The 245,624-nt window shown below is 43.4% G+C and overlaps 6 protein-coding genes and 1 non-coding gene across 10 annotated transcripts; 4 read left to right on the top strand and 3 right to left on the bottom strand.

Moving 5' to 3' along the window:
- Nucleotides 1–2,175: 2,175 nt before the first annotated feature.
- Nucleotides 2,176–2,248, bottom strand: TRNAR-ACG (transfer RNA arginine (anticodon ACG)). The gene has a single exon. It is a non-coding gene; the product is annotated as a tRNA-Arg (tRNA).
- Nucleotides 2,249–2,522: 274 nt separating this feature from the next.
- On the top strand, nt 2,523–31,055 carry SACM1L (SAC1 like phosphatidylinositide phosphatase). Its single transcript, XM_035129429.2, has 20 exons — nt 2,523–2,800; nt 9,743–9,840; nt 11,298–11,372; nt 12,133–12,260; nt 12,806–12,955; nt 13,741–13,800; nt 15,586–15,619; nt 16,910–17,011; nt 18,581–18,666; nt 18,982–19,068; nt 20,372–20,440; nt 20,521–20,600; nt 22,005–22,103; nt 23,473–23,611; nt 23,832–23,901; nt 23,999–24,071; nt 25,241–25,334; nt 25,872–25,964; nt 29,045–29,102; nt 29,739–31,055. The coding sequence occupies exons 1-20, from the start codon at nt 2,763–2,765 to the stop codon at nt 29,873–29,875; spliced, it is 1,770 nt and encodes a 589-aa protein (XP_034985320.1). The 5' UTR covers nt 2,523–2,762; the 3' UTR covers nt 29,876–31,055.
- A 2,216-nt stretch (nt 31,056–33,271) lies between these two features.
- Nucleotides 33,272–76,321, bottom strand: LIMD1 (LIM domain containing 1). Its single transcript, XM_035129428.2, has 9 exons — nt 75,761–76,321; nt 73,260–75,084; nt 51,250–51,351; nt 42,358–42,425; nt 40,309–40,371; nt 39,256–39,386; nt 37,974–38,025; nt 36,511–36,579; nt 33,272–35,535 (listed from the first exon to the last, which is right to left on the bottom strand). Exons 2-9 carry the CDS (start codon nt 74,716–74,718, stop codon nt 35,395–35,397), a joined length of 2,085 nt encoding a protein of 694 aa, XP_034985319.1. The 5' UTR covers nt 74,719–75,084; nt 75,761–76,321; the 3' UTR covers nt 33,272–35,394.
- Nucleotides 76,322–93,817: 17,496 nt separating this feature from the next.
- LOC118091881 (cyclin-dependent kinase 9-like) lies at nt 93,818–95,142 on the top strand. The gene has a single exon (XM_035129430.2). It carries the CDS (start codon nt 93,903–93,905, stop codon nt 95,019–95,021), a length of 1,119 nt encoding a protein of 372 aa, XP_034985321.1. The 5' UTR covers nt 93,818–93,902; the 3' UTR covers nt 95,022–95,142.
- A 1,210-nt stretch (nt 95,143–96,352) lies between these two features.
- LARS2 (leucyl-tRNA synthetase 2, mitochondrial) lies at nt 96,353–156,207 on the bottom strand. 4 transcript variants are annotated; one of them, XM_035129425.2, is made up of 22 exons: nt 156,081–156,207; nt 155,884–155,940; nt 152,605–152,860; nt 152,047–152,175; nt 148,410–148,501; nt 147,751–147,811; nt 145,710–145,799; nt 142,349–142,492; nt 134,102–134,209; nt 133,550–133,709; nt 130,469–130,573; nt 128,267–128,382; nt 126,271–126,554; nt 123,729–123,827; nt 122,037–122,174; nt 118,360–118,463; nt 117,202–117,384; nt 115,341–115,510; nt 111,697–111,774; nt 109,276–109,387; nt 100,547–100,674; nt 96,353–98,970 (listed from the first exon to the last, which is right to left on the bottom strand). In XM_035129425.2, exons 3-22 carry the CDS (start codon nt 152,836–152,838, stop codon nt 98,791–98,793), a joined length of 2,715 nt encoding a protein of 904 aa, XP_034985316.1. In that variant the 5' UTR covers nt 152,839–152,860; nt 155,884–155,940; nt 156,081–156,207; the 3' UTR covers nt 96,353–98,790. The 4 variants fall into 4 exon arrangements, with proteins under 4 accessions (XP_034985316.1, XP_034985314.1, XP_034985315.1 ...); XM_035129423.2 differs by lacking the exon at nt 155,884–155,940; XM_035129424.2 differs by lacking the exon at nt 156,081–156,207 and having other exon boundaries at nt 155,884–156,069.
- Nucleotides 156,208–157,947: 1,740 nt separating this feature from the next.
- LOC118092152 (uncharacterized) lies at nt 157,948–163,433 on the top strand. The gene is made up of 7 exons (XM_035129938.2): nt 157,948–158,115; nt 158,970–159,068; nt 159,811–159,880; nt 160,047–160,245; nt 160,331–160,483; nt 161,215–161,272; nt 163,059–163,433. Exons 1-7 carry the CDS (start codon nt 157,948–157,950, stop codon nt 163,164–163,166), a joined length of 855 nt encoding a protein of 284 aa, XP_034985829.1. The 3' UTR covers nt 163,167–163,433.
- Nucleotides 163,434–219,313: 55,880 nt separating this feature from the next.
- TMEM158 (transmembrane protein 158) lies at nt 219,314–221,754 on the top strand. The gene has a single exon (XM_035129939.2). It carries the CDS (start codon nt 219,593–219,595, stop codon nt 220,490–220,492), a length of 900 nt encoding a protein of 299 aa, XP_034985830.2. The 5' UTR covers nt 219,314–219,592; the 3' UTR covers nt 220,493–221,754.
- Nucleotides 221,755–245,624: the final 23,870 nt, after the last annotated feature.

The following is a 245,624-nucleotide window of genomic DNA, read 5'->3' as shown; positions in this document are numbered from 1 at the left end:
GACCCTGTTGCAACAGCAAAAATAAAAGTGCCTTGCTTCGCACGTCCTGGTTTGGTCTCTGTTATTTGGTGGGCAGGAGACGCTTAAACTTTGTCTGCTTGCCAGGATACCTGGACTCTTCCTGGGTCAAGGATCCACTTAATTCTAGGGCCGTGTAGCTCTGCAAAATTTTTTACAACAGGCTCTTCCTGTGGTTGTCCTTGCTGCTGCTGCTCACCATTCTCATGGTCCCTGTAATGTGTGTACAAAGGTGCAACAAGGTGGGTGGGGGTTCAGTGTCTATAAATTGCTGTCAAATACAATAAGAATGCTCAAAGCAAGCCCTAATAGCAGTTTCTCTTTGTACAGAGTGCACTTCTGCTAAGGGGAACACCCTTTTGCAAAAACAAAACAAAACCCCATTGCAGCAACCACTTGCAAACATTGTGCAAATAAAACTGCAAAGGCTGTTGTGCAAACAGGCCCTGACTAAGAAGCCCTTGAGCTTTCTGTGGGTTGGTTTTCCATCTGTATGGAGGTAGTACCATGACCTCTGAGCCAGTGACCTGCTCCCAGCCTCCTGTCTGCCCTAGTTAAACCAGCTCAGCCTCAAGTGATTTCCACTGGGATATTCTTTGCAGTATACTCTGCACAAAACTCTATTTGTGTTTCTCCATCTATATTTGAACTGTGTATCTTAGGACCTCTTAAAAGCTACTGCTTATTAACAGTGAACTCCGGGCGTTCTGCAAGCAGTTGATCAAGGGCACCCACACAGGTATGGGTGCTGTGAGAGCTTTTTTGTAGGGAGTGTCCAGAAAATCCTCAGGCCTTTGGGTGTGCTCTGCATGGGACATCCACAAAGACAGGACTCCTTTAGGGCAAGCATTATCATGTGTATTCCTGAAAATCACAGATGACACTACCAGCTTCCACAATCTTCTCCTGGGTGCCATCTTTGGAGTGCAGGTCCAAGGTCTTGAGCAGGCATCCCCAAACTTCGGCCCTCCAGATGTTTTGGACTACAATTCCCATCTTCCCCGACCACTGGTCCTGTTAGCTAGGGATCATGGGAGTTGTAGGCCAAAACATCTGGAGGGCCGCAGTTTGGGGATGCCTGGTCTTGAGGTTCCTGCTAAGGAGAACACACATCTCCTGCAAAGCCACATTCACTTACTACTGTTAGGCTCTAAAAGGTTTTACAGAAAGGAGTCCAAGAGTTATAGATGAAGCAAGACACACAGAAAATTCATTTTACCCCACAGTTCTGCACTGATCCACAGAGTGCAACTTAAAGATCTGGGTCTTTGCTGACTTCTTCAGTGTCTAAGTGCATGCCCAGGCTCCTTCTCCTGACTGGCTGTTGTAAGGGTGGCACTGCAGGAAAGCTCAGGTGTGCAGCCGACATAAGGCATTTTAGGAAGCTCAAAACTGCTGGAACTTTTATTGTCGTCTCCCTCCTCAACGCCAAGCCTCCAACAATGGAAGAACTACCCCTATATAAAGATGGGTGGTACTCATAAGCTAATAGTGCAACGTAGTAGTTAATACAGTGGTCATAGTTTTGAGAAAATTATCACATTGCAGTTTGCAAAACCTGCACTTTGGGCAAAAGTTTTGTCCAAAGTTATTTTGGATCAGAATTTTGTTATGCCACACAGTACAATAAAAAGTCATGGGAGTGTGGAGAGCATGCATATGAACCTAACAATGCTTAGTTCATCTTTTAGCTGCTATTTTACTAATGTTAATATTGTTTTATGGATTACAAATGCAGTGTTGCTTTGCTAAGATGACTTTTGCTTTAATTGAGATGTTTCAGCTTAATTTTTGTTGTGGCTTTGTTAACAGTGTTTATAGATTGCAATTGTTTGACTGGTTATTTGTTAGTCTATGCTGTATTTCTGATGTTCTATTACGTTATATGAGTGCTATAATGACACTGTTATTTATTGTTTGTAAGCCGCTTTGGGATTCATTTTAATGAAAAGCGGCATAGAAAAATGGTCAATCATTTGAAAGAAAAGGCATAGAAATATGAAATTTAATAAAAACAACTGCACCAGGAGTTTCAGGACTGCAGTTGCGATAGTGGATCTGCAGCCAACTGAATCAGAAAGTGTTGTGAATTTTGCGATTCCCACTGCTCAAAACTCCAACCTGAATTAAGAAAGCGGTAGGGAAGAAAAACAAAGCCGAGCCAGCCAGGAGTCGAACCTAGAATCTTCTGATCCGTAGTCAGACGCGTTATCCATTGCGCCACTGGCCCCGCTGGTGGTTAAATCTTCTCTGCTCATATTCTAAATTCCTCTGCCGCATAATCTTACTCCTCTCTCTCAGCCGGATGGGCGGGGCGGGGGGATGGCCAGCCAATCAAAACCCTCCCAGGCGCCTTCGCTTTGGCCAGCAGCCCGCGGGAAGCTTATTTTTTTTATGCGGAGGCGGAGCCCAAACGAATCTCGCGGCCAATCCGGGCTCGGGGTGCGTTCGGCGTCGCCCGCAGCTCGCGCCTTAGCAGCGTCACAATGCTGAGCTCATTCCCCCCCTCTTCCCCCTCCCTTTCCACGAGCGTAAGGCCGGCGTGGCCTTGAGAAACGGCCTTCTCCAATCAGCCGCCGCGCTGCTTTTGCCCGACGCCGAAATGCTTTCCGAGTAGCTTTGTCCCAAGCGGCGCTCCGTCCCGAAAGGCCCAGGCGCGTCAGGTGAGAGGTGAGGCGAGAGTCCTGGAGTGCTGGAAGCGGAGGAGCCGGGCGGTGCTTAAGAGGCGAGCGGCTGAGGGGGCCATGGCGGCGGCGGCAGGAGCCTACGAGAACTTGAAGCTGTGAGTGGACGTCGAGAAGGAGGGAGGGAGGAAGGGAGAGGGAGGGGAAAAACCCTCCCTGCAGTGCAGACCACCGGAACCCCTGTCCCAATGGCAGACCCGCAGTGCCCACCCGCCGGCCTCTCCTCGCCGTTCTCCTCCTCCCTTTCCGTGGCCATTTTCCGAGCTTCCCTTGGCCTCCTCCTTGGCTGCCCCTTTTCCGACGACGCCCCCTCCGCCCCGGCCCAAATTGCCCCCCCCCGCTTTGCACAGCCAAAACAGTTCCTTCCACTCGCCTCATCTTCCCTGTCGCTTCATTTCCCCGCCAAAAATGTCTTCTGCCTCTCCTCTGACGCGACCATCCCATCCCAGACTAGCTTGGGTTGTTTTCCTATTTTCGACCCCCTCTCACCCCATGTTGCTTAAATAACAACAACAGCAATTTTATTGTTTATACCCCACCTCCCTCCGACTGGGTCGCCCCAGCCACACTGGGGAGCTTCCAACACACACATATATAAATAATAAAAAATAACATTGCACATCACATCATTGTGCATCTTCTAAAGGGTATATATCTCATTGAGGGCGTTTCCACAGGGTCACATTGCCTTTCCTACATTTTTCTTCTCAGTGGGTATCTCCCCCCTTCTCCACAACACCAACATTTATTCCTTTTTTTCTGGTGCAGTTTTTTTCTCCAGAGAGTTCATAGAACCGTAGTTGGAAGGAACTGTGTGAGGGTCATCAATCCCTTGCAATTTAGGTTTTTGTTTTTGTTTTTCATTTTACAACCCTGATATTGAGTCTCATGCTCCACCCCACTGAACTATCCTCAGCCTATAGGTTGCGTGCAAGGTCTCTCCCATCCACCTTTTTTTTTACACTCACAAAGAACTCTGAATAGGTGAGGCTGAGGAGAAGTTTGGCCCAAGGTCACCCAGAGAGTTTCATGGCTGAGTGAGGATTTGAACCCAGGTATCCCAGTCCTCTAATCTGACCCTCAAATCACTAATTACACACCTGCTATTCTCACCCTGGGTCCTTCACCTGAAAAATATGTACTCTGATTAACAACTAGGCTGCAACATCTTGGGGACTACTTTCCTGTAGAAACGAGTTGCTTACTGTATTTTATTTTATTTTATTTTTTGAATGCCTGTTCTGCCTGTTTCTCCAAGGAGAAGCAAGGTGGGTAACAGTAAAAAGAAAAAGAAAAGAGTAAAGTAAAGCAAACATAATTCCTTACAAATATGGAGGCTCTTCCATGTAAAAATTTACATTGTGTAAGAAATAGTAATTTCAGGGTTTTGTTGTCTGTCCTCTCATTGCAATGCCTACAGTTCATGTAAATTCTTATATGGAAGCAGCTTCTCGGTTTACCTAAACTTCCTCTCCACTTTCACTCTGCATGTCCATTCTTTTCTCCTGTCATTGTTTCTTTGCAAATGTGATTCTGCCTTTACTGTGGCTCCTGAAAAGTAGAGCAACCCTTGCCAGTCTTTCTAGTATTTGCATTATTCATAATGAAGTTAAAAGGGGGCTCAGTTGCATTCTTTCTAATGCTATAGCCTGAAGTGAAGGTTAGCCTAGCAAAATGAGAAATGCCAGTGAAGGGAACATATGGTTCTGGCTGGAAAGATGACTCAGGACACTCCAGGGAGATTCTTTTGTAAACACCCTTAGTGTTGGTTAAAAGAGATGTAGCATCCTCATCTTAAAACATACCTACATGGATAGAAAACCTATGGAATTAGTGGAACTTTCTTCTAAATATGCACAATTAGAAGGTTATAGTTTAAATTCTCAGGTGCACTGATGCTGTTACATTTAATTTCCGCAGTCTTCTGTGTGTTTAATAATTAAGTGCCTAATCACTATGGGGATCATTCAAAATCGAACTCTGTTCCTGGGTCGTCTTTTGTATTATTGCAAGATAATAATAGGTGGTTGTGTTTTCAAATAGGCTTTTCAAGTACTTTGGGGATTGCAAAATTTCCTGCAACTTCCACTGGGATTAGAAGAGGGTTTAAAGTCACTTTTTTCTGTTGGCATTTAATTCTTGTGTAACCTGGTATGTGTTTCAGTTGTGACATTATCTGATCAAGCGGTAGGAGCATGCAGGCCTCATCTTGCATGTGTCCTTACTTTAATTTAAACAAGCTAATTCAGTTGTTCCTTGGCTATCCTGCTTTTCCTTTAGAGCAGGGATGGGTGCCCTCAACCCGTCATCCCACCCAGACCAATGACATCTGGAAGACACCAGCTTCCCCATCCCTGATTTTAAAGTGCTAACATTAAAGCAAAGTGTATAAATATTGTTTCATTGTTGCAGTACCCCTCACTAGCTACAGGTTCCTCAGGAATGATGCTTATTGTTCATATTTTCTCAAGCCATGTTTGCATTCTGCTGTGAAATCTTGGAGTGGAATGTTTTGTCTTTCAAGAGAGCATGTCAATTAATCAGTTGATGGGCTGCTTTGTGGAGCAGAAATGAGGATGAGAACATACAAAAATATATGCAAGTGTCCACCTAGCTGCTATTAGTTTAACAATGAAGCTTATAACTAAGACAGCTCAGTAGGACACATTAATAAAACCAAACAGCAGCGATCTACTTATTAAAAAATATTTGTATACTGTTTAATAACCCAAGTCTTTTGTATTTAAACAGTAGGCATGCAAATAAAGAGAAACTTACAGAAACAGAATTAACTGTTGGATACCCAGTAACATGAAAGTATTGCAATCCTTTATTATAAGTATGTTATGTAAATATGGATGAATGTCAGTGATAAAGGTATTGTCTTAATATGGAATTTTTATCTTATTACCTTCACTTTTTGAACGATATTCAAGAGATTTTACCTTTTGACTCTTAGTTGGAACCCCAAGGACAACCCAAACAATTGCAGGTTTTGTGTTTCAAATGTGAGCAGATCAATTATAGAAGATGAAAGTTCACTTTTAAATGTAGTTCTCATGAAGCGTAGACAGTGTCTTCTCAAGTAGGTGTCTACCCAGATCCTGCACGACTGGGAACAGAGAGCTGTCACTTTTGCCTTTGCCATTCAGTAATGTAGGCTGACATATAGAAAAAAGGTATTCTTCTGATCATGGTATATTTGACAGGCAGCATCTCAGCTTTAATAAAATCAGATGAATAGCGAGCGAGAACAAGCAGAAATGATTTTTTTCTCTTTAAAGAAAGCTGTTGCTGCTTTGCTTTAAAAATGGTTAGTTATGTTAATAGGGATACTTAGAAGGGTTATGCAATTGAAAATTATTTGATTGGGACATGAGGCAACTTGAAGCACAGAGCAGCATAAGTAGAACTTAAATGTAACATTTTATACAATTTGCAGAATCGTCTCTGTTCAGGGTGCTGCATAAATGTTAGTGTAATGTGGCCTGTCTGCCCTCATTCTCGTTTTAGTTTGAGGATAATGTCAAGATGGATGGGTGATGCACTGCTCAGCACAGTATGTGTTCCTTTTTGGATTCTTCTCTCGACAATCTCTGGTTGCTGGTACTGACTAGCTTCCTGTATTAGAATATTAAGCATTCATGATGGAAATATGTACATTACTGGAATCAAGGTTGGAGCAGTGAAACTGTATAAAAGAATTCTGAAATGATAGTGGATGCTGAAACCAATGCTAACTTTAGATGCCATTAGTAAGTGCATAATGTCTTTCCCCCTCATTGGAAAAAGAGCAAGGTGCTTTTGCGGAGAAGACTTACATCTGCAAATCCCAAATGAGTATTAAGCATTCAGTAAAGTCTGTCTCTGAATTGTCTACCCATTCTGAGAGGTGGTTGGAAGTGCGAAAATAATACATGGATTTTGTGATTTGAAATGCGTCCAGATATGTTTTGCAGCCTATGAAACTAAACCACAAAACTAAACAAGACCTCATCGCAAGATCTTTATCTCGCATATAAACTGGCTCATCTAGGTAACTCAAGATTGAATAACTTTGAGTTTTCATTTTTAAAGAACATGCTTGCCCCTGTTGTTATATTGCTAAAAGAAACAAGTGTTGATTTATTTTTTTAAAAGCAACTCTTTGTTAGTATCTTGTTAATTTTATTTATTTATTTAACTTACTAGTTGTTGTTGTTGGGTAACTTTGGAGATTCATTTAGACAGATAGAGTGGCAAGGCAGAAAAGGGCCATAACCTGGAAATTTTGGTGAAGTGTGAAGGAAGATGAGAACTAGGCATGAAGTACATGAAGGTGCAAAGAAATACCAAGTCAAGGTTGCACTAGGGAGACAGGACATCTTCTTTTGCTGATGCATTTTTATGAACATTGGTTGGGATTGCAAAACTGTGATAAGTGCAAATTTTGAAGGATGGCTATAGTTCTATTCTCGTATTGTTTCAGAAGTTGCACTATTGGCTTTAAATGCAAGCTGAATCAAATTTATAGCAGTAGCATTCAAGGGCAATGAGAAACAAGGCCTCTCCACGCCCTCATTGTCTTTGTTAATAAAATAAAGAAATGCACAGCTTTGGAATCAGAGCACCATGATCGTACAGGCAACAATAAGAAAATACTATGAAATAGTTGGAAGATACAGACACTACACTGGGGGATTCAGTTGTCTTCTGTGCCATCTAGAACAACAGCTGTAGATTGATATGCAAAGGAATTTACAAAGGTGGACCAATTTGAACTTATTTTGTTTTCCAGACAGATGCTATAATGAGCCAAGCCAGGAGTTAAACCCCTGTGTCAAGTTAATTAACCCAGAGAGTGATTGCAGTAAAATTGATTGAGAAAATAACTATGCAGATTTTAAAGAGAGTTTGTAAATGCCCTGTGTTATGCTAATTGATCATTAGTTAGGAGGGTTATGTGGTTCTGGTGTTTGGGTGGGAGAGAGAGTAGCGAGCCAAACTTTTAGGATTCCTGGGAATGTGATGTCCTCCTCTAACTAAGGAGTCATGAGACTCTCTGTTGCTCTATTTATGTTTTTAGTGAGGATAAGAGAGATGGAGTGTAAAGCATTTCGTATGTCAAAGTCCCTGAGAAATTCCGGATTAATCCACCCAATCATGGTGTGTTTCAAAGAACAAAGCAGACGGAATGTGCGTTTGCTCATACACAATCATTTATTTGATGATGCCAGCATTAAATGATGTGTATTTGTGAATTGGTTGGCATGGCTAAACATCGGATAAGATGCTTCTATGCCTAATATCACCATATGCAGCGCTTGTCTTTTCAGTTGCAACAGTTCCAGTGCTAGACTGTAAGCGAGGTATGTGTGTAGGAATTAGCCCTAAGCTGTGCTGCACCTATAGAAATAGGATCTGAACATGGAACAGTCTCAATACTCAAGTAGTTGAAGAGGCTTCAGTCTTTAGACCCACCAGCCAGTTTCAGATTTTAGTTTGTCCTCCTTTAGTGCTTTTTTTTTATGTAAGATGCTCTGCAGGTTTTTCTCATTCTTCTTTGTGCTGTATCTCTATTTGATAGCTTGTCTAAAGTTCTAGCAATATCTGTTACCTTAGACTAAGGAGTGGAAAAAGGCAGTAGGAGGGGGGGGGGAGATAACATTTCTGAGCTTCCAAGATTTCTGTCTTTGGGGGGGGGGGACCTTGCTGCTGTGAAAACAGTGTGCGGAGTCAGGTGGCTGAAACATCAAGCAGCAAGGGGCCCTACCTATTTTCCAGCTGATAAGCATGGAAATGGCTTACCTACTTTAGTCCCCCTGCTGAGAGATCCTCCCTGTTGTCAGTCCTTAGTTTTGAGTGCCTCCTAATGGGCCTCTGCCAGCATAATGGATGACTGCATCTAAGGCTTGTGCTCCCTTTCTCTCTTCTCACCCTGTTTTGCCAATCTCACTGCTTAACAGCGCATAGATATATTGTCCCTTCTCCTAAATCAGCTGCTCAAAGTAAGCTTTTCCCCTCTTCTTATCTTGCATTGCTCTGTTTGAAGCTGTCAAGTTGTTTTGCTAACAAAAAAAATACGGGCTCCCATATGCTTTCCTTGCTGAAAATGAAAGTGAATTGGTTGCTCTTTCCTTTTGCTGGATAGCTGCCATTTGCTGTGAATATGGAAATGTGATTCCATTGTTTGATCTCGCATCATTTGCATGTTAATGCGTGTCTGTGCCTAATAATGTAATTTAGTTAGGTTATTAGCACGTGCCATTCTGAGCAGAATGTCTTTCTTCTTTTAAAGAAAGCGTTAGAAAGCAAATATGGTACATTTAAAGTATATTTTTTATTCTTGGTGTCTTATTCTGGAGTGATATTTAAACTACAGACTTCTTAACTTGTATTTCGCATCCACTGTGGTATCTCCATTTAGTTGCGTGTTTTGGGGTATGTCCTGTAATTTGTATGTTCTGCCCAGTGCCCAGAACACTTGGTGAAAGTGGGGAGGTATAGGAAGAGGCAAGAGAAGCACAATGAAGCATTGGGAGATGGACTGGAAGGTGCAGAGATAATTCAGCTACATCAAAAATTGAATGTTACACGTGTGAGAGATCTTCCTCTTTTAGGAAGAGTGCTTCTTCCTTTCAAATTTAAGTTTTGTTTTCAAAGTTTCCTCAAAGTAGTAAGATTTGAGGTTTGACTATCTTGATGCTAAACATAGGCTGCCTTAAATGAACTCAGCCTATTGGTCCAACCAGCTCGGTAGTACATTTATGAAACACTCTCATGGTTTCAAACACTCTCATGGTTTCAAACAGAGGGTCTTTCCTAGCCATACCTAGAGATATTGGGGTTTGAACCTGGCACTTTAAAAGAAGATGCTCTACCACTGCAGCTCTTCCCCAAACCGGAGCTTTTTACTTGCTGTCTTTGTTTACTGTCTTGCATAATGGGTATATAGCTTTTCTTCCTATGGGTGATCATACTAAGAATTCCAGCGAGCCCTAGTATTTTAAAGTGATGTTGCTTGTCTGGTTGTGATTTCTTGCACATTTCTTGCATTTTAGGCACATAACACCAGAAAGGTTTTATGTGGAAGCTTGTGATGATGGAGCCAAGGACGTACTTTCCATTGACAGAGTCTCCACAGAGGTCACTCTTACAGGTATTTTTCATCATCACTTTGGAAATGCTGTAGTTTAGCCTTAAATTATTTTCCTTTAAGCTACACAGTAAATTAGTCAGCAACCTGAAAATCATCACAGATCTGGCTCATAAACCCATCAGTTATCCTTCCTCCTATGTAATACTGTACCTGTTTATACATTTCTTGACCGATCAAATTTATTTTCATTTAATAATAATAATAATAATGATAATATTTTATTTATACCCCGCCCTCCCCAGCGAGAGCCGGACTCAGGGCGGCTGACATCATCGAGATCACAACAAAACGTAAAAGAAAGAAAAACAGTCGATTAAAATGTGGCTTAAAATACAATCCAGATTTAATTTTTTTTTTAAAAAAAAGCAGCCTCATTTTAAAATGGCCCAATTTACCTGTACATTCTGAAAATTTAGTGTGTGTTTGTGAAAATTATTATGCACAGTATATTCAAGTTTCTCAAGCTTATATTCAAGCAATGAGCTTTGGAATAGAAACTTTTAGGAAATTCTGTTTATTGTGTAACAGTATATGAATCAATTTGGCTTTAGCTGTACAAATACCACACTTCCTAGTTGCAATACATCTCTAGTAGAAGAAACAGTTCAATACTGAATCAATATTTGGTGAAGGAAGGAAAGAAGCAGGGATGACTCAGAACTCTTCTGTGTTTACGTTTTTCCTGCACGTATCAAATGGCGGCAGGGATGCTCCATGGTAGAATAAGCTTAAAACCTGCTAGGAGAATTTTGCTGCCTGTCAGCTCTTGTGGCACATCTTTATTTAATAGACTTTCTAACCACTTTTTTCAAAAAGGTGGTTTACAGTATCTTATAAAATCAGTTAAAAACATATACAACATTACAGTAGTAGCAACAACAGCAAAAAAAAGCCCAACCAAAACAAACAGTGAACAGAAACAATGGAATCCTGCCACTCCACACAGCCACTAAAAAGAACAACCGAATCTACTCCAACAGTTAAAAGTAATTTCAAAAATCTTTGGTACATTACATTGATTTCTATCATAGAATTGTTGTGGCTTCTTCCACCAAAGAAATATAGGAATTGCAGTCTTATGAGGAGGTAGCAATTTAGTTCCAGAGTTCCGGTCAGATCCTGAGGAATTCACAACCGGAGGTGCTGCTTCTGCACATGTGCGTGGCACGGTAGAGTGCTTCTGCGCATGTGTGCAGTGCAAAACCCGGAAAAATACTTCTGGGTTTGCCGCGTTCACATCCTGAAGGATATGCAACCAGAAGTGTGCGTATCCAGAGGTGGTACTGTAGTTCCATGTGTTTAAATTTTCAAGTTTTTAGTTTTGATCTTGGTAATGTTAAACTACCGTATTTATTATGCACACAGGGACATTTAAATCTTATTGGATTGTGTTTGGCTGCATGTGATAGATCCAATCCTGGTATACTGAGACAGTGTATCCTGTTTTTCCTTTGCAGTTAAGAAAGATATTCCGCCTTCAGCAGTTACCAGGCAAATATATGGCATTTTGGGGACAATCCGTCTAGTGGCAGGTATGATAATTTCAGTTATGAAGAATGATAATTTCAGTTATGAAGAAGTATTATTTATTATGTCAACACAGATATTTTGAGATCCTATAATAAGGGCCTGGTGCACATTCAGAAGTGTTATGTGGTAGGATGGTAAACGGCGTTTCCGTGTGCTGCTCTGGCTCGCCAGAGTCATGCTGGCCACATGACCTGGAAGCTGTCTGCAGACAAACGCCGGCTCCCTTGGCCAGTAAAGCGAGATGAGCGCCACAACCCCAGAGTCGTTCGCGTCAGGGGTCCCTTTACCTTTTTACCACTCTGCTGGAATGTCATCATTTCAGGCTGCATGTGTGGCATTGCATATTTTAATGTTCCCCCTTTGCGTTTTAAGTCTTGCTTATAAAAGCAGCACATTATGTTGATGGCTCAGCCACAGGCCCCCCCCCCCAAATGATGGTTTTTAAAGTGAAAGAGCATTCCAACTTGTGGTTGCCTACATGACAGTCTTTGAGAATGGTGATTTGTGATGAGTACATGATGTCCATAAACCTGGTACATGGAGCAGTACAATAGAAACATGGTTTGTCATGTTTTGCGGTAGAAGAGAATTAAGTCCAGCCCTCATGATTGTAGTGGGGCCAACAAACATTGTAAACTATTTGAAGCAAGGCATAAAATTCAGTGTCCCTGCTAAGTTTGTTTCCTTTTTCCTAGAACTGCCTTTCCTTAGTAGAAGACAAATCAGTACAGTATTGCTAACCAGAATCCTTCTGTTTTACAGGCACGTATCTTATTGTAATAACAAAAAAGAGAAAAGTAGGTGAATTTTTCAATCATGTTGTTTGGAAAGCAACAGACTTTGACATCCTCTCTTACAAAAAGACCATGCTACATTTAACTGATATTCAGGTAGGAATAGATTTGGTAATAGAAACACCTTTCAGCTACTTTGAAATTTGTTGAGATGAAATGAGCATAGATCTCTTTGTTAAAAATATGACTTGTTCAAGCATTATTTTTATGAAGTATTTTTATGAATTCAAAAAAGGCTGGGGTCCAAAGGGACACGTTTTCTCAGAGGATACCTTCTCATTGCAGCATGTTGCTTTCACTGTAGAGCTGCTTCTGAAGGCCAATACATCCTCCAGAACAAAATTTAGTGCAGTTAAGAGGATGAAATTGATGCATGCCCATTCCTTCTTGCTTACACCTAGAGCTCCTGTTAGTAGCACACAGTGTTCTTTTACTCCTTCCATAAGTTCTTAATTCCTCATAAACAGCTGTGCATGCTGGAGTTGGGTTATATTTTAGCAACAGAATGCTTTATCTTGAAAAGAAGAACCTTGAAACCCTTTCTGTGTGAGCTCTTTGTCGGATATCATAGGAAACTTGTATCCACCGGGAGGGGGAATTAGAAACAGCATGGCAAATAACAATGCTTTCCCTCTTAACAGTTACAGGACAATAAAGTCTTTTTATCCATGATTAGCCACGTATTGAGTGTGGATGGATTTTATTTCTCTACAACGTACGACTTAACACACACTTTACAACGGTTGGCTAATACCAGCCCGGAGTTCCAAGAAATGAGCTTGCTAGAAAGGGTAAGAAAGGATACAGTTTATTGCCAACTGTGTGTGTGTGACACACACACACACACACACACACACACACACAAAAAATATATATGTCTTTCAGTACCTGAATGATAGCGTGTTTATTTAAACTGTAAATAGAGACTGTAGGGACACGGGTGGCACTGTGGTCTAAACCACTGAGTCTCTTGGGCTTGCCAATCAGAAGGTCGGCAGTTCGAATCCCCGCAACGGGGTGAGCTCCCATTGCTCTGTCCCACCTCCTGCCAGCCTAGCAGTTCAAAAGCATGCCAGTGCAAGTAGATAAATAGATACCGCTGTGGCGGGAGATAAACGGCATTTCCGTGTGCTGTGGTTTCTATCACTGTGTTGTGTTGAGCCAAAAGCAGTTTAGTCATGCTGGTCACAAGACCTAGAAAGCTGTCTGTGGACAAATGCTGGCTCCCTCAGCATAGTCGCCTTCGACTGGACTTAACCGTCCAGGGGTCCTTTACCTTTTTAATATTTATTTAAACTGTAAAAGTTGCAATGTATTATTATGTTATATCCTGTTTGCAACAAAAGCCATTTGATCTTAAATTTAGATTGATAGTTTGGGAATTTATTCTGTGAAACACTGATCTACCACCTGATTTCTTTTACTTTTTTGGGAAAAGAGAGGCATGTGTGTTTCATTAATTGTTAGATGGTAGGGGAAAGGGATTGGCTTACTGCCACATTTCAGAAAAGCATTGTCTGAAAGCAAACAAGACCCTTGGCGTTTAAAATTCACCCTATGATGCAACTCCTTACAGGCAGATCCTCGGTTTGTATGGAATGGGCACCTCCTTAGAGAATTCGCTGCTCAGCCTGAGGTAATGTATATGCATTTTGTTGAGCATAATCTCCATAATGTTGAAGATAGTGAAAACACAGCTATAAAAGTTGGCCTGCTTTTGGGTTCATGTGACCAGAACAGCTGGTGATAAAATGCAAAGTCTTTTCTGGTTGTAGCAAACTATATAGTAATAACTGTTACAGAGACCAATACCCTTTATTTTAAATGGAGCAAAAACTCTAGTGCTTGTGCTAGTTGAAAAAGACCTTCTTAATAAAGTGGGGGGTTGCTAGGCATCTTTCCCCAACCAAAGGTGTTTGGCAGATCTCTGGTTCAGAACTTAAATTTGTCAGCCATCCTCCTATTAAGCCGTGTGTAGAGCAAATTCACTCAATCGACGTCTTGCACAGCTCGATAAGAAGAGTCCTCAATTATGGATGCAGGATACAGTTTTCCTCGCCAAGACGTGGTATTAATTCCTCCAGCTCAGCTAACCACCCTAATTCCTTTCAGGAGTGAACAGGCAGTAAACAAGTTGCAAATACAGTGTTTGCCAATGGTTCTGGATGAGGTGGCTCCCAGAATGTTGCCTTTGCAAGAGATACTACAAATCTCCCTTGAGGTGTCATAGCAGCTGCCGAGAGCCAAGCAATTCATTAAGAATATCGGCTTAACAAAATACCAGCTTGTGAAACTGTTAATGATGAAAACAACCTATTTCTAGCCTGCAGCTTTATTATCAGTTGGAGGGGGGGGGGAACCTCACCTATTCTGTGCTCTTTATGTTCATACAAATGCTTGCTTCTGCAATTAGCTGCCTTATGGTACAATTCAACTTTGAGCCAACGGCATTTATCCACCAATGACTAAGAGGGTGGACTAAGCGTTGCGTAGTCCCCGGTTGAAGTTTTGCCTGAGCCATAAGTTTGATAGGTAATAGGAAACCTTTTCTTAAACCTAGAGCAAGTGTAGCATTATAGCTAAGAACCTGAGCAGAGAATACATATACAAAGTGGAGTACCTTGGTAGTCAAATGGAATCCATTCGGGAAGTCCGTCCGACTTCCATAATGTTCGGAAACCAAAGTGTGGCTTCTGATTGGCTGCAGGAGCTTCCTGCAGCCAATCAGAAGTCGTGGAAGCCCCATCAGACATTTGGGTTCCAAAGAACGTTCGCAAACCGGAGCAATCGTTCGGGGTTGTGGCGTTCAGGAGCCAAAACATCTGAGTACAAAGGCGTTCAGGATCCAAGGTACGACTGTAGTTACAACAACTAATGTGTATTTCAAACAGTTTCATGTTACAAATCCCAAATCTTACAATGTAAGTTCCTGAAAACAGATTCCTTTAAGGAATGCTTATTTTTGGATTTGGAACAAGACTCTTCCCTTGTACATCCCTCTTCTGTGTAGGTATAGGTTTATTTCTCTTGCGTGTGAGAAGGGGTTACTTTGCTTTGCCCTTCCACATTTTGTCTCCAAATCCCAACTTAGGTAGGAATATGCCAGGTGGCCACCGTCTTTCCATGCATATGCAATAAGGAGTAAGTTCCATCTACCTTGCAAGGTGGTTGTAAGGATACTGAAACAACACATATGCAAGGCTCAAAAATCTAAAGCATGATATAATTAAGATATATTATTGATCTGAGTGCTACAAGCAGGTGGCACTAAGCACATACAGTGTGAGTACAGAACATTTTGCTGTAAATGCTGTATTGTTAGTTTGTCCCAGGTTCTGTATTGCTTGACATTCCAATGTCCAGTGCTTGGGCAAGTCTTTAAAAACTTTAAATACTCAACTGTGAAATGTTTGTTTTACAGATCCATAGGTTTGCCACTCCAGTGATGCATGGATGTATCTTTTCATGATTCTGTCACAATTCGATTAATATTTAGAGCCTTGGCAGAGTGCTGCTTCCACACTAGTTCTACAGTGCCTCCTCCAAAACTTCCAGCTTCATTCTAAAAGCTACCCCCTCGAAAAACAACAACAACAACATCTAGGCACTGCAGGGACTGGGAGAAAAGGAGCTGGCTGAGTAATACTATTTACTGTTTCTTGACTAGAACATAAGAAGTTTGTGCTGTTCAGTGCCAATGTAATGAGGAGTCATGATTTGTGTTTAGATACTAGCCGATGAGACCAAAATGCAGGCGTGTAGAGTGCTTCTGTTCAGTGTTGAGCCAAGCCTTCTTCCATAAAACTCCATTGATTTTCATTTCTAGTCCCCACTCTAGCTTTCAGTTGGCTTCCCCTCCTCTTCCCCAAACAATTGACCAGCATTACATGGCCATTCAGTAGTGTTCATTGGGTTTGTTTGTTTGTTGGGGTTTTGTTTTGTTTTTTTGAATGGGGTGGGATGCCTCTCAGGGTTTTTCTGCAGATTTTCTGAACTTTGCAAGTATTGCGGGATCCCCCAAGCATGGTTGCACCACCTGCTTCTGTGTGCAATGTGGTATTTTGGCTACATAATATGCCCTTGGAGTTCACTTTAGTTAGTGTGTGGGTGTATGCGCAATGCAGTAAATACTATTTATCAGGTTTGGTTTGAAGTCCCAACATAATGGCTTCTTCATAAAAATGTCTCTTTTCCCCTACCAGTTAGAAATTTTTCCCTACCAGTTAGAAATTGAGGGGAAATGTAAATTTCTCTTCCCCCTATTCCTAACAAAAGCACCAACCCCCCCCCAATATTTTTTAATCATGCATGCACTCATAGATATTAAGTTGCTTGCTCTTAACTTCAGTGTTAAGAAGTTTGAAATAGAGAAAATGTGTTCTCCGTGGATTGTATCCAACATTGACTCTTAGCTGATGATAAGGCTTCCATCAGTGGAAAGGGGAGATAAGCAGTTTTCAGTGATTCACCCTCCCTGCTGCAATCCCCTCACCCACTAAATCTGCTCTGGAGAGTCCCACAATCCTCTGGAGCAGATCTGGAAGTTCAGAGAAGAGGGAACACCTGAACATTGCCTCTCTCCTTGTTCAGCTGATCAAGGAAGTAATGGTGTGTGTTCCAACCCTGCATCCGTATTCCGGTATCTCAGCCATTCTGAGAAAGGTTGGTGATATTGCTCTCTTCTTGGATTTACTGTTGTTGTCAATGTGCACATGTGTATTCCTTAACACATCTCCTTCAATCAGTTATTATCATGCACTCTTGTTCCATCAATGGAAAATATTTTGACTGGATTCTTATTTCCCGAAGAAGTTGTTTCAGAGCAGGCGTGCGCTACTATGTAAGAGGTAAGACATGTGCACCGCGAATGATTGTTAGTAGTGCTACCTTGGTAATGGGAAGGTGTATATTAATGATGCAAGAGTGACAACGAACCGCTATACTAGTTCCCTGGCAAGTGAGTCCCTGTTGCTTACCAGAAGGGGGAGGGGCAAGGAGGTTGGTATGGTGCAAATGTTCCAGCAGAGCCAATCCAGCGCTCCTGCTACTGCATTTGCACTGCACCGACCTCTCTGCTTTCTTCCGCTTCTGGTAAGCAACAGTGAGCCACCTGCTGAAAAGCCAGCATAGTGACTCCTTCCCACTTGGCGAGCCACTTCTGTGTAAGTTGCCTTGAGTGGGACAGGCCCCCAAAGGCAGCCTTGTTAAAAGGATGAAACTGTTGTTGTGTTTTACCACATACTATGCAGATTTAGTTTTGAAAAGTTCTCCAAGTGCCTCTAATATCTCCACACGTTGATGCAGGTTAAAGTTGCTTGTATATAAAAGTGTATTTTACATACATGTAAAAATAAACAAATCAGCAAATATGTGTACACACACACACACACACAGAGAGAGAGAGAGAGAGAGAGAGAGAGAGAGAGAGAGAGAGAGAGAGAGGGAGAGGGAGAGGGAGAGGGAGAGACAAGCTACAGGGGTTACGTTCCAAGGCACATCCCGTTTAAGTAAAATTGCGTATGTTGGGAACACCATTGAAAAAGCCTGCATTTTGTCATGGGATCTGAGTAATTCCCAAAATATGGATTTAATATTGTGTGAAAATGTTTTACTTTCTATTTTTTGTGTGTGGTTTATTCTTTTATACTTATGTGATGATAATGTTTAATTTTGAAAATTAATTAAAAAACAACTTTTTTTTAAAAAAAGCCTGCAAACACCGTCTAAAAAACACACTTGGAAAACCTTTTAAAAAGCAAAAAAATCCTTTCCTCCAAACCTCCTTGCTCAAACACAACTCTCTGTGCCAAGGCTTATGGGGTTGCTATTTTTGTGCCGTTTTTGCCCCTTTTCATGCCAGTTTGTGGTGATGTGCGCGTGTGCCTTGAACACACATAAATGGGGACTTTGTATGGTTGCCATTTGGGGAAGGAAGAAAGGGGTGGTTCATTCTCTCTGTCCCTCTATGCCAAGTGCAACTCAATGCAGCGACCCCCCCCTGTACCACCTTGGAACAGCACCCCTCACAATTCTGCAATTGCTGCTATTTAACAAACTGCTTTTACGAAACAAAAAGCCCCAGTGGATACAGAGAGCTAACTGCATGTTTTTTTGCCTTGGATTATGATTATCTTGAAGTGGACTCAATGGTGGCGAAGTACCGGTATCTTCCACTGCTTGTTCTTTAATGCTTAGAGAGCTGCTGCACCTAGCAACAGAAACACTCTGCCTATGCATCATTTTATGAATGCACAAAAATGCAACATAAATAATCCTCTGCAGGACACGGTGTCCTATTGGAAGTTCTTGGTTTCATTGTACTTGAAGTTTGCAGAAATGATGAAATGGAAGGATGTGAATAATAAGGCTTTGAGCTATAGGCAGTCAGGTATAACTCTGAATTGCTTATCTCACAGGTATTGATTCTGAAGGGCATGCGGCGAACTTCGTAGAAACAGAACAGATAGTACATTACAATGGGAGCAAAGCATCCTTTGTTCAGGTACATTTATGAAATTTCTCAACAGCCCTTCCTCAGAAAGGGAACATAGTCAAATGATAATTTAAAAGGGGCACAGGAGACAGCTCAAAAAATTTAACCAAAAGCCTGGGTGGACAGATAACATTTTGATCTGGTGTAGAAAGCCCAGTAAAGTGGAGGCTCTATATTTTGGTTTTTATAACTAGTCTTTGCCTAGGTTGTGTTGGTGACAACACAACCTTTTTATAGCTCAAAGATGTGATGCAGAGGTTATTTGGGAGGTTGTGTTGATAACAGCACTGTATGCTTCACTTTTCTGTTCCATTTGTTTTCCAGACACGAGGATCAATTCCTTTTTTCTGGTCACAGAGACCAAACCTCAAATATAAACCAAAGCCACAGATCAGCAAAACAGTAAATCATGTATGTTTTATTTATTTTTTCCTATGCATCTATAGTGAGAGTTTAATATTAATATGGTGCTAATGGTTGTGTGCATTTGCAAAAATCCCTAAGGTGGTTGCTGCTCTTCCGCCCAGTGTTTTTCCCCTAAGGTATTCCTCAATATGGTTTGAAGGTTAGCTCTTGAAGCAGCGGTGCTCTCATCTTCAAAGACAGACCTCAGTCCTTAGTTTTCCCTGAACCACTCTATACTGAAGTTGTTGTTTTTTAATCCAAGAAAGCTTTGGGCCAGTCCATAGGTCAAGAACAGGATGCCTGGCGTTGCCTCACAAGGTCCTTTGGTTGGGAATGCCTGAACCTTGATGCATGCCAATTACCAGACAAGAGTGCCTGGTAAGACCAAGACCAAACACTTGACCATTTAATGTGGACTCAAGAACTTCACCTGCTTAATGGTTTGCTCATTGAAAGGCTAACAATCTTTTGTAAGCAGCAAGTATTTTCTGGTTTCTGCGAAATGCTCCAAAAGTGATCTTTAGGGCTGGGAGATACATCATTGTATTGTCCCAAACCGGTTTGAAATCCATATTGGTTTCATTAATTTTTCATATGGCAATATATTGCAAATCTTGATGTGTGTGTGCGCGTATGCTATGCAAAAATCACAATGTGGGAAAAACCATGAAGCCAGCCAATGCCTCCACATAGCTCCATCCTTTAGACATTGTGATATATCAGTGTATCATGATGTTTAGCTGCTGGTGGTGTATCGCGATGTTGAAAACCAGATATTGTCTAGTCCTAGTGATCTGTTCCAACAAAGAGCCATTGGAACGTTCTTTGTGTAAAAACACATTAGGTAGTGTCTTAAACTGTCAATAGAGCTAGGAGTTCAAAATCAAAAGATTTCCCCTATCGTCCGTCTTTCTGCCTCTGCCCCCTGGGCTGACAGTATCCTGTTTGGCTCAAGGTGTTACACAGCAACATCAAGAGAGGCAGGGCAGGTATACGCAGAGCTGTTGAGGGTGTGTGTGTGTGTGTGTAAAAAGCTGTAGGCAGGCAGAGATGGTTGATGAGTCTTCTGGCTATTTCAGAATATAACAACAATGAATGCACGATCTATCATCTGTAGTAGTCATGAACGTGTTGCCATTTGCTTTTAACTCTGCTCAGCTGGAGCTGCATATTGAACCTTTTTAATATTCTTTTGCTATGTTCACTGAATATTGAGCAAATCCCCCTCCCCTTTTTTATTAACAAATTCTCAAAAACATGACGCTTTGGCCAGTACTTCGAATAAAGAGTGTACCATGTTCTTTTACAGATGGATGGCTTCCAAAGACACTTTGACAGTCAGATTATTAGCTATGGAAAGCAAGTAATTGTTAACCTGGTAAGATTTGAATTTAATTGTACATTCGAGTTCAGGAAAATGTTATCGCTGCTGCGTGTGACCTTTTTCTTCCTTTGCAGGTTAACCAGAAGGGCTCAGAAAAGCCGCTTGAGCAAACATTTTCAAAAATGGTAAACAGCTTGGGAAATGGAATGGTCAGGTACATGCTAAACGAAATAGTATTTGCATCAGTATCAGAAAAACTGCCTGGTTTAGACATAAAATTGTACCTGCATGCGAAGATGTCAAGTTCTGTGTGAATGCAATGATAACATGCTTTCTGTAGTTGCACAGATTTTATTTAGGACTTTAAATGAAACTGCACGGCTTACTACTGTCCCTCTTTTTAATTAGTCTATTACCCATTCTTTACCACAGGTCCCAGGGCAGGTTACAATAATTTAAAAGCAGAAATTAAAAACAGTTGAAACAGATCACAGTCACAGGAATCATGTGGGCCCCAGAAACACACCTCTCTGTTGTCAAAGGACAGGATAAAGAGATGTGTTTGTGCGCGCTTGCGTGCGCGCGCACACACACATGTGCTAGGGCAAAGCTTGCTCCATAATGTTTGAATCCCCTTTCTGGACCACAACAGATAAAGAATAAACGTGCAAATTCTAAGCATGTCCATATTAAGAGCACCATCGGAGTTCAAAGATGGGACACAGAGAAATGGAATTCGAATGGTTGTTACGAGAGTTCATGGTTGGCTGGGTGTGGGATCCATGAAGATGGTTAGGTGGGTGGCTGTCCTGGGATGGAGGAAGATCCCCTCAAAGCAAACTGTCAAATATAAGGGTGGTCATGTCATACAGTAGGAGAGACAAGATGCAAGAGTGCCATTGTGTGGCTTTTGATTTGGAAATGTTTGGGAGCGGAAATTAAGGATTATAAGCCTGTTGCTGGAGAAAACTGCAGGCAAAAGTTTGTTTGTTTGTTTAACCAATTGGAAAGAGAAATGCAAACTGAACAGCCCACAACCTAAAAGGCCTAAGTTCACTGGGCAGTTTGCAGTAAAAAAAAAACCCCACCTTCAAAAACCTTTAATTCTGGAATAATAATAATAATAAATTATTTATACCCCGCCCATCTGGCTGGGTTTCCCTAGCCACTCTGGGCGGCTTCCAACAAAATATTAAAAGTGGTCTGTTAAACATTAAATAATAATTTATTATTTATAAATATTATTTTTAAAAAATTGCACTTTCATGTGAAGCTGGCAAGAGTTATCTTTCAACAATTATCCCTTTTAGGTGGGCAGAGCATGCTTTTAAAAAACTTTTGTACAGTTCCGAGCTCGACTTTTCTCCCCTGCTAACAGAGACCTTTATCCAGCCCAAAGGCAAAACCCTGTTTCATAGTTAGATATGATGCTTGGTACCTTTTGAGAAAATGCTTGATCAGGGGAACTCATGCTGCTTAATAATGCAAGTTTTTGTTTTTCTGACCTTTTATCTGCTGCAGCCCCTCCCCTTCCATTCCCCCTCCCTGTCCGCTGCCCTGATCCCAATTTAGACACTGATGAATAGCTTCCTAACTCACATGTGCTTTCTCTGCCCAGATATGTAGCATTCGATTTCCACAAAGAATGCAGTCATATGAGGTGGGATCGGCTCCAGATTTTAATGGATCAACTAGCTGAACAGCAAGATGAATTGAGGTAATATAAACGACTAAACAACAACAAATGTCATATCATATATGCAAATGCACTGTGCAGGCATTTAGTTGTGGTTAGTGGACTTCACATAATAATTCGATTTGTACACAGCAGACACTGAAAGTGAACTGCTGCTTTGGTCCAAAAGAAATTTGCATGGTTGTAGTGATTCTTAAGGAAAATTATATGAGCAGTCAGTGATCTGTGCTGAAATTAACTGCATTGATTTAATAGAAACTTAACTTCCCTTTGGATTTACCTAAACTAGTTCCTCCGATCTTGTGTGGCTTCTCTTTCCATTTCTACACAATGGTATAAGGATCTTGATATTATGGCATCATTTTAGTTGGCCATTTTTTAAATATAAAGATGTGTTAACTGCCAAGATGTGTTCCATTTAAAATCTTAAACCAGAGACAACTGCACTTGGTTAAAAGCTAGCACACTTTGATTTCTGAGAATGGATAAATCTCCAAAGGCTAACCAGCAGAAAACTCAAAATTGAATTCCTTGTCCTAACAAGATTAAAACATCTCTGTGGAACAGGAAGCCCTTTGATTTTCTGGGACGTGTTTATTATTAACGGAACACTTGATTTTAAAACACTGCTCTTTGAATAAGAAATTAGTCTGGATGTTCAAGATCAGTCATAATAATCCACATAGCTTTTAGTAGGACATCTTATAAATTTCAATGGAAGGAAAAGGATGAAATGTTAACCCAGGTTCTGTAATGAGAACCTCGTTTTCTCATGAGAATGAGAAAATGCGTTTTCCAGGTGCATTGTGGGCAACAGCCAGCTATTGCCTTGCCCTAGTTTGTCTCTCCTCTAAAACAGGCTCTGAGTATTAGTGAACCAGGGTCTAAAGTCCAAGAGCATGTGATCTTTTTACTTTAATCCGCAGACATTTATGCTGTATTGCAAGCAGCTTTTGGGTCTCTCCTTGATTTTGAACATGGCCTGCTGTGTGGGCTGGAGGCTGCTTTCGAGAAACATGTCCAGAATCACTTGGGCACGTAAAACAGTTTTCCTTCTCTGGGGATCCTGGCGGTAAAAAGCGCATCCTGGCAGGTGTTTGTAGTAAGAGAAATGGAAAAGTAGAATGATTAGTTAAGACGATTGCAACCTTTGTGATCTAAGCAAAACTTGTTCATGGCGCATTTAACCAGCAGTGATACTTCAGAGTCTGTGGGAAAACTCTAAAGTTAAGGAGATTGTTTTGGGATTATTTTCTTTTTTTAAAAAACAATTCTGGAAAACCATCATAAATATTTTTCTTTGCTGCTGCCACAGCTATAGTAGCATTTCAACAAAAACGTAAAAGTGGCATTTTGTGAATTCTTAGGGAAGCTCCCTTGTGTATTTCAGCTACTTTCTGGTTGATTCTGATGGAAAGGTGGTGTTGCAGCAAGAAGGGACATTCCGCAGTAATTGTATGGACTGCCTGGACCGGACGAATGTGATTCAAAGCCTTCTGGCACGGCGCTCTCTCCAAGCACAACTTCAGGTTATGATTGCCTCCTAGTCTCTCCTTTTCCCTTTAAAATCTGTGTCCAAAGGGATGTTGCTGGCCTTCCAGAAACTTGATAAAACAAAATATCCTATATATACATGGTGCAAATGTCTACATAGATGTATCGCTCCTTTTTCAAGTTCATGGGTTTCTGGAGCGTGCTTTTTCTGGCACATTAAAATGGTCCAGTTTACGGTTTCTGTTGTTGTTGTAGAGATTAGGCGTTTTGCACGTTGGCCAGAGAATTGAAGAACAAGCAGAATTTGAGAAGCTTTATAAAAACGGTAGGTTTCTGTTTTCGTCTCCAAGTCGATTTTACTTTTATGAGCATCTTATTTGGAGTCTCTTTTTAAAGGAAAAAAAAATGTTCTCTGTTCATAGCATGGGCCGATAATGCAAATGCATGTGCCAAACAATACGCCGGAACGGGTGCCTTAAAGACAGACTACACGAGGCAAGTTTGAACCAATCTTTCTTGGGAGAAAATTTATTGTAACTTCACTAAAAGCACTAGTCTGAACCTGCTGTTCAGACACTCTGAACTGGCTTCCATGGTTGCTGTGTGCTACATAGAATCATAGAGTGGGACGGGACCCTGAGGCTTATCTAGAAATAATTTGAAAAATTGTATCTTGTTCAACCAAGCTATTGGGATTCTAAGCAGTGTACAGCTGTTAACCGCTAAAATAAAAGCAGAATAAAACTATAAAATAGTATAAAGCCAGCAAAGCAAATATGCTGTGTAGAAAGTGCTATCTCTGTTACAAGTTCTTTTGTTTTGTTTTTTTAAAAAATTATATAGACCATGGTGGTGCAACATTTCATACCAATTGGGCCACAAGTTTTTTTGACTTGGAACCCATGGCCTCCACACTGCCTTGTCCTGTGGAGGTAGAGAGCGAGGCCAGAATTTGACACATACCTCTGGCAGGGTCCTAGAGCCCTCCCACCTTTTCCCCAAAACTGGCAAGCACTAACTAGAGTTTGGGAAGCAGGTAGACTCTAGGACCCTGTCAGAGCCCTCAAGCCTCCTTCCCAAATCCCAGCGATTTGCTTTCCCAGCTTTGGGAAGGCAGGATGAGGGCTGCTGGGGGGGTTACCTAGGGCCACCCAAAATGGTCCACGCATGTTGGGCTACCCTGATTTAGGCGTATAATGTGAATGGCTGTAACTTTCCACATTTTTACTGCTCTTGGCAACTTCCCTTGCTACAATCTTAAATGAAAATAGTATCTTTGTTGTATGCTGCTTATACAGGCAGCTGTTCCACAGCTAAATTCCTCCATCATGTTTTATTTTCTCAGGCTAAATACAATGTTGATAAGAATCATTTGTCCATGAGGCCTTACTGTGAAGCCCTTGGTAACTCTTTGTGGTGGTCGGGAGAGGAAAATTGAATTGAACTGGAAAAGGTGCTTTGGTTATAAAAGAAAGGCTAGAGGATTTGAGGCCTACCCTTTCAATTTGGGGGTGGAGGTTGAAGACATCCCTCCCCTTGGCACTCCTACCACTACCAGTATTAGACCAGTTCCTTCTAAGCAACAGATTTCAATTTTCCCTGTTAGAAATGTCTGCTTTTATTATATTTTTCTGTAATATTGAAAGTCTTCTCTTTTTTAATAGAACTGGGAAGAGAACTCAGTGGGGCCTCCTGATGGATGGTTGGAACTCACTCATTCGCTACTACAAAAACAACTTTTCTGATGGATTTAGACAGGTAAAAACTTCCTAGCATTTGGCTTTTCCTGTTGCTTTTTATTTAGCTTGAAAAGTGTGCTGTGCATTGAAAGGAACTAAAAGCGCCGTGCCCAAGGGCTTATGGGGCATGCCGCACAAGGCAGTTAATTTTGGAGAAGCGGGAGATTCGGCATGCGGTGAGAAGGTCAGGTGGTCGTAAAAATTGCAGTGAGGACCTGGCTACTGTCATGTTGAAAAGGATTCCAAGAAGTGGAAGGAGGGAGGCAACAAAGGAGAGGGATGTGACATTTGACAAGCCAGCAAATGGCAAGTGGATCCTGGCGTTCGGAGAAGTATAGGTGTAATGTATAGAACTGGGAGAGAAGACCTTTCATCAGAGGCACCTTGAAGTCACTGGAAAGATGGCCTGCAAGTGGGGAAGGAAAGCTGTCAGAAGTTGCAACTTTTTAGATGACAAATGGGCAGAGTACAGTAACTGGAGGGTGGGTTTTGGCGGTGCTGAATGGGTTAATATGGGACTTGATTCTCAACTGTTTAACTCTGGATTGCTTTGCAGGATGCTATAGATCTATTTCTTGGAAACTATTCGGTGGATGAAGTAGATTCTCTCAGTCCTCTTCATGTGCAGAAAGACTGGAAATTTTTGGCTGTAAGAGTTTTTCCATTTTTGTGAGCTTATCGTTCTATAACACTATTTAAACTTCATTGAATCAGGTTAAAATTAAAGTGTTGTGGTTGCATGTATTTTACATTTTACTTACTGGAACTGAAGCCCTGGTTTGGCTTTTGCAAAGAGTAGAGCAACTTTCATGGCTTACATTTGGGGCTAGTGAAGTGTGTCCAGTATTAAGATTTGTATCCTTCTGTTCCTGGGCTGTCAAGCAGACTTGGGAGATAGTTACTTGCTGTCCAGAGGATGGCTTCTCACCTAATGTTCTCTCCTCCCTTTGCATAACTATGGGGAAGATTCTTACCGAGTTTATTTTCTTCGAAACAGAATCTTGGCTTCGCATAAACCCCAAATCCTGGTTGAAAAACAAACGGCGGTTAATTGCTAAACAAATGATGTTGGCTTGTTTAGCAGGAACCCACTGTTGCTTTTAAACAAGGATTTCTGGTTTGCATGCAGTGCTGGTATTCTTTGAAGCTGAAAGTTAACTGGGCAGAAATCTTCCTCCTGGGAGTGGGGAGTGCGCAGAACTTTTCTATATAGCACTAGACCATGGCTTAGTGTTGCATGCAAAACAGTCTTATCAGGGATCTGAACTCTCGATTTCATGCATGTAAAACCTAGCTATGACACCATCCTACAATATACAGTGGCCGTGATAAATAGAACTGATCCTGTTCTGTGTGCAGCTGAGCAGAATAGGATGGAGTGCTAGGCTCCTGGCACAAGAGGTGCCTCTCCCCTGTTGTTTTGGTGCTGCTCCCTGTACCGTAAACTGAGGCAGTAACTGCCTGTGCTGTTTCAGCAGCACTCCAAATAAGCCCCAGAGATGTAAAGTGTACGGGGTGGGGAGCTATCTGATGGTCCAGCAGTGCAGCAAGTGGAATTGGAGGTGTGACTTTGACAAAGATGGGACTGAGGGCTCAGCTCTTCCTCGGCTGGCTTCCCGCAGGCAGCTTTTCACAGCTGTCGCAGTACTTGTGTGAGCATCGGGGAGCTAGCTGTTGTTTTCTGCTTGTGATCAATAAGGAGGCTAAAAATAGAAGCGCTATTAGCAAAACTTCAGGTGCGCTTGGAATTGTGGGCAAGTATTAGCAGCTGTTCTCTAGAGATTTCTGCATGGAGAAGCAAGGAACGGTTTTTGCGTGTGTGAATTTCAGAATAGCTGCTGTTAACCTTAATACTGCAGAATGTGTGGCAGGCAGGACAGAGAGCAGCTTTCAGCAGACTGGTGCCCTCCAGATGTTTTGGACTACAATCCCCAATTCTCAGCCAGCTGTGCTTGCAGAGACGTCATCTAAAACATCTTGAGGATGCCAGGTTAGCAAGGGCTGGTCTGCACACATATCTCCTAAAGACCCACCTCTTTTACCCTGGTCTGTGATGCCCGAGATGTGTGCTTCCCTGACCCACATGATTTCTGTGACTGTTATTAGCAGTGTTCGAAATTCACCAGGCACATTTTGCACCTGGCAATTGGGCACTTGCAACCAAATGAAGATAAGATAGGAAGGTGATTGGTCATCTGAAGCCTCTGCCCATTTGGCTAACCCTAGTGCTGTGACCTCTCTTTAGCCCCCTGGAAATCCAGGCAAGTGGAGGCAGGAGGATGCTGTGTTTTTGCTGTCATGGGCTAAAGACAGACACCTTCCTGCACAGTCACAGGAACCAGTGGAATGCGGGTGGAGCTATGGTCTAAACCACTGAGCCTCTTGGGCTTGCCGATCAGAAGGTCGGTGGTTCGAATCTCCACGACGGGGTGAGCTCCCGTTGCTCTGTCCCAGCTCCTGCCAACCTAGCAGTTTGAAAGCATGCCAGTGCAAGTAGATAAATAGGTACTGCTGCAGCGGGAAGGAAAACAGTGTTTTCATGAGCTCTGGTTTCTGTCACGGTGTCCCATTGTGCCAGAATCAGTTTAGTCATGCTGGCCACGTGATCCGGAAAGCTGTCTGTGGACGAACACCAGCTCCTTCAGCCTGAAGCGAGATGAGCACCACACCCCATAGTTGCCTTTGACTGGACTTAACTGTCCAGGGGGTCCTGAAGTCAAACACAGTTTTTTTGTTTGTTATACGTGTTACCTTTCTTCAGAAGTCTATATGGCATATGCAGGGTTCCTAGGCAGTCATTCATTTCTGCATAGCGTGAGGAAGCATGCAAGCCTAAGGCTCATCACAATCCTGCCAGGCATAGAAAGGTGGCATGTGGGAAGTCATGCTTGCCTGGCCACGCCATGGGATCATAGAATTGTAGAGTTGACAGAGACCATGAGGGGCATCTAGTCCACCCCATCCAATGTGAATCATTTTGCCCAATGTGGGGCTCAAACCCATGACCCCGAGATCAACAGTCTCCTGCTCCACCAACAGAGCTGTTCTTTCATGCTTGGAATATGGTTTATGAGCTCAGCAGGTAATGCAAGAAACAGCAGGAGTGAGGTGGACTCTGGTGAAAATAGCACAGGGAGGAAATGAGCAGGAATAAGAAGGGCTGGCAGAACTTTAGAGGGCAAAAATCCTGTTCCTTGCCCAACTTCACTAAGTTGTCATAGAGCCAAATACAACCAAGCTGTTCTGAAGCCAAACGGCTTCCATCAGGAATGTGTTGTACCCCAGTGTCTGCACCTGTTCAACCCTGTTTCTGCAACTGATGCAAACTTTTCAGAAATGAACATTCTTTGTTTTCTGTAGCACATGTTTAATGTCCAAAAGTCCCATACAGTATCATTTGTGCTGCACAAAAGGGTTTATTCTTACAGGATTAATACATTGCAGCAAGTTAGATGCAGCAACTAGCTTTTTCCTACAACAAAGGAGGATTCCTCCTGTATTTTAAAGCTGCCAAATTGTGGCATAGAGTTATGCCACAATAAATTTGTTGGTATATGAAACATTTCTGAAAATGGGGTATGTTCAGAATAACTCCTGTTTCTGATCAGATTGGCATGTTAAGATTACTGATGTGCTAGCACCATACGCTCTACTTTGTGTATAACTGAGCTATGAAACAGTATTATGTATTGCCTTTTAATTCTGTTTTTCCCCCATTTTCTTTCTCAGTTGCCTATTATTATGGTGGTGGCTTTCTCAATGTGCATTATCTGTTTGCTTATGGCTGGTAAGTGATCATCTGATCTGTGTCTGTGAAATTCACAGCAATGTTGTACATAAGTTAATGGCAGTAGCTTCTTAGAAGTTAACGAGAAGTTTTTATAGGAGCTCTTTCTGCAGTTGGGTATCATCAAAACTAGATTCTCACCCAGTTTGTGGGTGAGAATTTACAAGCATCATAGCAAGCAAGCCACAAAATCTGATGGCTGGGGGGGGGGGGAGCATTTCAGGTGCGTCCAAATGATGGAACACCTTTACTATGCCTGATGTCATCAGTCAGCGGGAAATTCAAGCCATGGCTGCTGCAGCGTGCCTAATGGTGCCTGCAAAAGAAGAATGGGAAGTGCCCTTAGTATGCACCTGATTCTTCCTTTGCAGCTGTGGGCTGAAATTAAGATCACCTGGTGCCAGGTGATTGCTAGGTAGGTGGACCCACTTGCCTGTCAGAAATGGCCCACAGAGGGTTGGCCGCTTCTACATGTAGGCCCCCCCCCCCAATTTCCTTGCCCTTAATGCTGTGGGAGACCTCACTTGCATTCCAGTGTTTTGCTGTGCCATGTGCCGTCTTTCACAATACATCTTCTGCAATATGGTTTCTCAGTAGTCCTTGTACATAGCTGAAAGCAATTTATTGCGTCCACAGGTGATACCTGGACAGAGACCCTGGCCTACGTGGTTTTCTGGGGAAGCGCAAGCTTTGGAACTCTTGCTATCATCCTTTACAACGGCAAGGATTTTGTAGATGCGCCCAGGCTGGTTCAGAAGGAGAAGATGGACTGAATTTGTGTGTGTGGAAAACAGCTTGGTAGGGATGGCTCCTCAACCAGTACCTGGAGCCTCTACTGACCTGCTTTCCACACAAGCTCGTGGTATTTTTTCTTTTTAGCTTTCATCTTTGCAGGGTGAAAAAGTGAATCGAACTTGTTACGTGGTGGAGGGGGTTGGCCGTTTTGATTCTATAGTCACAATGATCTTAGGAGTATTGCATTTACTGGAGAGCTTGCACACATAACCGTTAGGAGGATTAAGAGGTGAAAGCCAGTTTGCACCGTGGTCCCACAGGATGTTAACGGGATTCACAAAAAGGGTGTGCCAAGCTTCACAACCCATGAATGTAGTATTGTGAAATCTTTTGAGATGTCTCAGCCTTTTTTTAAAAAAGATGCTGTTCTCCTGATGTTACTTAGCGATCTAGCCACTACTAGGGTACAACCAGGTTACATTATCTGATACTAGTAAAAAGCCTTGCTTATTAACAATATCAACAATTGCTGCTTAATTAAACTTCTAGTTGAGTGCCCTTGTAGCCAGGAGAAAAGTCAATGTATCAAGGGCAGGGTTGTATATTTGTGTGTGTCTCTCTCTCTCTCTTCCCCCCCGCCCCCCAAAAATATTTTTCTCCTTGTGATCCCTTATCTAAAGGCAAGTCTCTCCTGCCATTTCTGGGACTGCTGATGCAATATTCTGTTTAAATCATTGTCAGGAGGATTGACTCTGTATTGAACATGTTTTGTGCTGCTTTAATGACTACAGTCCTTAGAAGACTTAGGTGACAAACTTCAGTGTGATTAAAGATTGTTTTGTCTTTTAATAAGAAGATGTAAATGGAATCAAAGAATGTAAAGCTACTTATCTGAACCCTCTTACGCTAAAGGTCCAAAGTATTTGCTTCTTTCCGAAGAGTCTCAAACGCAGTAGGTATTTCTTATTAATTTGGCAAACCACCTGCTGCTTTATGCTGCCTTGGTTTTAGGAGGGGTAATCTGTGGAAGATAATATACATTTGATGCATTTTGCGGGGGGGGGGTTAAAGTTAATTCCATATTTGCACTTGGGATCAACATCAGCTTGCTTTTTGTGCATGCCGTAATTATATTTCTCTACAATTGTAACTTTCTCTGGAAACTACTAAGCTCTAAGAATAGCCTTGTGCTGGTTATCAATAAATGTGTGTCTCAAATTTAGTGCTTCCAAGCTTTATATTAAAAACTTAGATGATCTAAATCCAAGGACCAATTTTAAAGTACTTTGTCAACCATTTTCTAATTACTTGCGTTCAGAACCAGACATCAGCTTCAGGTACTGTGAATTGTTTAATTATACTTCCTGTAATTACAGCTGTATAGTCGAGATTGCAATTATGAATTTAAGTATTAGGAGGTCATGTAAACAACTAGGGTTAATAACAGTTGGTCATTCCAAGCTAAAACACAACTTGCTGCTGCAGTTTTTCATTGTATGACAATTGAACATACTGTACAGTATGGAAACAAGCAACTGTTCATTTCAACCTTTGAATGTTTGAGGGTCTCTGAGTTAGTTTCAATATTATTCTCACAGTCCTTGTAATAACATGCGGTTTTTGTTTGCTTTTTAATAATGCAGAGGAATGAACAGTCAGTAGAGTTCAAAAACTAAAATCCAAGTCATCCACTCCAATGCGTGGAAAACATTAAAATAAAATGTTTGATTTAATGTTCATTAGCAGATCGTTTTTTAAGTTACTCCCATTAAGAACTTGTTGCAACAAAGAAGAAAGTTTGGGCAGCTAGCATTGTTAGAAGAGAACTGAATTTCTGTAGGCTTGAGGTTTGGAAGAATGTCTGTATTCCATTGCTTTGCAAAGAGGTTGCATTTCTAAGTCCACACAGTGTACTCAAACAATAATAAAACTTCCACCTTTTCTAAATACTGAATTCTGTCTCTGAATTCTGATTGATTAATGGACAAAATGTGTATTGGGATTGTGGTTAAAGGCAGAATGATGATGAATAGCTACAGACTAGTTACAGGTAGGTAGCCGTGTTGGTCTGAGTCGAAGCAAAATAAAAAAATTCCTTCAGTAGCACCTTAAAGACCAACTAAGTTTATATTTTGGTATGAGCTTTCGTGTGCATGCACACTTCTTCAGACTAGCCAAATTCTGCTAGACATAATTGGATTGTATTACGTACAGTGGTACCTCGACAACCGAACGATTCGACTTCTGAAGTCGACAACCCCAGAAGTTTTTTCACCGCGTGCGCAAAGCGGTGCGTGTGCAGAAGTGGCACTTCGACAACCGAAGACTTCGACTTACGAAGACAGCCGCGGAATGGATCGTCTTCACAAGTCAAGGTACCACTGTAATTCTTAGCCATCTTTTTTTTGGGGGGGGGGGAACTGTTGTATTTATTTTTAATGTTCTACATTACCTCCAACTTACCCCGTTTTCACATGCATCCATTTAAAGCATTTTAATGTGTGCTGCAAAATACCCAGTATGTTTAGCTAATCATGGATGGAGGACTTTAGCTGAAGGACTGAAATAAAAATAACAGTAGCTTATATGTATTTAGGTCGTAAGTTAAAATGTGAAGGAAAGCAAATAAAGCACATATCTTTTAAATCATTTTTAAAGTTGAACTACAAAGAGTACCTCATCTTCAGCGCAGTGTCCAAACAGCTGGAGCTCATGTTGCATGGATTTATGAAATATCTGAAAATATAGTATGAACTGCTTGTGTTCCCCCTGAAATCACAATAACTCCTTTCTTCCTTGTGGGTTCTACTTTGCTAATTTAGAATGCAATATAAACCTACACCATACAACTGTATCTATAGGACTCCAATGTGAGGATCGAGAATGGGAGCCAGAAAGTTAAGTTCATGGGCACTAGGCTGAGCATAGAGATTGCCACTTGCCTATCCCCAGCCCAAAGGGATAAGATGACAAGCAGTTGAAGGTGGAAATAAGAGCGTCCCATCACAACTGTAATGAACATTTTCCATGACATGGCCTGCTACACCGAGTTGGCATCCAAACACCATCTGGGCAGATCTGTTGGTTTCTCAGATGCAACAGCTGGTGTGTTGAAAGTTATAAAGGAAACCAGACCCACATGCTTTCACGATGCCCGATTGCTTTCGCTATAGGAAATCACCGATTATTTTTAACACAATAGTGACTGCGCAACCTAAGGGAGAGAATTCAAGATCTGTGATCCACAAGTTTGCATATGGAGATCTATCGGGTGATACAGCTTAACCAGAAAACCCAAGTATTTAAAACAGTACCAGGTCTTACTAGCCTCATTAAAAGAGGGTAGAGCTTGGAGGAAAATCGGCTATAAGTTCACAGTGGAAAAAATTATTTACAAAGGCCTCTCAAAAGTTGAGCACACATCAAAGCGCTGATGCAGAATTAGTTTATTGGCACTCAGTAAGTTGGGTTGCATTGGGGTGATCAACTCCTTGGCTTCTGGGGGAAACATTTTAAAATTAACATTAATTAAATTAACAACTGCTTCAGTTTATCCCAAGAATTAGTAACTAAAGTACACACACACACACAATCCAAAGCCCATGTCAAATGTATTAAACACATACTTTTAAATTGTAAAAGTTAAGATTTAAGGCACAGGAGTTCCAAGACAAAAAACAGGTGTTAATCTATTCTTCCTAAACAGTATAGAAGATCCTAGTCTTGAAAATAGGAGAAGGGGACGACAGAGGACAAGATGGTTGGACAGTGTTCTCGAAGCTACGAACATGAGTTTGACCAAACTACGGGAGGCAGTGCAAGACAGGAGTGCCTGGCGTGCTATGGTCCATGGGGTCACGAAGAGTCGGACACGACTAAACGACTAAACAACAACAGTCTTGAAAATAATCTCTGATTATTTGGCAGCCCAATCAGGCAGTGGCCGGTAGAACAGACTCTAAAGCTCTACCCAGACTCAAATTGTTCCAAGTGCTCAAAAAAAGTGAGGCTATTAAGAGCAGCAAGCTGCGCTAACCTTAAATTTGTGCTCTTGAGTCACTGTGACTATTTATTTCACAGCAATGCCAGTGGCATAGTAAATTCTGAAGTGCAGGCCTCTTCGTGACAGCCTCCGCAGCCAACCTCTTCTAAGACGATAGAACAAAAACAAGTATTTGACCAATGCAGACATTAAAGGTAAAGGGACCCCTGACCATTAGGTCCAGTCGTGACCGACTCTGGGGTTGCGCACTCATCTCACATTATTGGCCAAGGGAGCCGGCGTACAGCTTCCAGGTCATGTGGCCAGCGTGACAAAGCCGCTTCTGGCGAACCAGAGCAGCACGGAAACGCTGTTTACCTTCCCGCTGTAGCGGTCCTTATTTATCTACTTGCACTTTGACGTGCTTTCGAACTGCTAGGTTGGCAGGAGCTGGGACCGAGCAACGGGAGCTCACCCCATTGCGAGGATTCGAACCGCCGACCTTCTGATCAGCAAGCCCTAGGCTCTGTGGTTTAACCCACAGTGCCACCTGCGCCACAAGCCAGCATTTTTAACATCCCCTGCTACCTTGTTTACTATCCAGCCTGATGGAAGAGTTACAGTGAACTCTTGGCTCCCTATTTTGTGACATTTTCGTTGGCCACAACAATGGAACTATGGGGTTTTTCAAAACAGGAGTGGCAGTTCTACCCTTCACTTTGCATGCTGATGTTATCTGTCTCTTCTTCGGGCTTGCCTTGTTCTGCGGATTTTTTCCTCACAGAAAAGCTTATTTATCTGACATGCGGAGGATTAGCAAATAGCAGCATCCCGGGAGATGACCTCATCATCACCATCCCTGTTGTGAAGTTAAGTGGCAATGTTTTGTTCCTACTCCACAACAACACTTGCTGGTGGCTGAGCTGTGGGAACAGAGCTGGATTTCTAAAACGAATGGTGAGGGCAGATCAGCCCCTCCAACCTGCATGCAATAGGATAGGACAATAGGATAACTTCCACCAATGTAAGGAAAGGCAGGTGATTACATCTCGGTCACCACAAATTAAAAACGGCACGAGAGTCTGCTCAGTATGTAGACTCGCTGGCAGGCTGGACGTTGTGTTTCCCTGATTGGCATAGAGTGACTATCAGAACAAGAAGCCACAAGAACAAGAAGCAGGTGTATTGTCACTTATTTGTGGCACTTTCTTGTGTCCTTTAAAGGGTATTCGTTGTGATTTTAGTTGCTAAAGATTCCTCCCAAATGACTCGAGAAGAAAACAGTCTCTCCCGCCACTTTCTCTCAGCAAAAAAAAAAAAGGGGGGGGGGAGAAGCACACATGGAGCCACAAATCACTCCAGCTAATACTGGTTTTTGTCCGAAACAAAAAAAAAATCCTTTGTTGTGTGCAATTGCCACACACACAATGCACAAGGCCAAAAAGAAAGAAAAAAGGGAGCCTCTTCCTTCATCTTCTTGCTGCAAATTGCCAGCTGAGGGAGATACGCACCTCAAAAACGATAGCTGCGAAAACCCTTCCCTTGGCAGGCTTCTGGGAAGTTTGGCAGAACTGGCTAGAAATGGTGTAGGTAGCCATCTGCATGAGTTGTTGTGCCTTTCTCTATATGTTTAAGGTGGCAGGAATGGCAGAGCAGGTGGTCATCTAGGGGGTAACACCGATGTCCGTCTTCGTCGTTGAGTTCCATGCTGCAGTCCTACATAGGAAATGAAAGGAATAGAACTGCTCTTCAGGACATGCATCAGCCATAAAACGAGGCCTTTCTGAGGTTTATGTACAATCTTCTGATCAGCAGCCCCAGCCCAGAGTCAGTATAGATTAATAGTCAATTCCTAGCTGTCAGTTAAGGAAAACTTGATTCTGCCCCCGTGAAACAAAACAGCATGAGGATTTAAAATAGTTCGCTCCAAGTGAGATTCTGCGCAACTGCCCTATGCTGAAACAGATGTGTGTGTTTTTAATTCTAAACTCAGCAAGGATGCCTAAGCTGGAGAACCTCTCAGGAGTTTTGGACTTTACACGTGGATTATACAGGGGGTTGTATCCCAAGTTAGTCCTATTCAGATTAGGCCCGCTGAAATTCATGGACCAACTTACTGTAAGTCTGAGTAAAACTGAGAAATATACTAGGGGGTACATCTTTAATCTTGGTGTTATTCTAACAATTGGCATGGCTTGGGGTTAGACAGAATTTCTGTGGCCTATTGAAAGGCATGTCAAACTGACTACTGAAGACAATCTCTTGTTTTTATGACACTGGCAGTGTTATTTCTGTTTATGCCTTGATTTGAGTCACTCAAGCTAAAACAAAGAACCTCTTGGGGGGGATCAAGGTCCTGACATCCATATTAACCCCATACGAAGCAAAAAAAAAAAATCACTGTGGAAATATGTAAGAATTGCCCGTCGTACATCCTATTTGTGTGATAAGGATCACCTCCTTATTTACTGGTGTCCCATCTGGAAATGAATGACAAACTACCGCTTTCGAGTTATTTCAGATCAAGCGTGTCCAATTTGGTCGCTCTCCAGATGATGTTGGACTACAACTCCCATCAAACCAATGGTCAGTGCAGGATATCCTCTAGCGGTTAAACAACTGTCTCAAAACTACATATACTTGCTGCTTGTATTTACTTTATATTGTGTCTGTAATGAACAGCTGGCCTACCTCACAGCAGTAACATTCCACATGGTAATCCTTGTGCATTGACACAACACGTATAGTCTCATCGGATCCCTGGGAACATTAAAGCACAAAACAAAGACAAATGGGCTGAAATGAATTAATCTGGAATTTCTTCTGGGCCACGTGAAACTTGCTTAGGGCAAAGTGAAGGATGACGCGAATGCCTAAACACAAAGTTTGTGCAAACCTCTGGCTGTCTCTCCAAGTGAGACAAACCAAATGTCTACACACTAAAAAGAAAAAATCCCTGATTTAAGCAAAGACAAAATTTTACAGGAGATACCCCATAGCATTTAAATACTCTCAAGTGTTATTGCTTGGAACAGCGATCCCAAGCATTGCTCACATATTTTAGGTCAGCAAATACCAAAAAGGGGGAGGAGAGTTGTGCATTTGAAGTTCTGTGCAAAGGAACACCCATGTAAATTAGTTTTTTGTGCGACATAAGGCTCTGAACATACATTTGATTGCTGTGTATAACTTATTCTGGTTTTGAGGAAGATTTTTCTTTCCAAATTGGAGGTGGAAGGGCATGAGGATTTTGGATTTTTACTCTGAAGCAAGTCCCACTGAGTTAAAATGTGCCTTACTCTCTAGCAAGTGTCCTTAGGATTGCGGTTACAGGATTGTAACTCAGCGCTGCAGTTCCATTTATTTAAGTGGGGGGTAGGTGCCGCAAACTTTTGTTGGATTGTATCCTTAGGATCCAAACCAGTAGAACTTAAAATTTGGCTAAATTCCATCAAAACCAATGGAAACCATTAACTATGGCAAAATCCCCTTCCCAGAAGAATGGCACCTTAAAGACTTGTCTACAGAGATCCATCTGTAAAACCTCACACCTCAAGGAATCTGTTAGTTTTCCAAGTGCCACAGCAGCCTTTGTCTCCAGTTAGGAGCTCTTCACAACTATCTTTCACAAGACTGGGGGCCTTGCTAATATTCCACTCTCAGAGATTTGTTTATTTTAAAGCATTTCTAAAGCACTTGGGGGGGGTTGTTGTTGTTTTTAGTGGCACATGCTTTGTGCAATATAAAAATCCAACACCCCCCCTTTAAAAATAAAACTAATGAAAACAGTAAAAACATAAATAAAACAGATTTAGGGGGTTCATATCCATAAAAATGGGTCCAATCCTATGGGTCAAGGAAAGCTCAGAGAAAAGGTAAGTCTTCAAAAGATGTCTGAAGCAACAGATGGCAGAGGGGAGGGCCTTCCACAATGCAGGGACAAGGGCAAAAAATGCCAGTCTCCAGGTCACCACCCTGGGATATTCTGCAGGGGGCAGTGCCATAAGTAGAAGTTCTTCAGATGATCTAAGTGACCTAAGGGTAGGTGGTCTAGCCATGCTTCAACAAAGAGCTTAGAATAAGACTATTGCAAATAACGGGGGGTCTGTAGCATTTCTGAGAAAAGGTAGAAGCAAAAAACATAAATCACTTACCTCACTTGGCAGAATAGGAAGACCACAGGCTGCACATTTTGGCGCCAAAACCCTTTATAAAACAAAAAAAGTGGCAAGTTACAAACATGAAAGAGAAACCAGATTTGAATCGTTTAAAATTATTGTTTCAATGGGCACTGAACACTTTGCACATTCTCCAAAGCACACCGAGGTCCCAACTTTGCATTTTCCCAGTTCTAGTGAAAATGCGAGCATGGGAAAAGGCTGGTGCAGTGGGACGCCTAGAGCAGAAGGGGGCAAAAGGGAGGTTGGAATCTACTGGGAATCTCTTGATCATTTTGCTGCAATAGATTGGCAAGGGTTCCCCGACTCCAAATTGTTTTGAGAACAGCTAACTACTTGTTGCACCTAAATTAGGCTGCACAAATGAAGAAAACTAACCAGGTGTGGCCTTTTGTGTGAAGCGACTAAGCAGATTTGGTTTTCAAAACGAATTCCTGGGCCCTGTTGTTTAATTCTAACTGTGTGTCATTTGCACCTGACTGGTTGGGATTCTAGCAGATCCGAGAAGCCTGAAATCTGCTCATCTCTATCCTAAGGGCAGAAGATGATGAGACTATATTGTTGTTGTTGTTGTTGTTGTTTAGTCGTGTCCGACTCTTCGTGTCCCCATGGACCATAGCACGCCAGGCACTCCTGTCTTGCACTGCCTCCCGCAGTTTGGTCAAACTCATGTTCGTAGCTTCGAGAACACTGTCCAACCATCTTGTCCTCTGTCGTCCCCTTCTCCTAGTGCCCTCAATCTTTCCCAACATCAGGGTCTTTTCCAGGGAGTCTTCTCTTCTCATGAGGTGGCCAAAGTATTGGAGCCTCAGCTTCACGATCTGTCCTTCCAGTGAGCGCTCAGGGCTGATTTCCTTAAGAATGGATAGGTTTGATCTTCTTGCAGTCCATGGGACTCTCAAGAGTCTCCTCCAGCACCATAATTCAAAAGCATCAATTCTTCGGCGATCAGCTTTCTTTATGCTCCAGCTCTCACTTCCATACATCGCTACTGGGAAAACCATAGCTTTAACTATATGGACCTTTGTAGGCAAGGTGATGTCTCTGCTTTTTAAGATGCTGTTTAAGATGCTGTCTAGGTTTGTGCAATATAAAAAGAGACTATAGGTTGCTAGAATTTTTCCATTACTTGATGCACCCTCATGATCAGCAAGCATTGCTGTCTTCCTGTGAATACACATATTTACTTGCAAGCAAATCACATTGATTTCAGCAGCTCTTGCTTGCAGCCAAGTCTGTTTAGATCCCCCCCCCTTACTTGTGGTAATCTCGGACACAGTAGATTTTGTTCTCACTGTCTACCGTGAACGGCACTCCATCCAGACATTCATTGCAGATCACACAACGAAAGCAGCCAGGATGGTACGACTTCCCCAGAGCTTGCAAAATCTGCAATAAGAAACAGGAAAATGCTTCTGAGCATTCAGTAAAAAAAAAAAAGCAATACAGAAACAATTGCAAAGGAGTGTAAGGAATATACCGGTATCACAATTACAACATAAGGATGTTTGTGAATTGTTCCCTTAATGGTGCTCTGCTTCACAGCAACCATGCCATAACATCAGGAGTCCTGTAATTAATTTGAGCAATTTTGGTAGGAAATTACTGGCAAGAGGCAGAAATGACAGAGAAAATCTCTGTCGTCGTAATTATGATGGAATTTGAAGCAAGCAAAACAGCATCCAGTCTGAAAAGACAGGGAGCAGGCAGCAAGAGTGAATTCAATCAGGACACAGGAAAAGAGAATAGAATTTCCAAACAACTATTGCGAGAAAACTCAGGTAAGATTTTTTTAATTATTTTTATGCCCCGAAGGGCTGCTCTTGATTACAGCAACCAGCTGTTCGCTGCTTCAAGTTAGGCTGGAAGTTGCATGTGGCACCTGGATTTTTCTGGCATACAAGTTTATGCAGAACCATTTAGTTAAGTGATTGACTAAAACCCGCCTGATTCCTTGACTAGGGTTTCGTTAATCAGACGACAACAGAGGCTACAGAGGAAGCATTAAGAGTCATGTGCAATCACAAGAGATTACAGAAAAACAAAAACAGCACTCTACCATATATCTTGCTTTACAGGATGCGAGCATCTGCACACCTTAGAAAGTGCACACACAAAAATTATAAACAAGACAAAATGCACACGATTGGATTTAGTCTGCTTTCCTCATTTTCCTTATTCCTCATCCAATAAGAAGTGGATGGCATACAGCAACAACAGTTCATTCTTTTATTTTCCATTTAGGACGTCATTCTAAAATTACTAGGACTTTCCCTCCATAGCGTGTTTTTCACACACAAAGTTCACTTACCATGTCCATGATCAAATGGCCACATATGAAGCACCTGTCAGCTGACTGCTGGAAGCCTGAATACTGTAGCGGGAAAAGAAAGTTTGCTTAAAACTTTTGATTAAAAGCATGAGCAACCTTTTCCTAATTTCTTAACTGGAATAAGGCCAGCTGACCAGGGTGCATAGCCACTATAATATCTCTGGGCACATGACCCCCCCCAAAAAAAACCCCAGCTTATTCCATTTTTAAAAAGCTTCCTTCCTTCATTTTTTTTTAAAAAAAACATATTCCCAAGTGCTAGCGCAGTGAAGAGACAATGAGAATGAATAGCAAAGTCCCCAGTTCTAACCTCATTTTAGCAACAAAGACATTAGGCAAGCCACTCGACCTCATAGACACTCATTTGCCTCAGTAGGTTGGATAAGTACTGCTGAAATAACATATGTGAACACTAGGGCTGGCTCGAAAACCACTTGTCAGCTTAATAACACGGTATATAAACAACCCTTGTGGACAAGCACATACTTACGAGGCTCCTTTATATCTCAGACATAATCTCATCATTATATATTATGGAGCCAATATACGACTGTCCAATTACTGCCACTCAGTTTATAGATAAAGTCCAATCATTAGTAGTAAAAGCAACATGAATAAACAGTGAGCTATGTGAAGTATAATTGGTTTAATTCACACTGAAATGGGATTTGGTGAAAGGGTTTAACTGTAAGATTCCATTGAAGCTAAGAGCAAGAAGTGGTCTCTGGCCTCCTTAATGGGTTGGTTATTAACTGTTGTTGTTGTTCTCAGGTAGCTCTGACCTGGTGTTTTAACCTTAGATCACATGAGAGTGATCACATTTCAAGTTTGTTATCTCAGAAGTGTGGCTGCTGAAGGCTTTCTTCTCAAACTCGGTGAGAGTAAAGATGCAAATGTGAGAGCGAGGATGCAAATGAAAACAGCTCAAGGCAAAATGGATGCTGAAAGGAGAGACAGACCCCTGTTTGGAATATTTCGTAATTTATAAGATGCTGAGCCTACGCCTTGGACTGGCATATGTCTTACGGAACTGCTTGGATGTAACATTAGATGTTTTGGTTTTGACTTGGAGAAAGTTCGGCAAGTGAAGTTTTAATTAAACATATGGGCCTTTGACGACGTTTCATTTCCAAAAAGGAGTTTTCATGCATCCAGTCACTTTAAACTGTGCAATATTAATATCTGCAATATACCTAGATGTAAAAATCATTTATTTATTTATTTTCCAGCTAACCTAGGTATACATGAGGACCGCGTGAACAAAAATCTAGAATCTATACTTGAATCTTGCACATACATTTCAGTCCGTAAGGACAAGTAAGGGAAAAGTGCAAATCACAATGCTGCAATTCTTTTTTTTTGGGGGGGGGGGAGTCATCAGCACCGATTGCCTCATTTAAGATCCTCTCTGCTTTCACAAAGGTGCTTAATCAGACACAACAGTTAAGAAGAAGTGTTAATTCATGCCTTACTCATCAGATGTCAAGGAAATAAACAACTACAGTGGTACCTCAGGTTAAGAATTAAATTCGTTCTGGAGGTCTGTTCTTAACCTGAGGTACCACTTTGGCTAATGGGGCCTCCCGCTGCCGCTGCTGCTCGATTTCTGTTCTCATCCTGAAGCAAAGTTCTTAACCTGAGGTACTATTTCTGGGTTAGTGGAGTCTGTAACCTGAAGCGTCTGTAACCTGAAGCATCTGTAACCCGAAGTACCACTGTATCTGACAATTAGAAGATATCTGAAGGGAGCCCTGTTTAGGGAAGTTTTTAATGTTTGATGTTTCATTGTGTTTTTAATATTCTGTTGGGAGCCGCCCAGAGGGGCTGGGGAAACCCAGCCAGATGGGTGCTGTATCAATAATAAATTATTATTAAATTATTATTATTTCTAAAAAAATTCATCACTCTAGCAACACGTAGGACACATAACCTGACCCATTGCCAGTGGGTTATCCACCCTGCAATCCTCAACCTCATTTAGCATTCCCTCCATGGGCAACAGCATGCAAAAGCCTGTAGCTTACTCACCAGGAAGTCTTCTTCACAAAACACTTTCCCATTAACAAAATAAAAGGCTTTTCCTCTCAACTTCCGACCTGCAATGGAAAAGGGGGGTGGGGGGAAATGATCAAAGACCAATAAATAAAACATTTGAATGACACCAATGGAAGCCAGAAATGAAGATGCAGTTTCGATGCAACTAAATGCTAGGACAGATGCCGTGATCCTGCCCTGTGCTTTAATGTGCATCCACAATTCCTTACCGCAGAACTGGAGTATGAAGAAGCAAAGGCTATATACCATTCAGGGCTTTTTAATTTATAGCCTTAACTCCAAGCTAGGACCTGTGAGGTCATTATACTGCACAGATGCACCCAGAAAATATTTGCTCCGATAGCTCAGTTGCTAAGACCGTGGTACTGATAACACTAAGGTTGCAGGTTCGATCCCCATATGGAGCAGCTGCATATTCCTTCATTGCAGGGGGTTGGACTAGATGACCCTCAGCATCCCTTCCAAATCTACAATTCTATGATCCTACTTTAGAGCACCATTTAACCTGGTGATGGCTTTCGACTCTAACCTGTAACATGAGCCCCACACTTCCGTCCATCTTATTCTTCCTTCCCACTCACCTCAACTTTCTCTTCATATTATAAAATATGAAAAGCTCGTTGAAAAAACGAAATAAAATGGGAGCAGCGCTACTATCGCAATCCATTTTAGGCAAGGGCCGTGACCAAATATGTCACAATTCACCAGTTAAAGACAATGCATTAAAGTATACAGATAGCAGGAGATAAAACATTTCCCTATACCTAGCTCATCACATTAACACCAGATGGCGCCTCTCGTCAAGGCAGGAAAAAATAGATGTTCAGTCCTTGTGGGATAAAGCAATTCTGTAAATGTCCACCTTACCAATGGATTGCAATTTTAAATATTCCCAATGCAAGACCCAAATTGCATAGGTTGTATCTGGTGTTGCTCCACTGATAGTAAGCCTTCTGAAGAAGGAAGGCACTTAGAAGCGTTGGATCTGAATATATACAAGCAGAGGATGCAACAGGTGGAACTCTCCCAAAGACCCTTTGTCCCAGGGAAGGGTGGTTTGCACTGGGCACAGCTGTCCCTCTGCCCATTGCTGCTGGTCACTGCCAGCCTTGACCCGCAGAAGGAAGCTAGCATGACTCTCTCAGTGCAGAGCTCCAGGGCGCAATGCTTTGGACCCAAGCTGGACCCACCACTGTCACGTGACCTGCAATCTGTTAGTTCCTTGATACCTTCTTCCCCATTGGACACACTCAGCAGGGTAGCCCCGCTGGTCAGGAGCCAGGGTTAAGATTGCTCCCCAAGGTAGGTACCAAACCAGGACGCAGGTGGCACTGTGGTCTAAACCACTGACCCTCTTGGGTTTGCCGATCGGAAGGTCGGCAGTTTGAATCCCCACGACGGGGTGAGCTCCCATTGCTGTGTCCCAGCTCCTGCCAACCTAGCAGTTTGAAAGCACGCCAGTGCAATTAGATAAATAGGTACCCCTGTGGCGGGAAGGAAAACCTGTGCGCTGTGGTTTCTGTCATGGTGTCCCGTTGCACCAGAAGCGGTTTAGCCATGCTGGTCACATGACCTGGAAAGCTGTCTGGGGACAAACGCCGGCTCCCTTGGCCTGAAAGCGAGATGAGCGCCACAACTCCATTGTCGCCTTTGACTGGACTTAACTGTCCAGGGGGTCCTTTCCCTTTCCCTTACCAAACTAGGGGAAAGCCCTTCTGGTGATAACATCCGGCTTGGGGAATGTGCTCCCCAGGGGACTCGCCTCAACACCTAACTCTATCATTTCAGTACTGGGCAAATCTCGTTTTTTTTAAAAAATTCCTAAGCTTTTATACACTGCCAACTTTTCGAGTGGCACGGTTTGAAGCTGCTGTATGTGTGTTTTTATTGCTTCAATTCTTTATCACAAGTCGTGCTATTTTGTGGTTTCGTTTCGCAACGTTTGTAATGTTAAAAAAATCCTTTCGTAAGAAACCCTAGGAATGCTGACTGACCAATGAAGGAAAGGATGCATGCTCATTTGTTTATACAAGTATTTATATACCCCGTCCCCTTGCAAAAAACCAGAGCAGTGTACAACAACATGAAAACATTCAAGCCAAAATGATCATTAAAATGACTGGCTACTCAAGAGACATTTTAAACATCTGCATATGCCTGTCAGCGGGGCAGGGGCAACTAACAGTGCTCTTCCAGAATATCTCCGTTATTGGGATATTTGAAATATATAAATCACTGAGCAATCAGAATCCAACTGGATCTGCACATAGCCATTTTATTACTTTACATATTATTTGGTTTCATAATTGATTCCTGGGCTCACGTCTCATAAAACTAAGCTCAAATTATTCCCTGATAATGTGGATGGATCATATTCTGTGTTCTGGGCACTGAATTCCATATTTACAGAGAACTTTTCCATCCTTCTATGCAGCGAAAAGGGTAACATATGAAACAACCCTCCTGTTACTGATAATAAGGAAAAGCAGGGTTACAGTTATATCGCTTGGGGAAGAAGTTTTACTGGAACGTTACAAGATGTCCCTGAAAACTCTGGGTCTAAATCTCAAGGACTAGCCTGCAAGTCACAAAAGAAAATGTGCCCCAGGAACCCAAGCCGGTTGGGTCTCAATTCAATGGTTTAAAAAGCCCAAGCGGTTATCAAAACAAGAAGCTGTCCGAAAGCTTTTTGGCTTTTTACAGCCAATACTTTTTTCTGGGTGATGAAAGCTCTCATTAGGAAAAAAAGGACATATCTTGGATAGCTCTACCTCTTATGTGACAGACACAAGTCACTTAACAGAAATTCTGCATTGTGCCTGTCTTAAAACTTGGCAGCAACGATGTGGCTGTGACAGAACGATGCAAATTGCACTGTTTATTACCGTATGTTCTGTTACCGCTTTACAGAATATCAAATCTTGGATATAAAGCCTACAGCTTTATAGGGGGCTAATCCCAAGAGTCTTTTGCCTCACTGTGCTGCCTTGCATAAATGTCTGAATGTAAAAATTACAAAATTGAAGTGCAGACGACTGGAGCCAACGCAGCTGCCAAATTAACAGTTAAAAATAAATTTTAAAAGGCAGTGCAAGCCTACTCAGAATATGCCCCACTAAGTTGAGCTTACTCCCAAGTAAGTGGTTATAGGATTTCAGCCTAAAGCAATGCGATGTGTGGAGCTGCAGGATTCTAAATTGAGGCTCTTTTTGTTCTTATGAAGCTGTGATATCCTGAAATATAAGACACTCTCTTACTTGAGAGGTATCATACAGTTCTCAAGAGACAGAGGTTGTGCTTTATTGCATCAGACCACCTGCATACCTCTTTGAAGACATGCACTGAGGGTAAATTCTGCTTACTATGATGTCCTCTCATAGAAATGTCAGACAGCTTAATTTATGGGCTTCTCCAGAGACTTCTAATTACTACTACAGAGAGGCTGGTCCTGAACTCTTGATTCCTAGCAATACTTCAAGTCCACTGTCTGCTAGACTCATCCATTTCACTGCCAGCCAGAGTTCATGCACGAAATAACCACGTTGGTATTTCTACTGTCCTTTTTTTACAGACTGTAATTACAGGATACGTTTTCCCTTTGCAGTTTGTAATTAAAGATTTGATGCCTGTCGTTTGTGCATGGCTGATCCATTTAAGCAACAGTTCTCATTCCCTCATACTTAAGACTTAACGGTAGCATGTTTTTATCTTCTAGATGCCACTCTTTATTATCCTGTGGACAGCAGGGCCCATGTAATCAAAATGAATTTTGGACTTTGGACCTCTGTAATATAAAATTCAGAGTACCAGCAAGAACCTAACTCCACTGGATGCTGTGGTACTCCGTTTCAGTTATGTCAAAGGAGATGTTTTATGTGGTCTGAACATGCTCCTGCAGCCACATCAGGCATATAGCGAATTGGTTGCCAGCCTCCCTGTGGTCTGCATCAATCCCTTGCACTTTTGACTGTTTCCTATTTTTGTACTGGTTCTGCCCATGCTTATTACCCTAGTTCAAAAAGAAACCAAGGCAACAAGCCAGACAAGAGAACATGTCTCTCATCAGCATTTGAGTAAGAGCTCCGAAGATTTTAACATAACTAGCTAGGGACTCAACAAATTTTTTTAAAAAAAACACAACAACAACAACGTACAGTGGGGATTTGGGAAATTTTTGAAGTTCTGTGAAAATAATATTTTAAATATTAATTCGGATGGCAATCATCCCAACTGTATTCCAGGTGAAGGTCCCTGGAATGATATGAGTTTTATGGTGAATCTAGCTTTGTCTTTGAGTCAACATCTCCCGGGGGGGGGGGGAGAGTGTGAAGGGGCTTTTCATTAATTAAAAGAATTTAAATCCACTTTTCCACCTCAGAAGTATATGGGGGGGGGTTGTTTAGTGAAACAAAACCAGGTCCGTTGCTTATGTCACATTCTCCAACGTTTTCCTGGAAACTCACCTGAACTCACCTGTATAAGCATTACATCAGAAGCCATGTATAATGCTACGAAAGTATAATGTTCTAATGTCAACAAAGATACATCAATACAACCATGTTAAACTGTTTAAAGATGAAAATGAATAAGAACTATGTTACAAAAAAACTCCAACCCTTCTTTGATGAAGGTACGTACTATCCCTTTCCTCAACAATCATTCTCACCTCTGTTATTAAGGACAGAACACCAAAGGAACAAAAATCTACCATTTCTATTTGCTGGCATAACTCACCCCCTTTTCCAAGATGTGAAAAACGTCAGGCTCCAATTGTGGGTTTTATGATTTACCTAACATCTGGAACATCAGTTCCCACTGCATGTCAAACATCTTGTTTTTCGTTTTTAAACCTTATACCTCTCCTAATTTCTTTCAGTCATTTAAAGTACTTCCTCTGCACTTCTTTTATTTGTCCCTCGTCATTCCTATCATGGTTCAAGACAGCTCAAAATATGAGAAACATATGACACAAAAATGCCAAGTCTATGTGGCTTATACAACATCGCTGGGAAGAGTTTGCGTTCCAAGCAAATGTGTGAAACTAGACTACAAGTACCAAAGGGTCAAAGGGTCTCTGGCAGGTGAAACGATACACTGCATGGTTTTCAATGCTTATTTCTGTGACGCAGTAAAGTGGTACCTGTCTTGTGAATTTTATGGCCTGCGTCCAGGAGAGCGATTTTACTGATCCTTCAGCAAGCCGTATGTCCAAGCTGCTGAACTGCAAAAAAACTGCTTCTGCAGCCACATGCAAAAAGGGATGTGACCTCATTTTCTCTTGTGCAAAGAAAGGGTTTGCGTCAGAGGAAAGCTGATGAGTTGTTACAGCCAGTTCCATGAGCAATTCCTGGAGCAAACCCAAGTCCTGGAGTCCTCAGCCATAGCTCTTGCCTCCTGAACCAGCCCTCAAGTTATAAAAGCCTGTCCAAGAGAGAATACAAAACGACTTCCTGTACACAGGATGGCGACACGAGTTTATGTGGCAACTGAGTTAGGTGCATTCTGTAGAATGCAATCTTCTGTAGAAAACATATGAAGTAGGAAGGACAGGTGTCCTTCACAAGAAGCCCATGTAAATAAGCCTGAGAGGTCCAATTTGATTGCTGACTCCTTGGGCATTTTAAGGTCGCAGATCTATCACCTGCATTTTTACTGAGGGCAACACCCTTGTAATGGCTAGGAAAACATGGCAAGAGTCCCATCCACATAGAGAGGATTAACTCTGACATTCATTTGATACAGAATAATACTAATTATATATGCAGTGCATATTTATCCTTAATGCCAAAATACAAATCCCCATATAAATACCAAACCTAAGCATACTTTTTTTTTTTGCAAGCAAGTGCGACTGAAATAAATGGGGTTTACTTCCAAGGGTGCAACCTATTTATAGTGTAGAATTTAGAACATTTGTAGCTCTGGGCAGCTAAGCCCACTTATTTAAATATTTTTAAACAGGAGTCTAATCAAGATGAGGACATGGGAGCAGTTTAGGTTTAAAAGGGAATCTATAGATATCAGATAGCGTCATTCATGCCAATGTGCTCCACTGACATGCAGAAAGTTATTCCTGATGTTTAGTCAGAATCTCCTTTCTTGTAACTTGGATGCATTGGACTAGTCATCTGGCCTGGGACATGGCAGTTTCCCAAATGAGAAGTTCACTAAAAGCAGACAAGCCCCTTGGGAAGACAGCTTGTCCACCAGTAGTGGTGTTCATAGGAACATGGGGAGCTTATATGGAGTCAGAACCCTTTCCCCCATCTAGCTTAGCACTGTCTACACCAGGTGTGACCTTTGGCTCTCCAAACGTTGCTGAACTACAATTCCCATTAGCCCCAGAGGACCTGGCCAACAGTTAGGGATCATGGGATTTGTAGTTCAGCAACCTATGGCGGGCCAAAGGTTCCCTACATCTGGCCTATACTGCCTAGCAGCTCTCTAGGGTGTGAGGAAGGGCTCCCTCCTAGCCCTAGCTCAGGCATGGGCAAACTCAGCCCTCCAGATGTTTTGGGACTACAACTCCCATCATCCCTAGCTAACAGGACCAGTGGCCAGCGATGATGGGAACTTGTAGTCCCAAAACCTCTGGAGGGCCTAGTTTGCCTATGCCTGCCCTAACTGGAGATGCCAGGGTGTCAGGGACTGGGCAGAGGAGGAATGGTAGAGACCGCCTCCCCAGCCTGAACCTTCCAGAGAAGACGACGACAGTTCAGAATTACAACAGGGGTTTGAGGGAGATCACAGCTCAGAGGCAGATGAGGAGGGAAGCTGGGAATTAGTGGGAGAAGAGGAAGAAGAAGAAGCACCAGAGGGGGGGCAGCTGATGGACATAGCATCTTTAGAAAGCATTCCAGACCCCCCCTCCCAGAACCCAGCGAGCATTTAAAGTAGGAGAGCAAAGAGCTCAAAGGCAGAGGACACAAATAAGCACCCGTAGTGATGAGACATGAAGAAGGAGACGGAGATGGTGGAGACTCACTTAGGGCAATGCCATTATTCCAAGAGGCTGCATTCCCAAGCCCCTCTCTGTGAATATTGAATAAAAAGCAGTTGGTTCCTGGAGAACCTGTCGTGGGGGTTGGATCCACTGCTGCCTGACACAGGGACTGAACCTGAAGCTTTTGGTTTGCAAATCTGATTCTCTACCTCTGAGCTACATCCTTCCCCTCCAAAATGCCAGCCATGAGGTGTATTCTTTGGCACACATTCGGTTTGCATGAGGTGCCGAGTTCAACACACCCAGCCGACTCCCCACCTCTCACACTGGAACCCTTTGCAAGTTTCAGAGGTTCCCCAGTGGACAAGCTGCTATGAAAAGGTTCCCTGAAAGTAGAAGTTTGAAAAGCCTGTGCGCTAAGCCTTCGAAACCGGTGTAAGATGACAAGAGCTTGTGTTTCAACTATTATTGAAGAGATGCTTATATAAGCCTGCAAGGCACGAGTAAATTTAAACACATTCCCGGAAACACTGAAGCATTTATCGTAACTCTGAGTACAAGAAAGAATGGAATCCCTATTTTGGGAAGTGAGGTATGAGGTCCTGAGTATATATACTAAAGAGCCAGGTGGCCTTTACTGCCACTGAATGAGCATCCCTCTAAATATAAACAGGTATGACTAAAATAGTTGTCTCAATGGAAAGAGACAGAGACCATGAGAGTGGAGCACTCTCTAATTCCAGCAGAACCATAAACCTATTATTATATGACTCCAAACACTTACTAACTCCCTGTAAAACCATTACTCTTCCATCTATGAAATGGGGGCAGGGGAAGAGAAAATCTAACCACCAATCTAACATCAGAGAAGCTTATTTTCCAATTCTTGATTAGAGTCCCATCTACCAGCATGAAGAGGAAGTCTACCTGATTTTTCAGCCCACTAGCTGAATATTTTCCTCAGTCCAGCTGCTGAAGATGGGCAATGATGTACTGCAGGCCACCTCAACCTCGGCACTCCAGATGTTTTGAGACTACAATTCCCATCATCCCTGACCACTGGTCCTGCTAACTAGGGATCATGGGAGTTGTAGGCCAAAAACATCTGGAGAGCCGAGGTTGAGGAAGCCTGATGTATTGGCTCCAGCCCCAAAACAGCTTGACTGGGGAGAATTCGACTGAAGAAGTTGGCTGTCATAATAAAAAAGAAGGGACAAAGATGCGGGAAGACTGGATAGATATTCCAGGAGTTCACCAGGCCCCTGACCATCAGGTCCAGTTGTGTCCGACTCTGGGGTTGCGGGGCTCATCTCGCTCTATAGGCCGAGGGAGCCAGCGTTTGTCCGCAGACAGCTTCCGGGTCATGTGGCCAGCATGACAAAGCTGCTTCTGGCGAACCAGAGCAGCGCATGGAAACGCCGTTTACCTTCCCGCCGGAGGGGTGCCTATTTATCTACTTGCACTTTGATGTGCTTTCAAACTGCTAGGTTGGCAGGAGCTGGGACCGAGCAACGGGAGCTCACCCCGTTGCAGGGATTCGAACCGCCGACCTTCTGATCAGCAAGCCCTATACTCTGTGGTTTAACCCACAGCGCCACCTGGGTCCCTATGTAATTAAAAATCTCTTCCTAATTAAAAGGATGCAGAGATTGTGCCAGGAATGCAGAAGTGCAGGGGGCCTAGGTCTCCCCACTCCTGCGTATCTGCAGAAGTGCACACATGATTGAAAGAAAAAAATGACAAAGAGTTAAGGCAGCATTTTAGGAGGCTCTGCTAAGTGTTGGAGCTCAGCAGATGCCTGACTTTGCTGACCTCTGACATCAGGTTTGTGCTCATTTTTTCCAGGGCAAGGCACACGTTTTCTGCAAATCTCCTCCAGCCTGTAAACAGAGAAGCTTTTCCTTGATATAACAGATACTTACTACATGCCCCACAGGTAAAGCATCCGTCGTGGTAGAGATTCCCCATTGCCTGGCAAGCTTGGTTTGCACCATATACACCTTTGTTGCACTTCACGCAGGTTCCTAAAAAAGACACACACACAAGACAGGTCAGATGAAGACTCCATAACACTTAAATTGTAATCCAAGCATGGGAGAAATAGAGTACGCCCACGAGAGAATATACAGGTGTATATTATGGTTTGTTTTAGAAACCACGCTGGTGGAAAAACATAGTTCCAAACATAAAAAGCATAAGGGTTCAATGCACTAGTTTATTTATAAAGACAGATAGCTGGGAACAAGCAAACATGCTTTTAGGAGGTAAAATTGTTTCACTTATCTGAAGCACATTCTGTTCATTTCTATAATCTGTTTACCCTAACAGCGCTCAAAGATTAATTTTTTTTAATTACTATTTTAGAAAGCTTGATGTGAGCAAGTAGAATGTTGCACCCCCTTTATTTTCTTTTTGCCAATTGCCAAACGAACAAAGTGGCTCAACTATAAGGGGATTTTTCTTCCTTCAAAATCACATTCATCCTCATTTCAAGGCCACATAAGGAAGCGTTTCATATACCCTGTATATGAACGGTATATAAATTAAATAAAAATAGATAGACAGGTAGATAGATGACAGACAGACTGACAGTTTCTGTATTCTGGTCTTTGCTTTCACAAATACATATGGTATGTTCTTACCCATTTCCATCTGGAACAGTGTTTTCCCAAACTTGGGTCTCCAGCTGTTTTTGGACTACAAATCCCATCACCCCTAGCTAGCAAGACCAGTGGTCAGGGATGATGGGAACTGGAGTCAGAAAACAGCTGGAAACCAGAGTTTGGGGAACACTGACCTGGAAGCTCCAAAACAAATAGAACCAGAAGGGCTTAACTTTTATGTAGCTTGATCACAGACCTCAAAATTCAGAAGTTGCAAGTTTCAAAAGGCCCTGTCAAAATGCTCTTCTGGTCAAAGCTAACTGCTCTGACATCAGACAGGTAGGCCCAAATCCACCAGACTAGGGCATCTGTGACATCAAAAAACTAAGTCAGCAGGGGTAAGGCAGAGAAAATATGATCAAAGGCAGAGCAGAAATGGCTCTTCTAGGGAGTTTCCAATTAACACTACTGGTTGTAATGCTTGTGCACCTATGGGCAAAACAACATGCAAAACAATGTAAGCAGTTAAGAAGCTTTGTAGAGGTTTGCTCTGTCAGCAGTGTGGAGAGATGAAGCAGTTGTGGGAACAGCTTTCAAACCTCTTTTGCAACAACTGTGGGAATCTGGTGTTGCGCAATAATAATAAGAAAGAACCTCATGTTAATTTGCTACTCTTGAGGTTTTCCTCAAAGATCCTCTGCCGGTGTCATGTGTTGAAAAAAGTGTGATTTTTTAAAAAATGTGTGCATTCAACACCATTTTTTTTAACACCCTACGCTTTTAGCAAAAATTGCCTGCTCAGTTTACAATGAATATTCTACAGCTAAAAGGTGTGGAGGAAGGAGGGGTTGTGAAAGTACGGTCTTCGAATTACGTCTGTAAAAGGTGCTACAACATTTTCCCCTCTTAATAGCACCAGCAGTATTTTGCCCTGAATAAAAGTACTGAGTTTTGCTTCTAAGGCTATGTATTTATCAATGTCATCATCATTCATCACCTTCCATGCAAGCATCACAAGGTAATGTTCAGTAAAAATAGCTAAAAACAGTTCAAGACAACACAAAAACCAGCAGATATGGCGGAGACCCATTCATCCAACTGGGAAATAGGACTTCAACTGTTTCCACAAAGCGCAAATGAAGGGTGCCTGTCATATCTCAACAGGAATGCTATTTTACATATATAAATAATAGTTGTGACATTATGATCTTTGTAATAGCATCTCGCCTTCTTAAAACAATAGCAGATGGGTATTTGAATTTTCTTGTCTCATGGAGCAAACAGCGGCAAACGGCATCAGCCCAGTATACCTGAAGGAGCGTCTCCACCTCCATCGTTCAGCCTGGACACTGAGGTCCAGCTCCAAGGGCCTTCTGGCGGTTCCCTCCCTGTGAGAAGTGAGGTTAAGGGAACCAGGCAGAGGGCCTTCTCGGTAGTGGCGCCCGCCCTGTGGAACACCCTCCCATCAGATGTCAAAGAAATAAACAACTATCTGACTTTTAGAAGACATCTGAAGGCAACCCTGTTAGTGAAGTTTTTAATATTTGATCAATTATTGTATTTTAATATTTTGCTGGAAGCCGCCCAGAGTGGCTGGGGAAACCCTGCCAGATGGGCAAGGTATAAATAACAATATTTATTATTATTATTATTATTATTATTATTATTATTATTATTATTAGGGGGTGGAATAGGGGCAGAGTTTAGCACTCTTCTCCCTTTGACAGATTCCCCCAATCCCTCTCCCCCCGCACACCGGCAGCTACTATTAAACCTTTAAGGCACATACAGACCCAACAATTTCTCTGTATTGCATCTGCTTGCTCACTCAGATGTTTATCCGGACAAGCATTTGGCAAGCATCATTTTAGCAGAATACTTAAGAACACACACTTTAAAATATTTAACATGCCATCTTAATTTTTTAGATTTAACTGCTTGAGCCTACCAACAAAATGTAAGTAGTCTTATTAGTGCTGGCAGCCGCTCCCACCTAATCTCATGGAATTCTATTTAGGAAATATATATTTTTAATCACAGTGGTACCTTGGTTCTCGAACTTAATTTGTTCTGGGAGTCTGTCTGACTCTCGAAACGTTCGAAAACCAAGGCGTGGCTTCCGATTGGCTACAAGAGCTTCTTGCACTCAAGCGGAAGCTGCGTCGGGCGTTCAGCTTCCAAACCAGAACACTCACATCTGGGTTTGCGGCGTTCGGGAGCCGATCTGTTCGTCAACTAAGCCGTTTGGGAACCAAGGTATGACTGTATAGGCAACAAAAAAGTGCACACCTAACGGCACAACAAGCTCACTAAAGGAAGGAAGAAACACACACACGGATTATGATGGTTAGTGGGCGGTGGGGCAGATGCGTGGAGTTGTCCTAAGAACAGCAATATTGCTAGAGTTACCTGGATGGGCCTTGGCAGGGTGGCAGCAAGATCGAGATCGAGGCTGCATGGACCCAATGGCATGAGGCCCAATGGCCTCCCCCAGATGGGCTCCCCCCAGCGCATCACCGGAGCCCCATCCTTGTGCTAAGCTAAGTTGGGTAGCTAACTTGGTAGGGTAGTTCTGGAGCTCTACCACTGGGGTCAACCAGGCTATACAAACTTAGACAGTGATAAGAGAGATGCTTTCCTTTCTAGAGTGCTTGTGCTACCGAGAATGACGACTAAATCAGTTTTTGCCCTGCTGTAAGTTTTGCCCTGCAAGCGAATTTGCTAACAGATACAAGCGGTTAAGATCGTTGCTAAGTATGGATCGTTTCCAGTTCCGATACTGTGCTCGTTATGCAAACTTTAGGAAAGGGTTGTGTACGTAAACACTAACAGCACACTCCTATGCATGGCTGCTCATGGCGTCAACTGTGCTCAGTGGGCCTTGCTTCCAGGTAAAAGTGCATAGGATCGCAGTCATACCCCGTATTGCAGTACAAAACATATCTAGGAGGGCATCTGCCTTCATTTAATTTTGCTATTGTATAAAATCTGCCTCTCTGAGCAAGATCTGCTGAAATTCACATCTGTTGTTGTTGATACACTCTTGTTATTGTTTGGCTGGTTCCAAAAGAACATATCGTTGTGATTTTTCTTTTTCATTCTTGGTCATAAATTGCAAAAAGGGGGGGGGCAATGCAATTATGGAAAACACCCTTAATATTGAGCCTAGATACTGTAGCAGAAGTTACTATCACCTTTACAATCCTACTGCTTTGTTTACTTTGTTCCGTATGAGCCACTGAAAACACTCATTTGGACAATTTCATGCACATTATAATGAAATTGACAAACATGACCATGTTAGGGCCATTAAGTTCAACAGGTCTACTCTGAGTAAAAATTTGCTAAATAACCCCAGAAGATATTCAAGCTGAACTCACCCATGGTTATTTCATGCTGCCACTATGGGTAAAAATACAGGCACTTACAAAATGGCTTTTTTCTATGAGTTGTTACACACAACCCAGTCGAGAGAGAGAATTTTAACTCTACCTCTTCAACTGTGGAGTGTGAATATGAGGAGCAGGTTTTTTGGAAATATATGCATCATTGCAGGTCATACTCATCAGAGAGCAGGGATTGGCTGTGGTTTCCAATGAGTGGTTTCCAATGGTGTGTTGCTATGTAATATATGAAAAACTCAGATTTTTATCATGCACATGTTGATTCATCAAAACAATAAAGATTCCAAGGTTGTTGTTGTTGTTCATAGAATCATAGAGTTGGAAGAGACCACAAGGGCCATCCAGTCCAACCCCCTGCCGAGCAGGAAACACCATCAAAGCATTCTTGACATATGCCTGTCAAGCCTCTGTTGTTGTTGTTGCAAGTACTTTTCCAAATCATAATGCATAATGACTTATCAGAAGGCAGATTTGGGAACCAAAGAAAACCTAGGGACCCCTCTGTTTACTTATATGTTTCTCACAAGTGACTTGGGAGAACATCCCAAGACTTGAAATCATAACCTGGGGAGTGGCAATAAGATTCCTCTAGAGAGGCAGCTAATTTAAATCAGGATTTATTTCTCTCCAGCACTGGATATTTCTCAATAATTCAGCTACTGGGAAGAGTACCAAGTCCACAGTTCTTCCCTTTCCCAGACTATTTCTTAAAATGAAGTTTCAATATGAATCAGTATCCCATGCCAGATTGGTTTCCTGCAGTAATTTCCAGATCGAAGAACAGATGTTTTCTGCTGGTGGCCATGCAGAGAATTAGGGTTGGCCAGATTCTCAGGGCCGTTTACTAAAAGGACACAGGCCCAGCATTCATATGATGTGCTGAGCTGAACGGCAAGAGCCTTTTGCATCTTGTGACTGCAGAAGATCTTGTCACAAGACAGCGCATTCACTTTATTTTCCTTCCACCCAAAAACGGACATGCACCAAATTCCACTCTTCTGCTAAGTGCCTGCACACTGTTTCTCTCCTTATTGTGTGTTACACTGGAAACAGACTTAATGGAACCAGTAATAAGTAAGTTCTTTGTTTGAAAGCACATCAAAGTGCAAGTAGATAAATAGGTACCGCTCCGGCGGGAAGGTAAACGGCGTTTCTGTGCGCTGCTCTGGTTCGCCAGAAGCAGCTTAGTCATGCTGGCCACATGACCCGGAAGCTGTCTGCAGACAAACGCTGGCTCCCTCGGCCTATAGAGCAAGATGAGCGCCGCAACCCCAGAGTCGGACACGACTGGACCTGATGGTCAGGGGCCCCTTTACCTTGATTGATAAGGATTCTGGAGGTAAATAATTCCATTAAGGAAGGAAAGAAATATGCCAAATCCCACTGGGCTGTCATCATGGCTCCCTTTGGACGTTCAGGATTTCCACTGTGCCAGATTTATCATCAATCCGTTCCTAAGAAGTACCAAAATCTGGGGCATTTTGCAGTGGTATATTTAGTTGCATATTTTGCTTGAACAACTACAATTACAGTCTAGTCACATAAAAATAAAAAATCCTTCCAGTAGCACCTTAGAGACCAACTAAGTTTGTCATAGGTATGAGCTTTAAGGTGCTACTGGAAGGATTTTTTATTTTTAGACTGCGTCAGACCAACACGGCTACCTACCTGTAACTAGTCTAGTCACATGTGCAGGTTACATTCCAGAAGCAGCACGTATATGCAATAATTGCATATAGCCAAAATTACCTTTCTTTTTACCTGGCGGCTAGGGGAAAGCCCCTCTCTGTGTTTCTGATGCCTCCCCTCCTCTCTGTATGCGAGCAATCAAGAGACCAGAAGAGAAAAGAGGCAGGCAGAGATAGGCAGAAGACTGGGGTGGAGCTGCAGCCAAGAGTGTATACCTGAATTATTGCAAGTTAAACATTCGTGTGATGCAACTTGACTGCATGCTTGTTATGAAGGTTTTCAAATTAACCAGTTAAGTGGCAGACAGAAGACGGCTATGTATCCTGCCGTACACTAGAGTCCACTCCCCCCTCCCCAATTTCTCCAATAAAGAGCAGGGGGGGATCAGCCATCTCACCATTGTTTACATCAGCCAAGTGAAAGAAGGCTGACCAAGATTTGAGGAGGAAGCCATGCCGTGCAATCTCAGGATTAGTAGCATGCAGGAAATCTGCTCTTGTGAAATACGCAGATCAATCATGTAACTTGGAATATGGCCTGAAAGAACCACTTCAAGCTGAGAGCAACATTTTTTAATGTATTGTAAGAGACAAATTAATATACCTTTTACAGTAGGCAATGTATCATCCTTTGCAACCAAAAGGAGGGGGTGGGGGAGAAAAGAAAAATAGCATTTCTGTGTAGAATGCTACTAGTGCTCCTAAATTCTACTAGCACTCCTTAATTCTACTATAGCATTCTCCTACACCTCATGAGAAGAGAAGACTCCCTGGAAAAGACCCTGATGTTGGGAAAGATGGAGGGCAGAAGGATAAGGGGCCGACAGAGGACGAGATGGTTGGACAGTGTTCTCAAAGCTAAAGAACATGAGTTTGACCAAACTGCGGGAGGCAGTGGAAGACAGGAGTGCCTGGTGTGCTCTGGTCCATGGAGTCACGAAGAGTCGGGCACGACTAAACGACTAAACAACAACAAATATACCCTCTTCATTCCCATCTTCATATGCTTCTTCTCAGAATCTAAGCTTTATGATGAGCAACCTGACTTTCTCTATTCTCTTGCTTGCATTTCTTTGTCCATTGCAGCTTCCTGCCATCAGAACACCCTCTCACCCAACACCGGATTTTCCTACAATCAAGCGTGTCCTTTAACATGTTTACTTTGACTTTTCTTCAAATCTGACTCTTCTTCCACCTTCTCTTTCCTTTACTTCTCAACGTCCCTTGTCCTTGATTAGACTGTAAGCCTACAGGCAAGACTAGTTTATTTTTAGATGCTTACAGCATCAAGTATGCTTACAGTAGGCACTTTATAAAACAACATGAACACCAGCTTCTGAGTAAAGATGCTTGAGGAATTTAATTTATGTGTATTTTGAAGCGGTGGCCTGATCCACACCTCCTAGACTAATATGCAGATTGGAATATAATTATTCTTCGGATATTGTATGCATCAGAAACTTGTGATACACTTCTTGGTGAGTACCAAAATGCATTTTAAAATGTGCATTTCAGGATAAAAATACATCTTTAAATACAAATTCCTGTGAAGGATTTTTTAAAAGAAAATGCAGATAAAATGTGGAAATAAAATTAATATGCAAAACTGTCATGGAACGGAAATAAACTGATCTATCCAGCTCTAGTTTTGTCCATCACAGCGACAAAGTGAAAGCGCATACCGTATTTTGCAATTCCATTAGATGCATACCACTTTGTCCAAACAGCGTGCGCCCATTTTATCTGAAAGCAAATTTATTCTGATAAGAGAAATAAGGCTGACTAGGGTTTTCAATAGCACTACCAGTGTGGGTGGGTGGAACTGTCTGCTACTTTTATCGAAACAACGCAATATAATGGAGTCATTAAGACTGCTGCCACAAGATTATGAAGCCTAACCTTAGAGCTCTGCTTTGAACTCCCAAAGCATGTAATCTGCAACCCGATCTATCCTTAAACTGTGTAGTGATTAAAGTCACTGGGAATACTTCAGCTGGGATTTTGAATAGCCTGTATTCACATGTGGGAGCCAGGGCAGGTATTGGTTGGCATGTCTACCAGCTGCTTCTTTCTTGGCCCTTACTCTACTTGTCTTAAGTGATAACACAAATGACTTTAACCATAGCCAATGACACCATGCAAATTTAAATTTCTGCACAAGATATATATTTTTCCTACATGGTCAGCAATATTAGACATGCTCTCCCCTTCTGATCTACTGTCTGCCGTCTTGTCTCTCTGGCCAATTCTCCAGCTGTGGCCCATCCTAAGAGAGGAACCTTCAGCACAGAATATGCCTTGACTACTGCAATGCTCAAGCACGTGAGATGGAACATACCTTCCTTGCTGCCTCACATAATCAGAGCATCTCTGCGAAAGTGACTGAGCACCAAAAGAATGTTGGCATGGTATATTAATTCAGCAGCAAATCTTCTTCTTAACCGCCAAGCTGTTTCCATTCACACAACTAAAAACAACAACAACACCCAGAACCTCTGCTCCTATATCAAAGTTATTTAAACCTCAGAAGCCAAATGTAGGTGAGGCTATTTCAATATGACCAGCAGCATGAGTAGCAATGATGTATTCTCTATTAGACTGCATAATGACTTCAAGCCAGCTTCTAAAGCAGTTACTTAGCATAAACACCCTGCTTTCAACTACGGTGGTACCTCTACTTACGAATTTAATGCGTTCCGAACGCATATTCGTAAGTCGAAAAAAATTGTAAGTCGAATCCCATAGGAATGCTTTGGGAGAAAAAATTCGTAAGTCAAAGCAACCCTATCTAAAAATTTGTAAGTAGAAAAAATCTTATCTAAACCGCATCCAAGATGGCGGGCGGAGCTCCGTTCGTAAGTAGAAACATTCGTAAGTAGAGGTACCACTGTATTCTGTACATATAGCTGACAGCAAACCCTTCCCAACTCCAATTACAGTCATACCTTGGGTTGCGAACGCTGCGGGTTACACTCCGTGCCAAACCTGGAAGTACCGGAACGGGTTACTTCCAGGTTTCGGCGGTCACGCAGAAACGCAAAATGACATAATGTGCATGCGCCGAAGCACCGAATCGTGTCGCACGCGTGTGCAGACACGGCACTGCGGGTTGTGAACACGCCTCCTGCACAGATCACGTTCGCAACCCGAGGTATGACTGTAATTTCACACCTGTTCTGTTGAACAAAACACAATAGGCTTAATTGTAACTATGGTTAAAATTACTTTTGATACAAGTGGGCTATTTATAAATCGTCGTCCCACCATGCAAATGAAGTTTGTGGGCCCTCTTTCTTTTTAATTAACCCCCATCATATATAGGAAGGAGAATCAATAATTCTTTGTAATGCAGAGATTTAAAAAAATAAAAGACTGAACCTATTCGTTTCTGAAGGGCAACCATTTCTAAAACAACTAAATGGATTAAAGCATAGTCATCATGAGCCACAAAGTGAGCTCACAAATTCAGAATGCAACGAAGCACAGCTTTTTCCATACAACATCAGACCTCTTCATCTTTTCAAGGCGTCAGTGCAACCGTTTCTCTACATTAATGCCTTTGGTCAGGAACTCACAATGGGCTCTTTTCAACTAACCCTTACATGGATTTCTCATCATCCACCGACCACACCTCATTCTCATGAGGAATGCACACTTCCCAACCTACCTACACCGAAAATAAACTGAACACTGCTAGTAGGGGGTCTCGGCAACACAAGGCCTCAGAGTTTATGCTGACCACAGTTGAGCTGCCAACAGCAGGAGCAATGTTTTTTAAGAAAAATAAAAACAAGTTCAATGAAATCCTGCTCTTGAGCATGTTTAAATTTGAGATTTGCTCAGAGCAGTATCTGATGCTCTGCAATGGCTAACAAGTTGTGTTCAATTGCTTACCTCTATCATAAACACAAGTACATTTAATTTTTGAGCCCATTCGTTTTGAGAGGGCATCCTTATTTTGTGGGTTAAACCACAGAGCCTAGGGCTTGCCGATCAAAAGGTCAGCAGGTCAAATCCCCATGACGGGGTGAGCTCCTGTTGCTTGGTCCCAGCTCCTGCCCACTAGCAGTTCGAAAGCACATCAAGTGCAAGTAGATAAATAGGTACCCCTCCAGAGGGAAGGTAAACGGTGTTTCTGTGCGCTGCTCTGGTTCGCCAGAAGCGGCTTTGTCATGCTGGCCACATGACCCGGAAGCTGTACACCGGCTCCCTCGGCCAGCAAAGCGAGATGAACGGCGCAACCCCAGTCGTCCGCAACTGGACCTAACGGTCAAAGGTCCCTTTACCTTTACCTATATGGAAGTACTTTACATAGCGTAATCATGTGTAGTTCTCCAGTCTGCTGAAGAACCTGCAGTCTAGTATTTACTCGGAAGGATCACATAAACCTTTCTGCACTTTTATTTCATATGGTCCTTTTCCCTGTTTTGTATTACCGGTATTTTCATTTAATTCTCTCCCTCCATAGATCATATCTGTTCCAAATATTTTCTATATTACAAAATTACAATAATTTAAAAACAACTCCTGTCCATCATACGTCCAATGCCCTACTCACATGCCCATCTGTGAAAACAGCCAGACTGGCAGGCTTAGGGAGAGGGCGTTTTGGGCAATGACTCTATATTCGTGGGATGCTTTGCCCCATCAGTGAAAGCCTTTAAGAACGCCTGCATTCTTTGCTACTAGCCCAGAGATGAACGGAAGGAGAAGTACCAACAAAAGAAGAATGGCAGACGAAACTGATGGAAACAAAATAAAAAAATTCCTTCAAGCAGCACAGAGACCAACTAAGTTTGTCATTGGTATGAGCTTTCGTGTGCATGCACACTTCTTCAGATACACTGAAACAGAAGTATCTGTTTCAGTGTATTTATTTCAGTGTATCTGAAGAATACAGTATCTGAAGTATCTATTTCAGTGTATCTGAAGAAGTGTGCATGCACACAAAAGCTCATACCAATGACAAACTTAGTTGGTCTCTAAGGTGCTGCTGGAAGGAATTTTTTTATTTTGTTTCGCGGACCAACACGGCTACCTGCCTGTAACTGAAACTGATGGAGTATGCAGAGATGGCGAAACTGACGGGGAAGATCTGAAACTAGGAAGATCAAGTATTTTTAAAAGACTGGAGTGAATTCTTAATTTGTTTAAAAGACCACTGTAAACAGTTAAAATCATTGGCAGGGATGGAATGACCCTTGTAATGTGGAATTAACCACAGTAACTATGGACATACAACAGATGGACAATGGTAAAATATGCAGTAAATTTAATCTTAACTATGGAACCCATGGAGGGAAGGAGGGAGGTCCAAAAGAACCTTTTATTTTAATGTTTGAAATGGTTAAGTTAAAATGTATAGAATTGTGAAAAACCATTAAATATATAATAACTTCTGCATTCTCTTAAACAGGATGCTTGCTTAGATTGTTGAATTTATGAAGTGGTTGCAGCTACAATTGTTGATCAGCTCTTAGTGTTCTTGATGTGCTTTTAGTGTTAGTGCTGGTTCTTATACTAATTTTTAGTAATATGGCCATATTGCTTTTTGAAGATTATCATTATTTATACTGTATGCCGATCAATGGAAGCTGTCATGAGGAGGTTTTTCTCTTAAATAACTTAAATAAATAGTAATATGAACAATAGTGTCAAGGTCAATGTGAATAAAGGAAACAAGCTACAGTGGTACCTCAACTTCCAAATGCCTCGACTTCCAAAGGTTTTGACTTACAGTCAGCAAACCCGGAAGTCTTTTCACCGCGTGTGTGTTCTGCGCCTGCGCAGAAGGGGCGCGCGTATTCTGCGCATAGCACAAAATCACACTTCGCGCATGCGCAGAATGGATGTTTCGACATCCAAAAGTTTCGACTTACGAAGAGCGCCACAGAACGGATCGCCTTCGTAAGTCGAGGCACCACTGTATTTCTTAAAACAAGGGCAACCCCTTACCCAGGATCCAAGGAAACCCAGCAGAGAATGATTTGGTGCAAGGGTTATCTTAGGGTTACCAGACGTCCCCGGTTTCTGGGGACAGTCCCCAGATTTGCAAATCTGTCCCTGGGAAACACGGCAGCGGCAGCCTCAGCAGCCCGGAGCCAGCCTGTTAGCGCAGTTGACTCTGGCTGGCTTCAGGGGCTGCTCACTGCTCGCTGCTGTGGTGCCCACCATTTTTCCTGCACCACGGCAGTGAGCAGCTCCTGAAGCCAGCCAGAGCCAACTGCACTACCAGGCTGGCCCCTCCTGGGCAACGGCCACCCGCCCGTGACTCCCGAACCTCCCTTGATCTGTCAAAACAAAGGGGGAAGGGGGAAGAAGATCAGGGAAGGCTTGGGAGTCACGTGTGGACGGCGCACCGTTGCCCAGTTTTTTTTTAAAAAAAAACTCTGCACATTTATGTTTCACAGGGTGCGAAAGGAGGGCTTTGCACCTTTATACAATATGCATGTGTGCTTGGACCCAGGGTCTCTTGCCTCACCATCCCCACTACTGACTCCCTGTTACTACTCAGCTTCCCCCACCCCCCAAAAAAAGTGTCCCCGGATTCATTGAAAAAAATCTGGTAACCATAGGTTATGTGCATGCATACAGCTTCTAGAAACTAGGAATCTTTGTGTCCTCCACTTACTGCTGTCAATTCACGTGTATGTGGAAAAATATTGTGTCCCCCCGCCCCGCGCCTGGTCAGTATGAGTCTCTTCTTGTATCAAGGTTATAGTCCTCTGTAATGCATCATAACAGCAGCAGCTGGAAGCAAGACATGCAGATCTATACTACCGGTAGTATTCTGTGCAGCCCGTAATACTTGTTAACATGGCAGAACAGAACCCCTGCATCTGAATGGACGGGCAGTTCATACATTCAGACTCTTCAGAGCCCTGGTAGAATGGTGACAATGTCTGAAGAGGAAAACAGAAGCAACTCATAATTTTCACTTTGGTTTCCTAGTTGTAGGGCAATTTGTCCTTGCACAAAGACGCCTCTGTTCCCCTTTAGCATCATGTGGAAAGTAAATGCCTGACTTGCTTCTTAGCTTCTGAACAAGGAATCTTTGGAGCCCAGCAGGACTGAAAACATGCCATGTGAGCCATGCCTCAGCTCTTATCAGACTTGGTTTCTTCATCATAAATCACAAGAAATGTTGTCACTGGGGAAAACCCCCACCTCATGAGGCCCACGCGTCAGAAGTTTAGGAGCTGTCAGTAATGGAAACTTGATCCTCTGAAATGATTTAAAATGCCAACAAGTCCCACCCACAACGCTAAGAAAATCGACAACTTTATTTCAGCTTCGTGGCTCTCTGAAGCGCTCAAGAAAACTTGCAAAAAGAACAGTCTCTCATCGTTTTAAAAAATACTAAATTAAATGAACTCTTAGTCACTCTGAGTTACTAACAAGGTTGAAATGTCTGCTTGGGTGTGTCTGACCATCGTGATAGCCTTGCTTATTAAACTCTTGCTAATGTAAGACGTGGGTGGCGCTGTGGTCTATACCACAGTGCGTAGGGCTTGCCGATCAGAAGGTCGGCAGTTCGAATCCCCGCAATGGGGTGAGCTCCCGTTGCTCGGTCCCTGCTCCTGGCAACCTAGCAGTTTGAAAGCATGCAAAAAAAAAGTGCAAGTAAATAAATAGGCACCGCTCCGGTGGGAAGGTAAACGGCATTTCCATGCACTGCTCTTGTTCGCCAGAAGTCATGTTGGCCACATGACCCGGAAGCTCTACGCCGGCTCCCTTGGCCAGTAAAGCGAGATGAGCGCCGCAACCCCAGAGTCGTCCACGACTGGACCTAACGGCCAGGGGTCCCTTTACCTTTAATATGAGCACTTACTGTTCCCAACCCTGCGGAAAGCCATCTAATTAGACTTTAATTTGATTTTGACCTGTCTTTAGGAGGTAATTTAATTATTGTTTGATTTTATACTAATGTTATATATTTGATGTTAGCTGCCCTGAGCCCAACTTCGGCCGGGGAGGGCAAGATATAAATAAAAGTTTATTAATTATTATTAAGATTTTTCCCTATTGGGTTTCAACTCCCATCATCCCTGACCGTTGGTTATTATGCTGACTGGGAGTCCAAACACATCTGGATGCTCCACAGGTGGTCAATGAGCTAAAGTGAACCAAATTGTTGGTTTCTACTTTATTGTATGTGCACAAAATGCAGAAATGCATATTATATGCTCTCAGATTTAAACCAAAAGTAAAAGCATACTCTACAAACCTCATGCTACACTACCATTCTGTTTAAACACAGGTAGGATTGGCTAAGAATAGCCAGGGCCAGTGTTCGAAATTAGCCAGGAGCCAGGCGCATTTTGTGATTGGCGCGGGTCCAATTGCAACCACACGGCGATCTCTGGATGCCAGGCTGGCAACTGTGGAAGGCTAAATGTCACATAGAGAAGGATCTGAAATATTTTCTTTGAAGCTTGAAGTAGTTTTATTCTGGATTGGTTTTATTTGATGCTTCAATGTGTTGCAAACTGATTTGAATTTTATTTTTCAAAATAGAAAGTGGTACAGAAATGGAACGAATAAAAATAAGAAAAATAAATCCCATTGGGCGGCGGCGGCGACAGCGCCTAGACATTCCATTGGAGCCAGTGTTAGAAACTCAGATATATAAGCTAGGCGCCAAATGGATGCTTAAACCAGGGTTACAGTTGCCAAAACAGAATGGCTCGTTGCCATTTTTGAGCCAGACGGCTTCAAAGCTGTATTTTTCAATATGACTCTTGGGTTCCTGAAACTCATTCTGACTGTGCAGATAAAATATTTTAGGCAACTACAGGCTAAAACAAATGGTAAAGGTACCATTTGGTGCTTAGATTATACATCTGAGTTTCTAACACTGGGCAGGGCTAGTATAAAGAGTTATGATGATGCAACTGCACCCACTTAAAAGAAAATAAGTCCCAAGGGTCTCCTGAAATAGAAATGCAATGGTCTGGCATCTGAAGGACAAAGATGAGCAGCCAATCCAATATCCCACTGCAGGGAGTTCCCAAAGCTCGATGGCATAACAGAGGCAGGCAGCCTTCTGCTCTGGCCAGCCACCCCTCCAATGGCAGCAGAACCTCTAAGAAGATCTTAGTGGAGGGGTAGAGTCAAATGCAACAAGTCGAAGTCTAATCATACCCTCTCCACTTTCCATCATAGTCCTTTCCAAGTTAAATCACGAGTTGTTGCTAGTCAAGACCATAATAACAATTTCTGCTTTCATAGTGTTTTGCACTTTCAATTGAAAGGTTGGGCAGTGAGGCAGAGGAGAACCCTCCAGGCATCGAGGCTTTGATAAGATCAGTGCTGAAATGCTTTCCCTGCCTGGCATGGTATCGTCAGAAAAGCAACCAAAACAAAGTTTTACACACCTCACAATAATAAAAGAAGCACTGCTCTACACCACCAGGAGCTGTTTATAGGCGCAGTAGCTCTTAAAGCTCAACTGTAGCACAAAGAAAAAGGAAGTCATGGTAGGGCTGCCGTATTTCTAAAGGGGGAAATCCAAAAGTTGTTGAGCTTTTTAAAGTTTTGCCTAAATGAAGTTTCTCAGCTAGTTTTAAGGAAATTCGCCAGAATCTACACCACCGACATGGATTGCCGTATGTCTGGATTTTCCCAGACATTTCAGCTATTTCTGCCCAGACACAGTTTCCGATGGCCAGATCCCTGCTATGTCCAGGAAATTCCAGACGTATGGCAACCCTAAGTCATGGCATCTATTAAGGATAAAATCAAACTGGGAACAACTCACCTACTTGCCATCCTAAGGGAATCTGGAGTCAGCGAAGATATATATGCCAACATATATCTCCAAATCTAATATCTAGCTAGGCCAGGGCTACAAATGATGGAAGATGCTGTGTTGGAAATGCAGTTTATCTGCACTTCGGAGGCAACAAATTCAAGCGTACTTCCATGAACTAAGGCTCCAAGTCATGGGTAGGCAAACTAAGGCCCGGGGGCTGGATCCGGCCCAATCGCCTTCTAAATCCAGCCCGCGGACGGTCCAGGAATCTGTGTGTTTTTACATGAGTGTGCTTTTATTTAAAATGCATCTCTGGGTTATTTGTGGGGCATAGGAATTCTTCTTCAAAATGCAGTCCGGGCCCCCACAAGGTCTGAGGGGCAGTGGACCGGCCCCCTGCTGAAAAAGTTTGCTGACCCCTGCTCCAAGTGCTGAGCCAACAAATCCTCTCTTACAAGCCTTCTTGCAGGACCTTTATGAAAATGACTCCTTCGCGACATCAAAGCAGCCCAAATCACACAAGAACGCACTGTGGTTCTTTCTTCTAATCCAGCCATCAAAAACCTTGACTTCATTTGGCGTTTCCATCCTTTTGCCCTACCACCCTACCTGTGGCAAGCATGTGTGTGTAATGCAGCTGAGCTGGCAGGTAGGTTTAGCATGCTAGACCTCAAAAGAAATTGTATGGATCGCAAATATTCTTTGGATTAGACCACGCACGTGAAATGTACAGTGGTACCTCGACATACAAATGCTTCGACTTCTGAAGGTTTCAACTTACGAAGTCAACAACCTCGGAAGTCTTTGCGCCTGCACAGAAGCGACGTGTGCGGTCCGCGCATGTACAGAAGCGCAAGATCGCGCTTCATGCATGCGCAGAACAGGCGCTTCGACATCCGGAAACCTCGACTTACGAAGAGCACCGCGGAACGGATCGTCTTCGTAAGTCGAGGTACCACTGTACCTTAAACTCTGGTTTTTCACGAGATTGTGGGAAGTAAATGTTGACTGGGGAGCAGGAGCTCTCCCCACCCCATTCTCTTCCTATCTTTAGCTCCAAATAAAAACAGTCTAAGAGTTAAAAAGGGACACTGGCAAGATATAAAACTACTGTTTCCAAATGTGTTGCCTTTTGCAACTAACACATTATTAAAAGCTAAAATGCGGCAGCTAGACTGGTAACCGAGAGTGGCCGCCGAGACCATATAACACTGGTCCTGAAAGACCTGCATTGGCTCCCAGTACGTTTCCGAGCACAATTCAATGTGCTGGTGCTGACCTTTAAAGCCCTAAACAGCCTCGGCCCAGTAAACCTGAAGGAGCATCTCCACCCCCGTGGTTCAGCCCAGACACTGAGGTCCAGCTCAGAGGGCCTTCTGGCGGTTCCCTCTCTGCAAGAAGTGAGGTTACAGGGAACCAGGCAGAGGGCCTTCTCGGTGGTGGCACCTGCCCCGTGGAATGCCCTTCCTTCAGATGTCAAGGAAATAAACAACTGACTTTTAGAAGACATCTCAAGACAGCCCTGTTTAGGGAAGTTTTTAACCTTTGATGTTTTATCGTGTTTTTAATATTTTGTTGGCAGCTGCCCAGAGTGGCTGGGGAAACGCAGTTCAAATAAATAAATAAATAAATAAATAAATAAATAAATAGTGGCGTAGCTAGCAGCTCAGGTGTCCGGTTGCGGTATGCGCGTCCCGCAGGCTGTGGCAGGGCATGCTACGTGGAGCCTCTCTGCTACCTCCCCCTCAGCTGTAGGGCGGCTGAGGGAGAGGCGGTGGGCAGACACAAGCCCCACACTGCCGTTTCAGGCAGTGCGGAGGTTGCAGGCACCCAAGTCACCACCTCACTCCCAGGAGAGACGTGTGGCTCAGGCACACTGCAGGCCCCATGGTATGTGCCGGGCGCCGCGGTGTGGCGCCCAGTGCCAGCCGCGTTTCGTTACGTTTGTTGACTGAACTAAGTAGTTTCGTGATCCCAATTTTTAAAACTCACATTTTTGTCACCCCCCGCACCCCCTTCCTCCGCCACTGTATATAACAAATTTGTTGTTGTTGTTGTTGTTGTTGTTGTTGTTGTTATTATTATTATTATTATTTCAGCTACGTCTTTCAAACCACTCATGTTCCCATTTCCTGATTTTCATGAACTAGGATGCAATTGCTGCACACATACTTGGCAGTCGAAGAATGGGTAGAGTAGGCTTACTCTGAAAATTCCTACATGCGCAACATACGCCAAAGCTCTGGATAACTCAATGCTCTTATCATGTTCAAAGCAAATTCCACCACTTACACTTAAACATAGGTGCCAAGTTCCGGATTGAAAAATCTGGGATCAGCAGCGCCGCGGCACTGGAAGTCACTTCTACGCACTTCCGGACATGCGTAGAAGCGACTTCTGGCGCTGCAGACATTTTGGAAATGGGCACAGCGGCATCGGAAGTTGCTTCTACGCATGTCCGGAAGCGCGTAGAAGTGACTTCCGGTGCCGGCATGGCACCAGAAGAACATGGCCGCCGACAGGAGCTCCGTAATCCGGGGGAATACGGGATATTTTGCCATTTGGGACACCTGCGGGAAACGGTAAGAAAATACGAGGGATTCCCGGGGAAAACGGGGTACTTGGTAGCTATGCACTTAAATAACTACCAGGAGATTGAAGGGGGTGGGGACACAATATTCTACAGCAACAAATTTCCCAGTGTATTCCATGCAAATCTATGTCATCAGGAAGCAATTCCTACATTACATTTTCTCCATGGGAGAAATGACTTACTAGACCAGAAAAGTACACATTGGGTTGGATCCAGACCTGCGCCCCAGGAGTAGCATCCCCTTAGTGGAGTTCTGCCCAGGAAAGCACGAGAAGGGCAGAGCAGAAAGGCCATTTTTGCCACTCCCCCCTGCAGCCTCCAGCACCGCCTTTCAGGCTGCTCCAACTCTCAGGAGCCCATTTTTAGGGGGGCACAGGGGTGGGGGAAGTGAGCACACATCAACTACCCTGCCACTGGCATTCCTTCTCTGGATCAAAAGACTTCTGCGGATGCAAAGAGTCCTGCCATTCATGTCTGGAACCTAGCCACAGAAAAAATTCTTTCAGAAATTAAATGTATGTGGATTCCCCACCCTGCACCAGGGAAAAAGAAAAGAGAGAGAGAGTGTGTGATCAAGATATTGCATTCTTTGCAGCTCCCGAAGAAAACAAACGCAAAGAGGATTTCAATTCCAAAAGAATGTTTCCCATGCTCTTTCCTGTGGCAGAATCGCTCTGAAAATAGTCCTATAGAGCAAAGACTTATGTTGGAAGAGGCCTGGAGTCAACTGTATACATTCTCTAATATTTCGGCAGTGACGCTGATGCCTACATCCTTCTCAGGCTTTTCCTGAGGTGGTGGGGGTCTATTATTGGATTCCACAGGGACTTGAAGTAGCCTCAGCTTTCCTTTCCCACAAGTACATTAATTAAAATAATCTTACATACCCACTGTCTAGACCTTCTGTTGCCAAAATTACTATTGTGCTTCATTGCATGCTCTCAAGGAGATCAGAGTATACCGCTCGCAATGCTATTTAGTGAAGGGCAAAAGTCAGAACTCACTCCCCGAGTTTAGACGTGCTATATTGGTTACACGTCTATTTCTCCAGAGCACATTTATACACTGTCATTCAGCCCGATTGGTTTCCGCACAACGTGTATCCTCCCTCCTCAGAAAAGCAAAATCCAAAATACAGCTCACATGACCGCTTCTTGATGCCAGGTGAGTCTTACTCTGCGCAGATTGCATCATGCCCGTGATTAGAAAGAAGAGTGTCTGAAAAAACTGCATCTTGCACTCAAGACAATTTATCAGCTTGCTGCCCCCCCCCCCAAAAAAACAACCAAACTTCAGCATGGAGGAGGAACTGCATGCACAAGTAAAATCCAAAAGCAACTGTGTGAATTGGGGCCTAGCCTACCATTAATGTGGCCGTCCTCTGTGAATTTAGGCTTTCAGGTTAAGACAGAAAGTTCTAGGAAATAACTAAGAATATTAAATCACAGTCCTTGCCTAATCTGGTATGCCCTAGTTTCAATTTTACCTAGACAAGAGCTAAACTGTGCAGCCCCCACAAACCTCCTAATTGCAAATTAGCATCTTCCCGAGATAAGAACTATTTTGTCTTAACACTAAAAAACTTTTTTTTTTTATCCATCACCAAAAGAAAGCTGACGTAGCATAGTGGTTATGAAGATTAACCTATGAGCAGGGAAATCCTAAATTTAAATCTCAAACTCACTGACTGGCCTCTCCATCTATCATGTGGCGTTAACAACACAGGTCTACAGCTGGAGACAACAGGGAAAGACCTCTACTCTCATGGTCCACTTGTGAATTGCTAGAGCAGGCACCCCCAAACTTCAGCCCTCCAGATGTTTTGGACTACAATTCCCATCTTCCCCGACCACTGGTCCTGTTAGCTAGGGATCATGGGAGTTGTAGGCCAAAACATCTGGAGGGCCGCAGTTTGGGGATGCCTGTGCCAGAGGCATCCAGCTTGCCACAGAATGCTAGAGAGGATGACAAACCTTGGCCCATCCCAAGGAGGCCATGCTTATGTTCTCGAGAAAATGATTTCTTGAAACTTTCTGACAATTATAGGGCAGGAATTACATGCTTTCAGGAAGAGAAGTTGTTGGATCACATCTCCCATCATCTGTTACCACTGGCCATGGTAGCTGGGCCTGATAGGGCCTGTAGTCCCAACATCTGGAGGGCAACATGTTGGCTACCCTGGCCCAGTAGTGTGGTGGGGCACAGGGTGCAAAAATGGTAAGGGGCGCAAAATTTCAACACCCGGTGCTGCCTCAACACAGCTGTGTGCTTCCGTTGCCAGGCTCCATTGAAAACGGCTTCTCCATGCAAAGCAGGCAGAGACCTCTGCAGATAAGAGAAGAACTCTTATTTTCTTACCTCTGCGGCCACAATCTCCTGGGTGACACGGATACCATTAGGCAGTTGAATGTGCATCCTTCCCACCCATTCCTCCTCATGGCCCTGGGGGCTGGCAACCCAAGCTATGCCACTGCCCTGGCCTAGCATATCCCTGTTAAGTGACAGCAACCGTAAGGCTAGAAAAAAATGTAAGTTCTCTTATCTGCACGCTCTTGGAAGTGTTTTAAATACAGTATAAGAATCAAGTAGGATAGAAGAGTGGTGGATTCACTGTACTGATGCATTTGGGACACCTAGCCCTACAATCTACCACTGGAAAAGTAAAAGAGGCATGTGTAATTAGTGGCAAAATTATCTCCCGTTTTCAATAAAGCCAGCAGCAGAGCTACCATTTGCGATCATACGGGCAACCTCTACTCATTCAGCTACAGGCCGGCTGTTCAGCTTCTCTAAAGGTCAGTGCCCCACCTGGCAAAGTAGTAAATGGAAAAACGCATGAGCTACTACTTTCAGAATTGCATAATGAGCATACCATGATAACCGATTTAAAGCCTCGTCAAGAACGCGCCCTAATGAGAAAACACCAAAGATGCTGAGCACTTGCTAGTAGAAAACCAAGAAGGACGACTAAATAAGGTGAGCCAGCGGTCCAATTACTTCTTTAACCTGTGGTTCAACAAGCGGCAGCCTGGGCACTGAATCTAACTGGGAACACTCAGCTGGTCTACTGGCAAGGGAGCAAGTCCTCCCATTCCTATTGTTCTATATCACCCCACCTCTTCCAGAGAGTGGGGAGCATGAGAGGTAGCAGCTTTCCTTGGTAAAAGAGGGGCAGAGATGAATGAGACTTGACTCCTCGCCCCATCCACCATTCAGAGTGGTCCACAAGTTAGTTGCCAACGAGGGACTTCAATTTCCAAACAATTCTTCTTAAATTCTAGTACTTTTGGGTTCACCGGGTGATGAGCTGGGTTGCCCAAACACAATACAGCCTAAAAGCAATACAGTATCGTACAAGATACAATATTAGTATGTGGCATTGGTGCCATGATCCTTGATTCACTGCCATGGAACTAAAGGCCACTTACAACTGGCCAGTTTCTTTCACACAGCCTTTTTCCAGGTTGTCACCCAAACCGGCAACTGCTTTGGGCAAACCTAGTCAGCGAGAATGAAACACTATTTAATCAATTTCCCCATCCGATTATTTTAAAGCCAGTAACTAAAATAATAGTAATAATAGCTATAATGCGACACACAGCATAAATTAACTGCAGCCATTGAGACATTAAAATTGGTATATCAACTTGCTTCTAAACTACGCTTTGCATTCCCTTTTTCTCAAGCTTATCATTTTCTACTGAAGTTTTTATATTAAAATTGCAGCTTTCGGTAAACATAATTTGAAAAGTATTAGCTGCTCCCCATGATTACTGACGCTGAAAAGAACAAAAGAAATATGCCTGCAGGTGCAAATACTGTAGCATTTATCAATGAACATATAAATAAAAATCCAATGTGTTGTTAAGTGTAAAAACATATATACCTACCAAAGTAGTCAGCCTTTGGACAAACATCCATCTCCTGCTCCAGGCGCTGGGTAAGAGCTTCTAATTTTAATTCAGCTGTGGATGGTCCCTGTTCCTGTTGAGGAAGGAGTGTCTGGCAGGGTAGCTTTATTTTTGCAGAAGCGGTGGTTTCTTGGTGATCAGAGTCATGCCGCAGAGTGCCGGTGCCCTCTTTAAAAGGAGATTTCGGAACATCAGAAATCATCGGCCCATGAGATGTTGAGCAGATGGAGTTCTGCTCGGGACTCATGCCAGACCCAGCACAATTGAGCCTGTGATTTTGACCGTGGACTACAAAATGACCTGTTGGTTTCGGGTGACTGTTAGTTTGCTGATAATCTACACTTGGAGGCAGGGGAGCAGGGAGGAGGCCGGAAACTGAAGGCTGAGTACTGTCACTATGTCTCGACTGAATATTGCCATTGCTTTTGCTTGGAGTACCAGAAGTCCACAATTCCATGCCACAGCTTGGGTTAAAATCATCAGATCGATTGGAAGGGCGTGCAGAGAATGACGGAGACCTCTGCTGCGAATATTCCGCAGGCAACTCATCACCAAACCCAGTGGAAGAGGTTAACGGGGTACAGGCCTTAGAGAAAGACGATCTCGGGCAACCTGGATTCGGCTCATAGCTTTGGCTAAGCCCTGAGCCTTCGCCACTGCTTTCCTGACTTCCATACCCACTTTCTGAAGACCTGTAGGAGTTCCGTGGCTGCTGGTATGAATGGAGATCTGCTTGAAGTTTCGTAGGACTTCTCTGCAATGACTCGTCATGATTAACGTTGGACCATAAATGGGGGCCCATGCTGGATTTCAGGCTGGAAAACTTGCCAGCATCTCTTCCCCAACTTTGAAGGCTTGCCCGGTTATCACTGTTATTGGGCTCCTCGTGAGAAAGAGAACAAAAAGATGTCTTAGGATGACATGGGTTCAGTTGACCTGCTCTCTGATAACTATGTCCTCCAGAAATGTCTGAACCCCCAAGACTTTCACTGTATCCATAATCATCGCTGGACCGCTTGTCATCTTGGTATAACTTTGCTCGCTCTCCATCAGCATGTGCTTGGGGCTGGTTTGGGAAGGCAAGTTGATGACCTGCACACACTGTTGACGGTGTAGCCAGAGGGGGCTTTGCTATATTTTCTCCTGAATGCAGTTTATTTGTTCCTGCAGTGCTTCTAGCCACAGGATGGCCTGGGAGCTGATGCTGAATGCCAAAACCAGCCCCACCATTTGTACCCCCTGATTCCTCTTGTTCTCGCTGTTTCTGAAGGTGAATTTTGGCCATTTTTGTAGCAAAAACCCTCCTCGTTTCTTCAAATTCTGGGTTGTTCCCAACCGCTTTGTCGACTCGGAAGAGCCCATCTTTGGAGGCTTCATACATATTGAGATCTTCTATAAATTTACTTGCCTCCAAACCCAGGTCATCGTATTTGTCCATTTTGCAAAGATTCACTTGTGCCTACAAACAAGCACCAAGAGGATGGAAAAACCAAAGCGATGGTATTTTACGTGCTTAAGTCAGCTCAAGATTTCCACTCATCAACCAAAGGGGCTATTTAAGGGATCCAAAACATCCCATGTAAAACGTAATTAATATTTTTTATGAGAAAAAGTAGAAAAACAACAATAATGCAGGTCCCCAAACCTGTTCTTAAAACGTTTCCTCTTCCTCAAGTCATACAAAATAACTTTAAGTGCAGAGGGTATCCCCCAAAAAATGGCAAGATCCAATTCTTTGTGCTTTTAATCTGACAGAAATGTTTCTTCAGGCTTCCCAGGCTTTTATTCACTTTGGTGGAAAATACTGAAATAATAAATAGAGGACAAAACGGGTGTTTTAGCACAAATCTCACCAAAACTTAAGCATTCTCTCCCCTGCTACAGCCAGAGGAAATTATCTCTTGGGCTAACCTTGGGGGCAGACAAACTGTAGGTCAGCTGAGCAAGTGTTATTTGGGTCAGGTCAGGGTGGTGCAAGTAAGTTTCTAAACGGAGGATCTCTCGCGTATGCTTTTAGTTAAGATTCCTGCATTGCAGGGGGTTGGACTAGATGACCCTGGCGGTGGGGGGTCCCTTCCAACCTTGCGAGACTCTAGGGTTCCCACGGGGTCGCCGCGCGTGGAGTAAACAGGAAAAGCCCTCCAAGCAATGCCCAGAGGAAACAGGAGCAGCTTCAGGGAAGCCGCGCGCAGGTTCCTATCCACTGAGGAGGAAGGAAGGAAACGCGCGCTTTCCAGATTCCGGCCCCGCCAAAGCAGAGGGGAAACCTTCGCCACTCCTTCGCCGCCCACCCACCCGACTAGAACTTGGAAAAGGAGATTTCTCTCCTCGCCACCCCGCCTTCCTCAAGAATGTCCCCCTCCTTCCCGCTCCCTCTGGGGGAAAGAGGCCACTTGGAGCAGCGCGCGCAAACTTTTTACGCGCGGCTGTTCTGCTTGCTTGCTAGTTTGCGCGCACCCTTTGCCGCCTGACTCACTCACCCGAGGGCGGACTCCGCCTGCTCTGGGGGGGAGACGAGCTCTCGCCTTCCTTCTCCCCCGACGAAAAGTTCTCGCGGCTAAGCTAGCGGGGAGGACGGCTGCTTCTCCTTCGCCAAGGGCCGTGCGGCGCCGACGCTCGCCCTTGCTCTCCGCGCAACCGCGAGGTTTCCTTCCTCCCTTCCGAGGCGCCGCTCTTTTCGGGCCGCCGAGGCACTTCGGCCTCCTCCTCTTCCCTTTCTCGCTTGCTCGACAACCCCTCGCCTTCCCGTGCCAGGCTAGAGGAGGAGGAGGGAGGAGCCGAGGCCGGCGGGGAGGAGTTGCGAACAGGTCTTTGCAACGTGGTTGAAAGGGAAAGAGAGAGGGAGACCCGGGTTAGTCAGCGCTGGATCTGGAGCGGGACCAAAACCGCCCTGCTCTCCTCCCAGCGCTTGCAGCCTCCAGCCTCGGGTGATTTACTCTGAGCCTGCACGGAAAACGGTTCTCAGTGCCCGTCCGGAAATACTATCAGTAGTCCCTGCATGGGTGGCGCTTCTGTCTTCAAAACAACCCTGCCAGGTAGTCCGGGCTGAATGGCGGTGCCTGTCTCGCTGTCAGGGCCGCTGGCCTTTTGACACTTAACTCAGTGGTTCTCCAAGGTATCTTTCCAAAATGAGAGCAAGAGCATCAAGTGATAACTGTAGACAGTCCCAGAACAATGCCAGGAGTTGTTTCTGTTTTTCAATGTATTTCTTATCAATAATAATAATTTAAAAATTGGTGTGGCGCAAGCATATATTTATTATATAAATAAATAAAGATCTGATTTGCATCCTATGCCATTTTAAAATGTGTTTTTTGTGGGGGGGGCTATTGGGTTGTTGTTTTTATTTTTATTATGTATTTTTTGGTTTTATATCTTTATTTTATTCTGCGAACTGCCCTGAAACCCCTGGGTTTAGGGCGGTTTCTAAATTAAATAAATAATATTCCAAAAGTTTGGCCCAGAGAACAAAATTTGAGAACCACTGCACTAACAAGGCGCTGCTTTTGAGCACATGCAACGGGGTTTTTATGGGTGCAGAATTAGTTGCACTGACTTCCAAATCCAAAAGGGAAGGGTGTTTTGTTTTGTTTTTCCCCAGCTGGAGCTCACCGGAGCTCAGCTCCAGCACCCCTCAGTTGAGTGCCATTGCCTTTCTGAGAGAACACCTCTTTTTCTAGAAAAATAGCCCTGCAAAAGGGTATAGGTGAATGTGATGCTAAGGACCAAGACCAAGATGAAGGTCCACCAGGGTCGCGTGTTGACCATGCTGTTGTGGGCAACATGACACCCACCAGGAGCAACACATATTGTTCATGGAGTGTGAAGAGACAATAGTCTCTCTTTTGGAAGTCCCTGGGGCATATGTTGCCCAGAGACCATCCAAGTCATGCCCCCTGACCCTAGGTCAGAAATTATAATTCACACTGCTTCAGTTTACAGTAATTAGTAAAGCTTTCATTCCTTAAAACACAAGCAGGGACCCTTGAGCCTATGAACCAAGTTAAGAATTGGCCCACAGGCCCCAACTTGGCCTATGAGGTCATTTTTTCATAACTGCTCACCTGCCCTACAGCTGATGTCATTGATATGTGACTTCAGGTGTGGGGCAGATAGAGACATGGATGCAAAGGAACAGCTAGGAACCTCTTGATTGTTCCCTGCCCAAAATGGGAACCCTAATACAGCTGTTCCCACTAGGGCTTGCTGCCAGCACAAATATATGTTTTTACTTATAATAAAAATATAATGCTAAATCAGTAAAAAGATCTCCATGTGCTTTATGTAAATCCAGCAAAAATACAAACAAATCATTTAATATTTTCCCAAAAAGCTATAGATTAAAACAAAGCGCAAATCACAAAACAGAGAATTTTCATTTGCCCAACCAAGACTTGAATATGCCAAACCAAGCTCTCAGTATGACAGCCCTGAATCTGTCCGTGTTTACCTATTATTTCTACAGTAACTTTAAGTAGAAAAAGTTTTCTATAGGTTTTTCCTCGAAAGCTGTATAGGCAGGTCATTAAAGCTGCAATTCTATAGTCACATATGAAGCTGAGTCCCCTTAGTCAAAGGGACTTAGTTCTGGGTAGACAGGTACAGGATTGTACTGAAATATCCACATTTTACATACTAGGGAACCGTGAGCATTACTTGTGCAAAGCTGAGCAGAGATTTGAATGACTAGGTCATCTACGTTCTCATTATTCTTTTGGCTGGTTCCCATATCCCCTTGTACTTTTATTTTTATGTTGTTCCATGTCATGGACATGACATTTTGCCAGGTACAAAGCGTCGGACAAAATGTTCAGAATGCATTCCGTCTATAGTAAGAAAGCCCTGTGTTTCCCTCGCATTCTGTCTACATGCTTGATTCCCTAGTGGCTAGAGAACAGCTTCTCTCTCTCTGTCTCATGACAGTAGAACTCATAGATACCCAATGAAACCGAATGTTGGAATATTCAGGGTAGATAAAAGAATGTACTTATTCAGACTTATTCAAACAGCATAGTCAAACTGCGGAACTCTCTTCCCCAGGAGGCAATGATGGCCACCAACTTTGATGGCTTTAAAACAGGATTAGAAAAATTTGTGGAGGTTATCAATACCCAGCATGATTCAGAGCGGGCCCCTTCCTTGCCCCCATGACACCCTTTGATTCTCAGTTCAACCATCAACTAAGGTTGGTTTGATCCCCGCTCTGCCTTGTTCCTGATGCAAATCTTCACTCATTCCTTCTTCCCTGGAGAAGGCACCATATTGTGGTTCGCCTCAGGTGCCAAAATGTATTGGGCTGGTGCTGGGACCAACACTAAGAGTATATTGCATTGACAATGCCATATATTGCATTGGGCTGATTCCATGTGCATGTTCATTATGATTGATGCATCCTTTATCAATTTCTGCAGAAATGAAATCACTCTAACAGATTTCCATCTGAGTCAGCTCATATGCACAACATCAGGTAACCGAGGAAAGGAAGGGACAAGAAATTAACAGCTCCAGTCTAACCATGTCTACTCAGAAGTCAGTCCTGTTGAATTGCATGGAGCTTACTCCAAGGTAAATTGAGTTAGGGTTGCAGCCAGAGCTGTAATCCAAAACATATGTGGTATATATGCATGTCTGAATTGATCCTGTCATGTCCAGATGATGAAACTGTGCTTTGAGAAATAAAGCAAGTATTTCCTTCAATATATAGCAAATTATGAGTGTGCTCTGTGTGCAAAGATGCTTGTTTATTTTTCCCATCTTTACTGTTTTTAGCCTCAAGCATGCAATTTCTTCTAACACCTTGCCACCCCTTCCCTTGAGCAACTTGTTCCAAGAAATCACAACACAAAATTTATCTTGCACCTGCCCTGCCCTTCCACCTATCCAGTCTGCTTTCTTACCTCCATCTTGCCCATTTCTGCATCTCCTGCTCCCTAGGCTCTAATTCCTGTTTACCTGACAGCCAGCCCACACATACCGGTAGCCGCACCTCCTGCCTCTGGGTCAGTGTTAGAAACAGAGATATGAAAGCAAGGAGCTAAACGGCACCTTAAACCTAAATTATGGGCGCAACAACGGAATGTCTAGGCACACTTTTTTATAACAAGAATACAAAGCTGAAAATGAATGAACTGCAGCTAAAATATTATGTTCATTTTTCACATGGCCCAGTCCTTCCCCTGCCCACCCCTCCTAATATTCTTAAGCGGGTCTCTTCTCCAGTCTTCAGCTGGAAGTGGGGAGGCAGGAAAAGGTCCTCCTTTCCTTTCACTCTGCAGTTTTAATCTGAAATCTTAGGTGCCCAGAGCTCAGAAACTGCTCGCACTAATGTTGCAAAATGCACCTAGAACAATGGGAGTTTTGAACATTGCTCTGGACTGCAGGTCCCGCCCCCCCCCCAGCTTCTTGCTCACAAAACAGCAAACTAAGAGAGAGAAGGGGTGCCACTCATTTGTCATCTGGCACAGAGCCCCCTTTTCCTTGGTTCTCTTAATGGTCCACCCTGCTAGGCGATCCACTTGTTAGAATTATAGGCATCAGAAACCTGGCACCCACAAACCCGTAATAGTATTAATGAATGCTGCTAGAGTGCGCAATGCTGCAACCATTGTAATTTATTATTTATTGACAGAATAAGCATGGAATGCATGTTCCAGCCACAGTTGAGCCCATTATTTCAATCATTATCTTTGTTATTTTAATTTGTTGGTGTGTTTTCTTTCTTTCTTTCTTTCATGACCTTGATCCCCCCTCCCGCCCGCCCGCCCATGACATACTAATGACTTAAATAAATAAAAATAAAAATTATCAGGACTTCTACAGGTTTCGGGTGTGGCTCATGGTGGCCCCTAACCACACAAATTATTGGAAAATCTTCATGCTGACCCACCAAGAGACTTCCTGTTGTATGTGTTTACTTCGTTGGGCAGAGAGATTATATTGCCAGGCACTCAAATACACAGTGGCTCAGCCAATTTGCATTTGGCAATAAAAGGCTTCTATTGAGAAACCGGTTCTTCCCCAAAAGCAGCAGGACTAATGCCACAGACTGAGGGATTTCTTCAATTAGGCACATAAAAAAAACAACTAAGCAAGCAGTAGAGTGATTACACATTCTTTTTTTCTTTTCTTACTCCGAAACAACTAAAAATAAGGAAGGGAAAGCAAGCTTCTTCCATAAGCGGAATGCCTTCTCCTCCACCCCCGCCACCCTCCGAACGCTCAGGAAACACTTTTCTTTTTCCCTGCCACAAAACCCGAACAGAGGATCTTTACATTTCTGAGGAGAACAGGGGCATGTCATGGTTTAAAAATAGCTACCATCAGGGCACACAAAAAGTCAAATCAGATGAAAAATGGAGATCCTGTCTCTTGAGCTTCCTTTTATAAAACAGCAGGAAGGACTGGGGGGCAGGGGGGGCTGGGACCATAGCTCAAGGGAAGAGGGGCTAAATCTTATGCTCTCAGTGCAGTTTTCTTGAGGTGAATTGCTGTTGCCACCCCACAAATAGGTACCTGCTCAATTTGGTAATGTACAGAGGTACAAAACACAGGTGGTGGCTCAAACAGGGCAAATAGCAGCAGTCGAGGGGAAGTGGTGGGTTGCATCCAACTAAGTTTTACTCAGAGCAGACTTATCAAAATCAGCAGGCTGAAAGTCAGCCATGTCCGTTGATCCAGGTGGGTTTGAGTAAAACTTAGGGCTCATCCAGACTTCCGCCTGCCCTGCCGCTTTCCCTTGGGAAAACTTGCTGTTTACCACTGAACCAGAGCAAACCACAACCGGGTTTTCTCCGGTTTGGTGTTTGCTTCATTTTAGCGCTAAATATCGGGTTTTCTGGGGGAAAACGGTGGGCCAAAGACAAAACAGCATGGTAAAGGTAAAAAGGTAAAGGACCCCTGGACAGTTAAAGTCCAGTCAAATGTGACTATGAGGTTGAGGCGCTCGTCTCGCTTTCAGGCCAAGGGTGCCGGCGTTTGTCCACAGACAGCTTTCCGGGTCATGTGGTCAGCATGTCTAAACCGCTACTGGCACAATGGAACACTGTGACAGAAACCAGAGTGCATGGAAACGGCATTTACCTTCTCGCTGCAGCAGTACCTATTTATCTACTTGCACTGGTATGCTTTCGAATTGCTAGGTTGGCAAGAGCTGGGACAGAAGAATGTGGGGGTTCAAACCGCCGACGTTCAGATCGGCAAGAGGCTCAGTGGTTTAGACCACAGCGCCACCCGCATCCTAAAACTGCATGGACCCATGCCTAGAAAGTGCAGAACGAGCAGAAAGCCACTTGGAACGATGCGGAAGTGTGGAACACAGAACAAGCGGAAGTGTGGACGAGCTACCCAATTTATAACAGCAAAATGACATGTGGGGAAAGGATAAAAACCCTTCCCTCCCAATCCTCTCCCTCATGACTATTTTTTTTCTAAATTACCTTTCAATCATCAGTAGGGCCTCCAATTGTAATCCAGTCTCTTTTCTAGTCTGTCTTATAGATACACTAAGCATGTGACATGAGGTCACGCAGGTGTGTATTACAGTATTTTTACTTTGATATTTAATTTTGGTTTTGCTTGTTCTGTTATGGACTATTTATAGCCTTTTCTACGGGAGTGGTTGCCGAAAGCAAAAGACTAAGCCTCATGAGGAATGGTTGAAGGAGCTGGGTATGTTTATGTTAGCGAGATTTAATATGTTTCCCTCTATGATGGTAAGAGGAAGGTATTTAGCTCTTCCAAAATCTGATCGTTTCTGTAAATGTCGTAAGAATGAACTTGATACATTGGACCATATCTTTTTCTCCTGTAATCACGGCACTAATGCTAGAAAGCGATTGTTAAATGCTTTACAAATGGATACATCAACCTCTACATTACCAACTATTCAAATATTATTATCTGACAGTAACGATAAAAATCACTTTAATAGTGGCTGAGTTTTTATGCTCAGTCCATGCAGAAATACTAAGTCACTATAAAGAGGATTAGGGGAGCTTAATCAAATAGTAATGTGGAATTGATATATTGTTTCAATTACGGTAACATATATTTTACCTTGTTGAGTTTATAATTTAAATATTTTATTTATAATCTGTTCTGAAATTGTCAGGTCTGTTATGCCTAATAAAGGTTATTGAATTGGAGCTGGGTATGTTTAGCCTGGAAAAGAGGAGACTGAGGGGAGATGTGAAAGATACCTTCAAATATCTCAAGGTTGTCACTTGGAAGAGGGAACGAGCTTGTTTTCTCCAGCTCTGGAGGGTAGGACTCAAACCAATGGCTTCAAGTTGCAAGAAAGGAGATTCCGATTAATCATCAAGAACTTTCTGACAAGAAGAGCTGTTTGACAGTGGAATGGTCTCACTCAGAAGGTTTTTAAGCAGAGGTTGGATGGCCATCTGTCATGAATGCTTTAGCTGAGATTTCTGCATTGCAGGGGGCTGAACTAGATGGCCCTTAGGGTCCCTTCCAACTCTACAATGCTATAAACAACTACCTGACGTTTAGAAGACATCAGAAGGCAGCCCTGTTTAGAGAAGTTTTTAATGTTTGATGTTTTACCGCTTTTAAAAATTATTAATATTCTGTTGGGAGCCACCCAGAGTGGCTGGGGAAACCCAGCCAGATAGGCGGGGTATAAATAATAAATTGTTGTTGTTGTTGTTGTTGTTGTTAGATGGGTCCTATCCAATGGTGGCTTTGCCTTTATTGCACCCAGCTTCTCCTCTAACCACCCTTCATCCCACCTGAAAGGCTGCGGGAACTCCCCAGAAGAGACTGGGATAGAGGACAAAGGGCAGTGGTTGGAAAGAGGGATCAGGGAAAACCAGGTCCCCAGATTTTGTCTCTCCACATCACCCTCTCCTGAGGCTGAGAAGTGCTTTCTGCTAAGGCTAAGGCACCATGGATACATACAACAACCCAACTGCGTAGTACCTTGCAAAGAGCTTGGGTGAGCCCAGTGGAATGCTTAACTTTGTCAACTTTGAACTGTTAATGCTCATCCTTGTTGTATCGCAAAATGATACTCTGCTCCCGTTCAGAAGCAGGTTGTCAAAGCATGACAAGCTGTTGATCAAGGAAAACAAGCCTGAAGCTTCACGCTTCCTTAGATGCTGGCCCGGTGTTGAATGTATGGACCGATAGTCACCTGGTTAAAATTGAAGTTTTGAATCAGGATTTTTGGCACATTCCAGCCAAAGCAAAAGCAGCCTCAGGAAAGGCTGATCTGGAGTGACAAGGGCTGCAGGCTATGCATCTTTAACCCTTCCCTTTCCTCAGGTTTCTCCCATCTAAAGCATCTCCACTGGGCCTTTGCTACATATCTCTGCACGTAACATATAAATGCTTAGAGGAGGTAAGCCCTTTTAATTTGCATTTAGATCAACAGGAAAGTTCTGCTTTTCATTAAATTAAACATTGCATGAATTCTGCTTTTTAAAAAGGGGTGCTTAATGCTGCTATGTTTATTTTCAAGGAAATGTAACTGTGGGGCCCCAATCCAGCATGCCCCCCCCCGGTTCTGGATAGATTCCCTGCTGAATATCTCCCCCACCCCACCCCACCCCTCCCCAATTGCTGTTCATTCCTGGCACATTTGCAGCCAGAATTGTCAGTGGGAAACCTGAGTGAGATCGGTGCTGGATCATGTCCCCATGGCTATTATTCCTTTAAAAGAAAAGTGTCATGCTTTTAAAAAATGTATTTGTGAATGAGTCCCCCATTGAACATGATGGGACACCTTCTGTGTAAGCATACATAGGACCAGGTTGCATGCCTGCCCCATTGAAATTAGCAGACCTTTAAATGTTTCGTTTTAGTTAGGTGGTGCCTAGCATTAATTGAATTGCAAACTGCCTTGGCTTGCTGGAAGGGTCACATTACACAATTTGCCGCACCTCGAAACAACGAATAACCACCACCCACACACACACACACAAAAAAAACCCTTGGCTTCTTGTAGAATCATTTCCTCTATTTGTGTATTTGCTTTGAATCATTATCCACTTTACACATCTCTTCCCCCCCCCCACCTTCTCTCCATCTGACATATCATGCGGACAGAACTTTAATGAGTAACCTTTGCAAGGTTGCATCACTTGTGTGGAGGAAACAGCCATCTTATTTTCTGTCTCTTGCCAACCCCCCCTTGGCCTTTGTTAACAATGTAAAATACGTTTCCTTCCTGTTCACAAAGGATTAGATCAGCAATGGGTAAAACAATACGTGCACAGACAATACACAAAACACTCCATCGCTTCACATTTGACCTAGAAGTCTGTTTTTAGAGTTTTGCCAGTCTTCCGTCTTTTAGGATGACTGCTTTTAGGATATCGAGAGGGATTCAAGCACTTACCGGATATTTAGGGTTGCACAATTAAAATGTATTATTTCTTATTTTGTAATTATTAAAACTGTCAGTTGCTTTTTATTGCCCAGAGTGTCTTGCAAGCAAACGAAATGTTGCAGGCTTGGATTAAAGGTGCATATTGGAGACTGATCAGGTTGAATGCTATAACAACACATTATCATTATGTGCATGACAGTTTCCAAAGTACAGTGGTACCTCGGAAATCGAACGGAATCCGTTCCGGAAGTCCATTCAGCTTCCAAAACGTTCGGAAACCAAGGTGCGGCTTCCGATTGGCTGCAGGAAGCTCTGATTGGCTGCAGGAAGCTCCTGCAGCCAATCGGAAGCCACAGAAGCCCCATCGGACGTTCAGGTTCCAAAGAACATTCACAAAGCGGAACACTCACTTCTGGGTTTGCAGCGTTCGGGAGCCAAAACGTGTTCAACTCGCAAGGCATTCGGGATCCAAGGTACAACCGTATAGGAGGAAAGATCCCCACCATGAGGAGGTATCAATGCAAAACTCCATGTAGAAAAGAACCATGAGACCAGGTTCCAACATTAAGGCAAGCCAGACTCTTGCTTGTTCCTGGCAGCAATGCAGGAGGAAGAGTGGAATGGGAACTTTCCAGCAGTGTGTACTAGTATGCTGCACATTCACATTAAGCCATCACCTGTTTTTAGCTATGGTTTGGGGGCAGGAAATACCCCCCGACTCTCCCCTCCCTTCTCCACAGCACCGGACGAGCCCCGGTGGCTGCGTACCTGTGCCTTGCGAGCGGCAGGGGCTGGTGGCGGCAGCGGCAGCAGAGGGACAATGAGCCGCACGAAAGGGCTGGCTCCGGACAGGGGCTGCTTAAAATGGCACTTAGCCAACCGCGGCTCAACAAAGCCCAGCCCCCTTCCTCCTCTAGACAGGGCGGAAAGAAGCCAGGAGGAGGGAGGGAGGAGGCGCTGCCACGGTGTGCGTGAGAGGGAGGGAGAGGAGGGGAAATGGCACAGCTCGAATGATCAGAATCCCCATGGCGATTCCCGGACTGTCTGCGGGCCGGATCTAGAAGGCAGTTGGGCCAGATCCGGACCCCAGGCCTTAATTTGCCTACTCATGGTTTAAAGTAAGATGGGAAGTAGACCACTCTTAGGCTTCATTAAAGCAAATAATTTGGACCACTGCTTGGCAGATTGCTCATATCCCCACTACAGAATAAGGGATGCAAAAAGAATTTTAAAAAGAAGCACAGAGTATACAATCCCACTCTGACCTCAAGATGCAACAATCAGAAGCCCTATATCACCTCCCTGCTATTTCTGGCCCTCCTCCTGTTTGTCTCATTCAATCATTTCCCCCCTGATTGCCATAGTGACTAGCTGAAACTTAAATCCTCTTCTGATTAGTGCAACTAATCTATCCGCTCATGTACAGTGGAAATCTACACAAAGCGAGAAAAATAAAAAAGCAAAATAGCCCAAATAAGGATTTAGTTAGTGGGTGGGTGGGTGGAGGGGGCAATATTTTCATTCCAACCTTGAATGAACAAATGTGACCCTTTTCGCAGAGAGGAATTTGAAGAATTTATCTGGTTTCCTGAAGGCCAAGTGATTGCTCTGTCTTCTTAGCTCCAGTTGCCATTGAGACAAAGTGAAATTGTACCTTGGCATACCAAAGGACTCAACATGAATGCATGAGATCGACTTACAAACTCCACCCAAACAACCCCAAAACTTCTCCCTGGCATGTAGTGTGGGGTTGCATGGTTTATGCTGTGGGTGAAGGATTTATTTATCTATAAAAAGCATTTATATACTGCCATCTTGTAAAATTTCAGGGTGTTGCACAACTATACGCGGACAAAAAAATATGAAAAACTATGGGGGGGGGAAAGAGTATGAAATAACTCATAAAATGTCTGGCTTCTCAAGAAGATGATAAACAGCTATGGGGTACTCAAGAGAAGACTGAAAGCCATGAGTGAGAGGGTGCCTGTCAAATCACTGGTGAAAGCGTTTTTCACACATGGGATAAACAACATTAAATGCTTAACTTCTGTTTGTTAAAGGAGACAAGTCAGGAGATGAGAAAGGATTTTGTTAGTTTATTTATATTGCTTTCTATTATGTTGCATGGATGTATATTCTGTATTTACTGACGTGCAATTGTTCTTAATTTGTGTGTTGGGGTGGAATTGCTACATTTGTTGCTGTTCATACGATATATGTTATGAGCGGCCTACAAACAAACATACAGTGGTACTTTGGTTCTCGAACGTAATCCGTAATTCTGGCACCCTGGAAACAATAGCCAACAGCCGCATCAGACCGTCGGCTTCTGAAAAACGTTCAAAAACTGGAATGCTTATTTCCAGGTTTTTGGCATTCGGGAGCCAAAATGTTTGAGTACCAAGGCGTTCAAGAACCACTATATTTTGATGGTGGCTTTTTTAAAAGAACGGAATAAAAAGCAAAGGGGTGGATTGCAAAACGAGACGTGAGACCCAAATAAAGCAGATGCCACTGGGCTCTTTGCCATTTATTGCTGCTTATCAAGGCCGCGAAGGAGAGCACCTGACCTGCCCGAAAATCTACAGGAATGTGTGGAGAAACCTCTCCCAGGGACCCTCAATTTCTCTTTTCAAAACTATGGCTTTTCCCCTCCCAAAGAATCCTGTGAACTGTAGTTTGTTACGGGGTGCTGTAAAGTTGTTAGGAGACCCCTATTCCCCTCACAGAACTACAATTCCCAGAGTTCCCTGGTAAGAGGGATTTGGTTGTTAAACCACTCTGGAAATTGCATAGCTCTGTGAGGGGAATAGGGGTAAGGCCTCTTAGCATCCTTCAACTACTGTTCCCAGAATCCTTTTGGGGAAGCCATGGCTGTTTAAAGTGGTATGACACTGTTTTAGAAGCATAGTGCAGATGGGGCTCAAGTTTAACCCCTTATGTGACACAGACCCAATAAATAAACAACAACAACAACAACAATTATACCCTGCCTATCTGGCTGGCTTTCCCCATCCACTCTGATGCATTTGCTAAGTGCCTGGAATGGGAATTTCTCCAATGAAAGTAGGGATGTCTTCAATAAATAATAATAATAGTGAACCCCTGGCCTACCTGGTGGCACGTCCCCAGTCCAGGGTCAATCCACATGTCCAAAGCCCAAACTGAAGCAACAGTCTTGCAGAGATCCTGGAGGATTCAAGCCAGTGCCAGATTACCAAATAGGCAGCAGCCTACAGGCCATCATGCCTTTTAGGAGTCCTGCAACAATATAGATCAAAATAACACAGATTTGACCTGGAAAGCAAATTACAAACAAGCTTTCTTAGTTCAATTGGGGGGGGGGAGGTGAGATTCTGACCGCTTAGAGGCCTCCACAGGGTTTAATCCAGCACTGATCCAAGCTGAGCTCCACCAACATGGGTGTTACAGCAGACACAGCACCTCAGCTCTGCTTCCCTTTTACACTTTGCTTGCTGATTGCAGCACCTGGGCTTGATGAGGCCTGTGACCCTCACCTGTCCCAAGCCTAATCCAGCAGAGGAATCACACACCTCACAGATCTAGCGAGCCTCACCTGGTCAGCCAGGGAGCTGGGCTGTGGGCCCTTGGCTGCCTCAGCCTCCTGGAATGTCCCTCTCACTGCTCCCTACACCTGTGTTTGTGGAGACAGGGGTCCCTCTGGCTCTGGTGATGGATCCTGCTGCTCTGGTTCTTGTGTACTGACCCCTATCCCCTCGCCATCCTCTGTCACCCAGTGAATACTTCTTTCCCTGTCCCCTGCTTGCCCCAGTGTGTCCCAGTCCCAGCTACACCTCTCACCGGGATCCTCTGCCTCCTCTTCTTCCTCCCCATTGTCCTGCCAGTTCATGACAATAATGTGCTCCCAACCAATATAAAAACATAATAAAACAACAACAATTTCATTATTTATACCCCGCCCATCTGGCTGCGCTTCCCCAGCCACTCTGGGCGGCTCCCAACGTAATTAATGATAATAATAATAATCAGGGGTCCCCAAACTACAGCCCGGGGGCCAGATGCGGCCCGCATGAGCCAATTGTGCAGCCCCCGACGACCCCCGATGCCGCCCGCTCTTACTGGCGAGCCGCGGTGCAGTTGCCCATCTCCGGGTTGGCACGGAACCAGAAATAGCTTGTGCGCATGCACAGGCCGGAGGGCAGGGAAACACGCTCCCATATGCACGCACACAAGCTATTTCTGGTGCCACGCCACCCCGGAAGTGCACCGCAAATGGCGTTTGCGCATGCGCAGAAGCCATTTCCGGCGCTGCGCCAGAAAAAGCGAGTGTGCGCGCGTATGGGAGCGTGTCCCCCCGCCCTCCGTGCAATCGGCGGCGGAGGAACTGGCCCAAAGCTGGGTAAGTTTGGGGACCCCTGATAATAATAATAATAATAATAATAATAATAATAATAATAATAATAAGCGATAAAACATCATACATTAAAAGCTTGGCTAAACAGGGCTGCCTTCAGATGGCTTCGAAAAGTCAGGTAGTTGTTTATTTCCTTGACATTTGATGGGAGGGCCCTCTGCCTGGTTCCCTGTCACCTCACGACTCGCAGGGAGGAAACCGCCAAAAGGCCCTTGGTGCTAGTGTCTGGGCTGAATGATGGGGGTGGAGGCGCACCTTCGGCTATACCTGGCCGAGGCCATTTAGGGCTTGAAAGGTCAGCACCCACATTTTGAATGGTGCTTGGAAACGTACTGGGAGCCAATGTAGGTCTTTCAGGACCGGCATTATATGGTCTCGGCGGCCACTCCCAGTCACCAGCCTAGCTGCCGCATTCTGGATTCATTGTAATTTCCAGGTCACCTTTAAAAAAAACCTTCCATTTCAGAGGTCTTCTAAAGGTTGTATCTCCGTGGGTCAGGGCCACATAACTCCATACCTTCCAACATTTCACCAATTAAAATAGGGACCCCCTAAGGAAAAGTGGGTCATTCTGGGATCAAATTAGAAACCTTCTGTAAATCCAGGACTGTCCTTGGAAATGGGTCTGTGGTGAGATGTATCCACTGCTTAATTATTTCTAAATTGAAAGCTATACATATAAAGTAGCACATGTAGAAGTTATGCAAATATCTATCCTCTTTATTATGATGCTCTCTCTCTCTCCCCCCGCCCCCCCCACCTCTCTTTCTCCAGTGCATTAAGTGGCCACCTTAGACACTGGCCAGATTACTATAGAAACTGTGCCAATTCTCACACTCATTAAACAGCTTTGAGGCCTTGTTCCTGTGGCTTCAATCACTGGGCGGATTACTCCTTGAGCAATTTCTAGACCAATTCTCACCTGTTTATTTGGGCATGAAAGGATTTTCCGCCACACTCCTCCGATTGCTAAGTAAACTCATTTGCAGCTGCAGTTCTGTCAATCTGCGCAGGCAGATTGCAATTTAGAGTTCAAATGAGGTAGAACCAGGGAAGTCTTGAACATTCCTACGAATAAATTAAACTCCAAGCACTTGTCCAAACAGCTGCTGTTTAATTTGGAATCATCATATTGAGAGTTATTATCATATGAGCCACATAAAAAAGTCTACCTTGGAACAAGGCTTTTTTAATGCCTCAGTTTTTAATTGTAGGTGAGGCAAATTATACATTTTTTTGTTTCTTGGAAGGGTGAGGTTCATTGCAAAATGTTCTCAATTACAATGCCCCCAACAATGTTCTTAAAAAAAAACACACTGTGATTTTGCCTATTCCAAATAAAAGGGCTACATTTAGACATTTTCCATTATAATGTGCTAGTTTTCTCCAGGGTTTAATCACACCCGAAGTGCAAAATAAAAGAGCTGGTGTTGTGTAATGATTAGAGCAGGGGATCCCAACAAAATTTTCTTGAGGACCCCTCATCGAGCCGCTATTGTGACAAGGACCCCCATTAATTCCTAATCCTAAAATTAAAAAGTGAGAGCCAAATTAAGAGTTTTGCAAAGAGGCAGCGCGTGCCAGGGAGGAGGAAGGGGAATGGAGAAGACAGGGTACCTGCGCAGTAGTGCACAAATGAAGCCGACGCGCGCAAAGCATCTTGGGGAGGTGAGCGTTAGTAGAATGTGCGCGCTGCCTCTTTGCAAAACAGTAGTGTTTGTAAAGCGCCACCTAACGGCATACAGCAGAACTACTGCCTCTATCTAATTCTAGTTTTGCGCTAGACTCTGCTCATGCAGGAAGCGGCCAAAACAAAAAATCTGTTATCATACGAAATATATTTAATATATTTTTTATTCTAATAGCATCTTGCGGACCCCTCTGGCATAGCTCGTGGACCCCTGGGGGTCCGCGGACCACCTGTTGGGAACCACTGGATTAGAGTATTGGACTATGACCTTGGGAGACAAGGATTCAGACCCCAACTCAGACATGAAGCTCACCTTGAACCAATCACCATCACTCAGCCTAACCTAACCTCAAAGGTTACAGGTAGGTAGCCGTGTTGGTCTGAGTCGAAACAAAATAATAAAAAAAAATCATTCAGTAGCACCTTAAAGACCAACTAAGTTTTTATTTTGGTATGAGCTTTCGTGTGCATGCAAAGGGTTATTGTGAGGATAAAATGTGGACCCTGCAAGTGTCTCTATTTTCCAGGGACTGATACAGATTTATAGACGCTGGCCTGGTTTTTTTATTTGATCCCGGAATGTCCTGCTTTTCCTTAGAATGTTCCTATTTTCATCAAAGCCATGTTGGTGGGTATGGTATATGTCCCTAGTCTCATTGAATAAATGTTGGAGGAGTTATGTGACCCCTGAGCCGAGGAGATAAGTAACTACACAGCCTTTAGAAGACACCTGAAGGCATGTTTTACTATGTTTTTATATATGCTGAAAGCTGCCCAGAGTGGCTGGGGCAACCCAGTCAGATGGACAGGGTAGTATGTTGATGATGATGAATAGGACTGTTTTCATTAGAGAAATGTTGAAGGGTATGAAACTGGGGAGGGGTTGAACCATGTATACCACCTCAAGCACCTTGGAGGAAAAGGTGGTATATAAATAAATGTAGTAAGTGAATAAAAATATTCCTTGTTAAGACAGGAATGCAGATGCTGACTGATTAGCCCAGGCGAGGTCCCTTAACAGTAGAAATGTTTCTGATTTGTCGTCCCTAAAGTATCTTGGTGCGGTATATAAATAAAGCCATTGTTGACCACAGGATTACAGTCTATTAAAGCATAGGAGACTTCCTTGTATCAAGTCAGGCTAGAAGTTAATCTAGCCAAATAATGCCTTTTCTTAATGCCTGCAGCTCGTCAGGGTTTTTGGTAGAGGTCAAACATCTGGGTTGCCAGACTCAGTAGAGGACAGGACTTCTGTGCCTTTAATTGCCCTGCTCTCTTTTGAGTCTGGAAACCTTAAAGAGAAACCAGCAGACCCTTAGCTTGGAAATTAAACAAAGGGTCTGCTGGTTTCTCTTTAAGGTTTCCAGACTCAAAAGAGAGCAGGGCAATTAAAGGCACAGAAGTCCTGTCCTCTATTGAGTCTGGCAACCCTAAACATCTCCACCACCCAGGGCCGTCTCAAGCAGGTCGGGCACCCTGGCGCTGAGGCGCGAAGATCGCTCCGGCGCCCCCGCCCTCGCAGCGCGCCCCCTGCCGGCCCGGCGCCCCGCACCACCGGGACTACACCTAGAGTCGGGCCTGCCACCACCTCAGCCTTTTATTGGAGGTACCAGAGATTGAACTTGCAGCTAAAGCAACGTGCTCTACCAGTGAGTTACAAGCCTTCCCTTTACAGTCTGCTTTGGACATAAAGCACAAGGAAATAAACAAAATGAAAATGGATTGCGGAAGGCAATCAGCCTGAAAGCTCTTCAGCAAAAAGGTAAGTTTAGCCAGCTACTACTAACAGAGCTTTGAGTCTTTTAAGTTTTTGTCTGTTTCAGTAGGCTTCTTCTTATGTAACGTTTCTCCCATTTTCCATGTGTAGTATTTATATTTAGAGATTTAACATGGATGCTATAAGAAACACTGTTTAAAAAGAAGGCACACTGATAAATTGTTTGGTTTTGTATATACGTATATAAATGGTCTTCATGTATTTCATTTTCAGAACCTTTATAATGAGTACTTGTAAATTTTTCACAAGTGGTTGTAGCATTGGTTTTAGACTGCCCCTGGAGAAGGAACTTTTCTATTTCTGAAACACGTTGGGCTTTCAGTAACTCGGGTACTTATTTCTCTCTCGCTTGTTGTTTCATATCAGAGCTGCAATTTCTGCAATACTAAAGGATCAAATTCTAATGGTTTGAATTCAGCCAGTCTGACCACTAGCTCACCATGAGACTCTTGATATCAGAGTCATGGGTTCGAGCCCCACGTTGGGCAAAAGATTCCTGCATTGCAGGGGGTTGGACTAGATGACCCTTGTGGTCCCTTCTAACTCCACAATTCCATGATTCTAATTCCTATCGACAAAAGGTGTTGAGAACTTCAGATCTTTTGAGTGGTCCACATGGGTAACAAGCACCAGCAGCGGTTGTGCAGTCTTGTTTAGCTGAAAAACTGGGACCTTAGGCATGCAAACCATCATCACTCTCACTGTTTACCCAGTTGTTTAAACTGTGGATGGTAACATTCCTAGCAGGGAAACCTTGTATTGAACGCTAAGCAACAAGCTGCTTCAGCTTTTGTGACTTGCCCTGTATCATATTTCTGCTTCTCCATGGGCTTCTTCCAACTTTCCGCCAGCTGAATCAATTGGGCTCTCACTTAACAGCCCCATCACTTCATTAGGGCAGATCCATTTCCTCCACCAATCCCAGTTTGTACTTGCTGAACTTGACATCTTTGGCATTCAGGGAAATGCCAATTATTAGAATAGATCTGAGGGAGGGGAGAATTAAGCTAAACATTTCCCAGAATTACATTGTTTTGAAAAATCTTGCCAATTGCATTCCACACTGTCTACATTTTATAAATAACAAAGTACTGGGGACGAGGGGAACTGCAAAGAAATGGAGCGGCCGGGCGGAATAATAATAATAAAATTTATTATTTATACCCCGCCCATCTGGCCGGGTTCCCCCAGCCACTCTGGGCGGCTTCCAACAAAACATTAAAATACAGAAATCAAACATTAAAAGGTTCCCTAAACAGGGCTGCCTCTAAAGGTCTGGTAATTGTTGTTTTCTTTGACCTCTGATGGGAGGGCATTCCACAGGGTGAGTGCCACTACCGGGAAACGTGCCACTGCGCCCCTCGGACGGAAGCCGGTGGCAGCCAGAAGAGATCAGGGACGCCGGCTCCGCCATGGCCAAGCCGTACGACGCGGTGGAGTGTCCCTACTGCGACGAGGTCTCCAAGTACGAGAAGCTGGCCAAGATTGGGCAAGGCACCTTCGGGGAGGTGTTCAAAGCAAAACATCGCCAAACAGGCAAAAAAGTTGCATTGAAGAAGGTGTTGATGGAGAATGAAAAAGAGGGGTTTCCCATCACAGCCCTACGGGAGATCAAAATCCTCCAACTACTCAAGCATGAAAACGTCGTGAATCTCATTGAGATCTGCAGGACCAAAGCCTCTCTGTACAACCGCTGCAAGGGCAGCATTTACCTGGTATTTGACTTCTGCGAGCATGACCTGGCTAGACTCCTAAGCAATGCCCACGTCAAGTTTACACTTTCGGAGATCAAGAAAGTCATGCAAATGCTCCTGAACGGCCTGTACTACATCCACCGTAATAAGATCTTGCATCGGGACATGAAAGCAGCCAACGTGCTTATCACCCGTGATGGTGTTCTGAAGCTGGCCGACTTTGGCCTGGCTCGGGCCTTCAGCTTGGCAAAGAACAGCCAGCCCAATCGCTACACTAACAGGGTGGTGACTTTGTGGTATCGTCCTCCGGAGCTGCTTCTGGGGGAACGAGATTATGGACCATCAATTGATCTCTGGGGCGCAGGATGCATAATGGCAGAGATGTGGACCCGAAGCCCCATCATGCAGGGAAACACAGAACAGCACCAACTCACTCTCATCAGCCAGCTTTGTGGATGCATCACCCCGGAGGTGTGGCCAAACATGGATAAGTACGAACTGTATGAGAAGCTGGACCTGCCGAAAGGGCAGAAGCGCAAGGTGAAGGAGCGGCTAAAGGCGTACGTCAAAGACCCATATGCTCTGGATCTCATAGACAAGCTGCTGGTCCTGGATCCTGCCCAAAGGATAGATAGCGATGATGCCCTGAATCACGACTTCTTCTGGTCCGACCCTATGCCCTCTGATCTCAAAAACATGCTCTCCACCCATAACCAATCCATGTTCGAGTACCTGGCTCCTCCCAGGAGGAGGGGTGGACATATGCCACAGCAGCCTGCCAATCAGGGCAGGAATCCAGTGGCGACCAATCAGACAGAGTTCGACAGAGTGTTCTGATGGCTGTGGACCAAGGACAAGAATGGAGTACTGGTTTCCAATGGAATAACGAAAATGACTTGTTTCAGCTGTTTGTTTGTTTTTACTGTTGCAAAGCAAAAACTGGTGGGAAGAGAACAAGACAGCTGCGCGTCTGTGTTTTAAGAGCTGCAGGGCTAGATTAAACACTGGAAAGGTGTGTAGAGTTCTCCCTAGCTGTGCTATCACAGACTGAATTGCGGCTTTTCTGTGCTTGTTGATTTTTAAAGTACTGAAACAATCTCAAACTTTTTTAAAAAAATTCATTGGTTCTATGAATTTGCACTGCTAGGAAAGTGTGTATCTGGTGTGCAGGAGCATGGAACAGAATGGGTAGGGTCTTTTGTCCAAGAATGGCTGCTGACTTTGAATCATACCGTGGGGCCTGTTTTAATATAATGCCAGCAAGCTCCACACGTGTTGTGGCGACGGGTTGGTTAGGGTGGCCAGGAAGCAAGCTGCAGATGTCCCAGGCTTTGGTAACAGAGGCAGCCTTCCCGTGGTGGCAGAGAAGAATGTGGACCCATCCTCGAGCCACTGTAGGATGGCCATCTAACCAGTGTTTCTTAAATAGAGGTCCCCAGCTGTTGGACTACAAGTCCCATCATGCCTGGCCACTGGTCCCACTAACTATGGATGATGGGAGTTGTAGTCTAACAGGTGGCGACCCAAGTTTGAGAAACTGAATTCTGATATTTTTGCTGCACCACTACGTAGCTCTGCCATGGATTTTGTAGACTTCAAGCTTTATTATTATTATTAAAAAGTCCCAACAGCAGGCAGTAAATGCTCACTTACTTGTGCCTAACAAGGCAAGAGGTCTGATGACTTTCCACCCTGGGTGGGATACTTATCTGTATTATGCTTTTATCATGTTCTGGTCTTTTTCTAAATAGCTCAACTGTAATAAAAGGTATTTGCATAAAAATAAAATAAAATAAATAACAAAGTACTGTGATTTCTTTGTTGCAAAAGTCCTTGGCTGAAAGGACTGTCAAGCAACATTGTCACCCTGTTGTTGTTAATTCAACTTAACACAGTCGGCATGGACTTGAGAGAGACATTGTCAATACATTGGGGGCCTGGGAAGATTTGTGCCGATCAGTTGTTGATACCACGCCTCCCACGCAAGGGATATTTTTAGAGCCAACGTTTTCCTTGATATTTTCACCCAACTCCCATAGGTCTCCACACACAAAAAGCACAACCAACCAGAAAATTAGTTATTTAAATGGAGCATGGAGAAAATTTCCTGGTAGATTCTGCTAATTAGTTTTGTAGAAAGTTTTGAACCCTTTGCTGAGACCAGTGATGCCCTTTCGAGCCACTGTAACATTTTTGGCTGTGTTGTTCCCTCCATTTCTGTTGTTGAAGATTTGGGTGTTGTTGCTTACGTGGTCAGAATGGTATCACCCGTGGGCCAAGAGCAATAGACTTGGGAGAATCCCTAAAACCATAGCTGCCAAGCTTTCCCTTTTCTCGCGAGGAAGCCTATTCAGCATAAGGGAAAATCCCTTAAAAAAAGGGATAACTTGGCAGCTATGCTAAAACTGTTTTTTTAAAAAATCAGTGGGAACTTTAGAAATAGCTCAGTGATAACTGAACATGCTCAAATGGCCACAGAATACTGAAAGGACAAGGGACAGACTGATTTCAGGAGTGGCTGAAATCCTGAACACTCCACATTGCAGAAATTGGTTGCAGGACCCACTTGTAAAATATAATTTCTATTGATGGCCACTTGTCTTTCCTTAACCACAAGCTAACATGTCTTTGTCACTCACCTGGTACATTATCGCTAATACTAGTTGTTGGGGCTTAAAAAAAAAGTTGAACAAATGTATTTTTATTTCTTAAGCTACCATAGTAGGAAGTAGACCTTGAAGTTTCTGGATTTTTTAAAAAAATACTTTATATTTTTGAGATCTGACAGATTTTCCCACCCCATCTCGGAAGAGTGAATATCATAAATGGGCAAATCAGGTTTAACAACAGCCCTTCAAGGGATGGAGCATGAGACTCTTAATCTCAGGGTCGTGGATTCGAATCCCATGTTGGGAAGGCTGAACAGTCCTTCAAATAGAGGGCTGTTCTCTGACGTAGAATATATGGCCACAGTAGATGAAACTAGGTATACACTGCTTAACAGGTGCAACCTGTGATTATGGTCACCTTTTCAACATTAACTCAACTTTGACAGAGACTCTTGGATCAGATTTTTGAATGCCCAATCTTCATTAAAATGAAAATGTCAATAAACCAAAGATAGTTCTTTGAGAGCCATGCTCAAGATGGAATTGGACCGGAGATGTTGAAGGATGAGCTAACTCCTGACAATAATACAAAATGCAAAAAAGGTTATTTACACATGCTCAGGTCGGTAAATATATTGAAGTTTGTGGCATGGCAGCAGCCAGGCAATGTTGGGCTACACACTAGCCTGTGTATCCTGGAGCTTCTGAAATGCCGTTCAAGGTAGACAGCTGCAAACCCTTGCTTAAATTCAGCCACTGTGAGAATCTGGTTTTGATAGCTCTAATTGGGTCCCGTCCCCCACAAGAAACAATATCTACTTGTAGTATTTGCCCTTTAGAGTTCATGGATTAAAGGCTTAGAAATATTGGCCATACATTATCGGGCTGATATCCAAATTGTCAAGACAGAGAGCTGAGTAGTGACTCATGGTTTGCCAAGAAGATTGCACACTAAGCTCTGTAAACTGAGATGGCAAAGAAGTGAAGCCAGGAAACCTGTTCCTTTTTGTTACAGAAATTTCCAGGGTCTAGAACAATTGACTTGCTGTACTAACCAAGTGGCTGAACTGGTTCAAGAGAACAGCTATACATGCTATGGAAGTACATCATTGACTCTCCACATTTGAAAGGCACCTCATTTTTTATTTCCACTTTATAAAGTGCACAGACAAGGTAACAACTTCCATTCTAGCCGAACATTTAAATCTGTGTGAGAATCGGAGCTGAACAAAAGACCAAAACTGGCATGTATGGATGTCCCTTGGCAAGACTGCAATACTTGGACGTGATCTATTACCAGCATGCTGCTTTGAAACATGGAGACAATCATTTAAACAGAGGAGTTGTTGTTGTTGTTTGCCTAGAATTAATTTTCATTAGCTTGTTTTATGCTGGTGAGCTCTATGGGAATTGGTGGAAAATATAGCAAAGATGTACTCGGAATAAACAAGTAGAAAACACATTTTATTATGAATGCTGAGACTGATTAGCCATGTTGAATGGTTATCACTAGGATCAGTGAAAGGGGTGATGGATTACAACAGTGTACATTACTTTCAGTAACAATACACTGAAAATATATTTCCTAATTTTTATATTATTATTATTATTATTATTATTATTATTATTATTATTATTATTAAAAGCAAACCCCCTCCCAAAATATTTCTGCCACAGGGAAACAAGAATAAGAAGGAATCATTTTACTGCATTACAGCTTATCCCTGCACCAAATACTCACAGCAACACTTTCGCTTGTATGTGGCAATAGTGATAATAACAAAAGCCAGCTTTTGTACATGATTTCCAGAGAAATATTTGCAGAAGTGCTCATGTTCATTGATTATATACAAATTAGCTTTTGCTCCTTTATCACTCAGTGCTTTAATTTTTCTGCCCTCTGCAGCATCTTGGTTGGAGAATATGGTCGAGTTTCTTTTTTCCCTACTTTAATGGAAAGCGATAAACAGGCAGTTTTAAGAAAATACGGCTACCGACTATTCCTGGATAAGGAAGTTGACAAGCGCAGTTCTAGGAGACAATATGAACTTTGTAATGGTGCGTCCTTGGAGATATTGAGTCCCAAGCTTACTTTGAACAACCAGTTCACGAACTACTTCTGCATCTCGGGATACTTGTTGAGGTACACCAACTTTTCCACAGGGTTTGTTGTTGATCTGGAAGGGGAAAAGGAGACAGAGATGCGAACTAAAAGGAGATGTCTACAAATGCGCCCTCAAGTTTCTTGTCCATTTACCTCTATTTGCTAGATAAACAATTCAGGTATTATTTAGAACTTTCAGTCCATTCATTAGACATCTGTTACCTTGCGTCAACCTGCTTTTTTGTCACTGTATGTTATCATATGTATAGTCCTATGCTAATTTAGCCAATCCAGCTGGGGTTTGTTTTAAAAATAAGTTACGCAAAAAAGGTCAGAGGCTGCCTTATAGAATAAATGAATCATAGAACAGAATCAGAGGTTGGAAGGCACCATGAGGGTCACCTAGTCCATCTCTCTGCAATACAGGAATCTTTTCTCCAATGTCAGTACACTTGTGGAGCTTTGTAAATGCAAAATCTGGAACAAGATATTATTTCACCTGCTGATCTTGATTTGTATACATGAAACTACCGCACAAATGTCAACCCAGTGTCAGCCTCCCCCCCCCAATAATGTGCCTCTACATGACCAAGCAGGTCACTTTCCTGCCCCAAACAGTGGCAACAAAAGTGTGCAATGTGAGCAGGTAAACACGGGACCAGGTATCGGAACACAGTCTAAGCAGAATCTATGCCTTTTGGGGGGAAGGGGGGAATTTGGCAGAGGAATGCCATTTGTAGCAGCCGCTCCATGTCATGTAGTTCTGCTCTAATTATTTTCATGTCAGACCGTGATTAGACTTCTCTGTAGGGTTTTGTACCAGTGGAGGAACGTCCCAGGCCCAATAAGGTTCTCTTGTTTCCACACAGTCTCTTGTCACGGCCCAACTCCCACCCCATGTCTCTGATTCCCATCCTGGATATGGGCCACTTCCACACCTAAGGTCACATCGACTAGATCTAGGGCTGCTAAAAGGATGGACTGGAGTACAGTGGTGTTACACGCACTCTCTGTACACAAACCAAGTCAACCCCTGGCAATACCTCTCCAGATATGGCTGGGAGAGATTTCTGCCTGAAACCCTGGAGAGCTATTGCCAGCGAGGGCAGGTAATACTAAACCAGGTGGACCAATGTTCTGAGTAGGAGTGACTGACATGGAGGAGGAGTGTTGGTCCTTTGAAAGCACCATCACTACTGCTTACCAGTTTGGTGCAGCAACAGGCAAGACGGGGGTGATGTCAGCACACCGGAGGAGCGCATTCTGCACTCGTATGTCCTTGCTACTGCCCAGTCCCCACATGGTCCTGGTAAGTGGCAGAAATGCTGCTGCCAGGAGTGGTTACACACTGTAGCCCTTCCATGCCAGCTACTCCTGACTCTGTATTAAGGCAGCCAACTATGACTTTCCAAGTAGAAAAAACAGAGTAATCACTAACTGAACCAACGGGGGAGGCGGGATTGAAGCGAAGGCTTCTGTTGATTTGAAACCTACGCTTCTGCAATTGCTGAGTTTGTTTCCAAGACAATCTGCTGGCCTTAACAGCAGCAAAATTAACCTCCCCAACATACAACCTTTCCCCCGATAGGTGATGCAAGAATATTTACAAATTTTACGATCGCAACCAAAGGAAGAGTAAATGTTCTTACCAGGACGGAGACTTGCACTATTTCTGGCAGCTGTTGAGACTTTGGGTCCACCGTAGGCCAGGACTGCTGCAATACGTCCATGTGCCAGAGATGATGAGTACAAAGTTTGTTTTGAGCGTGAGACAAGCCTGAAACACAACATCAATGGGTTGCTTGTACTCAAAATGAAACATTTGTTTTCACAGTTAGCTTGCTCCGTTTAAGCACTGCCCAGAGCAGAACCGTTGGGAGTTTGTTTTAGCACAGAACTGCCGACATCCAGTAAGCTGAATGCGAGCAGATTGCGCATCACAAACCAAAGAAAGCAAAATAGCTCTGCTGTCTGAAATTCAAGCAATAGGTTAAGGGAAGATGAGAAAAATAGTCCTATGCTATTCTTAAGGGGCTTAAAAACAGATAGGGACAGGAGATTTATTATTATTATTATTATTATTATTATTATTATTATTATTAGACTTGTTAGCTGCTTGTCACATGAAGCTTGTCTCCAGGCGACTTACACCACATTTAAAAACAAACAAATATATTTGTTTATTTATTGAATTTATATACTGCCCTATACTTGCAGGTCTCAGTACATTATGGTACAGTGGTACCTCGGTTTATGAACACAATTGGTTCCAGAAGTCTGTTCATAAACTGAAGCGTTCATAAACTGAAGCGAACTTTCCCATTGAAAGTAATGGAAAGTGGATTAATCCGTTCCAGACGGTTCGCGGAGTAACCGTTCATAAACTGAAGTGAACTTTTCCATTGAAAGTAATGGAAAGTGGATTAATCCGTTCCAGACAGGTCCACAAAGTACTTAAACTGAAGCGTTCATAAAATGAAACATGGGTGTAATTGGTTCCGGAAGTCTGTTCATAAACTGAAGCGTTCATAAACCGAAGCGAACTTTCCCATTAAAAGTAATGGAAAGTGAATTAATCCGTTCCAGATAGGTCCGCGGCGTTCATAAACCGAAAATTCATAAACCGAGGTGTTCATAAACCGAGGTTCCACTGTACATGATATCATAAAAACAGAACAAAACCACCCCCTAGAAGCCACAGCACACAAGGAGCATGACAAATATATCTACTCATTAAAGCTTAATTTAGGCTGCATAACAAATAGATTTGGGAGCCCCAAACATAATGGGACTGTATTCTGAGGAAATATTTATAGGATTGCACTGCAATAGATTGTTATGATAATAAAACTATAATACTTTCAAAATATAGTGCATTATCCAGTCAAAGTTAGACACATGCGAATCTTCTGTCCTGCTGAAATGAACTACTGTACCTAATGTTAGCTGGCTCATGACCACAGTCTGTTGAATAAAAAGCTAGATACCCAGCTTTTTGTAAATCACAGAAATGGTTTTGGACACAGAGTCCTTAGCCTGACACAAAAGAATTTTTGCGTGTGTGTGGCAGCCAATTTTATTTTACCCATTTTAATTTAATATTTTAAACCATTTTTTTTTGTAAATCAACCAAGGCAGTGTGCAACAAATCAAAACAATAAAAACAAAAACATAATGATAATATTCATTAGAAACGAGTTCTCTGTGCAGCTACAACACGTGGTCTTCTTTGTGTGGAGTAGTTCTCCAACAATGTACTCAGCTGGGTGGCAAAATGAAGCAGTCTCAATCGCAAGTACATGCGTGAAACCTTTCAAAGTGTAAAGGAAAGTAACAAGCTACTTGAACAGTGATTCATTTTTCTTGTTGGCCCTTTCTAGTTAGGACTTTTCCGTTTGTAAATAAGCTCAGTTCTTTCCTAGACACCACATGTTAAATGGAAAAGCAGAAAACATGCAATTATAGGCCACTCCTTATTTTTCTGTTCAACTGGGATTTCTCACAACATAACAAACCCCCCATCCCTCACCTTTCTGAAAGAAATAAGAGATCAGTGACATGGTGGATCCAAATATATAACATTTTAAAAAAAAACATCACAGGAGAACTCTGGGACAATAGCAATACTGCAACCTTGAGATTTGTTGACGAGGAATTGATAACTGAAGGCATACTATACAAAATTGTGAAACGATGCCACTTAGAATTCCTTGGGCAGGAAAGCTAAAACAGAGTTGTTTTCAAAACTTGGAAGTTTCTGTTTACAGTAATACCTCGGGTTACGAATGCGATCCGTTCCGGATCGCAGTTTGTAACCCGAATAGTTCGCAAACCGAATGCGATGGACGCCGCCATTTTGCACATGCGCAAATCGCGCGATCGTGCGCGCGCGGCGAAAACACTTCCGGGTTTGCGCAGTTCGTAACCCGAATTGTTCGCAAACCAAGGTGGTCGTAACCCGAGGTACGACTGTATTTAGCTTATTTGCTTTTCTGTGCCAATTCTCACTTTTGGAACCCAAATAGAAGCCAGCGTTACGATCCATAGCTCCAAGGTGAATTGAGTTTTCATTATTTCCCATATTCATAAACATTATAAAAAAAGTGTCACAGTCCTATACTGTACAGTCAAACCTCGGTTGTTGAACATAATCCGTTTTGGAAGACTGTTTGGCTTCTGAAATGTTAGACAACCGATGCATGGCTTCTGGTTGGTTGCAAGAGCTTCTTGCACTGAAGTGGAAGCTACGTCAGACATCCAAGCTCTGAGGAACGTTTGAAAACCGGAGCATTTACTTCCAGGTTTTCGGCATTCGGGAAACAAAATGTTCCAAAACAGAGCCGTTCGAGAACTAAGGTTTGACTGTACACACATCTAGGAGTGTTTGAGGGTTTACTTTGAAGTAGACCTGTATAGGAGAGCACTGTTTATGATCCAAAAGCCCTCCAGATGTTGTTTCCCCCTCAATCCCAGCCAGCATGACCAACGGTCCAGGGGTGATGGGATCTGAAGTCTAATGAGATCTGCAAGGCCACAGATTTTCTACCCTGGCTGAATTAAAGATTTTATAGAATTAGGAATTACTTGTCAAACTTCTTAAAAATATTTTTAAATTTTCCAGATTCTAAAACCTCCTTCCAGATACCTAGATAATGTTGGGTTCTGTTCCAGGAACTTGATAACTTCACAATGTGAAAGACAACATCAATGACTGAACTCCACAGAATATATTCTTGGAGGGTGGGGGGAATTCAGATAATTAAAGCAGTTTTCTGACCAACTTAATCCAAGGCCACAAATCATACAGAGGGGCTTTTACACCATCTAGAAAGAACACGAATTACCACCAAACACAGCAAAACAGGATAGTGTGCACAGAAGGAACTTTCTTTATTATTTAGGCAAAGATAGCAGAGCCCCACATCCCTGCAAACTAAGCATGAATTTAAAGCATAGTACTTCTAATGCCCTTCATTTGTTGTGCCCACATGTGGGAAGGACTGTGAAAACTGGCCAGGCAACATAACCGACACAAAACAAATAGGAAAATCTTAAATGAAAGTAAAGAAGACTTCACTCTTGTTAATCTGTCTTTTGCAAGATAGCTTTACTTGATGGGACTCCTAGCATAACATAAAGCCTTCAAGATCCAGTAATCGTACATCCTTATATGGATAGAAAAAAATATTTTATTTCGCAAACAGTCAAGTATCTTATATGTGGTGTCTGAATGCTACTCAGATGCAAGGTTCCAGGAAGGAAACAGATTTCCTCATCCTGTTCACGTTTGCAAATTGCCAAGTTATCAGTCTGGTGAACTCTGGCCAGCAGTAAAAGGCTGAGTGACATGTTTTGGCAGTGATATACAGAAGGGATGACATGTGGGCTAGTGGAGCCCTCGGAATTTAAAAGCAGACGCAAAGAGCAAACGAGAAAACATTGCTGAGGTAGATTAATAGAGAACAATTAGACTCCACGAAATATCAGGACTCTCTAAACCTCTCTTTAGTGTTCACTGGCTGAAGTGGATTTCATTCCTAGAACGCAATCCAACTACCGGTATTTTGCTGTGGGAGTTACAATAACTTTTCTACAACTAAATTGAACAATGGTACAGTTACCGTTTGAACAAAATGGTCAACCTCCTTGAAAAGCTTTACTATCACTAAGAAAACTGTTGTATAGTTTTTTCAGCTGAAAACTACATATTTATTTATTTAACATTGCTTAATATTACAAGGACCTCTAAACAAATGAAATACAGTCGTAACTTGGTTGTTGAACGCCCTGGAACTCAGATGTTTTGGCTCCCAAATGCTGCAAACCCGGAAGTGATTGTTCTGGTTTGTGAACGTTCTTTTGGAACCTGAACGTCTGGCGGAGCTTCCGCGGCTTCTGATTGGCTGCAGGAGCTTCTTGCAGTCAATCAGGAGCCGTGATTTGGTTTTGGAAGTCGAACGGACTTCCAGAACAGTTAGATTTCATTTAGTAAGATTTCAAAATAGTAGATAAGCACAAGATTAAAAGACAAAAAACAAACCAAACTATCACAAATTAATCTGAGCCATGTACAAAATGGAGAATTAAAAATTAAGATTTCAGGAAAACTTTGATTGTACAGGGGGAGGTAGTCTGAAAGATATGCTTTCCCCTAGCTTGGTTTAGGACTTTAAATGTCAGCAACAATGCCTTAAACCCTGTATTACAGCAGGCAAGAGCAGGATTCTGGGAAATTCAATAATGGGTTTACACAAGTTCTTCTTCTTCTTATCTTGAAGAATTTCCTTCTTCAGAGGAGGGAATCTACTCATATATTAGGCCCGCTGATTACGGATAACATTTTTTTTTAATGCAGAAGCTATGCTTGGCTGCTTTTTGAAATATGATTTGAAGCTCCTAGTAACATAGGGATAACAAGGGGCAGTAAAAACTATTAGCTCAAGGCAGGCTACTAGAACAGAGCAAGACGCAAAAGTAACATGAAATAAGTCCTCAAAGGCCAATTTAGCACTTAAGAAATAATTCAGTCGAGGGGAACATAGGGTAAATAAGTATTAAACATAATGTATAAGCCTGCACTCCCATAGCCCCCTCCCTGTTGATGTGCTGGGCATGTAAGAATTATGCAGTAAACACTTCCCTGCCACAAAATCCTGGGAAGACAAAAAAGTCATTTATCTTGAGGGCAGTTCAAAGAACTTAATATGAGATTGGATAAATGCCAGTGTATGCTTTCCTGTTTGCTATTTCTCTCAGCCAGCAGATTATTTTTTTTTTAAAAAAAATAAAAACCCCAGTGATCAGTATTTCCTACTAGGGAACGAGAACTGCTAGACAGACCTAAGCATGTGTCCTCTTGCATTAAAATATAGGTATTTCTAACTCGTAAGCTGCTGGACTGGCATGTGTCATTCAAAGGCATAAACCACTTTGAAGCACATGGCAGAGGAAAGGTCAGCTCAGTGGAACAGCATTTGGTCATCGATCACCTGCATATCCAGGTAGGGATGGGGGAAGACTCCCTGCCTGAAACCCTGGAAAGCCGCTGCCAACCAGCATAGGCGATACTGAGCTAGATGGACCAATGGGCTGATTCTGTACATGGAAGCTCCCTCATCTTAAGGCAGCACAGCAGCATTTTTTAAATTAAAAAACAACTACCCTATCTTTCAACAACCAATGAGATTCAAGTAGAGAAAAACCCACTGAATAAATAAAATTATAAAGATGTTGAGAAGTGCCCAGCTACCTTAAAGGCAAAGCCAGCCTGCGGCATCGCTGCTTAACACCTGCCATCTCCCCTCCCTTTGTGCCCTAACTATTGCACAAGAAGAACACCAAGATTGGTGAGTTCATTTTCCTCATGGGCACGGGGGGGGGGGCAGAAACTACCAGTTAACTCCTTTGGCTACTAAAGCCATCTATGGCCTTTTAAACTGGGGAGAGGGTATTGCTTGTGTTAGTTACAATTGGCATGTATTTTTGTGTTTCTATATTGTAAATCGATCTGTGATCCTTGAATGAAGGGTGGTTGAGAAATTTAAATAAATAGACTATCGAGCGAATTCAGCCTGTTTCCCCCCCCTGCCTCTGCACGGCCAGAGCATACAAGATTTCTGGGTTGTTCGAAATATACAGTCAAACCAGGGATCCCAAATAAAGAAGCTACATTAAGATTAGTGATTGACATGTATGGGAGGAAGGAGAAAAACGACAGGTGGCGTAAAATACAAACAAAACAATTCCCTCTCTAAGGTGGTCTCGCCAGCGTCACAGGTAATCTTTGCTCATCACCAAAAAAAAAAAAAATCATTTGAGATTCCTCTTTTAAGATTTCTCTTTAAATAGCTTGTGCTTGCTAGACAATCTCAAATGTATTTTGTGATGAGCAAAGATGGCGACAATGGGCGATGGCAACAAATGGGGAATAACCCCCATTTTAATCATGGAATGGGTGTGTGCATATGGATGTGGCAGGATCTTCCCATTGAATAGGTCCATGTGTGCCTAGGATCCCTCTTAAGCACAGAGTTTTAGACGTTCAGAATGTCCATCACATAGACAAGGAGCTGCTGGGGTGGGACACCAGCGGTTCTCACAACCCAGAAAAGTAAAAGACGTGAACCGAGACAGTTTTTTCACCTACTCCTGGAAGACAGAACAAATCGCGGCTGTGCACCAGGGAGAGTGCTTGACATGCAGTCAGAAAGTCTCTACCTAATGCGGAAGGCAAAGCATTTATGCCACTGTGTTTCAAGGAGACAGATATTTTATTCTTAGGTTCCCCCCTCCACAAGATATCCTGTACAGCTACTTCATTATTTTCTTTTACTTATTTTGGTTTACCTCCCTATCCCTGAAGGGACGCCAAGAAGTCAAAGGGGCAGCAAAACAGAGCTTTCACATTATATTAAATGACTAGACCAAGCCAATACGGATGTGAAAGAGCCACTGGAGAAGGGGAAGGGTGGGCCGAGATGTCCAAAAGAAGGGGGAAACGTGGGTTTTGCAAGAACTTTTGCAGTTACAGAACCCAGGGGGATAACTGCGTTAGTCTGTAGCAGCATCAGCAACAACAGAATCTAAAGCCCTTTAAAGACGAACACATTTACTGTGTCAAAGTTTGGCAGACCAGAACCCACACTCCGACAAAGTGAGCATTCATTGAAAGCGGAGGCCAAACTAGTGTGCCAGTCTTTAAAGCACCAACAGAGTCTGTCGTTTTTACTGTGACAAAGGCCCTTACTGACAAAGGTTTAGCTCTTTTCTGTTCTGGTTCTTAGGTGGGCTTTGTTCCTTTCCTGTTTATTTGTTGGTTTAGTTTATGCGGCTGTATTAATTTTATGGACGCTTCAGTGTTGCTGTCTTTGCTATTCTCTGGAATGCTCTCAGCATCCTTCCAATGGCCAGTGTCTCTGTGCAAATCGACTTCCTGGACAGACACCTCTGCTTTGCATTGTGAGAAGCTGTGCAGAAAGTGCTGCACATATATCCCCCCCCCCAGTGGCATATGCAAAGATCTTTTATTTATTTTAAAACAATTTCATACTATGAACAACACCCTTATGTTAAAAAGCCTAAAAATGACCCCTGTAACAATTATTCAGAGATACTAGTTAGATAAGATATCTTTATTGTCATTGTCCCCTTGCAGGAACAACGAAATTACTCGGTTGCTACATTCAGCTCCGCATTCAATACCATTCTACCGCGACGTCTGATAACTAAATTGGGAAATCTGGGGCTCCCGCTATCACTCTGTGGGTGGATACTGGACTTTCTTTCAGATCGCTCTCAGAGGGTCCGGTTGGGCCCTTATATGTCTAATATGCTTAGGACTAACACAGGAACACCACAAGGATGTGTGCTTAGTCCGCTCCTTTATACTCTTTATACATATGATTATGTCGCTGCCCACCCTAGAAATAGGGTTGTCAAATTTGCAGATGACACAACCGTGATCGGGCTCATCTCTGATAAGGAGGGTGAAACGGACTACAGTGGAACCTCGGTTTATGAACACCTCGGTTTATGAATTTTCAGTTTATGAACGCCGCGGACCCATCTGGAACGGATTAATTCATTTTCCATTACTTTCAATGGGAAAGTTCGCTTCAGTTTATGAACAGACTTCTGGAACCAATTACACCCATGCTTCAGTTTATGAACGCTTCAGTTTAAGTACTCCGCGGACCCGTCTGGAACGGATTAATCCACTTTCCATTACTTTCAATGGGAAAGTTCGCTTCAGTTTATGAACGTTTCAGTTTAAGTACTCCGCGGACCATCTGGAACAGATTAATCCACTTTCCATGACTTTCAATGGGAAAGTTCGCTTCAGTTTATGAACGCTTCAGTTTATGAACAGACTTCCGGAACCAATTGTGTTCATAAACCGAGGTACCACTGTATAGAGATGAGGTGGAGCGGCTGACAGAGTGGTGCAGAGTTAATAACTTGCTCATAAATACAAAGAAAACAAAGGTTGCCTCAAACCCAGGGGTCAGCAAACTTTTTCAGCAGGGGGCCGGTCCACTGTCCCTCAGACCTTGTGGGGGGCCGGACCATATTTTGAAAAAAAAAAAAAGATTTCCTATGCCCCACAAATAACCCAGAGATGCATTTTAAATAAAAGCACACATTCTACTCATGTAAAAACATGCTGATTCCCGGACCGTCCACGGGACGGATTGAGAAGGCGATTGGGCCGCATCCAGCCTCCAGGCCTTAGTTTGGGGACCCTGCTCTAACCCCAAACAGTTTCATTCAGGTACAATCAAATTGTTTAAGTCACGAATGCAGAGCTTTCCTTGCAGTTTTTTTCTTCTTCATCACAGTGGTAACAAAAAACAAACAAGCCCACAACTGGGCAAGTTACCTTTCCAGATCTCGGAACTTATGTGGGGGGCCATCGGGGCAAGCATGACAAAGAGAGTTGCCAAAGCATCTTCAAATTCTGCACTGTGAAGAACAACCGGCTGTGAGGCTTGCTGCAGGGAAAAGAAAGAAAGGGAGGAAGAAGAATAGATTGTAAAATGTTAACACTTGATAAAGCAGCTACTCATGAAGAGAAATGACAGTATGAAAGTAAAAAGGGGACAAAATTAAGAGTTGTGCCTTGAAAAACAGTATTTCCTTTTCACAGTAAGATGTCAAAGAAAGCCATAATGTTTCTGCCAGCAAAACCACGGAGAAAGAGAGCTATATGCGGAACGCACACGCATACAGAAAATTCAGAAAAGTTAATGGATACTGCTAAGCATTCAGCAAAAGCAAGCCCTTGGGATTCTGTACGGATGCCAGAGAATGCTTATGAAGATCAGCTTATAGGATTAGAGCCTCAAAAAGTACATTGGAAACTGGAATAAATTCATAATTCCGTTTGTAAATGTGAGAGATAAGCTACACAAGATGGATAACTCTGGCTGGGTCTGTGCTTTGCTTGGGCTCTTTGTCAGTATTCCAGCTCTTTTGCGCCTAGGGTTAGCCTTTAAAAAACCAGATGCAAAGCTGTAGGAGAGGGAGTTTTCCAAGGGTCACCATTTCTTTTGGCAATGGAAAACAAATGTTAGTTGCTGGGCCTTATTTCTTTATTACATTTATATCTCACCTTTGCTCAAAGAAACTTGAGGTTCCTTTTAGCATTACAATAATTCTGTAAGATAGGATACCTTAAGAGACACTGAGCGGCCCCAGGTCACCCAGTGAGCTTCATGGCCAAATGGGGATCTGAAGATATACAAGCCCATTCTAAAGAATGCACAGGAAGGGAAAAGAAGGCATTGCTGCAGGGGAATAGCCTTGCTTGCTACTTGGGGGGGTGGATTTATGGGTTTGTTTTGTTTTTGTTCTTGTTTTTATTACGTACTTTGTGGTTTTATTTTGCATCTTATGCTGTAAACCAGGCATCCCCAAACTTCGGCCCTCCAGATGTTTTGGACTACAATTCCCATCTTCCCCGACCACTGGTCCTGTTAGCTAGGGATCATGGGAGTTGTAGGCCAAAACATCTGGAGGGCCGCAGTTTGGATGAAGGGCTGTATATAAACTAATCAATCAATCAGTCAGTCAGTCAGCCAGGTGTTTGTGGTTAGATGTATCCTGCTGTGCTCTCCAGTTCTAAATAAATACAATTTAAAAGTTCAAAGAGTGAATGGAATACACAGTTGTCTTGCTTGTAATTAAAATGAAAACAATAGGTGCCTCTGATACTCTGCAACTGTATTCCACTCAATAATCAGAATAGCAAAAGCAGTTCTGATTGGTTGAAGACGCACGTTTTCCCCAGGTGCATAATATTGTGCTGTGACCAAGTACATAGAAAATGTGAGGTTCAGAGGAGATATGCAAGTTGTGTGCAACAATTAAGAGATAAAATCCATTTATTAAATGCACATAATCTCTCACCTAACCGCACAGCAAGCCCTCATTCTGTGAAAAGCCTCGTTGGCAGGTTGACATTCCTTCTAGGAATCCTATCACACCAACAACTTGTTTGACAGCTGCCTACAGATCTATCAGAAGCATTCATCATCAGACTCCTTTAAGTACACTGTGTGTGTCTATTGCGGTTAACACAAAAGGATCATTTCAAAAGTGAAATAAGAACAGATTTCACTGCTTTCTGATGCAAGTAAACCTTCTTGGGCTTGTTCTAATCTTAGCTTTCATACTTCCTGGTTTCAGGTGGGTGTGATAGTCAATATTCTGAAATGCAGATTAAAAACTGTGCTATCACACTACTTAAATCCTCTTAGGTTTTATTCTATACCCACCAATCTGTTAAGAGTGTGAACACATGGCCTATAGAGAAAGACCTTGTTAGACTCAAGGCAACTGTAGTTTCAGTTTCAACATGCACAATCTTTGCCAGGTGATATAGTCAACAGCTGTCCTAGCTCAGTTAAATTTCAATTTTCTTCAAAAGGCAAAACAAAACAATTGTTTTCCTAGGCAAGGAAAACAAAACAGACTGTAATATATGTTCTAATTTTCTGTCTAGTAATATTTACAAGGGTGAAGATTTGTTAGATATTAGATTAATTATTACTGGTCTTCAGCGATACTGTACTGGGAATGCCATATTTAAGCAATTCTAAAAAGGAGGATTTCAAACATTCCAAATCAACAGGGGAAAATGCACTATGGATCAAAATGATCTTAGGGAAATGCAAAAACTAAAAGCTTTTAGAACATTTAAACCACCAGCTGCACCCTTGCTGCTAAGCATGGATCTGTAGTGCACATCAGTACCGTAAAAAAAGTTATTAAAATATGATAATTTACATGGCATACTCACTGACAACGTGTTACTGAGGCCCATCAGTCGAGCAATTGCGGTATGAAATGAGAAATCATCCTGGAAGAATTCAGTTACCTAATTGCACAAAAGAAAAATGCTCTCTCTTTGGTTAATTCAATTTACTACAGCTCTGCAATTTTTGCTTATTTAAACAATGTCTAGGCATTCCTTTACTGAAACAAACAGGGTGCTGCATAAAGGCTGGAAGTAGAAATGCAACGGGGTAGTCAAAATAGAAATTTATTGATCCAACACATTTTTGACCCAACTAGTCCTTCTATCCATTTTTAATTATAGAACTGGTTCTACATACACGCAGGTCCCACTATCAGAACACAGTGAGTTCTCAAGAAATGGGTCATTAGGCAAACATTCACATAGTGAGCTGATGATTTCTATTATTTCCCATGGGAACATTTCTCATCTATGCTTCCTCTCTTCATGCTTTCTGCCTGAAACTGCTGTAGCCAATCCGCAAGAGCCCAACAGGAAAAACTGTTATGTCCAATCTCTCCACTACCAATGGTTTCTGCCTAAAATAGCTGCTGTCGACCAGCAAAACACAAACAAGTAAGGAAATGGGAAAACCCCAGCGGTTTGGATATTTGAGTCAACCCTTTTGTGGAGCAAGGTTTGGGGATAATCCTTTGTGTTCAGATAACAAGCAATCTGATAGCAGGACTTGCATGATTTGTATAAAACTATCTTAACAGACAATCTGTATGAAAGTCATAATAGTACTGTTATAGACATTAGTACAGTATATTCATACTTATTTATTAAAAGTATTTATAATCTGTCCTTCATCCTATAGATCTCTATAGATGAACGACTAAAATACCTATAGAGTATGACTGGGATTAGTCCCATACTAGCAAATGTGCAAAATAATTCTGAAGTGGAGGGAGGTTTCAAAAGCAGCTTGAGCTATAGCATTTTTATTTTTATTAAGCTTGAATATTTCTCAAGACAAATTTCTATAGAAAATTTCTCTAAAGAAATCTGGGGAAACCTGAAGTATGTAGTTCTTTGAATCCTGGCAAAACAGTCACAAACTTGGATTTGGACAGTCAAAAACAACTACTTGTGCCTCCCTGGAAAGACTTGCTTCATAAGAAGATTCCCGATTACATACTAGCCTCAAGTACAATTTTGCGTAAAATATATATTATTGTAGATAAATTATATATTATTATAGGTACAAAGTATAAGCACAGTACTTTATGCACATAGGCATAAATGATCATGAGGCCTCATCCACAAACTGACAGAAAACACACCTTTAATAGGCTTCATAGGTTGAATCCTGACAAGACAGAAGTACTGTTTTGGGGGGACAGGAGGCGGGCTGGTGTGGAGGACTCCCTGGTCCTGAATGGCGTAACTGTGCCCCTGAAGGACCAGGTGTGCAGCCTGGGAGTCATTTTAGGCTCACAGCTGTCCATGGAGGCGCAGGTCAATTCTGTGTCCAGGGTAGCTGTTTACTTGCTCCATCTGGTATGCAGGCTGAGACCCTACCTGCACGCAGACTCTTTTGCCAGAGTGGTGCATGCTCTGGATATCTCCCACTTGGACTACTGCAATGCGCTCTAGTCCAAGTGGTTACTTTTGAAGGTTACCTGGAAACTGCAACTAATCCAGAAAGCGGCAGCTAGATTGGTGACTGGGAGTGGCCACCGAGACCATATAACACCTGTGCTGAAAGACCTACCTTGGCTCCCAGTAAGTTTCCAAGCACAATTCAAAGTGTTGGTGCTGACCTTTAAAGCCCTAAACAGCCTTGGCCCAGTATACCTGATGGAGTGTCTCCACCCCCATTGTTCAGCCCGGACACTAAGGTCCAGCGCCAAGGGCCTTCTGGTGGTTCCCTCACTGTGAGAAGTGAGGTTACATGGAACCAAGCAAAGGGCCTTCTCGGTAGTGGCACCCTCCCTGTGGAACGCCCTCCCATCAGATGTCAAGGAAATAAACAACTATCTGACTTTTAGAAGACATCTAAAGGCAGCCCTGCTCAGGGAAGTTTTTAATGTTTGATGTTTTATCATGTTTTTAATATTCTGTTGGTGGGGTATAAATAGTAATAATTAATAATAATAATAATAATAATCCTCAGGATTCAGCACTGAAAAATCTTTACTCAGTTTATCAAACCAGTAATTCTCTTAAGTGTAGTTCAGAACTGTTGTCATCCTCAAGAATCAGATCTCTACTTGATGGTTTCGTCTCGCCCATACAGCCAAGATCCAATGTTATGCTATCACAACCTATATTGTATGGCACCCTTTAATTCTTCACACACTTGTAGGAGACCATGCCACAGCCACAGGTATCTGGACCAAATGATTTCCTTTTGGGTGGGGTCTGGCATAACGTGCGCAGGCCAGAGGAAGATGTAGAAGTGAAAGCTGAATGTATTAAATGTGAAAACATTGTGCCTTATTAAATCATTTGTTCTCCAGTAGGTGCTGGAAGAGGCAGAATGGCTGTGTCTTTTCTCAAACATTCTCTTGTGGCACCTTAGGGCCTAACAAATTCATTATGACATAATCTAAGTGGACCGTAGTTTATTAAAGCCTATGTTGACATTATGCCACAATAAATTTGTTGGTCTTTCAAGGTGCCACAAGAATCTGTTTCTGGTGAAGAAAACTAACCCCTCTGGAAATTGTCTCAAATAATTAACACTGAGTAGGCTTCCAAGGAAGTTACTGCTAGATGTTTATCTTCGGCTTTTAAGATAAAGATGATGTATGGTAGATCTAAGTGTGCCTGGCTGTGCAGCGGGATAAGGATTATCACTATCCAGCAGCATTTTATAAACTGTTCTTGCTTTCTTTATCGGTGCTTCAAGCTGTGCCACACAAAACAAAAGAAATGGAAGCACTTAAGGAATTTATAGAGTGTAACATTGGTATATTACCTGCAGAGCAACAACTTTATGAATGCAGAGAGACAATTCTTCTACATTGCTTTATATCACTTCTAGCTTTTTCACATCTGGGGAGTAGGGGATCATTATCGTATGCCATTATGGAGTCACATTTACTTTCCTCGGCTTAAAGAGGGGGGAGTTTTAAAAGCAGTAGAGAAAAGTAATCAGAAGACTAATCTACTATATATCTTGGAAAGTGAATTGTCTGTCTGTCCATTTATTTGTTCTCTATGGGTCCAGCTGCCTCTTAAGAGATTGTCACCAAACTCGGCACAAAGGTTTCTGAGGTGGGGACAGCACTCTCTGTTGATGTTTGGATGCCGCCCGCCATTTTGAATCAAGATGGTAGACTGACACATCACTTTGGTGTGACTTTACCCATTTGGGGGGCATAGGTTTGGTTGCCTCTTGAGATATTGTCACCAAACCTGGCATGAAGGTCGCCATTTTGAATCAAGATGGCAAACCAAAATGTGACTTTGGCATGGCTTCCCCTGCTTCTTTGTGTGACGGGTCAAAACTTACGTATTACCACTATCCATTTAACGGTAACGAGAGGGAGTGGGTAGGTGGGGGGTTATAGCACTCCCCGCTAGTATTTTATTAAAATAAAAAGGACATTATATTGTTAAAGCTTAGTGTGACAACAAAACATCACTAAAAACAAAAAGGACTCCATCATTTTTAGAATAGCCGGATTTTTTCTAACCTCAGAGACAGTGATGTTCTTCTGCTCCCAGATACGCTTGACTTCAGCTTTCTCTTTCTGATTCAGGAGCTGTGGACTTGGCAGAGTTCCAGAATTCCTAGCTTCAATAAATTTGGTTGCTAAGTTCCAGAGGCGAGATTGCCATCTTTCCACCCCAGGGATTGCATCAGCTGAATGAAAAATGGCAGGAGAGAGAGGTTTTCATTAGCACGAGTTAAGATAACATTTTCAGAGGGAGAAAAAGAAGTTAAGACAAAAAGTCCCCTCCCTTTTAATGAGTCAGCATTTAATAGTTTTGAAGCTAGCAAATACTTTAACATACAACTTGCAAACGGAGTAAAATAAATTCACTGCCTTATTGCTATGGCAGCTACACTTTATATTTGAAATATTCAGAAGTATTTCCCTTTTTGTTTTTAGGCTGAACGCCTAGTGACAGAAATGCCTTAACAGAGAAGGCCCCTTCCAGCGTTGATGTAAAGTGATGACAAACACAAGTACTCTCTCAGCAGAGAGGTCAAAGAAGATGATGCAGTGGTGCAACTCGAGGAGCAAAGATAAAGGCTGCTGGTGCAGAATTCAGCAGCCAGGTTGCTCACCAGAGCATGGGTGCAATCCTGCTCCTCTCCCATGTGTGGGCTCTATGCTTTCGGGAGCCTTGTATTCCCCCCATCCCCAAAAGGCTATATGACTTTGGCTTCAGCAATTTCAACGTCTCAGGCGTTCAATTTAAAGCCCAAAATGAAAGAAGCAATCTAAAGACTAGATTAGAAAGAGACAATCCAATCGGCAGGTGTTATTGTCCAGATGGTATCTCTGGAGTGCTAAACTGGAAGGAAAAATAGAGATAGTACAACAGTTTGCACAACATGTGCTCATTTTGAATTCAGCCACTTTTCAAATAAAAATAGAATAAAACCGTCTCCCACTTGCGATGATATAGCTGATCGCAGATGTCCTATATCACCCCTGAATTCACCACAATTTAGAAACAACTGGATGTAGATTATGCTTGTACCTATGACAATTCACAGATAGCATATATTGTAGTAAAACTGCAAAAGCAGTACAGAGGTGCCTTGGTTCTCAAACAACTTGGAACCCAAACAGTGCAAACCCGGAAGTAAGTGTTCCAGTTTGCGAACTTTTTTGGGAAGCCGAATATGCTCAGTTTTGGGTGCCACACTTCCATTTTGAGTGCCACACTTCCATTTTGAGCGTTACGCTGAGGTCTGTCTGTTTTTGCTATTTATTTTAATTTTTTGTTTTTGTGGCTTTTTTGTTTGGTTTTTGTGACTGTGTGGAACCCACTTCAGCTACTGATTGATTGATTGTGTGACTGCAGTACATTGTTTATTGCTTTCATTTTATGGATCCATGGTCTCATTAGATAGTAAAATTCCTGTTAAATTGCTGTTTAAGGGGTTGTTTTTAAAAGTCCGGAATGGATTAATCCATTTTGCATTACTTTTTATGGGAAAGCACGCCTTGGTTTTGGAATGCTTTGGTTTTGAAATGGGCTTCCAGAATTGATTAAGTTTGAGAACCAAGGTACCACTGTAACTATAAAAAAACACACCTAAAAGAGGTATTTTGCCCAAAGTGAAAAGCACTGCCTAGATCAGTCTGTGAGTTTTGCCAACCATTCAGGCATCCCCAAACTTCGGCCCTCCAGATGTTTTGGACTACAATTCCCATCTTCCCCGACCACTGGTCCTGTTAGCTAGGGATCATGGGAGTTGTAGGCCAAAACATCTGGAGGGCCGCAGTTTGGGGATGCCTGATCTAAGTCCTCAAAGGCATTTTGTACAAACACAAATCAAGGAAAAAGAAGAATTCAAGTGCCGGGACGGTGCCTTACTCTTTGCATCCCACAAGATGTCCTGCTCTGGAGGGGAAGCAAACAGGATGTAGAGTCTGACTGTATCAATTCCATACTTCTGGACCATTTCTTCAGGTTCTATACCATTGTGCTTGGATTTACTCATTTTTTCCCACATCACTTGTAGCTTCTCTTTGGTTTTCATGTGAACAGGTTCAGGACCTAAACACAGAACGACACAGAAAAAAACGACTGCTTTTGGCTCTACATGTCTAAAGAAAAACTGGTTGCTTTCAATCCCTTCTCACACAATTATAATACACAATTAGATTGCTGCAATGTGTTGTATGTGGGGCTGCCCATGAAGACAGTTCTGAAACTTCAGGTGGTACAGAATTTGGCGGCCAGGTTGCTCTCAGAGGCAGGACAGTTTGAGCATATAGTGCCAATCCTGGCCTCACAGGCACTGGCTGCCAATTAGTTTCAAGGCTCAAATCAAAATGCTGGCTTTGACCTATCCTTAAAGGCACCAGGGCTCCCTGTTTGTGGAATGGTCTCCCCTGATCCAAAGCAATTGTCTTCCAGGGACTGAGAAGAGCAACATCTTTCAAACATGTCCTTCACAAAACAACACTTTTATGTAAGTCAGGGCTTCGGATGTTAGAAGGAAGTAGCAGGGAGCAGAAGAGCAAATGAGTTTCAATTCCACTTATTACACTTCCGGTTCAATGCATGAATACCCCAAATAATTTACATCTGCTTCATCCATACGTAAAATATAGGAACACTCCAGCACAGACATTAGACCAAAATATGCAGTACTCTTTTCCAGATAAACATATAAAATGCTGTTCAGCTATCCACAATCATCTACCGGGAACATCTTGCTAGATATATGAAAGCCTTGCCTATTCCACTGACCAATACAGCATCATATATTGTTATAGTCAACTCAGTTCTAGCATCAATGTTTGCAGTCTATTTCTTCCCTTAATATGATTACAGCAAGATTTGGGAAGCTAGAGAAAGCCTTGTCCACAGAAAGATTGTGGAAATTGTTCAGAGGTTTAATGGAACCAGCTACCTATTGTTGCCAAGTTCTATGTACTCTGCCAAATAATGATCTTTCCCAAAACTGGTCATTTGATTTCCAGGATATAGCTAGAGGAATGCAATACCCATAACAGACTCACTCACCAGTAAGATCAATTTCTTCTCTCTTCAAATACTGCCCAGTTGTTGCTAGCCTGAAAGTCTGATTCTTGACAATACCTTGAACTAAGAGTTTATGAAAAGGCTCTCTGCGGACAGACAAAAATAATTCTGCTGAAAATAACAGTTGAAACATACTTTTAACATACTTTATACATGTAAGTTTTGGTGATGGAACATCAGGAGCAGAGATCTTGAGCAACCCTGAAATATGCACCCATCTCCTTCAAAAAGCTGACCTCACTCTATTTTTGTTCTCTACCTGTGTGTCAACCAGCCAAAGGGAGCTTGGCAGTTAAATGGTTTGGGACCACCTCTCCCCCCCCAAACAAACCTGCATGGACCCTCCTTTGGGTCCCCTGCCTCTGAAGGAGAGGCAGTTAGTGACTGAAGATCAAGCCTCCTTGGTGGTCGCTCCCCAAATTTGGAATATCCTCCCTATGGAAAACTGCCTGGTACCAAGCACAATGACTTTTGGGGCAAGGAGAAGCCCTTATAATTTGCCCAGTCTTTTCCATCTTCTATCTGCCTCTAACTATCAACTGTTGAAGATTATGAATGGGAGAGAGCTCTTGCCCTGCTCACGGCCTTCCCATAGGCACTTGGTTGGCCACTGTGGGAGCAGATCGCTCAGCTAGAAGCAGGGCTTTGGTCTGATCCAACAAGGCTATTCTTTTGTTTTAGTACTGTGTTTTAACCACTGTAATACTGGCTCTGTTATAAATTTGATTTTGTATTGCTGTTGCTTTAATATGTTTCAGCGTATTGCTCTTTAGAAAACTTTTGTGGCCTACTCCAAGAGTATCCCCAAGCAACTCACAACCTGTTTGTAAAGGTAAAGGGACCCCTGACCATTAGGTCCAGTCGTGACTGACTCTGGGGTTGTGGCGCTCATCTCGCGTTATTGGCCAAGGGAGCCGGAGTACAGCTTCCAGGTTATGTGGCCAGCACGACAAAACCGCTTCTGGTGAACCAGAGCAGCACACGGAAACGCCGTTTACCTTCCCGTTGGAGCGGCACCTATTTATCTACTCACACTTTGATGTGCTTTCGAACTGCTAGGTTGGCAGGAGCTGGGACCGAGCAACGGGAGCTCACCCCGTCACGGGGATTCGAACCGCCGACCTTCTGATCAGCAAGCCCTAGGCTCAGTGGTTTAACCCACAGAGCCACCCACTGTTTGTAAATACATATAAATACATGTTCTAAACGAATGAGAGAACAGATAGCTGTCGAGATGAAGAAAGGTAGGAACTGTTGCAAGGGCCTGGGGAGAGCAGCCCAAGAGCCAGATTCCCCAAAGAATCAGTCTGGCTTCTACCAGGGGACTCACACAATCATAGAAATGTAGAGTTGGAAACCCTCTTCAAAGCAGGAATCTTAAAAACCTCCAAGGAAGGGAGAGGCCACCACTTCCCGAGGGAGTCCATTCCACTTTTGAACGGCTGTCTCATAAAATTCATCCTGATGTTTCGTCGGAATCTCCTTTCTTGTAACTTTAACCCATTGGTTTGGGTCCTACCCTCCAGAGCAGGAGAAAACAAGCTTGCTTCATCTTCCACCTGACAGCACTTTAGATATTTGAAGATGACTATCATATCTCCTTCTCACTCTTCTCTTTTCCAGGCTATACATGCCCAACTCCCTCAACCGTTCCTCGTAAGGCTTGGTTTCCAGACCCTTGATCATCTTGGTTACCCTCCTCTGCACACGTTCCAGCTTCTCAATATCCTTCTTGAATTGTGCCCAGAACTGGAGACAGCATTCCAGATGTGGTCTGCTTAAGGACAGGAGCTCACCCAATGCAAAGGTTCCTCTCCACTAAAAATACGTTTATCTGAAACGGCCACACTTTACCATACATGGGAAAGGCAACTTAAGCAAAGCCCGGGGGGGGGGGAATGGACAAGTCCCCTGGTCAGAGGTAATTTTTCAGGGAACGTTTATGTTTGATGACATAGTGTTAATTCACAAATGTTCCCTTGTTGATACAAGATGAGATTTCGGCTTATGTTTGTTTGCAGGGGTAGATGCTAGCTAGAAGCACAAAATATTTTACCATGTATGGGAGTAACAAAAAAAGACAGATCCTTGTAAGTATGGGAGATCTGGGAGTGAGTGGGGAGAAACAGAAGGAAAAATGTGCCTAAGAAGAGCCCGCAAAAGTCTGGAAAGCAAGCAATGAACCCTACCTTCTACAACATCTTTCCTAAATTTATTGCCGAGTTATTCACCAACAGTAACAGCACCCTCTCATGGCCACATTTAGAAGCACAACCTAGCTGCTTTTGTAGATCACATACTGGGAAGAGCTTCCAGTTTTATTCTGAGATATTATCCATACTGCAGTGCAATGTACGATTCCGTTATTTCTTCAAGCAGTCATTACTGGACCTCTATCTATCTATTCCCCAGTTCATAGTGCTCTGCTACTCCACACTCTTCTGGCCTCAGCTTCTTCTATTGCCAAAATCACCTCAATTAAAGTAGCCTCACTGCAACAATGACTGGGGCTCAGACAAAGCGCCCCTCCTCCTGTAGGACAGGAATTGAAAAATACTCCGGGGAGGGGGAAAGGATGGACCAAAAAGTAGAGCTCATTATTTTTAAAAGAGAAACAGAAAACACCCCATTTCAGAATCAGTCACGTGATACAGACCGGGTAACATGATTGCAATAAGGAAGAAAGCGTTACAGGCGGCAACGATTTCAGGAGCGTCCAACTGACATGTGATCGCCAATGCGCAGGTCCTTTTGGACCCGGAAGAAGGCAGAACAGAGGGTGTGGAGGCATAATGGGATGAGGCATGCCTATAAGGCTCTGAGGCACATGGGGGCCAGGAACAGAACCCCTGTGCAAAATGCTCTCCGCCAGTACTTAAAATATTTTGTTACAAAACCCTTTAAAATAAATGAAAACCTGCTCTGTGGCAGTATCTGAGGATGGGTGGCAATTATAGACACTAGCTATAGCAGAGATCAGCAACCTCTGGCCCATGGGCCAGATCCGGCCCACGGAGGCCGTTTATCCGGCCCACGAGCCGCCTCACCGGTGGTCACCGAGCTGCCCGCTCCGCAAGTCCCCCGCGTGCTGCGCTAAACCGGCACAGCGCGGTGCAGGGACTCGCCAAACGGTGCCGGAAATGGCATCTGTACACCTGCAGATGCCAGAAACCATGTCTGCGCATGCCCAGACGCCGGAAATCGCTTCTGCGCAGGCACGGTTTTCAGCTTCCGGGCATGCACAGAAGTGATTTCTGGTGCCCTGGACATGGGCAGGGCAGCACTGGAAATCGCTTCTGCGCATGTCCGGCCCATGGACAATCGTCTGTGGGAACGATCCGGCCCATGGCAGGAAAACGTTGCCAACGCTTGAGCTATAGGGTCTTGGAACAGTTACGCTGAGATGCATGTATCTTTTCTCCATTCGTCCTGGAAGTGCTGCTGGGAGCTAACTGGTTTTAGTTGCCATTGTTTTGCAGGTGCTGTCTGAAGCCCTATAGAAATCTGCAAAACTAGTTTGCAATACTACTACCCTCACTTCTCAGAAAATCTACCAGGATACAAAGCCTAAAATACAATGAGAAGTGTTGTATACAAGTGACCTTGCTTCCCCTGCAAGCTTTTATTACGCTTAAGCCTGCCACTGTTCTCGCACTTACCTGTGTTTAGTCATCTTCTGATTATGGCAAAAATGGCTGAAGAATCTGGCATAGTACAAATGCATAACTGCATGCTCCTTTCCTCCAATGTACAGATCGACAGGCATCCAGTGATCTGCCAAGTCTTTGTGAAAAGGTCTAATAGAGAAAACAACCAATGCGTAATGAGAAGAAACATAGCTGACCAAGGAAAGTTAGAATGATTCCAATTAGTAAGAATCAGTACAAATGGATTTGACCGACTTACAGGAGTAAACATTTGGATGCTACCAGCAGGGGGCAACATGACTTCATTATAGTAAAACAAAATCCACCCTGAACATTCAGTGGCTATAGTTATCCAAACAACACTTCATTATAAAATCAAATCTTCATATTGCTTAGGTGCAACTGAATGACAGCAAAGGGCATCAGATAGCTCTGTTGTTGTTGTTTTAATTTAAGTTTTTGTTTATACTTTTCAAATTTATACATTTCATTAGTTTTACAATCAATTTAACATTTCAAAATTTGACTTCCTTCCCCCTCTTTCTGTGGTTTCTTAATTTTTTTTTAGTATCTTCTGCATATCCAAATTCATTTAACTTGCTCATTTAATTAACTACTGTAAATATATACTCTTGTGAAACTGCAGGTTATTACAATAATCCTGCTAATGTTTTTCATCTGTTTACAATCAGATAGCTCTGTTGGGGTTATTCAGGTTTGCATATCTGACTAATAAGGGAGGTTCATAGTCAGTGAGTTCATGTAGGAATACCTTTATGTGCTTAAAACTACAAAGCTGTTGTAACGTAAAAGTTCTATTCTGAACGAAACAAACACAACAGTAGAAGTGTGATAAACCCTCTAAACAGGTTAACTCTAAACATTCCTGCTCTTAACATTCCTGCATGTGTACAGTGAGACAGCTATGACTCTAAAAGCCATCCAAAAAACAAGGCGTTGATTTTTAAATGGATAGTGTAATTTGAAAGTTTTAGGGCTGCACACGCACCAACTCCAATCTGAAACATGCTGAAATGAATCTATGGAGGGAGCCAATCTTTAACTAGGATTGCTTTGATCTGTCATTTTGATTCAAAATGGTGCCTAGTGTCCAAACATAGACAACGTTTGGTGATGATACCTCAAGAGGCAGCTGAACCTATGGCAAAAAAACAGGCAAAGCCATATTTCGGTTGAGCATCTTAATTCAAAATGGTGGCCAGTGTCCCAGCATTGAAGAAAAATGCTGCCCCACCTTGGGAACCCTCAAGCCAAATTTGGCAACCATAACTTGAGAGACATTCCAAACCTATGAACAGACAGACAGACAGACAGAAAGAAAGAAGGACAGGCAGAAAAACCACTTGCAGAAATATACAGATGATGAGCTCTTTAGATCCTGGGAGGTTTTGACAATAAGGTGGTTTCAAATATATTGCATGTCAGAGGACTGCACCATGTCAGAAGATGAGCTAAGGGATGCACTTTAAAAACAACCAACAGGCTAACTCCTTTGTATACTGGGAAAAGGGCACCACTTGCAGAACAACAACAGACCCCTCACAGGAATCATCTGTGAGCATAATTTAAGGATTATCTACAGGAGAGCCTTGCCACTCCTTCCAAATTGAGCTATGAATAACAGGACCAGTTTATAAGATTACATACCAGCCTGCTTGAATGAATGCTGCCTAAGTTACTTACCTCTCAGAATTATGAGGATCAGTGTACCTTAAGTAATACCAAGCTGAATCAACAAATGTATCCATGGTGTCCGTTTCCCTTTTTGCAGGCTGCTTGCACCTGAGGAACACAAATTATAACTATTAGGGTTCTGCAGAGATAGAAGGGAACCATCTGGGGAGCTTTGTTTGCACATATTTTTTTATGATGCCCCTTATGAGACTGAAGCCGCATTAACAGCCAATTTACGAACTACAGATCTGTAATGCTCACTTGTTGTATAAGCCAAGCTTCTAACTGGGCGTGCGAAGTCAGAGCTCACAGATCTCAGCAGAGGCAAGATCTATAAGTCTCTGCTTTTCAAATCATATCAGAAGTGAGAAATCAGAAATGTGAATAAGCCAGGAATACCTTCTCTCTCTCTCTCTCTCTCTCTCTCTCTAAATTCTTACATCTGATGAAATGAACTTAAAACTGGAAAAATGAAAAACCGAGGGAATCCAAAATGGGTAGATTCATTCATTCCTACTGTGAAATCCAGCAAACCCCAGTTAATCTGAATGGATAGGAATCCAAATTGGTCCTAAAGCCTTACAACTTGCATGAATGAGTCATAAATGAACCTTTCAAGAGTCAATTCAGTGATCTCTTATTCTTTCAAACTACTGTCAACCCTCCAGATTTCCCAAGCACCAAGGTACTTTATACCTTTTTACCAGCATTACACTGTAGGGTCCCTGAAAACTCAAAAAGAATAGCAGAAATCTATTCCTCTGAGAATGGGCACATGGATGGATACTTGCTCCCAGCTGAGTGTTCACTGAAGCCTTTTACAACAGTAAAATGTGGAACGTAAATGCTATTACTCAAGATTTGCTATCATTTTATAAGGATATAAACTTGTGTGTAAATTTACAATGCACCGATAATTAGTTTGGATCCGGATGAAGTATTTTATGTCTCACCAACAAACTTAGTCTGGTTCAAGCTCATTCAAAATAGTGAGCAGATGGCTCTCTTTTTCCTTTACGCCCCAGGTTATGTTTAGCCTGGTAAACTGGAGATAGGATAGACATATTCAAAAAACTAAAGGGCTGTCACATGGAGCAAGCTTGTTTTCTCCTGCTTTGGAGGGTAGGACCCAAATTAATGGCTTCCAAGAAAGGAGATTCCAACTAAACTTCCAACTAAACTGTCGGACGTTCAGCTTCCAAAAATAGTTCGCAAACTGGAACAGTCACTTCCGGGTTTGTGACGTTCGGGAGCCAAAACGTTCAGGAACTAAGCTGTTCGACTTCCAAGGTACAACTGTACTTCTGGCTCCCTTCTGAAGTGAGGCATTTATTAAGATGAATTTCTTGGCTGAGATTTGCCTGAGCATAGTTCTTTACATTAAATGCCTTTTGCAACAGCAACAAAATGGAACGAGTCTTTCTGAGTCATAGCACTGAGGTACCACACTACCAAAAATAATCTATTCACTAGCTCTTGAATCTCCAGAGAAAGTGACAGGTTTACTGCTTCTGTATTCTGAAGTGTGAATAACTTGAGATCATTTAACGGCTCCAATGAGTCAGCCTAACAATACAGAATTCATCATGTGTCAACTCTGCTGAGAGCAATGTTCCATTATACACATGATGAGGAAACAGTCTCTCAAGGATACGGGTAAATTCTGATCCTTTCCACCAAGCATTAGCCATCCACCAGACCCTGGAGAATACAGATCTAGTTTCCCTAATGAAAATATAATTCTCTAAATCTGAATTAGATTCTGTTGAACCAAGCAAACAAAAGGCTTAAATCTGGCCTGCATAAAACTCCTTTCTAATACAAATAGCTGCCTAACATAAACAAGTTCAGATCTGAACCAAAAGCAGTGGTCCTAGGTGACTTTAAACTTTACCATTTTCCAGTGCAGAGATAATATTTTGGTACACAAAGCAGCAGATTCCTGATCCCTTTATCTGCAGCAAATTAAAACAAATGACCCCCCCCCCCTTTTGCCCTTGCACTTAAAAGAAGAAATATATATGAAGCAGCCCTGGCACCAGACTCATGCAAGAGAAGAAAACTAAGATCTCCCCATTTCCCAAGGAAAAGCAGCCCACAGAGCTAGCCTTAACTCCGTTTCCAATAGTAATACAGCTAACCTTGCTATAAAGAGGAAGACAATGCCTTCGTTCCAAAGAAAAACCCTGTTCCTCTAATGACTGAGCCTAGCAGTAGGAAGAAACAGACACACAGACCTTTAGAGTTAAGCTCTTTCTCCTGCATAAAAAGATCTGGTGCATAGGAAAGAACCTGAGGCTGCTCTCCACTTTCACAGAAGGCAATCACAAAGGTACACTGGGATGAGATAGTCAGATCTGTAGGACACTAAGCTTTAGTTTTCTGTCCTCTTTTTTAAAAAAAAGAAAACCAGGAGCCATAGCATCGACCAAATGTTTAACAACAACAATAATAATAATAATGATGATAATGATGAAACAAAATTTACTCCTCTTTCAGCCAAATTACTGACTAGAAGCTGTAAAGAAAACGTGCAGTATTGTGCACTCACCTCGGACACAAGCAGTTTACCCAGTGTGAAGCAGAAGCCAAAAGTGAGCCGCCCTTTCCTGTAAAGGATGCGACACTGGGCAATTCCACAGGTAAGTCTTCGTAAGGGACAGGAACAGGACCACAACTCTGGCAGTGAATGATTGGAATAGGCGTCCCCCAATAACGCTGCCGCGAGATCAGCCAATCTTTCAATTTACTGCTTGTTAAGTGTCCTCCTACTCCTTTATTTTTGGCTTGTTGAGTGATGGCATTTAACGCTTGTTGTCTACTCATACCTGTGAACTGAGAACGACAGATGTTGATGTATTCCAATATTCTCACTGCAACGGTAGTCACAGTAATGTTCCTAGGTACAGTATATATCCCACCACCATAGTCAAGAGAATGGAATTCTATCCAAAGTCCTAATAGTCTCCCAAATTTTCTCCATTTTCATCTTCTGTTCAAGCCTCTCAGTTCCCAGCAGTCTAATGATCAGGCCACTACTGGCAGCTGCTCTCTTGGATTTGGGCATGGTGGTCTGGTGTGCATTTCCAGATGAGTTTCCTGGAACAATTATTTTAATCTCCTAGAGCAGGGATGTCCAACTCTCAAGAGACTGCGATCTACTCCCACTATAAAAAAAAACAACTGGCAGTGATCTACTGTTGAGCTTTTGCGGGGTGGGGGTGGGGTGGGTGATCAACCAGGATCAACCAGGGATGCACAGCGATCGACTGACAGATCACGATCAACCGGTTGGACATGACTGCCCTAGAGCAATTTGTTTCTGGTCTTACACTAAACAGGTTTAAAAATAAAAGTAAGTCTCTGTTGGGTGGGTGGCTGAGCAGCGATAGTATGAAGCTGTATCGCTTTGCAACTTAAGAGTTTGTTTTAAACATGTTTGTACATAATAAGAAACCTGGACTTCAGAAAAGTATTTTAGGATGCATATGGCAGAAGTCCTGGTTCCAGCTATGCAGCAGGAGAAACCAAGGCTTTGCTCGGGCTCATTCTAGCTCATACGTGTAGTGCTAAAGCAGAGTTTAGTATTTTCATACTGATCACTATCTTCTATTAGTACATATCAGATGACTACGATAAAAGCCAGCAGTGGAGACTGCCAGCACTGGCTCAGTTCTTTCTCTGGTGCCAACTATATGAAGCAGAATCCATGCAGTGCCAGAACCTATGTTCCTACACCTAGAAGGGTTTGGAAGCGCATTAGCCTGAAGCATTTAAACCAAACCACGTATGTCTGCATCTACCGTATTTTTCGCTCCATAAGTCACACCTGACCATAAGACGCACCTAGTTTTTAGAGCAGGAAAGCAAGAAAATTTTATTTGAATCACACCCTCCTCAAATACCAGCACAAATTCTTACCTGAATAACAGCAGCTTGTATATACTGTATCCCAAGGGAATACATTTTTTTGCATACCTTCAACTGTACATAGATATACATGTCATTTTTCAATGCTATACATGTCATGTTCAATGCTATGTAAGTCACTTACATTTATAATCATATTGTACTACTTTGGCTATGTGTTTAATAAAATATTGAATTCTTGCATTGCAAAAAAATGAAGATTATGGTGAAAAGTGAAAAACATGAATTGCAAAAAAACTAGAGCTTACAGAACAAAACCGACTTCAGATATGAAATCAGCATTGAAAGAACATATAAGAACAGTTGAAAAAACTCATGCAACATAAAATGGGAAAAGTAAATAAATAAATAAAACCGCCCCATAAGACGCATTCGCGCCATAAGACGCACAGACATCTCCCCTTACTTTTTAGGAGGAAAAAAGGTGTTTCTTATAGAGCGGAAAATACGGTATATGAATTTCACACTTTCATTTTCTGTTACACACATTTTAAAAATTGCCTGACATGTAAAAATCAAATATCTGGTTACATGTTTGTGTGTGAGTTTTAAAGTTGTCATTCGTTCCCATGGAGGAGTGGGGATGAGAGAAAGCAGAAACACAGGAGTGCACTAACCTCTCCGGAGTTGATCAGTCTCTCTGAACCATCCGGCAGTGTTTCAATTACTTCTTCAAACAACAGACCCAAATTCTTAGCAACTTCAGCATCATCTGGTTTAATGCAAGGGATTCCTTGGAAGGGAGAATAAAATGAAAGTGTTTCTTAAACAGATTTCAAATAAGACTCACACCTTTGGGGTTTTAAAATGAAAATGCAATCAAATAGCTTTCTGATTCAGAGTTCAGGCAGCATTGCTAACTACCATATTTTTCCATGTATAAGACTAGGTTTTTTCCCTAAAAGATAATGTGAAAAATTAGGGGGTGTCTTATACACGGATAGTGCCAAGGGTGGACTGGCGATTGGTTGTTGCCGCAAAAATAGGGGGCAGTCTTATACATGGGGGCATCTTATAGACTGAAAAATATGGTATATACTTCTTGCATATACTTTCAGCCTCTTCAACCCATGTTTCTCTATCCCTTTCAGCCTACAAATCAACCTTCCAAATCAAAATGTATCTAAACTGACTCCCAATTCCTCTTCCATTAAAACAATACTCTCTGCATTCAACTCTATAGCCCTTGGCCGATTCAATTCAACACATATTGATAAGATGAATTTGTCATTGACATCTTGGCTCTATATATTCCAAGATGCAACCTCTCTTTTCTCATCCTGGTTTTCATATTAGCCAGCACTGGAACTATAAATTCCTGCTGCAAAATCAATCTCAATGCGTTCATTTGCAAGTTTTCCTCTTGCTGCAAAGCAAAGGCTAGATCTAAAGAAGCATGGTGACATTACTTCTGAGAGATGAAGAAAGGTGGGTTAGATGCATCTTTCTGACAGAGAAGCTCTCCGTGCTGCATGGCAAATACGCTTTGGAAAATGAGGGGAGCTTCAAAGACATTTGTGAAACTGCAGGGGGTGGTGAGGTGTTTTTAAAAATGAAATAAAATCCAAAACCCACACCTCGTAGGGCAAAATACTTCTGTAAGTTATTGGATCTCAATAATCAAAATCAGAATTAATGCTGATGTTTGGATACTGATTACTTTAATTCTATTACTTTCCATTTTGAATATAACATTTTAATTCAAGGGGAGCTTGTGGCCATCCATAGGTGGTGGCGGGGGTTTCTTACTGTCATTAGCCTTGGACATTGCGGCGAAAGGTCAAGGATGATATGAACTGCAGTCCAGAAACATCTGGATTATCACAGGTTTCCCCACCCCTATTTTAACTGATGGCTCAAAGCTTCAAATTACATTCTTGTGTATGTCAAAAGTTGGAAAACAACAATAAATAGAGGGGAAAGGTTAACAAGTTTAGAAGGCTGTTGTTTAAAAATGGAAAAGCATTGTTTTACCATTTCACTGAAAAGAAATCAACTTTGAAGTTTATGAAATGAACTCAGACACATACCAAGCTAATCTTCTATACAGGACACCAATTATAACAGGTGGCCGGCATACACTATAAATCAGTGTTTCCCAAACTTGGGTCTCCAATTGCTGTTGGACTACAACTCCCATGATCCCTAGTCAGCAGGACCAGTAGTCAGGGATGATGGGAACTGTAGTCCAAAAAAACAACTGAAGGCCCAAGTTTGGGTAATATTGCTCTAAATGATATAAAAACATGTGTCTCAAGTACTTTGGGTTGCCCAACTGAAAGCTGGAGAACAGCCAGAACAACAGCCTTGCTCAATCAGACCACAGGCTCCTCTAGTCTAGCATCTCATTTCCCACAGTGGCCAACTAGATTCTGCTGGGAAGCCCACCAGCAAGACATGAGCACAACAGCAACCCAAAGTGCTAGAGACACATGTTTTTGTACCATTTAGAGCAATATTACCCAAACTTGGGCCTCCAGCAGGCGACTTTTAGGGGCATGCAGAAACTCATTTCCCCCATGATAGCCTTATCTCCCATTGGTCTAATCCCTGTTAAAGGCATCCAAGTTGGTGACTATCACTACATCTTGTGGTAGCTGCAAACCTTCAAATCAGGAGCAGAGAAACAGGCAAAAGCAGCTGCGTGGAAAATTTAAAGCAGATGACTGTTTACCAGCTTTGAATCTGGCAACCCTAGCAGTGCTTAGTACATCAACCTTTATTTTCCCTTCCATGGATGCTTCTAGAACCCAGAAACAACCACTTTTACAGTTTCAGCTGAGCAAGCCTTATGTTTTCAGTATGTTTCCTGTACTCACCTATTTTAGTATCGACAGAGCCTTCAAACTCAGATTTTGCGGAAATGACTACAGGAATCTCTTGACTGGTGAGCAGGTTCAGAGCTGTCACTGAAGTAAGAGACTCTACAAAAAAAGAGATCATAATAATAGGAACATTGTGCCAAGAGTGTTCACTTACTGCTAAGAGAGCCTGCTGCTCTCTTGTGTTACTGAAAACCTAATGAAGCAGCCCTTGAAGATCCGGTGTCAGCCTGCTTGAATCAATAGCAGTAATTCTGAATTTAATTAGTTTCTGATGGAAACAAAGCTTCTTGCACTTTTGAAAGATTTCTCTCACAATTTGAACCTCACGCTTCAATTATCCCACCCCCTGAAAAAATAATTACCGTTCTCCAAGGACACATGAAATATTTGTGCAAGGAAATGAATATGTAAATAAAAGCAAAAACCAAAAAACCCATAATGGGCAGCATATATTTTGTCTTTATACTGGAAAGCTTTCCCTTTTATGCCATTTTTGAAAGATTGTCTCTTTTCGTCTTGCAGAATTGTTTGCCATTCTTTGGTTTTAAGAGATCACTAGTTGGTATTTGCAATATCTCTCTCAGGGAAATGCAATCCTGTGGTCTCTCACTAGATGCTGCCATTTTATGCCCTTTTTACTTGTACTGTAAGTGATAAAAGGGTACTGTACAATGCTCTATTCCAGCCAACAGGAGTGTGATGGCCATCTCCCAGTCTCCCTGGATCCAGTTGCCCTCTTGGGGTGGGGTGTACCCCTCTCCAAGCACAATTCAAAGTGTTGGTGCTGTCCTTAAAGCCCTCAACAGCCTTGGCTCAGTATACCTGAAGGAGCGTCTCCACCCTCATCGTTTAGCCCAGACACTCAGGGCCAGCTCCGAGGGCCTTCTGGTGGTTCCCTCCCTGCGAGAAGTGAAGTTACAGGGAACCAGGCAGAGGGCCTTCTTGGTACTGGGGCCTGCCCTGTGGAACATCCTCCCATCAGATGTCAAGGAAATAAACGACTATCTGACTTTTAGAAGACATCTGAAGGCAGCCCTGTTTAGGGAAGTTTTTAATGTTTGATGTTTTATCGTGATTTTAATATTCTGTTGGGAGCCACCCAGAGTGGCTGAGGAGGCCTGGCCAGATGGGTGGGGTAGAAGTAATAAATTATTAATTATTATTATTATTATTATTAATTACTGAACCCACCCTTCCCTTTAATATATTGCTGCCAAGAGATAAAAGTGGACAAAAAAATACTCAGAAGATTCCCTTGTTCATCAATTACTACTGATCATGTTGTTTAGACAAGCATGCACTCTAATATTTATTATTCCTATATTTTTTTCTATTTCCTAATAGAGAGGAAGGTTGCAGCTCCTCTCAGCCAAGGCCCAAGAACCACAATACGATAGCCAAAGTTGAATTTAGTCCAGCATCCCATTTCCCAACAGGGACCAGCCAGATGCTTCAGCGAACCCCACAACAGGGCACCACGGCAACAGTCTTGGCTCCCCAGCAAGTGGTATTTGGTGGTATACTGCCTCTGCACACGGAGGCTCTATTTTGCCAACAGCTGCCAATAAATTTCTCTTTCATGAACGTCTGCAAAGAAATCTAAGCCAATAGTCAGCATCCTGTGACAGTGGATTAATTATGGGTTAAAAAGTGCTTCCTTTCCTGTGTCCCCTAGCTATTCCTAATCAAGTTCACTGCATGGTCCAAAGTTCTAATATTATCAAAGGCTGAAGAAGACTGTGCCCATCCTCCTTCCTCTTTCTCCAATAATGTATAATTTTATACACTTTTAATATATTTTCTCTTAGCAAGTCTTTAAATGGGGGGACAAAAACCTCACAGAGCTGGTGATCCAGCCCCCTAACTGTTCTGGCTGCTTACTCTTCATCTTTTCTAGCCTTATAACATACTTTTCACGATGGGGTAACTGCAAGTGTGCACAGCATTTCAAATGCAGGGGCACCAATAATTCACACAAAGGCGTTATTATACTAGCCATCTTCTTTTCAAACATTATATTTGCATTTTGCATTTTTCGCTGCTGCCTCGCACTGCCTCTCATTGTACACTGTAGGGTGCTGCAAGTCTGAAGTCAGGGATTCTTGGTACTCAGACCTTACACTATGTGCCAATTTGCCAAAGGGGGCAAAAAGCCGCTAGCATGGTATCTGCTGCACTTGGGCACCATCGAAGGAGCTACGTTCTTCAACAAATAAAACCTCAAACGGAGACTCCAGCATACAATTCCTGCAATAGAATTTGTCAAGAAATGTGATTCAATTGAATTCAGACAATGGTCTCCACTCCCGTCGCAAGTGTTAATTAACAGAGCAAAACTAGGATGACTGTGTGGCTGTTTTGCTCCTGTTGTGAATGGTCATTATGCTCCGTTTATATATATTTCAGCTTTATACTGAATTGGCCCAGAACTGTATGCTGCATGTCATTTGATTTTGCTGTTTGCAAAGCTTTTCTCATGCATGCATGAGTGTGTGTGCATGTTTGCGCAAACTAATACACACAGACACACACACGCAAACCAAAATATACAAATGCTGAACTGGACTCTACAGGGAAAAAAAACCTTACACCGCAGCAATTTCTTAATATTCAAGGTGTCACAATACTTTGTTGTTTTCCTGGAAGGAAATTATGTAGTTTGCTGGTTCAGCAGTTTTCAGTTGCCTCAAGATACTAATCCAGGCACCCCCAAACTGCGGCCCTCCAGATGTTTTGGCCTACAACTCCCATGATCCCTAGCTAACAGGACCAGTGGTCAGGGATGATGGGAATTGTAGTCCAAAACATCTGGAGGGCTGAAGTTTGGGGATGCCTATACTAATCCAATAAGGGCCTTTGATTCTAGTCTGGTTTCTCAGTTGAAGCAACTTGTCTTTACAGAGAAGATCAGGCTGCTGCCATATGTTTAAAAGGCAAGCTGCAACGTTTAAAAAATATTACATGTGAATTGGCTTGTTTTGCGCAAGCTTGACCATGACAAGCAACTGCCTAGTCTTAGTAAATCAAGCACTACCAGAAGAAAGAAAGAAAAGAATGAATGAATGAAAGATTCACCTTTTCCTGGGACAAGCTCCTTCAGGAAGATTTCCTTTAAACAGCTATTTCCATGTAACAGTCTATGATTAGGCAAGATATGTAAATGGGATGCACCATATATGGCTTCAGGTGCACATGCATAGGCTGATATCACCTCTCCTGTAGGATTATTATTAGTCTGACAAAAGACAAGAGAAAGGGTTACTGCAATTTCTTCCAGAGCAACACGCACAATTTTCACTTGCAGGCCCCAACTTGCATTTATGAATTCTACAGATATTTTTCAGAATCAGTTCCAAAGGCCACAGTCCACATCTGAGAATACAATGGGGAATTCGGTCACACAGCCAATCCAGCCATGTCTCTACATGCCCCACGCCAATGTCACTTACAGTATCAGCGGTGTGTGTTCTGAGCAAAACAGCCTTGCAGACTAAAAGACCCCCTAGCCTTCATTTGCACCCACACCCCACATGTAATTGCTAACATTTCTAGTTTTACTCCTAACAGTTTTCAGTCTCCTGCAGATTATGGCACGAATATCTCATCACCAAGAAGGGACCTCCTCACCTTTAGCATGAACTCAAAATAGCATCCAACACATTCTCCTAACCAATGAGCTTGCATTTCCTTTATTCCATACCACTTGGGGAGATCTGACAAACCATCGAGCAAAGCCTGCAACAAAAAACAGAGAAAATGCCAGGCATTCAAACGTGGGGGGAAGAGGTTTGCCCCATCCTGACTCTGCTTCTTCCTCCCATACATCCTCCACCTGACAGGAAGGAATATTCCCCCACTCCTTTTTTTTAAAGGGAGATTTGCTTTGTTTCCCCTGACTTATGACACCAAGAATTTGCATGGAGGACATGGTATGCTATAAAGCAATCTGTGGTCCTAGGGTCTCATATGGCCCTCAGCCTAATTTCAAAAGCCGCCTGCAAACAATCAGTTCAGACCTGTGGTAGAAGTGATCTGTCTCTCCTGTAGTAGCCTACAGGGTGAGGAGAAAGAGGGAGAGACGATAAGAGGGTGGTAGGAAAAAAAGGGGTCCATGTATTTTTTTTGTTCTGGCTCCACCCACAGTCAACATGTGACCTCTGACAGATTATCTACGAAGGGATGTGACCCTCAAGAGAAAAAAAAGGTTGGCAACCCCTGGTTCTTCTCTATAGATGGCATTCCTACGTTTGAAGAGACGAAGTGCTTGCTCAAAAAAGCCTCCTGCTTTGTGCAGTTTTTAAAAAGGCAAAGCAGTTCAAACTCAAGCCTGTTGAATAAAAATACAAAGCCAAGGATCGGGTAAATGAGTTGAGTCATATAGCCTTCAGTGAAACCAATGAAATAACGCAGAAATGTCCTGGGTCGCTCAAATGCAGGACATTTTCAGTGAGAAACTGCATGAATACAGTCAGCAATACAAAAGAATAATAATTCCAGACACATCATATATTCATAGCTGCCAAGTTATCCCTTTTTTTAAGGGAAATTCCCTTATGCTGAATAGGCTTCCTCATGAGAAAAGGGAAAACTTGGCAGCTATGCATATATTTAAAGCGCACCCAACCCCCTAACCCCCAATATTCATGGGAACTGCAATTTGTTAAGGGTGATGGGATTTATTGCTCTGTGGTGTGAACTGCAGTTCCCATTATTCCTTGGGGGTACAGGTGCACATGCTTTAAATGTACTGTGTACACAAAGGTGCAAGGAATTTGAATAATGTCCTGATGTTGTTGTTTAGTTGTGTCCGGCTCTTCGTGACCCCATGGACCATAGCACGCCAGGCACTCCTGTCTTGCACTGCCTCCCACAGTTTGGTCAAACTCATGTTCGTAGCTTCGAGAACACTGTCCAACCATCTCGTCCTCTGTCGTCCCCTTCTCCTAGTGCCCTCAATCTTTCCCAACATCAGGGTCTTTTCCAGTGAGTCTTCTCTTCTCATGAGGTGACCAAAGTATTGGAGCCTCAGCTTCACGACCTGTCCTTCCAGTGAGCACTCAGGGTTGATTTCCTTCAGAATGGATAGGTTTGATCTTCTTGCAGTCCATGGGACTCTCAAGAGTCTCCTCCAGCACCATAATTCAAAAGCATCAATTCTTCGGCGATCAGCCTTCTTTATGGTCCAGCTCTCACTTCTCACTGATGTCCTGATACTATTCAGCATTAAACACATGATGAAAGAAGCAAAAGAAGAACAAAAGATATGGTCCAATACTTTTTGGTGCCTGAGGCAGCTTCCATGTAGCCCCTATGGGCACCAATTCCCATAACCCACGGCCACTGGCCACAATGGCTGGGCTTGATGGGAGCTGTACACCAATGACAGCTGTAAGGCTATCATTGCCCTATAGCATTAAAAAAAACCCTCAAAAATAGACAATTGGCTGCTCTTTAATGGTAGCACCAAACTGGCCACTAAAGTCAGTCTGCACCTGGTTAACCGCTGGGGGTAAATTTAATGGAATGGGCATGCAATCTAATCTTGTGGAAAGAAAAGAAGCAGAAATTGTACTTCGTGAGAGCTTAGTAAGCCCACACAAATCACTAAATAAAATTCTAGCTAAATGACAGGAGCAGAGATTCAATAAGAAATAAGGATGTAGCTAAAGGTTACAATGTAATTTAGCACACATTAAGGCCAAATCAACAGTAAGAAGCACTCACATAATCTACCAAGAGAGCATAGGAAACAGCAAGTCATTATTTGTTCTCAGAAATGAAAACAATGAATGTCAGAGCAATCCACACCACTGGGCAGGGGTATGTAAAAGCAGAAGAAGCCATAGTCAACACCAAGATTTTATGTGAAAAAGAAGGCAGAACACTGCACAGACTACTCTGAGACTAAGAGTGACCCATTCATTAAAAAGACAAGCCACGTTTTAAAATGGTGCTTCAAAATGTTAATGGGTTCACAAGTTAGCTTAAAACATGCAGATTTTTAATTTTTTTTAAGGAAAGAGATGAATTTATTTTGCTCTGGGAACAGATTTCATCACTAGCTGCTGCAGTGCCAAACTGTAATCAGACAGAATATAGAAATAACATGATGGTCCGTTTTCAAAATATACATTATACACAATGAAAATGTATTTGCCACATTAATGGTCCTGGTCCCAAAAAAGCATGTTTGTTGGCCTGGTAACAATCAGTGTGTCCATATACTACTTCCTTGCCATTTCCACTGTCTCCTGTCCTCATGTGCCCAAGCTCTGGGAAAGTTTGCCTGGCTTCTTAAACCACAGTTTCCCAAGACATAAAAGCCAGGAAATTTGGGTTTCATGGATCCCTTATGAGTCAGACAATTACACCAGAATCCTGGTTTTGAGGGAGACCTTAAACCACAGTTCAGAAGCCACAGAAAACTGTGGCTTAAGACATCAAGATAGTAAGACCAAAGCTTAGGATGAGTGAAGGGGGGAAGGAGTGTACAGGCACATTACTGGGTGGTTACTGGACTGATAGTTCATGATTCACAAGACTGGGATCGTTTTCTCTGAACTCGGCCACAGAAAAAAATACCCAAAATTTAGAATGGCTGGAACTAGATAGCAAACCAATACTCCTATCTCACGGAAGGATAACAAGGAAGCAGCAGTAGTGAAGAAGGCACTGAGTTGAGGTTAACAAAATGCAGGTCAAAAAATGAGCTTGCGTTTAGCAAGATAGCACTGAGATGATGCCTCTTCTTAGAATAAAAAAAGTTCTAGAAATGAGCATTCTGAGGCCAAAGTAGATAGTATGGCTACAAATGTATCCAACAATAAAAGCAACAATCTTACAGATTCAAATGTAAATATGCTAAGCAAATCAGGAAACGGAAACAGTAACTTATAACAGAAAAATAAAGCAAAAACATTTAAATCTTCATGTACTGTACAAAACAATTTAAAAGTTGGGGATTTTTTTTTTGCCAACTTTTCAGATCTGACAGGCCATATTTACATTAACAGTGGAGAAACAAAAATTGCATTTACAACTGAGCGTTACAAAAAGAGGCAGCAGTAGAACAGCCCATGATTAAATTTATGAAGATGAGCATCCATTAAAGAGAATCCAGAAACACAAGAGGAAATTTTGATATTGTTTGGAAGTGGCAGTCAACAGCACCAGTTGCTAAGATACAGAGAGATGAGGGAATTATAGAGCTGGGCAAACCTAGCAAAAGGATGACCTAGATTGAAAACAGATATGAGATGTTGCAAAGAGAAAAGATTTGCGTCCAGAAGTGAATATCTCAAATTCTATTCAGGATCTTTGCATTATGAGAGCCTACATAAACAATATGAGCAGCAGAAGTCTATGGAAGAGAAAAACGTATCATTTATCAGAGAGATGAATACCAAAGATCCCCTTTCCTTAAGGTTGAAAAAAAGTGTTTTATCATAGTTAAAAACCCTGCTCTGCAAATAAGAATTTTAACACAATCATGGCATTATATATACAGCCTTAAAGCTTAACAGTAATCACATTAAATCAATTTCTTATGTCAACTGAAAAACTAATTAATACAAGGCGAGCATCAGAAAAACGACTACTCCAAACGCCATACCGTATCTAACACAAATATTGCTTTCTAAGACAGTAATGAAGTGAAGCTATCTGATAGCATAGAAAATTATTTTCTATCACCTTTTGTATCACAGTCTGCAGCCTGACCTACAACCTGTAGCACATGGTCTATGAAAGAGCTATGAGTCCGACTTTAACTGTGAGAGAAGAGGTGAACTATAGGTTTCATTCCACAAGATGGGGCTACCATATCATGGAGACAGTTAACTGATGAACAGCTGAATTTAAATAGATGTATACCACAATCCCACCCAAGATTACTGTGAAATAAAGTTCTATTTATTTCAGCAAACTTATTTCACCAATCTTTGACTTAGCAAGACTGTAGCACCAATTCCTCACTCCTAGACAGGCTCCTGGAGAGGAACTCACAGTCACTTTGCTCCACTCTAGTCATTTTTTCTCTTTAGTGTGTTGCCTGCAGCAGCACTTAGGATTAAGGCCTCTCCTTACCAAGGACACATCTTGGCTACAGTTCACAGCCAGTGAGGAGAGACCTTAACCTTTTATGTTTCCTCCTCTTAGCTTACCAACAAGAGGGATGAAGCTTATCTTTTATAATGATTTTTACAACTTTTTTTGTAAAGTAAACTGTACAACAATAACAAAAAAGCTCGAGAGCAGCACACTGTGTCGTAATTACTGGTCTATATCATTTAGTGTACTATAAAATCACCATCCCAAAGGGCTCTTCAAGAATTAGATCTTTTCCATTTGTCTCCCAGATGTGGACATTCATTCACATATTGCTCCTCGTTAACAGAGCAAAGTTGCTGCATATTTTCAACTCAACCATTTACTGTACTTTCCAAGCCTGGTAGGTGCTCAAGTTTCCTTACTGCTAACCCCAACAACGCTAAAGTGTTAACTGAATCAGAAGCAGCATGAATGAAAATTCTATGAAAGAAAACTACTATGTGTACAATATGCCTTTCTCTTCTTGTTGTTTAGTCGTTTAGTCCCCATGGACCAGAGCACGCCAGGCACTCCTGTCTTCCACTGCCTCCCTCAGTTTGGTGAAACTCATGTTCGTAGCTTCGAGAACACTGTCCAACCATCTCGTCCTCTGTCGTCCCCTTCTCCTTGTGCCCTCAATCTTACCCAACATTAGGGTCTTTTCCAGGGAGTCTTCTCTTCTCATGAGGTGGCCAAAGTATTGGAGCCTCAGCTTCACGACCTGTCCTTCCAGCGAGCACTCGGGGCTGATTTCCTTCAGAATGGATAGGTTTGATCTTCTTGCAGTCCATGGGACTCTCAAGAGTCTCCTCCAGCACCATAATTCAAAAGCATCAATTCTTCAGCGATCAGCTTTCTTTATGGTCCAGCTCTCACTTCCATACATCACTACTGGGAAAACCATAGATTTAACTATATGGACCTTTGTCAGCAAGGTGATGTCTCTGCTTTTTAAGATGCTGTCTAGGTTTGTCATTGCTTTTCTCCCAAGAAGCAGGAGTCTTTTAATTTCGTGACTGCTGTCACCATCTGCAGTGATCATGGAACCCAAGAAAGTAAAATCTCTCACTGCCTCCATTTATTCTCCTTCTATTTGCCAGGAGGTGATGGGACCAGTTGCCATGATCTTAGTTTTTTTGATGTTGAGCTTCAGACCATATTTTGCACTCTCCTCTTTCACCCTCATTAAAAGGTTCTTTAATTCCTCCTCACTTTCTGCCATCAAGGTTGTGTCATCAGCATATCTGAGGTTGTTGATATTTCTTCCGGCAATCTTAATTCCGGCTTGGGATTCATCCAGTCCAGCCTTTCGCATGATGAATTCTGCATATAAGTTAAATAAGCAGGGAGACAATATACAACCTTGTCGTACTCCTTTCCCAATTTTGAACCAATCAGTTGTTCATCCGGTTCTAACTGTAGCTTCTTGTCCCACATAGAGATTTCTCAGGAGACAGATGAGGTGATCAGGCACTCCCATTTCTTTCAGAACTTGCCATAGTTTGCTGTGGTCGACACAGTCAAAGGCTTTTGTGTAGTCAATGAAGCAGAAGTAGATGTTTTTCTGGAACTCTCTAGCTTTCTCCATAATCCAGCGCATGTTTGCAATTTGGTCTCTGGTTCCTCTGCCCCTTTGAAATCCGGCTTGCACTTCTGGGAGTTCTCAGTCCACATACTGCTTAAGCCTACCTTGTAGAATTTTAAGCATAACCTTGCTAGTGTGCGAAATGAGTGCAATTTGTGCGGTAGTTGGAGCATTCTTTGGCACTGCCCTTCTTCGGGATTGGGATGTAGAAGATTGGGATCTTCTTCAATGCGCTGGCCACTGCTGAGTTTTCTAAACTTGCTGGCATATTGAGTATAGTACCTTAACAGCATCATCTTTTAAAATTTTAAATAGTTCAGCTGGAATACCATCACTTCCACTGGCCTTGTTATTAGCAGTGCTTTCTAAGGCATAGCTCATAGCTTCTCTAAGTTGTTCAAGCCCCTTTGCCACGACAAGGCAGTGATCCATGAAAGGGATGCCTTTCTCTTACTGAGGCCCTATTTGATTTGCTGAATCAATGGCCTATACCTTGCCTAATTTCATGATGCAAGTGGCAACGGGGAGGGGGAGGAATATGGTGGCAGAGAGTGAGAAAGAAAATGGCGTGATCCACCCATTTTGGGCTCTGGCCCTGCCCACCATTAGCATGCACCCCCCCCAAAAAAAACCCAGAATACAGCTCTCAAGCGAAACACATTCCCCACACCTGACAAACAGAGAAGAGAGCACTTGCTCACTCAAATGCAGAGCCACTCAGACCCTTGAATGCAACTTTCTGGTAAGTGAACCACTAGTAGTGAGGAGTAATAAAGGATGTGTCCCTCAACTTTAAACAACAGAGGGCTAGACAGAAATATGCACATTAACCCCCTCTCTATTCCCCCTCCCCCCCTGTAACTGTAAAAGAAATTGTCCCATAGAGTTCGCAACAAAATAAGCCACCCTTAGATTTCAAGACAAAATGGGAGTATTTTCAACACAAATGCTGTATAACCAAGCAGAAACCTGTATGAAGTATGAGCCTTTTCAAGGATTCTGCATACATTATTCTTGTAACTATAGAAACAAAATAATTACGATCTTAAAATACATAATTAATATTAGACTCTTTTTTTAAAAAAAAGAAGCCTGAAAAACAAAAAACACACACACTCAAATCCAGTAAAAATTGCACATATTTAGCATAACTACTTGGGCATAACTTATGTGGCTTTAGCAAAAGGTAGCAAAAATAAAATAACCAGTAAAGAGAAGATTATGCTGACACAGAGCAGGTACATATACACAAATAACTGAGCTGAATTCTCCGTAAAATATAAAGACGATGCAAGGACCAAAGGCTGCAAGCAACTTGCTAAAGGCTTTCCTTGAACTTCACAGTCTCATGCCATTAACAAGATCTGTACAGCATTCCCAAGCGTTCAAAGAGCTTCACATGCATTGTATTATTGAAATCTTTACAACAACCCTGTAATATAAGTCAGAAAGAGGTTTCCTTAAGGCTCCCTAGTGAGTTCATGGCAGGATCGAGTAGGAAACTGGGGACTTTTGATTTGTAGCCGTCTCTTAGGCTAGCCGTTCCAGTGAAAAGGAACCCATGGCTCTTAACACTGACTAAACCACCCATATATCCTAACTGTTAAAATCGCCGTAGAAAGCACTGGAGAGGCTGTAGAAGGAAATAAAAGTTGTGAAATGTTGACATGGCTTATGGTACTCGCTCAGGAATTCTTGCTCCAAAAATATTTAAAATGTTGTATTTGCAGTTTTACAAGTCAAATCATCTTCCCAATTTGTCAGAGTGAGAGGGGGGAAAATATTGCCAAGAAAAATAGCTCTAAAAAGGTTCATGTATCACACATATTCAGTTTCTCTTTTTCACACTCAGAAAGATGTTTTTGTCCAAGTAGAACAAACGTGGGGGGGGGGGAAGGTTGTATTATACTGAAAGTTATGTTAGCGTGACCTGCCAGCTGAACATATTTACACCACAAGATGTTCTTTAAAGGTGAAACAGGCCAAAACTAAATGGTGCTGTAGTTACATTATAATGATGTAACTCTATCCATTTTTGTGGCAGCGTAGTTATAATGGCACCATAGTTATAATGACATACACTTATCGGCAGCAGGAAGAGAAAATGATCTTACATACCACCGAAACCAACATGCCTGTTGCAGATCTGGAAAAATACTTTGAAGGGAGGGTCTCCTCTGCAAAATAATTTATACTCACACCTTTGCATAGGCAGATGTTTTGATGAACCACTGTTTGAGGTATTTCTTTTCCACTTTTGCTCCCGAACGCCATGAACAGCCATTTTCATCCACCTGTTCATTAGCAAGAACAGTCTGATCCACAGGGTCCCAATTAACTATTGCCTAAAAAGATGCCAGGAATCAAATTGAGAGGGAATTCTGGCATTAATAAGCATGTCAGTAAAATGCAGTTATTAGAAGGCTGTTGGGTACACATACGCTTCATTATACACCTTTAGACTCCAGGCGAAAATGTTCCTCTTTAACCAGGCCTTTGGCTGATTGACATCTGATGCCCTTTTAAATGTGTTTGTTTCTATTCACTGGATGAAGATACAGTAAGCTTGCAACTTACATGCACTTAACTTGTGCACATTCAGCTTTACACACTTGGCAAAAACATAAATTAAATGAAAAAATGTGTAGAAAGTGGGCAGGCATCCAGGAAAAAAAAGTTTGGCAACCCCACCTGCCACTGCACCCAATGTGTTTTCACTATACGCAATTTTGACTTTGGGTGCGATCCCCGGAGCATAAGTGGCAGGCTTACTGTATACAACTAGTCACACAAATATACTGTATAGCAGCATGTTTTAAACTGCTTTGAGGTTTTCTACATTGAAAATATATAAATTTTATGAAATAAAATTAATAAATCATTTTTAAGAAGAGAAGGTAAGTCATGCAGAAATTATTTGGTGGCTCGAGTGGCATTTCTATTGCTATATCTGATAACAGATAAATGAGGAGAGCCATGTTTGAAGCTATTCCTACAGAAATGACCTCACTGTTCACATCACCACTGTGCAGAAGGTATCATGGTGCTACTGTACAATGCACAGCCTTCTGTGCATTATCGGATGGCTGGCAGGATAATATAACAATATAAATTAAACCAACTCCACATGAATGGGAATGCATCACAGAAGAACAGAACCAACTTTCATCTCCCCTGTAGCAGCAGCATCCTAACCTTTCCCTTCCAAGGGAAATTAAAGATTACTGTACACGTATTATTAAAAGCCCACTCTGTTCAGTACTCAACAGAGCATTGGCTTGGATCCATAGCCTTGTTTGTGTGAGCTAAAGCTCTCCTCAGACATAAGGAGTGTGGCTCAATGACGTTCTCTTCCCAACATGGCAATCCATACTGTTATGCTGTTCCAGAGGGTGCCAGCAGATGGACATATACACGGAATACAGTGGTATTAAAATTATATCCTGAGACGAGGGGTATCTTACTGTTCTTAAAAAATAAATAAAAGGAATTGGACAAAAAGGAATTGGACAAATTAGGCACTGGACAACTTGATAGCAAAACACTGTGGGGCTAAAACATTACTTTTTTTAAGCAGTGGACTAATCTGTCACAAATTGCATGCAGTGGTACCTTGACTTACGAACGACTCGACAACCGAATTTTTCGACTTACGAATGGGACATCCGAAAGGAAACAGTGGTGGTTTTAGATAGGGATTTTTCGACTTACGAATTTTTAGATAGGGTTGCTTTGACTTACAAATTTTTCCGTTTCCTATGCATCCCTATGGGAAATTGCGTTTCCAATGGCGCTTTTCGACTTACAAATTTTTTGACCTACGAAGGTGCCTTCGGAACGGATTAAATTCGTAAGTCGAGGCACCACTGTAGTATGATTTGATTAGTCACTCACAGAGTTTGCTAGCAGGCAGTCTGCAATGGAGGACAGCAAACGCAATCCACATACTCTCAGAAGAAGTTACTTCTGTTCTACTCTTTTGAACGCTATGGAGTTGAACTCTGCCTTTGAAAAGAGCTTGCACAACCGATCCCGCACTCAAATTAAGTCTCTGCCTGTCTCACCACATCATCCTTTACACTTACTTCTAAAACTCATTCCTTCACAGATGCGTGTGTATAAAAAGAAGCCATCCTATAAAGACAAGTCTTTTTGGCTGCCTCTCAATTAGATTCGAAAAAAATTCCTGCCTTTGGCTTCTGAACCACTACTGTTCAACGGCTTATGAGATTGACCTGTTGCAAAAAGTCACTTCCAGAGATTCCTATAACAGGAATGACTACATGTGCGTGTCCTGCCTTGCAAAAAAATACCCAATTCTTTCCAGCATGTATCTGGCATATCTTCGCTTCCAAAACTAATGCAGCTTTATATTAACAAAAAAAAAAAATCCCCCAATGATCTCAATAATGGAAGAATATTGCTTTTTGAATGTAGAACATCCTTTGGGACATTGAAGTCCATGGAGTAAAGGGATTCATTTGCCAGATCAGAAAGTCTCCTACAGGGGGGAAAATTATCCCACAAAAGTCACTTTAAGATACCAGTAGGTTACTATTACAATCACAGAACTAAACCAGGCACAGTAAGATGGCTTCCCATTACTCTCTGGGTTTGACTACTGAAATGCATTATACATGAGGCTGCCTCTGAAGATGGTTCGAAGGTTTCTGTTAGTTCAAGGACTGGCTAGTCAGATCATCACTCATTAGCTTTTAAACGAGTTGACTGGCCAGCAGTCTGTTTCCAAGCTGATTCAAATTGCAGGTGCTCACATTTAAAGGCTTGGGGATCCAGGTACTTAAAGGACCATCTATTTCCACTACAGTGGTGCCTCGCTTAACTAATGCCCTGCTTAACGGAATTTCCGCTTAACGAAAGGATTTTTTGAGCTGAGGTTACCTCGCTAGACGAATGCGTTTTACGAAAAATTCGTCTAGCGAATCACGGTTTCGCATAGGAATGCATTGAAATTCAATTAATGCGTTCCTATGGGCAAAAAAAAAATCAAAAAAATCCAATGCATTCCTATGGGATTCGCTAGACGAATTTTTCGCTATAAGAAAAGACCCGTGGAACGAATTAATTTCGTCTAGCGAGGCACCACTGTATATATGCCAATGCCCTCCTCCTGATGCTCGACTTCCTTCAAAGCTGAGGCACCAGAAATCAGGAAGAAAGCTTTATTGATTGCAGTGCCCCTACCTACTGGACACACTAGCCTTCAAAATTTTAGTTAAATTCGTTTTCTGTGGCAACTTCAATTCTTGATTTTACTGTTGTGCTATTTTTATTTGCATTATTATTATTTTGTTTGTTTGCTTGATTGCATCATTAACTGCTTTGGAAATAGTAGAAAAAATTATAGAAATAAACATAGAACACCATAGGCTCAGGCTCCCTTTCTCTCTCTCTCTCTCTCTCTCTCTCTTTCTCACTCACTCACTCACTCACACACACACACAGTTTTCTACAGCTGTATGTCTGAAAGTCATCACACAAGCAATAATCACCCAAGGCTTTTAAAGGCATATCCATAATAAAAGACACAGTTCAACTTACTTCATTTTCATAGGCTAACCCCGCTTCATAAAGCTTAATAAAAAGATACTGTGTCCATTTATAGTACTCTGGCAAACAAGTGGTTATTTCCTGTAAACAGAATTAAGAGCAGTTTCAGTATTGGCTCCTCAAAACAATAAGTGGTTCATTCAAAAGATGACCACCTGATTCAATATTCCATGTGCACTCTAATGAATACATAGCACTCCTGTATATCACCCACTAAATCAAGGAAGCCGTTTTAAGTAGATAGGGGAATCCATGGCCACAATCTGTCAGTGTTTTAAGTGTGCCTAAATCCATGCACTGTTGCTTCACAATTTGAGATCAGGGGGCAATGTAAGTTTCTTGGCAGAGCCAGTAAAGCCTTTACAGCATATCTATATTATTGAGCTCAATGTATAGGGCTACGGCAGGCAGCACAGACACATCCTCTCAAGCTTAATGGGCTTAAGTGACAAGAGAGTACACTTTGGTTCGGCATTCTTGAAGGTAAGAGCAGTGTGACAATGGAATCAGACAATGAGGAGCCACCTGCTGGGGGAATGCTCCAGCTCTGGATTTCCTGATTCAAGCTGGTGATTGGACTAGAAGGTCTAGACACCTCCCTCCAATTCTATGATTCTAAGTGGTTCATTCACTAACAGAAGAGACTGTTTCATTAGGTGTGAATGCGGCACTTGCCCACCAACCCCAGCCTGTCATTAGCCAGCTTCCAACTGCCTGCTGTCTTTACTTACATTCAGATCAACAAGTTGGCACTGGCTGACAGCTTCCTTAGTCTCAGTGTTACCATCACAGAGCTCAGTAGGTAGGAACTAGTTGGCTCTGCTTGTCATTGACTCTGGCTCCAAGTACTGTTGGCCTCTGTGCCCTTCTGCTCTACCAGAACCAAGGGGCACCAGCCACCAATGCCTACTAACGTGCAACTCTGATAGAATCTTGGTATCACTTGTGAGCAAAGCATAACACCACAAATAGATTTCTAGGTTCAGGGAAGAAGAAATAAGCTTCTCACGAGTGGCACAGATGATCAGCTATCAAGTGATTCTCTGGCCATTTTTTTATACTCTGCCGTTTTTCCTCATGCGCTTATTTAGATTGCAAGCCTGATGGCAGAGGTGCCCCTTTGTTAATCTCATGTATTGTGCTGCGCACAGTGTGTAGGTTAAGAAATAATATTGTCATCATTATCACTCATGCCCACGTTTTCTCCGAACCCTACGGTTTAGCCCCCTAGTTCTCATGCCCTGCTGCAACTCAGCCCCAGTACAAGCAACAAACAGCTGCATATTGCTTCTTTATTTTAGCCCTGCCCCCACCTCTCTTGCCTTCCTCCACTGACTCCCCTGTGTTGAATTGAGACTGTAAGCTCCTTGCATCAGGGACCTGTCCGTTTGTGCACTGCAGAGGGCCATGCACACTGATGGTGCTTCGTGAAACAAATTATCACATCGTAAGTCATAAAGCAGGCATCCCCAAACTTCAGCCCTCCAGATGTTTTGAACTACAATTCCCATCATCCCTGACCACTGGTCCTGTTAGCTAGGGATCATGGGAGTTGTAGGCCAAAACATCTGGAGGGCCGCAGTTTGGGGGTGCCTGTCATAAAGCATGTAATGGCTCCTCGGCTAGGGAGGGGATGTCAGCGCTGAGCTTCTATTTTTGTCCACTGGTGAGTGGGTTTGTGTATTGTTCTGTTTATTGTTAGTGTGCTGCCAATATTTTCCACCATTATTATGCGGGGGTTGCTCTGTGTGTGTGTGTTTTAAAATGCCATACGGAATATTAATGTGTTACACAATTCCTGCTCTCGTCTATGGTATAATGCAATTATGTATATTTTTTATCAATGTAAGTTACTTGGAGACAAGAAACTAATAGGTTTAAACAACAATAGTAAGTAAACTCATCCTAGAGAACTTTCTTAAAACTGACTTCAAATTCATGCATGTTAACAATATGATACACTTATCACACACTTCAATAATGTACAGACAATTAAGTTTCATGTATACATTTTAAAAGAAAAAAAGCTTACCCGATCCCAACTAAAATACAAGCCTAACGCTTCAAGCTGCTTTCGCATGTGCCGAATATTACTGAAAGACAAAACAAAATCCATATTTAAACAGAAAAGAGTATTTCAGAAACAACTGCTCCCAAGAAAAAGCTCCTAAACTCCTCCAACTTGCATTGGGTCATCTTAAACAGCCCTAGAGTTCCATCCACCATTCACTTGATAAAAATCCTTTGCAAGATTGCTGCTTACTGAACCCCATTTCAATTACTAACTATTTTTAACTAAAACCAAATCGTTTTTTAATATTAATGTGAGCGACACAATTTTAAGGAAAAAAATCTTATTTCTGGTCCAATATGGGAAGAGTGAGCTGCAAATTCCTACATACATAGTGTGTGACTGATGCTCCTCATGAATTCACACAGTTGTATCATCCCATGTAGGAGAAAGCTTGGCTTAATACCTGATGAGCCAGAGAAAGTATGCACAATCCTAGGTGTTGGTACCAGGCACAGGTATAGACAAATTCTAATGACAGAGACATTGCTAGGTGCATCTCTCTCTAACCTGGGGCATTTTCTGTGGAGCAGAGGCGCAAAGAACATGGAAAGGAGCAAGAGCAGCAATATTCTGCTTCAGAACTCATACATACATAAAGCAGCAAGAAAAACAAACACCTTTGTGTCCAGTCTGCTGGATGCAAGCCATGATCAATTGCCGCATTCTCTGCAGGTAATCCAAATGCATCCCATCCCATTGGATTTATCACCTGTAACAAAAATAAGAAATGTCACCCTTTGTCACTTGCCAGAGTGGATTTAGCAACACCTTCAGGGCTCAAAATAATGAAGCATTTTTCAAAATTCAGCATCTTTGCTGTTTCATTGAATCATCCAGACTGTGCCTGTCACAAACAATTTAGCTTTAAGTGCAATGTACAGGATACTTTAAAAAATATTATCTAGTAAGAATCAAGCCTGCCCTTCGCATGCCCTCTGCATACATACCACCCCTCCAAAAAAAGGTGGTACTGTATACAAGCGACACGGGTGGCGCTGTGGTCTAAACCACTGAGCCTCTTGGGCTTGCAAATCAGAAAGTCGGCGGATCGAATCCCCGTGACAGGGTGAGCTCCCGTTGCTCGGTCCCTGCTCCTGCTAACCTAGCAGTTCAAAAGCACATCAAAGTGCAAGTAGATAAATAGGTACCGCTCCGGCAGGAAGGTAAACGGCATTTCCGTGCGCTGCTCTGGTTCGCCAGAAGCGGCTTAGTCATGCCGGCTCCCTCAGCCATTAAAGCGAGATGAATGCCGCACCCCCAGAGTCATCCACGACTGGACCTAACGGTCAGGGGTCCCTTTACCTTTTATACAAATTTAACTAATAATAATAGATCTAATAATAAATTAGATCTTGTTAAGCTGGAAAGAGCAGGGTAGAGGACATCACGACTATGATTTAGAATAGGTACAAAGCATAACTTAAAATAGATATGTTTTATATGAAATTAAATGATATATTTATCGAAGTAATGTTTCCAGCAGTGCAAAGTGCCTTTATTAACACTTCTATTATGATGTGACAGTGCTGCTGCTAAAGACTTTACTGTTGAAGACTTCGCTATTGCAACAATGAATGTTTTAAGAGAGCAACATTAGATAACTAGAATTAAACTTTTAGAGTGATCACCAGCAGGAATTAATTACTATTTATCAAGGATAGGCAATCACATCTCCAGGTCTTTGAAAAGTTCACTAGGCTGTGAGGCCCAAGCCTATACTGATTATGCTTAAAAAACCCCACATTAGATTTAATGGAATATTTATACAGTACTTTGCCTGTACTGTATTTGCAAGGGGAGACAAACCTGAACAGACTTTAGCTATTGTATTTAACCCCCATGTTAGCAAATTTGCAGTGTGATCTTGATATATTAAGCAGTGTATAAAGTATTAGTTATTGTTCTAGTAGGCATTCTTTCTGCTAATGCGTCAATCTCACACTTCAAGGGACACAACGCAAGAGACTGAGGAAGAGTATTTAATGAGCAACATTTCAAAGTGCAATGCAAGCCTCACCAGTAAGGTTTTCTCCACTGCACATCAAGGAACAGTAGTTTGCATGCCAGATTTTGTTATTCTTTGTCAATGCTTGTATACTGAGCAGTGCCGTGCTTTCATTTAGCATCTTAATTCATGTTAATAGATGGAGTGAAGCACTAGTCTAACAGCCTGTAAAGTTCCAGGACAAAGACATAAAATACACTCCTCCTTCCTCTGAATTCTCTGCACATGCCAAAAAGACCTAGGAAAGGGATAATGGAAATACAAGGTACAAAAATGGCTGACTAGAACACTAAGCCCAAATTTGTGGCCACTTATATATAAATATACATCCTGTGGACCTTTGTGTAAGAAGGACTACTGCCCATTCCTTAGTCTCTGCAGCAGATGTATTTAGCTGTTACTGTAGAGTTAACTGTATTGAAACAAAATACATTAGGGGGGAAACCATTTCAAGCCTACTCTCAATTATCCATAGATTAATCTCAGAATCAGATGTATTTATCTGTTACCATGGAGACTAATGTAGCCTTCAAGATACATTTGGGGTGGGGGTGGAGAGACATCATTTCAAGTGCATTGTCTTTTTGCTCCAGATAGTGAATAGATTTAAAAGGTGTTATAAAAATGCACTTTGCTGAACTTGTGACAGGCCAGTAGTCAAAGTGATGGGAGTGCAAATAAGACTAGGGATGTGCTAGAACCGAGGGTGTCAATGCTTCAATTTCAAGTAATAAAATACTGTGGGGGAAATCACAGAGACAGTTCTGCTCCTAATTTGTAAGCAGCAAGGGGGGGAAAGGAATACAAATGTAGAAGGCAACATATGGAATGCTCCCACCAGTTCCTCAGTTTCTGAATCACTGTTCCTCACTACTGGAACTGGCATCGTCATTCAGTAACATAGATCTGCAAGTAAGAAAGTCTACTGAATTCATATTAGGGCTACAACCTTCAGCTGATCGGCTAAATTAATGTCAGCATGGACCAGGGATAACCAAAGTGGTGATCCTCAGATACTGTTGGATTCAAACTCTTATCAGTCCTAGGCAGCATGGTCAATGGTCAGAGATGGTGTAGCCATGTCCAGAAGGACCCACATGGGCTATTCCTGTTATAGACAAAGGGCACATTTGCACATGCTAAGTCAGGCATCCCCAAACTGCGGCCCTCCAGATGTTTTGGCCTACAACTCCCATGATCCCTAGCTAACAGGACCAGTGGTCGGGGAAGATGGGAATTGTAGTCCAAAACATCTGGAGGGCCGAAGTTTGGGGATGCCTGTGCTAAGTTATGGCTCTTGTCTTGCATAAATTGCAATGTTCTGTGTGCTTCTGCACCCAGCTCCTTTGCTCTTACATAGCTCCTCTTTTTGCAGGAAGCAATAGTCCAAACCTCAGGTTCCAGTTTGATGCTCCCAAAGAAGTCAAGATTTCTTTCCCTTACCTCTCACACTCAGGGGGAATTCCAGCAAACCAAGTTTTCCCTCAGCCAGGCTCTCACCCCGGTTGAGAGTCACAGGACTGTCTCACACAGCACCTAGCCTACAGGTCTATAGCCTGATTGACAGCATGAAGAACCTTTGCCCCTGCATCTCCCCAAAGTGGCTGACACGGCTGCCTGCAGCAGGGCTACTGTTATAGTAAGGCAGGCCCTGGACTACACCCCAACCCCAGCTGCATTCACTCGACTAGGAATTAAACACTAACACCCCCCACTACAAATGACAACAGCACTGTTACCTGCAGCCAGATATGCACAGGTCAAGCAAACCACGCAGGGACTGGGATGGTGCAAAGCCACCCTCTCCTGGTTTGTCTGCTCTCCCTCTTGTGCCAGTTAGTTGTAAAATATGGCAAGGTTGCAAATTGTACAGATTTTTAATCAGGCATTACCTAAGAGGAAGAAGTATTTGTTATATGTCCAGGGTGATGTATATTAGGATAAGTATGCCACTTTTAGCAGAAAGAGCCGGGGTGGAGTAGAGAGGCAGAGAACACCACAAGCAATCTGAAGCGAGGAATATGCTGAATAATTACTTATAACACAGCCCCTAATTCCATTATAATCTGGTTAAGGTCCTCCCAATTTGTGCTTTGTGATTAGCTGTCATTAAATAAAGGCTTGAGGCTCGGCCTGTTCCTAAGTGAGTTTTGACTGTCCTCAAAAGCAACAGACCACTCATTTCCAATCACCTGAAATATTATCCAAACAAATGTCAATAGAGCCATCTAGTTAACAGATACCGGTACCTGAAATCCTCTCATTTTCTGAAACCGTGCTATTGTGTCGCTTATGGTGTAGACTCGAACATGGCCCATATGCATCTTCCCAGAAGGATATGGAAACATTGACAAGACATAAAACTTTGGCCTTGATTTCTAGACAAAATGATAAGCAAAAACAAAGTCTGCAAGATAGAACTTGGGGGGGGGGAGTTTAATTTTAAACCACATTTAATTTTTTTTTACAAATCATGCTTTTGTCTTCAACCCCCAATTTTTTAAAAAATCTTAAAAGTAGGACTGCACTTTAACCAGTAAATCAGAAAATAGCAACGAAAAGGATGTGCCCTTTCTTATGAGCAGTAATCTTTGTTTATTAAATTACAAGTTCTCATAATTTAATTCAATATTCTAAAAAGACACCTCTATTGTGCAGCAGGTAATATGCTATTATATTTAATGCAATGGGTGAAATCCTAAGTCCATTTAGCTGTGCTGCAATTAAATTAACTTTCCTAAGAGCACCTAATACAGAGGGACAAAAGGAATTCAAGAGTGCATGTTCAATTTTGCCATAATCCTTACATCTATTTCTGAAGTTGGGTCGAACTGTTCCTTTATTCTGGAATGCCACCAGCTTTCAACTTCCTTCCTAGTCTCCACTTTATAGCTTGTTTCCCACTTCCCTGTTTCGCTGAATATGGACCGAATGAATTTTGTAATTAGCCTTTTCTCCCACTTAACTGGGTTGAATGATCCATGTAATTGTCTTCTCCAGTTTTTGGGACACATGAGACATCTATGGTAAACGAACCACATTTTGCCGCTTATGTTGAAAGCCCTGTAAAAAAATGGAATGATCTTAACTTAATTGTGATAACCAGCAGTCTTGTTCTCTATTTTAACAAAAGAGTGTTAACCTTTCTTAAGGCTTCTAGGAGTGAAAACAATCACATTTAAAGACAACAGTTGGCTCAATAGACTGATGAGGTTGCACTCCTTTGTGCTTTTAAGAGGCACATGAAAATTTTTCTAAGATTGCTTAGAGGCAGGAAAATGAATTTTGAGTCTTATTGTTCGGAACCGTGATATTGTTTGCTGCTGTATGACAGCATGGTAGCCAGTGTCATTTCTATTTTATTATGAGAAACCTCTCTGGAAAGAAAACTATGTGTCTTTATTCTTATAATAAAGCAATAAAAGTGAGTCTGTATAAGAGAAGCCTGCATAACAGGAGACTAAAAGGAGATATTATAGCAATCTTCCAATATTCTAAAGGAATGTCACATGGAAGATGGAGCAAGCTTGTTTTCTCAGGAGGGTAGGACCCCAACCAATGGATTCAAGTTACAAGAAAGGAGATTCTGACTAAACATCAGGAAGAACTTTCTAACAGCAAAGAGCTGTTTGACAATGGAACAGTCTCCCTCAGGAGGCTGTGAGCTCTTCTTCCTTAAGAGGTTTTTAACATAGCTGCCAAGTTATCCCTTTTTTAAAGGGATTTTCCCTTATGCTGAATAGGCTTCCTCGCGAGAAAAGGGAAAGCTTGGCAGCTATGGTTTTTAAGCAGAGGTTGGATGGCCATCAGTCATTGAACTCAAACTTGCTGTCCACAGAGCTGCTGGCTAGAGGTTGTTTGGAAAAGTCCCACCAAAAGAAAACCTACAGAAATACTCTAGAATAATTCAGCTGAAGTCAGCTTCCTCAGCGAGGAAGTGCAAAGAAGAGAGAGCCTTGCCACCCCAACCCTCAATCAAGTCCAGCTGAGCCATCAGCCTCTCTCAGGCCATAGCTTTAAGAACAGCAGAAGCAGCTGGGAGGGGAGGAGTTCAGGGATAAAACAAAACAAAACTATAAGCTGTGTTTTAGTTACAGGTAGGTAGCCGTGTTGGTCTGAGTCGAAGCAAAATAAAAAAATTCCTTCAGTAGCACCTTAAAGACCAACTAAGTTTATATTTTGGTATGAGCTTTCGTGTGCATGCACACTTCTTCAGATAAGCTGTGTGTCTTTGTTTCGATGCTTTTACATGGTTCGATCCTTTTACATGGTTTTGTATGGATTGTGGTATTTTATGCATTGTGACTTGCAGTTACTGTATTGTTTAGTAATTATTTATTGTAATTGTTAAGAGTGAATTTGTTTCATTATTTGCTGATGTTTTGAGAATTTTATTGTGTACTATTATTTTCTAACAGATTATTGAATATGTATTTTACATGTTCCATTTTAAACTTATGTTTTATTATGACTTTCTGTATTGGATCAGATTATTATAATAAGGTGTGTGTTCTTTGTTGTTTATTTTGTTGCTGTAAACCACCTTGTGTATAGTAATATAGAAAGGCAGCATACAATTTAAAAGCGAAATGAAGTAGTTGAGATTCCTGAACTCTAGGGGATTGGAATAGCTAACCCCTGGGATCCCTTCCAATTATATAATTCTGGGATTTAAATGCCTTTCGACCTGTTTATGATTTCCCCCTCTCTGTCTATGAGTATTTCTAGCTACCAACTTTGGGTTACAATTTAGCTAGCTAGTGAAGCACATGAAAACCAAGGACGCACCACTGTGTGTCGTTATCTTCACTGTGCTACTGGACTCTATTGAATTAAAGTCATTATTACTCCAGAATGCGGCAGCTAGACTGGTGACTGGGAGTGGCTGCCATATAACACTGGTCCTGAAAGACCTACATTGGCTCCCAGTACGTTTCTGAGCACAATTCAAAGTGTTGGTGCTGACTTTTCAAGCGGCGGTTCCCTCACTGAGAGAAGTGAAGCTACAGGGAACCAGGCAGAGGGCCTTCTTGGTGGTGGCGTCCACCTTGTGGAATGCCCTCCCATCAGATGTCAAACAGATAAACTACTACTCAACTTTTAGAAGACACCTGAAGGCAGCCCTGTGTCGGGAAGTTTTTAATATTTGACATTTTATTACGTTTTTATATGTGCTGGAAGCTGCCAGAGTGGCTGGGGAAACGCAGCCAAGATGAGCGGGGTATAAATAACAAAATTATTATTATTATTATTCACTGGCTCCAGGGATAGCTGATGAACTCCAACACTGAAACGCAGGTTCTATGAGCTAAGCCTAGGCTTAAATGAAAGACCTGCTATTTGGGGGCGAGAAGGAAAACTCATATCAGTTTAGGGAAATTTTTAATGCTTGAGGTTTTAGCATGTTTTTAATATTCTGTTGGGAGCTGCCCAGAGTGGCTGGGGAAACGCAGCCAGGTGGGCGGGGTGTAAATAATAAATTATATTATAAATTATTATATTGCAGAGAATCTGCCCCACCCATGAAGAGCAAAGGATCCCGATACACCAGTGGCTGAGAAGAAAGGATTAAGATCAGAACTGCTATATTTGGCTTATATATGAAATTACGTGCAGGACTTCAGAATGATTATCTCCGGAAGACCAGAATACGGGAAGTCACACAATTTGCTTAATTTGGAAATTGTATAACTGGCTTTATAAATTGTATTTTAATTTGATATAATTTGATATTGTAACAATGTGGCCCATATTGGAGTGTTATTAATGAAAAATTATTAAAAATCAAGTTTAGGAAAAAGAAGAGCAAAGGATCCCAGGCAGTAGCGGGGGCGGGACAAGGTTTCCACCTTTGAGGAATCTGCTTCGTTTTGTTATAAACACCCCCGACCCTCTCTCAAGCTCCAAACAGCAGCTTAGCAAGGGGGGGGCATACACAAATCTAAAGAAAACAGGGCCCCTCTTGAGCGCACAATTATTTATTTCAAGACCCCAGCCAAGGAATTTTGTTTCCAGTACCACAATGGGGCACACGATCCTGTCACAGCCCGCTTCCCTTCCCCGCCCCACAGGGCTTCCCTCCTTACCGCAGCCCAGTTTCTGACGAAGGTCTGGGGGAGGGAGAGGGAGCTGTTGCCTCGCAACTGTAAAAGCGTCCAAAAATAATAATGTAATAATAATAATAAATTCCTTGGTGGTCTATTGCAAGCCGCCTAGAGACGTGCCCGCCGACGTCCTCGTAAAACAGCTCCCTCCCTCCCCCCAACCTCCGGTGCTTGTTTACCCAGGAGAAAAGAGACAAGAAGGCTCGGTGTCCGAGTTCCAGCCAAGGGACGGCCCGCGCGTGTGTGCGTGTGTCCCTCACGCCTCGGACCGGCTGGGCGCCGCCATCTTTTGCCCTCCCCCCTCGCGGGAAACCCGAGGCCCTCGCAAGTGCGCAGGCGCGCGAGCAACCCGGCGGCGAGGGGGCGTGGTCATGCGGGGGAGCAAACTGACGAGCGCGCGCAGCTTGAAAAAGGAGATTCCGGCCGCTGCGGAGCGTTTTGGAGGGAGGCGCGGCACCTGGCGCCCAGGTGAGTTGACGGGTGGGGCGGAAGCATACGTGCTGTTCCTCCTTGGTGTGCTGTGGGGCTCACATTTCCCCAGCTTAGACATAGTGAGTTCAGCGACGTCTCATACCAGCCATGGGCGTAGCCAAGAGGGGGCAGTTGCCCTCTCTTTCAATCAATACAGATATGAGATTCTCCTCCCCCCCCCCAAATAAAATCTTGGTTGTGCCCATGGTACCAGCTTTTCTCAAGTTTGGGTCCGCAGATGTTGTTAGAGTACAATTCCCATCATCCCGGAGTCGCACTGCTAGCATGGGTGGGTCCCAACCTTTTTTTTTTTGCCATGTCCCACCTAAGCATCTCTAAAATCCTAATGCTGACCCCCCCCCCCTTGTGACATATAATTCTTATTATTCAAAAAGTGAACTATTCATGTGGAGGAAGCCTAAAAGGCCATTCACTGTTAATTACTCACTCTCAAATTGCCCCCTTAAAAAAATCAAATTTCCTCCCTGTGGGGCGTGTGGGAATGTGATAAGCAAAATCTGGCCTTATTCCCTTATGGGGTACATAAGAACCCTTGCATACCGTTTCCCCTATTTTAAGACATAGTCATAAAATAAGCCATAGCAGGATTTTTAAGCATTCAAGGAATATAAGCCATACCCCGAAAATAAGACATAGTGATAGGCGCAGCAGCAATGCTGGCCGCGGCAGGAGGAGAAGGAAAAAATAAGACATCCCCTGAAAATAAGATATTGTGTTCTGTTTTTTTTTTGAGGAAAAATAAATATAAATCATCGGTTTATTTGTTTATGTACGTGTTTGCCTTGTACATTTATGAACATTTATTATATATCTAAGACCTTAAAATTCTTATAACAGGAACCACAGGCCTAGCCAGAGGGGAAGGGGGGGACAGATCCAGTAAATAAATAAAGATACTTAACTAACTGACCCAACACATTGCAGATAGCTCAGCTCTGCCCCCCCCCAAGCAAAAATCCTGGTGTTGCAGACTATGCCCCTGACCGCTGGTTCTGCTAGCCAGGCCCGTCCTAGCCATAGAGGCTAGTGGCGCGGAGAACCACGGCGCCGGGCGCTGGAAGGGCGGCAAGGGAGCGCAGGGTTCCGGCGATCTGTCCAGGACTGCGCTCCACGAGCTGAGAGGCTGCGCCGCGTCTCCTTCTCTGAGGACTCTGCGCTGCACCTCCTCGTTTCCCCAGCACTGGGTTCCGCTCAGTCGAGCTTCGCCACCAGCGTGCGCACAGCGCCCAAGCAGCTCTTGCGGAACACAGCGCTGGGGAAATGAGAAGGAGGCGCAGCGCGGAGTCCTCGGAGGTGGCCTCCCACTGTTGCCGCGGTCCGCTTGGCACTCCCGGGCCCTTGGAGAGGCTCTGGAGGGGGGCGCTGGAGGGACCTTAGCGCCAGGGCGCTGGATGGGCTTAAGACGGCCCTGCTGCTAGCTAGGGATGTTGGGTAGTCTAAGAACATTTGAGGACCTGAGCTTGAGAAAGGCTGCCTTATGCTGACCACCTTGGATGAGGAGAGATGGAGGCTGGCTATGCTATTTCCTTCTATTTCTCTCTCTCTCAGCTTAGGATGCCTCGAAAGAGCCGCAGAGTTGTCAAATTGCCATCCAGGACTCCTCCAGTAACGAGGATCAATGGGGACTCTCCGTGTGGTTCTCCCTCCTTGGATTACAACACCTTGAAAAGGACGGAATTGCAACAATGGTGTAAGAAGTTTGGGCTTCGTGCTACAGGGAAGGTGAGGGGACGCTGCCACAGTTCAAACCGGACTTCCTGCCCTGTCTCCATCCCACTATTGGAAGTTAAGTGGGAACAGAGGCTGCATATTTCCAAATTTCTGTTTGGTTATATCCTCATTGTGAACAGTGATGAAGGAAATCTTCTTTTCTCAGTCCAGGAAGCCCTGTCTACTCACAAGCAGTAGCAGCCATTCTCTCAGCCTAAGGCAGAATACCTTTTGTGGTAATATCTAGCTGCTAATACATTTTGTGTTCCGACATGCTTTCCCAGCTGAAGGAATGGGTTTTGGCCCTATCTCTCCATTACAATATTTTTTTCTTAAATATTTCTGCTGCCTTTTAGTTGTTTTTATTGCGTCTTGTACAACACCTTCAGATGTGTGTGAGGAAGATGAGTAGTAAATTACGGTAATAATAACAGTGAGCAGCTACTCCAAAGGTATTCTGTTTGTTAAATTATGAACCTGTGGTCAGGGTCTGTCTTATATTTCAGCTTATGTACAGCACTTAGAAAATCACCTGTGCTTTGCAGCTGTTAATAATATATTTTAAAATAGTCCTTAACTCAAAGATCTCTGATAAATAGACTGGCATCATTTACCTGGCATATGCTCTTTTCCCAGCTCAGTCTCCTCAGTAGGTGGAACTAGCTGCCATATTTATTTTCCACAATGCCCTCCAATTTGTGGCATTGTGGGGAGCTGACAGCTCCCAGTGCTACCAGCCTCTCTTGCCAGGCAAGCCTTCCACTGTGCCCAGGAATGTCTCAAACCTGGAACTGGCCCAGATCTAGGGTTAAATACATACTTATTTCCCTTTCTCCACCCATCCCCGACCCTACCCCGCTGCTCAGAATGCAGAACTTCTGGAAAGGCTGGAAGCCTTTCACAGAGACCCTGAGCGGAAAGCAGAAGAAACAAGTAAGGCTGACGTGACTCTCCACGATCCTGAGGTAAGTAGCTCCAGGTCAAAGGTGGTGGGGCCTCAGATATCCATATGCTGCATAGATCAGCCACGGATGGAGTGGGGAAATACGGGTCTATGTTAGAAATAAGATCCTAGTTTCTAGGTGGGGTAAGAAAATTAAGGGTATGGAACTTAAGAAGAACCCATCTGGAGATCTGAGTCCAACAGCACTCTCCCAAGCTGCAGTTCCAAGCAATGCAGAGAAGGACTACATGATTGACAGGTGGGTTATCCTGCTCATCTGTCAAAACGCCTTCTGTGGGGTTTCCAAGGTGCATTGTAAGGAACCGCAGGCTCCTCTGCGGAGTTAACCTCGGGGCAAGTGCCATTGCCAGCCCTTGGCTTGGCAAGCACCAAGCCAAAGGCCAGCAAGGTTTTGGCCGCATGTGTAGAATTGAACCTGCCCATCAACTTCCAGACATCAGCTGATTGACAGGTGGGTGTGGCTTGGGGGGAAATGGCCTTGCAAGCCAAATTGAACCCCTGGTGGGCCAGGATTGGCCCATAGGCCAAAGGCTCCCTACCTCTGAAGGGAACAAAACTGAAGGGAGTAGAAAGGGACTGATAAAGTGTGTGCAAAATAGCGCAAAGAAAAACAGGGTATTTCCTAGTTTAGTCATGGGGAGCAATGGGGTGAATGGCTTTAGGGGATCAGGGAAAGCATAAAGTTGGCAGTGAAGGGGTGAAGCTGAATGTCACTAACTCTTAACACCCACCCACCCTTCCAGACCCCTCTGACAGTCCCTCATCTGGACCTGGCCAAGGATGTAAAAACTGAGCCCTCTGCAGAGAAAGCAGGTGACTAGATTTTTTAAAGGAAGGGACTCTACTTAACTCTTGAAAATAAAAAGCAGACTGGTGGGAGGAACCTGAGGCTCTGCAGAACGGGGTTTGAAGAGTATCAGTGAAGGCAGGCCTGCCGAGATGGGCAAGGTTAATCCAGCCCTACTTTTCCTTTTTTTAGATGTTATCCGTGGTTGGTGTGTGGTTCATGGCATGGTGCTGTACCACCCTGTGTCCAGCTGGGCTCCTCTGTTGCTCCGCGGAGGTTCGGTGTGCGTCCAGGATGGGAAGGACATTGTCCCCTTTCACCTGACCCCGCTCACGACCCCTGTCCCTGATGGCTTCTCTGACAACTACATCTGTGAGAGCTGTGTGCTCAGGTAACGTGGTATCGCTGGCTTCTCCCCTTCCTGTGGATCCCCTTCCCCATTCCACCTTTAACCTGTTCCTGTTTCATCATCACAGGAACAGGGAGAAGCCAAAGAGGTGCCCCACATGCCTGCAAGTACAAATGAAAAGAAACCGGGCTAATTTGTCCCAGAGTCAGACCCTTCTTCGGGAGAGTATATCGCAGTCATCATTCCTTGCAGGTGGAGACGTCTCTAGAGACAGAAGGAGGTGAATAGATAATCCGCAGAGCTGCCTTTTCCCAGACTATATGCGTGTAGGGGAAATATGAGGGAGGCTGACTCTTTCAGGAAAGCGATTTAAGTGCCTCTGGTTTCGGTTTTTGGGGATGGATGGATGGGGTAGTGGGAGATGCATGTACTATGCGAAGTTTGAGAAATGCTGGTACTTAAGAACTGTGCGTTGTCCAGGAAAAGCTTGGATTTTCACACAGGTCCTGCAGATAAAATGAACAGTGATCAGAAAACGCCTTAGTATATCCATCTGCGAGAAGTAAAGTTACAGGGAACCAGGCAGAGGGCCTTCTCAGTGGTGGCACCTACCCTGTGGAATGCCCTCCCATCAGATGCCAAGGAAATAAACAACTGTCTGACTTTTAGAAGACATCTGAAGGCAGCCCTGTTTAGTGAAGTTTTTAAAGTTTGATGTTTTATTGCGTTTTTAATATGCTGTTGGGAGCCACCCAGACTGTATAAGTAATAAATTATTATTATTATCATTAAATTATTATTAGTGGCTCCTCTTCCTTTCACAAGAAAGCTGAGACCTTGTGTGCAGAATGGCAAGTCGGTCTCTTCTCCTCCACCCCCCCTTTTTTTTGCTTGGAAATGGTTGTTGTTAAGTAGAGAGAGGTTAGCTTAGGATAGATTGGTAAGGTCACATCCTGCCACTTACCTAGGGCTTAACATCTCTCTTCCACACCCCCCCCCCCGGCTCTGCAGGACCTTTGAGATAAAAAAGCTGTACCAGCCCCAAGAGGACCAGGCTTATGCCGAGCGGGTGAGTCCCCAGCAGCAATGCTAGCACCCATCTGACAATTGCAGCTACTGTGGCAATTGCTTGAGTGGGATGTGCAGCCACGGGATGAGAGGTCAAGGTGTGGGACAGGTGGTAAAAAGCTGATCCATGCTGAGGGTGCTTAGGAAAAGGCCCACCACACAGGCTTTGGGGGAAGATAAAAGGGGGAAGAGGAAGGCAGAGTCCATGGCCTTGAGAGGAAAATCTAGATACAGATACACATCATCATCAACAAAGATGTGTACGCCACTCTCAGCAAAAGATGTAACTATGCACACAAAACAAATTGCCAGCCTTGATCAACAACAGCAAAAGACCTCTGTGTTAAAATGCAGTCTACAGAAATTTTAAATTTCTGCAACCATAAGGTGTTTAATTATTTTATGGTTGCATTTGTATTTTGTATTTTTGTTTTATGCCTACTATATATTAGTAACAAACAGCCCAGTGTTGACAAGCAGACCCCAGTAGTGGCTGGATGGGGGACATGGAAAACTTTGGGGTGACGGGGCTGCAATTTCACCGTTGTTGTTTTTTCTCAGTGGGAAGAAAACCTCCTTTATTTCAAGGGAATTGCTTCTGAGTATTACATACAGTACTAAAGCCAGCCAATTGGGCTTCATTCTGTAAACACTGTGCATGTGGGGAGTGAGTGAAATAAAGTGGAAACAAGGAAGGTGCTTTAGCATACACACCCCAAAATCCTCTTCCATCCAGCATCTTCTCTGGGAGATACCCCCCTCCACTACCAAGTCCCATGGTAGGGGGAGGGGTCAACCTTGTTTGTTTCTGATTGCTTAGCAACAGAGATTAAACAGTTAAGCTTCATTAGCAATGGTGTTGCCTGACAAGTGCAGAAGCACAGGAGTCTTCATGTTTCGTGTTTTAGAGAGAGAGAGAGAGAGAGAGAGAGGTCTGATTCACACACACACCCAAAGAAAATTGAATGTTGGCAGCCCTGCTTGTGATTGCCAACAAGTGGTATTTGTGGCACTTAGTTCCCGCTTGTGGGCTTTCCATAGGCATCTGATTGGCCACTGTGAGAAACAGGATGCTGGGCTGGACGGACCTTTGGTCTGATGCACCAGAGTTTTTATGGGTGTCCCCTGTTTCCCTCATCCTGGAGCCTTTATCCCATGTGAGGATCTGGCTCGGCTAATATAAGGCTGCCCCATCTGAATGACAATGCTTATTCTGTGAGGTTGATATGGAGGCAGATGTGGACGACTTATTCGCTGACAGCTATATGGATACCTGTTTGTATAAGATTACCGGCCTCGGCCCAGTATACCTGAAGGAGCGTCTCCACCCCCATCGTTCAGCCTGGACACTGAGGTCCAGCTCCGAGGGCCTTCTGACGGTTACCTCACTGCAGGAAGTGAGGTTGCAGGGAACCAGGCAGAGGGCCTTCTCGGTAGTGGCGCCCGCCCTGTGGAAGGCCCTCCCATCAGATGTCAAGGAAATAAGCAACTACCTGACTGTTTTATCATGTTTTTAAATATTCTGTTGGGAGCTGCCCAGAGTGGCTGAGGAAACCCAGCCAGATGGGTGGGGTATAAATATTATTATTATTATTATTATTATTATTATTATTATTATTATTATTATTATTATTTTCAGTGCTTTTTGTACTTTTGTCCATTTACTGTTATTTATTTCCCCTGATTTGAACTATAAAATGGTGATTTTCTTGAGTCGGAATGAGAGTATTAATTGATCCATTTGTGAATGGCAACCTTTTGCCCATTTCCCTTTTCTTTTCATTTAGGTGGACGGGATCCTTTCCCAGATGGCCAATGGAGAGCTTGGTATGGACCGAGTGTTGCGTCCCCTCCATCCCTTGGTTGTTCATTCCCCAGCTCCTTTTGAGAGATGAGTACCTAGAAAGTTGGAACTGGCAGCAATGGACTAGGGAGATCCAAGGAGCTATCAGATAATAGCCAGACAAATGTTTTTATCTAGTCCACAGTGTGCCCTGTTAACATGAGAAAGTTTTGTACAATAAAAGTAATAGAAAATAAATACAGAATCATTCCTGCCACCATATTCTGAATGGAAAGGACTGTTTAGCCTGTTGATTTCCGTCCCCATTTGCTGGCTGACAGTTCTGCATCAAGGCCTAGCACCCTTTTTTGAAGGAAGTACAGTGGTACCTTGGTTTTCGAACGTCTCTGTTGACGAACATTTCGGTTTTTGAATGCCATAAACCTGGAAGTAAATGTTTCTGTTTTTGAACGCGCCTCAATTTTCTCTATTAAATTTGCAGGCTGCCCTTTGAGCCTCGGTTTTCAAACGTTTCGGAACTCAAAACAGTCTTCCGGAACAGATTACATTCGAAACCCAAGGTACCACTGTATTCCCAAAGGCTAGGTAACAGTTGCTCTCTAAGACTTCCAGAACACCTCATTTTGTTTAACCCAGGCATCCCCAAACTCGGCCCTCCAGATGTTTTGGGACTACAACTCCCATCATCCCTAGCTAACAGGACCAGTGGTCAGGGATGATGGGAATTGTAGTCCCAAAACATCTGGAGGGCCGAGTTTGGGGGTGTCTGGTTTAACCTGCTCTTTGGATCGGATGATCTTGGCAACTTTCTACCAGTCCCATAGCAGCAGCTGGATCCTTTGCAGACATGCAGGCGCTGTCTACTACAGGTTTCAAAAGCAAACTTCTTTCTTTTTTACAGTTGTGAAAGCCAGCAACTTCCTGTTTCTTACCAAACATTTTAACAATGGGATTCTGTTTATATCTATCAGTTCAATGTGGCCTTCACTGTTTATGATAGTAACTTAGGAAACTGCCTTATTGACCATCAGACTATTGATGGTCCATCATCCATGGACAACATCAATTCCAGAGTATGAAGGAGAGAGGGCTTTCGTATCACATGCTACCTCCTGTAGGTGTTTTAGACTGAAGACGATGGATCGTAAATATTTAAGACGCCTGAAAGTTTTGAGTAGTATCTCCATTGCTCACGAGGTAGCTTATTAGTTCTCTTTTCATGGTTATCCAAAGCCAACTTTTCTCACTTACTAATATGAGGCCAGGGCTATCACAAGTTAACTTTGAAAGGAATAGATATCTGGTACAAGGAGATGAAAATTGATCTTCTTAGGTCCCAAAAAACAGTTTGGGTTTTCCTGCCCCCCCCCCGCTTTATATGAAGTTCCCTTTTTTTTTCAAAATTGTGAGAATGATCTAACAATAGGAGCCAAGATTTTTGCACCAAAAGCTTATCAGCCTCATAGCAGATGGCTCCAGGCTACCTCTTCCCTATTCTTCACAACTGCTTCATCCAAAAGACCTACTGAACAGGTAAGCTGTAATAATAATAATAATTTATTATCTATACCCCGCCCATCTGGCTGGGTTTCCCCAGCCACTCTGGGCGGCTTCCAACAGAAATATTAGAATACACTAATTTCTTAAAGATTAAAAGCTTCCCTAAACATAGTAGAATATGCCTTGTACTTGCACATCTTCTGTAGCTTCCAATAAAAGCTTGTGGATGGAATGCCAAGATTCTGGATTATGAAGTAGCATAGATCTGGAGGCAATGTGGAAGTTTGATAGCGCTGTGGGTGTCATTCAGACATTGGCACAATACAAAATGGCTGCCTAAAGGCCCCAAAGGCTACTTTTTGCAACGTCGACCCCTCCCACACCACTCCTAAAATGTCACAGGGTCTAGGTCACCCTGTACACCTATGGTACTTTTCTAATTTCAGACAAGGGATGAGACTCCTATAGGAAAGAATTTCAGTTTTCTCTCCTGTGGACCCTGGTCTTAATATTACAGATGAGTTCAGGAAGAGTACTTCAGTGGCTCCAACACTCTTGAAAGGTTAATCAGAGAAGGGCTTTAGGTTCTCTGTCCTATAAAGATCAGACTTTGAAATGAGATTCATGGAGAGTAAAGGAAAAACTAAAATGTATAAATTATTATTACAATGGGAAACGAAAGATGATTTGGTTAAGATTATACTGTGGGCCAATGACTTCAGACATAACATTGATATGTCTGCAGGAGAGAAGTTATGGAATGTGGATATGAAATTTACTGCCTGTTAAACTTTGAAAGGAAACTCTATGAAAATGAAGCATAGGTGGTATTTTACGCCATATAAATTAGCCAAAATGTATAAGACTGTATCAAATATGTGTTGGAGATGAAAACAGATGGAAGGGTCACCTTTTTCATATGTGCTGGTCCTGTAAAAAGGCCAAGGGCTTCTGGGAAATGATATATAATAGGATTGCCATATTCCAGGAAGTGAAAATTTGGACACAACAGTTGTTGACCCTTCCCCCCCCCCAAAAATGCTGCCGTACCTTGGCTTTCAAACAGCTTAGTTCTCGAACGTTTTGGCTCCCAAACGCCGCAACCCCGGAAGTGAGCGTTCCAGTTTGCGAACTATTTTTTGGAAGCTGAACATCCGGCAGGGCTCCCGCGGCTTCCGATTGGCTGCAGGAGGTTCCTGCAGCCAATCGGAAGCCGGACTTTGGTTTTCGAACGTTTTGGAAGTCGAACGGACTTCCAGAACAGATTCTGTTTGACTTCCAAGGTACGACTATATCCCAAAAACATTTCAACATTTTGCACTCTCTTAAACACTCCCTCCTCCAATCTGCCCTTTTTCTCCCACCCCACACCTGATCTGCGCTCTCTGTCATGCCCTGCCCCAACCCTGCGCTCTTTTTAACACCCCTTCCTACTGATCCGTTGCTCTTCCGCCTGCACAATATTTGCATCGCAGCCTCACCGTGGCTGTCGGAAGTGGGTCGCCTTCATCTGGATGTGCTGCACCCACTTCTGTGAATATGATGGTGGCGGATGTCAACCACAACATCAGTGGAGCCTATGGCGGAGACTGCCTGCCCAGGGCAGTTGAGTGGTGGGTATATGAGAATGTCTGTGCTGCACACGAGCATTTAATGTGCACAATGGGTTGCCATACGCCCGGGTTTCCCCAGACATTTTAAATGGCTGCCAAAATTTCCACGCGGATGCAACTTTCAGCAACAAATTTCGGCAATGTTCTAGATTTTCCGGACGTATGGCAGCCCTGATATATAATAAAATTTAAAAAGATGTTTAAATTGGTGATTCCCAAAACACCCAAACCCTTTTTGCTTAGGATAATTGGGATGGAGGTTCCGAAGAAGCTGACAAATTTTTTATGTATGCAGCAACTTTCAGCCAGAATCTTATACTGTATGCACAGAAACGGAAAGAGGAAGAGATTTCAACCAAAGAATAATATTTATGAGGTTCAGGGTACATTCTATCAAATCTGGTGGACCTGTAAAAGGGTAAAAGTACAGTCATACCTCGGTTTAAGTACACCTCAGTTTGAGTACTTTCAGTTTAAGTACTCCGCGGACCCGTCTGGAACGGATTAATCCACTTTCCATTACTTTCAATGGGAAAATTTGCTTCAGGTTAAGTACGCTTCAGGTTAAGAACAGACTACCGGATCCAAATGTGTACTTAAACCGAGGTACCACTGTATTGGGAAATAATTCATAATGAATTTGAAAAAAATGTTTAAAAGTACTTTTCCAGAAAAACCAGAGTCCCTTTTGTTGGGGATAATTCAGATGGAAATTACCAGGTTATTTTATGTATGCCACTACTGCAGCCCATGCTTTGTTAACCCAAAAATGGAAAATGAGTGAGGTCCCAACTAAAGAAGAATGGCAACCTAAACTGATGGAATATGTGCAGCTTGTGGACCTAACACACAGAATAAGAGAACAAGAAGAACATACTTTAGAGAAGATTGGAAAATGTTAATTGAATATATGGGGGGGGGGAATTGTGTACACTTGAAAATGTTGGCAGCATTAAGATAAATTCAACAGTGTAAATAAGTGTGATGTATGTTATAATGGAATACTGAATGGTTTAGTTTATGTAAAATATGCAGGGATTTATGTTACGCAAAATGAACCATGGAAAGAGCAGAAAGGAAGTCATTGATATTTTAAGATTGTTTAAATGAATATTCTAAAATGTAAAACAAATAATAAAAAATATAGAATAAAATAAAATAAACAAACTGAAAAAAGAATATTTAGGCTTTAACAAGTTGCAGTACTTGTTTTTATCCGAAATCAGAAAACACGATGGCTTCAGTGCATTTACTTTTGAATGCTCATTGATAGTTTGAGTTGTACCGCCGAGCTCTGTCATTCACATTTTGATGCATGCATTTTTGTCTCTAGAATTAATTGTACCAACTGGGATGCACAGCTGACAAACTGCCTTTGCTGGCCTTAATACATTTGAACAGCATTTCCCGTGAGCTTCCTGCTTCCTGCCCCTGGTCCTCACCAGGGACAGGGAATGCAGAATCCCTGATCCGTCTGTAAACAGAAAAAAAGGTCAAGCAACTTCCGGGTTCTGAAAGGTGACACAGAATGACCGTAGTGGTACTCTGAGTAGCAGGATTTGAGAGGCTAGGATTTGAGAGTGGGCGTGTATGATGCTAGTGCACAGAATAAGAATGGTTTTATAGGTTTTATAGCTGCGTACATAGGAGAGGGAGGAAAAGGAAAATCTCTCCAAACATGACAAGCTCTGCTTCTTAAGCTTTGAGCTTTGGTTTTCCAATATTTAGTAACTAGTGTGCAGATCAAAAGGTCAGCTGGTCTCTTGAGGCATCTGTATATGAATGCTTGCACATAAGAATATCAAGTGTAAGAGTGGCTTTTGGAGAATCCTGGTGTTGGATTTTCTATATCTGCTTTGTCCTTTCTGGATTCTAGTGGCAACAGTCACTAAAATGCTTTTCAATCTTTAATGTTTTATTATGTTTTTATATATGTTGGTAGCTGCCCAGAGTGGCTGGGGCAACCCAGTCAGATAGGCAAGGTAAAGGTAAAGGGACCCCTGACAGTTAAGTCCAGTCGCAGACGACTCTGGGGTTGTGGCGCTCATCTCGCTTAACAGGCCAAGAGAGTTTGTCCGCAGACAGTTTATGCTGGTCATGTGGCCAGCATGACCAAGCCGCTTCTGGCGAAACCAGAGCAGCGCACGGAAACGCCGTTTACCTTCCCGCCGGAGCGGCACCTATTTATCTACTTGCACTTTTTGGTGTGCTTTCGAACTGCTAGGTTGGCAGGAGCAGGGACTGAGCAACGGGAGCTCACCCTGTCGCGGGGATTCGAACTGCCGACTTTCTGATCGGCAAGCCGAAGAGGCTCAGTGGTTTAGACCACAGCGCCACCCGCGAGGTACAAATATATTATTATTATATCATTCTGCTTCTTATCTTAGCTTTCCCTTTTGCCCTTGCTCCATCAAAAATCCTCACATTCCTTCACAAAAACATTTTGCAACATGGTACAATCCTGCCTCCCTTCTCATCCCTTTCTTCGTACTGTATTGGTAAATGGAACAGTTAAGGAACCGAGACTTTATTCAGCTGAAACTGGGTCACCAGCCAGGGGCCTGGAGGTGTTATTGCACCTGCCACCATTTTCTATGGCATCTATGAAAGATCTCAGTAAAAATGCCATCAGAAATCCACAAAATACTGTTTGCTCTTTTTGCTCTGTTACTGTTTGCACTATAACAACAACAACAACAATTTTATTATTTATGCCCCGCCCATCTGGCTAGGTTTCCCCAGCCACTGTGGGCGGCTCACAGCATATATCAGAACATACTAAAACACCAAACATTAAAAACTTCCTGATGCAGGGCTGCCTTCAGGTATCTTCTGAAAGTCAGATACAGTAGTTGTTTATTTCCTTGACCTCTGAAGGGAGGGTGTTCTACATGGAGGGCACCACTACCGAGAAGGCCCTCTGCCTGGTTCTGATTTTGCTACACTAAACACTCCCACTGAACATGCCCAGATTTCATTGGATGCCAGGATTGGACACCCGTCCTCTCTTTCATTCCAAGCAGTGATGCAATGATGACTGGTGTAGAGGCCTTTTCGCCATTAAGACTGCCCCATCTTCTTTCCTCCTGGCTCTTGATGCATGCCAGCCAGTCGCATCATCTCAGAAGGCCGCGAACTTCCTGTGTTTCAACCTGACATTAAGCAATGCAGGACCATCAGCATTGATGGTTGACGTACTGAACCTCTGGCTTAATGGCTGGATCAAATAAAATACACTCATGTCAACTAGCCATACCCAGCACAGTGAACAGATTCCATTCGACTTCCAAGCTACGACTGTACTGTGACAGAGAAACTCTCTGGCAGGCTTGCCCGTCCTTCCACCTGCATGGCACACGGCACACAGTGAAAATAAAAGTAGAGTAACCTTTTCAAGAGGAGAATAGACATGCTAAATAAAGTTCAACCTTCTCTCTCTGATAAGTACACATGGCAGGGTGGCGTAAAAGAACGGAGAAAAGCAAATAGCAGAGAAATTAAATTGGATGGGGGTTTCCGTCTGTTTCCTGGCCAGGCTGAATTTGCTGCGGCAAACACAGCAGGTGCTAGAACTCAACATTGGGTTGAGGAGACACATGGCTCCTGTCAAAAACTGGCACACCCCCACCCCCACCCCAGGGCAAGCCGGCTGCAAATGGTAGCCACCCACTCACACCTGTCAGGGTCCACAGGACCCAAGGCTAGAAAACCTCACAAGTGCCTCTCCCCAAAAGTAAAAATACTACTGCATTTATTTTTAACACTACTACAGCGTACTGCCTGTTCATACTGACATCCACAACCAGCCACCTCATGATGCTTGTAATGCAGCTAAGTAGTTATTCTTTACCCAGTTTGAATCAAAGCTGGTTGGAAAGAAAATCCCACCCCCCATGTATTTAATTTTTTAAAAAAACACACAACTGGGTAGATGTTGGTTGTGGTTAACATTGTGTGGTATGCTCTCTCTCCCCACCGCCACCCCAAAAGGCTTTCAGGCCAAGGGAGCCGGCGTTTGTCCACAGACAGTGTTCTGGGTCTTGTGGCCAGCATGACTAAACTGCTTCTGGCGCAACAGGGCACCGTGACAGAACCGCCAACCTAGCAGTTGGAAAGCACGCTAGTGCAACTACCAGATAAATAGCAGGAACGTAAACGCCGTTTCTGTGTGCTCTGGTTTCCGTCAGGGTGTTCCATTGCGCCAGAAGCGGTTTGGTCATGCTGGCCACATGACCCGGAAAGCTTTGTGAACAAACGCCGGCTCCCTCGGCCTGAAAGCGAGATAAGCGCTGCAACCCCGTAGTCGCCTTTGACTGGACTTAACCGTCCAGGGGTCCTTTACCTTCTCCCCCCCAAACCAGTGGTGGGAACACACTGGGTGCAGAGTAAACAGGAGTGTGTGCACAACCTCATTTCCCTGTGTGACGGGGTGCTCAAAGTGTAAGAGACAGACAATGAAGTCGCTTAAGTGAAGGGGAAATCTCAAATTGGTGCTTTCATATGCTGAGTATCTCTAGATGAGCAGCAAAAGTGGGGCTGCAGGTGTTTTTGGCTCTACAATACAGTGGTGCTTCGAGTTACAAATGCTTCAACTTCCAAACTCTGCTAACCTGGAAGAGTTACCTTGAACTGAAAACTTTGCCCCAGGATGAGAACAGAAATCGTGTGCTGGCGGCAGAGCAGCAGCAAGAGGCCCTAGCGAAAACACGCCTCTAGTTAAGAACAGTTTCAGGTTAAGAACGGACCTCCGGAACAAATTAAGTTCGTAAGTAGAGGTACCACTGTACTCTCTAGTTCTGACTTTAAGTGTTGCTGTCCAAAGTAGATATTTGGGTTCTTGCATTGCCCAAAAGTAATTATAGCGACTGAAATCTTGAGATAAAAGCTGTTGATTTCACTTGGGCAGAGCATCTGAACATCTTCCTGCACCATGGAAACTGGCAGAAAATGGAAACCATACCGTAGCTTGGCTCATTGCAATCATAAACTTGTGAATTGCTTCTGCATTATTGTAGGTGGGTGTGCTGATCTTGTCTTGCTGAGCCCCCTCCCTGAGAAAATTCGATCCTTAAGTTGCAGCTACTGTATTCTTTTGTAACAGCTGAAGTTGGAGACTATTGTTGTCTTCAAGCTGCCAACTGTTAATGGAAAATGCAAATTTCAAGCAAGAGGTTTTGGGAATGATAGAGCTCACATCCCATGGGAAAGGCGATACAATTGCCGGTGTTTGATTGCAATTGGCTAGTTAGGGAGAATAGCTTATTATTGTCTGGAAAAGGTCATTGTGCTAACTTTAGATTTGAAAGCACCTGTCTGGTTGCAAAGTAAATCCGGGTATAAGTGGAATTGTCAGCATAAAAATAAACCAGGCTGATTTAATGCTTTCATTAAATGACTGTTACACACATTTTCATCTCTCTAATAAATGGCAGAACTTCAGCACTGGGTAGAAAATCTGTGATAAAGATGAATATATTGCCATGTCTTTGTTCCAAACAATGCCTGTTGAAGCGAATGACTTACGGTTCAAACAACGGCAAAAGATTTATCCAGGTTTTTATGGCAAGGGAGAAAAACATGTGTTAAACTTATTACAAGATGGAAAGGGAGAGGAGGCTTGAGTGTACCAAATCTAAATTTGTATTTTGCAGCTTGCTGTTTAATGTGGATGAAGGAGTGGCTGGCATTGAGAAATGAGAGGATACTGGAAATAAAAGGGCATGACCTAAGGTTTGGATGGCATGGATATTTGTGCTACGATTAAGCTAATGTGGATTTTAAAAAATCACTTTATTAGAAATGCCATATTAAGCACCCCTGCATTCCATGTTTCCTTTAGTGGAGGCCTTCCAACAATGCTTCACAGGGCTCTATTGAATTTCATACCACGTTCAAATAAGTCTTTTCCTTAGTGGAATGTGCAGCTGGAGGGAACAACTGTTTTGACAGCCTTTTTCTGGAAGAGAGATTCTCTTCCAGACAACTGGGCAAGATATTCTGTAACTAGGGTGAACATTCCTTATCATATGACTATAACACCACAGTTTCCTGAAGACTGGCTCATACATGTGTCTGCCTCACTTTCCTCTTCTGTACTTCATCACTGTGTGTCTAGGGTTGTCTCCTGTATACAGTGGTATAACATGGAGGGGCCACAGGGGCTGTTGCCCCGGGCTCAAAATTATTAGGGGCGCAAAATTTCATCACCCGGTGCTGCCTCAATATAGCTGCAAGTTTGCATTGAGGGCTCTGTTGAAAACAGCTTCTCCATGCAAACCAGGAAGTGACCTCTCCAGACAACGGAATGACTCTTCTTTTCTTATCTCTACAGCTGCAACGTCCTAGGTGATGTGGATGCCACTGGACAGTTGAATGTGCATTTATACTCCATCCATTTCCCCTTCATATGGCCCCGGGCCCTGGTAACCCTTGTTACACCACTGTAGCAACAGCAACACAACTGCCATGTGATAGACGTCAGTTTTGCCGTGTATCACTCTTCTGATTCCCACCGCTCTTTAGAGACCTTGTGGATCTAGATAACCTATAGAAGACTTCCTGTGATAGGCCATTACTCACACAGGCCGGATCACCCCAGATTTAGAAACAACACTAGCATCTTGGACCCGTGCTAGTTGCAAAATGCGCCTTGTGCTTGGCTAATTCTGGACTCTGTTTACAGATCCCACCCCACCAAAACCAGCCATAGATACCTCAAACCCTTCAGCTAATCCTGCTGTGTTGGGAATTATTTGCTATTATCCTGAGTTTCGAGTCCAATCACACTGTTTCCTCCTTCATATTATTTCCCACGTCTAAACTCCCTAATTGCCTCTAAATTATTACCTCTTGTTGCTTCTTTTATTTGATTACACCGCAGCTGTGCCGAGGTCAGGTGGAAAGAGCTGTCGGAAAGAGCAGATGAGATTTAATGATGTTCTTAAATATTTCATGTTGATTGGAGATTGAGAGAGCCGGGTTGTCAACACAGTAGGTGCCCTTCTTATACCTGGCCCTACGAAGGAAACACATGCACAAAGAAAGGCAGCAAATCCCTGGCAGTGCAAAGGTGAGGAGCCAGTTCACTGTTTTGTTTTGTTTTTTGCATCAAGGACCTGATTGGGAACTGCATGGTTGAACTTGGCACAGACAAAACTCCCTCAGATCATGCAGGCTTGAAACAGAAGCAACACGTGAAGGTCCAAGAGAGAACATCTTGTACAGAACGAGAAACCTCACAGGAAAACCCAATGGTTATATGTTGAGCAAATACTTTCTATGCACTAGGTTGGTGGATAGATACCTGTGTTGTTAGTTCAAAAGAGGGCATGGTCCATAATTTCATAAATTGTGTGTCTTTGCTTTTCAATTTGATCCTTTTTCATGGTATTGTATGTATTGCGGTGTTTTATGCATTGTCCTTGAAGTTATATGTCTTGATCATAGTTTAGTTATTATATATTGTAATTGTTGAGAGTGAAGTTCTGTTTAGTTATTATTTGCTCATGTTCTGAGAGTTAATCTGATTGAATACTATTTTGTTTGATGTAAGCCATTCCATTCTAAAGTTATGTTTCGTTATGATTCTTTGAATTGGATCAGATTATTATAAGGTTGCATATTTTGTTGCTATAAATGGCCTTGTGTATACTAATAGGGAAAGGCAGTATACAAAGTAAAAGTGAAATGAAATGAAATTATCCAGCCAGATTTAATTTTGGGTCTCAATGATTTCAGCGGAAGAGGGAGCTAGGCATGTTCTCAACGCTCCCACTGAAATCAACCACATTTTAACTTGGACTGGATTGTATCTGGTGGAAATAATGTTTATTTTTTATTTTTGCATAAGCAACACTTCAGAAAATATGAAAAATATAAATGAAATGCTTGATTGTACAGTGCAGCTTTTTTTATTCCAGGTATGTATGTTGGTCTGAGCTTACTATAGTGGATGTGACGACAACAACAGCAACTTTTAATTTCTGGAAAAACTATGCCAAGGCTGAAGCCTAATGAAAGCTATTATAGGCTCTTTCCCATCAGCTCTTTCAAGTGAAGTGGAGTTGAGCTATGGGTAGAGAGTGGTGAGGAAATGCATTATGTCCATTCAAATAATCACAGGTCTTCTTGGTTATTCTTATTGCAAAGAGTGACTTGTTTTCGAGTGAACTGCATAGTTGCATACAGCAATTACATACAGCAGAAGTGGGAAGAGCTCTCATTTTCTGTGTCACTCCAGCAGGGTTTTGTTGTTGTTTTTAAACACAACCTGAGTGATTTTTAAGGCTAATGTGCTTCTGGAAAGATACAGATTTTATAGCAATTTGCTGTGCCGATATACTGCTGTAAAATGCTGCCGTGTTGCTAGGCTTTTGTATTGGAATATAAGCAGGGCCAGATTTAGGTTTGATGAGGCCCTAAGCTACTGAATGGGGCCCTTTATATGTCCAGCTGTCCTTTGTCAACAACAAATGGCTGCTGTTTTTTTGTGTTGAATATACGCTATATGGTAATTTATGGACCTAATAGGTATCTAAAGCCATTTGCACATAACAAAATATGTGTATCATAGGAGCCTGCACAACACAAAACACTGTTACTGTATGTAGGTTTTGTTTTGTTTCTTATCTTATATTTTGGAAATGTGCATCATTTCCCCCCCTTTAAATTTTGTTAACTTGTAGTACCATAATATGTGTTTATTCAAAAGAAAGGCTCTATGTTTTTAAGAGGGCTTACTCCCAGGTAAGCGGGTATAAGATAACAGCAGGCACCCCCAAACTGCGGCCCTCCAGATGTTTTGGCCTACAACTCCCATGATCCCTAGCTAACAGGACCAGTGGTCGGGGAAGATGGGAATTGTGGTCCAAAACATCTGGAGGGCCGAAGTTTGGGGATGCCTGGATAACAGCCTAGGGCTTTGGTTTAGGTTGGCGCTGGGGAAAACCTCAAACAGCTGCATGGCAGGCAGAATTTCAACAGGTTAAAACTTTTCTGGTATGGAAAAGCCTCACCACGACTACTTGCTCTAATTTTGTGTTATGCTCTGTCCCCCTCCATGGCAGCCAGGCTAGCCCCGGCCCACATGGGCAGCTAGCTCCATAAAGGGAAGGTGTTTTTTTTTTTTAAAAAAAAAATGTTTAATGTTTTATTGTGTGTTTATATATGTTGGAAGCTGCCCAGAGTGTAGGGTTGCCAGACCCAATAGAGGACAGGACTTCTGTGCCTTTAATTGCCCTGCTCTCTTTTGAGTCTGGAAACCTTAAAGAGAAACCAGCAGACCCTTTGTTTAATTTTCAAGCAAAGGGTCTGCTGGTTTCTCTTTAAGGTTTCCAGACTCAAAAGAGAGTGGCTTGGGCAAATGGATGGGGTATAAGCAAAATTATTGTTGTTGTTGTTGCTGCTGTTGTTGTTGTTAAATGGGACATCCTTATTTCCATCGGAGAAATTTTGGAGGATACGGGAGTGTGAGAAAGCCAGGTGTTAGGATAAGTTCTGCTCCAGTGCTGGCTCCAGGCTTTTGCAGGGCCTGTGGACATTAAATCCTTGATGGGCCTCCCTAACTTGGAAGAGGTAGGGCAAGCAAACTGAGAATTCGATTACGCTGCAGCTGGTCTTCTTGGATAATCCATGCAAAGTTCTGCTGACTCTAGGACCCTGGCAGATGCTCAAGCTTTCTACCCTCTGGAAGCCACACTTCCCAGAATGGTTTAGCAGTCAATCTCTGTTCCCAGAGAACCTGAGAAGTCGTAGCTGATGATCAAATGGTCAAAGGACTTTGGTTATTCCATCCAGATGGACAGTTGGGGGAAATTATGGCAAAAAGACTTAAAATTCACGGCTTGCTACACAATAAAGGATTTTTTTTTAAATGAAAATGCTATATAGATGGTACATGACCCCCAGCAAATTGACCAAAATATATAAAACAAACTCAAATGCATGCTGGAGGTGTAAGCAAATTATTAAATGTATCATTTAATAATAATAATAATAATAATAATAATAATAATAATTTTTATTTATACCCCGCCCTCCCCAGTGAGAAAGAAAAGAATTGATTAAAATGCAGATTAAAATACATTTTTAAATTGTTTTAAAATGCAGCCTCATTTTAAAATGGCCCAAATCAAAACCAACAGCTCTGTCTTGCAGGACCTGTGGAAAGATGTCAAATCCCGCAGGGCCCTGGTCTCCTGTGAGACAGCGTTCCACCAAGTCAGGGCCAATACTGAAAAGGCCCTGGCCCTAGTTGAGGCCAATCTAGCCACCTTATGGCTCGGGATCTCCAAAATATTGTTATTTGTGGACCTTAAGGTCTTCCGCGGGGCATACCAGGAGAGGCGGTCCCGTAGGTATGAGGGTCCCAAGCCGCATAGGGCTTTAAAGGTCAAAACCAGCACCTTAAATCTGATCCTGTACTCCAACAGGGGGGCCAGTGCAGCTGGTAAAGCACTGGATGAATGTGATCCCGTGGCCGGGACCCTGTAAGGAGCCTCGCCGCGGCATTCTGCACCCGCTGGAGTTTCTGGGTCAGCTTCAAGGGCAGCCCCGCGTAAAGCGAGTTACAATAATCAAGCCTGGAGGTGACCGTCACCTGGATCACTGTGGCCAGATCAGGGCGAAAAAGGTATCGGACCAACTGCTTGATTCGGCGGAGATGGGAAAATGCCACCTTAGCTATGGCTGCAACCTTCGCCTCCATGGAAAGGGAGGCGTCGAAGGTTACACCCAAACTTTTGACAGAAGGCGCTGGCACTAGTTGAGCCCCCGCAAAAGATGGGAGTTGGCCTCCCAACCCCATATGTGGTAGGGTTGTGATAAAATTAAAAAATTATGGGACATTGTCAATGAGGAATTTAAAAAAATAAATGTTTACTTTAGACAAACATTTGTGAAGAAGGCAGAAGCCTTTCTTCTTGGTATTCTGACAATTGATCTCTCAAATGACAAAAGGAGGGTGTTCCTATATGCTACAGCTTCAGCAAGAATGCTGATCGCTAAAAATTGGAAAGGGGATACGACACCCATGAAGGAAGAATGGCAAATCAAATTGTGTGAGTATTTGGAATTAGCAAAAATGACGGAAGTAATTTGAAATCAACCAAACCAAAGGTTTAAAAAGGAGTGGGACTGTTTTGAAGAGCACCTGGGAAAACGTTGTTCTCAAACAAAATCTTTCATGGGTTTCGACTAAAGTTTGCAAAGTAAATAACAAACAGAAAACATATATTATGCAAGAGAAGTGAAATAAGGAAAGCAACGCAGTTAAAAAGATAAGAGAGAAGTAAGAAGCCGCAATAAGCTGGAGGGAAGTCACGTGCGAAGAAATATTGATTTCTTTTGGTTTACATTTATGTATAAGTTAACATATTTTGAAGAACAAATGGAAAAATGTATATAATTAATCAATGTAAAACTCAATAAAGAATATTTTAAAAAGGAGAGAGAAATTGTAGCTCTGTGAGGGGAAATGGTGTCTCCTAATGACTCTCAACAGAGCCGGCTCAAGCGTGAGGCGAGATGAAGCAGCTGCCTCAGGCGGCGGAAATTAAAGATTTGAGAGTGGAAATGTTCTACTACCCAGCTTTGCCGCCAGGCAGGAAGGAAGCTTCAGAAAGTGATTCTCCTCGAGCAGACGTGTTTTCTGAAGCTTTCCCATCCATCCCGGCAGGATATCAAGGCTTTGTGTGAGCCTCCACCCTGATGTAGGCAGAAGGGGCATTTTTGCCTCGGGCACCAAAATGTATTGGGCCACCCCTGACTGTCAGTACCCATAACAGACTACATCTCCCATAATTCTTTGGGGGAAGCCGTGACAGTTTAAAGTGGTATCTTACTGCTTTAAATGTATGGTGTGAGCTGTGACCGCATGGGAAGAAGCTACATGGAAACAGATCCTTAATGGTAGTGATTCTGAGCACCGTGGTTTTTATGCTAACTAGATTCCCTGGATCCACAGGCAGAACCAAGATCCAGGGGGGCCTGAGAATCCTGATGGCAGAAAGGGGAGACATTTATCACCAGTTCTCCCTCCTGCTAGGGTTGCCAGACCCAATAGAGGACAGGACTTCTGTGCCTTTAATTGCCCTGCTCTCTTTTGAGTCTGGAAACCTTAAAGAGAAACCAGCAGACCCTTTGTTTAATTTCCAAGCTAAGGGTCTGCTGGTTTCTCTTTAAGGTTTCAAGACTCAAAAGAGAGCAGGGCAATTGCGTGTGGAGGTCCCCAAACCACCCCCCTAAATAATTCACAACATAGAAAGGGTTTAAGTTTTAATGGTTTTTGGCATGAATTTGGCCACAACTTTATTAAATCCAAAACATGTGAGTGGTTGCGTAGGCATTGGTTCTCAACTGTCACCCAAGGACAGAAATGATAATAATAATAACTTGCCTTGTCAACACGGGGAAATCCAACAGGGAGAGACGGGGACCCGGGTGCACTGAACTCTCCCCTCTCCCTTCAGGCTCCCAGAGGCATCAATATGCTGTCCTGGGGTTACGGACACAGCATAGAGCCCCTGTATTCCTGACCGGGATTTCCCCAACCACGCAGGCATAAACTTGGGGCCAACTTAATCAATAAGACCCTTTAATACAACCAAAATAACCAATGCCTAACCGCCAACCATACAAGTTGTGACTATTTGCTACGCAGTAGGCGAAAACCCAGATGGCACCAGCCAATCAGCCAAATGGGAAAAATTCCTACCGGCCCCTGAATACAGGCGACCAACAAAGTCATAGCAATGTCAACACAGAGGCCTAAAAACAGTGGAGGGAGGGTGGGGATCAGAAACGCAGCCAAAGAGAAGGAAAAAAAACCAAGCATTTAAGTATTTATACCCCAGGGGCTTGACTTACTAAATTGATACATGCAATTATGCCCAACAACAGCCCATATCCAATCAAACAGTGGCCACTCACCTTTGTCACAGGCGTGGTTTGCTAGCCCCCACTGCAAACCGTGCTCTCTATAATAGAGAACCCGCATTATAGGCACAGAAGTCCTGTCCTCTATTGAGTCTGGCAACCCTATCCTACAGCACCTTAGGCCACCTCTCAAGTAGCCCAGGAGAGATCTGTTATCCTCTGGACCAGATTTGAGGGGGAGCAGAAGGAACTGTGGGTGGGTGAATCACTACTGGTACCTCCTCTCTCCTGCTTGGCAGAAGCATCCCTGCGGGAGCAGGTTGAGGGTCCCAGCTATTATCAGCTTTAAAAAAAAAAGAGTGACACTGGCAGGGGTGGGAATTAAAACATCAAAAGGAAACAAAGATCACAGCTAAGGATGAATTGCTCAAGCTTTGTGCATCTATTTGGTGCAGTGTTTCTAATCTTTGGAGGCACTTTGGTTAATTAGCAGGCTTCGACTGTACATGTTGGAATACTGAAAGTGGTTGGGGAAGTCTCCAGAGAGGGTTTTCTGAGCAGGCATTTGAATTGCCTTTGCACATGTTAATACCTTGATAATTTATCAGTAAAATTAGTCAGTTTTGTTGCATAATTTAAAATGTGACAGTAGGTGGCAAAGGGACTGGAATTCATCAAAAGCTTGCCTTTTGAACAAATGTACCGCTTGTATATATTTCTTCTTCTTCTTTCAGGATTGCAAAATTGCTCTTTCTTGCCAAAAGGCATATATCATATGATGTTCTAATAAACAAAGAAAAAATAAAATAAGCGCAGTTGTTTTGTTTGGGAATTCTTAACGTTTTCTCAGCTGGAATAATTCTGGTTGGGTAATTTCCAGCTGCTTGACATATTGCAGCTGCCTTCCATATTTTCTTAGTTAAAACAGGAACTAGTTAAGCCTAAATGAATAAACATGTCAACCTTCTCATTAAACTGGGCTTTCCTGGAGTTATGATTACAGAACATTTTCCCTATGATTTCTGCCTTGTTTGCAGCAAACACATAGGAACATAGCATGCTACCTTTTACTGAGCCTGACCCTGCGTCCTGTGGAAGAAAATAGATCACCCATGTGGTCATAATTAATTTGACTGGATCATAGCTCCAAAGAGTGGAGCTAAACACCCTCTCCAACAAGAGAGAGCCCCCAGCAGAGTTTTAAAGTCACAGTATGCTACCAAAACTTCTCAATTTCTACCCCTCTTAGCATTAAACAGACCACACTCCTTAGCAAGTTTAAAATTCTTTACTTACAAATTTCCAAAAGGCAGGTTCATGCATGGATGTAGCCAGGAATTTTGTTAGGGGTGGGGGCAGAACCTCAGTTTGCTATGTATTTTTAATTGATTTTCTTGATTGGGGGGGGGGCAGCTTTCCCTCCTTGGCTACGCCCACGGGCTCATGCATTTATCCAAGCAGCAGCAAGTAAACAGGCAGAAATTTTGGGATACAAAAATATGGTGAAATAACTCTAGACATATGGTCTGAGCTTGTTGTTCACGTGGTGAGAAACAAAATGAACAAAGGAGGAAACTTAATTTCCTTCCTTCCTTCCAGATGAGGGGCGTGACCTGAGTCTAGGAACAAAGCTCTGTGGTCTTTTCCCCTTCATGCATTACCTAGTTATATTTGACTGCAATTTCCCACCAGTCCATCCAGTGCAGTACTCTCTACACAGACTGGCCGTGGCTGGGGGATTGAGCTCAAGATCTTCTGCATGCAAAGCAGGCCAAGTCTCCCGTTTTTCATGGGAAACCCCCAGATTTTAATCCGTTTCCCGCTGTTATCCCGAATAGAAAAAAAAATCCCGTAAATCCCCCGATTTCCTACCTGCCAGGGAGGCTCCTTCTGCGCATGTCTGGGCACCGGAAATCGAGGCAGCGTCCGCACCGTCCAGACAGGCGTAGAAGCGACTTCCGGTGCCGCGCCGCTGCTGATCCCGGATTTTTCAACGGGAGACTTGGCAGCTATGAAAGCAGGTGATCTGTCTTGACCCACAGCCTCATCTCCCTACATCAGGGCAAATGGTAGTGAGGGGGGAAGATTTGCATTGGGAAAGCAGGAGAAAGAGAAATGATTCAGCTCCCTCCCCCTCCCCCAGCGCCATGGACTTAGGCCAAATCTTTCCTCCTCCTCAGTGACTGCTTTAAAGAAGCTATGAAAGGGATCCAATCACAGCCAGATCTCTAGCCTCAAAATGACCTTGACAGATTAGACAACTGGGCCAAGGCAAACAAGATGAATTTTAACAAGGAGAAATGTAAAGTACTACACTTGGGCAAAAAAAATGAAAGGCGCAAATACAGGATGGGAGACACCTGGCTTGAGAGCAGTACATGTGAAAAGGATCTAGGAGTCGTGGTAGACCACAAACTTGACATGAGTCAACAGTGTGATGCAGCAGCTAAAAAAGCCAATGCAATTCTGGGCTGCATCAATAGGAGTATAGCGTCTAGATCAAGGGAAGTAATAGTACCACTGTATTCTGCTCTGGTCAGACCTCACCTGGAGTACTGTGTCCAGTTCTGGGCACCACAGTTCAAGAAGGATATTGACAAGCTGGAACGTGTCCAGAAGAGGGCAACCAAAATGGTCAAAGGCCTGGAAATGATGCCTTATGAGGAACGGCTTAGGGAGCTGGGTATGTTTAGCCTGGAGAAGAGAAGGTTAAGGGGTGATATGATAGCCATGTTCAAATATATAAAAGGATGTCATATAGAGGAGGGAGAAAGGTTGTGTTCTGCTGCTCCAGAGAAGCAGACACGGAGCAATGGATTCAAACTACAAGAAAGAAGATTCCACCTAAACATTAGGAAGAACTTCCTGACAGTAAGAGCTGTTCGGTAGTGGAATTTGCTACCAAGGAGTGTGGTGGAGTCTCCTTCTTTGGAGGTCTTTAAGCAGAGGCTTGACGGGCATATGTCAAGAATGCTTTGATGGTGTTTCCTGCTCAGCAGGGGGTTGGACTGGATGGCTCTTGTGGTCTCTTCCAACTCTACGATTCTATGATTCTAGCCTAGTTTACCTAGATTTTGCCTAGTTTGGCTTCGAGAGGCAAGGAACACTATGACTTCTCTCCCAGGAAGAGAACAAGGATGCTGGGCTGGCTCTTCCTGTGTTCTTATACTGTAATCTCATCTCCTTAGCAATAAAAGTGTCTGCCAGAACAAAAGCCACATTGAACTAGTGCAACCCAACAGCAGTTGGAATGCTGCTGGGTACATGGCATTAGAGGCAAGGTCGGGGGGGGGGGGCGATGTCTGCATTCCCCACAACCCGAGGCTTATGGAGCCATAGCAGTGGTCCTCTTGAAGCTTACGGGCAGTTTGCATCAGGGCTTTCAGCTCAAGCACCTGCCAGAACGAAAGTGTCACAAAGCGCTGTTATACACTGAAACAAAATTATATGAAGATGGTGTACCGTTGGTATTTAACTCCCAGTAAGTTAGTGACCCAGTTGGCACTGTGGGTTAAATCACAGAGTCTAGGGCTTGCTGATCAGAAGGTCGGCAGTTCGAATCCCTGCGACGGGGTGAGCTCCCGTTGCTTGGTCCCAGCTCCTGCCCACCTAGCAGTTAGAAAGCACATCAAGTGCAAGTAGATAAATAGGGACCGCTCCGGCGGGAAGGTAAACAGCGTTTCCGTGTGCTGCTCTGGTTCGCCAGAAGCAGCTTTGTCATGCTGGCCACATGACCTGGAAGCTGTCTACGGACAAACGCTGGCTCCCTCGGCCTATAGAGCGAGATGAGCGCCGCAACCCCAGAGTCAGACACGACTGGACCTGATGGTCAGGGGCCCCTTTACTTTTACCTTTAAGTTAGTGAAATGGTATAAATTGAATAAATAAAAATAATAAATACAAGCTTGCCTCTCTTCTGCTTTCCCTTTATGCTCCATCGGCAACTGTTTGTAGCAGCGAGAGTGAGGGAGTTGATTTTTTGCGTTGGAATGGGAGGTTCTGACTGCAGAGAGCCAAGCACAGATGGTATCCGAATGCAACCTCCGCACACATACCTAGCACTGGTATGATGCGGGGAGGGGGGGGTACACAGCTTCGTCTTTCCCAGAACACTTCATTCTAAGGAGCAGAGGCGGATGAAGAACTCTAGGTTCTCTTCTGCCTCTGATTTTTATTGGTGGTTAGCCAGCACAAATTGCTACTGGCTTTGAGGAGACGGGAAGCTTGTGCTCTGTGCTCAGAGCCAACTCTGGGATAGGCTCCCCAACACCTGGCACGGAAGACCCCACCTGATTGCCCCCATTTTCAAAAATCACCCACGTCAGTATCCTGGTAGGTGGGGGAGTAGATTCCCACGGCATCCTTTGATTCACAGCTATTAAAGAACCAAGAAGGCTTTCTTTGAGCAGGAGCTTTCATTGGCATCAATCAACATTTTCCTGCATAATGGGCTGTAAGGTTGCCACCTCTCTACAGACGGTAGAGAGGGGCTGGTCTGCTGCACTCTCCCATTATGCGCAAGCAGCTGGGGTAGCTCAGTCGGTAGAGCATGAGACTCTTAATCTCAGGGTTTAATGGTCCAACAAGGTGGTGGCTGGGTATTTCCATGGTTTCATTATTTTCACTAAAAAAATCATTTTGTCTGACATCCTGGGCCCTGTATGGTAGGGCAGGCAGCTGACAACCTGGGGGAAATAATAACACACAATGGTTTGCGGGCCCAAAACTAAAAAATGCTGATGGAGGTGAAAGCTTTGTCTGTGATGGGAAATAGAATTGGGTGTCATTATCTTGGAAGGGAAATGGGTGAAGATCTGGTGTTCAGCTCCTCACTTAGGCCCTATCTGCACTAAGCATTTAAAGCAGTAGCATCCTGCCCCCCCCCCCAAATAGTCAATGCCTCTTCCCATGGATTTCTGGAAATTGAAGCTCTTTGAGTGGACATGGGGAGCTTTCCGGGTCATGTGGCCAGCATCACAAAACCGCTTCTGGCACAATGGAGCACCGTGATGAAAGCCAGAGCGCTCGGAAATGCCATTTACCTTCCCACTACAATGGTACCTATTTATCTACTTGCACTGGTGTGCTTTCGAATGGCTAGATTGGCAGGAGCTGGGACAGAGCAACGGGAGCTCAACCTGTTGGGTGGATTCAAACCGCCAACCTTCCGATCGGCAAGCCCAAGAGGCTCAGTGGTTTAGACCACAGCGCCAATCTCATCCCTTGCACAAAAATAGCAACAACAGGGTTCAGACACTCTCTGGTGCTGATTTTGCTAACTGGATGGAGAATCTCCCAGGAGATCTGAAATGTTTAATTAAGATTTTGTTAATTGCCGCTGCCGCAGCAGTGTACCATATAAGTGGAATTCAAAAGCTCCATCTACTTAGGAATGGTTATTATTGAAATGTTTGGAGATTGCAGAAATGGATAAACTGACTGATTAGATACGCAGAAGGAATATGAAGTTTGCTGAGAGTTGGATGTGTTTTGTTACTGGAATATGAACTATGGAAGTGTGATATTTGAGAGGATTGTTTTTTCTGGTTAAAAATGCTCTTCTTTTCATTGTAAAATTTTTATGATTACATTTATCGTTAAAAGGTCACAAATATATAATCTCCTTTAGTACCAATGTTTTCTGGATTCAACCACATCTTACATTTCCTACAATGACTCTGGTTTAATGTTGCAGGGCATTGTGGGAAATTAAAATGGTGGCTGAGCTCAAACCTTGAAAGGGTATGGCTCCTACTGCATGCATTTATTTTCTCTCACTTCCCCTGAGGGGCATGAAAAGTGGAAGCACGTATTAATGTATTTCTTCGATCTTTCATTTGAAACCCTTTAAGAAACAAAAACAAGGAGATGATGAGTGGCTCTGAGGGTTGGGAAAGCGTTGCGAGGCTCAAAAGATGAACCTTATTTGTTTTAGGGAGAAAGGGCAGAGGTGTCGGATATAATGGAAGGCACAGAGAAAGTAAATAGTTGCTGCTATTTACTTTTTCATATAATAATACAGGATCCAGGAAGCATCAAATGAAACTCCAAGGCAACAGATTAAAAACCTTCTCTCTGGCACATCTTTAATTTGGAGGTGGGGGAAGGGAAGGGAAATATGGCTCTGAACTAAATGAATGTATTCCTTGACTAAACCATGCTGTAGAGAACAGACAGGGCCGTCTTTACCCGGGGGTGCAAGGGGTGCGGGGCACCCAGGCGCCGAATTCTGGGGGGCACCAGGCCCCCACCTCTGAAGCCGCCTAAGCTCTTAACTATCTACCTGTTATGAAATAATAAATAATTTTTATCACGCTAGAAAAAACAAAATACATATATACCTAGGTGTTACCAAAATGTATAGCTACTGTTTCACTAAAGGACTTTCGACTTAGAATCATAGAGTTGGAAGAGACCACAAGGGCCATCCAGTCCAACCCCCTGCCAAGCAGGAAACACCATCAAACCATTCCTGACATATGCCTGTCAAGCCTCTGCTTAAAGACCTCCAAAGAAGGAGACTCCACCACACTCCTTGGCAGCAAATTGTGCGCTCATTTACCAAAGATGGGGCGGTGCTTGTCATATACAACAGCAGCACTTGTCAGACTCAATGACGGTGCTTGTCATTCTCAACAGCACTGTGCACGCGAAATTAATTCTTACATCAAAATATTATGTTACGTATTGAGCTGCTATTTGGCAGCGGGGTCAGCGGCACATTTGACACGACTGATCTCTGTCTGCGTGAGATCAGTCATGTCTAATGTTACGCTGACCCCGAGTGAAACATTGCAAATTGCATTTTAATTTAATCACTTACAGTTCAAATTCATTTAGATAATTTGTTAATGAAATAATGTTTAATTTGGGGGCTAAACTAAGTTTGGGGGCACTGGGTGGATCTTTGCCTCATGAGACACCTCTTCAGTAGGGCTGGTGAGTATGGGCCCTGCCCCCGAGGCCAGGTGGAAAGGGCCTTGCAGGGAGCAGCCCCTACACCTCACAGCCAGGTGATGTTCCTCCAGATGTGGAATGGTTGCATACCTGCCAAGTTCTGGCCTGAGAAATAAGGGACTAGACCGGAAGTAGCAGACCGGAAGTAGCGCTGCCGCCATTTTGGAACTGGGCAGAGCATCAAAAGTCGCTTCTGAGCATGCTCTGCCCAGTTCCAAAATGGCCGCCGCGCCAGAATAAACCGGGGGGAAACAAAAAAATCCATTTTTCGGCTGGGTGGGGACAGCTGGAAAAATGGGGGTTTCCGGGGGAATACGGGAGACTTGGCAGCTATGAATGGTTGCAGAAAGGTACAGCTGGGTGATAGCTGGTTTTCAACATTGTAATATATCACCAGTTAAACATCAAAATATCTGAAATATGGATGGAGCTGGTTTTCAACTTTGTGATATATCACCAGCTAAAGATTGCGATATACCAATATATCAGAATGTCGGAAATAAGGATGGAACTATGTACAGGCATTGGCTGGCTTCACAGTTTTCCCCGCATTGTGATTTTTGTATAGTGCATGTGCACGCACAAACACACACACACACACACACACACAGAGAGAGAGAGAGAGAGAGAGAGAGAGAGAGAGAGAGAGAGAGTGATTTGCAATATATTTCCAGGTCAAAAATTACGAAAATGATATCTTGATATGGACTTCAAACCAGTTTTGGATGATATATTGCACAGCTCTAACACACATCATGATTTGTGAGAGATTGCCAGGTCAAAAACTATGATACTGATACCACAATATGGACTTCAGACTGGTTTTGGACGATGTATCGATATATCACCCCGCCCTAGCTGGAGGATCTTATCCTTGATGCACTTAGGACTCCAGCCAACCTATTTTCAACACAGCTTTCTCAATGGTAAACCTGCTGAACTGGACCTATGCTGTGCCTTGTGTTCAGTTGGTTTTAAGCTTCATGCAGTGCGATTATCTCTGAGCAAATTATGCGACTAGGCTGGCATATTTGTATATGAATTCCCCAGGTGTGCAAAAGATTGTATTTCAACACCGGCCCTCAGAGTTGCTCTGTGGTAGGAGTTGGGGCTTTGTGGCGCGCCAGATGTTGTGGAACTTCAACTTCCATTAGTCATAGCATGGCAAGGGGCCAGGATGACGGGAGTTGTAGTGTGGCAACATTCGGAGGGTGACGGATTTGATCGCAGAATGTCTCTATTTCCTTTGCCAGTGCCACCACTGCCAAGCCTGAGCAGGAGGATGAGCTGGTTTTTGTCCCGACTCCCAAGCAACGGTGGCAGCTGCTGCTGCTGTTGCTGCAGCCGCAAGGGAACAACCTGTTGCCTCTCCATGGCCTCTCCATAGCAGCCTTGGTTGGCCTCCTCTGTTGGGCAGCTCATAGCGGCTGCTGGAAATCGGGCGAAGAGGAGGAGAGGCAGTGGGCACAGAGGCCCAGCCCCATTTGACTCACCGGCTCTGCAGGGCAGGCAGAGGGCAGGACTGCCCTGGGCAGGAAGAAAGTGGGAACAAAGCCAGGTGCAAGGAGTCTTGATATTTGTTGTTGTTGTTGTCAAGGGCGTACCCACCATGGGGCAAGTTAGGGCAGCTGCCCTACTCTAGAAGCAGGGCTGGTGGGCAGAGGCGGAGCACAGCCTGGCGGAGCGCGAGTTCGCCATTCCCGCCACGCCGCACCCTCCCTCCAGCTCCCCGCCGCGCCCTCAGGCAAGGCCAAGCGCGGCGGGGAACCAGGGAGCGCGGCGCGGTGGGCGGGAACACCGAACCTGCGCTCCGCTGGGCTGGGCTCCGCCTCCGCCCACCAGCCCTGCTTCTAGGGAGGGGCACAGCCCGGCGGAGCGCGAGTTCGCCGTTCCCGCCCGCTGCGCTGCGCCCTCCCTCCAGCTCTCCGTCGCGCCCTCTGGCAAGGCCAAGCGCGGCGGGGAACCAGAGAGCGCGGCGCGGCGGGCGGGAACGCTGAACTCGCGCTCCGCTGGGCTGGGCTCCGCCTCCGCCCACCAGCCCTGCTTCTAGGGAGGGGCACAGCCCGGCGGAGCGCGAGTTCGTCGTTCCCGCCCACTTCGTGGCCCCTCCCCTTCCGTGCCTTGGCCCCTCCCCTTGCCCCCCCTAGTTTTGATCCTGGGTACGCCCATGGTTGTTGTTGTTGTTGTTGTTGTTGTTGTTAAAAGCTTTGTGTGTCTGCATCTAATCTTGCCCCTTTCTAAAATTCATTTATTGGTGTGTGTTTTTCTTTTTGTAAATCTACCAGAGAATAAGATAAAATAAAATCTGAATTTAGGGTTTTTTTTTCTGGACTGTGGAGATCATGTGTGCTGTGTCCTGTTGGTGTTTGATAGGAAATCATAAAATCATAGAATCATAGAGTTGGAAGAGACCACAAGGGCCATCCAGTCCAACCCCCTGTCGAGCAGGAAACACCATCAAAGCATTCTTGACATATGCCTGTCAAGCCTCTGCTTAAAGACCTCCAAAGAAGGAGACTCCACCACACTCCTTGGTAGCAAATTCCACTGCCGAACAGCTCTTACTGTCAGGAAGTTCTTCCTAATGTTTAGGTGGAATCTTCTTTCTTGTAGTTTGAATCCATTGCTCCGTGTCCGCTTCTCTGGAGCAGCAGAAAACAACCTTTCTCCCTCCTCTATATGACATCCTTTTATATATTTGAACATGGCTATCATATCACCCCTTAACCTTCTCTTCTCCAGGCTAAACATACCCAGCTCCCTAAGCCGTTCCTCGTAAGGCATCATTTCCAGGCCTTTGACCATTTTGGCTGCCCTCTTCTGGACACGTTCCAGCTTGTCAGTATCCTTCTTGAACTGTGGTGCCCAGAACTGGACACAGTACTCCAGGTGAGGTCTGACCAGAGCAGAATACAGTGGTACTATTACTTCCCTTGATCTAGATGCTATACTCCTATTGATGCAGCCCAGAATTGCATTGGCTTTTTTAGCTGCTGCATCACACTGCTGACTCATGTCAAGTTTGTGGTCTACCAAGGCTCCAGGAAATGCTCTGCTGGCAGGGAGAGGGAACCCGAAATGGGCTTGAGGATGTTTAGTTGGTGTGTGTGTGAGTGAGAGAGAGAAAAGTCTCTATTTTCATCTGCGGAATGTTGGAGGGTATGCAGTTACAAGTTATTTGAACCATTTCATTCGTCCCTTATGAATAGCCAAGTCATATCACTGTTGTCTTTCTCTCTGTTACTATAGATAAGGAGTTGACGCCTAATGAATTCAGTACCTCTCCTTTTCATTCTCTTAAATTTCTGTGGGAGTTGTGGCACAAATCTATAATGTTCTCTACCTTTCACACTGGGGTGTAGAGCCTACTATAGAAAAGAAGAAGAAGAAGAACACAGACAACAAATTATATTACTCTGGATTCTACCCAAATCTCAGAACAAGCAAGTAGAAGCGTAGGCAGTGAATCACCTTTCTCTACAGGGAGTCCTCCTTTTCCAGTGAATGCAATTTATGCCCGTTTCTCTTCTCTGTTGGATTATCCCTCTCCTCCTTCATTGACGTGTTCCCAGCTCTTTTCTTTACATTAGTTTAAAGATAACTGTCAGCAGTCGTGGTCTATTTATTATCAAAATGACACCACACAAGTAAGCAGGCTCCTGTGGATTCTATTAGCCAGGCTGAACTCTAGATTTGACACCTGTAATAAAGATTGCAAGCTCCAGGCATTGAGAGCCTCAACACAGGCTTCCTTCTAAATCAAGACTGGCTTTTACACCATAATGTATTAAGGAATATTTTTGTTTGTCATGCCTTCCTTGAGTCCCCCAGTGACCATGTTTTTGAGCTTCCAACCAGCTTCAGGAGCAAAAGCACCTTTAGAAAAATTGAAATCTGTATGCTCACGTAATGTCACAGGAAATGTTACCGGTAGTTATGCTAAGTCTCTGGGTATTTTTATGCAATTAGTTTAAGGCTGTAAATTTGTACTTGAATATCTACCAGAGCATCATTGCCAGCTCCTGGTTCGTGAGAGGTTTCCCCCCACAATCTTCTCACTTTGTAGCCACACAAAGTAAGCCTCTGCTGTGCAAACCACAGAACCACGGGTGGAATACAGAAAATCAGATGTTCACACGCCCAAGAGGTTTGATGAGGACCAAGATCTTGAAATCTGCAATCATGTAGATCAGGGGTCCCCAGACTTACCGTGCGGCGGGCCGGTGCCCGCCGCGCCGACCGCGCGGTGGGCCGGAGGGCAGGGGAGTGCGCGCGCAGCGGGCCGGAGGGCGGGGGAGTGCGCGCCCGTGCGCATGCGCACACGCGCCCGTGCGGGGAAAAAAATCGCCGAAAATCGCTTGTGCGCATGCGTATGGGCCTCCCCTGACCCGGAAGTGCACCAGAAATGACCTCTTCCGGGTCAGGAGAGGCCCATACGCATGCGCACAAAGGATTTTCGGCGATTTTTTAGATCGTCGCTGCGCCGCGCGCCGTGAGAGCGGGCGGCGGCAGCGGGCGGCGGGGGTTGTCGCGGGCCGGATTGGAAGGCCGATTGGGCCGCATCCGGCCCGGGGGCCGTAGTTTGGGGACCCCTGATGTAGATGGTGAGACCTCAGCACCATCTCATGAAAATGATGTCATAGAGAAATAGGTCTACACTTACGATGGAAAGAGGACAGATTGCAACTGGCCCAAGCTGTAATATAAGGGTTTGGGTGTTCCAGGTTGCTGGCTGGGGTTGATGGGAACGGTGGTGTTTGCCCATTACTGGGGAAATAAGACTGTGCAGGAGGGGGAAAGGGTTAACAGGCTGACCAATAGGCAGCCGGGGGCGGAGCTTATGGGCTTTAAGACACAGCCCAAGGGAGCAGTTTGGCAGTTTAGAGTTGGCAGCGGTGGTTGGTGGTTGTGAGGGTTGGTGTGTGGAAGTTGGTGGTGGTGAGGTAGAGGAGTTAGAGTGAGGTAAAGACAGGGTTGAGATTGAAAGGATAACGTGTAACAGTGTATCTAATACATAAAGCTTGTTGCTGGTTGAAATAAACTCTTGATTATTTGTTTAACTTAAATCCTGACTGAAACTCGGTGATTTACCAGGGGATCCTGGTTGGTGGCAGCAGAGCAGTGGTGGCACATAGTCAATTGTCCATGAAACGACCGGGGGCCCTGAACGCCGCAGGAACTCTAGTCCAAAACATCTGGAGGGGAAATATAGAGCCAGACCCCCCACCCAAACTAGTGGTATTGAATAATTCCCCCTGGAACAACATAGGTTTAAAAAGCAAAGTTAGCAGCAGTGAGCCTGAGGATTGCACAATTCAGGAAAGTTATGAAAGGCAGTTACAAAAGCTTGCTTGTTCAGCAAAATATGGAGCATTGCTTTAGTGGGGAAATGGACAAAGAAACTAAGAATGGCCAGGGGGGAAATGAAAGTCACATTTAACTCTGAAAGGCTTTGATTTTGCTATGTATATCAAGAAATCTGACATTTTTTGGTAGGTTTAAAAGTAGAGGTGCGAAAATGCCATCGTTGCAATATGCTGATCTTCGGAACCTCAATTAATAATAATAATAATAATAATAATAATAATAATAATAATAATACCACCACACCACATGATAGATAGATAGATAGATAGATAGATAGATAGATAGATAGATAGATAGATAGATAGATGATAGATTTATTTGCGCTAGCCAATGGCCATAGCAACAATAAAACATTACAATATACACAGAAAAAAAGGAAGTTTGGTATAAAAGCACAGTTTAGGGTCCTGAATATGTGGTGGGAATGCATGAAAATTAGAGACTTTTGGGACACTATATACAGTGAATTTAAAAAGTTATTTAAATTCTCATTCACAAAAAGACCAGAGGCCTTCCTATTAGGAATAATGTCAACAGAATATTTTTAAATAAATCTTTATTAAACATATTTCACAAAATTATGCAACAATGTACACACTTTGTGTCCCTTCCCATACAACCAAAGATTAAAAATACAAGAAATTTTAAAAAGACCTAAAAGAGAGATCTGATTGTTCTAAAAAAAAATCTAAATTACACTTGTTATATTTTACACAGTATCATATTGTTATCTTATTTTCTTAAATCTTTTTGAAAAAGAAAAAAATGAGTTAAATTAAATAGAAACATTAAATTTACATACATTATCTATATATTGCAAGACTCATTCAAGATCTGCCAGGAGGTTTTTGCTGTCACAGTAATTTTTCCACATATTCCTTAAATATAATCCATTCTTGATTTACTTTTTGTGTCCAATATCCTCTTATCCTCCCTGTCATTTTTTGCCATTTGCAGATACTCTAACAATTCAACTTGCCATTCTGATTTTGTAGGTGTATTTTCATTTTTCCAATACGTTGCTATTAGAATTCTGGCTGCGGATGTCGCATACATAAAGAGCGGTCTTACTTATTTTTTAATTTATCATATTATTATTTTATTTTCTTAAATCTTTTTGAAAAAGAAAAAAAGAAAAAAGGAGTCCAACAAATAGAAACATTAAATTTACACACATTATCTATATATTGCAAGAATCATTCAAGATTTGCCAGGAAGTTTTTGCTGTCACAGTAATTTTTCAGATATTCCTTTAATATAATCCATAAAAGGCTACCCACAGCCTCACTTACTTGTGGGATGTGATCCAACCATCCCTTGCCGGGATCCGCTGGGTGCCACAGATGGGATGTTGGAGGGGAGCGCTTGGCTCATGGCCAAGAATCTCTGCAGGACAGGAAGTGGGTAGGTCGACGACGCTTGGCTGCCCTTGGCGACAAGCTCCGATTCTTGGCGGGCAATTTGTCAAGGAAGGTATCTGGCCCTTGAGGGAGAAACCTCTTTGGAAGAGGGTCTGTCGGAAGAAATGAAAACAGGAGGCCATCCGTCTCTGTTCAGACGGCCACCGCTGACCCTCACCGAATGAGTGGTGGTCCTTTCCTCTTATCTGGCAGCCTCTAGAAGTTCTGGACTACAAGTCCCATCAGCCACATTACCAAATTAGTAAATATACTATTGGTGTATAAAGACCTTAAAATGTGGGACTGGTGCCTACAAGATCCCTTTACCCCATAGACACCCACTTTTATTTTTATATATATTTCGGCTGCGTCAGACCAACATGACTACCTACCTGAATCTGAAAAGACCCATTTCACATTTGCCAAAACTCGATGGTTTGTAGTGTGACCTCTGGCACTCCCTGCCTATTGATATCTAGACAGCTGCCTTCACGGTACTCTTTTCGGCGCCTGGTGGAAACTTAAAAATAAAAATATTTATTTGCTTTTTCAAATTTAAATTTTACAATCTCAGTCATACAACACAAAGACAAGATTCCAAATAATCTCCCGGACTTCCCTCCTCCCCTTTGTGGGTCCTATTATTAATCGTTTCCTCCTGCATCTTTTATAATAATCCAAATCTTTGACATCTCCATTATATTCAAAATTCACCAAGGGAGCGGCCTTCATGCCCCACAGCCGGGCGATGCCCCACAGTGGGGCTGGGGAGTGTGGGCCTCACCCCCTAGGCCAGGTGGAAAGGGCCTTGCAGGCAGCGGCCTTCATGCCCCACAGCCGGGGAATGTTCCTCCGGCCTCACGCCTACTGTAAAACAACAACAACAACAGAACACAGACAACAAATTATATTACTCTGGATTCTACCCAAATCTCAGAACAAGCAAGTAGAAGCGTAGGCAGTAAATCACCTTTCTCTACAGGGAGTCCTCCTTTTGCAGTGAATGCAATTTTTGCCCGTTTCTCTTCTTTAGTGGATGATCCCTCTCCTCCTTCATTGACGTGTGCCCAGCGCTTTTCTTTACATTAGTTTAAAGATAACTGTCAGCAGTCGTGGTCTATTGATTATCAAAATGACACCACACAAGTAAGCAGGCTCCTGTGGATTCTACTAGCCAGGCATGGGGCTTTGTTGAAGTTTAGATTTGACACCTGTAATAAAGTCTGCAAGCTCCAGGCATTGAGAGCCTCAACACCGGCTTCCCTCCAGATCATAAAATAATAATAATAATAATAATAATAATAATAATAATAATAATTGGTGGCTTGCAGCAGAATATTTGTTGTTTAATCGTTTAGTCGTGTCCGACTCTTCATGAACCCATGGACCAGAGCACGCCAGGCACTCCTGTCTTCCACTGCCTCCCGCAGTTTGGTCAAACTCATGTTAGTAGCTCAAGGGCCCCATCATCATTGTGGGAAATGTCAGTGAAAGATATCTATGCATGAGGGGCTAAGATCATCGCGTAAGATTCCTGGACTCATCTAGGTCACACACCCTCTTCTCCAATGAGGAAGTGAAACTTCCTGCTCTCTCCACGCCACCTAAAGCACCAGGTAGGACATGTACAAGCTTAGAGCATGTGTTTGAAGCTATATTTTTGTATTTTCTACCTGTGGTCTGCCTGTGGTCTCCTTGCTGCCGCTTGGATAAATGCATGAATCTGATCTTTGAGACGTTTTGTTTTGTAAGTAAAGGATTTTAAACTTACTTAACAGGGTGTGTGGTCCGTTCATTGCAAGAGGGGTGGAATGAGAGGAGCGCTGGTTGCAAGCAGACTAAACGGCATTAAAGGGCCTAACAATCTATATTCCTAATGCTATATTGCTATATTGCTACTTGACTTTTGTGTGTTTAGACTCTGCTATTGAGGAATCTCTCCTGCTGGAGAGTGTGCACAGCCCCACATATTGAATCCAGGCATGCAGCTGGTTCTTTTATTATCCCCCCCCCCCGTTGGGTCACAGGGATTCATATTTCCCTCCACAATCATGACGTTGTGTGGCTGATGGCCTCCCTCGCTCCTACTCCTTTCAAAATGTGTAGCACTGAAGGAGGACATTGGAAGAATGCTCTCCTGCTTCCCTTCAGCTGTATGTGCTTTTCTTTTTCTTTTTCTGGAACTCATGTTAGTAGCTTCGAGAACACTGTCCAGCCAACTCGTCCTCTGTTGTCCCCTTCTCCTTGTGCCCTCAATCTTTCCCAACATCAGGGTCTTTTCCAGGGAGTCTTCTCTTCTCATGAGGTGACCAAAGTACTGAAGCCTCAGTGAGCACTCAGAGCTGATTTCCTTAAGAATGGATAGGTTTCATCTTCTTGCAGTCCATGGGACTCTCAAGAGCAGGCATCCCCAGACTTCGGCCCTCCAGATGTTTTGGACTACAATTCCCATCTTCCCCGACCATGGGAATCATGGGATTTGTAGGCCAAAACATCTGGAGGGCCGCAGTTTGGGGATGCCTGCTCAAGAGTCTCCTCCAGCACCATAATTCAAAAGCATCAATTCTTCGGCGATCAGCCTTCTTTATGGTCCAGCTCTCACTTCCATACATCACTACTGGGAAAGCCATAGCTTTAACCATACGGACCTTTGTTGGCAAGGTGATATCTCTGCTTTTTAAGATGCTGCCTAGGTTTGTCATCACTTTTCTCCCAAGAAGCAGGTGTCTTTTAATTTCGTGACTGCTGTCACCATCTGCAGTGATCACGGAGCCCAAGAAAGTAAAATCTCTCACTGCCTCCATTTCTTCCCCTTCTATTTGCCAGGAGGTGATGGGACCAGTGGCCATGATCTTAGCTTTTTTGATGTTGAGCTTCAGACCATATTTTGCGCTTTCCTCTTTCACCCTCATTAAGAGGTTAATTCAGGGGTCCCCAGACTACGGCCCCCGGGCCGGATGCGGCCCAATTAGCCTCCCAATCCGGCCCGTGACGACCCCCGCCGCCCGCTGCCGCCGCCCGCTCTTACGGCACGCGGCGCGGCGGCAATCTTCAAAATCGGCAAAAAATCGCCGAAAATCCTTTGTGCACATGCGTATGGGCCTCTCCCGACCCAGAAGAGGTCATTTCCGATGCACTTCCGGGTCGGGGGAGGCCCATACGCATGCGCACAAGCGATTTTCGGTGATTTTTTCCCGACCGTGTGCGTGTGCGCATGCGCACGGGCGCGCACTCCCCCGCCCTCTGGCCCGCTGCGCGCGCACTCCCCTGCTCTCCGGCCCGAAGCCTGGTAAGTCTGGGGACCCCTGGGTTAATTCTTCCTCACTTTGTGCTATCAAAGTTGTGTCATCTGCATATCTGATGCTGTTGATATTTCTTCCAGCAATCTTAATTCCGGCTTGGGATTCATCCAGTCCAGCCTTTCACATGGTGAATTCTGCATATAAGTTAAAGATATAGCTTGTTTCATTGCCATTATTGCCCCCAGAAAGAAGTCTAGGCGGAGGGGGCTACCACCCCTAAACACCAGTTGTGGAAATAGTGCAAGTTTTGAGATCTGCAACTGTTTTGCAGATTACAACATGCATTTATGTTGCATTTATGTTATGCATTTAAAACTGGCTCTTAAGGCTGTTGCAACTCGGGGAACAGGAAGGAAAACATGATCTGCTCCTGTGCTTAAAAAAAAAATGATATGAAGAGACCTGAACATCTAAGCCTGTGCTCTTCTCACTCACATTCCTGTAACCTTTACAGTTTCACACATTTTCTATCAATTCCCTCTCACCCTTTTCTAAAACAGCAGGGAATCTCTTGCATTCAAAGGAAAAAATGTAGATTATTTACCTTCTGCAGGGTGGCAGAGGGGGTTGGCTGGAGAGAAATAAAATGTTGCTCACTCACTTCCTACCCTTATTCAAAGCTGAGAAATCAATGTAACACAAAAGAGGTTTAGAAGATGGATGGTGCCAGGAAAGAGGCAGCATTTACATGAAAAAGAAGCAGCCAATATATTTTTTTAAACTGCATTTTCCCATCTCTTCACCTGCTATGTCTCTCATCTATATATATAAAAAATGTAAAAATCTTGAAAGTGTCGGTCTCACATTTCTCCATAACCGCTTGACCGATCGTCCTGAAATTTTGACACAATGATCCAGGCCACTCCCCGAGCGTTGTTGGGGACAAAAATCCCTCAAATTTTGCATCTGGGCAGGTAGAAACCTGGTTTTCCACCAAGTCAAACAGTGCCCTCAAGTGGCGTTATACCCTCCTCCACCCCCTCCCTTCCTGTGAAATCTAAGCCACACCCACAAACCAAATGACATCATCAACCAAGCAACTGAAACCACCAAGGCGGCCATTATCATACCCCTAGGCTCCTGTCAGGCTGCTAGGCCCCCATAGTCCCGAAGGGGGGGGGAAGAGGGCGAGCGCCCGGATTGCAGGTCGCAGCATGGCCTTTGTTTTATGTAGGCCCCTGCCAGGCCCCCACTAGGCCCGGGGGGGGGGGAAGAGGACAAGTGCATGGATCACAGGCCGCAGCACGGCCTTTGTTTTATGTAGGCTCCTGCCAGGCCCCCACTAGGCCCGGGGGGGGGGAGATAACCCACAGCAACACACTTGGGGGCACGGCAAGGGGTTTTTAATTTACAATTTAGCACCACTACCTCCCCAAAAAAACCCCACAAAATAACCACAAGACAAAAATGAATACCATCCTCAAAACGTCATGAGATAGGCCAGTCACGGAGAGAGGGGGGTAACAAACAGAATAGATCATGGATCGGGACACATGGGGGCAGTCACAGGGATTAGCCACAACGCGGCACACCCACAAACCCCGCCTCTGCCACGAAATCCTGTAAAACAGGGGGACTCTGAGGCTCAGGGGGATCTGAAGGGGGCCTATTACCAGACAACCCACCGAGTCAGGCCAGGGCCAAGGAATGGAGATACAGGACGGAGGCCTCGGGTCACATTTAAATACTAGCCCAAGCCAAGGCCTCGCCTCTACTTTACAGCCTAAAGACTAGGCCCCGGCTCCATTTTACAGACTAGGCCTCAGCTCTACAGCCCTTTAAATACTATCCCGAATGGAGCCCTGGGTGGTAGGTGGGGGGAGGAGGAGCCCAAATAGGTCATGGGCTGACGTAGGGTGGGGGGAGCAACTGTCCAACAACCACCAAAACAGCCATTCCACCCCCAAAGCCCAAGCCCAAAGCCTCTCCTGGCGGCTGCGTTAATAAACGCCTGGCAGCATTAGGCAGTCGTTCACCATTTCTCCTAACACGCACTTGGGGGCACAGCGAGGGGTTTTCGCTTTATAATTTAGTGGGCGTTGTGTCACATGTGAGGCTCCGGTGGCCATTTTAAGTAAGGGCAGTTGTGCCCCTTTTAACTTAGGCTTTACCGTGTTTCTCCTAAAATAAGACACCGTCTTACATTTATTTTTCCTTTTAAAAACCCCCCACAGTGGCTTATTTTCAGGGGATGTCTTATTTTTTAATTACACGTCCAGCCTTGCCTCTTCCTTGGGGCCCTCCAGAACTGCGCCTATCACTATTTCTTATTTTCAGGGTATGGCTTATATTGCACAAATGCTTAGAAATCCTGCTATGGCTTATTTTATGGGTATGTCTTATTTTTAGGAGAAACAGGGTATATACTACAACTGATTGCAAGCCTCTGTGTCTTACTGGCCCAGTCGTTTTTCCTACTTTCTTCAGTTTAAGCTGGAATTTTGCTATAAGAAGTTGATGATCTGAGTTACAGTCAGCTCCAGGTCTTGTTTTTGCTGACTGTATAGAGCTTCTCCATCTTTGGCTGCAGAGAATATAATCAATCTGATTTCGATGCTGCCCATTTGGTGATATCCATGTGTAGAGTCGTCTCTTGTGTTGTTGGAAAAGAGTGTTTGTGATGACCAGCTTGTTCTCTTGACAGAACTCTATTAGCCTTTGCCCTGCTTCATTTTGAACTCCAAGGCCAAACTTGCCAGTTGTTCCTTTTATCTCTTGATTCCCTACTTTAGCATTCCAATCCCCTGTAATGAGAAGAACATCCTTCTTTGGTGTCATTTCTAGAAGGTGTTGTAAGTCTTCATAGAACTGGTCAATTTCACTTTCTTCAGCACCGGTAGTTGGTGCATAAACTTGGATTACTGTGATGTTAAAAGGTCTGCCTTGGATTCGTATCGAGATCATTCTGTCATTTTTGAGATTGCATCCCATTACAGCTTTTGCCACTCTTTTGTTGACTATGAGGGCCACTCCATTTCTTTTACGGGATTCTTGCCCACAGTAGTAGATATGATAGTCACCCGAACTGAATTCACCCATTCCCTTCCATTTTAGTTCACTGATGCCCAGGATGTCAATATTTATTCTTGCCATCTCATTTTTCACCACATCCAGCTTACCATTATCCATGGTTCTTACATTCCAGGTTCCTATGCAATATTTTTCTTTACAGCATCGGACTTTCCTTTCGCTTCCAGGCATATCCGCAACTGAGCGACCTTTCGGCTTTGGCCCAGCCGCTTCATCAGCTCTGAATCTACTTGTACTTGTCCTCCGCTCTTCCTCAGTAGCATGTTGGACGCCTTCCGACCTGAGGGGCTCATCTTCCAGCGTCATAACTTTTATATGCCTGTTGTCTTTGCCCATAGAGTTTTCTTGGCAGGGATACTGGAGTGGCTTGCCAATTCCTTCTCCAGGTGGATCACGTTTGGTCAAAACATAACTTCTCTAAATTTTTTAAGCCCCTTCGCCACGACAAGGCAGTGATCCATGAAGGGGGGTTGTTGACTAGGACGTACCTATTTCCATCAGGGACATGTTGGAGGGCATATGCTAATTCCAGGTTAAGGAGGGTCGATTTGCACAAAGGTGACAATAATTTGCTGTAGCTGGCATTGTTGATCTAATCTGGGGGAAAAATATGTGTGCCCAAAACACACCCACCCCAGATTTAAGATAGCAGCATTATACTTTTTTGGCCCACGATGAATTTCAAGTGTGCTCGATATAGAAATGTTAGTTAAATGCATTAAAAGCTATTGCTGAATGGTTTGGATGATCAAAACGCAACCAGCTGTGGTATGAATTGATTCTATGATAGGCTAATGCTGCAATAGACCGTTCTTTAAAATATGTGCTTTTGACATTGCACAAATATGCAAAACGTTGCAATTTTGATAGCTTCTATAAAATATACGTGCATAAATAAAACAAGCACTGCGGTACTGTTCATCTTGAGCTCTGTCTGGTGCTGGGAAAACAGTTTTGCGAGTGTTCCTTTTCTTGTTGGTTACGCAAAAAGATTTGTTGGTTGCACGGAAATCATGTTAGTTGAGAGTTCAATCACTGTTGGAAGCAGGGTGTCTCTGAATGCGAGTTGCTGGAAACTGAAGGCACAGAGAGTATGGTCGAACTCGGGTCTTGCTTGTCAGCTTCCTTCCTATGAGCATCTGGGCTGGCCTCTATGACAACAGGATTGTTTTGGGACAGTGCAGGGATGTTCTTTTTAAAAATAATAATACCGTAATAATTTTTATTTGGTTTCACAAGTATAAAATTATAGCAATACAATCATACACATACACATTTACAGATTCCTTCAAATCTCTGGACTTCCCATCATCCCTCCATGGGTTCTATGATTAAACCTTTTCTACTGCATCTTTTCAAATAATCTATGTAGCTCCACCTACGGCCCATCATATACCACCTTTGCTGCATCCTCGTATTCTAGTCAGTGGTGCAGCTAAGACTGGACCTCTGGGCTAAAGTCCATGACCCACCTATGGACATCCAGAAAGCTGCAGCAGCGACAAACAGGTCCAACATCAGTGCCTGAGCCTGCAAAAGCCCACCAGGACTGACGTTGTTTGCCACAGCATCCTTTCTTTCTTCTTCTCGTTTTTTAAAAAATATAGTCTGTGTAGTCTGGGGGCGGCTGGCTAAATATGTACAGCACATGGTTATAAAATGCTCATTTTATTATCTGCACCTTTAAAAATAGATTATCCTTATCTACAGCTAAATCTCACTTCTTCCCCAGGAAATGTGTTTTTTACCAACAGGGCAGCCCAAGCAAATTCCATTTTGTTCCTGAAGTCATAATGGTGCTATGATTTAAGTGAGTTTAAAATGTGATGCTGCACATCCCAAGTGGTTCTTTTTAACAAAAAGGCTGGCACACTGAAGTAAGTGTGTGTGTGTGTGTGTGTGTGTGTGTGTGTGTGTTATTCTAACATAGTGGGAATGTAGAAGTGGTTGTGAAGCATGGGGGGGGAGGAGATAAATGCTAATTGTGTGCTTCGCAAGTGAAGTATAGTGTTTTAACTGATTTCAATATTGTGTTTTAATATTGTTGTAACCTGTCCTGGGGACTTTATGATGAAGAGAAGGTAAGAAATTGAATAATAGCACTATTTAACACATTTGAATCATACACTCAATGCAAGTTTGAGTTATTGTCTAACGGACTTCGAAACATGTTCCTGGGCTTTCAGAAAGCAGCCTCATATAACCAACATGCTTAAGTCTAGTTAATACCACAGAGTAAGCTGTCCTGTCAGGTTTAGCTACCGGTATGTCACTTCCCCTTACTTTGGGAGGAAATAGGTAATAAAGCCTATTGTTTTCCCCAGTCTACCTGAGAAATTCAGTGTGTGAGAAAGTTTGAGCTGGTTGCTCCAGCTCAACCGCATGGCTCTCACCAGCCACTCTTGAATTCCTGTACCAGGAACCTAGGAACGTTTACCACTTTGTAACTAAGCTAAGTTTTACTGCCTGTGCAACTTTTCTGACTGATGTATGGGAAAGCACATGAATCTGACCTTTGAAGAGGTTGTAAGTCAGGCATCCCCAAACTCAGCCCTCCAGCTGTTTTGGGACTACAACTCCCATCATCCCTAGCTAACAGGGCCAGTGGTCAGGAATGATGGGAATTGTAGTCCCAAAACAGCTGGAGGGCTGAGTTTGGGGATGCCTGTGTAAGTAAACCAATTTTTAAATTACCAAACGTGTAGTAGTTTCCTATGCTGGGAGAAAAATGAAACTTTGGAACTCTCTTGGAAGGGCATATTTTAAACGTCTAACAACCTATATCTCCACATTTTACTTTGCTGCATATTTTGTGACTTTAAATGTCTTCTGAGGTTCTCTCACCAAAGAGTACTTGCCCCAAGCCTGGATTTTGGCATCCAGGGAATTCTCCTTTTTGTATATATACTTTTGCACTAACAAGAAGAGCATATGATATGGATACATCTACCCCTTGCTTGTCGAGTGTTTGCTTTACACAAGATACGCAAATCATTCAAAACACCTTTGTAGTAAACATCTCAAACTGAACTCTTAATTGGCTTAAATGAAGAGTCAAAGGTCTTTAACAATGTCTCAAGTTCTCATAATTTTCTACCTATGGTTCTCCCACAGACACTATTATCCAGAGGTCTGCATTACTGAGTCATATTTAACGGAGCTGATTCAGCCTAATCACAGCTAATGGCATAAACTTTGCTTTAACTGGCACAATATTAACATAAATTCTGCTTCGTGAGGTTAGTAAATTTCTGATGCCATCTAAGTACCAAAGCAAGTTGTTTTCAACCTTTAAGCAAAGGCCTAGCCATGCAGCAAATGGCCTTGCAAAACGATGAACTGCTTTGAAACAAAATCCATCATCTTGCTTCCCCCCCGCCCCGGAAGAATATCCCCCCTCTACTAATATTTATTTATATGATGCTAAAATATGACTGCTAAACATGTGCTGAACCATAGATCCCCCTTCAAACAGGTTAGCAAAGCACATGTGTTGGGAATTTGAACAACGAATTCACAGAAATGGGCCGAGATCGGTACTAGGAAAGCTTTGCTCATCCTAGCATCATTCTAAGCATTATGAGGGGGTAGTTGGGAGCAGGATGAAGTCCTCAGAGGAACAGCTGCAGATCAGAAAGTGATTATCGCTTTCAGGCACAAAGTACAAATACTTTCTGTTCTGCATACATGAAAGGACAAGCTGTCTGCAGCAATAGTTCACAATCTGTTTTCTGTGCTAGGACAAGTAATTTGAGAACCATACACAACACTGGCAAGTAAAGACACATATGAAAGCATTGAGAGATGCAAAACAGAACCATTACGTTGGAGCAGAACACTTTTAGTTCTCTGTTTCCTTTGACTCTTAGAGCCCTTCCAGACTGGTGGGTTGTGGTGCAAGTCACGTGATCTGTGAGACATCACAGAGCCCCAAAATATGTGCATTCACAGCACCCAGAAAGGTGTGTTTTGGTGTGCTGTGTAAGATCGCTGTCCATTCCCCCCCCCAAAAAAACCTGCTTTTTTCCAAGCGATATCTCAGCACAAAATCATGGCACCCAAAATGGTAACCAGGCTCTCAGAGGGAAAAAAGGGGATGTCCTGGTTTTTCTGGGCCACTTGTGGGATTTATATTGGACTGTCTGTTTTAAGAGTTGTTCTGTAATGTTCCCCCACTGTTATTGCATTACAGTATTGCTGCAATTCTGATGGCAGAAAAGCAAGATGACTTCCTTGTTTTGGTTGGAGAACACCTTCCAGGTGTATCAAGATGAAAAATGCTGAGTTTGGAGTGGAAATCTCTTAAGCAGCTTCCCATGTGGCAATGTAAAAAAAAAGGTGGCAGGTCTACATTGTTTCATGTAGAAAGGATAAAAGGTAAAGGACTCCTGGACAGTTAAGTCCAGGCAAAGGCAACTATGGGGTTGAGGCGCTCATCTCGCTTTCAGGCCAACTCGCTTTCAGGCCAAGGGAGCCGGCATTTGTCCACAGAAAGCTTTCTGGATCATGTGGCCAACATAACTAAACTGCTTCTGGCGCAACGGAACACTGTGACAAGTGCCAGAGTGCACAGAAACGCTATTTACCTTCCCGCCGCAGTGATACCTATTTATCTACTTGCACTGGCGTGCTTTTGAACTGCTAGGTTGGCAGGAGCTGGGACAGAGCAACGGGACCTCACTCTGTCGCGGGGATTCAAACCGCCGACCTTCCGATTGGCAAGTCCAAGAGGCTTGGTGGTTTCGACCACAGCACCCCCCGTTTTTCCTGTAACTTAGGCTATGTACATGACAGTGGGTTGAATTGCAGCAGCAAGGTTGTCCCCCGCCCATGTGCTGTTTCAAGTTGCATTACCGGATTTGTTTCCTGTACCAAAGTCCAGTTCACTAAAGCTGTCAACAGGAATATTTCTCAAAAAGTTACAGGATGCCTCTGGATTGTGGCTAACATCATGTGTACTCAGCTTCAAACACCAGAGGTGGGAACATAAGGCTGAGTAAGCAGTAATGTGCACACAGCCTTAGGCTGGTTTATTATGATCATGCTTCCAGTACCTCAAGGACTGCCTCTTTCCAAATGAACCTACCTGGACCCTGAGATGATCTTCTGAGGCCCTTCTTTGTATGCCTCCTCCTCGAGAGGTCCGGAGGGGGGCAACACGAGAACGGGCCTTCTCTGCAGTGGCTCCCTGTCTGTGGGATGCTATTGGATTGTTGTTTTTATTTTTATTATGTATTTTGTGGTTTTATATCTTTATTTTATTCTGTGAACTGCCCTGAGACCCCTGGGTATAGGTGGTAAATAAATCCAATCCATCCATCCATCAATCAATCAATAATAAATTAATGTCAAGCCTCAAGTGCAGAATGGTTTCATTATTAATAATTTCTACAAATCTTTACGGTGTGCAAAATGCTTGAACATGATTTCATTTCATTTCATAATGACTTTATGAGGAAGATTAGGCTAAGAAGCAGATATTTAACATAGGCGAGTAGAGATTTGAATGTGGCAATGAAATAATTTTCCTGCATTGCCATAAGATGGCATCTCAGAGTTGAGGACATAACGGCAGATAAAGTTTGTTTTATGTTTCTGTGCAGCCTCACCTCCCTTGTATAGCTTTTGGGTAGGAATGGTGGAGTTTTCAGCTCATTCCCAGATTTCATAATACATTAGCTGGCCCTGCACGCGTTTCTGTGCGTTTCTGTGCGTTAGTCTGTGAGATGGAGGGTAATAGCCCCCCTTCAGATCCCCCTGAGCCGAGGCAAGATACTGTGGAGAGGGCAGGTTTCATCCCCGTGTCTCCCCCTACCCTGTTCTATTACCTATCCCTGCCCTTTATTCGCCCCCCCCCCAGGCAGGCTCCTACCTCCACTTGGCAATGTTGGGCCTTGTTGCTGGAAAAGGCCTGTTTTCAGTTGGTTTGGCCTTCATGGATGTTTATGAGTGGTGGAGGCGGGGTTTGTGGGTGTGGTGTAGATTTTACAGGAAGGGAGGGGGTGTAGGAGGAGGAGCTGAGGAATAACGCCACTTGAGGGCGCTGTTTTAGTTTGTGGAAAAGGAGGTCTGTACCTGTGCAGGTAAGAGATGTGAAGCACCCGAGGTTCTGCGAACATTCAGGAAATGGCATGGATCGTTGTGTCCAAAATTCAGGGGGATCGGTCAAGCGGTTACCGAGAAAAATGGAGCCCACAGTTTCATCATTTTTACATTTATATACCGGTATATATAGATTTTCAGTGCAATCCTATACATGCTTGCCCAGATATAAGGCCCAGTTACGTCCTGGTAAGTGGGTATTGGATTACAGTGTTAGGCTGTACACACTTACCTGGGAGCAAATACCATTAAATTCAGTAGTACTTCTGAGTAGAGATGTAAAGAATTGTGCTGAACAGAAATCTGTAAAGGTTAACAAAAAAAAACCCAGCTCTCCCACCTTTGTTCCCAGAAGCTGTCTTGTTCAATCTATAATCGTCAGCTGCATTCTTTAGCTCCAGAGAAAAGAGAGCGATGATTTAAAAATAAGAAATGATGATTTGATTCGTAATGAGCTTTTTCTAAAGAGCAAACGAGAACGTGTTGAAATATGTATTCATAAACTGTGGAAATCATCTTGCATATATTTTGCACCTTCCCTCCCACGATAGATCCCAAGGCCCTGTTGCTAACTGGCATGAATCATATCACCAATCTTTGGGATACAGGGCCTAAATTCTCTCCACTAGCAAAGATCCTGCTGACTCTGTTAAACAGTCAAAAGGGACTAACTACATATTCCATGCACATAAGTGTAGCAGGGTCCCAGTTTTGTTTTTCAACAAAAAGAAAAAAATAAGCAGCTTTGATCAGAGGGAATTGGGCTATGCATACATTAGTGGTTTAAAATGCAGCCCATTCTGCATTCCAAGGCACATTGCTATACACACCAGTGGAGATGTCTTCACCCAATGCTTATTGCCTGCTTACATTCTCTGTGCATGCATGCCATACCCTCCAACATTTCTCCAATGAAAATAGGAATGTCCTATTCCATCATCATCATCATCATCATCATCATCATCATCATCTTTTTATTATTTATACCCCACCCATCACACTGGTTTGTCCCAGCCACTCTGGGTGGCTTCCAACTCGTATCAAAACATAATAAAATGTCAAACATTTTTTTAAAAAAACTTCCCTAGACAGGGCTGCCTTCAGATGTCTTCTAAAGGTTGTAATTTACTTATCTTCTTGGCTTGTGGGGTTGCATAACTCCAACATTTCTCCAATGAAATTAGGGACATCCTAAGGAAAAGTGGGACATTCCGGGATCAAATCAGAAACCAGGATGTCTTCTTTCAAATTGGGAATGTCCCTGGAAAATAGAGACACTTGGAAGGTCTGGCATGCCCCCAACTCCTATTCGTGAAGCTGTCATCTGCACACGTGCAACAGCTATCTCAAACATACACACCTCGGCTTAGTTGCAGATTGTTTTCAAGTGGAGGCTGATATGAAGGAAAATGCATCTGGAGTTCTCAAGAAGTTGTGGAATCAAGACTATGAGACGCAGGACACAGACAGGTGGCATAGCTGCCAAGTTATCCCTTTTTTACAGGGATTTTCCCTTATGCTGAATAGGCTTCCTCGCGAGAAAAGTGAAAACTTGGCAGCTATGACAGGTGGCTCTGAACAGAATAGATATGGATTCAGGGTAATGTCATGTGAACACAGTTTCAATAACCAGCAGGCCATGAACATGCTTTACATTCCCCCCGCAAAAAAGAATTATGAGCACTGTAGTTTATCCCCAGAAACCCTTAACAAATTCCCAGAAACCCTTAACAAACAGAAAAGTCGAGCTCAACGTTTTATTGAAAGTACTAAGGCGGGTAAATTTGAACACAGCATCCGTGCCTTGCAACTCTGATATCGCGTATGGAAGTTGTGACACGACGTATTTAGTATTTGCCATGTAAACAACAAGCAACAGGATAATAATATTTCTATTAAGCATTTGGCCAATTATCATCCCCTTATCTTTCTGTTGGATTATATTCTTTTCTGTTGTAGTGCACCAAGGAAGCCAGTATATCCTTGCTATCATTGTGCGCTGGAAATCCCACAGGGGCTAATTAGACATTGCTGATATGCCATAAAAATGCAGGGAATTATTGTCAATTCCTGTTTTTGCTTGTGTGAGTTTAACAAGAGGCCTTGGATTTAGCATGCCCCCTAAAATGTAGACTTGGCCTCTGACATTTCCAACTACCTGATAACATACCACCCCATATTATAATTGAGCATTACCATTCTGTGATTTGATATAAAGATCCATACTAGGTGAATAAGTTTGCTCTGAGAAATGAGTTTATTTTGGATTCCCCCCACCCCCCCGGATCTCCAAAGCTTTCTATTTCCTTAAACGCCTGCTATCAGTTAACCTTGTTTTATCTAGTTAATGCTACTCCTTTATCAAGTGCCTCCTCTTCAACATATTCTGTCATTAGAGGACTCTGATATCACACTATAATAATTTAATAATAATAATTTATTATTTATACCCCGCCCATCTGGCTGGGTTTCCCCAGCCACTCTGCGCAGCTCCCAACAGAATATTAAAAACACAATAAAGCATCAAACATTAAAAACTGTAGAGACCGATATGGGAGAGAGATGTTTTGTTGCAGCTAGGGCAGATGAAGGCATTCAGTTGTGCTGTTGCGGATGCATCATGGCGTTTCTTCTCTCCTCCCAGCGGTCATTCCTCCTCTGGCTACTGCTATGGATACATGACCTGACTTTCTCCGGGCACTGTGGTAATCTGCAAGGGATTCCCACACAGTGGGGTTGATGTTGTGCCAGCCTTCATGTCACATCCCTTTGTAACACAAAGGCCTTTGTAACAGGCCTGGTGCCTGAAGCCAGCTCTCCGTGGAGCACATCCTTGGGGATCCTGCCATCTTCCATTCTGTGAACATGACCAAGCCAGCGTAGATGTTGATGAGGCAGGAGTGCGATCATGCTGGGAATGTGGCCTTAGGAAAGCACAATTTTGTTTGAGGATTCTGTCCTGCCATTTGATGCCCAAAATCTTCCTAATGCAGAGGTTGTGACTGGCAAATAAGAAGGAACTGGACAGGTAGTGGCACTGAGACCCACCTGAAAGTATCCCCAAAGCCCACTGTATGCTAAAAGAAGGCATGGCTGTCTGGCTGTCACACTCCCAATATTTTAGTAAAATAAGCAAATGCACTTCTGAAATGTGAGAATGTGCATTGTAGCTTACCTAGGACTTTCATTAGTGTAAATATTCATGTTGGAAATTACTGAATGTGTGAGAATCCTAAATTTGCTTTGCTAACTGAAAGAGTCAAGGCAAACCCCCCCCCCCACCAACAAGTTTAAAAGCTTGCAATTAAAATCGAGTAAACTTGTCTCAGTCTTAATTAAAGGTTGCCCAGCCTTTCACAGTATTCAAAGGTGGTCAGTTATGGTAGCTTATATAACCACACATTTTTCCTTAATAGTGCATTTGAGAGCAGCTAGTGCCTTGTGAATAACAAGCTATTCAGAGAAAATAAAGATCTGTCCTTGCCATGTTTTTCTCTTTCTGTTTTTCAATTCTTGATCACTAGGGGTATTTGCATAACAAGAGGAGGATGAACTTTGTCGCTGAAGGGATTACATTAAGTCTGTCCTTCACTGGCATATCAAAGAAACATTCTTCTTTCACTTGCACAGGTGTAAATTGGTATCCACTAAGATGAGAGCTGAAAGCATGTGTCATCTAGTCACTGTAAATCAGTTATTTCGTTAATTGCAGACTGAAAAGACCAATTGTTAATTGGATTTTGATCTGAGCTGTGAAACAACTAATGCTCAAGGCAACTGTATTTGTGTCCATCTGTGCTCCCAACCAGCCTCATCCAGCTGTAAAACGATGTACAGTGGTGCCTCGCTAGACAAATTTAATCCGTTCCACGGGTCTTTTCTTATAACGAAAAATTCGTCTAGCGAATCCCATAGGAATGCATTGAAATTTTTTTGAATTTTTTTTGCCCATAGGAATGCATTAATTGAATTTCAATGCATTCCTATGGGAAACCGCGATCCGCTAGACAAATTTTTCATAAAACGAATTCGTCTAGCGAGGCAACCTCTGCTCAAAAAATCCTTTCGTTAAGCGGAAATTTGGTTAAGCAGGGCATTCGTTAAGCGAGGCACCACTGTAATCTGCCCCACACCTGAAGTTTCACCACAATCGAACTTCCTCATTCACATCAGTGAAGGGGCCAGCTCTGCACTCATGGAAAGGTTGTTTCTCCATTCAAGTGAATGAGAGAGGGTAGGTGACATAACCTCCTTGGTGCATTGATAGACCGGAGTGCTCTCTTAAAAAATGAGGTTTGCCAGTTGCAACACACAATCCATTGATTGCTGAGACTGATCAGTTTACACATTTTTTAAAATTGATTAAAGGGGCTAACAATTAAAAGAGGAACTATTTTGAAATATGACAAGCAGCATCTTAAAAGAAGCACTTCAGCTGGAATCTTTGAACTTAGAGAATAATAATAATAATAATAATTTATTATTTATACCCCGCCCATCTGGCCGGGTTCCCCCAGCCACTCTGGGCGGCTTCCAACAAAACAGAAATTCTAAAATACAAAAATCCATCAAACATTAAAATACAGAAATCCATCAAACATTAAAAGCTTCCCTAAACAGGGCTGCCTTGAGATGCCTTCTAAAGGTCTGGTAATTGTTGTTCTCTTTGACCTCTAGTGGGAGGGCATTCCACAGAGTGGGTGCCACTACCGAGAAGGCCCTCTGCCTGGTTCCCTGTAACTTGGCTTCTCGTAGTGAGGGAACCGCCAGAAGGCCCTCGGAGCGGGACCTCAGTGTCCGGGCAGTACGATGGGGGTGGGGACGCTCCTTCAGCTATACCGGACCGAGGCCGTTTAGGGCTTTAAAGGTCAACACCAACACTTTGAATTGTGCTCGGAAACGTACTGGGAGCCAATGTAGGTCTTTCAGGACCGGTGTTATGTGGTCTCGGCGGCCGCTCCCAGTCACCAGTCTAGCTGCCGCATTCTGGATTAGTTGTAGTTTCCGGGTCACCTTCAAAGGTAGCCCCACGTAGAGCGCATTGCAGTAGTCCAAGCGAGAGATAACTAGAGCATGCACCACTCTGGAGAGACAGTCAGCGGGCAGGTAGGGGCTCAGCCTGCGTACCAGATGGAGCTGATAAACAGCTGCCTTGGACACAGAGTTGACCTGTGCCTCCATGGACAGCTGTGAGTCTAAAATGACTCCCAGGCTGCGCACCTGGTCTTTCAGGGGCACAGTTACCCCATTCAGGACCAGGGAGTCCTCCACACCCACCCGCCTCCTGTCCCCCACAAACAGTACTTCTGTCTTGTCAGGATTCAATCCCAATCTGTTAGCCGCCATCCATCCTCCAACCGCCTCCAAGCACTCACACAGGACCTTCACCGCCTTCACTGGTTCTGATTTAAAAGAGAGGTAGAGCTGGGTATCATCAGCATACTGATGGACACCCAGCCCAAACCCCCTGATGATCTCTCCCAGCGGCTGCATATAGATGTTAAAAAGCATGGGGGAGAGGACAGAACCCTGAGGCACCCCACAAGTGAGAGCCCAGGGGTCTGAACACTCATCCCCCACCACCACTTTCTGAACACGGCCCAGGAGGAAGGAGCGGAACCACTGCATGACAGTGCCCCCAGCTCCCAAGCCCTCTAGACGGTCCAGAAGGATGTTATGGTCGATGGTGTCAAAAGCCGCTGAGAGATCCAGCAGAACAAGGAAACAGCTCTTACCTTTGTCCCTAGCCCGCCGGAGATCATCGACCAGTGCGACCAAGGCAGTTTCAGTCCCATGATGAGGCCTGAATCCTGACTGGAAGGGATCCAAATGGTCCGCTTCTTCCAGGCGTGCCTGAAGTTTCGGCAACCACTCGCTCAATCACCTTGCCCAAGAATGGAAGATTTGAGACTGGGCGATAGTTGGCCATATTGGCCGGATCTAAAGATGGTTTTTTAAGAAGCGGTTTAATAACCGCCTCTTTCAGCGGGTTTGGGAAGGCTCCTTCATGGAGAGAAGCATTTACCAACCCGCGAAGCCCATCGCCCAGCCCTTCCCGGCTAGCTTTTATAAGCCAGGATGGGCAAGGATCAAGGAGACAGGTGGTTGGTTTCACTCGTCGAAGCAGCCTGTCCACATCCTCGGAGGTAACAGATTGAAATTGATCCCACAAAACTTGACTAGACAGGACTCTAGCACTTCCCCGCCCCGGCCCTGCTCCCACGGTGGAGTCTACCTCTTCCCGAATCTGAGCGACTTTATCTGCAAAAAACTTTGCAAAATCATTGCAGGAGATCATGTGGCCCGTACTGGGCCCGGATGGAGCAGGTGGTTCCGCTAAATTGCGAACCACCTGGAAGAGTCTCCTGCTGCTGTTTTCTGCAGATGCGATGGAGACGGCGAAGAAGGTCCTCTTCGCCGTCGCCATTGCCACTTGGTAGGCTCGAAGTTGAGCTCTAGCCCGTGTCCGGTCTGATTCAAAATGAGTTTTCCGCCACCGGCGCTCTAGCCGTCTCAACGACTGTTTCATCGCCCTCAGCGCCGGGGAGAACCACGGGGCTGTCCGGGCTCCATGCAATCTGAGAGGGCGCTTCGGAGCCAGACAGTCAATAGCGCTGGTTAACTCCGCATTCCAGCGGGCCACCAGGGAATCAGCTGAAAGGCCATCGACATGGGATAAAACATCCCCTACCACTCTCTGGAAGCCAATTGGATCCATTAAGTAGCGGGGGCGGACCATCCGAATCGGTCCCAAATCCCTGCAGAGGGGAAGGGTTGCGGAGAAGTCCAGTTGCACCAGAAAGTGATCTGACCATGGCACTTCTTTTGTTTCGCTTTTACTTAATGTCAGATCACCAACATCCCTAGAGGTAAACACCAAGTCCAAGGCATGTCCGCGGCTATGAGTTGGGCCAGACTTATTCAGGGACAGCCTCATGGTGGCCATGCTTTCCACGAAGTCCCGAGCGGCTCCTTGTAGGGTCGTGTCGGCATGGATGTTAAAATCCCCTAAGACAACCAAGCTAGGTGTCTCCAGGAGCACATCCGACACGACCTGAAGCAGCTCGGGCAGGGAATCCTTGGTGCAGCGGGGAGGTCGGTACACCAAAAGGAATCCTGTACTGCCCCTATTGCCCAACTTCCAGAACATGCACTCAGAAAACTCCGTCTTACCAATAGGACGCCTGGTGCAAACTAATGACTTCCTAAAAATCACTGCAACGCCCCCTCCCCGCCCAGATGGCCTGGGTTGCTGTGCATAAGAGAAACCTGGTGGACAAGCAGCGCCAAGAACGGGCCCATCGGCTTCATCCAACCAGGTCTCTGTCACACATGCCAGGTCAAATCCTCCATCCACAATCAGGTCGTGAATGGCAGTGGTCTTATTCATCATCGACCTGGCATTGCACAGCAGCACCTTCAGGTCATGTGGGTATCCCTTGCTGATTCCAATATCCGTCCGGTCAGGACCAGACCCGGAGGCAGGGATAGTCCTCAGACAACGGTTGTCCCAGTGCATCACCCCCTGTGGAATCTGCCCCAGCCATTTTGCTTGCTGGGACCCCCTCCCGGGCAGCCCTGATCCCTCCCCTTAAAAACAAAATAAAACCTCTGTAAAAAACAGCAAAGAGCAGAACAAAAGAAAAACACAATAAAACAATAAAACCAAAAACAATAAAAATTACAAATACACTAAAATTTAACAGATTCCCACACCCAACTAAAAATCCCTCCCTAAAACCTATGTAAATCAAAAAATACAGTAAAACAATACAAAGACAGAAAATTACAAACTAAAATTGACCCCTCCCCTTAAAATCAAATTTAAAACCAATACAGAAAACACTAATACAATAAAACAATACAAAGACAGAAAATTACAAACTAAAATTAACCCCTCCCCTTAAAATCGAATTTAAAACCAATACAGAAAACAAACTAACAAACTAAACGATAAACAAAAACCAAAAACAATAAAAGTTACAAATGCCTGGAACAGTGCCAGGAAACATTTGCTACCCAATTAAGACATTTCTTCCATGGATACTCTTAATTGGAATTCACACTAATCTCAACCCATTATGACAAAATCCCAATGCAATTGCTTATTTTCACAACACAAGCCGTCTTGGCATGAAATGTGTATCGCCTGCATGTTTTTCCTTCTTCTTACAAAGATGTACTCCTTGCTGTCTGCCTCTTGTCACATTTCTCTGCTTGGCTGGGACAAAAAGAGCAACCCAGAGCCTTGGAGCAAGCTGGGACCCAATGACCAGTACAAGGTGTGGTACAAAATACTTACCTAGGGTTACGAAGCTGTTTATCCTATAGGCCAGGGATGGGGAGCCTGGTGTCCAGCAGAGAGGGGGCAGGGGGTGCTGGGTGTAAGCCACACGGTTGTGGCAACTCTCCAAAGCTGATGCCACAAGCAAAGGACACCTGTTTTTTAAGATAAAAATTTGGACTCAACTAACAGGCATGCTCTGAACCAGCGGAGATAAAATAACTTGCTAATTTAATCAGCCACTGAGAAGGATTTGATCTGGGGAAAGACTTTTGTCAGGACCAAAACACAGTTTAGGGAACGTTTGTATTTCTGCATGTGTTTATAGTATCTATATTACTATTCGGAATACTCGAAATGGGGGGGGGACCTCAGCTGCACACCCACCTCCCTTCATTTTTTTTGGGGGGGTCCTCTCTCCCTCCACCTTCCTAGCAGCTTCCCTGCCTGGTATCACCCCCTCCATCATCCCACTGGCATTGCATCCTCCCCCCAGCCTCCCCTCCAAAAGGTTCCTGCGCCCCAAGCCATTTTGCACTCACCTGAACCTTTGCAGGGAAAGGGGCAGGGCACAATGGGAAGGATGGGGAGACCAGGCTGCTTAAACCACACCCCTTTTCCAAGGGAAGTGGCATGGGGGGGTCAGTACCCAGCACCCCCTTCTCTGCTTCTCTTGAACTCTTTGACTTTAACCCTTCAGTGGTGTCCAAACCTTTTTTCAAAGAGGGCCAGATTTGATGAAGTGAAGGGCCATGAGGGCCGACCAAAGTTGTTAACCTTTTTTAAGGATTATTGTTGAGGTTTTTTAGGATTTACCCCCAGGAAATAAACTGCCACAGGGGCCGGATTAGGCCCCCAAAACAGACTTTGGACATGCCTGGTAGGCTCTCAGATAAGAGATCCGTTGTTCAAGCAGTCTGATCTGTGTTCTTATGTTCTGAGATGGTGAAATATATATTAGTGAAATTATTCACCAGGCAGTTTGAAAATGGGTTTCTGTTTCATGGCAAAATTTCTTTTTATTTCATTCCTAGGAAAAAGTGTGTCAGGGTTGGGTAGGGTGGGGAGATATTCACTAAGAGAATCTTGCAGTAATTACATAAGCCTTCAAATTATTATGCTAACCACAGTCAGTGAAATTCCACAGAATGTATTATACTTCTACTTTATCAATACAAATGTATGAAGTCCAATAAACATCATTTAAAATCTGCAGGTTGAGGTCAGCAATCTGCTTCTCAACCTTATGATAAGCATTATATTAAGTGATGCAAAACCCAAGTTAGGTCATTCACACAACCTATACAACAAGTCGCCCTTACTCTTACACCCTTGGAAAATAGATAATACTGTAATTCTATGCTCTTAGGCCCTTTGTCCAGTATTGTTGAATAATCCTTTCACGAGTACATTTCTAGAGCTTTGTGAGGAAGGTTGCGAAGAAGAAATTATGAGTAATTCTTCCTCTACAAAGAAATATGTCCAAAAGAGCACAAAAATTATAACATTGCTTTCTTACTAATGTACCGGTAAGTCTAACATTAATTCAATTGCCAATGTTATTATTCTGGTAATTAATTGCATGTTTGAATCTCATATGCTGGAATTAATTGTTCTAATGCTCTGAGGCTCCAAAGATGAATCATAAATGAAAGTACAATCTGCAAGGCAAAGGATAGGACTGTATGATCCTTAGCAGCTCCTGGAACTATCATTTCTGAAGAATATATTTCACAACAAGCTGTCTTTTCAGAAACAGATTTGTTTGAGAGAAAGAAAAGCCACAAAGTCGTGAAGGCCTACTTCTACAGGCATTCCTCCTCCCCCCCCAAAAAAAATACAGAAAAAAGTATCTTCAGCTATCTGATAATATACAGTACATAGTTTGCTGAATTGTCACTTTTGCATTCTTAAACCTATAGACCTGTTAGCCTTTGTCTTTCCTTCCCTCTTCCTGCAGGAAATAGCTTATCTGCAGAAAACCCGATGTCCAAGCCTAGAGATGGGCTTAAGCTGGAGGTGTGCAGGTTGCAACCTGCTCTTCTACAAGCCTCAGCCAAGTCCCAGGTCTGGGAGGAGTGGCAGAGTCGCTCAGCTCTTTTCCCTATCCCAAGGGAAGCGCCAGCCACCAGTTATTAATAGATAACTTACATTGGTCTCTTTTGCACCTGTCAGATCTGTGCAAAGCTTTATGATATAAAGACAAAGTTGTACATTTAAATGAACAGAAGAAGATACTGAAAGAAGCAGCAAGGATGTTCAGTGCAAGGGACATTTTCCATATGAAAATAGGCATAAACAACCAGACTTTGTAGCTTAAAATGAGAGGGAGGAGAGGGAGTATAAGCAAGAAATGTACGAAGTCATAAATGGGTAGCAAAAGTGTTTGAACTTAGGACATGGTTTCGAGTAATCCAGTGATTCTGACGGTCGGTATGAACCGAAAGGAGACAGTTTTTCATCTAATGAACAATTAATTTATGGAATTCATTTCTGCAGGATGTTTCTGACAGAAACGAGCATAAGTGGCTGTTAAAGGCTTAATTAAATTTGTGGAGATAATGCCTATTAGCCATGATAGCTTAGGGTTATATTTGCATGTACATTAAAATTACCTCCTTTAAATACATGTTTGAAGTAAATCTCTCTGTGTCATCCCCCCCATCTGCAAAAAGAAAGAAAGAAAAAAGTCTCAGGATAGTCTAGGAACACAGTCTGGAAGGCAGTTTCTTGATGAGCAATGGGTGATGGCAAAAGACCCAATAGGCAAAGTGTGTATCACCATCTGGATGTCTAGAAAGAGAGAAAACATAAAGCTACGTTCAAATATAACACTAAGTCAAACCATGGCCAAAAGGAGGGACCAAAGGGGAAAGTAAAGTATTATTTTTTATATCAGCACCCACATGAACCAGGTCTTCTTATGTGATTTAGCTGCATGCACCTTACTTTAGTGCAGGGTCAAGGTTTTAGGACAATTCCTTTAATTTTATTTAGAGCTTTTGTACTGGAGTTCTAAACAAATGTAAGCAACTGAAAGACACTGTACAGTATATTTGTTTTTGATGTTTTGAATGTTTGCTGTAAGCTGTTTTGGCCCCAGCTCATTGTGCAAAAGCGGCATATAACACAATTCATCAATCAGTGCTCAGCACAATAGCACAAAGTAGTCAGATATGAGAAGGGATCAAGGCCTCTATAAAATATAAGCTGCACCTTTAGGGGGTCCAGCTTTCTTCCTTTTAGCAACGTAATGAATGGTCTGTCATGTCATGACATGGTTGCCACTGGTCAATGTCGATGTCAATGCTGAAATCCAGCATCGCCTGAGCTCTACAAGTGCAGCTTTCTCCCGATTGAAGTGCAGAGTGTTTGAGGACCGGGACACCTGCAGGGAAACCAAAATGCTTGTTTCAAAGCTATTGTACTACCACCACCATCTTCAACTCCTCCATCGACGTTATACATCACTTGGGAAGACAAGCGAACTAATGCCAGTGTACTGGAAGAAGCAAAGATCACCAGTGTCAAAGCAATGAATCTTCAACATCAACTTTGTTGGACTGGTTGTGTTGTGCAGATGCCTGATTATCGTCTTCCAAAGCAACTACTCTATTCCGAACTTAAAAATTGGAAAGCGTCAACAAGAGAGGTTTAAAGACTGTCTCAAGGCAAATCTTAAAAAAATGTAATATAAACACTGACAAATGAGAAACACTGACTTGCAAGTGCTCCAACCGGAGAGCAGCCTTTACCAAGGATGCATGGATCCAGAATTGTCCTCCACAGTCACTTATGGACTCACTGTAAAGACCGTGTTCATGGACAATCATACTCGGCTATGAGTGATCGCCAAAGAAGCCACTGGTAAACAACTGGGAGTCAGAAATCTTTGCTGATCTTTTTCCAGGTGTGTCAAAGTGACTAAAATATGGGGGGAGGCAGGGAAGCCTTGCCCAGCATAATTGATCACATGATGTGACACACACACCATTTGAATGGCAATGCCCATCAACTTTGGGTGCCCAGCCCTCTCAAATATTTTATCGGGGGGGGGGGCAAAGGGAACTTGGCCCCTAGGAGTTGACTCGTATATCCCAGAGACCTGTTGTTGTTGTTTAGTCGTTTAGTCGTGTCCGGCTCTTCGTGACCCCATGGACCATAGCACGCCAGGCACTCCTGTCTTCCACTGCCTCCCGCAGTTTGGTCAAACTCAGGTTCCTCATGAGTTTGACCAGTTTGGTCAAACGCATAACCCCAGAGACCTACACCATCTTTAAAGATATCAATGCTCCATTAATTGTTTGTTTGTTTTTGAGGAACATGGAGTTGTGTGTCTGTGTGTGGAGAGGAACAAATGCCTGAAACTTCCAGTGAGGCCAGATGTGGCAGATTAAAACGACATCCTCTCAAATGTCCTGCCCTGTTGCACATATAATATTTGTAATTGGAGGAGCGAGTGAGTCCAGGGGTTGTACAACTGTGGCGTCAAGATGATGGGGGTGTCCCTGAGGCGAATGAGGGTTGGCGTGCGAAAGAGAAGCACACAAAAGATGGGCAATATAGAAAGGTGTGAGATGTAACATAAACAGTCAAATACAACATTTCCTGTTTGCCTAGATTGGACATGCAGTTCAGCCAGATCCTGTTAAATCCTTCCTTTGCGTGTGACCAGGTAGGTGGGCATGACCCTTCCAGACCCCACAAAAGATCCAGTCACGCAGCCACCTTCCTCTTTTGATGCCTTTTCTTCTCCTGGACTGCACTGCTGGCTCACAGCCAGCAACATGTGGGATGAGTTCCCATATGGGATGAACTCAAACCCTCTTCTGTAACTCTAAGCTAAAGCCTGCCTTCAGTGATCCAAGTGTGAACTGAAAGTGAGTAAACTTCTTATTACTTTTAAAGGAAGACTGTTGTGTCTTTATTCTTTGAGGAGGGAATCAAAGGGAGTCTTACCAGGAATCATGGAACTTGAGATTCTAATGAATCTGCAACTAGCTTCCTGCTGTTTAAAGGGTGTGTGTGTGCTCTTCTGTATGAAACTCACTAGCATGGAAGAGTGGCAGATGAACATGATGGACTTTGCAGAACTGGTGAAGCTGACAGGAAAAATCTGAAACCAGCATAATCATGTGTTCCAAAAGGACAAGTAAATTTATACGGTATCTGATAGATTATTGTAAGCAACTAACATCACTAGCAGCGGTGCCTGAAGACTTGTAATGAGAAATTTTCTCTCTTTCCATATTTATTTAAATTTTGAGCTATTTTTGTAATGAGTGTAATTAGAATTGGAAAACGTACAAAATGTAATGATATAAAGGTTAATTTTGAAAGCCATGAGGCAGGAGGGAAGGAAGTTGATAGGCTCTAAAGAGCCAAAGCGGTAAAGTGGATAATGGTCATGTGATTGTATAATATTAAATGGAAAATAAATAAAAAAATTATATATATATAATTTATATATATATATATATATATATATATATATATATATATATATATATATATATATATATATATATATTATATAATATATATATAATATATATAGCGTGAGTAAGAAAGGATCATACATAATCGATATATCCTCTCCTGCTACTACCCACAACATTCCCACAAAGGGTCCCTCTTTTATTCCACCACAGGAATGATCCTTTGGGGGGAGGGAGCGACAAACGAGGGACTTCGCTTCACGTGGGAGGGGGGGCGTGCAGGGAGATTCTTCGGAGTGACGAAAAAAAGGGGAATCCTCGCCGGCTGAGGGAGCGAAGGGGAATCCTGTGGCGAGGGAGGAGGGACTGACGGGAAGAGAACGGAGCGCGCTCAGAAGATCCCTCTTTCCACTCACGCCTGGCGCAACTAGGCTGAGGCGGCTCCGAGCGCTCCGGGCGCAGCGCGCGCGCGAGCGAGCGAGCGAGCGAGAGAGAAGCGGCTCCAGGCGACCGCCTCGCTCCCACCCAGCCGCTCGTCTCCTCCCCGCTTTCCCGCCCTCGCCGCCGGGCCGGGGGAAAGCGTGCTCTGCCTGCGTTTCCCTCATGGCGAAGAGCCGCGCCATGCAGCCTCCCCGGGTGCTCCTCTAAGCCATGCCGCCGCCGCCGCTGCCGCTCCTCCTCCCGGCGCTGCTGGCCGCCTTGGCGCCTCCGTGCCGAGGCTGGTCCGCTCCGGAGCCTCCTTCGCCCGAGCTGGCGCTGCCGCCCGTCAACGCCTCCGCCTCTTCTTCTTCTTCGGCGCCCTTCGCGGGCTCCTCAGGAGGGCGAGAAGCGGCCACTGAGGAGGAAGCGCGCCCCGCCGCCGGCGCCACGGCGGCCCCTTCGCCCGCGCCGCCGCCCCACCGCCGCCCTCCGGCGCCTCAGCAGCAGCCGCCTCGCGAGGACCCTCCGTGCAACATCAGCGTGCAGCGCCAGATGCTGAGCTCGCTGCTGGTGCGCTGGAGCCCGCTGGGCTTCCAGTGCGACCTGGTGCTCTTCTCCACCAGCGGCCCCGGCGGGCGCGCCTTCTTCTCGGCCGCCTTCCACCGCGTGGGGCCGCCGCCGCTGCTCATCGAGCACGTCGGGCTGGCGGCCGGCGGCGTCCAGCAGGATCTGCGCCTGTGCGTGGGCTGCAGCTGGGCCCGGGGCAGGCGCGTGGGGCGCCTCCGGTCGGGAGTCGCCAACCCGGCGCCCGCCTCCTCCTCCGCGCTCTCCTCCTCCCTGCCCTCTCCGGAGCAGCAAGGCGACCGGCTGCATTTCTGCTGCCTCGATTTCAGCCTGGAAGAGCTGAAGGGGGACCCCGGCTGGAGGATGAACCGAAAGCCCATCGAGTCCACCTTGGTGGCTTGCTTCATGACGCTCGTCATCATCGTGTGGAGCGTGGCCGCCCTCATCTGGCCGGTGCCCATCATCGCCGGGTTCCTGCCCAACGGCATGGAGCAGAGGAGGAGTGCTGCCGCCGCCGCCGCAGCCTCGGGAAGCACATCTGGAGCAGCTGCAGCCGCCGTCAAGTGACCCCCATCCAGTACTGGATGAAACCCCGAAGAGGCCCATCGGCGATCGAAATCTTGCCGCCCTCCCCACCTCTAGTGGGATAACACTGAACTCAGAAAGCTTGATTTGTCATTTTCCTTCCAAGATCAAATCAATATCGGGGTCCCTAAAATGTGTGGGGGCCTGCTCTGCCTATTTAGTCATCCGCCCCACTGCCCCACCCTTGCCTCCCTTTCTGTTCTTCCTCCTCTGCTCGCTTCCTGGTCTAATCCAGGTCGTATCCATTGTCCTGGATGTCGCCGTCCCCTCTAGTGGGATAACATTGAACTCATAAAGCTTGATTTGTAATTTTCCTTCGAGATCAAATCAAGCTTATTTTGATCTTGGGGGCCCCTAAAAGGCGTGGGGGCCCTAGCCCGGTGCCTAACTCTGGCTGTTTGGTCATCCGGCACTGCCCCATCCCTGCCTCCTTTTCACTTCTTCCTGGCTTCCTGATCTAATTTGGGTCGGATCCATTGCCGTGGATGGGCCTCTGATTTGGGCATTGACCTTGCTATGCTTTCTGGGGGTAGTGTTGAAAAGGAATATATTTTGTAGATCACTGCAAAGCCATCTTCTTGGCGTGGAGTGCTGAAGTGGACTTGGGTGGAAATCTTGTAGCTGGGATCTTTGGGGGACCAGCCCCTTCCCCTGTTCGCTTAAGGGAGTTTATAGATCTATTTCTGGTGTGCTCAAAGTCATATCTTTTTTTTAGAAAAATGACCAAAACCTGTGTATTGGCTTTATATATATTTAAAACTCTTTTAAGTCAGTATTTTAGTAAAGACCACACACACACACAAACCCAGTGCACTTTCCAAGTAGCTGTGAGCCAGAGTACTTATTTGTATATGAATACACTTTTGTCTCTGCAAGATTTTATTTACCAAAAGAGGGAACTTTTTGGGGGGCAGGGTTGAAACTTGCTAATACCAATATATATTGTTCCTGGAGAACGGGGAGTTGAAACACTCTTTTACAATGTGTGTGTTTCATATTAGAGAATGTGTGGTTACTATTGTAATTCTGTTGGGTTCTGAATACAGATATTTTCTTTGTCGAAGCGTTTTAAGACTTTGGTCTGTTTTTCTCAGAGTGGTTGACTTGACAAATCTCAGCTACAATCCCGTAAGATCTAGGGGTAGGAACAAAGGCTTAATAAGACATGTTTTCACACCCACCCAATATAATTAACCCCTCAGTTCTTATGTAATGACAAGTCACAACATTTGAACTCACTTTAACTTCTGATTTATTTACAAGTTCATGGAGTGGCTCAAATGATTAAACAATCCCTAATTTCTGGCAGGGGCTCACCTATCTTTTATGCTAGTATCAGTAAATATGCAATGCAAAAAATACGGTAGCAGGGCATCGTCTTGGTGGGCAAATTAAATAGTGATACACATTGACCTGTGATTTACCCCAATACACAGCCTAATACAGATTTCAAAGTGAGCTTTGCTGCATTCTGTGAAAAACTCACTGGCAGTTAACATCTTTGCTCCACCAAACACCAGCAGGCTGTGAGAGATCTCTGTAATGGCTACCCAGTGAAGACATCCTAACCCTCTTCAACAGCCAGGCTATTCAGCTGCAGAAGGGCATTTGCTGTAGTGTAGAAGAAGAGGACTTACAAACTTGCTTTCCATTCATGCTTGTATCACCATCTATTTTAATTGTTATTTGAATATATAGGCCTACTGTGAGCCACCTCGAGAACTTTATTTTATTTTATTTAAGAAATAGAATTTAACTTTTTAAAATAGTGTTTAGTTCACATACTATCCTGTCCTTGGTTTGCCCTGGTACTTTGATAGTGCCATATGCTAAGAAGGGATTGCAAGATCGACCCTAAGTACCTTCTGATAGCACAGCTCCGTAAACTGAAAATAGAAACTCCTGGTAGAGAACTGAAGTGTTTTCCCACCCCATAAAATATCTTTGCAAGTAACAGTGAAGGATGGATTCTAACCCCACTCCTACAAACATGCTTTTTTGAATTCAAAAACAGCCAAAATTATATGGGCACACCTATATAAACACCTCCATATGCATTACAGCGATAATCTGATCTCTATCTGAACTGATATAGGTATGTTCTGATATATGAACAAAGATGTACAGATCCATCCAGGTTTAACAGTTTTGTGTGACTTGACTACATATTGACGACAGCTGGACTGGGATGTTTGTTGTTGTTTAGTTGTGTCTGACTCTTCGTGACCCCATGGACCAGAGCACACCAGGCACTCCTGTCTTGCACTGCCTCCCGCAGTTTGGTCAAACTCATGTTCGTAGCTTCAAGAACACTGTCCAACCATCTCGTCCTCTATCGTCCCCTTCTCCTAGCGCCCTCAATCTTTCCCAACATCAGGGCCTTTTCCTGGGGGTCTTCTCTTCTCATGAGATGGCCAAAGTATTGGAGCCTCAGCTTCAGGATCTGTCCTTCCAGTAAGCACTCAGGGCTGATTTCCTTAAGAATGGATAGGTTTGATCTTCTTGCAGTCCATGGGACTCTCAAGAGTCTCCTTCAGCACCATAATTCAAAAGCATCAATTCTTCGGCAATCAGCCTTCTTTATGGTCCAGCTCTCACTTCCATACATCACTACTGGGAAAACCATAGCTTTAACTATACAGTCAACCTACCAGTAATCTTCAGATCTGACAGATCTATTAATCTATTGATAGTAAGGGAGGCATGTGTTCTTAACTAACCAAATTATAGTCTCAAACCTTAGAGCTATTTGCACCCTTCTACCAGAACGTAAGAAAAGCAAGCGATTTGCGTATTTTACCTTCTATAATTGAGTTGATTGATCAGCATCCAAAAATTAAAATGGTAGGGTCCCAAGAAATGGCATTTGCTTCAGACTAAATAAACAGATCTCCTGGAAGCTTCTAAATTATGGCATTTGCTTCAGACTAAATAGACAGATATCCTCCTGGAAGCGTCTAAATTCCAAATGCAAATTATAAACTTGTGTAGTTTTAGGGTACAGTCCAATGAAGTAAAAATGTTGCAATGAAAATGGACTGTGCTTTTTGAATTTCAAAGGAATAGCACTGTTGTCACCTACGATTGTCACCTACGATTATCTTCCACCTTTCATGGGTAAGACGTAACAGCCTGATTTGTTGCATGTTGGAAGTTCAATTTAATTTGGTGAACTGTCCACATAAATGTGCTTAGGCTGGAGTGCTAACCACTCTTTGAAATAAAAACAACAACCAAATGCCACAATACTTACTTTTGAGTACGTATAAATCCATAGTGTCAGGTTGTATGTAAGTAAACAATGTTTAGTAGAAGTTAAGAACACGCTGAGTCCAGCATTCTGTTAATACAATGGCCAAGTAGCTTCTTATGGGAAGCCCGAAAGCAAGATCTGAGCACAATAGCACTCTTCCCATAAGTATTGTTTCTTCTACAGCTACTAGAATCATAGAGTTGGAAGGAACCCCGAGGGTCATCTAGTCCATCCCCCTGCAGTGCAGGAATCTTTGGCCCAATGTGAGGCTCAAACCCATGACCCCAAAATTAAGAGTCTCACGCTCTACCAACTGAGCTATCCCAAGAAGAGCCAGATCAGTTTGCCTCATCCCGGAACAACCTTGCAAAAAGTGACTCTGTAATCTGGCTTTAGCACTGAAGATAGGCTCAAAACCCACTTGAGTTGATAAAAGTTCATAAAGCATGATTGTGCAAATCAGCCTTTATGCCTGTATGAAAATCACTTTCCTTAAATGGTTCTTCGTTAAAATGCCAGCTTAATTGGGTACTTGCTGAACCATGACCACCGAATCCATTGTCTTTAACTTCTCTGCGAAGTTGAATTACATTTTGCTCAGTATGAAACAGGATTCCCTGGGAAAACCGGCATGTCAGCTTACTGAGGGATGTCTTGGTGTTGCTAAGCAATATGAAGTTAGAGAGATACAAAACGAGAATGCTAAAGACGATAATAAGCAACGGAAAACAGAAGAACTGTCATTCTTTGCCTTTTTCAAAAGAAAGCAGGCTGGAGGGGAAAGGGCATAAACAGCAAAAAGAAGTGAGAAGTGGGCAGAAAAGATCTGGCGATAAATGTCCTTTCCATCATCTAACAACACAACAATACCCTCATCGCCATGGGAGGGAGAAAGCGCAACTCAGTGAAGCCGGCTGATTAGTACTGAAGGTGCTTTAGACGCCATCCTTTCCATTTTTTATTTATTTTTACTGAAGTGTGGCAAATTGCGCTGTTTCAAGAAGAGCACTTTACAATATCACAAATGGCTGCGTGGGCAAAAATATATGGAAATCTCTTGTGATTTTAGGCTTCTTTTGCAACTGTTTTCTCAGAATAAAGCCTGCCACCTCTCTACTTCCATTCCTTTATTCAGTTCCCACAGTACAGAAGCAGAGGATCACTTGGCGCAGTAAGTCTAAGCAGGTGTAACGAAGCAGCCAAGGGTGGGGATGAACACAGCAGTGTAGTGTAGTGTAGTGTAGTGTAGTGTAGTGTAGTGTAGTGTAGTGTAGTGTAGTGTAGTGTAGTGTAGTGGTCAGGGAGCCGAAATAGGTCCTGGGAGTCCTGGGTTCAGATCTCAGCCATGAAGCTCACTGAGTGGCCTTGGGACAGTCAGTCTTGTCTACCTCGCAAGGCTGTTTTGAGAATAAAATAGCGAAGGGAGGGAGAACCAAGTATACCACCTTGAGCTCTTTAGAGCAGTGTGTTCCCAAACTTGGGGATATGGTCTCCAGCTGTTTTTGGACTACAATTCCCATCATCCTTGACCACTGGTCCTGCTAGCTAGGGATGATGGGAGTTGTAGTCCAAAAACAGCTGGAGACCCAAGTTTGAGAAACACTGCTTTAGAGGAAAAGTGGAATATAAATGAAAAGATGGGTAGGGGATTTCCCATGTAAGGTAGGAACATTTTTGTGGTGGTGGTGTTTTTTTTTTTTTTGTTTTTTTTTGAAGAAGTGGGCCCTGCCCCTCGCAATCATTGCTGTATGTCCTGGCTTATTAAGGTTTGAACAGACGGAAGGCAAAACCAGAAGAACACAAAGCTTATTAAATAAGAGGAAATTGGCTGTATTTATTATAGTAGTTGCCAGCAGGTTCAGTCATGAGTCACGGTCCCATTAAGGTTTATACTGCACACAGCAAAAAGAGAGAACTGTATCTACTTGAAAAGCCTTGTGGACTGAAATGTCCTTGTTGTGGAGGAAATGTCTCGAAGCAGAAGAAGTAAATCAAGACCAAAGAAACACAGTGGTGACAGAGCGAACAAGCAAAGCTAATAACTACAGTCCCAAGGGAATACCGCATGTGAAAATGTTCAAAAGTATTTTTTCTTCTATAAAGCAGCTCCCTGAAATGGCAGGAGGTAAGCTAGAGAGTCATAATATGCCAACATCACATTGTACGGCTCTTTTAAGGTGGTGTTGAACAGACCAAGGGATCAATGCAATTACAGTATCTTTACTCAGGCCCAAGAGCTTGCAGAACAGGCTTTCTTTAAGTGGCACTAGGAAATATCAAGACATAATGAATAAAACCGTTTCTAGGGCTGGCATATGTTTGGATTTTCCCAGACACAGCCAAGAAACATGCTTGAAAATGATGTCCAGGCGGATTTTCCCTGAATTGGCAAAAATGTCCAGGAAAACCCGGACATATGGCAAGTAGGGTGTTTCCCCCTATATATATATATATATATATATATATATATATATATATATATTCTTTTAAAATCCCAGAAAAGTGGATGTTTCCCGGGAAAGCTCAACAACTTTTGCCTGGAGTTTCACTTCTGGGAATATGGCAACCCTAAAAAACCAGGGACCCAGGTGGCGCTGTGGGCTAAACCACAGAGCCTAGGGCTTGCTGATCAGAAGGTCGGCGGTTCGAATCCCTGTGACGGGGTGAGCTCCCTTTGCTTGGTCCCAGCTCCTGCCAACCTAGCAGTTCGAAAGCACATCAAAATGCGAGTAGATAAATAGGAACTGCTACAGCGGGAAGGTAAACGGCGTTTCCATGTGCTGCTCTGGTTTGCCAGAAGTGGCTTTGTCATGCTGGCCACATGACCTGGAAGCTATACGCTGGCTCCCTCGGCCAATAATGCGAGATGAGCGCGCAACCCCAGAGTCGGTCACGACTGGACCTAATGGTCAGGGGTCCCTTTACCTTTACCTTTTAAAAAACCACCACCACTACTAACTTCTGTATGTGCCCAAAACAACACAGTCCAGCTTTTGTAGATGAGTTAGATTTAATAGGATCATTTTGTTTTCTTTCTAATTCATTGGTTGAAGTCTAGCGCAAGGAGTGGTGTTCATATGAAAAATAAAAGAGAATATTCAAGAAAACTTTAAAAGAGTTTTAGTCCAAAATTTTCTCTCGCACTGTCCATGCCAGCTTGAGATAAAGGTCATTGCTTTAGAGCAGATCTTTCCAAACTGTGTGTCGTGACACATTAGTGTGTCGGCTGCAGTGTGTAGGCGTGTCACACGAACGCTCCCCGCATTTCTCCCAGGTCTGGAATTGGGTTATTTTAACCTCTGGTTTGCTAGTAAAACTGATTTACTGTGTCACGAAATGATGCATGTCTAAAAAGTATGTCATCAACCAGGGGCATCTTGCCCATAGAGGCAAGTGGCGCAGGGCGCCAGGACACCAAGTTCTGGAGGGCACCAGGGAAGAGGTGGAGGCTGGGCGCGGCGCCTCCCGGCATCAGCTCGCCGTCCTCGCCTGCCTTGCTGAAGCAGCGCCGCACCTGGAGCCTCCGCCTCTTCCCTGCCGGAGGAGCCGCCCTTCAGCCGCTGCCCGCCTCCTCCAGCCCTGCAAAGCTATCGGCAGCACCGTAAAAAGGTCAGCAACTCTGGGAAATGGGGGGGGGGAGCGGAGGGATCTTTGCACCATGCACCAGATATACTTAAGACTGCCCTGTCACCAACATGAAAAGTTTTAAAAGCTCTGCTTTAGAGAGTGAGTAGCCAATGGTAACAAATCTTTCCCCCTATTGCAGGAAAAATTATTCTGCTCTGGGTCATTCCTTATTGTAGATAGACAGATGGATGATAGATAGATGATAGATGAGAGAGAGAGAGAGAGATGGATGATATATATTTTACCGCCCTATACCTGGGGATCTCAGGGCAGTTCACACAATAAAATCAAAATATAAAAACCACAAAATACATAATAAAAATACCTTAAGAAGCCTCATTGTTGTTCATGTTTGTAGGGTTGCACTATCATAAGCACTCTATGTAAAAATGGACCATTATGCGAAGATCATAGATGGGAGCCTGTGGCCTGCCAGATGTTGCTGGATTACCCTTGGCAAATGGCCATGCTGGCAAACTTGGGGGCCAATTGAAATTGAAGACCGAGAACATCTAGAAGACCTTGGTTCAGACTTCTTTTTTTAAAAAAAGAAAAAAACCACAGTTAGAACAGAGGCAGAAAGTTTAGTCAGTTTGCTGATGTTTCAAGTACAGCAACGGCCATTAAATCAAGCCCTTTGTTTCTTTTACATCTGACTAGCAAAATGATTGTAGAGGGCCCTTCATCTTAGTTAAATGCCCACTTCTCCCGTTAATCAGAGGTCCTTACTAGGAGGAGAAGGGCTGCAAAGGCGATGGTTGTCTCAAATAGTAGCAGTATATCTGCATTTTTATTTCTACACAGGGCTGGGGAAGTGCCATTATCATTTTTTTTCTCCCATAAAGGCTGCAATCTCTTGCACACTTACAGACCTTCCAAGTGTCCCAATTTTCCAGGGACAGTCCCAGATTTACAGAAGCCATCCCAGTTCCTGATTTGATCCTAGAATGTCCTGCTTTTTCTTAGGACGTCCCTATTTTCATTAGATAAATATTGGAGGGTATGGAGTTATGTGACCCCCGAGCCATCTGAAGGCAGACCAGTATAGGGAAGTTTTTTATGTTTAATGTTTTTATATGTGTTAGAAGCTGCCCAGTCAAAGGCTGGGTATTATTATTATTATTATTGAAGTCCCTATTTTCATCGGAGAATTATTGGAGGATATTGCACTTGATTCAGTGGGACTTGTTTCCAAATAAGCATATATAAGATTGGGCTGCCCGTGGTTCATCTTTCTAAGACAAGAAAATGAGATCCAGTCTAATAAAGCTTGAATTTGTCAGTTTCTCTGTTCATTTGGTCTCCAGGATTTTGGCCAATCAGCCTAATATTCCGGTTCAGTGACGCATCTTTACACCTACTTGTTATAATCCCTGAAAAGTGGAAACTGTTTAAAGGCTGACACTTACCTTAAATGTCAAAGCGATGATTGGACTACCATGTGTGTATCAACAGGTGCTGAAATCAAATGTAAGGACTTGCAGGGCATAATATTTTAAGATCAAACTATTAAAAGCTGATATCTGAATGTCAGGAATGAGCCAGCTTCCAGTGAAGGTTTGCAGCCAACTGCAGAAAGCAGCCAGGAACAGAGAGGCTTAGATGTTAGGCAGGGGAGAGCTAGCAGCTGCAGACTTTGGCACTTCCTGACCTTGACGGGCAGGCTGATAAGGCAGTAGCTGAGAGCAGGCTGGAACACAGCCAAAGCTCACAGGAAGCACAAAAAGCACAAACAGTCTCAGAGACAGCCTCTCCGAACAGGAAGAGGTTGGCACTGATCCAAAGAGTCAGTGAATGGGAGGGCTGCTAGATAGGAAGCAAAACAAGAGACGTAAGGGTCATAAATTCAATATCTTCTGTCAACACCGGAAGAAGTCTTCAGAAGGGTCATCTTGAGTACAGTGGAACCTCGGTTTACGAACACCTCGGTTTACGAATTTTCAGTTTACGAACGCCGCGGACCCATCTGGAACGGATTAATTCACTTTCCTTTACTTTCAATGGGAAAGTTCGCTTCAGTTTATGAACAGACTTCCGGAAGCAATTACACCCATGCTTCAGGTTAAGTACGCTTCAGGTTGAGTACTCCGCGGACCCGTCTGGAACGGATTAATCCACTTTCCATTACTTTCAATGGGAAAGTTCGCTTCAGTTTATGAACGCTTCAGTTTATGAACAGACTTCCGGAACCAATTGTGTTCATAAACTGAGGTACCACTGTAATGGTGCCGGAGGCTTTGTTAGAGCCATCTGGAGCTATCTGTTTGTTTTTTTAAATAAATCCACCTTTTAATTACCTCCGTTTTCTGTGTTATCAAGTTGAGAACCTGGAGTCCTGACACTGAATAAGTTGTTTTAGATGTTTTTTCTGAATCCTTATGGCTAAAGTATGCATGGATTGAGAAAAGTGGCCACATTTACTAATAAAGCTTGACACGAGGTGGCATTCTGAGCCATTGTTGAAAAAGTGTCACTGCGAATGCGCATCCCATTAATAACAACAAACTGAGGAGGTTGCTACAGATTGCAAATGTTAATTTGGCCGACTTGTCTTTGTTGTATGTGGAGCCCATCTGTGCATTTCAGTACCCAGAACAATGTTTGTGGAGGATATGTCATACCACTTCAATTTACATGTCCAGGTTTGTGGGCAATGAAAGAATATGTCCAATATACTCCATTGTCTTATGTATTGGGAGTGTGTATATCATACCAACAATAAAACACTGTAACACAGTCTTCATCAACCTGGGTCTGTGTGGAATCCCAAAGGAAATTTTGGGGTTAGCAATGCAGTGGGAAGAGGGATGAGAACATCAGAATTGCTCTCCATACTATTTTGAAAATTTCTCAATTATCCCTTGCAACATGGCTGCTTTTAGTCAGTTGTCGCATTTTTATTTCCTTTATTTAATATCTTTTAAAAAATCTTTTAGTGGGGTAAGCTCTCTTTAGAACCAAAGTGCAACAAAACCAATAAAAAACAGCGGGATAAAAGTGTATAAAAGTATATGAAACGGTAAGGTAAAGGTAAAGGGACCCCTGACCATTAGGTCCAGTCGTGACCGACTCTGGGGTTGCGCGCTCATCTCGCATTATTGGCCGAGGGAGCCGGCGTTTGTCCGCAGACAGCTTCCAGGTCATGTGGCCAGCATGACAAGGCCGCTTCTGGCAAACCAGAGCAGCACATGGAAACGCCGTTTACCTTCCCGCTGTAGCGGTTCCTATTTATCTACTTGCATTTTGACATGCTTTCGAACTGCTAGGTTGGCAGGAGCTGGGACCAAGCAACGGGAGCTCACCCCGTCACAGGGATTCGAACCGCCGACCTTTTGATCAGCAAGCCCTAGGCTGAGTGGTTTAACCACAGCGCCACCTGGGTCCCAGCAGGGGATTAAAACACACAAAACAGTGTCTGATCTAATGGATCAGGGAAAGCGCGGGCAAAAAGTTTTTCCAATGCACCTGATGCAGCTAATGGTTGTTGTTCCTTATATTGTAGAGGAGAGTTCCATTCCATAATACAGGAGCAATAGCAGAACATGCCCATTCTTGGGTCATTGCCTTATGATGTTCCGTAAGGTGCCATGAGTAGAATTTTCCCAGGTGATCTAAGTGGTCTTATGTGGGCCTATACAGGGACAGGTAGCCTGGTTTGGTCACCCTCTGTAGTTAGAGCAGGAATAGGGAACTCCCAGATGTTGCTGCTGACCATCAGTCATGCTGGAATGGCGCAGGGTCCCCATCACTGATCAAGAGGGAAGCAATGTTATTATTGTTGCCAGTGGCATAGCATGGGTTGCCAGAGCCCATGCTATGCTTCTGATTGTTGCTCTGCCCGCTTCCCTTGCAGAGGATGCTAGGTTAAGTGTTGCAGAGGCGGCCCCAACAGCGAACACTTTGAGTAGGGCCACGCAAACCCTTTGACGTGTTGGCATTGTGGAACTGCAAACACGACAGCTTGCTTTATACAAAAACAGGAGTGGGGATTCATCTTGGTACTAGGTGAGTACTGTACAATATTGGGTGACCCTTGGGCTTGTTTGCTGGTACTGACCCCTCCTTTGTGTTCCCAAGAGCCCAGCACAGAAGGCAGGAGGAAAGAGGTGGTATGTGACCCCCATTTCCATAGTGAGAAATGTATAAGGGTTCTTGAATAGGGCTAGGGGCTAGACTCTAGAGTCACCCGTCATTCTAGTATCATTGTTGCTCACGATTGCACTTAAATTCCACAAATTACATGGAGCAATTTCACATGCAACTGTTCCTAACCCAAACCACACTTTCGGGTGGGGAATGACCCTTCATTGAAGTTAAAATATGCACACCACAAGCCTATAGCTTTTCTGTGTCTCTTGCCCACCGACCGACCCAGAAATGATTTTAGGCAATGCTCAATTCTATTAATTTCATTTTTATTGTAGATATCCCCAGATTAGTATTCAGATCATAAACATGAATATATGCCCTTCAAGAACAGTTTGAATAGCCAGTGGACAATATTTGTACTCGTATTACGCTTTGTATTTGTAGCAAACATCAATTTAATTGAGATTTACTTTCTGCCTACAGATCAGGAAAATCGAGTTTTGAAAGAGCAAATATAATTGGGTTATAGTTTTAATTTCAACCTACCAATGACCATAACTTTCCAACTGTAAATTCAGTTAATAAGATGTGCATTGTGTATATTTACAATTGGAAATGAATGATGGGGCTCCATTACTCTTTAATGTTATTTACACCATTATAGGACGATTGCTTCCCCTAACTATTGCAGACTCTTCATCCTATAAAGCTGCTGTCATTTCCCCAACCACTTGATGCATAACCTTAAAGAGCATTGGTGAATGCCCTAAGGCTAAGCATTCATTCTTCTCACACACATCAGCACGTACAATATTTTTGTTTTGTTAATTTAGCTTTTTTTTTTTACAACCTGTCTTAAAATAAAATATTGTTCCCCAAGGCAGGGAACAATAATGCAAGCAATCATTGTAGGGCGGCTGAGTGGGAGGAGGCAGGCAGACTCTTTAGAGGCCCCGCGGAGCGTCCTGCCCCAGCTGGCCCCGCCCCACAGGTGGCTGGCCCCGCCCCCACGGGCGGCTGGCCCTGCCCCTGGCTGCAGGGCACGCTGCTGTCTGGAAAGACTTTAAAGATGCGCAATTGAATACTTGATATAAAAAGAGTATGGCGTATTGCCCTTATGGAAAAGTTGATGCACCAGTTGAGACTGGCAAGAGGAATGTACCGAGATCCCAAAAGATCAGAGGAAATTGTTCATGTATGCTACAACGGCTGCTCGAATGGTGCTAGCCCAGAGAGGGAAGGAAGAGACAGCCCTGGCCAGAGAAGAATGGCAAATCAAGTTGATGGAAAATAAAAAAAAAATCCTTCAGTAGCACCTTAAAGACCAACTAAGTTTTTATTTTGGTATGAGCTTTCGTGTGCATGCACACTTCATCAGATACACTGAAACAGAAGCCACCAGACCCTTATGTATATTCAGAGGGTGGGGGTGGGGGAATTTTCTTATTTTGCTTCGACTCAGACCAACACGGCTACCTACCTGTAACTAGAACTATGCAAAATAAAAAAATTCCTTCAGTAGCACCTTAAAGACCAACTAAGTTTTTATTTTGGTATGAGCTTTCGTGTGCATGCACACTTCTTCAGATGCATGCACACTTCTTCAGATGCATTCAGTGTGCATGCACACGAAAGCTCATACCAAAATAAAAACTTAGTTGGTCTTTAAGGTGCTACTGAAGGAATTTTTTTATTTTACTTCGACCCAGACCAACACGGCTACCTACCTGTAACTAGAACTATGCAAGTTGATGGAGTATGTCGAAATGGCAAAATTAACTGGGAAGCTCAGTGTCAGGGGGGCTCCCTACAGGGACCCTCCCCCAGTCATCCTGACCAGCACTTTGCCCAGTGATAGCGCTAGCAGTGGGTCAGGAGGAGGGAATGAGGAATGGAGCGGAGTGGAGAGGGGGCTCTCAGACGTGTCAGAGCCTCAACACCAACCCAGCTGGCCAGAGGTGGAAGGACAGCGCAGCGAGGTGTCGGAGCCTCTGCAATGCTCCAGCAAAAGGACGGGAGAAGGAACGCAGCCCCTTCTGGCGCCCGAATTGAGGCGCACGCCCACATACAGGGCTAGGGGGAGGCGCTCTGGGGTGCCCAGGCTTTTATGCCGGCCCAAGACGCGAAGGAAGCCATTGCCGGGTTCTGAATCGGACTAGGCAGTCATGTTTTCTGATATCTCTGCACTGTAAATAATATGCACAATGAAACTCTGAAAGACAGAGCGGACTGGAGCGTCTTTACTCGAGAGTAGCTGCAACAATCCCCTGACACTCAGGAACCAAGAAGACAAGAAATTTTAAAAAAATGAATAGGAAATGTTTATAATGTGTATACAAAATCATCGCAAACAGGTTAAAACATTAGCAGGATTCTAAATACACTTGTAATGTAACAGAAAGTACAGATAATTTAGGAAGATGAAAAACTGGAGAAGAATTGATATGCAGTTGAAAATAGAATTCAGAGGACCCATGGATGGGATGGGAGGGGGAGTCAGGAGTTAAGAGCAAAATGTGGAATTTCTGTGATATTTTGATGTAACATTATTCTTTTTCTCTCTTGTTCTTTTTCTTTCTTTATTTTTGAAATTCAAATAAAAAAAATTATTTTAAAAAAGAGACTGGCACGAGGAATGGTAGAGGTTTATTTCGTTCACAAATACTCCAGAAAGCCAAAGAACAGTCCCAAAGTTTTATTACTATTTTGTGGATTAAATAACAACAACAACATGTTTTACAGATGGATACTGTTATTTGCAAAACTACAGGCTTTTATAATGTGCTTCTGGGGCCTCTGGGGATAAACATGGCTAATCTTTGTTTCTAAAATGTATATATAGAATGTAACGATTCTGAAAATAATAAAATCAAAGGCAGGGAGAATGTGAGATATCTTACTGTGTGTTTTTCTTTTTCTTTTAAGGTAAGAGGAACAGGAGCTGCCCAAGTAGGGATTGCTCGCCTTAAGCAATGTTGCCTGCAAATCATCATGCATATCGCTCTTTGTCAAACTTATCTCCATGGTAACAGATCTATGTTCACTGAAGACCACATTTTCAGGTATTTTCCCCACAGAGTTTTTGATGAGGGCTGCACTTCTGTCCGGAATAACTCAAATTTCTGGCGAGACAGGAAAGGTATAAAGTTGTGAAGAGGCTGCTACAAGGACTGTTCAATATGTGTCGGTAACATTTCTATAATTACCGTACGCATTTTAAAGCACACTCCCAATTGCCTTAATTTTGAACAACAGGCCTTGAAACCTTGCTTTCTTCTCCCTTAAAAATTTCTCCCTTTCCCTGAAATTCGAAAGAGTCCTGGTTACGTAAAGACATGCCGGGACAAAGAACGAAGCAGCAGAAAACAGTCAAACTCTTTCAAACCCGTATCACGGAAATACAAATTAGCTATGTTTAATAAATAATTTGCCAAATGTACACTTTGTTCAAATTTGTGGACCTCGAGCAATTGCAACCAGTTCCATTCCTATTAGCTGCTCTGATGCCTGCGATGCAAATCTCTGCCAACAGCATTAGAAGCAGAGTAATATGAGGAACATTGTTAGGGAAATAATGACCAACAGGAGAAATTAAGAGTACTGTTATTCCCAGCATGCATTTCAATAGCGCTTATTTCCCAGAGGGCAATGTGTAAAGCGCTGCTTGTTCTCCAATTAGACAATTGGACTTTGCAGGGTATGATTATAGAGAGACTCATACTGTAATCAACATTCAACTCCAAGGCTACATTTTCTTCCTACTTTACAGCAAACATTAATATGTGACTACTTTTATTTTGCAGAGCAATTTGGAAGCTGCATCATAGGGAGTCTTTATCTGCCAATGAACTTTTCCCCCCCCAAAAGGACACACATGACTGTTACAGTAACAGAGTCTCTATCTATGCTTCTAAAATTCTCTTATGGCACAGTGTCTTGTTATTCAGCCAGCTATAATTTCCTCCTCAATAGAAGCACCCTCTAAAAGCCAAGAGTGGGGGTGAGAGAACATTATGTTCTGCCGTGAAATGGGCTTTTTTTCTCTCCTTCTGGGTAGCTTTGAAACATGCAAATTTCCACTTGAATGCCACACTTTCTAAAATCCCAGATTTTGGCAATCCAGTTTGATGTTCAGGCAAAAATGCTTACGGTAGGTGCCAGATTTTACAAATAACTGTTCTGTACTGAAGAGAATTCTCTGGACATCAGCAATCCAAAGGGAAACGTACGAAGCTACCTTGTTTCCCCTTTTTAAATACGTAGTCATAAAGTAAGCCATGGCAGGGTTTTTAAGCATTTGAGAAATATAAGACATACCCCGAAAATAAGCCATACTTCCACGCCGCGGAAACCAACCCCCACAGGCACCACCACTCACAGAGTCACTCCATGCGGCCGGCACTGCAGGAACGCGATCAGCTGTGAAGCAGCGCTCCAAGAGCTCCGCTTAACAGCTGATCGCGCTCCTGCCTTGCTGGCTGCATCCCCGCGCTCCGCCTTCTCGTCCACCACCGTCCCTGCCGCTTCCGTGCTTACCGCCACCGCTGGGCTCACTGCTTCTTCCTTGCCTGGCCCGGCCAAGGAGCTTGGAGCACCCTGCAGCAGTGGGTGGAGCACTCAAGAGAGCCCAGCAGCGCCCTGAGCCAGCGCCCTGAGCCGTAAAAACCGTACCGGTAATTTTTTTTTTTTAAAAAAAGACATCCCACCGAAAGTAAGCCACCCTGTGTTTTTTCTAAGGGAAAAAAGTTATAAGACAGTGTCTTAAAAAAGGGGAAACACGGTATCAAAATATGAGACTAGCAAAAAAACAAACAAACCACATTTATACCAAAAAGATGACAGGAAAATTTAGAAACTAGATTTAAGAGAAAAAAACCACCGAGTTCAGTGCTACCCTCCCAACTGCTGAGGAGAAAATTATACAGTGGTACCTCTACTTACAAATAACTCTACTTACGAATGTTTCTACTTACGAATGGAGCTCCGTCCGCCATCTTGGATGCTGTTTAGAATTTTTAGATAGGGTTGCTTCAACTTACGATTTTTTTCTCCCAATGCATTCCTATGGGATTCGACTTACAATTTTTTTCGACTTACAAATGTGCGTTTGGAACGCATTAAATTCGTAAGTAGAGGTACCACTGTATATAAGCTACCTACAGGCCACGTGCAGAGGTAGAGATCTGTTTTAGACAGACTACTGCGGGAAACTCCAGCAAGTAAGTTAAACCACAGGTTTAAACCACATCCTTCTGGCCACCATATCTGCTCACTCCATTTTTAAATTACGAGCTCAGATTTTATTTTGATTTATTCTATTAGTCGCCTTAAGAAACCGAAAGGTCGGCTATATGCTACATTTAGATCAATAGTCCTTTCTAGGGGCTGAATGGGGCCCGTCAACCTGGGAAAGTAGCCGCTCTAGGAGAAGGAAGACTCTGATCCTCAACCTCTGTTGCCTTGTTGGATATCTTCAGGAGGAGAAAAAACTAAGGAGTAAACCCTACAGAAATCCAGAGTAGAGATCCTAAGACAGTTGGATGGCGCCTTGTACACCTCTTTCTTGCAACTCCTGCAGCCAAGTGAGGCCAAGAATGGGGTCTTTGGTCATCTGGGCAGCCCAGGAGCTCCTTACACATTGCCCAGGAAAAGAAGTGGTTTAACTTCACCCCCGGAGACACACTCCATTGTCTCTCAAGACAGACATATGCCATAAATACTCTATACATGGGAGTCTTTTGAGTCAGTTAAAGACTTGGCAGTGTGGGGGGAAAGGACCCCTGGACAGTTAAGTCCAGTCAAAGGAGACTATGGGGTTGTGGCGCTCATCTTGCTTTCGGGCCGAGGGAGCCGGCGTTTGTCCGCAGGCAGCTTTCCGGGTCATGTGGCCAGCAGGGCTAAACCACTTCTGGCGCAACGGTACACCGTGACAGAAACCAGAGCGCACGGAAATGCCATTTACCTTCCCGCCGCAGCGGTACCTATTTATCTACTTGCACCGGCGAGCTTTCGAATTGCTGGGTTGGCAGGAGCTGGGACAAAGCAAGAAGAGCTCACTCCGTCGCGGGGATTCGAACCAGCAACCTTCTGATCGGCAAGCTCACGAGGCTCCGAATGCACACTGCAACAAAGTGGGTTGACTTTAACAGGAGCTGGGATGGAGCAACAGGAGCTCACCCCTTCGCATGGATTCGAACCGCTGACCTTCCGCTTGGCAAGCCCAAGAGCTTTGAGACCACAGCGCCACCTGCGCTTCAACATACTGTGCCTTTGGTTTGCTTTTGTGGAGAAACAGGGTAATGCCGCATGTCATGTGGATTGGGGCGTAAGTAAACCGTTTGGTCTAGGAAGAGATGCTAGAATGCTGTCTGGGAGCAAGATCTTGAGTGACAGGGGTGGGTGGAAAGAAACAGCATGCAAATGCTCAGTTTGAATGCTCCAAGTTCCCATTTTAACCCTGTTTCACCCCTAATTGCCAGTTTTAGAGTTTCCACATTATTATTATTATTATTATTATTATTATTATTATTATTATTATTATTGCTAATGAAATTACTATACCAGACTTCATCCGAAGATCACAAGGAAGTAGACAATGTAAGTCCTATTTCACATTTGGATACAATTTGATGAAATCTGATCCTCTTACTCTTCCCCATATTGATTCAAAACACCTACAGGATAGGCATGCCGAGTTTTGCGGCATTCAATAACGTGTATCTTCTCTCGTTCAGGTTTGGAATAGCAACTTTAGCTCTGGTTTCCTAGACAACCTGCCTTTAGCGGGAGCCTAAGATCATCCTTTGTGCTCTGGAATAGTGTGCAAACACATTTAACACCATCAACTCTCTAGCTGCACTTTGTGCGGCAACAGATACGGGAACTGAACACAACGCCCGCGATTTAAAATCTGGGGAAGCCAGATCGTTTGAATTAAAACTTGTGCTTTAAAACAGCCTCTCCCAACACAGAGCCCTTCTGATGTCTTGGTCTACAATTGCCATAAACTCTCTGCTGCCTGGGATGGAAAGGAATTGTAGTCCGAGATATCAAGAGGGTGCTAGGCTGGGGGAGCAGCCTTTAAAGTGATTTCCACATTTGCCATAGTTCAGAGGCTGCTTTGAATAGATTCACAAGTGTGTCACTGCTAGTGGAGGGAGATTAGCGCTTGTGAGTGAGACTATGGCTTGAAATAAGAATAAAAACAGGGTCCCTTCAAGGGGTTCAGCTTCTTAAGGAAGACTGGACCTTCGGAGAGAGCGTACCATTTAAGGATCAAACCGGTCGGGAAATGAACAGAGACCAGACCAGGATATACAAAAGCAAAGTGGCTAAAAGCCTGATCTTTATTAAAACTGTTGCAACAGGGTGCTCCCCCCACACGAAGGAGAGAGGAAGAGGACCCAGGACAAAGGTTGTGCAAGCCCTTATATAGACTTTGAAATTGCCCACCCTGTAGCTCAAGACCACCCCATCAGAAACATCATACATACATCACAGAAGGGGTGTAAATCTGGGTGAGTTGTTTCTTCCTGTCTGCCAGGTTACCTGATTGGATTACCTGGGCATCCTGGCCACTCTTTTGTTACTCAATTCCTGAATCCAGGTCACAGGCTCACACCCTATTCATATCTTAAATGTGACCTTAAGACAGGCTTTGTGAAAGAGACAATGGGGAGATTTCCCATTTCCTTCAACCTTGCAGAGAAATATTTGAAGTCATTTTGGGGGAGAGAAAACAGTTCCAGGACTTTTCTGTGGGTTTCAGACATGTGGTTTACATATGTATGTGTCCGCTTGCTACATTTATGAATATCTATTATATAAATATAAGACCTTAAAATTCTTATAACAGGCTGCATTCACAAAGTAATTTATTCTGTTTCCATGAATGTTTATTTCTGCATTATATTTCAGCTTTCACGTGATGTAAAAGCTACTTCCTGTCGAATATAGCGCATGTTTAACACTTATTTCTGTTTCATTTGATTGTAAAAAAAAAGGAGTCAGTTTGAAGCCCCATTAACCCAGAAAATCGTGGAAGTAAACTGATGAAATTTGGGGCATGCGCTGATGTGCGATGTCATCCAGTTACATTCATTGTCGTGTCACACTAGACCAACTGGTGTGAATGAAATTTAATGCGACCTGCCAGTATATTGGTCAAATAGCCACAATTCCATAACACAACAGGTACTGCCGTGTGAAAGGAGCATTAGAAAACAAGACAGAAGCACTAGCATTATAGTTAGGAAAACTAATGCAATATTCCCCTCATCTGAATGCGCTCCAAGGTTGTTCAGATTTACAGCATAATCCTACACTTATTTTGGGACACAGGTGGCGCTGTGGTCTAAACCACTGAGCCAGGGCTTGCTGATCAGAAGGTCGGTTCAAATCCCCGCCATGGGGTGAGCTCCCGTTGTTCGGTCCCAGCTCCTGCCCACCTAGCAGTTCGAAAGCACGTCAAAGTGGAAGTAGATAAATAGGTACCACTCCGGCAGGAAGGTAAACGGCATTTCCATGCACTGCTCTGGTTCACCAGAAGCGGCTTAGTCATGCTGGCCACATGACCTGGAATCTGTACGCTGGCTTCCTCCGCGACTCGACCTTTGTTGTTGTTTAGTCCTTTAGTCGTGTCCAACTCTCCGTGACCCCCTACACTTATTTACTCAGAGATAAGCCCTATTGGGTTCAATGGACTTACTCCCAGGTAGGGGTGTGTATAGTATTGCAGCCTTAGCCCTGATTTTTCCCCCCACCTCCCTATTTATGAATGCTTGAATCTGAACAAACACAAACAGACAGGAGATTTTATTTATTGAGCACCTTAAAAAAAAAAGCTTACCTTTTCTCTAATGGAGTTCAGAGGGAGCTCCAATTCCTTAGAGGGATTTTGACCCTGAATAAATTTCCTTTATTCCGTATTCTGTTAACGGCCCTGAGACCAGAGGGTAATGAGGCGGTATATAAATTCAATCAACAAAACAAAACAAAACAAAACAAAAAACAACAATAATAATATCCTAGCCCAACACTTTGTCTGCTACACCACACACTGACTTTGTGTGTCTACTTTGCAATGAAATACTGTATACGACCCAGAACAAATTTGCACAAAGTAGAACTACGGTAAGTGATTAAAGTCAGATGAGGGAATTTTATGTTAGCTTTAAAAAAGAAAGAAAGTTTTAAAAAAACAATTTAAGCAAGAAATATACTTCGGTGACATATATAGAAATAAAGAAAATTGAACTGAATCAAGAATCTACTCTCACAGTTATCTTTAGGTGGCACTATACCAATATTTTTTTTGTCATGTATTAACCCCGATTTGTCCCAGAAATTCTGGCTCTGTACAAAACAAAATATACATGTTTCCACTCCCAGTGGCAACTTTTGGGGAGATGGTGTTCCTAGGAATTCATTTAATAACAAAATAAGAATTGATATCAATCCTTTAATTAGTGTTGCCGGGGACATGGGATCAGCCAAATGAAGATGCTTCTGATAGGGTATTGATTCTATATTTGTTGTTTCCTGAGAGTTATACCGGTAAGTAAAACAAATATCTAAAAAACTATGACTACCCCAATAATCTTCTCATTTTCAGGGATTGTGAATGTGACCAACCCAATTCTGTAGTTTGTGTGGGGGTGTATGTTACATTTTAATTCTCCATTCTCATCAGTAATCAAAATAAATTGATTCATTAATTCAAATTTAATTCTCATCCAACTGTATTGTTTTTTCCATGTTATTCTTCTATCCTATTTTTCATGTTATTCCGTGTATTCAAATACACTGAAGTAGATGTTATTGGATTAAAGGAATTTAATGATAGCTGATATGCCTGTATGTACGTCTTCCAAGCTTTCCACATGACTAATCTTGGTTATATGCATAGCTGCCAAGTTCTCCCCTTTTTTAAGGGAAATTCCCTTATGCTGAATAGGCTTCCTCGTGAGAAAAGGGAAAACTTGGCAGCTATGGTTATATGCCAGCCTTTAGTGGGTTGGCAGGAGTTTTGGCACTCCTTGTAAAACAAAGATCTATTCAGGGATAAACATGCCTTCAAGGTATTTGTTTAAAAAAGAGAGACCATTTTGGAATTCCAACACAATCAATCAATCAGCAATTAATGTTCTCACTTCGGTAATCGTGGAATGGGGGTGAAGGGAAAATTTCACAATCATTTTAGAGCAAGCCAATCAACTACTCAAATGTCTGTCAGTAGAATTATATATATAGTCAGTAGAATATATAATGATAATCATTTTTATTAGTTTTCAATTACAATATCCAATAAAAGCCTCATTATAACAATGCCAATTAAAATACAGTTCCAAATACAAATCATTCCAATTCCAAATTATATAATTTAGGTGCTGGTTTGAAGATTTACTTTATTTCTGCGTTCCAAAATCTTATTAATTTCAATTACCTTTCCATCATAATATTGATCCGTTATATACCAGCTGCGATATTTTTTGACTTCTATTAACACAAATAGAAGTAAAAAATATTGCACATTAACTTATAAATGCTACAAGTGAAGATCTCATACGGTATCATTATTCTTTCTCTGTGGACTTTTATTCTGTTCTTGATATTTCTTCTTGTCCTTGTCAGTCTCCCCCCCCCCCTGGAATTTTTTTTTTTGCTGAAAATCGCCATGCCTTGAGTGGAACTGATATCCCGATGTTGTGAAAGGGGAGATCTAGTCTGAGACAATGTAAAGGGGAGGGGACTTGACATCCCTCATGCACGTGGGGGACAGTTTTTGAAGAAGCCACATGACATGTTTTATTATTCTTTTTTAAGAGCTGCAGTTCTTTATGCGGGATGGATATACAATATTTGCTTGAGGAAAGAGATGGTCCTTTGGAATGATAAAAGCTTGTTTATTTAGGAAAGGATGGCAGGTTGCATCATAGCGCATAGGTTGCACATGGCTTTTCACTTGTGGGGTGCCTCAGGGTTCCGTTCTCTCCCCCATGCTTTTTAATATCTATATGAAGCCGCTGGGAGAGATCATCAGGGGGTTTGGGCTGAGTGTTCATCAGTACCTCTCTTGTAAGTCAGAACAAGTGAAAGCGGTGAAGGTCCTGTGTGAGTGTCTGGAGGCAGTTGGCAAATGGATGGTGGCTAACAAATAGAGGTTGAATCCTGACAAGACAGAAGTACTGTTTTGGGGGGACAGGGGGCGGGTGGGTGTGGGAGACTCCCTGGTCCTGAATAGGGTAACTGTGCCCCTGAAGGACCAGGTGCGCAGCCTGGGAGTCATTTTGGACTCACAACTGTCCATGGAGGTGCAGGTTAATTCTGTGTCCAGGGCAGCTGTTTACTTGCTCCATCTGGTATGCAGGCTGAGACCCTACCTGCCCGCAGACTGTCCTGCCAGAGTGGTGCATGCTCTGGTTATCTCCCACTTGGACTACTGCAATGCACTCTACATGGGGCTACTTTTGAAGGTTACCTGGAAACTGCAACTAATCCAGAATGCGGCAGCTAGATTGGTGACTGGGAGTGGCCACCGAGACCATATAACACCGGTCCTGAAAAACCTACATTACTTCCCAGTACATTTCTGAGCACAACTCAAAGTGTTGGTGTTGAGTTGACCTTTAAAGCCCTAAATGGCCTCGGCCCAGTATACCTCAAGGAGCATCTCCACCCCCATCATTCAGCCCGGACACTGAGGTCCAGCGCCGAGGGCCTTCTGGCGGTTCCCTCCCTGCAAGAAGTGAGGTTACAGGGAAGCAGGCAGAGGGCCTTCTTGGTAGTGGCGCCTGCCCTGTGGAACGCCCTCCCGTGAGATGTCAAGGAAATAAACAACTAGCTGACTTTCTGAAGCCATCTGAAGGCAGCCCTGTTTTGGGAAGTTTTTAATGTTTGATGTTTTATTGTGTTTTTAATATTCCGTTGGGAGCCACCCAGAGTGGATAGGGAAACCCGCCAGATGGGCAGGGTGTAAATAATAATTTTTTATTGTATTATTATTATCAGCTACAGTGACAGATATCAGTTTCTGCTTCTTCTTTAAAAACCTTCCAGGTTGAACATTTCTGGAGAAGGTAGCAGAGATAAAGCGCTTTTCCTGTGGCAACATGAAGTGGCTCTCTGGTTAGATATTAGATGACATTACTAGCAAATCCAGAGCAAATTACCACCTCCAGAGCTCTGCAACAAATAAGGAAGGGAGGATTAGACTTGCATTAGGATAATCCTTGGTGGACTGTGCTGGGAAACAAGATGCCATACCTAGGTGTTTCCGTAGCTTTAAAAATGTGTCTGCACTGTTGAAATGGGAATAAACATTTTAAAAGTGTTTTAAAAGGTAAGAACCACTTGGCTGGTTAAGGAAGCAACAGTCCTGATTCCAAACCTGTTCATGTGGTTTGTGTGTTCGTAAGAATATTGTGGTTGCTGAGGGGGTGGTGGGAGAGGAAAGAAAAGTGGGCATTTGCCCATTCACATGGTTGTTTGTTACCTACCAGCCTCATGCAGAAGGTGGCAGGCATTTGCTTCATCATTGTTGGACTGGTGGTTGCTCAATGAAGTGTCTGTGTACACAACAGACTGAGAGACGGAGGAATGTATATATGTGAAAGACTGCAAAAGAGCCTGAGGGACGTATATCTGTATTGGGGATGGGGCAGAAATTCAGTTCAATCGGCATTTAAAGCAAAATCTCTCCAATTCTCCAATAAAAGCAGCTCACCAGCTGAATGCCAGCAACTTCAAGGAGGAATATTTCGAGGTCGAAAACCCCCGCAGCATTCCATCGGACTACAACTTCTGCATTTTACATCTGGCGGCTTGCAAAATAAGCAACATGCTTTGTGTTCTGAGCAAACCCTGTATCCGTTAGGGCCTCTTTCATCACATCCCCTCTTTAAGGCTTTTGCCTCATCATCTAAGGAGCTTCTTCCGTTACACATGCACAAGATCACATTGTTGCACGCCATGCAATTAATCCAATATAATTTAAGATCCCATGCCTCTGAATTCACAATTATTATATTCTCAGCTTCCTGTACAAAAGAATGTCTTGCAAGGATTGGGGTGGAGTAGAAAAAAAAATCAGTGCTCTTACTGCAAATTTAGAGTACCAGAGAGGGGGGTGTCTCAGAATATATGCTCCTGGTTTGAAACGGTGGTTGCAGCAGGGACAAGGATGGGCTAGAAGCCAGCGCAGCTGCTTAAGGACAGACAAGTTGATGTATAGGACAAGTACAAATATCTGCTGGAAATGTAAAGAAAAAGAAGGTACCTTTTATCATTTGTGGTGGACTTGTAAGGTGATAAGAGCTTTCTGGAAGATAGTATATAACAAAATGAAAGAAATGTTTAAAATAACTTTTGTTAAGAAACCAGAAGCTTTATTATTAGGAATCACAGGTACCAACATTCCAAAAGACCAGAAAAGACTTTTTATGTATGGAACAACAGTCGCTCGGATGCTACAAGCCCAGAGATGAGATGTAAATAAGTATTGACACATTGCTATGTTTGTATAGTAACTATTTTTTTAAACTTTATTTTACTTTTTATGTAACAAAATGCAAATTGGTATGTAATACAAGACGTATGACAGTTTACTTGCATGTAAATTTAACAAAAACATATGAAATGATGAATGATAAATGAAAACAATAAAAAATCAATTTCAAAAAAAAAGAGATAGAAAGAAGATAAAGTCCCTACCAGAGAAGAATGGCAGACCAAGCTGATGGACTATGCGGAGATGGCAAAACTGACAGGAACACTCAGAAACCAAGAGGACAAAAACTTTATAAAAGAATGGGAAAAATGTATAAGTTATCTAAGAGACCACTGTAAGCAGTTGGAAATGTTAGCAGGATTTTGATTTCACTTGTAGCGTAACAATTACCTTGGACAAGATGGATTGATATAAAAGTTACGAGTTTGGAAGAAGATGCAGTTTTACATGCTTAAAATGGGACTCCATGGAGGGGATGGGGGGAAGTCCCGAGATTCAGATAAATTTCTGTATATGAATATGTATTTGGATTTTTATAATTTTGTATTTGTAAAATAAATAAATGATTTTTAAAAAAGAAAAAAGATTGGTCAAAGAAAAAGAAAAAAGTTGGTCAAAGGTTCTGGGAACCATAGTTA

The sequence above is a fragment of the Zootoca vivipara genome, chromosome 12, assembly GCF_963506605.1.
Source record: "Zootoca vivipara chromosome 12, rZooViv1.1, whole genome shotgun sequence".
Taxonomy (NCBI): Eukaryota; Metazoa; Chordata; class Lepidosauria; order Squamata; family Lacertidae; genus Zootoca; species Zootoca vivipara.
The sequence above is the reverse complement of the archived record's forward strand: the minus strand, read 5'-3'. Positions and strand labels throughout refer to the sequence as shown.

What these genes read in the sequence shown, in the direction of transcription:
- SACM1L (XM_035129429.2), top strand. Translation starts at nt 2,763, where the DNA reads ATGGCGGCGGCGGCAGGAGCCTACGAGAACTTGAAGCT. An exon ending in AATTCGCTGCTCAGCCTGAG is followed by an intron (nt 13,801 to 15,585) that starts GTAATGTATATG and finishes TTTGTTTTACAG; the next exon opens with ATCCATAGGTTTGCCACTCC. An exon ending in AAGACTGGAAATTTTTGGCT is followed by an intron (nt 25,965 to 29,044) that starts GTAAGAGTTTTT and finishes TTTCTTTCTCAG; the next exon opens with TTGCCTATTATTATGGTGGT.
- LIMD1 (XM_035129428.2), bottom strand. Translation starts at nt 74,718, where the DNA reads ATGGACAAATACGATGACCTGGGTTTGGAGGCAAGTAAATTTATAGAA. An exon ending in TTTGTGAAGAAGACTTCCTG is followed by an intron (nt 40,372 to 42,357) that starts GTGAGTAAGCTA and finishes TTCCCGCTACAG; the next exon opens with TATTCAGGCTTCCAGCAGTC. An exon ending in TGTGTCCGAGATTACCACAA is followed by an intron (nt 38,026 to 39,255) that starts GTAAGGGGGGGG and finishes TGTTTTATAAAG; the next exon opens with GGTTTTGGCGCCAAAATGTG.
- LOC118091881 (XM_035129430.2), top strand. Translation starts at nt 93,903, where the DNA reads ATGGCCAAGCCGTACGACGCGGTGGAGTGTCCCTACTGCGACGAGGTC.
- LARS2 (XM_035129425.2), bottom strand. Translation starts at nt 152,838, where the DNA reads ATGTGGTTCGTTTACCATAGATGTCTCATGTGTCCCAAAAACTGGAGA. An exon ending in CATCTTGTGGGATGCAAAGA is followed by an intron (nt 115,511 to 117,201) that starts GTAAGGCACCGT and finishes TTTTTCATTCAG; the next exon opens with CTGATGCAATCCCTGGGGTG. An exon ending in GCCTCAGTAACACGTTGTCA is followed by an intron (nt 109,388 to 111,696) that starts GTGAGTATGCCA and finishes TTTTCCCTGCAG; the next exon opens with CAAGCCTCACAGCCGGTTGT.
- LOC118092152 (XM_035129938.2), top strand. Translation starts at nt 157,948, where the DNA reads ATGCCTCGAAAGAGCCGCAGAGTTGTCAAATTGCCATCCAGGACTCCT. An exon ending in TGACTCTCCACGATCCTGAG is followed by an intron (nt 159,069 to 159,810) that starts GTAAGTAGCTCC and finishes CCACCCTTCCAG; the next exon opens with ACCCCTCTGACAGTCCCTCA. An exon ending in TGTGAGAGCTGTGTGCTCAG is followed by an intron (nt 160,246 to 160,330) that starts GTAACGTGGTAT and finishes TCATCATCACAG; the next exon opens with GAACAGGGAGAAGCCAAAGA.
- TMEM158 (XM_035129939.2), top strand. Translation starts at nt 219,593, where the DNA reads ATGCCGCCGCCGCCGCTGCCGCTCCTCCTCCCGGCGCTGCTGGCCGCC.